Source organism: Anser cygnoides, chromosome 2, assembly GCF_040182565.1.
Source record: "Anser cygnoides isolate HZ-2024a breed goose chromosome 2, Taihu_goose_T2T_genome, whole genome shotgun sequence".
NCBI lineage: Eukaryota > Metazoa > Chordata > Aves > Anseriformes > Anatidae > Anser > Anser cygnoides.
In genome coordinates, this window is record NC_089874.1 from 79,228,303 (window position 1) to 79,516,660 (window position 288,358).

Consider the following 288,358-nt stretch of genomic DNA (forward strand, 5'->3'; position numbering starts at 1 on the left):
TATATATATATATAATGAACCAATTAGAAAACTGGAATGGATTATTAGAATATCAAGATGACATTTTGAAAGAAACTCAGATGACAGAGTCAATGAGAAGGAGGGCAGAGAAATTGGTAAAAACATTAAAGGAGGAATAACTTGGTCTGGTATCACCAGGAGACTCTTTGCACTTGCATACTTATAAAAGAGTATGATCTCAAAGCTGCCATTACAACCATATACAAAGGAAAGGCTAAGTGTACACCTGATCCACGACCCTTTCAAGTGCTTATTTGAGTAGCTTGATTTTCTTTTAACCACTCTGATTTGTTTGTGGATTTGCAGAACTGAAAAAGAGACCTTTGTACATCTTGTCTTTCCTCAGCACATCCCTGTAGGACCTTGTTTAGAAATGATACTGTGGACAACTTCATGGGAGGTACGTCCAGCAAGTAATGCCAATATGGCAAACCTGCTTTAAGAAGAGCTGTCCTTTCCCTCTGCACTCTCTCAACTACAATCTTTGCATTGATGTTCAGTACAATTTTAAACATTTGTTATACATGTGCGTGCAAAGCTTCTAATAAATATTTCTAGATCGAATATGCATGCCACGTAAGTTAGTACAAAAAACAGTCAAAATGAAGCTTTAATACTCTGTCTGCATTTCTGCAGTACAAGCAGTATAGGGAAAAAATGTACTTATCTGCTTTCTAACAACCCACAAAGTTCCACCAACATGTGGTGTTAGGTGTTTTTAAAGGAATGCGCTGGCATAAAGGATTCTCATCGGACAGTCCAAGTAATGTCTTTTGCCACTTAGCCCCCTGAAGAGGCCTGTATAGCAGAGATGAGCATCAGGATTGTTGAAGGTATATGGTCACAGGGGAAGCAGACTAGGCTGGTAAAAAAGTATAAATGTAGCTTTAAATTTCACTAGCTCCTATTTCCTTATGCATGTGCAGTTTCATTTAGGCTAGTACAGAATCTTCCTTGTATGTGCTTGAAATTTCACTGGCATCCAGTTTTACATTTGAGATAACTACTGAACGTCTGTGGCCTTGCATTGTAAGGCCCAATGTCAGACATGGCATTTCCTATAAGTAGCTTTTTTAGAAAGGGTTGTAAATGTTCAGTTACAGATTCTCTGCACATATGAAAAACACTGAGCTCTTTATTCTTTATTTCATGTTCACTTTCCCTGTTCCCTTCTCCACTCCAGGCTCAGGGCACTGACTTCTTTAACAAAGTAAAGGCCAAAATTCTAGCAAACTGAAATACTTAGACACTTTCTTATTTTTTAATTAAACAGAACAAAATTCAACATCTAGGTAGAGTAAGGACTTTATATGCAGAAAAAGCTTTCAGAATGCCAATTCTGTGTGAGTTTTTAGTTCTGATTATTTATAATAAATTGATATTTACTGAAATCCATCATGATTTTATTTTAAGACCCTTGCAGTTCATAAGATATGTATGACTGAAAAGTCAATGTAAACACATCAGCTTTGGCAGGTTGTTATCAGTGTTTCACAGAACCTAAAATCAGCCTAAAAGATAACCTTCCAAAACTCAGAGGAAAAGACACACTTTCAAATTTGCCTGTCAGTCTGTCTCAAAGGAGAGAAAGCCAGAAAAAAGGTCTTTAAATATGATGGTGTCCTAAGATCCATTTCTAAAATTGTGTTTCCCATTGGATAGAACTTTTATCAGAACAAGACAAAGCTTTATGCTGTCTTGTGTGACAGTGAAGCACATACTTCATACAACTTGCTCTAAGGGTTATCTCATTTAAGCTATCCTGTGATCAGTAACCTGTGGGGGTTTTCAAAACCATGGGGCTTTTCAAAAGTGGCTAGTACCCAAACCAGAAGAGGGGAAAATAAAGATTTCAGAACTATTTTTTGACTTTTTTTTGCATTGCCTCCATCTCTTTTATCCATCTTTCATGCGTGGATTGCAAATTCAAACCACCCAAAATTTTTTCTGGAAGAGACCAGTCTGTGGTTCAACAAATTCTTATTTTTTAACACATTTTGTACACACACCTCTTCACTATGTACCCAAGGTGAAACCAGAAAAGATGCTTTGGGATTAAATCCTTCAGGACATTGGATACCAAGAGAAGTCAGACAGTAAAGAATTTTTCAAAAGGTGTACAAGGAAGGTTTCAGTGTATGTTTCTATTCTGTCTTCTAGGGAACTTCCTTGATATAACATTGATATAACATATAACGTAAGATGTCTGCTTACAATTTTAAACCAGCAGATGATGGTGAGACCTTAAAAAAAATAAAATAACAAAAGTAAGAGAGAGAGAATAAGTTTATCCTTTCTTCCTGGGCCACTCAGTGGAATAGATTTGGCTTATTTACTCCAAAGATGGGAGTTCAAAAAATGGGACAAAAGGTTTTTTTGTACTTCTATAGTGGTGGGGATAAGGGGAACTGGGTTATGCAACGTGTCTCATTGTGATACTAGTGGTACAGAAAGCAGAAACCTCTGGTCCCTCTGAACCCACTGATCTACATGCATTACATGGCAAGTTCAAAAAACTATTGATATTTTTAGTAATTACAAGTTGTCTTGGCTGTACTGAAATTAAAATTACATCCCATGAGCACTACTCAACAGAACTTGAAGCATTTCTTTTGGAAAAAGGATAATGCTTACTTTACTGATTTCACACTTCTTTTAGCCATAGTGGCAGTTATGGATAATTTCCCTTCTGTGTGCCTCTGACTTCATGGCAGCTAGGAAAATGTGGGTATTACAAGACCATGGTCCATGCATGCACAGAGATTCTCCTGCAGGGCTTTTTGAGTTGAAGCTGGTGCAAAGACTGTTTTCTATATTCCTCTAAGGAGGAATACAGAAAGGAATGACGGTGGGAAATCAGTGTTTGAGAACTTTACCTGCTTTACCTGCTGATGGTCAATACTGAATAATAGCTGTATAATGGGAAGAAGTCTGAGGAGTCCCAAGTAATATTGGATAATCCACAATGCTCTGGAAACACGAAAGAGTCTGAAATAAACATGAAATATCCATGTGTTAATGAGATCAGTTTAAGGCTTTCATCCAATGTGGAGCTGCTTGTAGGCCATTAAAGCAGCCTGCTCTGTAGGGTACAGGGCCACATTACCAGGTCTTCTGGACGTCTGAGATTCACCACACTTCCCAGAGCCTAGATGGAAGGTATGGAAAGTTTTGTAATGTACCAGATTTTGCAAAGGACAAATACCTCCACAGCCTCACCTTTACTGAGTGCTGAATTTGTATCTTTTACCATTAAAAAAAGAACAGCATAACTGAGAATGGGCCTAACTCAAAGTAACTAAAAACCCTTTTCTGCCAAAATAAAGCAATTTCATTTCCATCATCTTTTGCAGTACACAGTTCTGTGAATTTTTTTTCTTTTCATGTTTTGTTTATTTGTTTGTTGCCATATCATCTTTTTATCTTCGGTTTTCATTTCATTACTATTAATACAGTATAAAATTACTTGATTTAACCTCCCATTAGCCACAAAAATTTGAAACCTGTTATGGCACAAAGTAAAATAAAGTATCAGAGTCTCCATTTTCTTCTCACCGCTAGTGCTTCTGGCAATCCCATGTGAGCTGTTAGCATGATGAATAAACATGTGTTGAATTGGTTCATTAGGGTAGAACTATAGATCTCTCCTGATGTTTCCTTTATTCTTTGAAAAAGTGGCTTCATTGTTTCTATATATTTGGCTGTTACAGCTGTGATGTTGCAAAGCAAAACAAAGTACCATACAACAAAATGCTTCTGCTTATAGAAAATGCAAAAATAGAAAGCAAAAAAGATAAATGTGATGCAAATTGAATGCTTTATCTTGCTGATTGCCAGGTGTATTTACTTGGACGGAAATTCTTCCATAAGATGTGAAGTTACAATGACTTGTTAGAAATATGTTCTCATCAAAATCACAACTTAATATTCAAAGATTAAAGAGAATGCTACAGTTTAATATTTGTTTTACCCTGGAATCAGACGCAGCAGTATTACTTCTCTATAATATCTATCGCTCTACATCTGAAGCTGTCTAAAACATTTTAGTCAATTAAGCTTTACTGCACATCTACAATGTCAAAGTTTGCTTCAGCCATTGGGCAGATGGAGGAATGTCATTGACAAATGTTAAAACGCCCTTGCCTGAACATTCACTGACAATAGCCTCTTTATTTCAGTGGTCTTTTCACGAGACATGTTCTGTGCCACTCTTTGCATTTAAAGTAACATTTTTATTTCTTTTTACAGTGTTAGTAGATCACTATGATGTTAATTATTTTGATTTATATAGTGACTAGATATCCCACCAGATACATTAAAATCCCACTATTTGCCTAATCCATGCTGAGAGTCACTATGTATCTCAGACAGCTTATTTATTCAAATTAGATAAAATAAGTTTGTGAAATAGGAGAGGGTATTTGTAAAACAAACAAACAAAATCCACTGATAGATTCATAGACAGCGAATGTGCATGTTCAAAATGACCCAAAAGCCACTGTGCAGCCTGAGTCCACAGCAGATCTTGTTATTTCTAGCTCACCATTCTAGCCAGAAGAACACATATGGATTCTAGTCCTTGAACTGAAGTTTGAACAAGATGTTTGCCAAGGTGTGAAGTCAGTCACATGCTCAACACAAAAGGTGTGTGATTTTTGAAACTCATAAACAGGATTTGAGAACAATATTGTATAAATAAGGACAAAATGTGACTCCATTTTCTTTCTGTCAGTTAAAACTTAGTCTGGCTTTCCAGTTCGCTGTGAGTGGAATTACACAACATGCTATCAACAATGCTTAGCACTTTACATAGGATTATTGCTCTGAACAGGGATATTTGGTTTGATACTAAAAAATGCCATAAACGTTTCTATGGCAAGGTACATAACAGAATCACAGAATCACCTAGGTTGGAAGAGACCTCCAAGATCACCTAGTCCAACCTCCGACCTAACACTAACAAGTCCTCCACTAAACCATATCACTAAGCTCTACATCTAAACATCTTTTAAAGACCTCCAGGGATGGTGACTCAACCACTTCCCTGGGCAGCCCACTCCAGTGCCTAACAATCTCTTTCGGTAAAGAAGTTTTTCCTAATATCCAACCTAAACCTCCCCTGGCGCAACCTTAGCCCATTCCCTTTCATCCTATCACTGGGCACGTGGGAGAATAGACCAGTCCCTTTAAGGTACCTGTAGAGAGCGATAAGGGCACCCCTGAGCCTCCTCTTCTCCAGGCTGAACAATCTCAGTTCCCTCAGCTGCTCCTCATAAGACTTGCTCTCCAGACCCCTCCTCACCAGCTGACAACAGAGGATATATACAGTTACAGTGCAGATGAATATATTCCAATTTCTAGATTCCAGTGCTCTTTATATTATTTTGTAGAAAGATATTTCTAAAATGACTTAGCTGTTTATTGCAAATGCTACAATTCTGCCGGAATTCTGCAGGAGATTCTATAGCAACAGGCCAAGGTTGACAGTGAAAAAATGCTTACAGTAACATAAGAAGGTACTGCCCTTTGTGGAGATTTTGTCCTCATGAGAAGCAAAGTTTAAAAGTCTAGTTGTGTTCCATGATGATTTGGTTGAAAATAAATAAATAAATAAATAAATAAATAAAATGTTAAGGGAAAGGCTAGCAAACATGACCTGTTGCACAAATCCCGATTAGATAGAATTATACCACCCGTCTACCTCATTTTTCACACATAAATCCTATTTCAAGTGCATGAGAGGTTTTACATTTCTTTGCCTTAAATATTGTATGCTAAATACTGCATCAGTTATTGTGAATCATTCCAGATATTCCTACCTTTTACTTGATGAAACAATACTTATTTATACTTTGATAGTACCTAGCTGACAAAGTTTTTTTTTTTGTTTGTTTTCTTTTTCATGAAATGTGTTGTCTGAACATAAAACCATCGTCACTCACAGTTTTCCTTTAAGAATATTTTCCACCAATACGTAGAGAAGAGTGAATCAGAGAACTGCTTACAGAGCAACAAAAACCTAGAAGCATGTGTTAATTAGTAACTTTAGTTTTCCACCTCTGAAATACATATTGAAAAAAATGAAAAAAATGAAAAGCTTTCCAGATTGAAAAGCTTTCCAAGAAGCTGTTAAGCACAACTGTACAAAACACACCTAGTTTGCAGTTTAACAAGTGAATTGCTACAGGCTGCAAATGGAAAGTCCTGAGAATCAGAATGTAAAAGGTAGGATACAACTACTTAATCAGTGCACAGCTTGTGCTCCAATTAAGCACAGTATTACTGTTCAAAACTTTAAGATCATAAACAATAGCATCCCAAAAGCATCAGATAAGCATTCTGGGACTAAATTTTCTAGCCCCTATAGCTGCTTGATAAAACTCTTTCCTTCCATGATTTAGACTTGTTTCTCCTTTTCTGACTTTTTATTTTACTTGGAACACAAGGTAATTCTTGAAATATAGGCAAGGCAATAAATTCATACATTGGGGAACAGAGTATAATCTAATACTTCTTTCTAACCTGCTTTACAAAGTTGCTGTTGGAATAGAATTTATCCCTACACCAAAAAATCAGATATTATATATATGCCAGTTAAGTCCCACTTATCCAGACAAGAGTTGTAAAGTACATAGGTCTTACTTAAGGCTCATTTTTACTTTGAGTCTGCAGTCCTGGAAAAATTACTTTCATGTTGCAGACTCCATATCAATTCATTATCTTCAGGCTAAACTACCAACATCAAAGAAAGGTCTCTGTCCCTGTGTGAATGGAAGGGAATGGACTGTGAAGAGAGAAGGTGGCTGCAATCCTATTACATGAAATAGAAACTCTTAGCCCTGAACATACATACATTCTCCCAGCTGGTAAATAAAGGTAGTATATTCCTGTGTTGGGACCCACAACATTGTGGAGAATACAGCTCTAGCAGCAGCTAGAACCCCTACATTTTATGTCATACACCCTGTGGCAGCTTGTTCAGATTCCTGTGCTTGGTGTGTGGGACTGAGCTGGACAGAAAAGTATGGTGGGTAGGGAGTGAATGACTGAGCTCATGCACTATAAGGAGTGCTGGACATCAAGGCTACTGGAAGACTAAAGAGAGACCAACAGAAACACAAAACAGCTTCCAGCTCTCCTGCTAACTCCACCAATATGTAACAATTAGTATACAGTGTATACTAATTGTATACACATGTAGACACGTGTATACATAATAGAGGATGAACTACTGTATGCTTATATTTCAGTCTCTCCTTGCCTTCTTGGCTTTAGGTAGTCTTTATAATAGGCTTATATATTCTTTACAGTATGAATACTGTTATTTGCAGACTCTTCCTAATGTACTTTTTGCATTGGCTGGCATAAGGTCTCTCTGGAGCCTGTTCTTTTCCAGGCTGAACAACCCCAACTCCCTCAGCCTATCCACATAGGAGAGGTGCTCCAGCCCTCTGATCATCCTTGTAGCACTCTTCTGGACTTGTTCTAATACTTCCATGCTCTTCTTGTGCTTGGGGTCCCAGAGCTGAATGCAGTACTTCAGGTGAGAGCAGAGCAGAAGGGGAGGAGCATCTCCCTTGACCTGGGAGGACACACATTTTTGATGAAGCCCAGCATATGGTTAGCTTTCTGGGCTGCAACCACACAAGAAGCACTTGGGCACTTGATAAAGAAGAAGCAACAACATTCATCTCTACACACTTCTGTCTATAGTACTTTTGTTAAACACTAGCACAAGGTAACAACTTTGTGAACATGGGAGAATAAAAGCAATTATTCAAAAATGACCATTAAATAAGAACAACAACAAAAAAAAGACCAAAAAAATATGGTAAGGAAATGTCAGTTCTACAAGTTTTAATTACCTACATTACACCAATACGAGTTATTCAGAGTAGTTCTTCTATGTAAAAAAAATGGAATAAAAGAGGAAGAAGAAATTCTAATCAAGGTCTGGACACCGTGAAGCCAGCCTCCAGTTACATTAGGCTAGAAATACTCTTTACATTTTTAATGCTGTCCTCCAAAGTCTGTCCATTCACCTGTCACAGTACAATTGGTATAAAATAAAGGAAAAATTAACATCAGGTAAAATAAGTGGGACTATCACTGAGATCTGAAATGTTAATGAGTACAGCTGAAGACTGGTAAGACCCCTTTCTTTCAAAGCAGGAAGGAGATTTTTGTATTGTTCTGATGCTGGTTGTGTCAGAGGAAAAATAAAGACAGAGAATATGAAGAGGTTTATCTTCAAGAGCTACTTGAGCATATTTGATTTCAAGGATACCTTACTGGTAGCTTGAGTAGCCCTAACATTGTTAGTTTTTTCTTTTCTTCCTGAACAAAACCTGCCTGTCTTTTAAAAGGCAGAAAATTGACTTCTTCTGCCTCAACCACTATCTGCCTTGAACTTCCTTCTTGAATGGAGGAAAAGAGAAAGGCTATAATACCTCCTGCCCTGAAATGTCATCTTGTCTGTGAATGAAATGGAAAGCTCTCTTGCTCAGTTTCATCCACAGTTACAGATACATGGTTTTGGCAAAAGACTTGCCAAAGGGCAAGTGAACTTCAAGCTATATCCATCTTCCGGATCCACTGTAACTTTTGTGCCTTTAACTCCTCTTAAGAGCTGAAATGGGCTAACATCACCTGATAAGCTCAATGTTAATAATGATACACAGGCAACAGAACAGGTAATATATCCCATTATGTTAATGATACTCAAGTGTATTCCTTGCTGCTCTGCAGTACTTCTTCAGATACTTTAACCTGGTCTCAGAATTGTCTACTGATGAGTCAAGTGGTCATTGAAAATTTTATTCCTCTTTCATTTTAATATTTGTGTTATTTGAAATAAAATTGAGCCATTAGGCAGCAGAATGTGTGAAATGATTATGTTCATAGAATTACACTATCTGAACTTTGTTTTTAGAAAAGTAGAAAATGTATCTTGAAAAACACTTCAAAAATACACTTTATCATGAAGTCTAGCACAAGAATACTAACCTTAATTAATGTTTATTGTAAATAATGCTTAATTTCATTCATAAATATTAATTAATTTGATTAATTTGTAGTGCTAGAAGTCAATCAGTTATTTTAAATACAATGTGCTTCATGCTGTTCCCTCAATAAATCTAGGATTTGATTTGCATTTCAAGCAAAAATATTATTGAGTCTCTGGACTGTTTTCCCTTCAGGAAAAAATAAAATAAAATGTGTTATTTGGTAAATGATACACTGCCAACATAACTTTCTGTGGCATCTGTCCATTAGCTCAAAAGAAAGAATTAGCATTGTCCTCCTGATTGTCAAAGGCAATTAGGATCACAAACTTAGTTGTCTCAACTATTACTGAGCTTCCACAGTTATGGTATAAAAAAAGTGCACACACACACACACAGAGGAAATAAAGAAAAAAGAAAGAAAAAGAAAAGAAAGAAACCCCATTAATGAAATCAGAAGCCATGCAATCTTTTATCTCAAAACCCTTATTTTGCTCAGCCAACTCAGACAAGAACAGTATGTATGTATATTCTTTTTGTTAGCTTGCACACAATATCTGGATATTTTGGTCAAATTATAAAGAGCATGGCAAGCAGAGCACAGGTGTTGTAGCTTCCTGCAGACTTCCCATAGGATGAATAGTCCATCCTGATGCACATAGTTCTGCAAAACGAGCGATGGAATGAAAGTGGTGCCCTCTGTTATCGCCAACAGTGAGGATCCGTACTCTTGGCCAACAGAAGTAGCTGATTACTGCCTTCGTACAAAAAGAGGATGCAAGGACCAAGCTGTGAGCCAGCTGAGCACCACCCAACCTGCAGGCTGCAGCCTGTTTCAGATATGCTGCAAAAAGTGAAGCCCCTCGCTTCAGGCAGTATATGCTCTCCAGCTCTGTGCACTCTCATCCAGTTATGCAGAAAATAGCACCTGTTCTAAGGAGAAGACAATTCTATTTCTGAAATGTTCTAGTGTTCAGAGCTTAGCTACATTTGAATTTGGTAGGCAGTAAAATTTTCATGGGGATTTCTTTTCAAAAAATAAATACAGACTCAGGAAACTTCGTGAATTTAGAAGTAAATGATTTGCTGGACTGTCAGATAAAAATGAGTGAGACAATTACAAGTAGAATAGAAGGAATAAAAGAATATGATGTACTGAAGAAATTAGTTATTTATCTGACAGAGATTTATGTGGATGGCCAAAAGGCATTGTAGAATGAGCTGCAATGTCATGGACTTTGACCCACCAAAAGCAATTAATGTGATTCAAGGCAAAGGCTGAGTCAGCTGGGTTTATGACAAAATGTAACCTCTGACCCAGAGAGATCAACATAATGACCAGAATTTCTGAGGTTGTATAATAATTCAAGTGCTAAATACTCTATAAGGGACTGTGAAGCTTCAATTCATACTGAAGTCAGAGGAAATTGAGGTCATTTAGACCTGGACACTCAAAGGTACTTAAGGGATTAACTTTTTTTTTTATTATTAATAATTTTTTTTCCAATCATCAGAATCTTGTCAGATTAGGTCCTCTACCATCAGTATGATTTTGTTATCAAGTAGGAAGCAACAACTTGGGCTACTCCTGTATAGGTAGTAGGAGAAGTGCACTTGATTGTCGTTACATGTATTCATCAAAACTGAAATGTGAAAAAATTGACTTTTGGTCAATGTACCATTAAAATTTCTTATGTTGTGTGACTAGTCAGAATTTGCGTTAGACACAAACCAGCACTATGGAAGCAACTAAGCTATATCGAATCCCTGTTTTGATATCTGCCCTACAAAGCCTGTTAAAGAGGAAAGTTAAAAAAATACGAACCATGGAAACCACTGTGTACTCAGCACACAAGTAGATGCATCACTTAAAATCCATGGCACTCAAATAATCTATTTTTCCTGTTTAGGAAACACAATGGATTTCAGAAGCCCTTTAGCTAAACTTCAGTTTGAAAACTTGTTCAAGTGTCTCATTCATTGACAAGAGCATACTGAATATATTCTGCTTCCAGATTTGCCACTGATAATTTCAAGTCATTTAGTTTCCTTGTCCTTTTGTTTCATTCTCTTTAAAAGGAGTAAAAATAGTTGTCACAAGGAAGCTTGCAGAGATGATAACATATTTGCAGTTTATTTTGAGACCTTTGAAAATATAATTTGTTTCTCACACTAATTCATATTCTTCCTCCCTGTGTACTTTCTGCTTAAGATATTCACTCAGCTACACATTTTTGCTGGAAAAATCTTTTTGAAAGTCAATGGAGCAAGAATACTTATCAGGCAGAAATATAAAGATAATGCCCCAAACCCTGTGATCTGTTTTCTGCAGTGATATTTGAAAATGCAGTAAATTATTTGTCTGTGGACTATTTGCTGGTGTAAACCTTAGCAAGACAGGACTTCCCTGACAAAGTTGCAACCTCCTCGCGCTTAACTGGGTACAAATGGGGCAAAGAGAAAGTGAATGAACAGGACTAGTCAAATTACTTGTCCTGTTAAACCAGGTCTGCTGTACAACATCCCAGTTTTTAAGTGTGAAAATAGCTTCTTGTTTTGAGGACAGCTGGATGTAACCAAGAAAATTCAAATTCACTAGTTACCTGAGCTTATATAAAACAGAGAACTGAAACATGTTTACATACGTACATGCACAACATCTTTGGGTGATGAAACACAAATAAAGAAGCGTTTTATCACTACTCTTGCACTAATCTTGTGGACCAAGTAGGCCAATCATATTTTCTGTAGTCCTCGAGGTCAAAGGTGCTCTCAACAGCTATCTTGAGCTTTGGCATGCAGTTCACTTTGTGGAAGTCTGAAATTGGACTTGCATGCAACAATTATAAATGCTTTTTAAAATCTTTGTAATTATCATTATTATCATCACAAGAAAGAGATCAGCTTTTCCCTGCAACATGTTCATCTATACTCCTTAGTTCAGGTAAGAATTTCTCAGGGAATCCAGAATTCCCCTGTGGCTACTTATTCAAGTAATACAGAAATCTTTCATTCATTCTTTGCCTAGCCAACTGTTTCACTTCTTCCTTGATTAGCTCCATATTCTGGAAAAAAAAAAAAGTGGAAAGTACACAGTTATGTTCCTCAATATATACTTTCTTTCCTGCTAAAAGAGAGAACAACGTGTATACTCAGACAATGATCAGAGAGGTACCCTTTCTTTTGTATCTCCTGTTTCAGTCAGGTGACTTCTAAATGATTTTACTACCTCACTGGAGCTTGTCTTCATCTAGTTAATTTGAAAGAAATAGCTTGTCTTAGCAGACATCATTTTTTTGGTCAAATATGTTCTGTTTAAATGCATGGCCTTCAAAGGTGCTGTTCCTAAACCAACCACTGTAATTTATTATGCTCCCCTTCTCAGTCTACCTCTCAGTAAGGAGGCAAAAGTCAGGACATAGTTCTCAGGTGAATATAAGAATGCAATACCACAAAGAGGATTTAGTAGTAAGACAACAAGATTTTGTTCAGATTCTTTGACAAACACCCACAATATCAGCATAAAGAGTATTTTATTAGTAGGATGCCAATGTTTGGATATGTTTTTCAACCAGTCTGCAGTAGACTGTTATAGACTACTGAATGAATGCTCTGACCTCTGCAGTAAAAATTGTTACTAGCACTGAAAGTCGTATTTGTGTGTGAGTATATATATATCATGGCTTATATTAAATAAATCAGTGCTAAGCTATTTTATTTTTTTTTTTTTTTAGCTATACAGATAAGCATGATGTATTTTGTTCTTTTAATGCTACATTATCCCACCATAGTTAAGTAACAAGTAAAAACATTTACATGACTGCTTTAAAGTAGTTTTTTCTCAGAAAAATCAGGTGAGGTCTCATGTAAATTACACAATCAGTATTCATCAGAGTATACAGAATAGTTTGTGCAAAATAAGGTACTTATTCAGCTGGCAGGAAAACATGCAAGCTTATAACGAAGCAGAAATTAAGGAAGATGGTGGAATGCTGATAGTGACAAGTACAAGATTAGGAAATGAGACTATTGGGGGAACAAAGGACACTTCTTTTTGCACAATTACATTGACACTGTTTTAAATTCTTGAGTAGGAGCAGCATAAGCCCAAATGCAGATTTAATGTTTCTTGATTGTTCTTTGTTTTTTCCCCCATGTTTTTAAATTTTCCTACCTGTTTGTGTAGCAATGATTCAGCATAGAATCAAGCACTTAAGAACCTGAAAATGTATTGCCAAATGAATTACACATTTGTTATTCAACTCTATAACCAGCTTTATTGCCAGAAACACTCCCTGATTTTCTTCAGCGAGACCCCAGAACTGTTTCAACATGCATTGTTGCATGCAACTAATTGCACTTTACACTTAATGCCATGCATTTTGCGTAGTCATTCTTGGAAGCACACTTTTCTTTGAGAATACTTTATCTGATTAGCAAGTACTGAAATGCCAGTTTCATAGATGGTGGCTGCTTGGAACAGTTTCTTGATCCTACTTTGTGGTCCCATTTGAAGTTCTTCAACAGTGGAAAAGAAAAGAAAAATTGCCTAAAACTTCTCTCTACCCTTTCCTTCCACTGTGTAGCTTTTGTTTTATCCAATACAGGATAATGTAGGAGCTACCAATCTATGGACACTGTAGGCTGGTTTGAAATATATCAATGTTGATACCAATAAACAAATAAATAAATAAGATCACAGAAACAGAATTTTCCTGACAGGCATGCCTACTGGAAAAGTTGAATGTAGGGTGTTGAGAGAATTTGGCCCTGTATGACTCAAGTCACAGGAAAAGTAACACTCAAAATGTGAAATGTTATGCAGTATTTGCAGTGTTTTGATTACTTGTTTTACTTACATTATTTGCTTTTTTTTTTTAGCCAAAGATAGCTAGCATCTGATTTTATTTTATTTTTCATATTGCAGTTAGTTTAACTGAGAAACAGAAGAGCGGCTCCAAAAATCAGAATTTAACAACTTTTGAAAATGATGTAGGATCTTTTTAGATTTTCATTCTAAGTCAAGGATTTAGCCAAGAATATATACCAAGCTAGTGACAAGAATAAATCCTGTCAATATGCCTTTTTTTTTTTTTAAAATATATTCAGCTTTCTCATAACATATCAATGATCCAAGGAGCTAGAGAGCACTGTTCTTACCATTACTGCAGTTTATTCATATATTAACCGGAAAGCTAAGTGAAGAAATCATAATATTGTAGAAAGAAGAAAAAAAAAAAAAGAGAGAGATTTTGTATAAAATCTGTTGTGTTTTTATCATTGAAATTGAGTAATTCTTCCTTTTCACTTGGAACTTTATTATTCTGCTAAATGTGCTTCAATGTTAGAATAAAGTGGGAACAATGCAAACTACTTGTTTTGTTAAAATGTTGACAAAATGAGGTAATGATCCAATATTGTAATTGCACTGCCACAACAGAGAACAGTATTATTTATGACACAAAAGCAAAGGTAATTCTTTACATTCTGTCTCTGCAAGGGTTTTTCACAGATCTAATTCTCTCATTGAGAAAGGCAAAGGTCTGACTTGTGTCAGGCAATTCAGCTGTGATGTTTCCCCTTTTTCATGGTATTTTTTTCTGTAGTTTGCGTTCAGACAAGGTAACTGCCATCCTTTTCAGAATAGGATAGTAGGAAGCAATCAATATTTCAAAAAAAAAATAATCTTAGGGAACATACTGCTTTTGTGATTCATGGTGTCTTTTGATGCGCCTGAAGAGTGTTTGTTCTCTTCAGTAATCTAGCCAGAGACTTGACCCTATCATTCCTTTAAAATGAATGACTTCTTTAATTTTTCTTTTCTGAGTGCAGTTGTATGAGAGCAAACGTTTTGGGGATATGTGTTGACTGAAAAGGTTCCTGAAACTCTGAGCAAAGAAGCTGCTTCATATTGTTTCCTTTGTGACATGTTCAAGGAAAAAGAACTTTAAATTCTTTGCAAATACATTGGATTGAATTGAAAATAACAAACAAAAACAGTTCCAAAAACACCTGACTCCACATTCAACTTCTTCCTTAATGGAAGTAAACTGCAACCTAATCACTGGTATTTTAAAGAATTCTTCTTCCTGTACTATTGTTCATTGACCCAATTGTGAAATGCTGAAGTGTGGTAAATTAGAACAAGTAGAAAATTGCTGTAATGTAGCTGTTCTGCTTCTAGCACCAGTCTATCTTATTTAGAATTAGCCAAGAAACTACTGCATGGCTTTGTACTGTGTACCTTAGGACAAAACCATTGTAAGCTATATTTAAATGCAAAAGATCAGTATTTAGTACCAGCTATACTTGGATAATAGCAGAACATGTTCTAAACATGATTTTTATGTTAAGGCTTCAGGTCAACAATGTCAAATCTGAAAGTTAAAATGTATGTCCAAAAAATGATGTTTGATTTCTCAAAATTGACTTTCACTCTTTTGCTGATGGGGTCCCAAAGGAGTACAAAACAATGGATTTCATAACTGATTTCTGAAAATTGCCTTTCCCTCAATGGGAAAAGGAAAATATTTTGTGTCATTGAAACAAAGTTGTCTATACCTACCTGTCTGCTAATATGCATAGCACACCTGTTGTGCATAACACATGGCCTGGTGGATGCTGTGTCACCTTAACCTCTGTTATTAGCAACAGAATTGACATGATCTTCAATTTCACACAGCATTTGCAGTATCCAAGGAGTTTCTAGTTCACTGAAAAATTACTTCTGTCCAATTCAAAGTGAAACCAAATTAAAAACCATGATAAAATAAAACACATGTAAACAATGACATTTCTATCAAAAAAAAAATCTTTTTACTTTGTTCACATGTGTTCACATGATCTGTAGAACACGAAAGTCTGAATCTGGTTATGTGGAAGTGAGCATCCAGAAAGTACAAACATCATTATCAAATCATGTGTGAAAGACTATTTAAATGATTTGGCATGATAATGTAAAACAAACAAAGGTTAAATTCAGATTTTCATGACAGCACTCAATCCTGATGTTGACTGGTGGTCTTTTTTTGTTTGTTTGTTTGTTTGGTTTGTTTGTTTATTTGTTTTCATTCCTCTGCTTCACGTATTTCCCATTTTCCTATGTCTTCCATAAAGGAGCAGGTGATCCACCTTCATTTTCTCTAGAGTCCTTACTCATCTCTGAGTACTTCACATTCAATTCACAAAATAAGGCAGGAATTCAAAATTTGGTATCAGCCTACAGATTGTGTGTGATAAACAAGATGAACAGCTAAAAGACTGCATGAGTGATATGAGTTCTCAAATTTCTCAAACTTTCTAAACAACTCTGAAAGTGCAGATGCCCAGACCCATGCAGGTGACCACCTCTTAAGTGATCCTAAACTTCCTCACATCTTTTATAGCTGCAGAAATCCCAGTAGACCAACAAATTATTTCTGTGAAGACCACACCATTAGTTTCCTTCCCCCCTGGTCACAGGTCTTTGTTTCTACATCTCCTATTGGTTAAATCTATTATTTCATGGTCATTTGAGTTACTCCTTTGCTACCGGGGTACAAAGAAGCACAAAACAATATCTAGCTCTTCTCAATCTATAAAAATCTCAAGTCCTTTGACATTTCAAAGCAGTTTCTTCCTTGTCATTTTCTAGAAATGGTTGCAAAGAGGTTGTTATTTTTCACAGAAGAAAAAGATTGATTGATCTATTTTTTTTCTAGTGTTTTTCTTATTATTATAATTTCAAGACAAAAAAAAAAAAGAAAGAAAAAGAAAATCATTTTATCTTAAAATAAATGTAGTCTACTAAAGAGAAGCTTTTTTTTCATTTTTGCATCTGAACCTGCAAGCATTGGTTTTGTGTATAAAAACATGATAAGACTGATTATAATAGAGGGAATGGTTGAGATTTGTGGCTGTTGAAGCAGATTTGTGAGCTATAAGGGCTATCAAGAATGTGTACAGCTGCACATGATTTAGCAATTAGCAGTGTCCAAAGCATCTATCTCTGGCAGACGTTTCAGATGATGATAATTTTAAATTTTATCAAAAAATATCTTGCATGCAAGAGAACACTCTGGTCCTCTGAAATTTAAAAATATTAGCTTTTTTTTTTTAAGTTTTAAAGGATTTAAAACAAGAAATTGAATAAACAAAAAATCTTTTCTGACAATATGAAGCGGTTCATGATAATCCATGTTTGAAAAGGTTTTTTTTTTTTTTTTTTCAGAAGAAAGAAATGTTTTACTTTGAAGCTTTATATATTTGGTTGATTAGTTTAATAAAATAAAGCATAACTTTGTGATTCTAAGTCTTACTGTCTCTACGGTGTAAAAATGTTTGTGAATATTTCAGAGAACCTCTTGGCCCAAATAATTTTAAAACTTCAAGTTAATGTGTGCAATTCTGATTTACTGCAATCTCCATACAAGAAGATAAATGACAAAATATTTCTACTGCAACATGCATTTGCTAATGGTACTAACGGAAAGCTTTCCATACCAATCAAGTGTTAAGATGCCAATGCAGGATGGTTTTGTTTTCTCAGACGGACAATTTGCAGACTATCTTAGATCAGATTATGGTATTAAAATTGTTGATGCATCTTTTTCTTATTGCCATTCAGGGACTGAAGTGAGAAATCTGTAATAAGATTTTGTGCACTCTGAGTTTTGTTTGTTTGGTTTGGTTGTTTGTTTTTGTTTTGATTGTGAATGGCTGATGATTTTCCTGAAAGTTTCATAAAGAAGGGAAAGATATTCTTACTTAATTAGCTAAAATAACTTTTTAGTTTTTCAGAAAATTGTTAGTATTTCTTGGCTCCAAGTACATTAATTGACTCTAAATATGTAAGCATAAAAATCAGATCATTTCAGGCCAGAATAAATGGCAGGGAATAACATAAATTTTTTGTATCCAATCTGATTTTCAAACTTCTGACGTAACTTTCCAGTGGATATTAAGTTCTGAATAAGAGAGGAGAAGAGTAGAGAAGTAATTCTAAAAGGATTTAAGAGTATCTCCATTATAGTAGTGGGAAAGTGTTACCTTCCATCAGCTTTGCTTCCAAAGCTCTAGATTGCATCTTTCTGAGGACAACCTTTAAAGATTTAAAGAAAGGTTGGACGTGGTGCTTAGGGTCATGGTTTAGTGTGTGATATTTGTGGTAGGGAGATGGTTGGACCAGATGATCTTGAAGGTCTTTTCCAAACTTAATGATTCTATGATTCAAAGAATTGAGATAAAGCATATGACTAATTAACCTACAAATGCTATATTAAATATGATCTGCATTTTTTGTTGTTGTTTGTTTGTTTTTGTTTGTTTGTTTGTTTTAAGAAGCTGGGAATGCATTAGTTTTCCTCCTATCGAAAATGGGCTTTCCAACCTGATCCACAGGGCACTCAGCCCCATTTGGGTTAAATGTTCACTATCCAATCTTTTATCAGGTATTTTAAATTTAACATATTGAGTCAGATTTCTTTTCTAATATAGAAGGTTGCCAAAAACAGAAAACTCTTCAGTACCATTCCTTACAGAATTATTATTATCTATCTGTCTGTCTGCAAAGACAATCAAGATCACACACATAATATTTTGTCAGTTATTTATTTATTCTCTTTGATTTGTAGTGAATTAAGTTCAAAAGATGAACTGTATGTTACTTCATACAGTATGTTCATTAAAATATTACAATTAAAGTAGAGCACCTGCCATTTACAATTTGATAAATCAGAAGTAAATCCATTTAAAATATATGAATTACACTGCAGTAAACCCAGTGTCCTACACAATTCAGAGCAGGAAATTGTATAAACCATATGGATAATAAACAGCTCATACTTTTAGTAGACTGTGTATGACTTACCTATACAAAATGTTTTATTTTACTTTAATGCCTTAGCTTTTGTCCTGAGTTTGCACTTCTATTGTGCTAGCTTTCAATACAGGGACTGAAAGCAAGAAACAAAAATTTAACAGACTGTTTGCACAACTAGCAGCAGCCTTCAGCAGCAGAGAGGATAGTATTAACGGTAATCCTTCAGTTCCAATAGGAGCCCTCTGCAGATTCACAGAAACCCTAAGCTAACCTTACTAAAGAATATCCCTTTCATCTTTATTTTCTCCCATCAGTTGCAGAACTTCTTTAAGGGCCATGCTGTCCTTTGTTGTGACCCTTATGATCTGACCAACTTCTCCAGGAGAAAAGGAGAAAAGGTGGTAAATAGAAGCCTCTAAAAAGTCAATGGAGGTCCACAGAACTTGCTTTAAAAATACAGAATATAGAGAAAGTGATATTACATGAAACAATCCTGAAGAGAGTATGATTTTTTTCTATTATGTAAATAAGAATAATTCTTTGAGTACTATATTAAGACTTTTAAATATAGATAGGAATGAACAAATAGGAAGGAAGGAAGGAAGGAAGGAAGGAAGGAAGGAAGGAAGGAAGGAAGGAAGGAAGGAAGGAAGGAAGGAAGGAAGGAAGGAAGGAAGGAAGGGAGGGAGGGAGGGAGGGAGGGAGGGAGGGAGGAAGGAAGGGAGGGAGGGAGGGAGGAAGGGAGGGAGGAAGGGAGGGAAAGGGAGGGAGGAAAGAAGGAGGGAAGGGAGGGAGGAAGGGAGGGAGGGAGGGAGGAAGGAAGGAAGGAAGGAAGGAAGGAAGGAAGGAAGGAAGGAAGGAAGGAAGGAAGGAAGGAAGGAAGGGAGGGAGGGAGGGAGGGAGGGAGGGAGGGAGGGAGGAAGGAAGGAAGGAAGGAAGGAAGGAAGGAAGGAAGGAAGGGAGGGAGGGAGGGAGGGAGGAAGGAAGGAAGGAAGGCGGGAAGGGAAGGGAAGGGAAGGGAAGGGAAGGGAAGGGAAGGGAAGGGAAGGGAAGGGAAGGGAAGGGAAGGGAAGGGAAGGGAAGGGAAGGGAAGGGAAGGGAAGGGAAGGGAAGGGAAGGGAAGGGAAGGGAAGGGAAGGGAAGGGAAGGGAAGGGAAGGGAAGGGAAGGGAAGGGAAGGGAAGGGAAGGGAAGGGAAGGGAAGGGAAGGGAAGGGAAGGGAAGGGAAGGGAAGGGAAGGGAAGGGAAGGGAAGGGAAGGGAAGGGAAGGGAAGGGAAGGGAAGGGAAGGGAAGGGAAGGGAAGGGAAGGGAAGGGAAGGGAAGGGAAGGGAAGGGAAGGGAAGGGAAGGGAAGGGAAGGGAAGGGAAGGGAAGGGAAGGGAAGGAGGAAGGAAGGAAGGAAGGAAGGAAGGAAGGAAGGAAGGAAGGAAGGAAGGAAGGAAGGAAGGAAGGAAGGAAGGAAGGAAGGAAGGAAGGAAGGAAGGAAGGAAGGAAGGAAGGGAGGGAGGGAGGGAGGAAGGAGGGAAGGGAGGGAGGGAGGCAAATTCCAACCAGTCTTCCCACCAAAACTCCTGAGTTTTGTCTATTTTGATACCGAAGTAATACATTTCAAAAATTTGGACAAATTGTTAAAAATTCATCTCAATTTTATGTCATATTTCCACAAACATGTTATCTAGCCTGAATGACTGCAACTTGGTAAATCATAGCAGTATATCTAGCACTGTACAAGACATAATATGTGTATGTTCTCTGTCCCACAGGCTCCCAGGGATATTTTGCTGAGATACTGACATAAGAAAACCTGAGAACCTTTCTCAGTTTTCCTGTGAAAATTGAACACACCTCTTGTTATAATCGATTATAGCAGTAGCGTCAGGCAGGTTGCAGCACAGCTAACACAGACTAGTTACTGCAGCTACTGCAGTGTGAACTTTGTGGCACTTTCATACAATTGTGTGAACATCTGCTTTTATTACTCTTGTACTTTCCTGCTTTTCAAAATGTGAACAGTTTTTTGCTTATTATGTTCTGTACTGAGCAAAGCCATCAGTTTTAAGCATCTTTTTTCACATTTGCTGCAGAATGAAATCATTTCCTTTTCTCATCAAACAATCTGTATAATTAGAGTACTTTATAGCTAACTGTATCAAACAATTAGTGTATTAATTGCAGAGGGTTGGACTATACTAGTGAGCATGTAAGCAAAATTTTATAAATGTGATTACATTGTTGAAAGTGTAATGAACAGGAATGGTATTTCTATAGACAATGAATCCTTTTCTCCACAACTCAACAACAAAGCTTTCTGATTTTCATTATAGATAGTCAGTTGTTTATCCTCAGGGGGATATTTCCCTTTTCTGTATCTCAGATTTTCTCTTTATATTTGAAAAGCCTGATTCTAATCTGGCTTATTTAGATTTTATTCTAAAGAAAATCAATTGATTTTTAAAAAGTCTGTATCCATATTTAGGAAGCTATAACTGATAGCTTATTGTGGCCCAGAGTCTTTTGAACAACCTCTGAGGGTTCACCGGAAGTTAGTCTCTTGTCTTTCTACTGTGGTTTAACAAATAAACGTGATGCATAGCAGCAATTTGTCTGAGTTTGCTGACAAATACTTAGCATATTATTGTAATCATTGGGGATTTTAGAACACATTTGATGTGTGTCGTGCTTTTGTACATGAACAATATGTATAGCCTATTAGTTAAACTGAGAGAGCTGTATTGTGTTTGTAATGTCACAAGCTTCAAGACAGTTATTCTAGTCTTCACTTCCAAACTCATTAACAGCTCTACCATTCTCCAGAAACACAAACTGTGTAGACTCATCCACCTGTGATAGATGGCTCAGGCCCACAGGCAAAGAACACTCTTGAGATCATAGCATTTGCTGATCAAGTTGATAATTTGAGGTTCTTTAAAATGGAAATACCCAGCTACTCTACAGTAATACTGTGACTACCTCATGAAGAAGAGCCACAATATCTGTGTTTATAATGTCTGCTTTTACTGTATACACTTTCTAATCTTAAAAAATGAAATATTTTTTTTCTTTAATTTTAGGTATGGAATGCATTAAACATGCTGATATTTATTCATGTCTTCCTGAGTGAAGGACTGGGGAACTGGAGCTCTTTGGGCTTGTAGAATGGAGGTCTGCAAAGGCAGTGTCAGAATGGAGAGCATAAAGGATACTCCTTTATGTACTACTTTCTTCCACCTCTGTTTTGATCTCACAAAGAGTGATGATTCAGCTCAAGACAGATAGGTGGTTGTTGTAGTTTAACCCGGCAAGCAGCTAAGCATCACACAGACAGTTGTTCACACACACACACACACACACACACACACACAGTGGAATAGGAGATAATATCAGAAGAGAAGAAAAAAAGGGTTTAAAAAAATGGATATTCTTATATCATTATTATTATTTCCCCTTCATTTCTCTGTCCTATTAAATTGTCTTTATCTCAAGGTTTACATTTTTTCCAATTCTCGCCCCATCCCACTGATGGGGAGTGAGTGAATGGCTGCATGGTGCTTAGCTGCCTGCTGGGTTAAACCACAACAGTTTCACTGTGTTTTTTCTTTTGAATTTTACAGGAAATATAATTTTGAGATGTTTCATATTAAAAAAAAATATCTGTGGAGATGTGTTTTTCTTCAAAGTATATAGAATTTAGAGGCAGTACTTTTGTTTTGTTTTTCAACAGGATTTACTATGCACAAACCAGTCATAAAAGTGTAAAAATGAGTTAGTCAAAGTACTGCAATTTATCATGATAAAATTCTGTGTTTTATAGAAGTAAAATTTCCTTCCTGATGAGTTAATAAATGGGTGTTCCCTACTGGATTTCATCATTATCTATGATTCTGTTTAAAGAAAGTTAAATTACTGTTCTGAAAAGTGGAAAGTCTTACAACAGCTAAAGAATGCTAATGCTACATTGATTCTAAATTTTGGTCTCTCATCTGCTTCTTTAAAACAGATATATTTCTAAGCTGTTAGTTTTGCATGATTCCACAGAAACTTGGTAAAATTTACAATTCCATACCTCTAGGCACTGCAGAAGACAGTTAAAAGCAAATACCTGCCTAAAATGTTTCCAGATAAAGCAAACAAAATGCATAGCATTTTTATGGAGGGAGAACTGGTGGAATCAGAAAATAAACATTTACTCCACTAATAACTAGAAGTCTACAGCCAAATCTGGAAACGAAATGTACAATGTTTTAGCCTAATGACTTCATACAAACACCTTCATTTTTTTCTGTCTTGCCACAAACTGGATTTTAAAGATCAGTTAGCACAATTTTATTGTCCTGTCCAAATTGCATGCGGTCTTAAGACTTCTTTATGGTCCCTGTTAATAATGTATATGCCAGGAGATGTTTTAGCATGTAGAAGGTAATTGGGGTAAGGGACTCCCATTCTAGATGCTAAAAAGTACCTGACTGTATGGGAGACTAGGAGAGTTCATGGAAGAAAAATCTGTTGGGGATTTCATATACATATAGGGGTGCTACATTTTGCTAAGTATATATGTACACTATATATTTCTGTTTCAATATAAATAGCCGAGAACAACCATCATTAAAAATATCCACAAACCTATAGTTCCTTCCTCTGGCTGGTAAAAGTCAGTGTAGACTAGTACACACTAACTTCCTTGTACAAATAATACTTGAAGTAGCAGACTTTTCTCATGTTGGCAGGTTCTGAGTTTCAGTTACATTTCAGAAAATGAATTTCTTGATGTCCCAAATAATTCAAAGTTTAGTGAGGTGAAATATCACTACAGTTCTAAACCTCAGAAAGTCAGGTCTCAATAAATCTGATTTAGGTGTTCTAATTGAAGTTATTCTGTCTATCTCAGGGAACATAAAAATATACTGTCCTGATGAAGTAACAATTTTTCCCAGCTGTTGTAAAATTGAATTCAGATCTTGCACACATAGGAATAAAATACAGACTGCACAGGTTTGATATAATGCAAAGCAATAATCCACTAACTCCAGAATGCTTAGATTCAGAAAACTTTCCTTTTGCAAAAGTTGTGGAATTTTAAAGGATTTTGGATAAAACCAAAACAATTGATAAACTTGCCTTTAGGATTTTGTAGATCTAAATACAGAGAAAAATTTCTGTAGCACTCATGATATTCTACAGATTAATAGAAAAGTGGTATCGTTAAATTGTATATGGAATTGCTCTCATGAATGTGTAATTTAAGTATATAAAAAAGGTATTTTGCATGAGGGTCTATCTACAGATATTAATAAATATCTGATTTTGAATTTTTTTTATGTTTCAAAACAGAAGGATTTTCAATTTTGTTTGCTGTTCAGTCTTACTGCAGCCCAGTCAATACTATTTCTACCACTCCTAGAGAAGCCACAGGGCACTGCAGGGTGCAGGGTCTGGGGTGGGTGATTGGCCTAGTCTGGGTGGTGTTGGCCAACCCTGTTGCCTGGGGATGAGTGACTCCTGCCTCCAAGGGCTGAGATGGCGCTGTGTGGTACCATCGTTGGTGTGGGCCATGTTTAGGAAGGGTATGAAAATAAACCTCAGTGGGCTCAGGACTGAAGAGGAAACATTCCCCACCACTGACAGAGAATGCCCGCAGGTGAAGAGCTTGGCATAGTGTTGGTTCACTGTGGAAGGCTGGAGCCACCATCCATAGGACCTTGAAGGGTAATAGAAGGGTGAAGATAACCCCAGAGAACAGGTAGGTGGGGATAGGACTTTCTGGATAACAATTAAGGCTATTGTTATACAGAGGCTTTTCATTATCAGTCTGGACTGGATGAATATCACTGGAGTGATAGTATAGCACTATAGCAATTGGATTAATAAAAACTTTGTCAGGTTTGTCTTAGATTGTTATAATTAGATTAGCTATAAATTCTTGGCTCCTTCCTATACCAATATATTGAGTATAAAACTAGGTATATCTGCTGATACAATTATCACTATTTATTTACAGTTCTTTTAATAAACAAGGCATTTTTAGTGCTTCTGATCAGTGCTTCACATAAAGAATTTTCAACTCCAGTCAGATACATTTATCTGAGCAACAGAGCACGTTCTCTAGAATATATTATTTTATTTTTATATGTATTGAAAAAAAAAAAAGTATAAACAGATGTTCCCTGCTGTGAGACATACCTTCCTAAAGTACTCATTTGCCATATGGGTGTGTTTTATTTTCATGATGGGAAGAATGTACATTGCCAGATGCATCCACTTCTATGGGCCCCATCTGAGATACCCTCTGGCCTTAGTAAATATAAACAGCTGGTTAGATTTTTTTTTTCCTGTTTATTAAGAAGCTAGAAAAAAGACAAGATGCTTAAGAATTTGCAAAGGTAAACATATAAACTTACATGACTGTCATAAATGACCATAGCATTATTTGATGAACAAAGAAATCAAATAATTTCATGGATGTTTTATTACTTATTGTGCTTTCTACTCCCCAAGTAACATTATAGCAGAAAAAAAAATGGGGGGGGGGGGGGGAGGCGGGCAAGGAAAAGAAAATGTCTTATAATCTCTTCCCATAGGAACTGGTTTTAAGTAACTACAGAGATAGAAGAAACTGTAAATAAGGGGTTCCTCAAAGGTGCATACAAAGATATTTCTATGTGTTTTGTTTTTGTTGGTGGTGTTTTCTGTTGCTTTGTTGTTGTTGGTTTTGTTTGTTTGTTTGTTTTTCTGTTTGTTTGACATTCCTCTGGTAAAATAATTAGCAGAGAAGGGAAAGGGAGTAACTTTTCCCAGCAGAAAATGATTCTGAAGTAGGAATGGTTGGGATTTTCCAACTTCAAGATGCAAGCAGTGAATTCAGTAAATGTAATGACAGTTCTGTTGTTTGAAAGAGATAAGGCACAGGGTTAGGATGGAGAGTTAGATACAGAACAGTCAAAAGAGATCATAGTTCTCTCAAGGCTGCAAGAAATACTGTGAATAGAAAGTAATGAGAGAAAAAAAAAATAGATATTTATTTCTGTAGCACTTTTGTTAATGAATATCCCTACCTTATATTTCCACATCTACCACTAGTCTTTGTATACTTTTAAGTTACTGAATGGGGGTAAATTATTCAGAACGTGTTTCTTATGTTATGTCTGAAGAAAACACATGGGGCCCATATTAAGAAATAGTATGTTGTACAAGTGTATACACATTCTGGGTGTTCATTTGTAAAGTTTCTCAGAACAAAATGGTAAACTAGTTCAGATTAAATTAAAGTTTAATTAAACTTACATTAAACCCATAGTTAAAGCCCTTAATTAAGTCTTCAAGAAAGTAGCTTAGTCCATTTTCAAGACATGTATTTGCTTCCAAGATTCCTATTTCCAGCTATTCCTGGAATTCTTCTTGTAGCTTGCATTCAGAAATTCCTAACTACCTTCAATATAACATTTAATTGTATTTTGTTAATGCCACTACACCATTTTGAGTTTCATGTATATTAATAGAATTCTAGAATAATTCAGATCAGAAGGGACTTCTGGAAGTCATGTGGTCCAATCCCCCACATACAGTGGGGCCACCATTAATCAAGCTACTTGGATTATCACCTAATCAAGTTTATATCTCCACTCTTCCTGGGCAGCTGATTCAGTGCTTGACCACCCTCACTATCCACATTATTTCTAGACAGAATCTTTCATGTTGCAGATGATGTCTATTGCCTGTTGCCCTATTACAGTGCACCTCCAGAAAGTGGATGTGCTACTCTGGCTCTGTCTTCAGCTTTGGTAGTTGTAGACAACAAGAGTTGCTCCCATGGTTCTGTCTTCTTGAGTCTGGACAAGCCTTGTTCTCTCACTCTTTCATCCCAGGTGCTCCAGCCCTGACCATCTTAGTCATTTTGCATCAAGATGTCAATGTGTTTCTTGTAGATGGAAGCCTAAAATGGGGCATAATATTCCACCTGGTTTCATAAGGGTCAGATAAAGGGGAAGAGGGTCATTTTCTTTGACCTGCTGCCCATGGTCCTGCTAGGACATTCCACTATGTAGTTATTTTTCTTTGTCATAGGAGTGTACTGCTGGGGTAAGGCTATCAGCCTCCAATTCACTGAACCTTGCAGTCTTTGAAGATAGGCTTGATGTCTATTAGAAGTTTGCAGGTAGAAAACAGAGGCAGGGTAGGATTACTGACTAAATTAAGAAAAAATTGCAGGCATTGACAGGGTTGGGATTGTTATAACCTGGTAATTTTGACTTCTCACTCTTGGCACATATAATTTGAATAATTGTGGTGGGTTGATTCCATCTGCCAGGTAAGCCCCCATCCAGTTGCTCAAGTCACTCTCCTTCATCAGAATGGGAGAGAGAATGAAAAGGAAAACAAACAAACAAACAAAAAAAAAACCCTTTCATGGACTGAGTTAAGGAGAGTTTAGTAAGTGAATGGTAAAAGAAAAAAAAAAGAAAAAAAAAGTAAGGAGTGCAAAAGCAACCACTCACCACCAGCTGACTGATGTCAAGCCTCTTGTCAAGCAACAGCTACTTTGAAAAAAATCTCCCCAATTTTTACTGTTGAGCATGACATCAATGAGTGTAGAATATTGCTTTGGTCAGTTTGGGTCAGCTGTCCTGACTGTGTCCCTTCCCAAACTCTTGCTAACCCCAAGACTACTGGGGTTAGAGTAAGAAACAGAGAAGGTCTTGAAGCTGTATAAACACTGTTCAGCAATAGCGAAAAGTGTGGTGTTTTATGAACATTGTTTTGGTCACCAACATAAAACACAGCAGCCTATAGGCTGCTGTGAAGAAAGCTATCTCCATCCCAGCCAGACCCAGTATGATAACCTTGATCAGTTGACGGTTTCCCATCCCCTTCTCTGGTTAAACTATTGTACTGGAAACTTACTGTCACTCAATACAACACCAAATTCAATTCTATAAACTTAAAATCTGAACTTCTAGGTGTTTCTCTCTGTTGATCCTCCAAATGCTCTTTAGAGAATCCTCCAAATACTCTATCATATACCATGCTATAGAGTAAAGAAAACAAAAGGTGTCTGATAAACTATTTTCTCTCAGCTGTTTTCATTGTATTCCATCTCTCTCTCTCAATATATCTCTTTTCCCACCTCTCCCCAACATAATCTGGCTGGCAGAAAAATAGTATTAAAAATGCACCCACATTTGTACTGCAAATGTACTGGTACATTTACATACCAGTTGATTAAAGAACTCTGGGATAATGTGTGACTCATGATAGAACTACATCTCCTGACTCAGAAAAAGAAAAAGAAAAAGAAAAAGAAAAGGAAAAAAGAAAAAGAAAAAGAAAAAGAAAAAGAAAAAGAAAAGGAAAAGGAAAAGGAAAAGGAAAAGGAAAAGGAAAAGGAAAAGGAAAAGGAAAAGGAAAAGGAAAAGGAAAAAGGAAAAAAGAAAAAAAAAGAAAGAAAGAAAAGAAAGAAAAAAAAAAGAAAGAGGAAAAAAAAAGAAAGAAAGAAAGAAAGAGAAAGAGAAAGAGAAAAGAGAAAGAGAAAGAGAAAGAGAAAGAGAAAGAGAAAGAGAAAGAGAAAGAGAAAGAGAAAGAGAAAGAGAAAGAGAAAGAGAAAGAGAAAGAGAAAGAGAAAGAGAAAGAGAAAGAGAAAGAGAAAGAGAAAGAGAAAGAGAAAGAGAAAGTATTGCAGATTTGTACCTTCCATGGAAAAGCACTAGAAGCCTAATCTTACTTCTGTGTCTGAACTTGTCAAGTGCCCTGTGCAGCCAATGGAAGACAAAACAGGATAGCAGTCAGAGACTAAAAAGTATGCAAAGAAATTAAAACAATATCTTTTTTAATAAGTCACTGGAGCAATACAGAGGTTCTAGAAGGTTTCTGGTGGTCACTGAATGTCTTCAATCATATGTCTTTCAGTGACTTTGCCTGACTGGCAGATTGCTGAGCAAAGTTTTGTATTCCATTTCGATCTTCACTGCGGTTCCAAGAATGGTTGTGCACTTTTGTGTTCTGTGTTATTTATTCACTACCTTTTATTTGGCATATTTTATTCTGCTGCTATTAATTTTAATGTGAACAAAATACCAGCAGAGTTGTCATTTTAATTAGGACAGCTGTTAACTAAAACAGTAAATAAAACTTTATACCAATATAGAATTGTAGATTTACTTCTGTGATGGAGAATTGCACATTTAATGGCTGACTGCAATCTGCAGTTCTTTCAGATTTTATACTTTGCAGTGTGCATTTTGGAAGTTTCACATATTCCAAAATAGCCCAGAAATTGAAATTCAGGGCATGTCATTTTGACACAGTGTATTTCTGTGTCAGAGATTCTTCCAGGAGCTACTTGAATTCTTGTAGCAGGCTGCTAAAGCTGCATCACAGGAGACTTCAGCCTTGACACAAGTGACAATATGGTTGTGCCCCTTTTTGAGTCAAATAGGGGTGTGGATTTTCAAGTTGAATTTTTTTGGGAGAGTTACATAATTTCCCATGCCTGCACAGCAGCATAGCTTTATAGTTCTTACCTCTTCCCTATAGCTCTTAAGTCTCAGAGACAAAAGCCATGCCAGGGCTGGTCAGCCCCAAGCATTGGTTTAGATCTTGAATTATAGTCACTTAGGCAGATACGTTGCTACAGTTGTAAACAAGGTTGGAAATATCTACGTGGTGCTATACCACTACAGATATGCTCTCTCTTCCTATTGCCTGACAGTCTTTAACTTCCCCAACTGCCATTGGTATTTTCTGCCTCAGTGTCACTAAATGACAAACTGAAAAAACAGAATTTTAGAAAATGTCAAACAGGTTGTCTTTGAGAAAGCTTAATAGGATCTGATTGTCGGAGGAAATTTGCCTTTGGTTTGGTGTATTTAAAACGATTAATAACTTAGAAGGTCAAACTCTTTTCTCAGAAGTAGTCCTGTCACTGAAAATTTGCTTGTCATTTGAAGTGTACCCTCATATGCAAGGTTCATATTTGTTCATTTGTTCCATATTTGTATATAAATTTGTGTATAAATAAATATACTCTAGGGAAACAAAACCTAGCCCAGTAAGAGATTATATGAAGCACACTGTTTCTCAGAGGTGTTACTGAAAAAATATGCTATTTTTCATCACACATCAAAAGAGTCCTTACAAAATTCTGGTTTCTTTTATTCACCAAATATGAACGCGCTTGTGAAGAGAAACAGAACTGACTGTATCAGTTCCCAGCTCAGGGAAGGGAAAAAAAAAGAAAAAAGAAAAAAAGGTATAAAGAGCATTTTATGATCTTTACGTAAGATCATAAAATGGGCAAAAGAAACGAGTAGTATGTGAATAATCCCTTGAAAGTACAGACTACATCATGGAAAGTATTAAACATATTTTCCATTTTGAACTGAACAGCAAGCAGTGCAGTTCACCAACAAAATTTATGTCCAGTGGAGGGAGAGGCTGCATACTTAACCTACTGAAACAACAACAAAAATTAGGAAGAGAGGAGTAAATCTGACAAATTCAGGTAGGAATACCTTTAATGAATCTGAGTTGTAGAACATTAGAAAAGTTTAGAAAAATGTTAGTTATTTTTAGTAACTTTTGACTCAGTTTCTCATCTAAGGATGAAATAAAAAATGTTTTTCAAAATGTTTTAGTGTTTAAAGTATCCCACCAAGGATTTAATGACCTAAATATTGTATCTTGCAAGTCTGTTAATCTTCTGCATTATGATACTTTTGAGTTCACATAAATCATTACTAAAGAGCAATAACTACTTTAAAGCAACATTAAGATAAATACTGGTGTTTAAGGAGATACATTAGTATTGTAATGGAACTTGCTACCACACTTCCTCTATTGCAGTGATCTCTGCAGAGGACCAAATTTTATGTCAATCAACATCAGATCACAATGAACATTGAATGCAACACTACTTGCTGATTAAGTTTTGACATATTCTTATGCCACAATTTGGTACTTAGAACAAATGAATGCTTTATATGTTGTTACCTTTTTCTTTTGTTCCTTCCTCATGATAATACATTGCATCTACAGTAGGGATCCTTCTGATTTCATAAGAAAGCTCCTTTCATCCCTCTAGGACAAAATATTAGAATAAATTATGGCTTAATTTGCTTTACTTTTTCCTTTAATCAGAGAAAATGATTTATTTTTTTATAACTTTTTGTAGTAGAAAGAATGATTTATTTTAGCTTCTACATAACTGCTTGGAAAATAAAATCACTGTAACTTCATTTAGAAATATATACTCATTTTTTTCCCATGGTTCTAGATAGAAGAGAGCTATTATTTAAGATGATAATACTTATCAGCTTAATGAAAGTAACAATAAAGTTAGAAGTGTAACCAAATTTTGAAATAAAAAGAAGAGCAAGTTTTTATGTAAATGAAACTTTGGGAAATGAGGGAAAGAAACTGATCATTCAAAATAGTCAAAAAAAATGTTTTCAGTAGCAGGATCATTTTCATTTATTTGACTTTTGTAGAAACCCATCTTTTATTTATGAATTGCTTGTTAGAGAACTATTGTACCCGTGCTTTACTTTTATTATTTATTTATTTTACTGAATTCAAGAAAAATAATTCCTATGGATATAATGTTAGTGTAGCTCTTCCTGTGTGTAAATTTAAAGAGAAATACAACAAAGTATTTACATGTATCCTTTAGAAAGTTGGGCTTTAAATATGTGTTCAAGATCAGAGCTTATGTGGGAAACTTCAGCCTGCACTATTACTGCTATGTCATACGTAGATCCACCTGGAGTCCCAGCTGGGAAAGCTGTCACAGAGTAAACTTCAGAATGCCTCTGGTAGAAAAATTGTTTTCTGTTACATTCCATAGTGTTGTTTTTTTTTTTTTTAATCTAAAATCTAACAAAATAGAAAAAATATGAATCTGGGACAGGCTTTTTTGGTATGCCTGAAAAAAATACAAAGCTGAACAATGCTATTAATTTCTATACAATTTCAAGGCTTTCATTATTGTTATTAGTTTAAGTCCTTTACATTTCCTTAAAAAAAAAAAAAAAGACATTGTGTCCAGTAAGTATAGTATTGTCATAGCTGTTCCTTTTACCTGTATGCCTTCATTTTGAAGATGTGTAAATTAATCAAGTAAATAATATAACACAGAAATGATTAAAAAAAAACAAGTCATGCCATCTTCTAATGTTTCCTGTCCTAAAGCTTAAATATTACAAAATTGATTTTATGTAAATATTAAGTTAAGTGTTGCGGACATACTTTTTTAAAAGGTAATAGCTGAGTTATTTTTGAACAAAACCATATCATCCTTCCAAAGCATCGCATTCCCTTTTCAAATGCTGTGGAGTGACAGCCAATTTTAACCTCTCTCTAAACTTTTCTATGACAAATCCATTAGAATCACTGCTGAGATGCTTTTAAAGGTTTATTTCCAGCCTCTCTATCTTCAGATGGAGATTATCAGAACAACTTGATTTGAACATGGACTCTTCCCAGCTGATGATGCCCATTAGATCTGCTGGACAAGCGTGTACTTTCAGCTTGGTGATTATAGTCATGGTCTATCTCTACAACTAGTAGCTGCAAGCATCTGCTCCATTTAAGATGCGTACCATCTGCAATGTACCTGGTAATGGACTGCCCACCCAGTAACTCCAAATAAATAAATAAATAAATAAAGCAGATACCTATTACCTGTATTTTCAAAAAAAATTGTTGATGCCAGCATACATCTATCATAATATATATGCACTAATTTTATATAGCTTATGCTGTTCTACTTACCTGATATAGTCTTCCGTCAAAGTGAAATATTAATATTAAATGTATTTTATAGCTAAAATAGTTAACCCCCCTATTGGGAGGAGTATTTTAATATTATGGAAACATTTTGATTACAGAAAATATGTAAGATACAAATAACTGAGGAGCCAAAACTCAACGATGATAGAATTAATTACATTAGATATCTACTCTTCTTTCCTCTGCCACTTCCTTGTAAGAAAGGCTTTCAGGAAAGTTTGTTATAATGTAGCATAGCACATTAAAAATGTACTGTAAATCTGAGAACTATTATTAGTATATTTTATATTTGATTTTTTTTTTTTAATTATTTCAAATGTTATCAAGAAAATTATTTTCCTATAAGACAATTGCACTGGTACTCCCATTCAAAAATTCTTCCATCTAGAAAAAAAAAAAAAAGACAATGCAGGGGGAGTTGGGGGTGGGAGGAGCATTCTGTCTAAAAATTGAAGTTGTTCTAAACATTACTTTCAACCAGTCACATCCTATTTTCCAATGTTCCTTCCAGAACATAATTATTGTTTAGTTGCTCTACTTGACTGTTAGTCACCTGCGAGCCATTTCAAGGTTAATTGTAAGGAGGGAAACAAAACAAAATAAAACAAACAAACAAACAAACAAAAACCCCACACAGTAACAACACTCAGTTACAAAGCTCATTTTTTCCTGTTCTAGAAGTCTAAGCCTAAGAACATTTTAAATATGCTGTGTTGTGTACATGCATTTATATACATACACATTACATTGAGACAACATCAGAATGTAATGTAAAGTACATGTAATATTTACATGACCTTATTTACACCAGTCCACAATAGATTCATTTAGGAAAAGCATATCAATATAACATATGTTAACACAATACTAACTTTGCGACTTCACTTATGTCACCTCTTACACCTGATATAAAATCCTTACTCTAGTAAGGTACATTGTAGTCTCTCCATCCTCAAAAGTAAGTTATGTTAGCCTTAATGCTGACCAGTTGTCTATTTGAACTATCAGTTTTAATCATATATTCACAGCTAGCTGAAGACATATACTTACAAACACACCTTAATGCTAATAGTCTAGTGATTAATCACAGAAGCTGTTGGCTGTAACACTAGGGATGAAAATGAGAAGTAACACTGTTCTCTTTGCCTCTTCTGGTGTGCTTCAAAGAATTATTACTTTAATATCTAATATATCACATGGATTTTTCTTTCACATAGGTAAAAAAATGAAAATAATTAACTTGTGAAAACCTGAAAAACAAATGCATTTTCTTATGATTTGATATCTCTGATCCACAGCTTATAAGATTTCAGCTAGTCTTTTTATTCTTATTTGGTTTTCTATTGCAATAACCAAAGATATTTCATTTTGTCAACTCTATTTAAAACAGATTATAAAGATAAAAAATAAATAAATATATACAGAAAGAGTTTGATATAAAAATATCCACCAGCAACTACTGATTTCTGTGGGAAATATTATGCACGAGGAAAACCTGCACACACATACACAAATTAGTTTCAGTTCCTATTTTTGTTCCATGTTGAAAAAAAAAGTCTCAGTTTTAACTACTTACATCTTTCTGGGGGTAAAAAGTTAAAACATTGCTTTAGAAATTGTGTGCGATGAAGCAGTTTGCTTCTAATAAATTTTTGCATCCTTCTATCTTTCTTGACAGAGCAACATTAAGGAACATATAAGCACACTTGACCTACATAAGGCCATGGAATCTGCTGGGATGCAACATAAGTGCAAAGGGAGCTGGCTGATATCATTGCAAGGCCACTTTCAGTAATGTTTGAAAAATCATGGTGGTTTGGGAAGGTTTCTGGTTACTGTAAGAAAACAAATATCATTCAACTTCAAAAAGAAAGTATCTGGTCCCAGGCAGTGTGGGCACTTGCCGGGCCAAAGCCCTTGCCTGTAGTTCTACACATGTGCCTCTGCCTCCTCACAGGACATGATGAGGTTCTCACCTCTTCTGCCTCCTGGATGTAGCTGGGTGTGTGGCACTTTCCCCAGTCCACTGTGTCCCCTCAGACCAGGAGACTTCTTGGACAGAGATGGAGCTGCAGGTCTGTGCATTATCTACTTCCAGGACACAGCTGGCAGACATGCACAGGGGGAGCAGCTCCAGATCACCTACCATCATACCTCCAGCATTGGCAGGGTCCTGCTTCCAGAACTGTATCCAGGGCTATTGCTCAACTGAAGACTCATCCTCCTTGGGAGCTGCTCTCTCCTTTTTTCCTTCAGAAAATCTGCAGGTTCCATCCCATCTGCCTCTACCTGTGGGGACACCTTGGCTGAACCCCCACCTCAACTTCTCCATCCTACAAACAGGGGAAGAAGTTGTGATCCTAAGCTCAGTGCTGCCTCTCTCCCCAAGGCACACCAGGGGACCGTGGCCTGCACTGCACGTATACAGAACAGCACAAGCCACAGGCATAAGCCTCACTTCCAAAAAGACCATGCTTAGCATCCTACCCAAATAGGAGAGGGACGTCCCTGGGAAGGTCATAAAACCCAGCAAAGGCAAGACCCTCCAAGAAAGTCAGACACAGTCTCTTAGCCCCTGCAAGACCAGCATATGTCCAAAGCTCCAATATTGCTGCAGAATCCAGACAGCTCTAACTCAGCCTCCAATCAGCAGCAGAAGAGAGTCAGCTCCCAACACAACTGATATTAAACTAATGTTAATATATTTTTTGCCTAACTTATTGATTTCAGCTGTGTTTGTAGACACTTCCTGTTCACCAAGAAAAAAAAAAAAAAAAAAAAAAGCAGCTCAGGGAATTATAAAATACTTGCTTTCTATGAACGGCTTCTGGAATTGCAGTCCTCTGAAAGGGAGCAACATCCAAGCCACACCTTTTTTTTTTTTTTTTTTTTCTAAGAGCAAAAAATTACATTTGAGCTAATTCAAAAAAAAAAAAAGTTAAAGCTTCTGAAGGGTATGCTATGGTAAATATGTATCAAGCAACCTTGAATTCTTTTAGTAATGCCTTTAAGGATGCAACTGTGTTTGAATAACTAAAGTCAAAAATCATACTGACATTTTATTTATAACAGGAAGGTTTTTTACGTGAAAACAAATTTCAGTAAATACTGAAGTCTTTAAATACACTTTAAATACGCCACTTCCAACTTCTTATAAAAGTTCTTCTAAACTCTGCTGCACTAGCTGTTCTTCATTTGGATTCTATTTGTGCAGATTCAGTGATAAAATGGAGATACATTAAAAATACCAAGAATGTGTATTAACTGCAATAGTACGTGCAGGGGTGTAAGTCCATCCCTGTACATTCACACAATTTTTGCACAAGAAGCTATTTCTGTAAGTCAGCTGCATTCTAGTGTTTTTAGTCTTCAACACTACTATCCAGTTTTAGATGTTTTTAACAGACTTCCATGATTGGCACCATTCAGTTGTGACAGTCCCATAAGTAGCACTCATAACTAAGCTGTTATGTGCTAATTAATTTTAGGATGGGAGAGAAAATTACTTGATATGAGAGTGGTTTCTAAACACTTTGATAAAGAAGACTGCTGCAGCCATTAGCTGCAACTGGCTAAGCAGATGAAGAAAGTCCTATATAAACTCACAAAACTATATAACTATACAAGTATGTTTATTAAATAGCATTTGTATAGTTGTACCACTGATAAGGGATTATGAGTTAAGGGGAAGTGAAATAGTAAATAATTTTTATGCACAAGATTTTTTATTCTGTTATTTGTAGAGCTATAGCGTTTGATACACATCTATATTAAGATGATTAGGGATGAATTATTTAAAAGTCTTTTTGAATCTGAAGTCAGGTGAAATTTTAGGTATGATTAGAAAAAAAAAATCAGCATTTATTTCTTAATTCTACTTCCTAGACTGAGCAGCCCAAGTGATCCTGGTACAGCAGCAGAATTGTACAATGCAACGAGTAATCATAGCATAAGAAACGAGTAGCCAAAAGCCGTAACAAACTAGATGCAAACAGTCTACAGGGCACAGTTCAATTGTCAAATGGTTTAGCATGTATTTAAAGTTAAGAGAAGGTTCTGATGAATTGGTATTGATTTACAAAAAGCCAGATGAATTGATTTATTTTGTAGTGAACCATGTGACGACTCCACCAGCAGAAGCAAGCTCATAGGTAAGCCTGACACCATAGAAAACAGGGATGATCTGTTATTAGCTATTAACTAACTAATGTTAAATAACTATATAGTTACTAATCCAAGGCAAAATCCTTATAATGATATTAGCCACTGTGTTTCACAAAAAGTTAAAGCCTGTAAGGAGAAAGCCAGATGTATGTTGACCTTCTCTCTTCTTTAATATCTACACAGGCAGAAATAGGATTGTAATTTATGTTAGTTAAATTTGCACAAATGTACATTTTCATCTATTGTATGCATGTATATTTGTAGAAATGTGGATGAAAGTGAATTTCGGCTTGTTTCATCTTTAGCCCTGTTTCCTAGGTATTTGGTGTCAATCTGACTGTATTGCCTTGACTAGGTATATATCCTTCTAGCAGCCTTTCAACACCACATTAGTCATTTAATATATACACTGAAGAATGAAATTATGAATATCTGTTCTGTGATACAGATCATTATGTATTCCTAATCATTATACATTTTTTATCAGAATGTTTACTAATTAATTTTAAAACTTTATTATACTATAGATGCAGGAAAACATGAGTAACTGTCAAATTAAGATAATTCTAAAAAATCTGCATTGTGTAGGTTTCCACTTCAAGCCCCTAAACATTTCTGCCATATAAATTAAGTCACTTTTGAGCTATGGTTTTTGTAAAAAAAGTCTCTAATTATTGCACTTGTTTAATGAGTCCTAAATCTGTGGTAATAGTAATTTAATCAGGAGTACTTAGTGCTGAATAGATACTAGATATGAATACATATTTATGAGATTTATGAGGACATGCAAGGATATGCAAAATGAAATTTTTAGGTCACACATGTATGACATAATTTCTTATCTGCAAAGTAAAGATGTGCATTTTTAAAAGTTTCTTTTTTGTTTGTTTTGTTTTACTTCACGTTATTAAAAACTGATTTAAGAAGAGTGTGTTAAACACATGGAAAATGCAATCAACTTTCCACTATCTCATTTCAGCCAAAGATAGTGTAGAAGTATCTTCTCCATTCATGTGGAAGTTAATACTAAATCTCTCATTTGGGTAGCCATCTTCAAGAATTGGAAAAGATAGTTAATTGCTGGTTTGCAAAAATCCCAAGAACTCTGTGGCTGTAAGGAGAGGGAAGGGTGAACAGGATGTTTTTTTAGCTCATTAATGACAAGCTAAAACTGGCCTTTACTTTTGTCTTCAGTATCGTTTGATTCACAGTAATATAAATATGAACAAAATTTAGTCCTTGATTCTTTAAGATTATCTGCTTTGCAATGTCTGTATTGTTGATTACCTATTTTTCCTTTTATGGACAAGAACATAATCTGTTATTTCCAACCAGTAATTATAGTGTCTGGTAAAATTTGAGCTGACTTTAATTATCTTGTGTTTACACTTTAAAATCGTTCCATGTGGCTAAGCCTACTGCCAGCCTCTCCCACCTGCTTCTTCTGTTTACATATTACAAAACTTACGAGTGAGCTCTTTTCCAAGCAACAAATAAAACAGTTAAACAGTCCTTCACAGCCTCAGTGAAACAGCTAAATACAATAAATATTATTGCATTCTTCATCCATGAACTAAGAATCATATGGCATATCATAAAATATAATTGAATCTCACATGGACCCTCTAACAATGAAATTACTTGCTTAAAGTCACACAGAAAGTGTGGTGGAATTTGTAACAGGAACCACATCTGACTGCAAGTCCAAAGCATTTCAAATGTCACCCAACCTGTATCCTTGTGACAAGTTCCAGTTATTGAAACCCACACAAACCACATTAAGAAAGCCTCAATACAAACAAGGCAATCATTGCTCTTTGGTTTTGACTCTGCTTGTTCAGTTAGAGAAGTTCTTTTGCCTTGTTCCTGCTCACTTGATTTATTTCACGTTATTACTTTCCAATCTCTTTTAAAATGTACTGCACTAACGCTTTTCCTCCTCCCATGACCCTTTCTTTATACTGACTCTGCACTCTCCTGTGTTTTCTTATTCTCTACTCAACCTCCTACATGGTTGGTTGTCCCACTTTCTGTGTGGTGGAATCGTTAGCTGTGTACTTCCTAGGTCTGTCTTCTTCTAGCTTTCCTTTGCTCCAGCAGCTGCGCACTTAACCTCATCTTTGACAAACATGAATCTCTTTATAATGTCTCCAATACTTGGTCCTGCTAGACCACCAGTTAAGTTCTTTCTGTGTTTCCCACTGAGTGATCTTTTGAATTACTCTTTTTTTTTTAGTAACACTTTAAAAACTGTTGCTGAGCAAAAATAAAATCTGGTTACTGTAACATATTTTAATCAAAGTTTAAAAAGTCATCATTTAATTTGTAGTCTTTCCTTTTACTGATGCATGCCAGAGTGGCACTTGTCAAAATGGAAACAGTATTCTCTGAAACACCATCCCCTACACATTTAAGAGATGGGTTTCCATCACGCTTGGTTTCTCACTGTTCTTTGATACAGCAATACTTGTGACTTGTTTTCTTTCAATCTCCTCCTCACTCTGGCTTTATTTCCATTGATGTGCCTGATTCCTTTGATAATTAACTGTTCATTGTCTTGACTTTTATCTTTTTTTTCTCTTTAAAAACTTATTTTGAGAAACTGGTAATTCCTACTGTCATCTTTCCTTGCACTTACAGAACTCCTTCACATCAACACCCAGAGAGAAAAACAAAAACAAACAAACAAACAAAAAAACTGTGAGAAAAAACATACTTTGTTCATACCTCTTTCAATGTTGCTTCTTCAATGTTGTATTATTTTAATTAAATTGATTTCCATATCCTCGTACTTTGCTATTTTTCCACCTATTCTTTACTTGCTTCATGTAACTCCTTCCCTCATCTTTATCTCTCTATATATCATTTCTACTTATTTTTCAGCATACAGTATGATTCTTCTTTTTCCCCTTCTCTTTAATCTCTTCCTTTCTCCTTTCTCTCTCTACCTCAGTGGAAGCCTGCTTTAATTTCTCAGTTTTCCTATGAAAATCCCTTTAGCCAGAACAATCTGACTTAATAAATATTTTATAGAATCATACTATTATACAATGGTCTGAGTTGGAAGGGATATTAAAGATCATCTAATTCCAACTCCCTGCCATGGGCAGGGACACTAGACCAGGTTGCTCAAAGCCCCATCCAACCTTACCTTAAATACTTCCAGGGATGGGGCATCCACAGCTTCTCTGGGCAACCTGTTCCAGTGCCTTGTTACCCTCAGAGTAAATAATTTCTTCTGAATATCTAACCTAAATCTACCCTCTTTTACTTTACAGTTATTACCCCTTGTCCTATCACTACACTCCCTGATAAAGACTTTGATTAGCAAAGTTGTGGGGAATATGCTGCTCCAGCATGATATAAGTCTATGGGGACCGATGGGATTCATCCCAGAGTTCTCAAAAGTGCTGGCTGATGTCATCATGAGACCTCTCTCAACTATTTTTCAACAGTCTTGTGAATCTCGAGTGGTCCCAGTCAACTGAAAGCTGGCAAACATTATCCCAGTTTTCAAGAAGGACAAGAAAGAGGATCCTGGTAATTACAGGTCTGTCAGTCTCAACTTCAGTCCCTGGCAAAATTATGGAGATTATTCTGCAAGTTATTCAAAAACATCCAAAAGAGTGCAGTCTTTGTTCGCAGCCAATACAAGCTCATGAGGGGACAGTTTTGTTTAATGACTTACTTTCCTTTTATGACAAGATTACCCACCTAGCTGATGAATGGAAGCCAGCTGATGTGATCATTTTGCATTTCAGCTAAGCTTTTGATACTGTTTCTCACAATATCCTTCTGGACAAAAAGTCGAGCACACATCTAGACAAATATATAATACAGTGGGTGAACAACTGGCTGATGGGTCAAAATCAAAGGGTTATAACAAATGGGGTTACATTGGGCTGGCAGCAAGTCACTATTGGTGTTCCCCAGGACTCCATTTTAGGGCCAGTGTTCTTCAATGTTTTCATAAATTACTTGGATGAAGGGCTTGAGTATACTAAGTAAGTTTGCAGACAACACTAAATTGGGAGGAGCTGTTTACTCCCTCAAGCGTAAAGAGGCCTTGAAGAGGTCTTAACAAATTAGAGATCTGGGCAATCATCAAACAAGTTTAACAAGAGCAAGTGTTGGATTCTGTACCTGGCATGTGGCAAACCTGGATATATTCACAGACTGGGGAACAAGAGACTAGAGAACAGCCCTGCAGAAAGAGCTCTGGGGCTTTTGGTTGATGGCAAGTTCAACGTGAGCCAGCAGTATGCCATGACAAACAAAAGGGCCAACCACATCTTGGGGTGCATCAGGCACAGCATTGCTAACTTTCTGAGAGAAGGGATTGACCCGCTCTGCTCTGCACTGGTATGGCCTCACCTTGAGCACTGTGTGCAGTTCTGGGCACCACAAAATAAGAACTATATAAAACTATTAGAGGGCATCCAAAGGAGGGATACAAAGATAGCAGAGTCTAGAGGGGAAGACGTTAGAGGAGTGGCTGAGGTCACTTGGTTTGATCAGCCTAGAGAAGAGGGACCGAGGGGAGACCTCATAATGGCCTACAGAATCCTTACAATGGGAGCATAGAAGCAGACACTGATTTCTTCTCTCTGGTGACCAGAGATAGGACCTGAGGGAATTGCATTACGTTGTGTCAGGGGAGGTTCAGGTTAGATATCAGGAGAAGGTTATTCACCAAGATGGTGGTCAGGCACTGGAAGAGGTTCCCCAGGGAAGTGGTCATGTCACCAAGCCCACCAGAGTTCAAGAAATATTTGGACAACATTCTCAGACATATGGTTTGATTTTTGGGTGGTCCTGTGTGGAGCCTGGAGTTGGACTCGATGATCCTTGTGGGTCCCTTCCAACTTGGGATGTTCTACAATTCTATCATCCTGAGATAGTGATGGATGCATCATGAAGAACATGAATGTGAGGAATATGCATAGTTCACATTTTGATCTTTTGAATAACTCCAGTCACTGATATTCTATATATGGCCATTTGCTTGTTGAAATGGTTTTGGATATTAACTATAGGCTTGAGTATACATCTCCCATAAAATCCTACATTTCATTTTTCTTATGTTTAATGATTAGCCATGCCATTAGTAAACGAGATCATAATTTTGGGAAAGTGGTGCTACTTTGGACTGTCTTAACTTACATTTGAATTCTTACATTCTTTTTTAAGACCCCTCTTATCATCACTCAGAAGAGAACCAAATGTTTTATGACCTTTGATCAGGCCGTATGAGCAGGTTAACTAATGTCTTTGACCACTCCTCCGCAACCAGAGACATTCAAACACTGGCATGCAGCATAAAACTAAAATGCACACTAGAGTATCTCAGGCAAGACAAACATCAGAAGGTTTAGAAAGAAATAAAAATTGATACTGCTCTGGTCTAAAGCCCAAAGCTGTTGCCTGATATATTTTGTGAAAGTAAAAATATGTTCAGTCTAAGCACTTCAGAATCTTAATGACTAATTTGATATATCATATAGAAATAAAGGCAAAAGACATGGGTAAAAGTGTTCCATTTAATATGTGTTTTGTTGCTATTAAATGGAATTGGTAAAAATTAGATGCATCTCCTGGGCAAGATTACTTTAACCTGATAGTCTTTGTGTATTATATTAAGAAAATGGCATTAGAAATGTCCATTTTTTGTTTTCATTGTTGTTTCCAAACAGAAATAAGTCCATTTTATAGATCCTTTCTCTGAATCACAAGGCAAGAGAGGGATAGCAATAACTAAACTAAGAAAAAAGATATGGGTCAAATGCTGGTCTCCTAAGAATGATATCTCTATACTTCTACAGTTCCCATTTCCGACTTGCCATGAAGGAACTAAGCTACCTGAGAAGCAAGCTAAGATTGCCTGAGCAATGCTCTGTGCTTCTACAGCTAGGCTGCTTCTAGTCTGGAGCAGGTTTATTTACAGTTAACATACATATTGAACTTCCTACTTCTTTGCAGTGTTCATTTTGGAAATACTATGCTTGTCTAAACATTCATCACTGTATAAACTCAGCTCCCGCTAACAATTTAAAGACAGAAGCAAAAATCACAAACGATGTGCTTAGCTTCTGCTTCTCTCTTGTGGTTGTAGATTTATTTATTTATTTATTTATTTATTTTTGATAGGCGGGACATTGAGAGGTTATGCAGTGGGGCTTTCATTAGGACATCATCAAGTTTTTCTGTTCCCTCCTGCAAACCAAAACCATGTAAGATCAAGCCCTCCATTAGTTTTTGGTTACCTGTAAATTTCCTAGCTCTGCTGAAAGCCTCAAGAGCTGGAGTTGTTTTTCTTAAAAATAAAAGGCCAAATTGCTCGTGCTGCTGTAATTGCAACAAGTCAGGGCCTTAACATTTTAAATTAAGCTATATTCCTACTGAGTTGTAACTTTTAGATACTTGAAGTGTTCTTTTTAAAATAATAAGCACAAATCCACCTGTATTTTATTTTCAGATGGTAATTTTGCTCTACTGTTGCAGTCTCTCTACAATCAGATACCCTAATTCCACTAAGACAGACATCACTCCTAATGCAAATAACGTAATGTGAACATGAACAGTAAAGCTAAACCTGAGCATCGTAGATAAAAAATGGGGTCACTTCTAATTTGAAGCTTAAGGCAAGTTGGCAAGAGGTCTTTCAAAATACATTACCAGTTGTCCAATTCCATAACATGGAGGGAGCAGCCTAGTAAAACAAATGCATGGTTAAGGCATGATGAGTAATACTGAAAACTGAAAGACTGTGGGGAATTAATTGAGATACTCGGAGTTACTTCGGATTTACAGTGCACTCACTTTCTTCTCATTCTGCACCTTCAGGTCTCAACAGAGCTTAAAGCAATTATTTCCTCAGTCCCTGTACCTCTTTTTTTTTTTTTTTTCTTCTGATTTAGTCAAAGCCCGTGTTCAGCTATCTTAACTCGCCAAAGTTTCCATAAACTGGTAATGGATGCTCAGATGTTGTAGTCATTTCTTGCAAATAGGCCAGCTTCCAATATGAACTGTGACAGCTAAGGTGACCAGCTTCAGAATCTTTTTTGTGTAAAGGCTCTTACCCTGGGAAATGCAGGGTAAAATAGGAAATTGCCAATGACTTTTTTATACAAAGGCCAGTCACAGCAGTGACAGCTGGACAAAAGCTGGTAATGGCTCATTACAGGGTTTGGAGAAAATGGTATTGCTTGAGAAATCTCTTGCTGTACAACAACAAGGGCAGACAGAAAACATTTAATAGGATTATTTTGTTTTCTTTGGTAGCAGGCTTGAAAACCTTGGAAACATTTTGTCTGAAAGTGTTATATATATTCAAGAATGTGTTTTGGGGGATGTGATCATGAAGTATTGTCAGACAGCTTGGCACTAATCTGGTTGATGATTTTGAAAGTCATGCCAAGCTTAAACTCAAGAGTTCTCCCTTCCTCTCCTTTTTTAACCAGTCACATACAAAATGGAATATGGCCCCTTCAATACTGAAAGTAGTAGAAATATGTTTCCAGTAGTATTGCTCCCTTGTGTGCCTTCAGTTACAGAAATGTCATGTCTGGACTGTGATATACTGATGGGTTTTCCTTTCACTTTCTGTTCCCTGCGGAGCTCAACTACTAATGTGCATGATGCAGCATTCCTGACTGTCAACAGGAACACTGCTTCTGTAATGTTCAGGGAAAACCTCTCCAACCACTTTGCCCACACTTTTCTCTCTCGTTCCCTTCGTATTGCATTCATTCCTTGTTCTCACTGCCTCAGACTACTTGCTCACCCTTCACTCATGCTTTTTTCTTTGGCTATATTCTCATCCGCTTCCCACTCTGCCTCCTGAGAACTCTCCTGTCATCTGACTGGCCAGTAACCAAACAAGATAATGTTGTTTTCTACATCGTTCCTAAGAACTGATGTAGGCAGTGCTTCAGCTGAGCAAAAGTCATCAGCAGGGCCTAGGAATTACAGCTGTTCAATATCTGTTCCTAGGAATTGGACCAATTGTAATGTTTTCCCTTTCATGTTTTTTTTTTTTTTTTTGTTTTTTTTTTATAAATTCAGCCATATCTTTTAACATTTGCGTGGCTCCTGGTATTTATTGGCTAGTTGTGGCAATTCTGACATTGTTTCAGTGGACTTAAAAGGCTGGATAAAAGGAGTTTGCAATAGCATTCTGTGGCATTCACAGGAAAAACAGACCCAACATAAGGAAAATTAATTACATTTATTGCCAATTAAAATAGACTTGGATAGTGAGAAACAAAGACAAAACAATATTTCCCACCCCTACCCCTTTTTCCCAGGCTTAGGGGAGGGGGGATCCCTTCATCCCCTGCCCCTCCACTTCCTGCCCCTGAGTGGGTACGGGGCTGGGGTCAGTCCCTGAGAGTCCCTCTCTGCCACCCCTTCCTCCTCACACCATGCCTTGCTCCAGCACGGCCTCCTGCCCAGGGGCCACAGAGGGATATCTGCTCCGGTGCCTGGAGCCTCTCCTGCCCTCCTCCTCTTCACCCCCGGGTGCCGGCAGGGCTGTTTCTCCTCCTTTCTTCCTTTCTTTCTGCTGGCTGCCGGGCAGTGCTGTGCCCTCCTTTCTTCCCCAGGCTGTCCCTGAGGCGAGGCGCCACCATCTTGGCTGCTGGGTCCAGCCGTGCCCTGCGGTGGGGCCATTGGGGCTGGCACGGGGCAGCCTCAGCATCGCCACATGCAGCAACAATGCAGCCAGCCACCCATCCACACCCATGGGTGTCTGCACCCCATACAGTTTCAAAAAATTAAGGGTAGAACTAAAAGGGGAAAAAATATTTTTTATGAAATGTTCTGAAAAAGAAGCTGAGATGTCGTCTTCTATGGGGATTAATCTAACTACGTTGTACTGAACAGACTGTCAGACAGAAACTGTGACCATCACCGAGTTTCTATTGCAAGTCAGCACCTCAAAGAGCCTCAGTATTGGTGTGCACAGTGTCTGCCATGCAATATGCCTTGATGTGTTTGAATCAGTCCTTTGGATTTTAGTTCTTCAGATTAAATGAACGGAGTTGTTCTGGCTCTTTTTCTAATTATATGATTAAAATATCAAAATATTTCTACTATGGTTTACAGGAATTTAAAGAAAATATGACACCTATGTCTTGCATACTGCTTTCTTTTGGTTTGTATATTAGGAACATATAAGACCATAAATGAGGAAAAAGGGGGAAGGGGGGTAGGGGGAGGGCAAAGCAGGTGTCCTCAGCATCCTTGTATCTGCCTGCTGAAGGTGGGAATGCTTGTTCTGCAAGCTGATAGGGCATGACTGTGTATTCAGCCAACTTCATTGCACCATCTGCAGTTTGGGATTGAAGGCTTTTCAGCCCCTGCTTATTTTTGGCCCTTTTTTTTTTTTTTTAAACATACAGTTGACATCCTTTTTATACCTGCACAAGTTTCTTTAACACCAGGGACAAAACACAAGACTGCCACAGGGATTATAAATACACCTGTGAGACACACTGAGCAGGAGGAATGAAGTCAAAGGACAGTGTGGATGATGGCAGCACACAGACATAGGGGGCAGCCCTTTTCCCAGGAACATGCCCCTTTGTTGACCTCTTCCTCTCTCTTCTGCAATACTCTCCTCATGTAGATTTCCTTTTTGATTTTTTTTTGTTTATATTTCTTAATTTGGGCATTGAAATCTGACAGATTCTTAAACAGTTTTAAACAGCCATTTTACAGCTTCATCTGCTAATTGTATACTTTACCCAGTGGGGGTAACTCTCTTTTATCTTTACATTTATTCTCCCTGTGCCTTTTAGAGACAGTACACTTCAGCACAGAAACATACCTTGGTTTCCTCCAGTACTGAAGGGGATTGTTGTATGCATGTTCAAAAAAAAAAAGGAAGGGGGGGAGGATCAAGAAGGGGACACAACATGGAATATTTTTAGTAAGAGTGAACAAAATTACTTGTAAGACAGCATTTGAGTTCATCACATCCTAAGTCATTCTGCTCTTGAGTGTTGGTTTTACCTTCTGGGACTGTTAGCTACAAAGACAATGTAGTCTTCCAAGCTGCAGAGATGACAAAGCTTCCTGCTTATAATGTAAATTCCACATTTATTAAATAATTTATCGCTTCTGGTTAGTTTTATGTTCCTTACCATGAAAATGTGCTTATGTTAAGCATTTATCTGAGAAAAAAAAAGCAAAAAAAACAAACAAACAAACAAAAAACACTTAGGAACTAGTGTAATTACGTCGATATAAGATCCTGCGCTGAATGACTGATAGATGATTCAGATATTCCAGAATTCTCATAGGGAAGATCTATGGAAGTGGCCATCCATGATGTTTCTTTTCTTGATTCTTAGCATGATTTGCTGAAAAGTGCTTTATATATTTGTTTAAGTTCTGCAGCAGCATTTCTGTGTGCATAGGGCAAAGAATAGAATTACTTTATTAGCGATAAGTCCTACTTCACAGGGTAAACTTAACACAAGCATTTTCACTCTTTCCATCATCTGGCAACTAACTTGAGCCAACAACTAATTCCCTTGACTTTTTATTATGAACATGGTTATTTTTGATCTTTCAAGTAATCACAAGCTGGTAAGATGTTCCTTTCAAAAGCTCATCTCCAGTGAATGTGGTTGCATTGCAGATTGTGCACAAATCATTTGCTGTATCAACAACACTCTTCCTACTTTAAGGGACACTTCAGCTCTAGTAACTGAAAATCAGCTCCTTGCAAGCATAGATCAGTCCTAGGTTATCCAGTGGGCAACACCTGCAATGTGTCATCTAGACCAGGTGGTGTTCAGCTGCAGGAATCACAAGATACTCCAAGAGGTCAAAGGAAGGGTAGGCGTACAGGGTATCAGTCTGTCTCATTCTCCTGCCCTCTGTTTGACCATCCTTCCCTCCAAGTAAATGACACAAAAGTGCTGATTACACCAGCAGGAGCAGATGGAGGCAAAAGTAGTGGCTTAAGCCACTCCCTGTGTTCTGGGATGAGAAGTGACTAGAGCTTTCTTTTACCCATTCCCTGCTTTGTGTGCTGGTGAGAGTTTGACTGAAATTTATTCTCTTCACACAGCCTGAAGCATAAATTCCAGGGATGGATCTTGGATTGAACTTTAGAGAGTATTTTGCCTTGTTTCTTAGCTATGTCTATTTATTTATTTATTTATTTATTTCCAAAGTGTGTGTGTGTGTGAAAGTGGGGAAAGTTTTCTGTCATCCTCCTGCTCAGGATTTTACTAAGTTATCAAGATCCATAACTAAGTAGTTAAATTTTACTGAACCTTTCTGATCTTGTTTGTGAGCTCAGACTGCTGTCTTAAATACATATATCATATATATGTAATCTGGGGAAGAAAAGTGAATTTAAGGGAAATTTATATAATGGTTTTGAAAAAAGTCTTGTGTTAAATATTTAAGTAACAATGGGAAAGTGATTCAAATGAGAGAATTGTACGCATTGCTATTTTAAATTTAGTTAAATAAGTTACAAAGTTGGCTTTAGTATTTACCACTGAACTTCTGGGATTTTGAAGGAAATCTGATTGTTAAAAATAACATTATGTTACTGCTTAAACAGGCTTAGAGCATATATATGGACAACACAAAATAATAAACTACATTTTTTTTATTAAAACTGGTTTGCTATATGTTTGTTCTACAACATATTTATTGTAAAATCTCCACTCAATAAAGTCAGTGAAATGCAGTCCAAACGAGACTCCAGTTTGACTCAAAATTGATCCTGAAGTCTAAACTCTGTTTTCAGGATGTGTACCATCTAAATGCTCCTGTGAGTGACATGCTCATCATATTTAATGAGATTAGTAAGCCCTCTGTCAAACAGAGAATGGCTGAAACTTAAATGGAATCACAAAGGTAACTGTGATTTACAGTTCTATAACTTGTTTAATCTGTTTAATATTTCATAAGAAATTGTGATTTTAGATATTCTTTATTCTTACTGGCTGGATTTATTTTGAATCAAGGGGATGCACGATACTGAAATTTCATAACAATATGAAAACTGGGTCTTTTCAACTCTTGCTGAGCACTTGAGCATTTGAACTACTGTAAAGAAAAAAGGATTGTGCTAGTAACCATTCAGTTTATTGTTCTGGGCCAAACATGATTGTGATGGTAATAAAAGTTAACTTGATATTAGTGTATGAAAACCTTTCTTATGAATTGTGAATCATGTCTGGAAGAATTATTTCTCATAATATTCCCTCAGTTACTGGAGAAATTCCAAAAGGGAAGATATATAATACTAGGGGGAAAAAATGTTAATTGTTTCTTACCGAAAAAATGACAGACTGGCATCCTGTTAACCATTGTCTCTCCATAATTCACTCTTAATTCAAATCAACAGTCTGAGACCTGGTGGATTAGGCATCACAGTGTTAATCGCATGTAATTTGGGAGAGGAAAATGCAACATAAAATGTTCTGGAAAGGTTGCTAACAATGTAGTGTTCAAACTATTGAGAAGTGTTTAAAATTGTAATAAAGTTGGTTTCTGTTTGTTATCAATGATATTGTAGAGAGTAGGCTTTACAACAGTATTATTACCTTGTGGGGTGATCTCCTTGAAAATTTGTGCCTCTTGATGTTGTAGGTCAGTCCTTTCAGAATCAAGCTCACATGTTCAATTCTGTGACAGACTTGTGAATGATAAATATTCTAGAATGCTGTTTTTTTATTTTTAAATTTTATTTATTTTTTTTCCTTCTGCTGCCATTTTAAAGAAGAAAATCACAGTGCTCTTCTGGTTACTTGGTATAGCTTTCACTATTGTCAAGCAAGTTTCAAATAAGTAAACAAATACAAATTTTCTTAATTGCAGAGTTACAATGTTTGTGACATTCAGGTGAAGCTTCTGTGTTGAGGAAACAGTTTAGAAATCAATATGCTTTGAAGTCAACCTTCTAGTATCATTATTTGATTTGGAAGGACAGAATAAAGTCAGAAAGTAATAAGGCATGAAGGATGCTATTATAAAAAAGAGGGTGGAATGGAAAGACTAAATCTAATATACATGCTGTGAAATCCTGCCTGCTGGAAGAAGAGCTTCAGATCAGGAGTGGTTAGTTCCAACAGTGTCATTACCAAGCTTTCATTCTGATCTGCAAGTTGGTAGGCAGCAGTCAACTTCAAAATACATCCTGCAGCTTCTATGCATAGCCTGTTCCAGCACTTCATTAGTGTTCCAGTATGGAAGGTAGAACTTTTCTCCTAATGTCTAAACTAAATGTCCCAAGGCAGAATAGACATTGCTCTTTGCTATGTCAACTTAGACTTATGTAAGACCACTGTAACACTTCCTCTCTGAGTCATTTTGCTCAGAAGACATTTAACATGAGCAAAGTGTTTCTGCAACCAGGACATACATAGCTTAAATTGCAGAGTGATTATTTAATGGCTAAAATCATAGAACAGGTAGTTAGAGATAATGAGCTATTACACTAGTCATTAATATTAAAGATGAGTCTTTGCTGTCCAAACAATCATCAATCCAATATTAAGGGTCAACTTCCACTACTGCTTGGAATGGGCTCATCCTCAGTGCTGCAGAGATGCCATTTTATAAAAACTCTGTGTTTTTTTTTTTCTTTTTTTCCTTAGGATTTTAATACCTCCTTATGTCAGTGTTCCATCCTGTTAAATCCTTGTACTGCTAACTATTGCTGTCTCAAATCAGTCTTTCTGCAGTCTTACCTTTCTTATCTTGATATCTCTGATCTTTTTCACAGCTTTCTCAGAATTTAGCAGTTCCTCAAAAGGCTGAGCCAAAGTTACCTAAGCTTAACCTGTATCAAAACTGGGCTCACATACAGCTCACATACAGCTGGACCTCTAGAATAAGAATTGCACTACTGGTTCCTGAAAGACTGTTTAAAAAGAAAAAAAAAAAAGCTCTCCCAGGAGAAATGTGTTACATGTGTAAGTGACTTTTAGTATGGGGTCTCAGGCACCCCTACATTGGTGCTACTCAGAATATGACACCATAACACCAGAGTTCCTGCAGGCTTGCACCCATAAACTAAGGTTTCTCTCTGCTGCCACCAATCCGTTTCTCAGCCTCTTAATTCCACTGGCTTCACTTAAGAGGTTAGGGAACAAACAGTATAATTTAATGCAGCCAGAAGCATCAGTAACATATGAAGCCAACATCAGAACAGTCTCAGATAAGAAAGCAGATGATCTCACTTGCTTTAGGTCATACTCTGATCTTCCCTCCAGGCCCTCCTCCCCCACTCATGTGTTCTGTCAATTAGAGGGGTTAATGGGGGCTATGCTATGGCAGGGGATATTTACTGACTGTAAAAATGCATTTGGCTTTTAAAACCATAAAGGAAAGTATTCTGCCTGTCCCAGGGAGTCACTTTTTCCTTGATAGCACAGCACAGTTCTGCATGAATTCTGCCTATTTGTCTCTCTTCACACAGAACTAGGGAGCAGAGTAAATGAGCCATAGAAACTCATCCAACTTGGGGAATTTTAAAAATTCTTTTTGAGATGAAGATTTCAGTACCCACGGTTTCGTGTGTATTAAAATGCTTTTTTACTAACAAATGAGTGTTGAAGCATAACCTGCATGTCCCTTTTAGGTCATCAGAGCCAGAATGATCTCAACCCATTTAGCTTTCAGGTTATGCATCAGTCAAGTGAATACTTACACTGAAGTCATTTCAGCTGAGAAGGTTAAAGGTTGACATTTGCAGTTATGACTTCTATGTCCCAGCTTTATACTCCTACCAGTATCATAAAGTTAGTTTTCACCATAAGCAATTGAATACATTTCTAAAGGCTTGGAAATACATGTCCTTAATGTGTCTTTTCTCTTCCATTCCACATCCTCCCCCACCCCCCCCCCCTTATTTTTTTTTTTGAATGTTCTTTGTTTTGGTTCTTTCAAACTGATTTTGAAGGTTTTCTGTAAACAAATAATTAATGATATTGCCTTATTTTTCTCCATTTTAGGGTGATGTATCTATTTTCAACTAAAAGATGCATATTCTTTTCAGCTGGTTTTCATATAACTACAGAAATCCTATTCTAGTGAGACCTTGGACTTCCAGGTATCAAAATCTTTTTTTGTTTGTTTGGTTGGTTTTTGTTTTTTTTTGTTTTCTATGCTATAGTTAACAAAACCACCTAATAAAACAAAAGGTCTTTCTTCTAATCCCCTTTATCAATTATGTGTTCACATAAAGATCCTTCAGACTGCATGGGACCAGTGTAGTGGTAAATGACAAAAGGAATTTTATTGCTGACGTTCAGTGGTGCATGTTAAACAGACTGTTAGAAAAGCTATAATATTCTCTGGTACATTCCTGTAAATTTGCTGCCAACACTTTTAGTGAGCATTTTTTTCCTCTTTTTGTTTACTTTATTATTATTATTATTATTATTTTTAATTCAGTCAAGATAAATTATTCATTCTTTATGGAAGGAATAAAAATCATTTAAAGAATTAGCAAACTGGGATACTTTTATTCTTCCCCTTCCAACTCAAAATAAATAAATAAATAAAAAGTATCTAATTTACTTTTCAAATTAGGGGAAGTATTTTTTTTTGGTGCTGATATATGGGTAATTCCATAATCTCAGAGTTGTGCAATATTTAATGTATAATATATATATTTCAGGAAATTTATAACTGCCTTCAAATAAAACATGAACAAAGATACATTTATTCATTAGAATAAATAATGAGAACTGGTTACAAAAAAGTAGCAGAAATATAGTAGATTATGATTTTTGGCAAGAAATAGAAAACACTTCTACATAATGAAACCTACATAACAGGTTTTATATATTTCACTTGTCACTTGAGATAAAGCCAAGGCTGGAAGAGCTTCCTAGCTCTCTCCCATTTGTACTTTAAATTCAGGATAAAGAAAGATCCAAAGCACTGTCCATAACCCTGTATCTACTCACTGAAGTGTGCATGTGTGTATTTGCTTCTGTGTGTGCATATACAATGGTGTATAGACACTTTGACTTGACTGGCTTTTCCAGAAAGAGAAATCATTTTCTGAATAATGGGTAGAGTATTTACTGGGAATGTTGTGTATTCATCTGTTATTGCTATAGATTTCTGGATTTTCTTACAATTATTTTCAGTTAAAATAGGAAAGCCAGGAAGCCAGTTTGCTGGATTTCTCTCTGCTGCTTAAGATTGTAAGGGGAGATAAGATCTACTTATCTCTAAATCATAGTTTGAATATAGGTCATACTGGTGTTGACCTATACCATTCTGCTGGTGTTTTTCATCAGGCAGCCTTCCAAGAGAGTATTTTCAATCTGAAACTGTTTATTTCAAAATCAGGAACTACGCTTGTGAGTTTAAATATTAAAAAAAAAAAAAAAAAAGTTTAAAAGAGAAATAAAGTTTTAAATGGAAGACTACCAGTATCATTTAATTTTGCATGTTCATCCTTCAAAGTAAGGCTTTGAGGTAGATTAACATTATGGACATGACTTTACACTAATTAGTACCTGTGTTGGAAGTTATTTTTTTCTTCCTTTCCTTTTTTTTTTTTTTTTTTTTAATGGAGATAGAGGGAGGGAGAGACAGCTTTTTTATTTATTTTTTTTCCCTACCTCTATCTTCTTCCTCTTCTCTCTCTTCCCTGATCCTCTTCCTCGTCTCCCCCATTACAGCAGCAAAATCTTCTAAATATATGGTGAGCTCTGTTCAAACATAGTGAGCAGTTTCTCTATACCAGAAAATTAATATTATGAGTGATGGTATTACCTCTTCTTGCTCAGTGTAGCTGTTTGTGAAGAAATTGGCTTGGATGTTGGACAGTGCATTCACACTCATATGCCAGCTAACAACCATAATAAGCACATCAGTATAAGAAGGTTTGCACTTTGAGTATGCATACAAATATTCATCTTCTGTTACCTTTACAGAAACCAAGCAATTTCCAGACTTCCAAGAAAGTTCAAAAAACATGGGTTTTATGTTTCTTAGCTACTTTCAGTCAAACCTTGTGTATCCTTTGTTGCTTTCTGTCAAATATTGTTATGCCTTAGAACTGCAATACAACTTGATTGTGACCTGCCTCCATAATGGACTACGCAAAATAAATTAGGAATTTGAGTTGGATGCTACTAATTATACTAATTCAGCCAACCTTATGACATTCCAAAACAAAACAATATGATTTTACTCAGAACTCTAAGACATTAAGTTTTAGGTGCGCAGAAAATACATACAAATAAGTAACTGATAAACAAACAAAAAACAGCAACAACAACAACAACAACAAATAACACCACAAATGGCTGACTATGTTTTCTGCGGTGCAATGTGAACACTGATATATGTGGTATACCTTTGCTGTTGATTAACACTCTTTTGTGAAGATCAGTGGCCCCAAATGACTTTCCGTAGTGAGGCAAAATTAATTCTCAGCAGAGAGTGTAAGGTCAGATATAGTAAACATGGTGATGATAAGGTAAGGAAAGAATAGAATCATCTTTATCATCACTGTAGTCAGCCCATCTATATGTATTTTAAACAGATTTGAAGGTATAAAAACCAGATGGGTGACTAATGATTTTAACTTGGTGACATTTTCTTATTCTGAAACAATTACAGTCCCTGTTTTAGTGCACTTGGTTTATTTTTCTGCTACATCTGCTTCTCATATTCATTAAGCCAGATTAACATTGGCCTTTAGTTTGTTCAGGGTTCAGGGTTTGTTCAGGGTTTCATTAGTTTGTGATGGGTGAGAGTTTTAAGAAACTGTCTGTTTCAAGGTAGAGTTGGAAGAATTGTTTTGATCTGAGATGTGCAAACCGTTTTATGGAACTCCATTTTGAAATACACTTTGCTGAGGCAGCCAAGAATTGCTCATTTGACAATGATTTATACGATGCTCAACTGTTACAATTACTTAGTATCCTGCTCAGGATTGCTGCCTTATCCTGGAAAAACACTTTATGGGAAAAGTGTAAAAAGTGTACAATAAATGTTAGAAACTTGTCCTTTGTTATTCAAAAATGTCTGTGTTTCATCTCGAATTTTAAATGTGCACCATGAGGCAATTGTACTGTATGTCATTTGTCATTGAGGAAGGTTTTTTCCCTGTCCTATTTAGAGGTGTTACTTTGGAAATTCTTTTTATTTTTATTTTTTCCCATAACCCCACTGAAAAAAAAAAAGAAAAAAAGCAGGAGTAGGGAGCCTAATACTAGCCATTATTCTTACACAAGTTAATGTGACTTTGATCCCCAGAACCAGCACCATTTGAGTATTACACAGCTTGCATTTAGTGGGTTTAATACTACTTCCTGATGTACTTATAGAAGGCCACAAATTTTATTTTATTTTATTTTATTTCATTTTATTTTATTTTATTTTATTTTATTTTATTTTATTTTATTTTATTTTATTTTATTTTATTTATTTTGTTTTGTTTTTCATTTTATTTTATTTTGAACCATTTAAATCTAGATCAGGTCTGTAAATCAGGGATTAAAATACGAATCGGTGTAAAATTGTACCACTCTAAGCTTGTGAGGAAGAAACAATATATCAGGGAAATTCAAGTTCAAGGAAACTAAATCTTCAATAGCAGAAGGTTTGCCTCAGTAGTCACCTCTGAAGAAATCCTCAGTGGTATGATGTTTATGTATGAACTCCACAGGGACAATCCCTTAAAAAAGGTAATTTGTACTTCCACTCAGCACTGTGGCTCTCAGACCACTAGCAGTGCAATGTGACTGTGTTCAGAGGGCATTCTTGATTGTCAAGTGTGTTTTACAGAAAATGGTCACTAAGGTGATATGGGAATGCAAATTTATTTCTAAAATGCTCTGAAATATAAGTCTTTCCTTAGAAATATATACATATACTTATTTCTTTTTCCCAGAGATGTTGCTTAATGTACAGCACACAAGAAATCAAGCACTGCTGTAGGAAGTACAATAGCATTTTTGCAAAACTACAGAAGCAGAATTAAGTTCTATGATTTACTAAATGCCCAGATCTTACAGTGAAATAATTCAGGCCCAGAAAGCATCACTTGCACTATATTCCAGGCAAATCTTACACTAAAATGTGACATTTGTGAAGAATTAGCAGTGATACAACATTTTATTGTTCATAAAATCTTACAGACTAAATTACCATGTCAGAGACTAGTAATTTTAATATATCAACTTTTGTGATAAATAACAGGCAAAGTACCCTTCAAAAGACTAGCAACAAAACTATTTGAGCATTACCTATATAAACAATGGGACTAACCCAAAACCCACTCAGGTCAATTGGTGCCTTTAGATTGACTTTAGTGGATTTTTGATCAGGCCTGTACAGTCACAGATTTAAATAATTTTTGCTGCACTGTTAATTCACAGATTTGTTTTGTTAATGCACAGAAAATGATTTTAACCCATGAAAAACTTTACTGTACCTTGGGCCACTGATTTTCATATTGCATTTTTACATTTTTGTGTATAAAACTGCTAACTTTCTTTTTGGCTTTTCATAAATGAAATAAACTAATTTCAAAGAATTGCCTACTGGAAATAAGAGTGATATGCATCATTATGGACTCTTGGATTTGAGCTACATTCATGTTCTTAAGAATATTAAAATTATACAGGTTATTTTGTTCATAGTAGGTCAGAATACATGAACAAAAAGATATTCTCAGTGTTCATGTCCTGCAGTGGAGATTTAAGCTTTTATTTGTTCTTGAGCCCTGATGGCTATAATGAAGAAACTAGGGAAATATCTAGGGGAATATCAGGTACTAGAATCCAGGGGAAAAGTTAGGATGCATGCTATCATTTGTGCTCACTTTGGCAGCACATATACTAAAATTGGAATGATAAAGAGAAGATTAGCATGGCCCCTGCGCAAGGATGACATGCAAATTCGTGAAGTGTTCCATATTTTGGGCCCCTCACTACAAGAAGGACATCGAGGTGCTTGAGCGAGTCCAGAGAAGGGCAACAAAGCTGGTGAGGGGTCTGGAGAACAAGTCTTATGAGGAGCGGCTGAGGGGGCTGGGGTTGTTCAGCCTGGAGAAGAGGAGGCTCAGGGGAGACCTTATTGCACTCTACAGGTACCTTAAAGGAGGCTGTAGCGAGGTAGGGATTGGTCTATTCTCCCATGTGCCCAGTGATAAGATGAGGGGGAATGGGCTAAAGTTGCACCAGGGGAGGTTTAGGTTGGATATTAGGAAGAACTTCTTTACCGAAAGGGTTGTTAGGCATTGGAATGGGCTGCCCAGGGAAGTGGTTGAGTCACCATCCCTGGAGTTCTTTAAAATTTAGATGTTTAGATGTAGAGCTTAGTGATATGGTTTAGTGTAGGACTTGTTAGTGTTAGGTCAGAGGTTGGACTGGGTGGTCTTGGAGGTTTCTTCCAACCTAGACGATTCTGTGATTCTGTGATTCTGTGATTCTGTGATTCTGTGATAGTAATAGATGGTTTTGGTGCACCTACTTATCTGTGAGATCAATACAGACCACAAGCCTGTATGTACATCATATTTGCAGTTTCCTTGCCAGAAAATGCAATAAATAAAACCTCAGAGCCAGGTCTCTTCTCCTTGCCTTTCTGCCTGTGAGTGACCTTGCATCATTCCCTCTCTCTCTGCTCTGTACCCTGCATGTGTTGATGGTGCTTCAGATTTGCCCTGATTTTAGCCGAACAATTTTTACTTTTTTTTTTTTTTCCAGTTCTTGAGCTCTTTGTGTGTTGGCTTTATTTTGAACACATATTTAGTACAGTAGAAGACCTCTGCTAGCAAGGTTCTTCCACACTCTTGTTGCATAATGAAAAATACAAGTGTAAGAAATGAGGTGTTGGTTACGAAGGATGCAGTTTCCATATGGGGCCAAAAAACTTTCTTGGATGGTGTACAATTCCAGAGTTCCAGAGTTAGCTCTCCCTTATTTTGACCACAGAATAACACACTTTTTTACATCATGAGTAAGATACTCTGATATGTGGCTGTATAGTGTCAGTCTGACAAAATAATAAGAATTAAAAAAAAAAAAAAAAAGGTTGTCATTTAGCTTGAAACTGATCAGAAAAATATAGATGACATTTGTACCTATATCTAACATCCAGGTAATGTAGAAAATATGTGTGGAAGTTAGAAGATGTATGAGTTGGTTCCTCAAGGAAACTTTAATCAGGCATATTTAACCCAGCTGAGGACAACGTAATAGAAATCTCAGCCAAAAACCTGCTTGCCTAAAGAAAACTGTTACTGCTAGTGTGGCATGGATTGCTTAGATAAAGGTCACATAGTTTCTTGACTTGAAAGCATTTCTCTAAATGCTTTGCAGTCTTTGTTGGTTTTGTTCAAGATGAAAAGGACTTCATGATTTCTGTTTAAGACAGTCTGCAGAACAGCTCAATATAGGTTGTTAACACTTTTAAGAAACAATACTGCTGTCAGTAAAATTTAGATGAACATGGATAGATCATTGATGGGTAATATAATTCAAAGACTCAACCTCTGTCAATAAGAAAGAAAAGTAAACACAAATCTATTTATTTTTAAAGAGTGAATAATAATCTTTTTAGACAAAAATAGTCTTTTTTAGGCAAAACACAAAAAACAATATGATAGTAAGAATACATAAGAACTGTAGTTTTCAAGATTAGAATTGAGCAGATATATGAGAGGTATGGTGGGAAAAAAATAGAAACTTTTGCATAGATTATAATGTATTTTGGAGATTTGTGAAATGCTGTTGAAATTCTAGGTCATGGTCATAAGACAAACTGAGGTCCTATTTGACCTCAGTTTAAGACTTTGACCTAAGTTTAAGAATTTAAGAATGCTGAACATCACACACATCAAGTATTTTAGCTAATAGGTTGGAGAAGAAAGGGAAAAGTTCCTCGTCCTTATCTACTTTTACAATGAATCGCACTTGGGTTATCAAATATATAGGGTTTTAGAAGGAGATTGTATTTATTATTTATTTTATAATAAAATGTTTTATACTTTATTTCATTCCTGATGTAAAAATGTTAGTACTGGTCTGCTTTAGAGTTTTTCCTAATAGAAATCACAAAACATTTCAAAATCAGATGATGAACCTGAATAAACAAACTCCTGAAATTATAAACACAATCAATTTCCGGAAAAGAAGTTTTCAGTAGTCCCAACATTCATCACAGGTATGGAAAAAAAATTACAGAATAACACTTTTCGAGAAAAAACATTTCTTCTCCATACTTTGATCTTTGCAACGAACTGATAATTCTGTGACATTCTTTCCTATCTACTCAAAAGCTCAGAAACTTATCTCCTCTCCTCAGGGAATCTGAGCCCATAGTTCCTGCTTTCCAGGGGAAGTGTCCTAAACCCATATGACAAGGTGTTCACGATGAAGTATTCATTCCAATTCTGGCTCTTTTGCGTGAATTGATAATGCACCACCATCTGGCTTTGAAATATTTTCAAACTGTTGGCTTAATTCTAAGGTTATGATCTCTCCTCTCAACTGAATGAAAGTACTTTAGGTAATATAACAGGTCCATGTGAAGAGACTGAGGGAGAATCTGTTTTGAATACCCGAAATCTGATAAGATATGCTTGTGCAAATATTATCTACTGACCTGGCAAGAAAATAGATTTGAAATATTGTTAATAAATCATTTCATCGTTTCAACTAGAAAACAAACAACAACAAACTAGAAAAATGAAATTAAATTAGATTTTAATTAATATTATTTTCACTATTTGTGATGCAGAAGTTAGACCTCTCTATATATAATATAATTATATATATATATAATTATATGTATATATAATATATATATATAATGTACATAATTTTGAAAAAGAGTAGCTCTTCTCTAGCTCTGTTTGTATATCTGTCTCCATTCCAGTCTCTCTCTTCTGCTGCCAGAAGCTTTCTCTTGTTAATGTATATAGTTGTTAAATGCATGTTTGCTTTCATTCTTTCTTAAGAGTGAATTATAATGTTTGCCAGAGGAATCAGATGTTTAAGAATAGGCATTGACTCCTTCTTCACTCTTCCTGAGAACTAGCTAAAAAAATTCTCAGTGAGCTCAGAATCTGGTGCACAATACCACCTCCTTTTATCCGTGCCACATATTCTTTCCTAACATTTTTTTTTTTTTTTTTAACTCTCTGAGTGGAAGCATTAATGTATGTAATGCAGAGAATCATATGGAGATGATACTAATAAAATAGGATTGGATAGATACCTTTTTCACTGTAACACCTCTGCACTACAAAAAAAGCCCTCTTGAATTTCATTATAACAAAATTTTAAACCATTGTAGGAAACAGATAATCTATTCTATTACATGTTGTGAAATAAATACTGAAAATTCTACAGGTGAAGTAACATTCTAATAGGAAGTGGAAACTCTCAGACATTTCAGGGGATGACCACCAATACATAAACCTTAGGAGGTAGTCAGAAATAAGACATTTTCCTTCACCATCTAGGAAAAAAAAAAATCTTTTCAGCACTATGGTTTTGATTATGTCTAAAAAACATTAAATAAAATAAAGACTTGTCATCTATCAGTATGCATAGAATTCAATATGCCAAACACAAAACAAACTGAGTTTGACGTTAGAAAAAATTGAGTGTGACAGCTGCAACAGTTACTTCTTGTACAAGGATGTGTGTGTGGGCAAAGACTTTACATCAGGTCCTGGTTGGGAGCTGGCATTTTCAAAGGTCATGAAGCTCCTTAGCACCATTCAATTACTGCACAAAGGGTACCACTGACAGTTTTAAAACTGTGGTTAAATTAGATGAGCACTAGCTGAGACAATCAAGCTTTTGACAAGAATGGTTGGATAAAATCCAGATATAACCAAAAATTTCAAATATAATATCTATGTTACCCCCTCATCTATGTTACCCCCATCATTATTTTTGAAAAACAAGGAAAATGCCAGAGAACCACTCTGTAGCCTATGAAGTCATCATGATTTGTGTGTCCACTCACTTATCTGAGATTGACAATTTTTATCATCACTTTGCACAAATATAGGTACTGAATGAAGTAAAAGGCTTTATTATTATTATTATCTGCTTTTGATTTTCTTCATTTTAGCTGTTTTCTTCTGAATAAGTGAAGTAATCGGAATTGATAACATACTGATCAACCACTATTGACCTATCCATACTTCTCAAAACACAAAAGAACCAACATTGTTCTACTGTTTGCAAATACACCTACTTTTCTGTGGCTTGTCCTAAAACTTACTTACAGGTAAGTGAGCTATGAATTTACACAGTCAATTGTTAGGTTCCTTGCTCAAAAAGCCATCCTAGTTTATTACAAATTTCAGTAAGAAATGTGATAGAATTCCAAACACAGGGGTCAGGCAGAATGTTATCACAAATAAAATAAAAAAATGTATGGAAATAATATTTTAAAAAATCATAATGGTTGGTGCTACTGTATTTTATAAGTGTAGCAAAAAGAGATGTTACTATTTGAAATGTAGATCTTTGATAATAATATTTCATTGGTATTGACATTACATTTTGCTAAAAGAATTTTTTCATAATGAGCCTTTTCAGATCCATTTCTGTCTACTAAGTGATCAGCTGAAGGAAGTCTTTTATTATCTAAATCATCTGAATTTATAAAGTTGATACAAATAGATTCTTGTGCTGCCTTTCAGTAAACTTTGTGGGCCTTTATTTTGTGGATAATAAGAAATACCACCACTTTTACAGACACAACAGCAAATGAAATTCAAATACATATTCATACACTACACGAATGATGGTTCATGTGCACTTAAGACTTTGTAATTTTTAACTGTTGAAAAGGAAGCAAACCTATCTTATGAATTTTATTTCAAGAATTTTATTTTGGTTGTCCTGGACACAGCACTGGGACTTCTATTCTCTGATTCTCTGCACAGGGTGGATGAGCTATATGATATGTGAAAAGAAAGTGCAAAAGTACAATTGGTGTTGCTGTATGTTCTACAAATGTTCAACAGTGTTATGAAAATATACACATGTGATCAGTAGCTGTTTTCCAGGAAGATAAAAAAAATAAAAGTAAAAAATAAAAAATTGCTAGATGCTAGATATTTGGAAAAATGCCTTGTTACAGGGAAAAAAAAAAAAAAAAAAAAAGACAGAAAGATGGCTGTGTCCCATAAGATCCTCTTAAGGAATGTGGAATTTGGTGATATGCAAGAAATATCATTATATGGGAAAACCAACAATGGGCCAGGGATTCTTGAAGGACCTTCCAAGTGGTAGGAGGTTGGGGCTTGTTGCTTAAAAGTCACATTATTGAGAGTACATAAAGAAATAAGAATTTTGTACAGTTTCAGACAGTTTCCTAGTTTCCAAAGGACGATTTTCTAAAAATAAATAAATAAATAAATAAAATTAATTTAGAGGAAAAAAAAATCTATATGTAGGGAAAAAAAAAAATCCAGTATTACCAGATTTTTTTTTTTTTTTTTGTGCATATTACCATAAACCATGCCACTAGCTCAGTGATCACTATGCATAGCTTTTACTACATCTACTCTCAGCACATCCCCCGAGAGTCAGTTAGCCACGAAGGTATTGATAATACTTAAGAAAGTAACTATAACCTTGAAATCTCTAAAGAGACTTGGCTGGTCTAAGCAATATAAAACTTGAAAAGGTACATAGTATTAAACGTTCCCATCTGTTACAAATAAGTGTGAACTCAGTTGAAATAAACTGACAGATGCTTTGGGTTTTGGTGATTTTTTTTTCTCCATCATTTTATTTATTTTAAAAGCATATTCACTGTAAAAAAAAAAAAAAATGCTTGAAATTTACTCCTTCAGCCTTGGTCCCAGGATACAAAGAATTATTGCAATGTGTCCTAGCTACAAGCCCTTGCCACATATCGTGCTTGGGAAACAAAAGGTATTAGAGTGCCTCACAGTGGGAATGTCTCCTCCACTGAGGTAATATCTTTTTAGGAATGCTTTTTTTTTTTTTCTTTTTTTTCTTAAAATCTCCAGAGAAAATTTTTAAGTACTACTTAACTTATTGCCACTGTTAACAGCACTGTTTCTCCCTGACTTCAATTAGGTAATCTGAAGAAAAGAACCACAAAACAGTCAAATAAATGAATAAATAAATCCTTACCATCATCTTTTTATTTTTATTTTTATTTTATTTTATTGTCTCCCCAACAGTTTGGTAATATAAGCAGTCAGTAAAGGGGAAAAAAAATCCAGAAATGACTGACATCAGACATAACTCAGTGTTCAATCAGTGGCATACCATGCATATTGTGTTAACATAGATTGTAATTACTTTCTCACCAAATGCTATGCCAGATCTTTTCACTGAATAAATGTATGCGTATGATATGCCATCATTCTATCACTGCCAATTTAACAGTCTTCTCTTTTAGAGAGATGAAAAGTGAAGGTATTTAACTCATTTCTTTGAATTTGCGCATTCAGTATTGAACAGCTATGTTTGATAGAGAACACGATTTTTTTTATTAAAAAATTGTACAGAATTAACATCTAAAGTGGAAGTGAGTAGGAAGCACAGAACAAGAATAAAAAAGTAGCTCTGAGCCCTGAGCACCACAAATAGTACTGGGACATTCAATTTCTTTCACTAGGAACACAGAAGGAAGAAGAGCAACACAGATGTGATAAGTTTTTTTTTTCAGTTCTCTACCCATCTTTTCCTTCCAAAAATGGAAAATAAAACAAAAATGAAAACAAAACAAAACAAAAAATATTATTAATAATAATAATAAAAATTTGTCTCAACTCAGTACTCAATTTTTGGTGTAGACTGTCGCATACCCATTTTGTCTGGAATCCCTTCTCAGCTGAGTATGCTATTTCATTGTACGTTCTTCTTGTGAAATAATGGTCAGAAACGTGTAAATAAATTAATATTCTAATGCTTGGTTTTTTGGGCTTAGAGTTGACACAGCATCAGCGTGTACTACTGCACATGAAAATACGTTGTGTTCACAGTCATGTAGATTGGGCTGTATGAGAAATGTGACCACAGCATGAGAGAGCAGTAAAGGAGTGAAAATGAGCAGAAGAAATAGACAGAATGCTGAGTATAACATGTCAAATCTGTTGTTTGATGTGCTGTTAACCGTCAAAGAACACAACCTAACCATTGTGGAGACAAAGAGCAGTAGCAATCTATAAAACTATCTCTCTTTGAAAATTACTGAACCAAACTCAGTTCTGGTCCCTCTGACTAGGACTACAGGATGGATATAGTTTTCTGTGAGAGTGAGCTCATAAGTGAAGAATTTTGGGCAGGAAGGGGATGTTTCTACTGTAAAGAAAGTATATATATATATTTACTAGCCTTATACAGAAAATAGGTTTTATTTAAGGTGAGGATTGCACATTTTATTTCACCCAAGAAGGCAAGAAGGAAAGGCAAGGGAAATGAAGACTTTATTAGGACTTCATCAGCTTTATATCAGTTACTGGATTTTACCTACTAGTCTAGTAGCTTGGAAACTCACTCAGGTTGTGGAAGACATCTTTTATGTCCACCCTCTTGGCTTAAATTAGAATGCTTTTGAGTAGTATGGAGTTGGGATACTTTCCATACATTTTGTTGATTTTTTTTTCAGGAATACTTCATTACCTCTTTAAAGCAGGACATAAAGTTCAGATGTCCAGTTAGGTAAATGGCTTATTGATTAGGTTATAGAGTTTGACCTTTGGCAAAAATATTCATGTATTCCATGAAAAGTGGAACTGCATCTAAGAAAAGGGAATGGTAGTGTCCCATACACAAAAACGTAATCTATAATTATGATACTACTTTGTGAAGGGGCAATTTGGTTTCAGATCTTAGACATCTCCAATAATTTGAACTAGAATCATAAAATCATAGAATCATTTAGGTTGGAAAAGACCTCTAAGATCATCTAGGCCAACCTTTAACATAGGACTGCCAAGTCCACCATTAAACCATGTCACTAAGCACTATATAGCTGCATAATATTCACTATTGCTTATTTCGGAAAGTAGTATATTTCTTAGAAAGAATTTGCATTTCTCTTTCCCACAGCATAATCTGTTCCTAAGACTAATTCTGCAGGTTCATTATCTTCTTCCTTTTCATAGATAATTAAAAAATAAAAAATAAAAAATTCAAGTAGGAAACTTTGGGAAATCCTAGAAAGAAAAATATATATTCTCCAGTTAGGTATTGCAAAAGTTGGCCTTAGCTTATTCAGGTCTTTGAGGCTCCCTAGTTCCAGACAATGAAATGCTTGAAGAACTTCCACATTTTCTTCACTTCCCTGGCATTAATTGGCCTGAATGGTAAGGATACTGGCAAAAAGCACCCCTTCATATGTTCTTTCTGTAAGCCCACAGCATTTTTGAGGATTTGACTCATAAATATTTATGCAATATAAGGATTGCTAAATATGTAAATTTTTAACAAGTGCGTGTTGCACTGAAAATAGGCCACAAGAAAGGGAGAAAGAAAATCTCATCAACAATGAGCCAGCATAAGAACAACAGATAAACAGATATTAGCCATAGAAGAAAACATACTCCAGCTATGAACAACAGCACAACCATAAATGGGAAAAAATCTATGCAATTATGAATGAATATCTTAAAAAGCTAGAAAGCACAAAGTTTCTTTAAATGCAAAACAATAAAACAAAATATTACTTAGTACTCATTGAATAAAGCTGAAAAAAAAATCCCAGAGAAATATAAAACTTACAACACACAACTAATAGTTTTTTTTTTCTTTAGATCATGAAATAAACTTGTGATTCAGCTAAAAAGTTGGCCCACAGTGCTAAACCGTCTATGTCCTGAATGGTTCAGTGTAAATGTATAAAGATTACACTGAGATCAAAGACACCTTTATCTTTTTAACTGTCTATCTTGTCTTGATGTCCAGCTATTAACTCAGATTTTCAGTCTTTATTGAGCTTTATAGTGTTTTTTTTTTTTTAACTTATTTTTATTTTTTTGGTCTAAGTAAGCTTTTAAGATTTCTAAACTTATGGTAATTGATAAAATAACCATTTATATGCAAATGATGACTATGTGTAAAAACTTGGGAAGAATTGTGAAGCCTGAGTAATTTTTCTTTTTGTACTTCATATCAGTAAAAGCCAATGGAAAAAATTTAAACTGCAGAACCAAGCAGTGTAACATTCAGGATTAAGGTTCAGCTATATCTAGAGCAAAAATGTGACTTCGAACATCTTTCTTTCTTTTGATGCAGTCTGGTATGTTTGGGACAACAATTTGCCCAGCCTACCTCACTTTTTAAGTCAAAGTGAGGAAGATTAGTCTTTTCGTCTGCTGAAGGAGAAGGGTGAACTACAAGACTGTATTCTTGTTCCTTGATATTATTTCATTTTATTACTGCTTTGTTTGATTGTATTATTCAATAAAATAGGCATTCAATATTCCTGTCATACATCTTCTGACCCACTCTACTGACTACAAAATTTGCTCTCAAAAGGGTCCATTAGCTGCCTAGCTGTCTACTTGGGGGGTGGGGGGGGGGGGGGGGAGGGGAGGTGGGAGGGGGAAGGGGGAGAGAGAGAGAGGGTATTGTCTTGTAAGAAAAATGACACCAAAACAGGAATGAAAAGGAAGATCAAAACCTCAAAACCAGGCAAAAGCTTGCAGATATTTTTAACATTGACTATGACTAGACTATATATATATACTCTATATAATGGAGGGTTCTCTTCTGAGATTTTGATTGCATAAGCCTCCCTGATCATTTTTCTTCATCCACACACTTTTTATGCTTTAGTCTACCTCTTTTTCCTCCACTCAAGTTTGTTGTCTGTATTTTAGATTAACTTTGGTTTTAAGTCCTTTTAGAACCCTTACAGCAGACTAGGTAAAAATCATTAGTTGAGTAATAAATAAGCTAGTATAGTAATCTCTGTAAATCTTTAGTATTTGAAGCATCTCCTCTCTTTGTTTTTCTTAAAAGGCAATCTTGGGTGTTCAAAAACAAGGCTGCATATATATTTGAATTCCTATGATTCCCTCTAAGATTTGTCAGGGCAGATGATAAATGTTTGAGCTACTTTCAGTAGACCTAGTGAAAGAAAACAGCCTAGATTCATGTTACCTTCAGTAAGAGAGTAAGGATTCTTGTTGTATTTAGATTCTTTTTTCTTCATTAATTTAATGTTGGTGAAAAGCTCTTGATTAACAATTCCAAAAACTGAAGTTGTAGTTGCTCCAACGGAGTTATTTGAATAATGAAAATGATGTCATTAATACTATTGTAAGATTAGCCATGTAAACCTAGCATTTAAAGTGTTCAGTTGCTTTAGGTGTAGTATAATAAGAAACAAACAGTAAACTCTTATGATTGGGATATATCCCTCCCACTTGCAGATGAAGAACTGTTGAACAGACAGAATGAAACTGCGTCCTTGATTTCAAAACCAGGGATTGAACCTGTATCTTTATTTCAATTTCAGTGGGTATTGATTGGAGCTACAAAATCTTCCAGATATCCTAAGGAATTATTAAGGCAGCTGAGCCCATGTTGTTCTTATACTTCCAGGGCTAGTTTAACTTGTGGAGAGGTCGCTTACTACATTGATGCAAAGCACAGGTCCTGCAACCTCCAGATCATCTTCGTAGAATCAGTGGTAAAAACCAATCATGATTGTAAATGTTCAACAGCGAAAAAAAAAAAGAAGTCCAAAGACTCAAAGACTGTGCAATCAAATTTTATGATTTTACAAGAGAACATTCAGAGCTTCTAGAGGGACAGATCAAATCACATCAATGCTCTCTAGTCAGATTCATGACTTCATGGCAATGAAACTATTGATTTTGTGGTTAAGGTACAGGTGGTGTTTTCAAAGACAAAGTAAGGAAGCTAGACATGTGCTCTCCCTGACTTACCTCCTTTAGAATGGAGTATGTAAGTCTTAGAGACCTTTTGAGAAGACATAGCCCTCAACTTATTTTTTTCAGCATCACACTTTTTGTCTTTTTATAGTAATATTTTGTTATATAATCTCAAAATACAAATTAAAACCTTTTTTTTTTTTTTTTAAAAACTCTCTCACCACCCCTTGGCACTACTTTGTCTTCTTTTCTATTCTAAATTATTATCTATTATTATCTATTATCTATTCTAAATTATCTATTTAAATCATCTATCTAAATTATCTATTCTAAATATTCTAAATATTCTAAATTCCTTCTTATTCTAAATTATTGCACAAGACATTGTCATAATTGTTTGTAGTATAATAATGAATAGTTTGTCACATTTCGACAAATGAAAAATCCAGCAACCCCAAGCTCATGAAAATGGTTATTGTGGCATAATTCATCAAATTGTTTCTAAAGCATTATTCAGCCAGGCCTTATGATAAGCTTCAGTCCTGATTATTTCAAAGGTATCAGAGACTGAGTTTGCCATGGCAACATGGGAACTGTTATACAGGTGTCATATAATGAAGCATCTGTTTTGGAGTTTAGGCCTTTTTTTAGAATTGGGGCAAAGAAAATGTTTCTCAATGATGTGTAAAAAAGAGGGTAAATCTTGCCACTAATTTGGCACAAATGGAAAATTTAGTTTGTTCAAAAAATGAATCAGATTAATACACTAAGAATAACAGAACAGGTTGTCACAAGGAGCAATACAGTCCAATTTTGTATTGAGCAAAATTAATCAGAAGTTTAAGCAAAAATAAACATGGCCATGAATTGTTTCTACTCGGTGTGCTTACACCTTAAACATCAATCAATGAAACTGTTTTCATGTGCTAAGTGTTTTAGAGCAAAAACACAACAGGTGCTTTCCATTGAAGTTTGAAGTTCACTTTTAAACTTCCTCCCAAAGGAGTAACAGATGGTGGCTTTGCTTTCTGTAGGTTTATGGGATGTAAGAAACAAAGCACAAGAAATTTGTCTCATTTTCAGGCCTCCTGAATGAGGAGGGCTTACCTTGGATGTAGTAAACTTTTCATGTACTGTTTGTGCAAATTTTTTTTTTTTGGGGGGGGTGGGGGGTAAGTGTTGCCTAAGAGGAAGAAGAAGCTGTGGCTTTTATTGCTGATGTAAAGGGTGAAACAATAACCTGTAGATAAAAGTCTCTTCTCCAGGGGTCAGGATAGCTCCTCAGTAAAATGCTTTCTTTCCTCAGCTGTCTTTCAGACTTCTTTGCTCTGTTAGTTTGTGCCTTTCTAGAACAAAGTGTATTAAATTCAAAATGGGGATATCTTTATGGACCATGTTATGCTGAATGTTACCTAAAATGAGTTATGCTAGACAGAAAGATATATCAGGTTCACAGTTGTTTCAACGGTAATTATTACTGATACCATTTTCAAAATTAAAAAACATTCAATGTTTAAGACTTAATACTTTAACACGTGGAAGCATTCACATAAAATAGATTAGAAAATATTGAAGTTTTCATTCAAACCTTTTCTCTCAGAAGAAATTTGGATTTTCTACTTTTTTTTTTTTGGTAGGAAACATTTATTTTGTTCAAGAGCACTATATTCATTCTTTCTCTCATTGACTTACAGAAGAGATAAACAGAGTAATATATTTTTTTCTGAGTCTGTGTCTTAACATACAGGGATTACTTGTGCACGTTTTAGAAGTTACAAGTCTCCAAATCAAATGTAAAAATCTAAATTTTATCTAGCAGTCAGTGAAGAGACAGTTTAATGTTCATAGTGTAATGGATAGAACACTAAAATTATCCTAGGTTACATAGGAAGATGAATCACTTGCAGCTTTTTAGTGCTGTTCTTATTCTTGAAAACTAAGGGTTGCAACAGCCATGTCAAGGGGCTCCTGATGACATGTAGATGGAAGATCTGTTGCTGATTGTATGCAGTACTGCAATTTAAATTAAAATAAAAGTCTAGGATTATGAGCTCTGATAAACAAAAGGCAGCCTTCCTTAACTGATACTTTTTTTTTTTTTTCTTTTCTCCTCAGTGTCTATTAGCAGGGTTTTAGGCCTATGATACAGAGCAGTTCCTGTGGTTTTTGTTGGTGATTTATGTCTGCATACATAACTGACTGCTTTTGGTCTGGTCTCAATGTCTCTTAAAAACTGCAAGCTTCCCAGTCTTCACTGTATGTTCTGTTTATGTACTGAAGACTTAAAGAAAAGGAGGTAGGTGTATGAGAGAAACTGAATGTGTGGTAAAGCACGTTTGTTCTTTGGCTTAAGTAATATGTTTGCGCACTCTTTTCTGTAAAAGTTGTGGAGCCTTGGCAATAAAATACCTCTTCAGAAAGCTTTTGTTGTAAAACTAACGATTGTATGTGTGAGGTTTCATTTCTTGCCTGGCGTTCTGGGGGCTTTGCTTTAAGATTCCACCTACTTCTTTGTCTTGCTATGTGGTAAGGCAGATAACTAGTTTGACAGATATCCGGGAGGGCACTTACCAATGGCTATAAAGACTTGAGTTCTCTCCTATTCTGTTGTGGTGGTATGTCAAAGTCATACAAATTTTCTCTTTGCTCTAGTTCCCAAACTATAAAATGGGAATAATATCACTGTTTGGCTTCACAATGGTGCTGTGAAGCACCTGTTAAAATCTGTGAGCTATTTAGATTTTATAGCGATGTGTGTTCAGAAATCTATGGAAAACTGAGACAAACAGATTTCTCTCCTTTCAATGGTATGTCCTTATCCTTTCTTGATTTTTTTTTTTTTTTTGGTTAAAATAATTAATTGGGAAGTATGGTTATTCTCTTTTTCTGAAAAAGTTAGCAATAATCACAGACAGAATTTTGTGTGTGTATAGGCAGATAGAAAAAGAGGATCATCAAAGATTAACCTCAGGCTGTATGAACCTAAAATAAAGCAATCCCATATGAACTGTGGGACTTATACAGAACTTTACTTGCCAGTAAAAGCCATTAACCCCATGACAGTACCATAAGCCCCTTTATATTAGGAAAAGCAATTTTAAACTCTTGAGTGATTCCTGACGGAACTTTCTGTACAAATCACAGTCCAAACATACTTCATTAGTCTCTCCTATTCAGCATAGTTTGTGTTATCTCAAAGATGTTCTTGGCAGCAAAGATGTATAACATACATACTTTAATAATATAGCAAGAGAAGTGTAGTATAGTATGCTTTACAGGATATTTCTCTTATGGTGGTGCCCAGTCCATCTTATGTGATAAAGAATTAATCAAGTAACACAGAACAAATAGCTGCCTTGCCTTAGCTAAAGTATATGTTCATACATTGCTATGCAGTTACAGGAAATTATGTTTTCATGACCACTAAATAAAAAATAAAGCATCTTGCTTTACATTTGGAAGAATAAGGAAAAAGAAATGCAGAAGAGCTCAAGGACACCAATGCAGGGAAAGATGAAAAGTAGAGAAGAGAATTGGCATATATGATTTTGTTTTTATTATATTTACCAAACCTAACCCAGCAACATGATGAGATTGAAAGGGTGTTTCTAGAAATTATAGTGAAATTATTTAGTACAAGTTAAAGCTATTATATTTGGTTGGGGAAAAAAAAAAAAAAAGTTTGCTATAAAGAGAGCTCTCAAAAGCAGGAATGTGGGAATGTGGAGATGAAACAAGGCATTGATCCTGCCTCACTTTTTCCTAAGGTGTACCAGTTCTGTGAAAACCTTTGTAAAGGTGTGATCCAGGTCATACCCCAAGTCCATATCATCACTTTAACGAACATTGAAGATCACACAGGAATGTTGGTCAAGGAATCTTTTTTTTATTCTGTGAGCCAGGAAGAAATTTTGCTGACAATTCAGCTGTCTAGAAAACTGCTCTTTTTTCCTGTTGGTATTGAGATTGACATGTAGGTTCTTGCCTTCATTTAGGTGAACCTGAGTTTAAATTCATCATGCTCATGATGTACCATGCTTATGCTTCACCACAATGGTGTGAAGTAGCTGAAGACTTTGAATGAATAAAATTATTTCTGCAGCATTTTGGGGAAGACTTCTTTTCCAAGGTGACAGAAATTCACAGTTACAATTGAGTTAAAAATACATATTATACATAAATTTATAATACTTTACTATTAAGGTTGTATATTTCAAACAGTGGGGAGAGATCTCATTTCACTGCATCTTTTGATTCAGTGCAATTACCTGAGACATGAGCAATTGAGAACTTTCCAGTGTATATGAAAAAACGTCTTAGGGTGAAAGAAATTTTTAAAAGATATTATCTCTGAATTTTGAGACAGAATGAGCACCTGGTTTCCCCAGAGGGGACATTTCTTCATTGTCATCTCACCCAGTTTCATCTGCCTTATGGTTACCTTCTTCTGCTTGCACTGAGTTGATTCATCTCACTTTATAGAGAATATGTAGTGATGTCAGTTCAGGACTGTCACAGGCAGCTTCCAGCGTTCCCTGCACTTTCTCTGTAGTTGGAATGTCCCACAGCTTGCCTGTCTTCCCCAGAGCAAAGACGATGAGAAGCAAGACAAGCATAGGTCTGTTAGGTGTGGTTTTGTGAGGATTTTTTTGCTGGTGATGCTGGTTTTTTTTTTGTGGTGTGGGTAAAACTGCATCAGTATATTTATGTAATATAAAAAATGATGTATTGCATATATCTATATGTTATATTTAATCATGAAGTTTGAATGCCATCATAAAGAAAGTGCAAATTTCTTTTGGGTCAGATATTATGAAGCTTCATTTTATTTTTGCATCTGATTTCTGAACTATTTTCTCTGAAGGAGTGTACTACTCTGTGTTGATTCTTGTTAATGTTATTGGCACATAAATCTATCTATTAGCTTATTAGTATACTGAGCTCTTTGCAGTAAAATGGTATTCTAGACAATATAGAAGTAAATATTAAAGTAGACGTGTCATCATATTTATACTATGCAATTCCATAATCTAGAGCATATTTTGAATAATTCAGTAAATGTAAATTAATATGGAATGACTCTTTTCCTTTAGATGTTAGGAAACTGAGTTGATGCATATGATCTATACAGTAGAACTGTGTTCAGGATCCCATTACATGAGAAAATATTTCAATCTGTCTTATCAAGATACCAGTAGTCAGCAAAAAATGGTAGCTATATTTCAAAATGTCAAATTAATTTGTGGAAGGGGCAATTTGACTGTGTTACAGGCTATCAGTTTGGAAATTGAATCTCTAGCTTGCCAATTTTACTTGATAAAATTTACTTTTTCAGGCTTTTTCTTTAGACTTTCTGCTGCATAACTTACAGGGTACTTATATGTGCCTCCTTTGGATTTATTGGTTAATTCGCAAAGGGAGTCTTTTAAATATATTATGTGTTGGCTTTTTCTGTTGTTCAAATTTCAGAAATGTGCTAGGTTAAAGTTTGGACTAGATAATCTTAGAGGTCTTTTCCAGCCTAAATGATTCTATGATTCTAAAAAATATTACATTTTACTGAGTACAGTGAACTGTTTAATGAGTCAAATACTCTACGTTGTGATTCCAAACTAGTTGGTGGTTGGGCCCATAGAGAAGTTGTTTGTTAATGGAAGATGCCATGAGCTTTTAGAAGAATATTCATAAGGAGTTTTCATGTGTATTTGGCTGCTCTTGGAGGTGGATGAAAAACTTCTTGGTCTTGCTTTTGAGTTTTCCATACATACAAAAATATTAAGAAATTCCCTTGAAGAAACTTCCTGTTTATTGTTTTCACATAGTAGAGTGGAGGTGAGAAAGCTAAGGAGAGCATGTTTATCATGGAAATTTTTAGTTCATCTCCTCTTGTTTTGATATCTGTGTCTGAGACAGTCATTGCCTCCTGTTTTGCTGTTATCAAAGGTGGTAATGCTTAGACTCTTTTGTCTGACAACTGCACTAAAAAATAGATACAATGGTTTTGCTTATCAAACAGTTCTGTTTAGTTTCTTTTACTAGCTTGATAATGCTTCTATTATTTTGTCTTTTGTAAAGATCGTTTAAATACTATATCTTCATCACCATTATCGCAAGGCCAGTTTTATTCTTGGTTCTATACCAAACCTTAATGCGTCTCATTTACAAAGACTTCTGAAATTTTGCATGCATCAACATACTTCACAAGCTGAACATAATTTATGACCTAGTGATTTTGTTTTTTGGTTGTTGTTTTGTTTATTTTGATATCATGAGAGAATAACATTAATGCAGCATGTTCTAAACTTGCGCTGGTATACAGATGTTGCATACATACTTATGTGTGTAAAAGATGATGTTCCTTATGATAGTCCTAAATAGAGGCTGTAATAATGGCAAAAAATATTTACATAATCTGATTTTTTTTTTTCAAGAAAATAGTATACTTTTTTTTTTCTGTCTGTTTGTTTTCTATATTACTCATTTTGTTAGGGGTGTTAAGCCATTACTGTATCTTTCTGGCAACATAGCCACAGAAGGTCTTTATCATGGGGGGAGAAGCCAATTGTATATCCATTATGAAAAATCTAAAGTGATAGTCTATAAGAAATTGTGTTATGGTTTCTTTTTCTTCCATTTTATTTCTTCCAGTTTACAAGTAAAAAGATATTTTTAAAGAAACTTCAATTTTTGCCTTACATGCAAAACAACCTCATTGTATATGTTTAATCTTAATTCAGTCATGAAAGCTTGAATACCACCTCAATGACTAAATTCTTTAGAGTCAGAAGTTGGAAGCACTAATTACAGGTCTTTGTGCTTACAACTGACTTCAGAATTGTTCAATTCATTATTCTGCTTTCACAATAAATCCCCGTTAGCAAAGATTATAAAAAGACTTGTCATTCGAAATGGCATGGGGCGTTTTCTCTTGATTAAGATGAGGAGTCAAGAAAGCTGACCCAGCAATGAATCTCTGACAACCTCTGTGTTTAGAGGTCCTGGCAGTCTTCTGCTGATTAAGCCCATCTGTAAAAACTGTTCTAATATAAGAGCCTGATTCTGTAAGATTTTAAATATCTTAATTCCCCTTGATTTTCACAGCATTCCAGTTTTACAATAACTCCTCATAAACAGAAGTTGATGGATCAAATTGCTGAACTCCTTACTCTATATCCAGTCTCAAAGAATGCACCTTTCATTCTGTTACAATATTGGTACATTTTGCTGACTGAATATATGGCATCTTTTCCTCCATCTTCTGCAGCATCAGATTTCCATAACTAGAGAGGGCCCGCAGTATTGGTCATTTCCCACATCATGAATAAGATGTTCATCTGTGAAATAGCAACAATACCTATTATTTAATTGACTTTCCCCCCACACATATGCACACAACTACATTCTAAAATGGCTGATGAAAGATAATACATGGTATCTTTCAGACTCTCCTAGCACTTGACTTCTTCACTGAAAATGCCCTCCACACCTTTGGTGTTACCTTGGGGGAAACTATTCTGCCAAATGGAAAAGTCCCTACAAAAATAAGAACATCAAAGTCAAATAACTAAATTAGTTATTTTTAATGACTATTGCTGTCGCACTAAATTTAAAGCGTAGTTACATATCTAGTGAGCTGAAAGTAAGCAGGGTATGATAAAAATATCAACATAGAAAACCATTAAAAAAATGTTAAATGTTTTTTGACATGCCTTTTTTTTTTTTTCCTAGTTGCTTATTTGGAAGTTTTATACTAGTTTCTAATCATGTCTTGAAGCTTTTCCTCTGCAAACATAAGGACTAGAAACTTTTTTTTTTTTTTTTGGTTTTAAATTAAACTCTCTTGTAAACATTTTGGTCCAGCGAGCTGAGTTTTTTGAGGAAGAACCCAAATATTTTGAGACTTGCAGTATAATTTTCAGAATTGTTGATATTGTAGTCAGGTCCAAATGTAGTCCTCAGCTTCTGTCAAGTATGCAGCTAATATACAGCATACACGAAATCAGAAATGACAACTTCTCAATGCACTTTGGTGTTGAAGAATGAGAGGGGTTCTCTGCAAGTAAATGTAGCATTATTTCTAAAGCTCCTTATGGCCCCATAGAAGAGTTTCTTCTTTTGCCCCTCTTTCCTTTCCTCACCTGAGACCTGCAATAGACTTAAAGAAGCAGTATATGTATTTTACTTGCAATTTGAATGACAGTACAAGAATTTAACAAAAAGAAGGGTGTTATGAGACATAGCAGAAGGTAGCAGAAGTAATTGTGTTGTGAGAAACAAAGTCATTGTCTTATGATAGTAAGAAACACCACTTTTCTCTCTTTTTTTTTTTTAAATTAACTTGAGCACATTTCAAATGCCATGAATCTTTTGTCTGAGTTAAAATTTTGGCTCTGTGCCAAACAATTGCTTTTTAACTCTAACATTATCAGTTTTCTAGTTAAATATGATCATAAACAGAAATATCACCATCTGTGGCAGTCATTCACAATGAAGATATTGTCAGAAATGAAGTGGAAAAACTCACTCATTCTCTTGAAGTAATCCAATACTATGTGGGCTAAGTCATGCACTAGGGTGGATTAAACAAATTCTGCCGTATTCAAAGTTTTAATCTGTGTTTGCCAATTCCCTAATGTATTTTGGGATTTTGGGGTGGAAATAAAATGTTTTCTCATTTTCAACCTCTTTTTCTTCCCCTTCCCCATAACAAAAAGAACAGTGCAAATGAACACTGAAAGTGGATGTGTTCAGTGTGTAGCGGTATTTCTGTTTTTCTTGTATGTTTGTCCTCTCTGTTTTACAAGGAGAAAAAAGGGATTTCAAGTTGTGGATGATTTTTGAGAACCAAATTTCTGTTTTCCAGTTAGTTGCATTTGTTTATCTTCCCATGGAACTTAAGAAATAAATAGTTCTCTCAAGGCATTTTCCATTTAGCAAGGAGTATTGAAACTTTCTATTTATTTATTTATTTTAAAGTTCCATTCCCCCAATTCATTCAGACATATATGCAGCCATTTTTAACTGAAACCACAGTTTACACACCCCTGACAATTGCTTTATGTTGGTGGCCACAGTTTTATATAATTTGTGATCACACTGTTACTCTGCTACACTCCAGTCTTCCCTCTCAACTTGCTGCTGGGGTTGGGCTGCCTGTGGCTCTCAGTGGGTATGGCATCTTGGCACTCAACACATATGTTATTCCTATTTCTGTCCACTGGATTCACATTCAGACCTTGCATAATGAGTTGAAGGATGACAGTTCATCATCAGGGAGCAACTGCAAAAGTATTCAGTTCAAAATAGAGTTAAACACAACAATTTCTTTTCAGTCTTGTTAAAGCTGCTCTCTTTTTACTCCACTTCAAGCTACATCATATGAAGGTTTAGTAACTGTGCGATATTGATTTGAAGTGCAATAATGTACTTGAAGATTCACTTCCAAGACTGAGATGAAAGCTGTGTATTTTTCCGTGTCAATGGCAGTAGTAATATGGTTGTCCATACACTAAGAGTAAAAGGTTAAATACTGTATTTGTTTGTTTTCTCCCAAATCTCTATCAAAACTTTTATGTCATCTGTTCAGACTCATGGTGTCCTTTCTGCTTACCTGAAATGTTGTGCAATTCCTGCACTGCATGTGTGTGCATTCAGTGACATACCTTGGGAGAACAGCTAGCCTATAAAATAAGATGACATATAGCATTATTTTTCCAGTAAATATATTAACCATAGGTAAATTACACTGTGCATTGTTCAGTTTACACTGTGAAACGTTGCTGGGAATGGTCATTGCAATGCAGCGTATGTTTCTCTCTGCTCTACCCTTATCCTGTTTCAAGTACCACCATCCCAGAAAGAGTGGCTAACTGTATTTTAGTTGTTAGTTTTAAAAACTATACTGTTATTGTATGTAAGCAAATGTTTGCTTACAAAGTAGAAGTGGCTATACCTATAATGCCTCTGGGATTCACAGCCTCACCATGCTCCCAAGATGCAGCTCCAACTGTCAGTATTGCTCTTGCAAAAAGATTGAAATCCTACTTGCCGTTGCAGCAAATGAGGTTGGGGACTTTACAGGAAGGGCTTCAGACTGTTTGTCTGTTTCATATTGATCACATGAAGGTGTCAGAAGAGATGGATAGTACATGATAATGCCTGCTGGAAACCTACCTAGATGGCAAGTAACAGTATGCACTTCAAAATGCAGGGCATGCTCAGGGTTTTCCCTTTGTGCGTGTAAATTGATTCACATGGGGTCTTACCCTTATGTTTCTGAGAGTAAATAGCATGAGAGTTTCTATTTGGTGCATATGTGCTGGCTTTTCTGCAAATTCTCCCATCAATAGAGGAAACGGTAATGCTTTATTTTAAGTAATTGATTCTATTTAAGTTTCGTTATGATTGTGTTCTGACACTACTGTATTTTAATAACTCCAAATTAAATGTTTTGTAATTTCTATTCCATGAGAAAAATTTCAGCAGCAATGCTTATCTGCAATTCTGTAACAGTGAAAGCAAAACACAAGCACTTTAAACTAGTCTTTCCCAGAGATGAAAAATTCATTTTTTTTAGAGCAGCTGAAATAAGCAGTGGCATTAATGTCATTTGTGACAGATACCTTCCTGATTGAAGTGCAGTGTTGATTTGTACTTTGAAGGGTAACTTGAAGAAAGTTTGTGCACTTGTTTGCTGAGTTTTGTTAGTGTAACCCCTTTTTCACAAGGGAAGACAAATCCTCTCTCCCACCATTTGGGCTCAATAAGACTTTTTTTTTTTTTCTTTCTGCTTCATTATGGCAACTGATATAGGCCAACTCTCTCTTTTTTCCAGGGCAAGATCCATTTGGACATCTATACCTGAAAGGACATCAAAGAGAAGGTCAAGCTTTCCTAATAATAATAATAAAATAATAATAACAAATAAAAATAAATAAATAAATATAAATATTTTGTAGATAGCATGGGATAGAAATTATCCCTGATGGTCTATTGACTGGAAAAGAAAATACAATAATGGGACAAAGGTGCATGATATGAGTGTAATATCTGAGGTCTCTTTATGTTGTCTTTCATTTTCTTTTGTTTTTGCATGTTTGGACTGTAACCTTCTGGGGACAGGAGTTTTCAAGTGGTGTTTCCTTGCTATGGAGAGAGAGAGAGACGGGGGCTTATTGCCACAGTTATTACTAGAAGACCAGCTGAGGACACCGAGAGCAAAGGTAAAACAGCTCCTTTTCATTGGAAAGGGGTAATAACATGTTGGAAGGAGTCCAGCTCTTCCTGGCTTGGAAGAGTCTACCTATCTGTTCTGTGTTGTTGATCATTTTCCCCTCACATTTGTGTTCTAAGTGCTGTCTTGATGTGAAATGTCTTATTTTTCTTGTTACTTTTTTAATGAAGCCTTTTGGTCAAGGTAGCCTGCAACATAGTGCAGCACAAAATTATGATCGGAGTGTTTAGTTCCCTTTGCAGTCTGTGAGACAGCCTTATGTAGATTAAAATAATGTTGCCTCAGTTTACCAGTCTGTCAACTGAAAATGAAACATACTGGGGAGAAATGCCATACAATCCTTATAATGATACATAACTTGAAGATGAACATCCAATATTGTAGGCACACAATGGAAAGTAGAAGAAGAGACAGGGCAAATCGTAAAGTTAATTGCCATATAACCTTAAGTACTCCTTGTCTCCCACAGAGTTATTATATTTCTTTTTCTCACAGGTTTTGTTCATTTTTTAATTCCTGTTCCAGGTATCCTTAAAAAGCCTGTGTCAAGATTTCTACATAATGCAATGTCCCTGATTATAAACTCTTAAGCATTTTACTTGTTTATACTTTACACATGCAAGTTCATTTCAACTGCACTGTACAATGTAAAGTCCTGTGCACAGTGATTTGTGTGTGTGTGTGTGCCCCGAGGGGTTTTAAGCATAGCTTCCTAAGGCAATAAGGTTATCTGCTCACAGTTAATCTGTCAGTAAGTTTTGAACTCCTAATTGTAACCAAATTTTGAATGCGATTAGGTGGAGGAAGTAGAAAGCAGGTATTATTTTTGGCAATTATCTTTTGCTAAAATGCTGAGTATTTGTCATGACAACTGACAACACTGTTCTTCCCACAAGCCATGGCATGTCTATCTCTGGAAGACCACGTTGTTCCTTGCCTATGGCTATAAAAAAAATATGAAAATTTAAAGCTAAAGTGCTGGGAAATAAGAATGAGGAAGAAGAAACAAGCTTCATCTTTTGAATGATTTTTTTTTCAAATTTTTCCACTCTACATCTTTCTTTGCTATAGATTCTAGATACTTTCCTTTTCTATAGATCTTTATTTTTATAGTTTGTATTTCTGTAAGTCCTCCTTCTCAGCTCCAGTCTTTGCCAGCTTTGCATCAGTTTTGACTACTCCATTTCCATCCAGTAATTTTCTTCTGTCAGTTTGTGAAGATCAAATTGTATTGATTGCATATTTTGATCAATGGACTTATGTAAATTTATCATGTCCCTAACTATTCCTCAAATATAATGTTGCTTGCCTTTTTAGGCAAAAAGCCTCCTGATAGTATACAGGCTTTATTGTGTGTGTGTGTATATATACATATATATATATATATATATATGTGTGTGTGTGTGTATATATGTGTTTTTTCCCACTGGGAAAATCGAATTCAATATGTTTTGAACAAGCCTGAAATGTTCTAAGCCAACAACAGAGCCAGCTGAATCCTTATGAAAAATTTCTGCCAGGCTTGCAGAGTATTTGCATGGACTTAGAAAACAGATCACAAAATTATTCAGTATGATTCTCAAAGTATGCAAATGTTGCCTTTAAGAAGCAGACATATGAAGAAAATCATTTGTTCTTCTTGTTCATCTTAAGAGAATATTTCCCGTGTTTCACTCTTTTCTATAAGTAATTGACAGGAATTCTTTTTATTTTCTCCCACGGTAGGTTCAGAATTAATTTTTTTTTTCTTTCTCTCTAGATCCTTTTCTCTCTTCTGTCTTATTTATTTATTTCACTCCTCTACACAGTACTATTCTCTGCTTGTTTATTATTTGTACCTCTCTTGGGGCAGTCTCAAATATATTCAATTCTCATGGCAAATGGCTACAAGTAAATAAAAATTAGTTCAGGAATTGGCCTAGAGAATAATAAAACTAAACAAACAAACAAAAAGAATAAAACCTTCTAAATTAATAAACATTTACTTAAATTTATCACCTGTGTTTTCCAATACTGGACCTAAAAAGGAAATATGGATCAGTAATAGGGGAAACAGGCAAAATATGGAGTTCTAATATCCTCTTATATTATTAACTAATTTTAATTTCCCATTCTTCATAGATCTTTGGGTCCAGTCTTGTTTATACAGCTTCATGAGGGACAAAATTCCTAACCTACATGGAACAAGGTAATTAATTCTTCCAGGACTCAAATAAATTTACTTTTCCTTCAAATAATGTATTATTATTTTTGTTTTTATGAAAATAAAAAATAACAACAAAAAAAAGAATCATCTTAAAATTATTATATGTCCTGGTCATTTTAATACTGTGTAATGGAGAAAGCATTTAATTAAAAAGCAATAATTATGGCTGTAAATAGCTACTTACTAGTTTTTGTGGGGTAATACGCTTAAAAAAATATAATCTATAACTTTACCATTTGATCAAGACTGACTCAAATGCTTCATTAAGAATTGTTGTAAGAAATGAACACAAAGGAAGCCACCTCTTCTGTGGGCCAGTTAAGAAATGGTACTGGTCTTAGAACGAAATCCTGAGGCTCTGTTTAAGCCTCATTGATTTTAGTGTGAGTTGCTAGAGCTATCAAGAATAAAATAGATACCTTTGAATGTTCAGCAACAAAGCAGCAGCTCCTGTCTCTGTGTTACTCTAGTGACAAATGCTGCTTGGCTTCTCAGCACAAAAGAGAAGCTATTTTAATAGAGAGAGCTCATGCCTGCAATTCTGATGCTGCCAAGCTTGACAAGGAAAATCCTATCACTTCTACTTTCCTTATTGCTGGTGTTGGTATGGCCTGCATGTAATGGAGCAATAGTTACATTAAAAATATCTGTGTGCAGAGTTGAGAGTCAGGACTCATCTTATAAAGGCAGACAGCAATTCATAAGAGCAAAGTAATGGTATAAATGTATGGAATAAAACATTTCAGACATATCCCATGAAAATAAGAAATGACTGTTACCTAGCTTTCGCATATGGTATTAGAAGCATTCCCTGATAACAGTGTAGCACAAGGTCACCCCTGGTCACTTCCTTTACCTATTACTTGTGTTCACCCATTAAAGTTTATGCTCCATTTACAGCTATAAATGAATATCCTGCACTGCTTTTGAATATTAAATTCCAAATATATCTCAGCATTTTTTTAAATTTGTTTAAAGTGCATGATGATTTTCTCTCGGAGTGTAAGTACTTAAGACTCTCTTTTAAAGTCCCTTTACCTCTGTGGCATTTCTGTTAATTGCATAGAGAAGATACTGTTCAGAAACAGTTGCTCTTATGTTGAATCTTTGTATGCTTTCTGTGTGCTTCTACTGAATAACTAAATGACCCTAATAAGGTGTTCTTAAGAGAAACAGCAAATCATCCCTCCATTCTCTTATCACAGCCATTAGTTTCTTCATTGCACAGTGATTTCTTTCTAACTTTTAAATTCAGTTTTGTTAATTATCATAATAACATCTCCTTACTGAATAGTGAAATATAAAAACGTAACACAGGATTCATGAAAGCCCCCATTGTTTCCATTCATCTCAAATACAGTTACCCAAGTCTGCTGAGCTACATTTCATTTGGATGTAGCTCCCTCGATCTAAATCAAGACGTAGGAATGATGTTACAGAATTCACCTGTACTGTGATTATTGCAACTTTCACATATGTCTGTCCCTTTAGCTGTAGAGCAAGGGAGTAACATCACTGGTCTGTTCTGTGTAGGTTGTGAATTCCGGGCTGTGAAAAATTGCTCATATCAGATGCATGACTGATATATTTTTGAAGCATCATGACAAAATTTTAATTGGTGAATCTGCCTGAATTTTGAAAAAACATATAACTGCCAATTCATTTGTTCCCTAACCTCAGTTCCCCAGCCTTGGGAACATCAAAAAACCACCATAGATTTATTTATTTATTTATTTTTTACATTTTAAGACTGACTTTTTTAGTAGGACATGAATCCCTGTGAATATATGGTTGTGTGTAACTACAAGCATTTAAATATATAATTCAAACTGAAATAGGTAGCTAAGCTAAGAGTGGGCTATTGCAATTACTCTTTGTAAAATTTTCTCTAAGCTTTTAGTACTTCCTAGATTTTTTTCAATTCCAGCTACTCATTAGCACTTCATAAAAGTTATACATTTTTATTATTATTATTGTTATTATTATTATTTTTAAAAAAGGAAGAAAAAATCCCATAAAACCATGGAACTGCTGTCTTAAAAATAGAAAGAACACACTCTTTCCTTGATTCTTCCTAAAGTCAGAGTCAAGCAGAAGGAGAGCTCCTAGCAAGAAATATTCAAGGTGTTCCATACTAACTAAATTTGTATGACTGCTCATGCAGGGAACCAAGAAATTCCAGGAGGGTAACACAAAGAACAAGGGCACTCAGCATGGTTTTCACAGCTTTCTTGAAGATAGACACGAGAGGATGGGCTGTGTGAATATTAAATTTTAAAAGCCCTTTATACTTTAGGAAGCTTTTAAAACTATAAAAAATTCAAAAGGGTTTATAAAAGCTATATATACACTGTCTTCAAAAGAGCTTGAAATATATTTGGAAAGATCAAAGAAGAATATCTTACATTATCATATGGTGGGGGAAGGAGAAGGGAGGGAGGAGAGCAAACAAGTGTCTGGTGTTCTGTGTTACAGGTGAAGAACAGAACTAAGGATAAAGGTATGCTTTTCACAGTCTTATCTGGCACACGCTATTTGCCATCTTCACTTTAATATCTATCTGAGTGCTACTTAGAAAATTGTAGAAGGAGGTGGGGTGTGAAATGTCTGAATAACCCATGATATTCTGTGGAAAAGAAATGTGCCAGCTTTAGTGCTTGAATGGCTCTAATTATCATATTGTGGGCGAGAGTGCTGAAAGCTTAACATTTCAGTGAAGTATGGTGGGATTATACAATGCAAGATGTTGATATGTACCTATAACTTGCATGTGATGTAGTGTGACATTAAAAGAAACAACAGAACACTCTTTGCCTTTAGGCTAAAACCATATGTGAAATTTAGGCCTGTTCTAAAGGGCCTTTTATAAATATTGCATAAAACATATTGCAAGAGGCTTGAACAGTGGTACTTGACGGTTCAAAGAGTTCCTTTGGTTTTACTATGGCAAGTAAGCTTCCAAATTTAAGATTGAAGTACCCTCCATTTCTAAGCAATTACAACATCTTCCAGAACATTGTAGGTGATATTCATTAAGGTTGTATCTTTTGATCATTCCTTCTCCACTCCCCATCCCACCCCTCTTTAAGAGTTGATGTCAGGTTAAATTTAGTTCATGTTTTAAGTTTAAAAAGCTTCTCCACACCCCACCCCCAATATAAATATGTATATCATTAATATGACAAAAAACAATAACCTTACTTCTTTTTATGTTCTTGTGTTTGCAACTGTTTGCAATTTTTTCATTCATTGTCTAAGCAGATGGATGTAACTACCCCCCCCCAAAAAAAAAAAATCAGTCAATTGCTCAGTTGCTTATTTTAAGTATTTTCTGCTTGCTGCTTCACTTCCATTTTGTAGATCTCCATGTTTTTTTTTTTTTCCATAACCATTGGTGCTTTTTTCTCAGTCAAAACGATTTTAACTCCAGCTTATCTTCTTCTCCAGATACATATTCAATTCTTGACCCACCAAAATTAATTCCATCTCAAACACAAATGGTGCCATGTGCAAGTCTTTCTTCTGTTAAAGTCACTCTCACCCCCTAAACCATTATCATTCCTGCTTCTTAGCACTTTCCATCTTGCTATACTAGCTCTCCTGCACCTACATACTGCATTTTGGTCAGAACAGGGCTTTTTCTGCAAAGCACACAGGGGATGTTGGTGTGGTGCCTCTTCTCCCTCTGCCTTTGGCACATGAAGTGGCACAGTGGCTGTTACCATGCACTGCAGTTTGAGGGTGACAGGCCTTCCAGTTTGGCTATGATAGCTGTTTTTGAGCCTGGTTCCTTTCCTGGTCCATAATATGGAGCCAGGAACAGTATAAAAATGTTTATTTTGTTCTTTTGTGGAGCCAACTCTGTTAGCTAGAGGACTGCTTACCTAGTATTTTTTTTTTTTTAATCAATATGAAACTTTAAATAAATGCAAGGGATACATAAAACAGTTGTCTCCACTGTCTCAGTTTGAAACTCCTGAAGGATAAAATTCATTTGTCTTCAAGAGTCATATTTCAATTTTTTAATATTACCAGAGCATACAGATGAGTAACTATGCTTATTAAGGTGGTCAGACACCTTATATATGTGACTGCTATATACTGTGTTGTTCGTGAGGCTCTTTATGATCTACTGAAATCTTCCAACAGCGGTGCATTGTCTTACAATGTTAGACCTTTCATTACTGTGTAGTTCCTCTCCCTCCTTCCCTCCTTATCTTATATAAAAATACAGTATTTATCCCTGTGGATGATACCAACATATTTTACAAACTCTAGCAATTACTGAATACTTTGAATTTGTTTAAACTCACAATAATCCTTTTAAGTATTCTCTTAAAATAGGTATGTGCATGTGGAGATCTATATTTCTGTCTGCCCTGTGAAGCACACAGAAAAGTTGCACATCATATTTATAAGCTCTGTCTTGAATTCTTTCTACAACTAAGACTCCCACTGAAGCTATCAAGCATGTTACTTTCACAAGGAATGCAGACTCCTACTCAAAGTGAATATTTCTTGTTACAGACCAAGCCAGGGGATGCAGAGGGAATACTTATTGTTGCCTTTAAAAGTTAGTCAAGTTTTAAGTCTGTAAGCAATAGCGTTGCAGTAGAAAAGGTGTGCAATGACCAGTAAGCCTCTGCATAAGCAAGCCTGTTCACTTCTCACTGTATTTCTCAAAAAAAAGGAATAAGATGACTTCTAGCACAAAAAGGAGATGGTTTCTGTAAACAAATGAGTAGAACAAAGGAAGAAAATACTCCTTGTGTCAAGGTGTGTCTTCAGCTAGACCACTCTTATGAAGCAGCCATGCCAGATAGGCTCACTTGTGTTTGGGTTTAGATAAGTGCTTTTCCTTGCTGAATGTCCTAATTACCAACAGAGACTCCTGTCAGACCCAAGTTTACCATTTGCTTGTTTACTGTGTCCACATAGGGTTCTGGCTTAAATATTTATTCAGTTTGCTAACCGTGCAGAGTCAAAATGCAATACTGAAACAAAAGCTATTGAAATGTTTTGAATTCTGAAACCAATTTTGGCTTCACTAGATCAGAATGGTTAGTTGCTGTAGCAACAGCATCACGGGGGGTGGGGAGAATTAAACATCATTACAATCAGTTTTGGAGAAGTATTGAATAGCTGCTCAGAGCTTTTCCTCTTGGCATATGGCAAATTGAAAGGTTCATAACATTGTTGCAGCAAGAAGACAACCTGAACGGCTGTTTTTCTTCCCCTGCTCCCTCCAGGGGACAGCAGATTAGCAGCCTTCCTACCAGTGAGAGCCAGAATAACAAACTCTTGTTAGGTGAAAGGTAGTCTAGTGGCTAGGAAGGATAAGGAGACTTTGGCTTTCACTCATGAAACATTTATCAAGCCAAATTCCTGCAAGTAATATCCTTTAACTGCATACGGAAAGTGAAAGATAATGGAGAATGTTTGAACTCTATTAGCACAATAAATTGCATGACAATTTGCAGAGTTCTATAATGCCAGCTAGTGTTAATATGACACCAATGGATGCTAATCAATTTGGAAAAAAAAAAATAAATCAGAAAATGTGAAGGGAAGTTTTGCTATCACATACCTTTTGCTTTGTTTTTAAAGAAAAAGTAACAAAAGCTTAAGTGTTCACTACGTTAAATGTATTATGTTGGGGGCAAGGGAGGGGATCGCTAAAATATTGTGGAATGTGTAGTTCTGTAATAACACTAAATGAGGTAGAAAGTAGGGCAAATCCAACAGTCTTATTCATATAAGCTTTTCAGATGTGTGCTAAAAATTCCTGCCCAACAAGCATGCTAAGAAATCTCAGTTATTTCTTTGATGCATGTCATGCCATAAAAATACAAGAAAACCGCTGTAGTTTTACAGACAGAATCCTGTGATGATGATTTCAATCATTCCAAATGAACAATCTATTTTAAGTGTATGGTTTGGCTGTTAGTTTCCACTTGTGTTTGCACACTTTACTCTTTTGTCCTTTTGACTTTGTATCCATCACTGATTAGGGTAAAGGAACTGCCAAGTGAATGGTCTATTTATTTATTTATTTATTTACTGAAAAATTAATCTCTTGCCTTATCTGAATACACCAGATTTTTTAATTTTTATATTTTTCCAACATACGTAAATGAAAAAAATCAGTAGTGATAATCACAGAATCACAGAATCGTCTAGGTTGGAAGAGACCTCCAAGATCATCTAGTCCAACCTCTGCCCTAACACTAATAAGTCCTACACTAAACCATATCACTAAGCTCTACATCTAAATGTCTTTTAAAGACCTCCAGGGATGGTGACTCAACCACCTCCCTGGGCAGTCCATTCCAGTGCCTAACAACCCTTTCTGTAAAGAAGTTCTTCCTAACATCCAACCTAAACCTCCCCTGGCGCAACTTTAGCCCATTCCCCCTCATCCTGTCACCAGGCACGTGGGAGAATAGACCAACCCCCACCTCTCTACAGCCTCCTTTAAGGTACCTATAGAGAGCGATGAGGTCTCCCCTGAGCCTCCTCTTCCCCAGGCTAAATAAGCCCAGCTCCCTCAGCCGCTCCTCGTAAGACTTGTTCTCCAGACCCCTCACCAGCTTCGTTGCCCTTCTCTGGACTCTCTCGAGCACCTCCATGTCCTTCCTGTAGCGAGGGGCACAAAACTGAACACAGTACTCAAGGTGCGGCCTCACCAGAGCCGAGTACAGGGGCGACAATCACCTCCCTAGACCTGCTGGCCACACTGCTTCTTATGCAAGCCAGGATGCTGTTGGCCTTCTTGGCCACCTGAGCACACTGCTGGCTCATATTCAGCCGACTATCAACCAGTACTCCCAGGTCCTTCTCTGCCAGGCAGCTTTCCAACCACTCATCTCCCAGCCTGTAGCGCTGCTTGGGGTTGTTATGCCCCAGATGCAGGACCCGGCACTTGGCCTTATTGAACTTCATGCAGTAGACCTCAGCCCATCGCTCCAGCCTATCCAGATCCTCCTGCAGAGCCTTCCTTCCCTCGAGCAGATCGACACACGCACCTAACTTGGTGTCATCTGCAAACTTACTGAGGGTGCACTCGAACCCCTCATCCAGATCATCGATAAAGATATTAAAGAGGACTGGCCCCAGCACTGAGCCCTGGGGGACTCCACTAGTAACGGGCCTCCAACTGGATTTGACTCCATTCACCACAACTCTTTGGGCCTGGCCATCCAGCCAGTTTTTAACCCAGCAAAGCGTATGCCAGTCCAAGCCACGAGCAGCCAGTTTCTTGAGGAGAATGTTGTGGGAAACGGTGTCAAAAGCCTTACTGAAGTCAAGGTAGACCACATCCACAGCCTTCCCCTCGTCCACCAAGCGCGTCACTTGGTCATAGAAGGAGATCAGGTTCGTCAAGCAGGACCTACCTTTCATAAACCCATGCTGACTGGGCCTGATCGCCTGGTTGCCCTGCAAGTGCCGCGTGATGACCCTCAAGATAATCTGCTCCATGAGCTTCCCTGGAACTGAGGTCAAACTAACAGGCCTATAGTTCCCTGGGTCTACCCTCCAGCCCTTCTTGTAGATGGGCGTCACGTTTGCTAGCCGCCAGTCGACTGGGACCTCCCCTGATAGCCAGGACTGCCGATAAATAATGGAAAGCGGCTTGGCCAGCTCCTCCGCCAGTTCTCTCAGTACCCTCGGGTGGATCCCATCGGCCCCATCAACTTGCGTACATCCAAGTGTTGTAGCAGGTCGCCAACCATTTCCTCATGGACAGCGAGGGCCACATCCTGCTCCCCATCCCCTTCCACCAGCTCAGGGTAGTGGGTATCCAGAGAACAACCAGTCTTGCCGCTAAAGACTGAGGCAAAGAAAGCATTGAGCACCTCAGCCTTTTCCTCATCTTTTGTAACTAAGTTTCCCCCCGCATCCAGTAAAGGATGGAGATTCTCCTTAGTCCTCCTTTTTGTGTTGATGTATTTGTAAAATCATTTTTTGTTATCTTTAACGGCAGTAGCCAGATTGAGCTCCAGATGAGCTTTGGCCTTTCTAATTTTGTCCTGCACAGCCTCGCAACATCCTTATAGTCCTCTTGAGTAGCCCCCCCTCTTTTCCAAAGATTATAAACCCTCCTTTTTCTCCTAAGCTCGAGCCACAGCTCTCTGCTCAGCCAGGCCGGTCTAGTTCCGCGTCGGCTCGTCTTTGGGCACGTGGGGACAGACTGCTCCTGAGCCATTAAGATTTCCTTCTTGAGGAGCGCCCAGCCTTCCTGGACTCCTTTGCCCTGCAGAACCTCCTCCCAAGGGACTCTGCCAACCAGTGTCCTGAACTGCTCAAAGTCAGCCCTCTGGAAGTCCAAGACAGCGGTTTTACTGGTCTCCTTCCTGACTTCACCAAGAATAGAGAACTGAACCATTTCGTGGTCACTCTGCCCAAGACAGCTCCTGACCACCACATCTCCCACCAGTCCGTCACTGTTTGTAAACAGAAGGTCTAGCGGGACACTTCCCCTGGTAGGCTCTCTAACCAGCTGCATCAGGAAGCTATCTTCCACACTCTCCAGAAACCTCCTAGACTGCTTTCTCTGGGCTGTGTTGTGCTTCCAGGATATGTCTGGGAAGTTGAAGTCCCCCACGAGAACAAGCGCTGACAATTTCGCAGCTTCTGCCAGCTGCCTGTAGAACTCCTCATCAGTCTCCTTATCCTGGTTCAGTGGTCTGTAACAGACCCCCACCAGGATGCTTGCTTTGTTGGCCTTCCCTCTGATCCTAACCCACAGGGACTCAACCTTATCATTCCCAGCCTCAAGTTCCTCAACATCTAAACACTCTCTAATATAGAGAGCCTTACCACCACCCCTTCTGTGCTGCCTGTCCCTTCTGAAGAGCCTATAGCCAGACATTGCAGCACTCCAGTCATGAGAGTGGTCCCACCACATTTCAGTGATGGCAACCAAGTCATAGCCTTCCCGCTGCACGATGGCTTCCAGCTCCTCCCGTTTGTTGCCTATGCTGCGTGCATTAGTGTAGATGCACTTCAGTCAGGCCATTGCCTTCTTCCCCGGCTTTGCCATTGTTCCCCCCGGCACAGCTCCAATAGGCCTTCTTTCAGCCCCATCCCCCTTCTTTCCTAGTTTAAAGCCCTCTCAACGAGCCCTGCCAGCTCCTGGGCTAAGATCCGTTTTCCCCTTAGAGATAGGGACCCGTCTGCAGCCATCAGGCCAGGTGCCAGGTAAAGCGCTCCATGGTCAAAAAAAACAAAATTTCTGTGTTGGCACCAGCCTGTGAGCCACGTGTTAATCAGGTGGGCTTTCCGGGTCCTCTCAGTACCCCTCCCTGCTACTGCAGGGATAGACGAAAACACCACCTGCACTCCCGCTCCAGCCACTAACCGTCCCAGTCCCCTAAAGTCCCGTTTGATAGCCTTCAGGCTTCTCTCTTCAAGATCATCACTGCCAGCCTGGACTATCAAAAGAGGGTAATAGTCAGAGGGGCGAACCAGGTTGGGAAGCTTTCTGGCAACATCCCTGACCCTGGCCCCAGGGAGGCAGAAGACTTCCCTATGGGTAGGGTCAGGTCGACAAACAGGGCCCTCTGTTCCCCTGAGAAGGGAGTCGCCTACTACGATCACCCTTCTGTCTTTCTTGGTGGAGGCAGTCTTGAGGCGTGGAGTTGGCTTCCTCGCCCTAGGCATCCTCCTGGGTAGACTTTCTACCTCGTCCTCACTCACCGGTCTCTCAAGCTCCAGGGCCTCAAATCTGTTGCATAAGGGCACCTGGGAAGGTGGGGCTGGTAGGGGGGGGCGTTGCCTGAAAGGTCGAGCAGGGACCTGTCTCCATCCCTCCTCAACTTCTAGGTCCCCTCCCTCTGCCCGACAGAGACAGAGCAGGGGGTCCATCCCCATTAGGGGTGTCTCACCCCGGTACCTCTCCTTCAGGCCCTGCAGGGAGTCACTCCACCAGTCTATCTCCCGCTCACACTCCCTAATAGCCCTCAACCTCTCCACCTCCTCTTTGAGTTCTGCCACCAGGCGGACCAGGTCATCCACCTGCTCGCACCTCACACACATGGCACCTCTGCCTCCCTCAGATGGCAGCAACAGGCTCAGGCAGTCCCTGCACCCAGAGACCTGAACTGCCGCATTGTTGAGCAGGCAGTCAGTCTGGGTGGCCACAGACTTTCTAGAGAAAGTGCTCTGCCTGGTGAAGACCATCGCAGCCCGCCTAGTAGTCGACAGCCGTTAAAGATGTTCTTATGGGCGGGGGGAAACTCTGCCCTCTCCGCCCTCCCTGCTCACCCTGCCTGCGCGAACTGCCGCGCCCACCCTTCTGACGCGTCACGCCCTGTTTGCCCGCCCTGTTCGCCGCGCTCCTGGTCGCTCGCGCTCCCTAGGGGCTGCTTTTGAACGGCTCGGGAGGGGGCGCTGCTGGCTCCGCCTACGCCTCGTCAGCCTCCCTCGCGGGGGCTGCCGGGTCCTGGCGGCTCCCTCGAGCAGCCTCGATGTCGGAAAAAAAGCCCTGCCTGTCCCGATCCCCCGCTCCGCTGCAGAACGCGTCTGCCCCGGAGCCGATCACCTCAGCAAGTGGCTGCGAAATGGCAGTGTCGCCCGATTTAAATGGCCCGCCGCTGAGCCGATCGCCTCGGCAAGACTGCTGAGTAACTGTTACTTAGTGTGTAGTCATGGAAATAAAAATGAAAACTACCATATGCTTTGAATAATGAGACTCTCTACTTAATAGCACTTACAAAGAATAAAGAACTTTTTATAGCAGAGACAGTAGTCCTGCTTCTCAGGTGTTCAAAAGCTCTGCATTACAGTTCGAGGGTATGTACTTTGGGACAGTATCTCATGAAGGACTTGGACACCTTCCTGTTAAATGTCACAATTTTTAGGGGTCTGATATTTAGGTTATTATCCCAGAACTTTACTGAGACCTTGTCAGCTCCTTTATTTTGCTTTGGTAGCATCCTGTTTTCTGTTTTGAGTGATTCTTGGAAAACGGATTTCCCATAGAAGCAGTCATTTTGAGCATTCTGGTGAATAACAGTTAAATCCCATGTTTACTTCCTGCATGCCCCAGATCTGTTCATGCACAGAGAGCTTGGTGTGCCTGTGTCAATTGACCATGCACTGCATGTGCAGAAGCTCTGACGACTGCAGCACAAAGACATTGCACAGCTACAGTAAATATTTAGTAAGGAAGTTTCAGCTTCCTCTGCCTCTCTTGGGAAGGAAGGCACCTGTTAAACTCTCTTTTAAAGAACTGAACAGAGTACCCAGTTATTTCCTGAAAGAAAACTAATGGTGTTTTTTATATATATTTTTATATGTATTTTTAAGCTAATAGAAAATTTTCCCAGGCTGCAAGGTCAGTTGAGGTCTCTGCTTCTGATAATTGCTGGTAGTGAACCAAATCAGTATCTTTTACCTCTTGCTCTAACCACAAAACTATTGCAGAGGTAGGAAGGGAAGATGAGAGAAGATGGAAACAGTAGATTGAATGGGAATGCTTCATTTTTCTCATTAAAAGTCAGTAAAGGTTGAAAAAAAAAACCACACTAAAACAAAAACAAACGACCAAAAATAAAAACAAAACAAAAACAAAACAAAAACACAATAGTAAGTTTGCTGAGATGGGAAGAAAGCTCTGAAGTGAATATAGTTTTGGTAACCTACTTTTTACAGCACTTGTTTGAGTCAAAGGAAATGCAGATTCCGTTCTGTGCTCTCAGAACCATTCCACCCCCGTCCCACACAAATATTGTTTCAGGTAAGTCATGAAAAAAAATCCTTATATTAGGGAATGGACTTCGTCATCATAGGCTTTAACACCTTTGCAGTCAGGAAGCCTTGCAAAATAGGTGGCAATACCTAAGTTCTTTTTTTTCTCTCTCTTTGCAGGACTCATGATTTTGTACCCCTGAATGACTAAAACACAATCTACCTACCATATTGCACAAATTCACAGCGGCATCCTGTAGTAATGCATTTTTTTTCTGTATTCTCCAGTACTTATGCAAAGGCACTTGACAAGGTCATTTCTACACCTGAAGTAAACTACAATTAGTATGCTATAGATAAAAAGGGTGTAATATGTGCAACATATATCATTTGTCTATTGTACCCTATAGGATTGGTTCCTACTCTGGAAGAATTCTCGAATAAAGGTATCAAATGGATGTGCCATCTCTCTCTCAATAGAGCTATAGGGAGAAAATTGATAACTCTGTGTTCAGTGTTTTGTCTGCAGTGTGCAGTAAATAATTTATGTGACAAACATTAAGTAATGACAGTACAGCAAAATGTGAAGTAACTCTCCCTTTATGAAGTCTGCCACACTGTGCATGGAATGGGAGGCTAGGGAGGGTCTTCTGGGGAGGGAATATGTAAACAGCCATTAAAGACTGTATTATAATGCATATAGACTAGGGGAAAAAATATAGGTTCTGCAGACATATTTATGTGGAGCATCTCGTAGCTCTCTAGGAGCCTGACTTTCTTCCAGAATAATTAGCAATTTTTGTTATCTTCTGACTTTTCAGTGTGATTTGTATTTTTGCTGCATATAAAGAAAGGGGATGTAACACATATTTCTGTTAATGTTATAATTTTACAGTTTTTAAACAAGGAGAAATAAATACAGTGTTTTTGTGCATTCTGTGGTACCACTATAGAATAGAATCATAGAATTACAGAATATCCCGAGTTGGAAGGGACCCATAAGGATCATCAAGTCCAACTACTGGCACCGCACAGGTCTGCCCAAAAGTTTAGACCATGTGACTAAGTGCACAGTCCAATCTCTTCTTAAATTCAGACAGGCTTGGTGCAGTGACTACTTCACTGGGGAGCCTGTTCTAGGGTGCAACTACGCTTTCGGTGAAGAACCTCTTCCTGATGTCCAGCCTAAACTTCCCCTGCCTCAGCTTAACACCGTTCCCATGGGTCCTGTCACTGGTGATTACGGAGAATAGGTCACCTGCTTCTCCACTCCCCCTCGCGAGGAGGTTGTAGACTGCGATGGGGTCTCCCCTCAGCCTCCTCTTCTCCAAGATGAACAGGCCAAGTGAGCTCAGCCGCTCCTCATATGTCTTACCCTCTAGGCCTTTCACCATCTTTGTCACCCTCCTCTGGACACTCTCCAACAGTTTTACATCCTTTTTGTACTGTGGTGCCCAGAACTGCACACAGTACTCGAGGTGAGGCCGCACCAGCGAAGAGTAGAGCGAGACAATCGCTTCCCTCGACCGACTAGCAATGCCATGCTTGATGCACTCCAGGATACGGTTGGCCCTCCTGGCTGCCAGGGCACACTGCTGGCTCATATTCAGCTTGCTGTCAACCACAACCCCCAGATCCCTCTCTGTGGGGCTGCTCTCCAGCGTCTTGTTGCCCAGTCTGTATGTATAGCCAGGGCTGCCCCGTCCCAGGTGCAGGACCTGGCATTGCTTTTGTTAAACTTCATGTGGTTGGTGATCGACCAGCTCTCCAATCTGTCCAGATCTCTCTGCAAGGTCTTTCCACCCTCAGTAGAGTCTACAACTCCTCCAAGTTTGGTGTCATCGGCAAATTTGCTCAAAACACCTTCTAGTCCTACATCCAAATCATTTATAAAAACATTGAAGAGGACTGGCCCTAAAATGGAGCCTTGAGGGACCCCACTAGTGACCATCCACCATTCAGATGTGGCCCCATTTACCACAACCCTTTGATCCCTGCCCGTCAGCCAATTGCTCACCCATAGTATGTTTTTGTTTAGCTGTATGCTGGACATTTTGTCCAGTAGGATCCTATGGGAAACCGTGTCAAAAGCCTTGCTGAAGTCCAAAAAGATCACATCAGCTGGTTTCCCTTGGTCAACCAGATGAGTGATCTTATCATAAAAAGAAATCAAATTTGTTAGGCAGGACCTACCCCTCATGAACCCATGTTGGCTGGGACCAATGACCGCATTGTCCCCCAGGTGCGCTTCAATAACTTCAAGGATCATCCTCTCCATAATTTTACCAGGCACTGACGTGAGACGGACAGGCCTGTAATTGCTAGGGTCTTCTTTCTTACCCTTCTTGAAAATTGGCACAACATTTGCCAGTTTCCAGTCCAATGGGACCTCTCCAGATTCCCAAGATCATTGAAAAATAATTGAGACAGGTCCCTCAATGATGTCCGCCAGCTCTCTAAGCACCCTGGGATGAATCCCATCCGGACCCATGGACTTGTATGGAGCCAGGTGGAGCAGCAAATCCCGCACACGTTCAGGGTTGGTTGGGAGTTTGTCCTTCCCACCATCATGGTCCTCCAGCTCAGGGCACCCTGGGTCCTGAAGCCCATCATCAGTGTTGAAGACAGAGGTGAAGAAGGCATTAAACGTCTCTGCTTTGCCTATGTCTTTGTCTGTGAGGGGACCCTCCCCATCTAGTAGTGGACTTATGTTTTCTTTGGTTCTCCTTTTTCTGTTCACATATCTAAAAAAAACTTTTTTTATTGTCTCCCACAGACATGGCCAGCTTCAACTCTAGTTGGGCTTTGGCCACACGAATTTTCTCCCTACAAACACAAACAGCATCCTTGTACTCCTTCCTCGTCGCCTGACCCTTCTTCCAGCAGCCGTACACTTTCTTTTTTTGCCTAAGCTGCAGAAGAAGTTCCCTGGTCAGCCAGGCCAGCCTTCTGCCCCGCTTGCCTGACTTCCGATATTTTGGAATCGCCTGATCTTGTGCTTCTAGGAGGCAGTGCTTAAAGATGGACCAGCACTGATGGACGTCAACGCCTTCAAAAGCAGTTTCACAGGGGACCTTGCTGACTAGTTCCCTGAGCAGCCTGAAGTCTGCTTTCCCCATATCCAGGGCTGAAGTTTTGGTGACAGTTTTCCTTCTGTCACCATAAATTCTAAACTCAACCACTTCATGGTCACTATGACTGAGACTGCCACCAATTGCCATGTCTCCCACAAGACCCTCTCTGTTCTCCAGCAACAGATCTAGGAGGGCACCTTTCCTAGCTGGCTCTCTTAGCACCTGCACCAATAAGTTATCATCTAGGTGCTTTATGAACCTCCTGGACTTGCTCATGTCAGCCGTGTGGTGATCCCAGTTGATGTCTGGCAAGTTGAAATCCCCCTTTAGGACAAGGGGAGTTGATCTCGAGGCATCTCTTAGTTCTGCAAAGAATAATTCATCGGTGTCATCATCCTGGCCAAGTGGTCTGTAATAGACTCCCACAACGACATCCCCTTCATTTGTTCGTCCCTTAATCCTTACCCAGAGGCTCTCAACTTTGCCATCACCATCTTGAAGTTCCACACAGTCCAGCCCATGTTTCACATACATTGCCACCCCACCACCTCGCCTACCCTGCCTGTCCTTCTTGAAGAGCCTGTAACCGTCTATTGCAACACACCAGCCACAGGACTCATCCCACCAGGTTTCGCTTATGCCGATGATGTCATAGGTGTGGGACTGGGCCAAGACTTCTAGCTCATCCATTTTATTCCTCATACTGTGTGCGTTTTTGTAGAAGCACTTCAAATGCACCTCCCTACACACAGCACCTTGTGGAGCTGACCAAAGGGCCTAACTAGCACAGTCCCTCTGATTCTAGCACACCATCCCTTAGCTCATCACCGGCGTGCCTGGTTTTATCCCTTTCCCCCTTTGACTCTAGTTTAAAGCCCTATCAGCCCTGCCAACTCCTGAGCAAAAATCCTCACCCCTCTCTGAGAGAGGCGCATCCCATCTGGTGCCAGCAGGCCTGGTGTCGCGTAGATCTTCCTGTGATTGAAAAACCTGAAATTCTGCCGGTTGCACCAGTCCCAAAGCCATGTGTTAATGTGATGAGTCTGTTTGTCAGCATCGATCCCCCCTATTGGAAGGACAGAGGCAAACACAACCTGTGCCCCTGATCCTTTAAGTAGTTGTCCCAAAGCCCTAAAGTCCCTTTTGATCGCTCTCGGACTTATCCTTGCTATTTCATCATTACCAGCCTGAAAGACCAGTAACGAGTAGTAGTCGGTGGGCCATACCAGGCGCTTTACTTTCTTAGCTAAGTCTCTCACCCGAGCCCCATGGAGGCAGCAGACTTCCCTGTGGGTTGGGTCTGGATGGCATATTGGTCCTTCTGTCCCTTTCAGAAGGGAGTCCCCCATGACGATAACCCTTCTTTCTTTCTTGACAGAAGATGTAGTGATGTGGGGGGTAGATTGCCTTGCCTTAGGCACCCCTTCCAACTGGAATGGGCTTTTGTCTACATTGTTGTTTTGACTGTTGTGTTCTAGAGCCTCATATCTGTTACATAAGGGTAGCTGGGAAGTTGAGGTGGGCAGGGAGAGGGCTCGCCTACCACGCCCAACAGGAACCTGCCTCCATACCCCCCCTTGGCCTAGGTCTCCTCCTACTTCCTGGCGGGATGAGGGAACTTCTGTCTTCTGCGTAGCAGGAGACATTTGTGCTGTGGCAGGCTCGTGAGTCTGTCTCAGAGAGGGTAGAGTACACCTCCACCAGTCAATTTCCCTCTCTGACTCCCTGATGCTCCTGAGCCTGCTCACCTCCTCCCGAAGCTCTGCTACCTGGCTGAGCAGCTCTTCAATACAGTGTTTTTGTGCATTCTGTGGTACCACTATAGAATAGAATAGTTCAATTGGAAGGAGCCTACAAAGATCATCTAGTCTGACTGCCTGACCTCTTTAGAGCTAATAAAAAGAAAAAGCATATTATTGGGGGCATTGTCAAAACACCTCTTGAACACTGACAGGTACGGGGCATCAACTACCTTCCTAGGAAGCCCGTTCCAGTTTTTGACCACCCTCATAGTAAAGACGTTTTTCCTCTTGTCCAGTCTGAACTTCCCTTGATGCAGTTTTTTGCCAATCCCACCTGTCCTGTCTTTGGTGACCAGGAGCAGAGACCGACGCCTCCCTCTGTGCTTCCCGTCCTCAGGAGGTTGCAGAGATCTATGAGGCCATCTCTCTTCCTCCTCTTCTCCAGATGAGACAACCCAAATGTCCTCAGCCTATTCTTATAGGACATGATTTCCAGCCCTTTTACTAGCTTTGTTGCCCTCCTCTGGACACTTTGAAGTATCTTAATATCTTTTTTATATTGTGGAGCACAGAACTGCACACAAAATGCTAAACTGCCAACTAAAGGTAATCAATACTGCAAAAATTGTGCCTGAATATTAATCAGAATTTTGATTTTGGTTGTTCCCACTTCAGGCATATTCACGAACACTTTCTCCACATCTTTACCTGCACAAACAGGGTTTTAACCTACTACTTTTCAGAATGCATCTGTACCTGAATAAGAGAAAGGCTTTATGTAAATGTCTGAAATGTAATTTGTTCTTTTCTGTTTATTATTATTCTGTTTCAGTAAGCTGCAATTAGTCAAAGACCAGGAACAGTGCTGTCATTTAATTTTGTTATTGTTGCATGAATGTAAGACTTTGTGCCCTTTATGTCTTTTTTCTTCTTATGGCATGCTGTAGTACTGATGATTATTGTCCTGACTTGGGTTTATCATAAGGATCTGCAAATCATCTTGTGTCCTATGGTGTAGGGTAGCATGTGGAGGAAATGTTCTGCGGGCCCTTAGAATCAGGCATAAATTGGTCGTGATTGCAGGCTGGGCACAGTTAATGATTCCCAATCTCTATCCTCCACCCCACCCCCTAGTGCTGTGTTCTCTCTTTTTCGTCAACATAGGAAAAACAAACAGCAAAGTTGACAACAAAGTACATGATATAACTGTTGAAAAAACAAAGCAAATGTCTGATGATGACCTGCAGACAGAAAGGTGCTTACTTAAGCTGCTGGTTATGAGATTCACTATTATTCAGAGTCCTCATGCTTCAACGGGATAAATTTTATCCTTTATGAATGCTTACAAATACAGTAATAATGTTCAGAAATTAGGGTTTGTTGAAGAATGCTCAGTGGGACTGGATGTTGAAAAGCATTTGGTTAGCCATACGATTGTATAAGGTTTAGTGAGTAGCTTTTAACCATTATATTTAAGTTGAATAATTAAATTCAAAGTTGAAGCTTCCATATAAATAAAACTTAAAATTAAGAGCACATGATACTGAAATTGTGGTAAAACTGAATTTAGAAGAAAGGTATGGACGGTGATGAAATTTGACTTCAAAATCAAATCTCTTAACAAATACAACAAATGATTTAGATACTCATTTTCTTTTTCTATTCCACAGTTTGCTGTCTGGGAAATAGGGAAAATCTTTTTGTCCCATACCTAAAAAATATCAGAGGCAATCAAACAACATAGAAATTGTTTTAAAACAAACAAACAAACAAACAACCGAAAAAAAAAAAACACCAGCTCCCTCCCCTCAAAACAAAAATTCAAACCCTAGGACAGAGGGAATAAATCATAGAATGAATAAACTGTAGTAGAAAATACCAAAAGAAAAATCCACAAAATATATGGATTATTGACTATATGCTGTTATTATTTATGAAATAAAATTATAGATATTACTGCCTACACAGTATTTATCAGTTAATGGAGTTCTCTGTCACTGTATGGTTAGAGGATATCATATATATTATAGAGCAATCTAAAATAGTTTTATTTTTCACATAGTAGATTTGCCTTCATTTTATTAAAGAGGATAATGGTGGAGTAAAACCAATTAAACAGCAGTGATCTCTGTTGTCTTTGTATTGTCTCTGAAGTCAAACTAGTTCTGTTAAAATATATTTTTTTTCAAGGTGGTACAGACGCTTCTATGTACATCTAGTTTTAGAATAGTTTCACAATGTCTTTTGTTCTTAGTTTTCAGAATGTATTTTGCTAAAAAGCCAAATAAATGTCTGCATTTGCTGGCTTTATAATGTGTATGTAATAAAAAGAAGGAAGAGCTTGCTCAAAAACATACTATTGATGAGGGCTGTTTAACAAAGTCATTAATTTTGTTAAATGTCAACAACAAATTTTTGCCAGATTAATGGTTTTACACAAAACCCGAGAGAATTTAATATTCACAGGGACAATCAAAACTGCGTATTGATTATGACAAAATTGTTTTCCGGGTAATTATATGTTTCTAAAATCCTTTAAATCTTTAGATTTAAAATTGTATGAAATCTGAACCTACCAACTGTTCAATTTAATGGTGGAATGTCTCTTAACATAAATATGAAAATTCAATCAAATCTGTGCTGGTATATATGTATTTTTTCATTTATTGTTAAAGCAAAACTGCTTAATTCATTAAAAACAACTACAAATAAAGTGCAATGTTAATGTTTTTATTCAGTTTTACATCTGTCAGCAATACTGGTCATAGTTTAATCAGAAACATCAGTAAAATTGTTGCCACTTAGCAGAGTAGCCCAGAAAATTAAATCCTGTTTTGCTGTATATATTTTTCAGTCATTTTTAATGTGTTACTTAACAGAGGAAACAACAACAGAGTAAGTCTTTTATATGTGGTTTCAGAAGTGTAGCAGATTTTCTTTCATATTTTTATTGTTTTTTTTCCTCTTCTTCTTCTAGCCATTAATAATATTAATGATAATGAAACAAAATTTCATATTGTGATCGATCTCCCCAAATACAGACTGTGCCCTTCAACTGCAAAGCATAATTTAAGTTTTCACAATATCTGAGAATATTCCAATGGTGATTTACCAGTAATCCAGCACTACATATATTCTACACCCTTATTCAGTGCACAAAGGAACTTGAGCGTGAAACCAAAGGCATTTTTTCACATAGCAATTCTAAACTTTCATAGCCTTTTAAAGGGTAAATATTAAACTGTAAATAAAAAATGTGTAACTTTACTAATTATATACTCAGGTGGGAATTGACTTCCCTTGTGTCATGCTTTGCATATTGGTAATACGCATTTAATGTATTTTATGTATATGGCTTTTGTGACCTTTAGTTTTTCATACTGTCATAAAACGAGTACCTTCGGAGAGCAATGTGGGTTGTTTTACCAGAATCTCCCACAGGTATACACTGTGAACTACAAAATCTAGTTTACAAGTCTTTGAAAAAGAAAAAAGAAATGAAACATCCTGCCTGCTTGTGGCTTATTTCTTTCCCTGCCTTTCCTCCACAGCTTCACCTTCCAGACAGATATAAGGAGCTTGCATCCTTTTACTCCCCCACCTTACTTCTCCTTCTTATCTGTTGTTCTCTTTCTTCTTATTTATTTATTTTTAACTTAAGAATATCTTTCCTCCCCTGCAGATACCTTTACCAGAATACATATACACTTGATTCTGGACAAGACAGAGAAGGTCAAGAAGAAAACAATGTAATGTGGAAGTAAGCTCTCTCTTAGAGCTCCATCTCAGTGTAGGTTCTGCTGTGGCTTCCATAGAAACCGCTTTCCCTGAAGTAGTGTCCTCTTATTCTTGGCTAATGAAGAGTCCTCAACCTCATTTCAATACTTGACGTTGTTAATAATCCCATCTTCCGAACTATCTCCATAGCAATTCTAGTTATCATGCAGTTACTTTTCTACAAATCTAACTCATTTTTGTCTTTCAAATTTTGGTAAATTTGTGTTGATATAACTTCTGCCTATAAAATAAAAAGATTAGACTCACGATCTTCCATTTTCTATGCTTAACTGTACCGTCTTCCTCTGTTTCCTTGTCTACACTAAATAGGTTTCTGATATCATTTTACAATAATAAATTGTCAACTGTTTCTGTTACATGTTTTAATGAGAGGAATAGCAGGTTAAGGATTTAATTGCTGGCATTAGAATGATTATTAAGGCATCACTTCATGAAAAAGATTGGCATAATTTTGAATGAATACACAGATAATGTAAAATAACTGTATAAAAGGCAGTTATTCAGTTTTTTTTTGTTGTTGTTGTTGTTGTTGTTTTTTAGCAAATGGAAAAGAAAACAATGGTTTTAGCATAGCTGTATTTAAATGATGGTTGCAAACCAAGATGTGCTTTCTGTTTTCTGACTAGATACATCGATTTGCTGTGAAAGGATATAATTATTAGTAATACTGCTCTTTAGAATGAGCTGTATCTGGCAGTAACATTTATGATAGCACTGAGTTAGTATTATCAGTGGCTGAGTGAACAACTCTTGGCAGTGGTACAAAATCACTAGGGAGGCTGGGGTAATTATTGCTGAACCAATAAAGACTGACAAAATTATTAGTGCATCCTTACATCTACAAGCTTTTCCCAATGCACAGGGAGTCACTATCCTTTTCACCAGAGAATAAAATTTGATTTCCTTTAATAGTAAAGCTAGTCTAAAGCTATACTGACTAAAGACTTGGAGGGTTTTGTCCTCATGATGCGTGTGCAGAAGGACGTTGCTCTTTTCTAGAGATTAGTGCAGAAAGACTTCACAGAAAAACAGAACCTAGATTCAGCCTTTTCTCGAGAAATATAGACTGTACTTTCTCTTCTCCTTCCCCCTTCCCCCCCCCCCCCCCCCCCCGAAGAATAAACAAGGTATGTAGCACAATTAACTGTAGCTGAAAAATAACAAAATCTTAACTATAATTTAGTGAAGATACAGAGCATGCCTATGGTTGACATATGTATATTTGCATTTCAATATCCTTTGACATTGCTTCTAAACTATTAGCTATTCTGTGGGCATAACTGATTAATTAGATGGAATCTTAATGACAAAGCTTAACGTATTTTAATACAGATAAATGAAATAGAAAGTCTGATTAATAAGGAGAATTGAGAAGTATCGTCTTTCAGTCAAAGCATGGACACAATTTATCTTCGAAATAAGGGTAAAAATAGACATTCATTTCAGATCTCCAAAGCTGACATAAACAAAACAAGTATTCTGACATATCATTACTGAACTAAAAAAAAAAAAAAACTTTTCAATGAAAGATGCTGAAACCTGCAATTCAGATGAATACAGGATAAACTGCAACATATTTTAACATAAATTTACCACAAAATAAGTTATCATAGATGAGGTACTGTGAAAAGTTAAGCTCTCTGCATCAAAGCTATCCATGAACGTTCAGTTGTGATAATCTTATTGTGAAAGTATGCAGTCTTATGATGGAAAATCTGAGTGTCTTGTAGACTATGAGTTTGAATAGCCCATTCACACCAGTTTTCCACTGGTTATTAACTCTAAAATCTTGTCTTGAACTGACCCGAGAATCACAGAATTAGGCAACAGTATTGAACTAGCAATCTGAAAAGAGGTAACCAAACTGTAAATTGGCCAAGTATATTCTGTTTGTTTATGTTGCATGGTACTATCTAGTGGCCTCATTGGCTTGTATCCTCATGTTCACACAAGCTGCTTCAGGCGGACAGGGGAGCCCTACCAGCAAGTACGTCCCTTTCCACTGAGATAGGGAGCTGGCATCAAGGAAAGTCATACCCTGCCAAATGTCTCTGAGTGGGCACAGTGGATTCTGCAGGGTATTTCTGAGGTTGCTTTGTTATCTAAATATTTGTTCAACTGTGAAGTGGTACTGGGGTACAATAACAGAGATTCCAGTATGGATTCTGGTAAGAAAAGTGTGGGGAAAAAATAAGACAATAAAAAGAAAAAATGGAGAAGGGCTGAGAAGTTGATAGACTTGACTTGAAACTCAGTTAAAACAGCAGCTCATTGGAATAACCTAAATACATTTAATACAGTTTGAAGGTGGGATTTCAGGTCTTGATTATGTTTTTCTGTATGTCAGTTTCATTGATGTATTTGACAATGGCAAGTTTGCAAGCATGCAGTGCAGAGTTCAACACTTGTTTTTCTTAACCATGTTAACCATGTCTACAGATGTCTACTACTACATGTCTACATGTCTACTTCTTAACCCGTTAACCATGTCTACAGAAATTGTACTGTTATTCAGTGATGTTCTGTGACAAATTACTCTACAGTTTTCATCACAACTATTTAAAAATCTTATACTGCTAAGGATTAAGTTTAGAAATACATAATACAGTTGAACTAATTTTGTTGCTTCTTTGAAGAGCATTTTCAGGGCCAGGTTAAAAAAGCATAGCACTAAGAAAACTTCCATTATCTTCTTTGTTATGCTTAAGGATGTATTAAAGATAAAAAGAAGCAGACGACAACAACAACAAAAAACACAAATATTTATCTATAGCTTTATTTGTTCTGTTCTTCATTAAAACAAACTTTTGAAGAAATGTGTGTTTTTAACAAAATTTACTAATCTTCTTTATACAGCATGTTTTTAACTTGTTATGATATGGCTTAGTAATCAAATAGAAGATTTATTGTCTGCAAGAATTTTTACTTCCAAAATTAATGGGGATAATTTAAAAAGCATTTCTAATAGGTCAGGCTTAATTTTTATAATTGAGCTTAATTTTATATTCTGCCATGTCAGTTTTAGTGACCTTTTTTCTAGGTGGAATAAATTTGATGAAAATTAAGATGTTCAGTGTTGTTCTACTGGCAAATTTCTTGAAGCTACCAAGTACTCAAAATGAAACATGAAGTAGGCTTCAAAGTCCAGGATTTTTTTTTTCCCCTGAAATATTTTGGTTTCAGTACAAGACAAGAGCAACAAAATTGTGCGTGAGATCAGCTTCATGGCCTCTTGGGGCTTATATACTGAAATGACAACCTGCATTTTTCCCCCAGTTTTCAAGGTGCAAAGGTCCGTAGTGAAGAACTAACCCATATTCCTAAGCACACCTTTTAGGTTCAGCTTTATGTTTAGCAGACTGTGATTCAGGGCACACAAAGAGCCCTGACTCTCTTTCTTTGTGTGCAGAAACCTACCCTTGCTTGCTGTGAAAGTTGGCAGTTCTGCCTGAGGGTGCTATTTTGGTAGCCTTCTGAGTGGCAGAGGAAGTGGGACAGGAAAGATAGAAGCCAATCAGAGAACCAGTCTGAGAAGCCTACTGCCAGCTGCTATTTCCTACAGAGAACAGCAAAGTACTCTTCCTGTTTTTCTTTTTTTTTTTTTTTTTTTAATAAACATTTTTCTGTTCTGCATGTATCCCACTATGATAATGGCAGTATATCAAATATACTTCAGAGCTGTATTATACAATAAATGGGAAAGAATAAAGAAAAGTTCCACATGGGAAGGCTAATATTTATATATGAATATAGCATACAAAATGTTTATATGCTACTGAGATTTAAATTTCCATATCTGACATATTGGTGATTTGTTTTTCTTTGATTACATCCTGAGAAGCAACACAAGAAATGTATGCTGTTAACAGCTGATGCATTGAATGTCATGTTTAATAATTTTCAAATACAACAAAAATATTTAATATTTTCTTCTGGTTTCTTCTGTATAATGCTGAAATTAAGACTGGTGAAGCACTTTTTTATATATATATATATATTATATTATTATATATTCCTAAGAAATGGGAACATATAAATGACACAGTGTGGGCTGATTCAAGCATTTTTCTGTATTAGCATAAACATTTCTTTTTGATAACACACGCATAAAAAGCACAGCAGGATTGTATATTTGGCATTACCATGCCCCAAAGGGCTTATGCTTATATAGCAGTGTTAGGAAATGAGAACTTTTTCCAAAAAAAATAGGATTTTGCCATATAAAGACAACTTGATAGAGTTATTTTGCAAATATACAAAGGTTTGTCAGTGGAGAAGCTCTGCAGGTCTACGTTCAGCATCTCAATACTGTGTCAAAAGAAAGGGGATATATGTACAACTATTTAATATTGCAGATGCTGCTGTTGTAAAAGAGGACTATTGTTTTAGTGATTACCCCTTCATTCTCCTTCCATCCCTTATGCTTTAACATAATGCTTCTCTACTATATTAGTGTTTGTTCTTCTCTTAGTTAATTTAAATTGTATCCAGTAAACAAGCTTCTACATTTGTCCTAGGGAGATAATTCTCCTGTCTAAAAGATATCAGTGCTTGGATATCAATCTCATCATAGTCAGTCTATATGTCCCTATTTCTAATTTTAAATGGAAAACCCTGTGGTTTTGAAGACAAATGTGTTGTCGACTATACCTAGCATGGTGCATCTCTATCATGGGAAACAGTTTTTTTTTTTTTTTTTTTTTTTCAAAGGACACTTCATCCTGCCTTTTGTTTGTTTGTTTGTTTGTTTGGTGGTGGTGGTGTTTAGTTGTGGTTTTGTTATTGTTGTTGTCTTGTATTTTTTTTTTTTTTTGAAATCATCCTGTAGTTCACACCTGGGGTACTGGCTGGATTACTTGTTATATTACTTATGTGATATTGCAAGAAGTTTTAACTTTAAATTTTTTTTGATACCTGAAACTATTCTCCTTCCTTCTGTTTCCCTTTTCCCTCTGTAAGTTCTAATTGCAGAACTGTGGGTGATGCATGAGCAGAAAAGGGACACAGCTTGACTTCCTGCTCCCATGCTGTTTTTAAGACACTGCTAAGAATCAAAACAACATTTTTACTAGGAAACAGAGCAAATATGATATTGAAGTCACTGGCAGTTAATACATTTGGAACACCTGTTTTTGCTAAGCTATTTACTGTTCTAGGACTGTATTGTCTGTTAGCAACAAAAATATGTATGTAAATTCACATCTTAGAAATAGTACCTCAAATTATATTGAGGATGCTACACAGAGTTCTTATAATATGAACAAGCTGGTTTAAAAAATAAAAGTCAAGTTTGGGAATTATGTGTCTTCTGAATACAAGTGATATAAATATTACACTGTTTGTGACTGAGAAAGGTTTGAAAGCCATCACTGTTGATACAATGATTAAAAAACAAGCAAACAAAAAAACAACAAACAAAACCCAACAACAACGATCTACCAATGTATCCTTTTACAGTTCTCTGCTTCTCCTCACTACTGAAACTGATAGCATAATGTAGGCCCATAGGCTTCTGTATAGCCAGTTCCTGTTCTTGGTCACATCTCTGACAGATTGCTATATGGCCCTTTATCAGTCTGGCTACATTCTGTGATGCTCGTGTTATTTGGAATGTGATCAGAATGCTTTATTCCAATTTTTGCTTCCAAATTTCTCTTTCATTCCCCTGTACATGTAACCTCGTTCACATTATTGTTCTGATATCTGTATATCTTTCATGTTATATTTTGATGTCTCCCAAATTCAAATGAGATCTGTTGTCTACATTATGAGATCTGTTGCCTACTTGTATGTGAACATTCCCCTCTTGTCCCTCTCTTTCTATGATACTCCATTTGTTGTATGAAAGTAAAAATAAAAATTAAAAAAAATCTATTTTCTATTAATTTTTCATTCTTAAGCAATTAGTTACCACAAGGATGCTCTATAGCCTCTGATGAGCATATGTAGTTTTTCAGGAAACTGAAACAACATTACATTAATCATCTGCAAATCAAATGATAGCCTTCAGAACTTCAGCAAGTTGCCAGTACCATTTAACCTCTAGATTTTTTTTTTCAAATTAACTATTCAAAACTATGTATGTAAAGATATTCAAATAACTTCAAAAAACAAATGAATTTAAAAAAACTGTTCAACCTGATCTCATAGTTTCTTTAGAAAATCAGGTAGCAGACTTAAAGGAAGCATAGATCATGATTAAACAGGAGCTATTCAAGGTTCAAATGGAATCCAAAGAAATTAAAAGCTTTATGGTAGATAGATCTGTTAATGGCTATTTGAATGATGGTCCAGAACAGTTCAGGATGGGTATTGAACCAAATTCTCCTCTCCTTTCATTTATAGAGGCTGCTTATTATTAGCTTACTGAAGTTAGAGTTATGCAGAAGACAGAACATCCTTCACCCCCCAGGGAAAAAAAAAAAAAAAAAGAGAGAGAGAGAAAAGCTATAAACATTCTTTAGAGTATTGAAATGAGAATGAGTTGGTTTTTCATATTTTTTTTATTGAAATGGAATTTTATTGAATATTGAAATTTATTTTTATTGAAATTGAAACATTTAAGATAATTCCATTATTGTCCAATAAGGCATCTTTTATGAAAAATACTAGTTCCCCAATATCAAAACCAACCCAGAAGAGCTAAACTGCTGAAGGAATTTTTCCATGTCAGGAGGAAGACAAAAAGAACATTTCTCAGCCTGCTCTATTCAGAGACTGGCAGTTTGACTGCTTACTTGAACAAACTATTAGTAGGAAACCATCACCAGCAACAATATTCTGGAGAGCAAAGACCTATCCAAGGTTGCTTGTGCAGTTTATTCAATGAACAAATTAATACTACAAAATTAGAAGGCTTAATTCTGGGTCCATGGAACACTAATGTGTGTGGATGCACAAGGCAATATGCAACAGTGAATCACTGCTTTTATACTCAGAGACTGTAGGCAAAAGTCTTGGGGTTAATGGCAAAGGATGGGAAAGAGATAGCAGTGGAAAAGAAACTCAGGTGAAGATGAATTTGTTCTTGAACTTTGTAAGAGATGAAAGTTTTGTTCAGTATATTCTTGAACTTGATAAGGGATGACTGTTTTGTTCAGACCTGTTGATAGGCACTGTATAGGCTGAAATGCTTATGCAGTATGTAAGGCCTAAATTTATACTTTTAAGCAGTGCATGTTTTCTATCAAAGGAAATTTGTACAGTTTCTACATGACATCATGCACTTTCAGCACATTTTGTAAGGAAAGGATATGGTGCTATGGGACTGATGGCTAAATGCTCTGTCCGAGTCCTGAATAATTTGCTCTGGAAGGAGTACAAAATAAAATCTGGAGCAGCTTAGTATAATGTGATAATCACTTTACCGTGTGCCTCTCAAAACTGGAAACCACTCTGTCAATGAACTTTAATTTCTACATGTGCATTCACCCAGGTCTGCAGTGTCCTGGTTCATTAGGATATTTAGAACAATATCATCACTAAATGGAACTGCAGGGAACCATAAAATCATTTGGACATAATTCCATGATGGTGTTGCAGCTTGAGAGATTTGCCTCTAATGGTATTCTATATTGGACTGTTGTTGGGAAGCAAAACTTTGATTTAGATGCAACCCTTATTGAATCAGAAAAGTAATTGAGTTTGGAAGAATGAAGGTTTGGAGTTGAATGTTATATATTTGCTTTTAATTTTTGTCATCCAGGCCTGCAACATCTTTTGCATCTTTTGTATCTCCTTCATCCAGGGTTTCCATCTTTGGCAGGATAGCCATGACATGGCAGGCATTGAGTAGTGGTCAATGGTTCTATGTCCTGCTGGAGACTGGTGATGAGTGGTGTCCCTCAGGGTTCTGTCTTGGTACTGGTGCTTTTCAATATTGTTGTGGTTTAACCCGGCTGGCAGCTAAACACCACACAGCCGTTCGCTCACCCTCCCCCCTCCCTCTCTGGGATGGGGGAGAGAAAAGTGAAGCCGGTGAGTTGAGATAAAGACAGTTTATTAAGACAGGAATATAATAATAACAATAATAATAATAATAGTGATAATGATAATAGTATTAATAATAATAATGTGTAAGAAAACAAGTGATGCACAACGCAATTGCTCACCACCCGCTGACCGATGCCCAGCCTATCCCCGAGCAGCCGGCCCCCCACCCCGGCCAGCCACCCCTATATATTGTTTAGCATGACGTCAGATGGTATGGAATACCCCTTTGGCCAGTTTGGGTCAGCTGTCCTGGGTCTGTCCCCTCCCAGCTCCTGCTGCACCCCCAGCCTGCTCGCTGGCAGGACAGAGCGAGAAGCCGAAAAGTCCTTGGCCTGGTGTAAACACTGCTCTGCAACAATTAAAACATCAGCATGTTATCAGCGCTCTTCTCATCCTAATCCAAAACATAGCACCCTACCAGCTACTATGAGGGAAAATTAACTCTGTCCTAACTGGAACCAGGACATCAATGGCATAGACGATGGGATTGAGTGCACCCTCAGCAAGTTTGCAGATGACACCAAGCTGAGTGGTGTGGTTCATACCAATGAAGGAAGAGATGCCATCCAAAGGACCTGGACAGGCTGGAGAAGTTGGCCAGTGTGAACTGCATGAGGTTCAACAAGTCCAAGTTCCAGGTATTGCACCTGGCTCAGGGCAATCCCAGACAGGAGTACAGACTGGGGAAATAATTCATTGAGAGCAGCCCTGTGGAGGACTTGGGGGTTCTGGCAAGATGAAAGGCTAAACATAAGCCAGCAGTACAAGCTTGCAACCAGAAGGCTAACATTATCCTGGGCTGCATCAAAAGAGTTGTGACCAGCAGGTCGAGGGACGTGATCGTCCCCCTCTACTCTGCCCTCTTGAGGTCCCACCTGGAGTACTATGTCCAGGTTTGGGGCCCCCAGCACAAGAAAGGTGTGGATCTGTTAGAGTTAGTCTAAAGGAGGGCCACAAAAATGAGTAGAGGGCTGGAGCACCTCTCCTATGAAGAAAGGCTAAGAGAGCTGGGGGTGTTCAGCCTAGAGAAGAAAAGACTCTGGGGAGACCTCACTGCAGCCTTTCAGTACTTAAATGGGTCTTATAAAAAAAAAGGAGAAGAACACTTTACTTGGGTAGATAATGATAGGACAAGGGGGGATGGTCTTAAACTAAAAGAGGATAGATTTAGATTAGACATTAGGAGGAAATTCTTCACTGTAAGGGTAGTGAGGTACTGGAACAGACTGCCCAGATATGTTGTGGATGCCCCATCCCTGGAGGTGTTTAAGGCCAGACTGGATGGGGCCTTGGCCAACCTGATCTAGTTGGTGGCATCCCTGCCTATGGCAGAGCGGTTAGAGTTACTTAATCTTTAAGGTCCCTTCCAACCCGAGCCATTCTATGTTTCTATTACTTTCCTGTAATCCAACACCTGGATGCTTCAATGGCTTGAAAAAAGTTGTATGTTATACTTTAAAGAACTGCATATTGTACAAGACCCACAGGATAAATTGCTATTTAATTATATAGTAAAATATATTTAGAATATGTATGTATTACACATGAAGTGTGTACTGTGCAACTTTGTTGCAAACTGATTTCTCTCTTAATTTCAAACCAGCTGCTTCAAAACTCCACTCTTCTGCCTCCATGTGTGTGCTAATGGTCCTGTACTACAAAATTCAGGCAGTGTGTTGCCCTACTGGGTGAAAAGTGAGGTAAGAAGATTGTTCTTGATGATCCTGGTGGGTCCCATCAAGCGTGGGACGTCATTCTACCATTCTCTCATAAACTGACTTATGGACATAAGTTAAAAGTGAGTTGAAATGAGAAAAGTGCTAACTGCCAGATCTCCCTAAATGTAGTTATAGGGCATGTCAGCACGTATACATTATGAAAAATTGCCTTACAAAGATACTCAACATTTGCAGTTTATAAGTGAGACCTTCTATTAAACAATTTAAAAATAATTTTCCATTTGGACTTAAAAAGCTTATATTATATGGTGGCATTGGAGATTTTCTAGTCTTTCATGGTCCTAATGAAGGCATCCATAAACCCAAAACACATGTAAATTGTGTCAGATTACATCAATTCTTCATACATCTGTTAGTATTAATGATGCAATGCACAACTTATTTTTATTTAATTTTTAAAGGAAGTTTCAGAAAACCAAGATAAAGAAGGCCACTAATATGAGGGGTTTTTTTCCTCTAACAAATTATAGTGTTTGATTTGTCATGGTACTGTGCAATGATTTTTGTGTTGGGAAGTACACCATCAAGTCATGGACTGGAAGAAAAATGCAGTGGCTGAAATCTGGCCCTCACTGGTAGTGCTGTGCAAAAAATTGTAAAACACAGCAGGGCTGGCTATGCACCAGCGACAACAAATACTGTGGCACTATCAGACAGCATGCCTGAAATCTTTCAGCCATGGCACAGAGGAAAGGACACTGCCATTACTTTGGAAAAGATCAAACTTCCCCATTGGTCAGAAAGCTGAAGATGGCAGCATATGTGTTAGCAAGCGGGGAAGATCTTAACTCCATTTGGCTCTTGCTCCAGATTCTTTGTATAGTGCTGTGCTGCCTGGTGTCCATTCTGTATCCTAATCTGAGCATTAGCTGAAGCAGACAGAGCCCTTCACTTGCACAGGGAATTGTGTTGAAGAGCCTCTTCACGCCTTGTTTTCTCTCTGCATCACTGCTGAGTGATGGACAGGCTTTTTCTTAAAGATTTGTCATTAAATTACCAATCTGACACTTCTGAGGGAAAAGCAATCTTTTTTTTTTTTTTTTTTTTTTTTTCAGCAATCAAAATATAATATCTCGTCAAGAGATCACATGGAAAGGCATGGAAGGAGTCCTTTATAATAAAAAAATAACTCTGAAGGAGTGGCGGCCAGCTGTTGTTGGGTACTACAACCTGGTATTCTTCCACTATCTGCCCCTTCTATCCTACTGTCATCTGTTTTAAATGAAAGATTAATTTTTGGGTTAAAACTACTTCTCTGCCAAATCTGGACATGTTGCTGTAGTTTTTAGGGAATGTCTCCTTTTCACTTTGTACCTGGAATTAATGGCCTCTTTAATTCTCCTTTCTTGAAGAAGCAATCTCTGAAAAGCACCTCAACTGCTCTTACAGCTAGCTTGGACATCACTCAGAAACACATGCTTGTCCAAAGCACAACCTTAATTTGGAAAGAATGCACAACTCTAGGTATCCCATGGAACATCATCTTCTTTTAAGATGTCTGAAGTTCTTGGAGCAGTAAAAGCTCTATTAAAAACAAAATTTCTCATCAGAAGCAGTGAGAGTACATAAACTAAAGCCTCCTAAATAGCAACCTATCCTTCTCAAGGCAGTGTAGCATGTGAAGAGAAAGCAGGCTTCTGCTCCTGTCTCCACTACTGTCCTGCTGGGTGTCCTTGGGGAAACTGGTGCACAAATAAGTGCTTCTCCTACCTGTAAAATGGTGGTAATGATACTGACCTTCTTTGTAAAAAGCTTTAAAAACTAGGGATGAAAAGCATTATATAAGAAGTAAGTATTATTATCGTTGCTCCTAGCAACTAGCAGCCTGCTTCCTGACAGCCATAAGAGCAATTCTCAAGTGCCAAAAATCCCAGCCCTAATTTCCTTCTCCCCATTTTTACTCATGAAACTCTACCTTTCACCTCTTCTTCCAGTAGTAAGTGCCAGATATGTACTTATGTGGTATAGTGTCTGGGATGGTCCTTCTACCTCTTGGTGCTGGAAGGGAGGGAGGGCTGCAAGGACCCTGGACTGTATTTTTAAAATATATATATTTTTTTTGATTCCGTACTGCTCCAAAGATATCCTTGCAATACTCTAAAAGATAATAAACTGTTGCTAACTGTGGTCTAAATGTCTGTCAGTAACTCCAAAAGTAAATTGAAGGACAGAACTACAAGCAGTGAATAAAGTTATACTCATTTTACTTCCACAAAAAAAATAAAAAATAAAAAAAATTCTGTTTGTGCAGGCTTCCTTTGTACAGCTTGTCATTCCCCTGTGAGAAGTGAAGGGAGAAATGCTTGGCACACTGACTCTAAAAGCAAATGCTTTTTAAAATTATAGAGTTCATTCCAAACTTGATGAAGGTATATTAATATGTGTTATGACAGAAGCTGTGTCAAATTCCATAGTAAAATGAGCAAAATCAGGAATATGCTCATATTTTAAATCATGGAACTGCAATGAAAATGTATTTCTTGCTAAACAGTGCACACTAGCAAGAGGAATAAAACCACTGAAGTTGTGACAAGACACTATCACTTCTTGGGCTTTTAGTGGTGATCTGAAATTTTTTAAAAGGTATTCTAATGAATTTTTCTGGAATGGGTGAAGGTGTTGCAGAGTGCTTTGCTTTGAATGGGGATGGCAGGGGGTGGGGAGTAAAAGCAAAGAATGTTCCTGGATGTCCTCTCTTTCAGAGTTCCCTGTGACAGCCAGTGGGCTGATTACACATTCACTTTCTCTGCAGAAATAACATCAACATGATTTCTTTGGAAAGCAAGAGGAATGATATTCACAGCCCTCTTTCTGCATTTCTCTTTATGTGAGGTCTTAACAAAAATGCAAAATCACAAATTTGGAAGTGTTTTTTTAAGTAAAATTCAGGCCAGATCCCTCCAAGTTTGAATTATGATTCATGAGCTGGAGCTGAACTGAAGTGTAAAATACACCTTCTAAGAGCAGGCTACTGTAAAATCAGATTATTTTATGTATTTTGGTGTGAAAATAGTTTAACATGTCTTGTATTCTCTCATGAGTTTATTCTCTGTGATGAGCACCACAGTTTGAGTAGAAGTGGCACTTACTGTCTATTGGCTAACCCTACAAATTATAGATTCACTTTTATACATACATATATATTATACACCTACACATATAGATATACGCAGACAGTCGTGTATACAACGAAACATCCATGTTACATTCTCTGAATTTATTTCTTCCCCATACATCTTCCAACAGCAGAGGCAAAAATGTTTGACTTCCCCATTCTGCTTTTCTTCTTTCTTTCTTTCTTTCTTTCTTTCTTTCTTTCTTTCTTTCTTTCTTTCTTTCTTTCTTTCTTTCTTTCTTTCTTTCTTTCTTTTTCTTTCTTTCTTTCTTTCTTTTCTCTTTCTCTTTCTTTCCTTCCTTCCTTCCTTCCTTCCTTCCTTCCTTCCTTCCTTCCTTCCTTCCTTCCTTCCTTCCTTCCTTCCTTCCTTCCTTCCTTCTTTCCTTCTTTCTTTTTCTTTCTTTCTTTCTTTCTTTCTTTCTTTCTTTCTTTCTTTCTTTCTTTCTTTCTTTCTTTCTTTCTTTCTTTCTTCTTTCTTTCTTCTCTCTCTCTCTCTCTCTCTCTCTTTCTTTCTTTCTTTCTTTCTTTCTTTCTTTCTTTCTTTCTTTCTTTCCTCTCTTTCACTCTTTCTTTCTCTCTTTCTCTCTTTCCTTTCTTTCTTCTCTCTCTCTCTTTCCTTTCCTTTCCTTTCCTTTCCTCTTCCTTTCCTTTTCCTTTCCTTTCCTTTCCTTTCCTTTCCTTTCCTTTCCTTCCTTTCCTCTTTCCTTTCCTTTCCTTTCTTTCCTTTCCTTCCTTTCCTTTCCCTTTTCCTTTCCTTTCCTTTCCTTTCCTTTCCTTTCTTTCCTTTCCTTTCACTTTCCTTTCCTTTCCTTTCCTTTCCTTTCCTTTCCTTTCCTTTCCTTTCCTTTCCTTCCTTTCCTTTCCTTTCCTTTCCTTTCCTTTCCTTTCCTTTCCTTTCCTTTCCTTTCTTTTCCTTTCCTTTCCTTTCCTTTTCCTTTCCTTTCCTTTCCTTTCCTTTCCTTTCCTTTCCTTTCCTTTCCTTTCCTTTCCTTCCTTCCTTTCCTTTCCTTTCCTTTCCTTTCCTTTTCCTTTCCTTTCCTTTCCTTTCCTTTCCCTTTTTTTTTTCCTGAAACTACTCGAGTTGATCAACAAATTGCATTCTAAAGCATTAATAATGCAATAATTCTCCAATATGCAATGACCCAAATGCTTGTCTGTTCTTTCTGTCTGCTTAGCACAAGTGAGGAGTGAACTGTTAAATGTGACTTTAAAATACAAGTTTCATTGTGAATTAGACCATTAGCTGTTGAAATGACTTCAGCAGAAAAGAATATGATAATGCCTTAAGCACCAATGCATAAGAAAACTACTAAAGACTGTACTAAAGACAGGTTTTAAATATGTTTTCTATGTGACTATTCTATTCTGAAAACAGCCATATCATGTAACAATTAGAAATTTTAGGCATAGTTATGTATGGTGGTAGTTACTGTTAGGTTGCTTAACCTGACCTAATGAGGAGTTTGTTTCGATATTTTGCTGAAAGGTGTGGAAAATCTCTGTGGAAAATCATCTCCACCATTCTTTATTTATTTATTTTTTTTAATTTATATTTTACTGGTAAGGGAGTTTATCAGGATATTTTCAGAACTTGAAGAGAATGTTACAAAATTCAAAGTGAAAAGAAAATACGTAAATATTACAAAACAAGACTTTCATTGTATGTTCATCTTTTTTCATCTTTAAAGATGAAAAAAATAGATTTTTTTTTTTCTTGGAACATTCTTTCAGTTGGACTCATACTATTGAATATGGCTGTCACTCTGGTTCTACTTTATAACATGTACTCAAAAAGGCAAATAAATAAATAAATAAAATAAAAAAATAAAATAGAATAAAATAAAATAAAATAATAAAATAAAATAAAATAAAATAAAATAAAATAAAATAAAATAAAATAAAATAAAATAAAATAAAATAAAATAAAATAAAATAAAATAAAATAAAATAAAATAAAATAAAATAAAATAAACTCAGTGGATGTAAACAGTGGTACACAGCACAATGGAAATATTACAGTACTTTCCACTGTGAATTCGAATGCCTCTTTTGTGACATGTTGAGTATTTACTATGTTGTTTCAGATGTAAGAGGAAGAGAAGATCCATTAAAAAAAAAATTATAAAAGAAAAAAATAGTTTCTGCAGCACATTTGAATAAGCCAAGACCACAAAATAACTACCAGTTAGGCACATCAGGTGATAAACTAGCCAGTTAGTCTTAGTCATTTTAAGGATGCTTGAAATTTTTAGCAATTTTGAGAAATGGCTTGTTTTGCTACATCAACTATGTGAAATTCTGTGCGCTGTAGATGTATGTAGGTCATCCTTTAAACATATAATGCTTTAAGTGGTACAGGGTTCTTGTGCTCAATCCTGAAATAATGGGAAAGCATTGGAAAGTACAAGTATTATTCCATTGCTGAAAACAAAGGCTAAAAAAATCTCTCTCTTTGCTTTAGTGGCAGTAACTCATAGGATGGAAAATCAGGAGTGAGAGAAGGAGGTGCTAGTGCTTTTATTATTATTATTATTATTATTATTATTATTATTATTATTATAGAATCATAGAAACACAAGGAAACACAAGGTTGGAAAGGACCTAAAGGACCTACAAGATCATCTAGTCCAACCATCCATGATCTTAGGTAATTTGTGCTTTTCTCAAAGTACCACAGTAGAACAACAAAACAATGACATTGAGGACATGCCTCTACCAGAGACATTTTTAATTCTCAATCATAGAATTATAGAATCTTCTGAGTTGGAAGGGACCCACAGGAATCATTGAGTCCAACTCTTGGCTTCACATATCATTGCCCAAACACCAAACCATATGTCTGAGAGTGTTGTCCAAATGCTTCTTCAACTCTGGTAGGTTTGGTTCCTTGACTACTTCCCATTTCCCTAGGTAACCTGTTCCAGTGCTCAGCCACCTTCTCAGTGAAGAACCTTTTCCTAACATCCAGCCTGAACCTCCCCTGTCACAGCTCCATACCATTCCTTCAGGTCCTTTTGCTGTCATCAGAGAGCAGAGCGCAGCACCTGCCCCTCCGCCACCCTCATGAGGAAGCTGTAAGTCACCATAAGGTCTACTCTCAGCCTCCTCTTTAGGCTGAACAAACCAAGCAACTTCAGCCACTCCTCATATATCTTGCCCTCTAGACCCTTCACCATCTTAATAGCTCTCCTTTGGGCACTCTCTAATAATTTTATGTCCTTTTTATACTGTGGTGCCCAGAACTGCACACAGTACTCGAGGTGAGGCTGCACCGGCGCAGAGCTGGTGCATCTGGGGAGAGATGCATTTTTATTTTCCTCTTTCCTGACATTCTACCTCACTATGTAATATTCACATTTCTGATGACAACTTACAAAATTACTAATAGATTTCCATTTAGTCCAATCTACTGTATTTGTCACTGGAGTTGAAGTTTGAGTTTACAACTTCTTTAAATCAAGGAAGTATTTCCTAAATTCTTGTTTTGATTTGATTTTTTTTTCCCAGTCATTTCTCTTCAGGGAAATAGTTGCTTTATTATACACCACCATCCTTCAATCCTATCATAAGGCAGTGCCTTAATTTTATTAAAATAACACTGATAAACTAATGCATTTCTGTGTACTTCCTCTTTGCCAGCAACATTAAACATATATTCTGAAAGTCTTTTGTTTTCATCTCCAAAAGACACAGAAAAGAAGTATACATTATTATACCATCAAGCTTTAAACTGTCTTGTTACTACATCACATCCATGTACATGGCTGCCACACAGCTGAAGGTTATTTTGACTTTTTTTTGTCATTAATATTATGTGCATTCAACTTAGCACTGCAGACTTGACATGCCGCTCACAATGAGCTGTCCAAGTGCTAGCTTGGATTCCGCTGTTCCCGTGACCTTAACCACCCCCAAAAGGGGTTCAGTGTCAAAAAACTTGAGATGCATCATTAGAACGAGTAGAGGAATGTGTTAGAGGGATACAATAAATAACAATAAAGAGATGTTTTTGAGAAGCTGTCTGAAAGCCAACATGATAGAGAGGAAAAAATAGAGAGGGAGGAAGGTGTTCCTACATCTGGCTGAAATAACCTTGTGTGTAACCTATTAACATTTTGGTAAGAAAATAGTGCCTCAGTAGTACACACTACATTCTCTTTTGGATAAAAGTGGTAAAAATGAGTACTGTAGTATCAACTACATAGATAAAATATAAATATTAAAGAATTTTTTAAGTCCTCTGTCCCAGACTCCAGCTCATCTTGGGTGGGATTATTTCTTTTGTCAAAGTTTGAGCATTTGTGGAATGCCAAATATTATTTCATGCTTTCAAATGTAAAAGGTACATGTTTACGAAAAAAATGTAGTTTTTCAAGTATTACAAATTATCCTAATGAACAAGTGCTATGTGTTTGCAATATTTTCCAGGGACTTCTGACAGAATTAATTTGAGAAGATATCTTAAGTCCTTTTCTGAATAAAAAAATCTGAAAAATAACTAAGTAATTTGGGGAAAACCTTAAAAATGATTATTTTGTACATCTATATGCATATAGGTTCCCCTAAAAATGGATGGCAGTGCTATGTACATTATGCATCCTGTCTTGTTAATTTCTTTTATTATTTTTCATATTTTTTTAAAACATAAACTTCAAAACTCTCAGTTTGATCACAGGTGATCCAGGTAAGTTCCTCCTATCCTGTGTTGGAAAGAAAAATGTTCATAACATGAAAGCTGAGACAGGGAATAGATTTGAAACGTAAATGCCTACTAGATCATTGTAATTAACATTTTAAAATATGTGCAAGTGTAGATACTTCATTGAAGGAAGAGAACATTATCAAATTTAATAAAATATTAGATAGATTTTGTTTTTATTAAATGGCTTGCTTTGATTTAGAAAGAAGCTATTAAAGACAGAAGTCTGATTTGCCTAATTGCCTCAAAACCCCCAAATAATTTTGGAATACAATAGACTTCCTCTGAATATTGATGTTTGGTTAATTATTCAAAATTTTTAAAAAGTTTCTTTTAAAATGGTTTTCATGTCTACCAGAATAAACCTTCATGGTTCCTTAAATCCTCAAGTCTATATCAGCTAAATCCAGTCACGGATCACCCATTCAAACAAGGTAGTTGTGGAGCAGTTTAACAACAAAACTATATTCTTATGCCATATAGTAATACACATTGCAAGTCAGATGGCATTTATTTATAATCACATTTTCAAAATAATTTCTCTTTTTTTTTTCTACACTGCATTCCCATTACAGAGCACTCTCTCCATATTGTTCTTGCATGGTACATTTCAAGCACTAATCCATTATAAGAAGATTCATCCAAAAATCAAGTATTGCACAAAAATTTCCTAGTGTTCAGAAAGATTGGACAACTTGTGTTTAACAAAGTACATGAGTAAATAGTATTTTTATAAATACTAATTTATTTAATAAAAATACAAAAATATAAATATACATATATAAAAATATCATGATGAGTCAACACACAGACATTCTTTAACTCAATAAATATGGCAGTAATATTAATCTTTTCTGAATTATAATTTTGAGATTATATTACAGTGTGGGTGCACAATGTCCCAGATAGTCAGAAAGGTAAAGCAAAGCACTTAAAATAATAATAATAAAAAAAAATCTATCTCATTATTAAAGGCACAAAAAGCCTTTTATTGTGTTTTCATTGTAAATGAAAACCTTTCCTCAGAGGTTTCTAGGCAGACAGGGTGAATTATAGATTTAAAAAAAAAAATCTAAATCACTCATATTCATTTATGTTGACTTATTACTTAAGCAAACCCTTACTAAGACAACACCTATTTTTTGGAAAAAAAAAAAAAATCCCAAGTAAGAGAGAGTAGGCCACTTTATCTAGTAACATAGACATGAATTCCACTAACACTTATCAGGTCACAGATTACTTTCTCAGTCTCAGTCACTGTCCTCTCCACCATACATGTCTGCTAGTTTTTTAAACCGAGGTCCCCAGTCACTGAGGTAATCATAGTCTTGGTTGCCATCTGTGGTAAGTGATTCCAGGCTGCTGAGTGAATTTGCTATGGAATCATTTCCTTCATAAGCATACGTTGCTAGTGAATCATAAGGAGGGGCAGCTGGATCTGAATCATTTTCCTTTAGCCTTCGATGAATAAAATCTTGCACATCAATGTTTTCCCAAAGAGGCGTAGTCCGTCTTATCTGAAATATAGTTTCTGGGATGACATCTCTTCTCATCTTACTTTCCTCCCTCGCTTCTGGATTTCTGAGTGTGCCAATGTCAAAAGCTTGGGTGTCTTCTTCCCCACCCCCTTCATCATTGTAGGTCACAATGTTGTCCCGAACATCATCCTTTGAGATGATCAAAGGTTCTTTCTTCCTCTGTCTCTTGAGGGCTGCAAACAAGACAACTAACACTAAAAAGAAACAAAGGGTGAATGAACAAATGCAGAGTTAGAAATGAAATAAATGAGCTATATTTTGCATTGTCTGTTGTTCTTGGAATGCTTCAAGACTGGTATTTTTAGTAAATACGTACAAAAGCTATCTCTAAGTTGAAGTTAATAAGGAAAAATATTAATGTTTTATAGCAGCCAAAAATATTTGCTTTTTTAAACTTATGGAAGCAATGATTAAAATATTCTATGTTTGATAAAGATATAAATGTTACTATTAGGCTGAAATTGAGAAGCAGAGAATGTCTTAAAATATGTCATCCTACAAGTAATTGACTTCAACTTTACTTTTGTGAAGTATTGTCTTCCTGGCAGTCACTAAGGGTAATTTTATCAAAAGTAGCTGAGTCTTCTAAGCAAAAGTAATTCACCCTCTTGAAAGCTGGTGATTTAGGTATTCCTAAGTGTCTAATTCACTATTGAAAATGGGATCTACAGGTTCTTCTGAAAATAAGAACCCGAAAACCTTCAGCTATCAATATTATTGACAAAACTGTTTTTGGCTTCAGTGACTGCAGGAATTGAAATCCAGTCTCTGTTACTGTTTCTTCTTAAAAGCATGACCCCCCCTAATTTAAGAAATGATAGTTGAACAACTCTTCCTTTTGGAGAGATAAGGATTGACACTAAGCTGAACCTTTACAGAGGGAGATGAAAAACTAAAGTTAAGCTTTACAAATACATTCTGCTGCTTAAATGCTATTAATTTCAGTAGGAATTCAATGCTTAAATGCATTTAAAAATTTGACCCTTGTCCCAGTATCTGGAGTAAATAGGAGAGGCCAACAAGATCATCTGTCAATGAGGCATAACATCGGATGCCAAGCCACACTTAAAGGCATTAGAGCAGTGTTGAGCACTTGTGTTGAGCCTTAGGAGCAAAGTTTTTTACTCTAAATTATTTGAGTGCTGGTGAATAAAAAGAATGGACATAGTGAGGGTAGAGAGGGGAAAAAAGATCTTCCACATGTCATGGTACAATGCTGTGAAGGTAAAGGCTGTTCTGTTTGTGATTCTGTATGTGTACAAGAGCCATTCTTTTCAAGTTTTTTAGGGTTAGACAAGTAATAGTCCACTTGTAAATTTACTAACTTCATATAAAAGAAAAGGGCAGCTGTGAGGGCAGATCACTAAAATGTTATTATGAAGAAATGTCTCACAGCTGGGTACTTAATGTCTCTCTCCTGTTCTGGACATGGTGACAGTAATATACTCTCCTAGAATATGTCTTGCTGAGCAGCAATTAAATAAAACACCAAGAGCCACACAAATTTTAAACTCAAAATTTTGTTAAGCCACATTTCATTTATGTTACTCTGGCTTCAGCTATATGTTTAAGTAGAGCAGGGTCTTTGACCCTGGGGCCATGAGACACAGAGTATTCACACTTGTTTTGCACAGCACTGCTCCGTGAGGCTGTTCTGAGTCTCATGTGGTATTCTTATGGTCCTAAGGAAAAATTATGATTTTTTTTTGTTTGCTTGTTTTTAGTTGCTTTAGTTACTTTACTAAAGCACTGCAGCCCATCAGAATGATATTTTCATAGTGAGAGAGCAAGTGTATGTGTTTCATGGTACATATTTCATACTCTGTGTTTTGGCATGGGAAGAGGCTTTGAAGATTCAGAGCCCACTGAGAAGAACTGTGCAAAGTGGACAGCCAGATCTGACAGAGCTTGAATCATACTGCCTCCTGGGAGTGGTGGCCTGCAAGTTGTCCTGTTCATTCACACTATGCCTGGGCAATGTCCTGGGGAACCAAAGCTGGCTTAGGCTGAAACCAGAACAGCAGTGGTGCTCAAACCTGAGCAGTACGGACAATCAGCTTGTCAGAGCTCAGGTACTCTCCCTTCCATATAGCCACAGCCCCTGTGGCCCTCTGAACATTTGCTGGAGGTAGCCAGAATCCAGTTGATCTTGCTAGTAATCTAGCTGATAGAAAATATGTGTTCCTTAGAGTTATATAAACTGACAGCTGTACAGGTGTCACTTTCCCTTTAGCGAGCTTTGTTGGCCAAGATGGGTGGGAAGAGAAGGAGGTCTGTCACAGAGTTTGACTGGAAAGTGGAGAAGATAGCCCCTTTAAGGAGGCACTTCTCTGGTAAGCAAAACATACAAGTTGCAGTTTTTATGCTTTTAAGACCAGGTTATGAGCTAGCATTTATTCTAGTTCTTTCACATATCCCCTCATTTTTCTAATGTTTCAGCTCTACAACCACCCATCTAACTTCTGTGCTTGAACTTTATTTAATCATCTGTACTCCTTACCACTTGCAAGCAATTGAATGGTCCTCTTCTATGCTTTTGAGCTAAATATTTCCTGAGTATAAAAACTACAAATCATTCATGATTAAATAGTTGGTATAATTGATTTTTTTTTTTTTTTAAATCATGGAGAAAAATATCACTCAGTTTCAGGAATATGATTTTAAAAGTCCGGGGTTTAAATGAAGATGTATTTATAATGTAAAATATGAGTATCTAAAATTAAACCTAAATTTTCAAGTTTATTCCACCATTTCACCTAAACAACACTGATAGCCCCCCCCCTTTTTTTTGCACATTCCTATGAATAGAAATGACAACCGCCCACAGTAATCTCTTTCCCACTCTCCCAGTTCCTCACCCGTCTTAGAAAACAGTTCTTACAAAAGAAAAAAAGTATTGTATTAGGTATGAAATATTGCTCTACAGGGTCATGTGAACAAGGGGTGAAGAATGCCAGAGGTCTAGAATCAACAACCCCTTTGCCTCATCAGTCAAACAACTCATGACAGTTACATACCCAGCAGGATGATGATGCAGAGGAAAATGGCAACCAGTGCGCCTGTGCTGAGGCCAGCAGAGAGGAGCAGGGCCTCTGCATTACAGGACTGCATGTTTCCTCGACTGTCACAGGCACATACACGTATGGTCAGCGTGCCAGTGCTGCTCTGGATTGGGTAGTCATTGTCAAATATTATGACCGGCAGGAGATAGGTACTTGTCTTACTACGGCTATATCCATTTCTTCTAGTCATAATTCCTGCTGTGTTATCTAGAACGGAAATGCAGAATAAATGTTACAGGATGAATCTTTATGTGGTCTTGGGGTGGGGGACTGGCACTGGTCAACAGTTACCTTTGTTGTCTACAATGGAGAAGTTTGGATGAACAGCAAATTCTGGCACCAACTCGAAAAAAAATTTGTGTCCTCGAGGAGGCTCATCTTTGTCAACTGCACTCACAGTCTGTATCAGCTATAAAGAAAACAGCATTTCACGGTATGCTTTGTTGTTGTTGTTTGTTTTTTTAGAGATCTTGCTTGTTTTACATAAACTCTCTGCTTTACATGTCCAGTGAAAATCTGACAAATCTCTATAAGAAGACAAAAAGTGATGTCCTAAGCCAAACGTTCCCCACATAAACACAGGAGATTATCCAGTAAACAAATTGTTGTTTTGTTGTTTAAACACATAACAGAAAATGAAAAAAGGGCCAGTCTTCACTTTAAGACAGCCATCTGCTTTGATTTGTACGCAGTACCTTGCAGTGGTACAGAAACAATTGCCCTTCTGAATTAGCCATAAACCTCCTGTGGCCTCATATAGCAATGACACAGAGTAGTGTGTAAATCAGTTGTTAAGTGGGTCTAATTCCCAGTCCACCTCATCTGCTCCTGGCGATAAACTGGAGTACTGCACTGGCAGGATGCTCAGCTCTCCTGAGGTAATAAAGTGAGATGTTTTACTCCCTCCTAAATTGAAACCTCTGTCTGTAGAGCTTTACAGCTGTAAACAAGAGCACTCAAGCCCTGCTGGGAGGGAGTGGAAATAGCCCAAGCACAGGGTCAGAGTAAAAAGGACTGAAAAATAGGGCCTCAGCAGTGATTTCAGATTGCATAGGTTCTCCTGTTGCATAAAATTATGTATATGTATGTACATATGCATGTATATGTGTATATACACTAGCAATTTGACTTTTTTTTTTTTTTTCTACCTAGCTGCTGCTGGAGGCTAAGGAACACAGCTGCAGAACTGGAGAAGGAAAAGCTACCTGGGAAAGTGACTGGTTGTGAAATGACTTGCAGCATTTAGAACCATGTGGGGCTGTGTGAGCAGTAGTAATCCAGTGAGCCATAAGAGTGACTGCTGTTCCCGTGGTACTCCCCAGCGGGTACAGCATTGGTGAGTCACCCATACTCCACCTTGGCTTTCGAGGTTATGTTTCATTTCAGAAGATGTCATCAGAAGATGACAAATCTTGGTGGTGTGAGAATGAGAATAAGCTTCATCTGAGTATGTTGCAACTCAGCATGGCTGAGTTTCTACCTAAATTTAGGACCTAAATTTAGGACCTAAATTTAGAGACAGAAAGAGCTTAGCAGTCAGACTTGTTTCTTTTAAAACTGTGAGGGAGCCAATGCCTGCCTTGAGGTTTTCAAGTGTTTCCAGTGCATAGGGTGTCTAATATCCTAGACATCAAAGCCACTTGTTATCAAAGACTTACTTCATGGCTTGTTTTTCTGATATTTCTAGGAAGAATACAGCATGAGCTCTTCAAGAAATACAGTAATTGACAAGTAACACTGATACAATTTTTAAGTCTTGTGGCAATCAAGTAAGGAATGGCTTTTTCTCATGTACAGCTCTGAACATCAGCTTGAGTGGGACTTAAGGATACAATGAAATTTTGGGGAATATTTAACATCTCTCAGGATGGAACACTATTAGACAAATAACTATAGGGCTACTAAAAATACTAATGTGACATTCAGAAACCAGAAATCTGCTGCTGTTAATGCTGTGCCATACAATGATTATTAAGCCTATTTTTCTAGATAACCTTGGGGTATTTTTTTTACATGTAATAATGTTAAGCTTTTATTTAAAATCAACAATAGTTGAGAAGGCCTGTTTGGCTCATCCTCTTCCTAGGTTGTTCTAAAACAACCACAACAGGTGGTTTGTGTTTTGTTTTGTTTTGTTTTATTTTGGAGGTGATTTTTTTTTGTTTGGTTTGGTTTGTTCATTTGAATTTTTGTTTGTTTGTTTGTTTGTTTTGTGGGGAGGGTATTATTTTATTTTTATTTTTGTGGTATATTCCTGAATATCCTATCATCAGAAAAGAACTGGAAAGGGAATTTGCAAACATCAGCCTTGTATAAGAAGAGACTATGCTGAAGGCAGAATTATGCAGTTTCTCTAAGCATGATTAAAATAATTATTACATATTCAGGTCTCTTCACTTTTAAAACATTTGATGACCATTACACTTCACATTAGTTTTTTGGGTTTGTTTTTAATTTTCACTGTTTCTCATGATTAGCCAAATCCCTGTTTATGGCAATTCTCTGATTCTGTTAACTTTTCAATGTCCCATTTCTCTTCTCTTTGCCACAATCTGCTTCTGAGAGTGACCATATAGTGTAAGACCAAGATGGTGCTTAATTTTAGTTTTGCATTGCTTTAGTGTAAATGTAACAGTACAGCAAAACATCCTTCTGATAGAAGTAAAATACCAAATTGAAATGAGAATTTTTCTCTCACACATTTTTGCAAGTTTGAAAGACAGAAGAAAAGTAAAAGTGCAAGAGAGTAGAGTGAGAATTAGAATATGTGGCTATATTTGTGCAATTACTTGCTGAAAAACTCAAGGAGAAAATATTCTGATATTACAGCAAACAGAAATTGCAGTTGAGTATTTTGGGGCTTTTTGAGATGTAATCAGTGGGATGTTTGTAGGATCTGGATTTGATTTCCTTCAAGTGAAAATGACATGGAAGAGGACAATTGTGCCAGGCATAGAGGAACCTAATTACATTGAAAACTTATTGTTGAGCATAAGGCTGAAGGAGGAAGAAAAACAAACAAACAAACAAACAAACAAAAAAAAACTTATTACCTGATCAAACTACTGGCTGCATAAATTGAGAACCAGCTGTTCTTCCACCAGGAAAGACAGGAGAATAAAAGAACAATGTGAAAGGATGATTTCAGATGAATTTTTGATTTTTTTCCAAATGATGAATAGGTGAAAGGATATTAGAAATGTTATCTAATTAAGTTTTTGCTTTTTTTTCAGCTATACAACTGTAAATAAAAGAGACTGATGTTAATGATAATCACTGCAGAAATGAAAGAGATGTGACTACTAATATTTTGCATTAAAACAGTTTTTGGGGAAAAAAAAAAGTACTGTTTTATGTGCATTTTGTAATTTCATATTGGAAATGTATTCTTCCATTTTGAAGCATTTATGGACATTAAGCTATGACCACTCTTCTCCAAGAGCTCAGAGAAAGATCTCTGACATCGTAAGATTTATGAGGGAAGTGTTATTTCAAGAAAATCACTTTAATTCAAATATGAGTCAGGCACATCAGGCTTAGAGGAGAAAAATAGTATTCCCATTTTCTTTTTTCTTCCATAGTTTCCCACGAGAATGATTACAATTTGGAAACTATAGCATTGCTGCCATTATTTAGAGGGCTGTGTGTGCATGTGCACTTTTATGCACTTAAACAAACAGTCTTATACTCTCCAGTGAATCCCTGTGGGTAAATTTAAGTTGTTAGTGGTCACTTGTCTTTGAGCGTACTGAAATTTTAAACTTAGTTATTGACCTAAAGTGTTCTCTTTTATACTCAGAACAAAGTGGTTTTGGTAGCTTGGCAACATATAATGAGTTCTGAGGTATTCCCACTGGAAGAAATTTTTGGAAATTTCTTTCATGATGAGGCCAGATATTTTTAGAGGATATGGGTCTATCTCCCATTAAAATTGTTTTTTTCAAATGTGGCAATTGTTTGGTTACACTACTGCATTTATTTATTTTTTATTTTTTTCCTCCAGAATACTGTGTTTCTAAGGCCATGACTTACACAACAGTCAGAACTGTTATTGCGGTTTATGTTCAGGCTATTTTATCTCTATTCATATTAATCTCTGGAAAAAAAAAATGTTCAGAAATGAATAGATTGCCTTATAACACCTACATATAGCTGCTACATCCACAGAAATAGCCTGCTGTCTAGTTTTCTTCGCGCTTTTTAAAGACAGAATGTGGGTAAAACCTAGGTGGGGGCATTCTGATATAGTAAGGGTCCCTGTGCACTTCAGAGCTGTTCCTGATGCTGCATTTTTGGACACAGAGCTGCACAAGTAGGAGTTTTGGGTCATGGACTCAGCCTTGGGACTGTCTCTAAATGGAATACAGGAACCATTAAAGCAAACGTTAAGCTAGCAGTGCATTTTTAATGGTATAGAGCACCAGCTAGTCACCTTTTAGGTGAGGTTCTCAGCATTTGCTGGCTTGGCGTGTCATCCATATGAAACGCAGTCACATCTTGGCTCCAGGGTGCACCTTTTAACAATGCATCAACAGTCTTCAGATATTATTAAAAGGTTCACTGAACAATGTTAAACAAGGTGAGGTGGACAGGAATATACTTTCAGGTTAAAAACTTCTACCGGTATAAGAATATTTGAAATAATTTTAATGTCTACAATACAATCTGCTACTTCTTTTCAAAACAGCAACATATTGGTGACAGCTGTTGTATTTTAAATTTTTTTTTTTCTAAAATTCATTTTTTTTAAATTTAGTTTAAATAAAACAATGAAAAATAATGTCCCTTTCAGAGGATTTTAAATATGCTCTCCTTTTTAGAAAATGCTTTTCTGAAGTTTAAAACAATCCAATTTTCATATAGCATGGAATTTGTACCTCCAGTGTCAGAGAAGCAAGACCACCGGAGGTTGACAGTGAGAGAGAGACTTCACAGTAATGGCTGCAGATTTTTTTTCTATTTTTTGTATGGGATTACAGACCTGCAGAGGAACTGGCCTTGAATGTTTGGGCATTTGCACATTATATTACATTCTTAGTTAAAACTACATATTGAACAACACAGATAAATTTTTCAAGTGCCATTTCAAATGCCGTTTTTCTACTTTCTGCTGCTTCTAAAATAAGACTTGAAAATATTTCTAAAATATTTCCAGACACTTGAAGCAGGAATGTTTGAGACATTTTGCTGTTTGTTTTTGTTTGTGGCTTTTTTTTTTTTTTTGTGAAGTGGCTTAGGAGAGAACAGAACAAATCCTGGATCTTGGAGCACTGCCTTTGTCATTTCTTGAAATGTATTAAAATTCTTTTGTGCAACAAATATTTCTCAATGTTTGATCTGACCACATTATCTGCAATAAACTGTGAAAAAAAGCATATGGTAAGAGACACTGATTTTGATAGTAATCAGAAAGTAATAGTTCACAGACACTGTGGGGAAATGAGGGTTGAACAACTCTGTGTTTCTCTTGTCCTTTCTTTCTCTTGCCCCTTTTCCTGCCTGTGCAATCTAGTAAGGCCAACCAAACTAATTTTGATTTTAATATTACTAGCACAACACAGTGATAAGTGGGTGGGATAAAGATCTTGTAGAAGATTTGGAAACAGCTACTTTTCTCTAGGAGTGAATAATAGTACTGTTCAAGTATCCCCAAAGGAAGTGTTTCAAAATCAGTGCAGTTGTAAATGGATGTTCTTATTTTCATTGTTGTGCCTGAGCAATCTCATGTGTTCAGGCAGGGTTCTAGGCTGTGCATCCATGTGGTGTTGGCTACAGAGAGAAGCCTCAGGAACATGTGGGTAAGCTTGAATAGACTTTTGATTCTGATCTTTTATGTCTTCAGAATTTTTTTAAAATACTTGCCACTTGACAAACCTTCGTGTTTGGTAATGCAAAAGATTTTGGTTTTCAGGCCTTGGCTCTGGGCCACAAATGTGTCGACAGTTTTAAAGCGGGACTGAATTCTTATCAGAAATCAGAAAATTCTCCCTTGAACTCCAATTCTTATTTTAAAGCAAGACAGACTTCTGGGTCTCACTAGATCAAGCCAATAAGTGCTTACCTGGAGAAGTCAGGTAGAATGTACGAACTAGTGACCGCTAATTAGCAGCAGCATCCACGCTAAAAATGTGATCTCTGTCTGCCCTATCTGAAAAAGGGAGGATGGCATAGAGGGGAATGAAATGAAAAATCTGCCACCTTTCTGAAAGAGAAAAACAAACTCTGTGTTCTGATGCTTGAGAGCCCCTGTATGGTAGGAAAGAATATAACATCAATGCAAAATAGCAACCCAGGTTGTTTTATTAAATATTATTATTGGTGGATGTTGAATGGTTGTTACTAAAATGTTCAGCAGAATCAGTCTCCTTTTCAAGTAAATCTTCCTGGTTTCCATGGAGAGGATTCATCCTCTAATCCAGCTAAAAAGACACAATTAATTCCTGTGACAAGGGCATGAGAGAACTTGTACCAGAGGCTTCCTCACAGCAGTCCCTGGGGCTCTAGCACACCATCAGAGGATTAGGGATTTCTAAATTTTTCAAGGGAAAACTGCATCATACTCTTCTTCAACCTGTGCATCAGCCGTTGGGACTCAGTGGTAAATCTGTTCCAGACTAATGAATGCAATTGTTTATGCATCTGTAGTGACAAAGTTTCTCCTTATTTGTTGTTTGGAGACAAAACAGTGTCAGGGAAGGAGGAAAGACTCTGTAGGGTTTTCTTTCCTCTGACCCTCCTCAGGCTATCTGAAAACACAACAAATGGAGCCTCTAATATCTGCTGATGTAGAGAATGAGTAATGCCAATAAACAGTAGCGAGCAATATTTGATCATTCTGACTGCTTTGTGATGCAAATGTGATTTAAAGACCGCTGTAATTAATAGTTGGGCTAGATTAAAAAAAAAAAATCTTTTAAAAATTAACTAAATACATTTATCTTCTCAATCTGTCTCTTTTCTTACTGGTACCAGATGAAATACTGCTGTGATGTGTCAAGAAGCAATAATGCTTCTAATAAGACAGCCGTTTTAGATGATCTTTTAAATAAAGTGGAGTAGTACTAAATGAATACAAGCTTCAATATTTTTATTGTATTATAGAGGGGGCTGTTAAACATGAGCAATTTAGGCTACCTCGAACTTAGCATCCATAGCTAAAATGTTCAAGTTTGCATCTCTGTATTCATTGTTATTTTAGACACCAAAATAAAAGTAGTTTCATTTACATTTTTTTTTTTCTGAAACACTGTCAACTACATCTAAATGTCCAAATATGGACTCAGATGCCTGTCTTGAGGAATCTCATTGTTGAGAAATAGAAGAAAGATCTAGGTAGAATCATAGAATATCCCAAGTTGAAAGGGACCCATAAGGATCGTGGAGTCCAACTCCTGGCTTGCTCGTTCTAGATTTCTCATTCCTCTGTGGCTACACTTCATGTCTTTCTAGTATATGCAGATTTTTCCAGTTAAGGAAAATAACTTCTGGAATTGTATTAATACACTAGATGGAAGGGGAAACTAAACAATAACATGCTTACCTAATGGTTCTTTGTCATTTACATCTTTAGAAAGGCACGGAATTCACCAGAAAGGTAAATGAAGCTTTATACATAATAGGGTATTTCATCAAGTATGCCGGCTGGGGTAAGAAAACTGACAAGAGATATGCCTGGATTGAACTTGGTTCAAATATATGACTAAATCTGTGTTTGCTGAATGAAAATATTAATTAATTATTAATTTCATTGAAATATTATTTTTTATGCTCTGGAAGATTTATTTGTATTATGCAATTAAAGAACAAGACTCACTTTTCTATTAACCATTATACAGAGATTTTAAGATTTCTTTGTCTCAATTTCATCTAGTGCAAAGAGATTTTGTTGCACAGAGAATTCAGGTCATGTGCCTGCTGTTCAAAACCAATGGCTTGAATTATCTGAGGCTTGAACTGTATTCTTATATGACAATTTATGTCATTGGTTAAGACACCGTGTTCTGATCATAAGCCTCAGTTGTTTTTGAAAGATGCACCTTGTTCGTTTTTCTGATAATTCCCTCCACTGTTTTAATTTAATTCATCACTGCCTTTGATATGGATATTTTTCTATATACATCATTTGCATCAAAAATAGTAGGACTTTCTTGAAAAAGAATTAAATAATGGTCAGTTACTTCAAAGCCTATTGATTAATGATTCTATTACACTCAAACTATCCCGTCTTTATAGCCCACTTACCTAACTTACAGTATTAGGTGCAATGAATGAAAAACTAGTAGACTGAATGCAAATTCCAGTAATTCACACTGTCCCCCCTCTCTCTCTCTCATTTTTTTTTTAATTTTCTTTTTCTTCCCCATCTGTTAAACCTGTAGTAAAACATAATTTGCATTGCAACAGGTAAACTGCATATCCTTGCCCCTCCTAGAGTTCTGCAAGACCTGAGATTCCAGACCAATGCTAGGTACCATTTATGCTACTTTCATGCAGCCACTGTGGCTATGTTAAATGCAACACTGAATAGAGACCAAAGTAAAACATCAGCATGTTTTCTGATATATATCTATATCCCTGGGCCCTATAAAGCCTTTGAGTGGTCACTGTGCTCTAAAAACACAAAGATAGACTTAGGCTGAGATTAAAGTTCTGTCCTGGCCTCTCTGATATATCAAGAACAGACTCAGGTGTGTGCTAGGGAGAGTAATGCTATCAAATGTTTTCCTCCTCTCAAAAATGAAGAAGAGTTAAACTTAGGCCCATGCTAGAAAGACAATTTTGAGGTATACAATCAGCTTTTAAATCCAGTTCCTTGGTAAGTACTTTCAGAATTAAAAATCAGCCAAAAATATGTCCTCCTTCACATTTAAAACTGAAAAGATGACAGGCATTAACATAAATATATGTTGGTTTTAGTGGCAGCAATAATAAGAGATTCCTATGTTTCATTGAGTTCTGCTAGTCAGTCTCCTTTCTCTGTTCCCAGTTATTTCATTTTTTTTTTCTTAAATCTTATCATCCTTTTAGATTATTACAGGATTGCTGAGATAGTTTAGAAAATGATATACATGATTTTTGCCAAAATTCAGTTCAATTCCAAATTGAATTTAACTTACAATGGAAAGAGATGAATTATCCTTTATTTTTGTGATGATCTTTTTCTTCCACATGTCCTTTACTGGAACATAATAAAATATTTTTCCTGCATTTTTTTACCTGAAGGTGTGGCTACATCAACTAAGGCTTTGAAAAAAATTCCAGAAGAAAATGGAATTATCAGACAGTATGAAGTTTTTTTGTCACATTATGCATAAGTGGGTCTGAAAAGTATTCTCTAATATTAGAGATGAAAACACACCCTAAATAAATTTATTTTATGTTATATTATATTTATTATTGTATTGTTTTAGGGTAAAATTCTGCACCTTTTATCTTCTAAAACCTTTTCTGAATCAATTAGTATTTTCTCTGGAATCAGGGAATAAAGATGTTGAGTTGTTTTGCAATTATTGAAATAAAGAAACTCTGAAGTCTTCATGATGGTATTCCAGGATAGTTTGATTAAAATTCTCGGTTAACATAAATATGTGTTTACCTGTCCTGCTTTTGCATTTTCACAAACGAATGTTTCATAGTATTTGGCAAATTCTGGTGCATGATCATTTATGTCTAAAATCCGGATGAAGACAGGTATCTGGCTACTTTGTTTAGGATTATCTGAAACAAGAAAATGATTTATAGTACAATGCAAAGTTTTCCACAACACACATTTTATGAAAAGACCTGAAATTATCATATATTTTTCAAATAGTCATTAGAAACACTCATTTATCTTAATAATATTAAAACAATTACCTTTAACTTTCTAATGGTGTATATTTTGTATGTTTAAAAGCCCTATCTATATTTGAAACACTTTGTTTTAGTATAGTACGTTAATTTGAGATAATACAAACTCTACTTAAATTGATTTGCATTAAAAACAGGCCACAAAGTTATTACTGATGTTTGACTTATATTCCATACATAGTAGAGTAAATGATTCATTTAAAGAGCTTTTTCCTGAGGCAGAGCTGTCAAGAACATTTACTTGTTTCAACCAGTAAAGCAGTTAAAAAAAAAAAAAAAGTGGTGGTGTCATCCCTTCTTAAAATGTAGAGACAAAATTTGGATCTATGTAGATGTTAATATCAGTTCGTATTTGCAAACTTTATCTCTGAGGTCAGTCTATAGCTGTAGATGACTCATGCATTGCATGTATTGAAAATGGAGACCATATTTGACCAAACAATGAAAGAGCACTGTACGAGCAAAAGGTAACAGTCTTTCTGATAATAGGAGTATGATTTATCTTTCTATATTACCCTACCCCCAGACTGTTAAACACATAGGCTCCTAAGGAGACTCCTGTAGGGAGACTGAAGAAGGAGAGTAGGAAATAAATTGTCTCCTAAACTCGGTGTTTCTTCCCTGATGCACATTTTTAGTTGACTGGAAGAAGGCGGCAGATGAGACATCCAGATCTGACAGGGCCCAAGAGAACAGTAAAGAATCCCAGTGAAAAACATCGGGCCAGGGTTTGCTTCAGACCCAGAGCAGAAAGAATTTTCCTCTAGTCATCTTCAAATCAAACCATCTCCTCTGATAAGGAAGTTGAGATAAAACATACTTTCTTCCCCTGGTTACAGTGGTCATTCTGAAGATGTGTTTTTTGTCCACCATGGACATTTTTTTTTTTTCCAGGGATTTTTCTTGCTCTAATGACTGAGGTAAGGTCTTTGGCACATTGCTCCTGCACCAAATTATTTGTTGGGAATTCTCAGGGAACAAGGTAACTTTTCTAATATCTACTGTTCATGGTTGAGTCTGAGAATTCCAAATTATCTTTTCACAAATGAGCAAAGATAATTCTAAAGGAGTAAGCTGTACTTTTAAAAATGCATTTAAGGATACTCTGTCTATTGAAAATATTTGATGAAGGGCAAATCTAAATCAAAGATACTGTAAAATTCCAGTCTTATCTCAGTTCTTATGTTCTGCTTAGATAAATGATCTCCAACTTACTGATTTCAGTTGCTATGACAGTGATGTTGTGCCAGGGAGTTTCTTCACGGTCAAGTGGTTTTGAGATGAATAAGGATCCATTTCCTGAATAGATGTTGAATATTCTATCGAGGTCAGTGTGTCGATCCACAGAATATCTGTCAAGATACAATACAACTAAGCACGTCTATCTACTGCTACAGTCTCCAGTTTGGCTTACAGCCACCTATAAACATTTTCTAAGTCGAACTGTGGTTAATCAACAATATTTTCTTAACAAGTAAACCTAAGCTTTCCTGTAGTTGAGGAGTGCAGTATGTTACAGAGAAACTGTTTTTTAAAGCCTAGTGGGCAGGAAGAAGGGCAAACTAATTACATTGGCAGATTGTTAGGTTGGTATTCAAAATTATATTTGAGCTTAGAATGTGTTGTTGAAATAACAATTGAAAATGAACATTCATAGATATGAATTTTGCAAATTCTGCAAATTAATTCTTGGAGAACTCGGCTATCAAAGGACACACATTTCAGATATAATTATCACTTTATAATGAGATACTTTTAATATGGCACAGGGACGATCAGGATGACCAGAAAAATCTTTGGATTTTCTTGTTAAACTAGAATTTCTTTAAAATCATATTTTGTAACACTTTCTTTTGCTCAATTCTTTCCTATCAATGAAAAAGTTGTCTATAGGTGTTTTTAAATTAGACTAATAATGGTCAACCACAATCAGGTTAAAATAAGATTTTATACTTAAATAATTTATAAATATTTCCTTTTCTTTTTTCTCCTCCCACACCTCTTATCCCAAACTCTATTGCTGCAGGTAATACCAAGCTTGTTCAGAAATGCAGAAATCATGTTTACTTAACAGTTGCATGTTGAACAAACAAATTTCAGTCTTATGTTTGTAACTGCAGATAATAATATCAGATGGTTAACAGTTAAAACAATTTCATAGCACTGAACGCTTACCTCTAATTGTTACAACTTTCTCAACATTATTTCTTATTTAATATAACATGTACACTAAGTAGTAAGCTATGAAACATGGCAGAGAGTGTTATGTCTACAGGGCTAGTAGGGTACAGGAAGGGTAGAAATACACCACTCTGAGCATCTTACATAAGTTTGCCATTGGAAACATCATATAAAAGCATAGTACTGTGAATCCAGTTTGGTGAAAGTATGTGAGAGACAAATAAAGCCCTATAAATGAAGCAGAGTCAGTGGAGGTGTGCAAAAGCAATGTGCCTATGAAGCTCAGGAAATGATACAGAGAGTGACTGAGCATAGTCATTGCAAAGAAGCTGACTTTATCTCAACACAAAGGGGACTTGAGAGTTGCATCTGTTTTAGATGTCAGCTATGTCAGCTGAGTGGATCAACTGACTCTATCAAGAACTGAGTGGATCAGCTGGAGTTAGAAATGTCTCACACTGAGTTCGTTAAGAGTGCAAATGTCTCCGCAGGTTAGCCAGACCACTGGGGGTGGTGATGGTGGGAGGAATATACATCTCAGCCCAAAAATAGGAAGGAACTAGGAAAATAATTTTGAAAAAAGCATTGGTTTCAAGGTGGCTTCAGTCCACATATTCCTTTCCAGCAACAGGGGAAGCTCAGCATTGTGACAGTGAGCACATTACCAAGACCAACAGTCTTGTGTTTTCAGTATGTTTTATGGAAGTCTGATAAATCAGAAATCCTGTGTAGCATCAAATGTCTTCAAATAAGTAAAATTGATATTAAATATTACACTCTCCGTTATTGGTGTGGAATAACTAACAGAACCTGTTAAGAAAATTTTGGACTCTGACAAAGTGCTGGAACATGGTGACTGACCTTTCTTTTAACATGGTGCCTATAAGCTGTAGAAGCATACCCTGCACTGTTAACTGTTTGACATCACAAGCTCCCATAGATATTTATCTGATATTTTTCAGTGGCCCCTATAAGACTAATTACACAAATGCCTCCCTACTATATTGCAGTCTCATCACAGTTTGTGTAAGATTTAACCCACATTTAAAACATTTTATAATGTTTAATGGCTTACTTTATTGTATTCTTTGTTACATCTGGATCTTGGGCTACAACCTGCCCAATAATGCTTCCTTCCTTTGCATCTTCATCTACTTCTATTAAATATGAGGGTCTGTTGAATACTGGAGGTTCATCTATGTCTTCCACAGAAATTTTGACTAGAGCTGTATCTTTGAATGGCCCCAGCTGAAGAAAACGAGGATCCAGGTGGGTGTTGGTTGCTTCCACTCGTAAGGTGTATAACATCTTGTTTTCAAAATCCAGCTGCTGGGGAGCAAATAATAATAATAATAAAGAAAATTGTGTCACTTTACAAGAAATGTGTCAGCTTTATTATGCTAAATTAAAAGTGTAAGAATTTTTCAGAGATAAATCTCTAAAATGTAATGCATCTTGGAGAAGATGGAGTGCATCTTGGAGAAGATGGAGTACTTCATGTTTGCTACCATGTATAAGCAAAACTACGAGTTTTATAGGACAGCAAGACAACTATGATTCCTCTGCCTACCAATTCTTCAGCTTCCTAGAAAACCAGGAGGAATCTATATATAGAAAAAACAGAAAGAGAGAAAGAAACAGAGAGGATGGATTGCTTCCACGAGTAGGAGTTGCTAATGCCCTTATTTTTCTCATACTTATGGCAGGAACAAAAACAGTTATCCCAGCACTTAAAGGCTCTCTGTACTATTTCCACTTTCCTCTCTCCTCCCACCCGCCATTACCATCCATCTTTGCGTATTCTGCATCGGAAGCAACCCAGATGCTTTTCCATATTCCAGAGTGAAAAGAAAAACTGTGATGTCTGATTTCCAATCTATGTGACCTTTATATTATGCAGAACCATATATGAATGCGTATATGTATAGATATATATACATTGATATATGCACAAATACACGTACACACAGAAATACACATATGCATATAGATCTATATTATATATACATATATCAATTTATTGTTACTGATAAATTCAGTAAGAACAGAACTGAAAATAGCGTTCATAGTTTAACTGTCTGAACCATAAAAGCAACTAATAAATGTCAGAGTGTATTTTTCCTCATTTCTTTGCTCTTTAGATCTCATTGACATAATATGTAACAACTTGAAGTTTCACCAAGGTTGGACTTAAACCAAGACAGATTTAAGGTACTTGATGTACCTGACTGTCAGACAGATTACAGAGTGACAGTTTGAAGGTGTAAATTCATCAAAATTCAGGTGAGCCTCCAACCCTTGTGAGCATTACTGCAACACTCAGCTGACAAACCCCACAGTGAACTGAACCCCTCCAGGTTCTCACAGCCCTAATTCAAAAGTACTGTGTGTGAGAGTATATATATTGAACAGACAGCCACCACTGAAATATTACTTTATGTGAAGTGACATGCCAGTAAATTTCCCTTGAGACTTGAAAATAACAGATATCTGCTGAAGAAAGAGAACAAAACTAATGCAACAACTCTTTGGCAGACTTGACCCCTTGTGGGATCTACCCTTCCATCCCCTGGAAAAAGAAAAATAACCATAACACCTGGAGAGCTAAGTATATATAACAGAAAGAGAGAAAAAACAAACCTTTTTGACAGTTATAATCCCTTCCTGAGTGTCCTTGTCAGTGATGATATCAAACATGTCTGATCCATCCCCATTGGAGATGCTATACTCAATCTCTGCATTTTCACCCAGATCGGGGTCATTGGCTTTAATTCTGCCAAGAGGAGTCCCAGGTGGTGCAGACTCAGGAGAGCTGAACTGGTAGGTGCCTGGAAGAATGAAATCAAACATTTATTATTTTGAGAAACTTTGTTCTACTGAATAAACATTTAAATTTCACCAGGATTTTTTTTAAAGCGACTTGAAGTTTGAAGTACTTGAAGAAAAATGCTATTAGCCATCATACTCAACTTTAAAACAGGGTTTGGAGTTGATTGACAAACTGTCAGATTCAAGTGATTCTTCAAAGCTATTTAGTACTGTATTTTAATGCTTTCAACATTTTTTTCCCAACTATAAAGAACAGAGAAGCTCAGTAATACGGCAGCAATTTGAACATTGGTTACCTAAAGTTATATATATATTTTTTTTCTCTCAGTCCTCTAGAAATGTTCCCAGATATTATATTTACAAACAGTATAAGATTTTTTTTTTCCCCCCTCAGGGTATAAGAGTTGTAAAAAACATCATGGATTGTGGCAGGAGACTAAAATAGAATAGTTTTTTTTGTTTGTTTGTTTGTTTTTAAATATATTCATTTTAGGTGTACTATCTAAAAGTAATTCATTCAGCCATTATTGGTAATACATACTAAAGAGTCATGGAAAAGAGCATTTGGATACACGTTCATGTTAATTGTTATAGTTAATTGAAATACAGATACTTTCAGATTTTCTTTAATTTACTCTGCAGATAGTTTTTGTGTACTTTCTATGGTTGACTTCATTTAATGTTTTTATAATCAGGTTTTGCTAGAAAGAATTCTGATTACTTAGATATTTTAATTTCGTCTGTGTGTATGATAAGTGAATTTATATGTATTTTCTGACAATATTTGTAATAAAATCTAATTATAAAGAAAAAATATTAATCAGATGATTTGCTTGACCAGTTAGAAATAGGCAATGAAGACCTTTCACCACTGGTAAGAAACAGATGTTTCTAGATCACTATTTTCAGTAATTTGTTAGCAAGTATATTAAAAACAACAACAACAAAAAAAATCTGATATTTTCAGCATTTTACATGCAACATTCCAGAACATAATGTTGGGGGGGGGGGGGGGGGGGGGGTTGGAGGAGGAGAAGGGGAGGGAGGAATTGAGCTATTTTCTCATGTAAATAAATAAAAAGTAGTAGCTTTCGAAAAATAACGTAAAAGTCTTCATCTAAAAAAATTAGCTGTGGTCAAAATACACAAATCATATTTGAAGGTTGCAGTAAGAACCTGTATAAGTTGTATTGACCTATAAAACAGTACAGGCAAGTATAATTCTTGCAGTTAGCCTATTTCCTGTATTAACATGTGCTTTAAAATTGTTCTGAAGGTTTATTTTAACCACAAAGACTACAGCAGTCATCTGAGTGTTGAATGAGTCTCTATCTTCAAATGTACAGACTAAGTACAAAAGAGTGTCACTGGAACTATCCTATATTTATATAGATGTGTAACAAAATGGAAACTAAAGCTTGATGCTAAATTATATTTGTTGTTGCAAATTTGAGGCTGTAAGTGAATGATCAACAGTAGACTCTTTGGCTGCGATCCATACAAACTAAAATGCATGTTATTCCCTTAAAACAAGAAGAAAAATGGATGAAAGTTAACATTCCTGGCAGCTAACCATCAGTTTGAAGGCTAACTCAAATTCGAGGTTTGGCTGGTGAGCCAGGAATACTGTAAGAACAGATTTAATCATGTTACTTATGTCTTCTTCCAGAATAAATAACTCCCTTGAGTGTTTTTGCTTCTGAAAGCATTCCTTATTTTTGTGGTGCTGTGTGAGTGTTACACATTTTTGGCATGTGATATGGCTAGTTTAGTATAGAGTACAACTGAATTCCAAATATGTAAGATTTTCATTATGGTGCCATTTAAATTCAGCTTAGGTCCATGATTTTGAAATGTACAGGACCTGTGCACCTTTCAGGAAACTGAACAAAACAGATCAGTTCCTTCTTACTGCAGTCCAAACAACATGTATTTCACAGTGCACTCTGCCGTTTTTCATTATTCTATCTACTCTAAGAAATCAGTCTTTAGTTCTTCAGTGCTTTGTCATTATCTCCTGTTGCCTCCACTTGCCATTCACCCTCTGCTTTTGGCCACATTTTTACTTATTGGTGCCTCATGTAAGAAAAAAAAAAAAAAAAAAAAAAGGAAAATAATTGGTTTTGGAAGGAGCAAATTTCCAGAACTAGAAAATCATTTGAAGGTATGACCCTGTTCATAACTATCTGAGATGATATCAAAACCCCTAGACGTTTCTATATATTGATTTCCCTGGAAATGTTGAAACCACCCTTCTGAGAAGAAAGAAAATGAACGGGAAAGGTAATCAGCAAAATGAAAATTACACCACTGAATAGATACTACAGCAAGACATCCATTGCCAACTTATGCGTTTCAGTGATATTCTATGTAGAAAATACACTGAATATTCTAGGAAGCATCAAATTGTGTGAATTTCTCTATAATTATGTACCAGAACCAAGGCTTTGAAATTATCAGGACTCCCATAGACTTCAAGCTTCAGCTAATCTTGGAAGAAGAGTATCATAAGGAATAAAAGCTAAAGAGATTGAGAACTTATTTTGTAGCTCTGTACATCATTTTATTTTTTAATTTAATTTTATTTTATTTTATTCAGCAACAAAGCTTACAATATGCTACACTGCATTCTAGTTTAGGTTCAAGAATTCCTATTTGCCAAAATATTGTGGGCTGTATCATGCTATACAGGAGTATCCACTCCTGAAGTAAGAAGAAAGTTAAGTTAAAAATCATGGTGTGCATTTCCCATGTAAAGGTGATTTTCTGCAAGTAAACTGAATATTAATTCAAATTCTTTATGAAGCCCATACTTTCGTTCCCCTCTCTTCTTAAAAAGATGAATATGTTATGTTGAATAGAGGTAAAAAAAAGTTATATGCAGCTTCAAGAATCCTCTCTAACCCATCTGTCAGAGTTTTCTAATATTTAGAAAAAATCTGTTCTAGGTTGACCTGTTTATACTATTTTGAGTGTACTTATTGCCATGGCACTGAAGTGTTTTTCAAGTTCCTGCAACTCAAGGAGAGTGTTTTTTAAATCAGTCTTGTTTGTTCAGTCTTTGGTGAATCTGTAAAGAGAGCCAGTCAGATCTCTATTCAGTGCCAACAAGCAATTCAAATTTTACAACGTGGATATTTTTCAACAGTCTCTGAACTGAGGCTGTAAATTTCTTATATCTGTAGCCTGTCAAGCAGTTATCAGACACTGATTATAACAACATGGAACTGGATTTAAACCAGTGGCCCAGGATGAAAGGATATGTAGTATATTGTGAAGCTTTCTGTATCATGCTGCTTTCTTTTGTTTGCCAAATTTATTCTAGAGATATTTTTAAAAATCTTAATTGTGTCAAATACAGGCTAGATTACCAAAAGCAGTCATCAACAAGAATCCAATGTAGATTACAAATACCTGAACCAAATGTATAGATTTCCAGCAGAGCATGACACCTGAACAACTCTGCCTGTGCAAGGTGGTACATTAGAAAATTTGGTGACATATTTGCCTAAATATGTGGGACTACAAGTGTCTCCAAAAACTGAACCCTAGATTTTGTGATTAATTTTCTCTAATGGCTTTCAAAACCCTGCAGTTAGCCTAAGCTATTGTTAGAGTTAATGTTCCTGTGAACAGATTATAAAGGGGAAGAAAATTTTTCTTTGCAAGAAATACTTCAACATTAAGAAAATGTAGGCAAAGATTCCTATTTGCCTTACCAATGCTGCAGCATAAATAGACACAACAGTGGGCCAGTATTTGTACAAAAGTAAATTAAATAAATAGGGAGAGAGAGAGAGAGAGAAGAAGAAGAAAAGAAAAAAGAAAAAAGAAAAGAAAAAGAGAGAGAGGAAAAAGAAAGATCCCAGATGGCAACAGTGAAACAGCTGATTGTAAAGAGTTTCTTTAGAGAGCAACAGAACTCTTAGATGCTCCATACTCTGGGGGAATCGAGGTGGGTTGTCATTGACGTCAGTCAGTGTGATGTTCACGGTGGTGGTCCCTGATAGTCCTCCCATCTGGCCTCCCATGTCTTTGGCCTGGATGACCACTTGATACTGTTCCCTGTTTTCTCTGCTCATGTCTGGTAGAGCAGTCTTGATTATGCCTTGGAGAAATGAGAAAAAGGAGACAGAGGGGAAGGAGAAAAAAACATGACATGAGTTATCTCTGAGTTTTTAGATGGATTTAAGTAAGATCCTGTGCAGATGGTAATCCATAGGAAGCAAAACAAGGTATACTGCAGTAAACTTTTCGATCTCTGACTGATTTAATGTGATTTTAAGAAAAAGAGAAAGAAATATTACAGAGATATTATTCACTGTTTTTAATGTGCTAAATCAAGGTAATTAGGTCCAATGACAAAAATATTAATAAGTTTGTTGAATTAATGATTTTTTTCAACTACGTTCCCAGCTATTATTTTAATGCAATATGAAAGCTCCATCCCCAGTGAGGTTTTGATACTACAGCACAAAGTTGAACTCTGTCATGTCCTGGATTCATTATTTCAGACTGTAATAGATCCACAGATTTTAATGCCCAGTGGGGGCGATGGTAGTCATTGAGGGCTATAGCTAATAAAGAATTGGACAAGACTGTAAAACTACTGCTGGAAAGTCTTTTCTGTGTGCCTGATCTCAAGAATTTCATAAAATATATTTTAATTGTCTCAGACTCATTCAGCACACAAAAAGCATAGGGACTCCCAAGAGCATGTGTTTTAGGGATACAGAGCACAAAAGATCTTTCCATTAAAGTAGACACGTGCAAGTTTTCTTTCAGAAAATAAATGAGGATTTTCTGTATTTAAAAAGGAAGTCATTTTGCAAGGTTGAAGTGATAAGAACTTTATCTGATGAAGCAAGAGAATTTAAATACAAAGGACACTTTTACAAGCTTGGCTTGATATGAAGATTGTCCTATGTTTATGATTACATTAAAATAAATAAATAAATACATAAATAAATAAATAATCTACAAAACTCCTACTCTTAGAGAAAGAGAGAAGCAAACACACACACACAAAACAAAACAAAATGACAAAAAAAAACTTCTCTAGTCTAGTAGTTATAGTATATATCTCTGATCTAGGATTACTAGGTTGTGATTACCATAACTTGGCCTGGTAATGTAACATAAAAAAAGCAAATTGGATAAAAATGAAAGATAATCCCAGAATCAAAGATGAGCTCCCAAGTATCCCCTGCCTTGCCACCCACTGCCCTTGGTTAGTGACCTATACTTGTCCTGTTTGTGCCTGGTAAAGTTTAAAAAGGGTGGAGAAAAAGAAATAAACTTTAATCCTAGGCAAAAGAGTTATGTTCTCTTTTAAAACTCTAGCCATATGACTCTTATTATCCTGCAGGTATAATGCCCTTGCTGTATTACAAAAAGAAATCTCAATGTATCTCAAAAGAAATATCAATGTATCTCAAAAGTAAATTAACTATCATCTGAGCATGCTCATTGGATTAGGAACTTCAGGGACTCTGGACATAATTGCACTTAAATTCTGGATTCTTAAACTGAATAGCTTTATTTTATTTTTTATTTATTTATTTTTATAATATGCAGAAACACTCTAATGCAATGCCTTTTAAGTGTTATGTGCGCTAGGATTAAGTATCTGTTGTTTCTGTTTTTGTTGTTTTGTTTTGGTGGATTTTTGTTTGTTTGTTTGTTTGTTTGTTGATTTGGGGTTTTATTGGGCCATAATTTTGAATTCACAATGTTCACACAAGTTTTTCTTCTTTATGTCTGACTCTGATTTTCTGTATAACAGTAAAAAGGGATTACATCCATGCTCTAAAGCTTTAATACATTATTATTATTATTATTATTATTATTATTATTATATTTTTTTTGCTTCAATTCTAATAACTGTTGGAGTCAGAGTATAGGGATCTGTCACAAACATTTACAGATAATTCATTTACATTTGGGGATTATTATTATTATTATTATTATTATTATTATTATTATCATTATTTTCCTTCTTGTCTGGAATTGTCAAAATATATATACATATTTTTTAACAGATGTAGCTCCCAGAAATTAGAGTAAAATAAACTTTTACTACATGACTCATTAGACCCTTTCCAATATTCTGCACACTTTCTAAACCCTTATAGTGCACATCTGTCTTCCAGAAGTCTTTTTCATACCAAGCAAAACAGTTCTGCAATAATATTCTTTTAACAGAAAAGGTATATTTTTACTGATTACAATTTCCATTTGTAAAAAACTTTATCTGCTTCATGCCAAGTTATGCGATGCCATAAGCCTGTTGCAATATTTGAATACAAGTGAAAAGTGTCTTTGTCCTTGTATCCCCTCTTTGTCATTGCAGAAAACAGAACAGACACGTTGTTCACCTGTTTCTGGATCCACTGAAAAATATGGCTGTCCCTGGAGGATACTGTACACCACTTTGGCACTGTTTCCATAGTTGGCATCATCAGCATCTGTGGCTGTCACTTGAATAACAGATGTACCTAAACGGGTACCAAACAAGGAATCAGAGAATTCTAAGACACAAGACACATTTCTTAGAAATCATTCACAATGGTTTCTGTACTGGATTCAATAAAGAAACAAACAGTATCCACTGGACAAATCCAGTGTTATCTTCCCCAGGCAAACAGTAAAATAAAGTCACATCTTCCTTATGACTAAAACTAAAATTGTTATCACTTAAGCTCCATGCTTCATTTAAACATCAGTAAATGCACAGGAAAGGGCACATGTCTTTGAAACCCATCACAGTATTCATTTTCTTTCTGTAACCAAACAGTTTTAAGGATTGTTTTTTGGTAATAACTTGACTTCAGCTGAAACAGTGTGAAAAGTACTACTATGATTTTTAAATTTGGCTTAATAAATTAGCCTCCTTTTCTGACTAGAAGACAACCTCCAAATATCTGATATCAGGCTGAAACAAATATTTTTTCTCATGCTATTTTTAAAGATTTTTTTTAAATAAATTTTGCAATAACACATGCTGTTTTATTTTTTCTCCCTTGATCAAAATTATCCTATTACTTGGCAAATCATTTTCATTAAACCATAACTACATTTTTTCAGCAAACTTTTATTCTGCATGAAAAAGTCTTACCCAGATCCTGTGATTGCAGTCAGGAGAACAAAAGCTATATGAGATCAAGAGTACTGTGAGCAAATACACTGTGTGTAGTTTATGGCTTAGAAAAAAAAAAAAAAAAACTTTTGTAAATCCCTATATAGCAATAGGTTAAAAATAATAATTAAATAATTCTTGTGTTTTAACCTGGAAGGCAGCTAAGTGCTACACAGTTGCTTACTCACTCTTTCCATGTGGGATGGCGAGAGAATCAAAAAGGTAAAATTGTGAGGACTCCTGGGTTGAGATAAAGACCGTTTACTAGGTAAAGCAAAAGCCGCACAGAAACAAAGCAAAACAATTAATTCATTCGCTACTTCCCATCAACAGGCAGGTGTTCAGCCATGTCCTGTCCAGGGAAGCAGGGCTCATCATGAATAATGTTTACTTGGGAACACAAATGCCATCATCCCGAAATTCCGCTGCTCCCCGTCTCTGCTTCCCCCTTTCTTCTTTAACCCAGCTTTTATGGCTCAGCATGACATCACATGGTGTGGGACATCCCTTTGGCCAGCCTGGGCCAGCTGTCTTTTCTGTGTCCCCTCCTAGCTCCTGGTGCACCCTCAGCCTCCTTGCTGGCAGGGCAGCATGAGAAGCTAAAAAGTCCTTGGCTCTGTGCAAACACTGATCTGCAACAACTAAAGCATCAGTGTGTTATCACCGTTATTTTCATCAAAAATCCAAAATGCAACATTGTGTGAGCCTATACAAAGAAAATTAACTCTGTCCCAGCCAAAATCATAACAATAATATATAAGATATACATAAAAACTGTTCTAAATATTGTAAGCAATTTTCAAGGTGTCAGGATACATTTTGCTAACACAATCTAGATCTGAAGAATGTTTGTGTAATTTCAGGCAGTCCAACAGCTAGAAGTGTTGATGGCTGACTGCTCTTTACCATATTTTCCGATGTGTATTTTTGGTGTATCTCACTTTCCTTATGAGAAAAATGTATAGTGAACAAAGTCCTATCACAGTGATATCACTTCCTTTTTTTTTTTCTTTTTTTTTTTTTTTTTAAATTCACCATTAGTCTCTCTATATTGAAGTTCACCCAGTTAACTTGCAATCAAGTAGTCTTGATTAAAAACTTGGAAGATGTTCAGTCACTTATGAGTAATGGAACTGAAGTGCACCATCTCTACCGTGGCCATACCATGTATAAGAGGGATTGGGGAAAGCAGAAATACAGAGCAACCATGTCTTGTTAGATCCATATGTTTTATTAGAGTACATAAGAGTTTATATATAATTTTACCTATATATCAGTAACAGTTCCCTCTATTTTACTTTTTCTGAACAACATGAAAAGAGGGGAGGGATACTTCTTTCTATACAACAAATCAGCAGAATAAAATTGTAAAAAAGGCTTTGTCACAATTCATCAAACTCTGAAGTTCATTTTTGCAATCAGCAATCTAGATTATTTTTGGCTGGTTAAACAGAAGTCATCTGTGCACCAAGGTGAGCTGTAAAGATCATCCTGAAGCAGCGAATATTTAGGAACAAACTTATCATTAAGGGTCCAGCAGAACTGTTGATCTGGATGCAAAATGAAGACTATTTGAGGAACGTAAAATTCCTTAAGTTCTATCTGCTTCCCTCCCCTCTTCTACCCCCCTCCACCCCCCCCCCCCCCCAAAAAAAAAGCAAAAAAAAAAAAAATCTCACGCCTACTCATGTTTAACAGGGGAAGGAGAGCCACTATAATTGCTGGCTTCCTAAAAATGTACAACTTATCAGTAGGATCTTATATTGTGTGTCACTGTAGTAACTAGAAGTTAAACTTATTGTTCTCGCCTGATTTAGGCACTGTTTCAGGACGGACACAGAAATTTAGTATGGTCATAAAAACTGAGTGAACATTAACTTTCTTTTCCCAGCTTCCTGTTTTGCTGAAAGACAGAATGCTGAATCCTGTTTTGAAAGTGATGTTTTCTTTCAATGAAGGCATTCCAGAGCTCTGGGAAGTCTTTGGGAAATTTCTGTCTTTGCCTCATTGTAATATATATCTGTGTTTCCAGACGCTCAAATGCCATATAATATGGTTGCTGAAGAAAACTGATAAGCTGCAACCCTATAGAAAACTTGGAGGTCATTACAAATAGTTCAAGTGGATCTGATATAGAATGAGACCTCATTACAGTTTGAAAAATATTGATGTTTTCCTTTCTTTGTCCAATTCTGTAGAGTGGTAAAAAAATAGTGTTATAACAGCTGCCGCTTCCTAGTAAACTAATAGTGCAACTGGGAGAAATGAATAACAGAAGCATATCCACAGAAAATTTAGTGTCAGCATGCAGTTTGCTCTCTTCTCTGCCAACAGTATGCTGTGTCATAAAGGAAGATCTTCATGGACTGTAGGCAATTCTTGAACAGCTAAATTTCTCTCAGATTTTGGGGTCAGAAATTCAACCAGAAAAGGCAATGAACTGAAGCAACTCAGCACTATCTATGAATTAATTGGCAATGTTGTGAAAATATTTGGATATTTTTTAACTGAAATCAGTTATGGCCTATTCTCACCCCCACCTAAATGATACCCACAGAATGTGGATTATTTTTTTATGTCTAGATTACCTCACAAGAAGTCTTTTTGCACACATTTGTCAGAGGAAGTCAGCATGATTTAAAATACAAACCAGGCTGCTATGTTAGAAATTAGAAGTTTCCTGAGATACTTCCACAGCTGAGCATGCTTCCAACCTCGACCATTCTGTGATTCTGTGAAATTGATCCTAGGTGGTGGGGGAAGGTGTTTTAACCTTTTTTTTTTTTTTTTTTTCTCACCTTCCTACTGTATTTTAATTGTTAATAAATTAAATTACTCTTCCCCAAGTAGAGTCTGTTTTGCCTATGATGGTAATTGGTAAATGATTTCTTCATTTTGACCCACAAATTTTCCATTTTACTTTTTCTCCTATCCTGTTGAAGAGGAGTAAAAGAGTAGCTGGGCAGGCTTTTGGCAGACAGCCAATGTCAGACCCACCACACTAGCAAACTAGTGTGAAAGATGCTAGAGAAAATGTGAGAATGACCAGAAGGGCAGTCTAAGGAATAATACAAACACTTGTCTACAAAACAAAGTGAAATTCAAACCAATCCTACCTAGCATGCCTATCCTTTCTCAGGGTGGGAGATAACTCTGAGAGTTCTCAAAAGGCATGTCTTATTTTCTTTATTTTTTCTTTTTGTTTGGTTTTGTTTAGATGGATTCTCAATATTATTTCTTTTCCCCACACAGCTTCTATATAATTTTGCTGTCCTTGTATCTCAAAGATTCTCCGTATATCTGTATGCAATGAACAAGGAATAACAGTGTGTTGAAAGTGTTGAATTTTCCAAGCTTTATGAGCAATCTAGCATCAGTATAGGTTTGTTGTTGTTGTTGTTTTTTCTTTTGTTCTTTGCTTAGATGGATGTTTGAGTCTAGAAGCTTAAGCACTCTGTGAAGAACGGAATCCTAATGTAAGGGTGGAAAAAGGCAGAAAGATAATTTTGAGGGTAACAGGAGAAAATACAAATCTAGGTTAAATCTGTGTGAGTAGTGTCTTTTTGTGATTGTGTTCTTGCGTGCATGTGCCTGGTTTTATGTATGTGCATGTAAGAATGCGGAGTCCAAAAAGGAAATCTGAATTAGACAGAGCATCACTCCATATCTAGGACTGTGTGATTCAGTGTCAGAATAGAGTTCCACTAACACAGATTTCCAGAACTCATGAGGAGTGGGATAAAATGTTGAAAAAGCAGTTGAAATTAGAATGATTTTCTGAATTGCGCTTAAAATGCTTTGTGTCTATGTGTTCTTCAGCCCTTGAAAGAGTCTTTGGTATAAGCAGGTCTCCTAACATGACACCAGAGTGCTTTGCATAGCAGATGTAAATATACTGCAGAGGATTGCTGTAGAGCAAAAGAAGTCTTCTAGTAAAATGAGATAGGTACACATTTTGCTATTTTTTTCATGTGAAGTCTTAATTTTCAGCATGTATCTCATGCATGTCCCATCTTTCAGTTTTGAGGAAAAAAATGCAATGTTTGGTTTAGACATTGGTCTTCTAATATGAAGTTTTCAAAAAGCCATTTAAAATGAAAAAAAAAAAAAAGGAAAATGTTGAAACAGAATGTTTTTGACATTATCAGACAGTTTCCTTTCTATTTTTTCTCAAGTCAACTTCTATCAAAATGAAAATTATTAAAAAGTTCTGATTTTTTACAGTGAATATGTATTTTTTTTTTCCCTAGCTCTGTTTAAAAGAAAGCTCTACTCAAAGCAGAAAGGCTGCTTCATTTTCAGAAATAGAAGACCAGCTGGAGTAAGTGGAGAGGAAGGAAGGACTTTGTCTCCCTAAAGGAGAAGCTCTTGTGCTTGCTTCCTGTTTTCAAGCAAAATGACAATCTGCTGTTCATCAAGTTTATTCATGGAGAGAAGAGTTTAGAAGAGGACTATTTTCACAAGCTGAAAAGATTTGGGAGAACTCTGGGAAAATTCTGGAGGCAAAATTAGAAATTTTGTTCTGTTAAAATCTTCAAGAAAATAAGCAGATGGACAACTTACTTAGACAGCATGGATCCAGGGATTCTTTTCATCTGGACATACTGCTGAAGACGAGTGAAATTTTAAGTGAGCTATAGAAATACTGAAACATATTAAACCACTTTTATTTTGAGAGCAGGTTATTCGCTCTGAATAGATTGAGTTCGTGCTTTGGCAAGGAACTGGAGAAATTACGAAATGCAAGTAGTCACCTAGGCCTACAAATTCTATGAACCCATAAAATTCACCAACAGGATCTCCTTAGCTCTCCAGTTAGAGTACATCACATCAGACTACTTTCTATATAAATGGAAGGGCTAAACATTGAGACCTAACCCTTATGTTTGGCTGGAAGACAGTTCCTATCTAGAAAGCTGAAGAAATAAGGAACAGCAAGATGAACTTCGCTTTTTTGTACATGACCCCAGTTTAGGAGATATTTTGCTAGACTGCTTTTTCTTTGATGAAGAGAAGGCCAAAAGGTTGGTAGCATAAAAGGTTTGTAAGACCAAGAGAAAGAGTATAAACAGAAGAGGAGCAAGTGTCAACAAATAAATAGATAAATGATCTCAATTTAGAAGAGTAATAACTGGGCATGACTGAGAAAAACAAACAACAACAAAAACCAATTTAGAACAAAGAAGGTACCTGTGGAACAGCTCTCAAAGGAACGGTAACATTACATGGGAAAAAATAACTTAAAATGTAGTTCAGTTGTATATATTGAGCAGAAATAAAGAACAGGAATGAATAATAGAGAAGGTGGAAGGGTGGCATGAAAGAGGAGATGCAGTATTACATAGATTTCATTTTACCCAGTTGATGATTTTTAATAGTCCAACAGTATATGTAAGGTGAAATTTCATTACACTTGAAAATATGTGGTCTCCTATTTTTCTGTACAGTCTCTCATAATGGTTGATCTAGAAGTCAGCTGATGTGCTAGCTCCTGCAGGTGGGTACTGTATGTTTGTTTTAGCTGCATCTTGATCTCCCATCCAGAAATCATAAATTTTGCACCACTGTGGTGAACATAAATGGGCACTGTAATCCCTGCTAGTGAGACTAGAAGTAATTTATGAGAGATGCAGAAAAGAGCAGGCTATGCTGAGAGGTATAGCTTTATTTCTCAGAACTCTTTTCCTCTTCCTTTTACTCCATTACAGTAAAAACTCATGGGCCTTACCATGCATTCCAGAAATATGAGATTCTATTTGTATGAAGCTTTACTCTGGAAACAGTCCCTTGTATTATATAAACAGGGAAATAATTCTCATCATTTCTTGTGTGTGTTCTGTTCTGATGTTTCAGGGTTTTGTTCTTTCGTTTTTTATGATAAAATGAATGCACATTTTAGATTGTGTTATCAGGACTTGCATTAAAGAAGTACATGTTAATGATTGCCTCACCGCATAGGAAGAAGTAATGTGGCTAAACTGCTCTGGCTAATCTATTTGAAATGCTTTGTGGGGTAGATGCTTTTGACAGTGAATACAATACATACACCATTGCAAAATAATATCTGATATTGAACTGGAAAAGAATGTCTAAAGCTGAACAAAGCCTCTAGCTGTTGCCCTCCTGCTGTTCAATACCTTGATAGAGTAACTTTAGTTTCCCTTTGGTAGTAATTGTGACTGTGAAGTGCATCAGATGCCCTGCACGAGAATTTGAAAAGCATTATGGACACAATAAGAAATGGAAAACAGTAAAAAGAATGAGAAGTAATTTGTAGTATTAGTGAGTGAACAAGACTGTGTCTGTTTACTCTTTGAGGAATCTTCTTTTTTCCCCATTACCATAAAAGAAACAAGAATACTGGTGCCATCAAATGGCAGACTCTTTCAAGTGTTAATGTTGACTACCTTTTACATTGCTTTTCTTAGACTAATGAGGTATAGTATAAAGTGATCTGTCATCCATAATAAATGAACTGCAGCTTAGAAGTCTTTTCCATTTTGTTCAACATGCTGTACATACTTACAATTAGAAAAAACATTTCTTTTAGGCAGAACAAGTATTTGCAGTCTATGTTTAAATAACAAAAATTACAACAACAAAAAACCAAAGCAACAGCAACAACAACAAAATATAAACTCAGTGTTATTGTTAAAATTTCTATTCAAAATAATGACGAAACTCACCAGTTGCATACTTCTGGGTTCGGAGCTGCTATGCATATGGCAAGGTTTACAACTAGAATTAATTGCTAATGAAAGAAATATATTTAAAGTGCAACAAGTGATGCTGCCAGTCATAGTAATTCAAGCACAGGAACTCTACCACTTAAACATTTCTTGAAAGTCTGGTTCCTCTTTACGGTTAAGAACTGGAGATCTTGGCCCTTTTCTCCCACCTTAATTTTATTTATTTTTTCAGCTGTTCTTATGAGAAATTCAGGAAAAGTTTGCTTCCCCTTGATCCTGCTAGGAGAAGTAGTACCTCCTAAAGGCTAAAACATGTTATTTATTGATTAAAAATCCTGATTCATACACAGAAGCTCCAAGCAAGTTTTCAGGTATATTTATAATTTTTAATTTATAAAATAATGAAGTAATCGGAAAGATTCTGATTCTGAAGTAATCAGAAGAAAGTCAAAAAGTAAATTTAAAAGAAAAAAACCTCAATAATTGGCATTTTTTGGACTAAACTTTGAGTTTCCATTATATATTCCTGTACAGTTCTGTATTTTACCCTGTAGTATAGACAGGTTTGTGATGCTTTGGGAAGGAACAATTAAGCTTCCTGTACCTATGTTTCATTTGCTCCTTTATATTGAGCTTGGCTTTTGTATCTCTTTATTAGACTTTACAGAGTGTCTTCACTATGGATTTCTAAGTAGGGGACTAGAACCCTCCTCTCATGTGCAAACTCAAAATTCTTCTGTAATAGAAGTAAATAGCAATCTTAACAGAGTTTCTAGCTTTTGCCAGCTGCACAGACAAGTGTGATCAGAAACTGAGTGTTAATCTCTCTTATGACCATGAGAATGTAGTACATTATTATTCAGACAGCAGGCTGGCCTCAGATTTATTTGATTTTGGGTGTTTCTATCACCTGCGGGAACTTCTGGTTGGGTGGTGGTAAAGTCTGCCTCTTTAGTCATTAAGAAAGCTGTGGAAAATAACAATTTCCTGTGAAAATGTAGTAAATGAATAAGTTATTAAGAAACACAAATTTACATCAGTTTAATATGTGCTTCATGAAAGCATTTTGCTTCTATAGTTTTTAGATACTGTGAATGTTGTCTGTAGAAATAATAAAAAAGAATAATTTGAAAAAGAAATAGAGGCTAAAGCAGAGATTTTAACTCTCAAGACTGTTATTATTTCTATATATTTTGTTTATCTTCAAAAGAGCTCAGATGTCTGCCAAGCAACTGACATGCACAACTGTTCTGCTAAAGACTGCTGAGTTGTCAATTGATCACAAGTACATTGGTCAGTGGTTGCAGGGATATGATCACAGTGAGTGATTTAAAACCTCATTGATTTGAAAAAAATCTTGTTGGAAAAGATTAAAGGTACTGATTCTGAACTACTCATTTTGGAAAGACTCATAGCCTGAGCTGGGCCTGAGCCTGAACTCTCCAAACTTTAAGATTCCAGAGTGTCTAGGTCTCAGTGAAAATTAGTTGGATATATGCTCTTAAATAGATGATTTATCTTCCTCAGCTACACGTGTTCCAGACACATGGTATCTTTTAAAATTGTATTCATGAACTCAGTTTTCATGTATTCATGAACTCAGTAATTCATGAATTAGTTTTCTGGACCATGAAATATAAGACTTTTTTACCAGACCTCTCTCTTACTACCTTACTGCACTAAAGAGGTGGTTAATATATTTAGATGTCTTTTTACACAATTGTCATTTATTTTGACTTTATGATGAAATAAGCCTATTTAATTAATTTATTTATTTATTTATTTATTTTACACCTCCAATATACTGTGTACATAGCCTTATTTATCATTTATCAATCATTTATCGTTTATCATTTGCCTTGGGGTAGAATAAAGCAACTGTTACTGCTACTGAGTTATCTTGCTGACAGGAATCTGATAGGAAACATTCTGCTACATGCAGGATATTCACACACATCTGTACATACTTTTGTGGACAGCACATTAGATTTGTTGTGTTTAAAAAATAATAATAATAATTAAAAAAACAGTTGTGAGCAATATCTGTTTTAAATATGCAAACATAACCTTTGTAACAAGTAAAATTGATACTTTCAGACAGCTTACTAACGCTCAATCTCAATTTCACAGTGTCAAATATATATGAGATTGTGGAAAAAAAAAAAAAGCAATTCTGGAAAGTATTTTGAGGCATCTGTTAAGATAGCAGATAATTAAGTTTGAGCAGCAGGATTACTGCCATTGTGAAACTTGTAGATGTGTTTTTCTAGATATTCAGAAAAATAAAGTAATTGAATGAGAAATGCTACGAGCTATCTTGTTCCATGTACTTAATAAATGACGAGCATCAGTGGGAACAATACAGAGTAATTTTCAGATAAGACTGTCCAGAATAAGCTTTTTCTTACCTTCAGTGTCTTAATTCTGTGAAGATTGACAGAAAATTTCCAAACTAACTATGTGATTGACAAGAAGGGAAAATGATGACTTATAGAATTCACGCTGAATCGTTAACTGAAGGAAGAAAAACACTCACATAGTATCTGCCATTTTTATGATTTATCTTGTGTCACTAGAACCTTCTTTTCATCAACTTTCATGCCTATTTTCACAATTTAATTGAAAAAAAATCATATTTTATTTCTGCAATTAATATAAGCACATACATTATATATGTATGTATATATATATACATGGGCATGTTTTAAGTGAGAAATTACTGATTTAACAATATTTTAACTACCATGGGCAGACATTCTGAGTCCTTACATCTCTGTAGGAAACCATTTTCTAGCCTCTTTTAAGGAGAACAGTGGACTTCTTGAGGAGTCGTATTTCATTCTTGAGATTAGTACACTTAGGCTGATGTAATGCTGTAGCAAAATGATTTGTAGTAAAACTAGTCCTAATAATTCTGATTCATATGAGATAAAATCTTCAATTCCCAGTTGCTCTTCTAAAATTGAGGGTCAGTGGTGGAGAGGGATATATTATGAAATGAGGTACACAAGATAAATAAAGGGAATCTGGACCTTTGCTTTGTGACGGACTGATCTGTTTGATAAGACTGTTACATCTTTGGAAGACTGAACATCATGTTAAAACATCTTTATGTATATTGAGGTTTCGGCGATGCTTTGTTACTCGGATTAATATTATAATACAAACTATTGTTGTAATTTATTTTACAACCAAATACAATCCCTTGCATCTTATTTATACATTCTGGAAACACTTAATTGTTATAGAGAAATCTGGTGGGGAAAAAAAAAAGCCCCCTGTCATTGTGTTTTACTTTCAAAATAAACATTTTACACTCAACTGCATAACATTAACAACTAAAAATGTATATTCAAGCATCCAGAAAGCTGCCTTTGCTTTTAAAAAGGACTGAAAGCTTCTATGTTCAGGAGATTAGATTAAGTGAGCATCCTAGATGTTTGCCCTTATGCTTTAACAAGACAGAAAATAATTAGTTACTTCTAAATACATTTTGTAAATTTGTTTTATTGCTACATATAACTAATTCTCAGGCAGATTTAACTTAGATCTAGTCATCTTCAATTAATGACTTAGATTTGTGTCCAGCCTACTATAGATCTAACATCTGAGAAATCCTACTCTCAAAAATCTAAATGAAGATTTTTATTTTTTTTTCAGACAGATTTCATAAGTAGCTTAATTATATGGTATTAGGAAATAAGAAAGAACCCTGTGCATTAGCATGATATAAATGGAGACTTTAATGTTTTCACTTTAAACAGGAAGAAACCTACAGTTAGACAACAGATTACCTCCTCCATACTATAATAATAACAACTTGCTTATTTTAATGTTTGCCATGTTTTCATTTCAATAAATGATATAGCACACCTGTGTCTCTATTTGACATATTCCTTCTGATAGAAGCACAGGTGTTCCTGACATTAGTAATGTCAATTAGTCCCAGCAATTCCTGTCCTTAGCACCAGCAGTTCAGTTGCTGCAGGTTCCAATATGGTCATATAAATGTGAGAAAGGGCTCACTGCACCTGTTATACTGAAGCCTGTCTTGAAAGAAGCAAAATTATCTATACTTTCAACAGCCTGTATGGGAGTAGATTAGGTGCATGAAAGCTGACTTTATGCATAGGAACTCAGTATTTACTGTCACTCTGTAAACAGGTTGTGCATGCTTGTGAATAGTAATCCATGTTTTTATCAAAGGATGTAAAAAGGGTGCATGGTTGTATCAAAAGGTATGTATACTGTCTGAAGAAACATTGCTGTTCCTTAATATTTTCAGAATATCATTGAGATTTCTACTTTTTAGATGTGAAGCCATGAAAGATGAAAGGGCCTTGGTTTAACATCCTATCTGAAGGACAGCATCTCTAGCAATGCAGAACATATCCCATTGTACTGTGCTGCAGTGTGAGCAAAAGTGCTGATGTAAAGAATTCAGACCCATTATACTTTTCTTCAGAGATTAATGTGTTATAGCTGAAAAACTACTGAAATAAAAGGAAGTAAAATGGGCATATCAAATAACTTTTAGTTTAAGTATGATATGAGTTCTTTTAGTGCTAATTTCAAGCTCTAATCTAGAGAGGTCCAGACCCTTTTTTAAAATTATTTTTTAGGTACACAGATAATGGGAAATAATACAATGGTTTCAATAAAGTAGCCAGCTGAACAGTATTGCACTGAATCCTTTTGGAGAGAATTAAAGGGGAGCCACATTTAACCTATCCCTGGCATGAAAATTCCTTGGCAAGAAGGCTGTCACTCCAAGAGTGCTGCAATGTAGTGTAATGGGTCTGGCTGGGATGGAGTTAACTTTCCCTGCAGCAGCCCATACAGTGCTGTGCTCTGCACTTGTAGCTAGAACAGCACTGGTATCACACCAGCATCGTGTCTACTGCTATAATGGCACTGCATCAGGACTCCATCTAACCCCCCCAGAGCCAGCAGGCTGAGGGTGGGCAAGAGGTGAGGAAGGAACATCACCAGGGCAGCTGACCTAAACCAACCAAAGGGGTATTCCATACCATATGATGTCACACTCAGCCATAAAAGGTGGAAAAAGGAAGAAGAATGGAGGGCTGGGCTTTCATGAAAATGTCTGTCCTCCTGAACAACAGCTACGTGTGTTGAGGCCCTGATTCAAGGATGTGGCCAAGCATTACTTGTTGGTGGGAAGTATAGGAAGTAGAGAGTAATTTCTTTCCTCTGTACTTCCACACATCCTTTGCTTGTTTTTCTTTTTTTTTTTCTTTTTTCTTTTTTTTTTCCCTTTTCCCCTTTGCATTTTCCCTTTAGATAAATTATTTAATTAATAATAATTTTCCCTTAATAATTATTTTTCCTTTAATTAAATTATCCTTATCTCAACCCATGAATTGTTTCTTTCCTTTTCTTCTTCCCCTCTTCTTCTGAGGAGAGGGAGTAAGAGAGCGGTTGTGGTGGAGTTCAGCTGCCTAGCAAGGTAAAATCACAGCAAGTAGATGAACATATAATCTTTCTCTGATTGATGGGAAACTGAGACATACAGAAAATAAAGTTTGTGATCACTTCAAAACTACATCTTCTAAGTTTAGGCCAGACAGTTTACAAAGCCTGAAGCCCTATACAGTGCTTTAAAATCCATCTATCCAGCTAATTGCTGTATCTGAACTGCTGTCATATTATCTCTTCCTATGAGAAACAGAGTAGGCCAGAATGTCATGAAGGGCTAGCAGCTGCATGTTTATGGGAGCTCAGAGGAGGTCACAAAATTGGCAATGAGTTGGCAGTGGCTCAGTTCCCACAGGACAAAACTATGAAAAGTATTTACACCTTACTGTGTTTACAGCAACCACTAGGTACCTTTCTTTGCTGACAACAGTTCTACAAAAGCCCCACTTCTTCTAGCACCAAGAGTGAGTGATTACTCACACGGAGTTAACAGATGGCTCTGGTTTTCCAATTGAATTTGCTCAGAGTTGTGGTATCATAAGGAAGAAAATTAAAAAAAAAAAAAAAAAAAAAAGCCTGTACAGAAGATCTAAGGATTTTTTAACTGAAGAAAAATGAATAGATCAAGTTAATTTTATCTACAGCTACCTATGAAAGAGTCTCTCCTGCCTTTTCCAGCTGTACTTTTCTTGCATGCTCCTGTCTCTTTCTGAGCACCAGTTCTGGTACTCATCTGACCTCATGCGATCTGATCCAGGGAAAAAAACGAGCAAAACTTGTATTGAAATTGAATAATCCTTCTTTTTTTTTCCTGATGATTTAGCTCTTTACGTTTTTTTGTTGTTGTTGTTGTTTGTTTTGTTTTGTTTTTTGACAGTGGGTAAGGCATAAGACAACACAACTAGGAGCAGAGATACAGTAAAAGAGCTGCTCCTTTAGATTGTAGCTCAAGATCTGTTTATCTGTAATATGAAAATGTACATCTTAAGACTAAAATATTTGAATTCTTCAGGGGCAATAATTTGAATTTTATTTACACTGATTTTTGTTCCTCATTTTTCTGAATGTGCAGTACTTCTCAGTTCTGCTTCTCAGTTCTTTCAAGTGCAATATTAATATATTCTGTATAGACTTTAAAGGAACTATGACATTTCTGACAACTTATGAGGAATATCCTGAATTGTATAGACATAATTTATTTCAATGTTCTCTTTACCTTTGTATATTTTTGCATATGTACATAATATATTGTCCTTTTCATCCTGATAGTTTATTGTAAGAAACTCTTATTTCATATTTTCACACTTATTTTGTTGAAAGGGATCATTTTTTTTCTTATAAAGACATGTATAAAAAATAATAAAGAAGATAAATTTTAAAGGGTTAAAAATAGTGCCTTTAAATAAAAGAACCCTAGATAGATTCTGACGATTACAGAGGTTTTGAAATTCTTTAGTTTTAGTGTTAAATGCGAACAGACATATAGAAGGTACACTAGCTACAAGATTTCTACCATTGTGCTTAGTTTGTCTAAAGGAATTCTAATGCTGTATTTTAACTACAGAATGTAAAATGTGGACTTGTGGATAAAACATTTATTTGAAATATAACTTGCTTCTGAAACTAACACAATAATTCATTTTCTAAACAGAGTATATGTTAAAAATTGCCATTCTGAAATCTTGCAGATTAGCAAAATATTATTAGTATGCTTGTGACAAAGTCAAGACAGTCATTCATAAACTTGTTTATGCGCATCTGAAACTAGGGAAAATATGCAGACGAGAAAATATAGTTATATCCTGCTGAAAAATGAAAGATGAGAACTGCCTCCATTTAGTCATCTATATACATCTGTAGATTAATACGTACTGATATAAGCAAATTCTAAAATAGAAAATTTGATGGCTAGTGTATTTCATTCAATTGTTTTTTTTTGTTGTTATTGGTTTTTTTTTGATATACCATAAAGTCTGCTTGATCTTGTAAGAGCTTCCAATATGAAATGAAAAACGTTTCTTTAGAAATGCATGTTTATGATTATGTGATACTGAAAAAATAATTTAACTAAAGTATATATCAGATTGTAGTCCTTTTGAAACCCATTAGTAGTTCTGGTATGTAATATTCTCAAGAGATACTACAGAAATAGAGAACAACAATACTGGAACTTCTAACACATCATTGTATAACTGATGTTGTACCATACATAGCACTATAATAAAAATGGCAGTAGGAATGCATATTACCCTCCGTGTTTTACTTCAATTTTATCTCTCCTTGTTTCTCTTTGCATGTATATATTATACATACATCTTTTATTTAGTATTGCTGTTAAATACATGGTATGTGTAACTTATATGTATGTGGTAATCCTGTGAGCTTGAGTCTAAAAAGGCCATATCTATATTTCATATATAATGTTCCTCTGTCAAACTTAGCTATCCAGCAATATACCAAAAGTTGTTTCATGGGAAAATTATCAATTTTAATTTTAATAATTTAAAACCATAGAATCATAGAATGGTTTAGTTTGGAATGGACCTTTAGAGAGAGATCATCTCATTCCATGGGCAGGGAGACCTCCCAGTAGACCAAGTTGCCCAAAGCTGCATCCAATCTGTCCTTGAATACTTCCAGGGATGGGGCATCCATAGATTCTCCATGCAACCTGTTCCAATGCCTCACCACTCTCATTGTGAAAAATTTCTTCCTAATATCTAATCTAAATCTACCTTCTTTTAGCTCAAAACCATTATTCCTTGCCCTATCAATACACTCCCTGATAAAGAGTCATTGTCTACCTATACATTATACAAACCTTATCATGTAGAAATTCTGAATGATGAGGTGCCTTTTTTTTGGATTCATAATACTCAGAAAACAGCAGTGGAGTTAAGTATGAAGAAGTGAATATTAATCAAAATTAGGTATTATCCCTTGTCTTAATAGGATCAATTCAGAGATTAAAAATGTGTTATGAAATACTTATCAGGCAAGTTAAGGATGTTTAATGAGAAAAAAATAGTAAGCCTTACCTATTAAAATTAGCAAGGCATGTACAGGAGGGTGTAATAATATTGACCCAGGAGCCAAAAGAGATTGAACTCCATAGGACATCACATTGCTATCTTACCTCTTTAAAATTTCTTAAGAACTTCTTTATATCCTGAGAAAAGTGTTTTTCACAGTGAGGTGTGGAGTTTTTGTTTTATTTATTTGTTTGTTTCTCTCTCTTTTGTTAGTGTTTGGATGGTTGGTTTTTTAAGTAATCTCACTTCACTTTGACAAATACTTGGATCAAAGCTTGTACTGTTGTAACATATATTTAACCCTATATATATTGCCCCTGAAGAAAGCCTCAAAGTTAAAATCAGTATATTTTAAGCATGATTAGAGTACTTTTCCTTTTGCATAATAAGGGAATTAAAAGAGTATTCTCACAGCACAAAACATGTATTTAGCTATTTAGTATTTAGTATGTATGTAGTAGTGTATTTAGTATTTATGTATTTTGGTATTGCATTAATTTAAAATGCTGAACATCTTGTGATCCCTTACTTTCATTATTTTGTTTTTATTACCTTTTATTGTTCTAAAATATTTATTCTCATTTTTGGGACTATTTTTTCATTAAACCAGTTTGCCTCATTTGACACAAACCTCAGCACTCTGTAATTCTTCCAGTCAACTCTAGCACTCTTTACAAATATAGTTACAGCAGTTATTGTTTATCAGTTCTTCAGCACAGTAGCCAATTTTAATGAGAAATTCCATGTTATTGAGTTTTAGAGTCTACTAAACTTTCTCATTTAATTTTTTAAGTTAATATCTCTGTGAACATTTAGTGTGATCATTTCCATAAAAGCCATTGCAGTCAGCTCACTTCACTATTTTTGATTGCTTCTAGAATTAAGTTTGCTACACAGCATTTTAGGTATACCCATAATGCTGCTGGGGATATGATTGGATCGCATTTAGGTATAGCCAGGCTAATTTACATACAGCTTGATGGCTGCAGTGTAGATGCTGCAGCACAGTGTTAACACAAACTAATGCACAAATATGAATTCATGTTCCCTTCTGGGCTTGGATAGGCCATGATGAAAATCCGTGTTACACTTTCACTATTCTTACTGTCAAATGAGAAAAATATGAGTGAGTTTTGCTTATTGGTACTGAAAATCACACATTTTGTCAGAGGTGTTGACTTATCTTTTTCCCTTGTGTGCTCTAGATCTAGTTATTCGAAGAAACAGTCACACAGCAAGAAATATATAGTATGACATAGCATTTGAATAACAGATACACAAGAAGCTGGAAACACTGTTAGCGATGATTTCATTTCAATTTCTCGATCATAATGAATTTTTCCTTAGCTTTCATAAATATCCTCAGTCATATTTGTTAACTTCAGTAATAAAGATAATAAATATAATATATATATCTTTAGATTTAAGACACTAAATTGGAATTGGAAGAAAGAAGTCAACAACAGGAAGAAACTAATTTTTCCAGAAATTTTTGACTTGATCATTGTGAATGTATTTGTTAAATGCATTTAAAATCATTATAGTGTACTTGTATGGTTCTTTCCAGTCAAAAAAGTTATTTGGTTAAGCATGCAAGGATCTGTGTATACATAGTCATGACAAATCACTTTCATTATCCTAAGTGTTTGTAGCATGTAATGTAGTACTACACTGACTTTTTTCATTCTATATAGACATAGTAAAGATGATTGCCCTGTGCTAGGGGTTCTTCCTTTTATTTTGCAATTCTTATTCCCTTCCATTTGTTATAGAGGGACTTATAGGATCAAGATGCAGTTTATTCTTTTTCTAAACTCTTCTGTTCTTCTGGACTGTATTTTTGTCACCCAGTCTCTCTCTCTCTCTCTTTTTTTTTTTCCTTCCATTTTCACCATATTTTTTGTCCTTTTCCTTTCAGTCATACTTACCTTCTCAACAGCAATAACCCTAACAAATATTGATCTCTCAATAATTTCTCTGGATAGGTTTTTCTTCCCTCACCACTTATTTTTCACAACCCTCCAACATCAAGAACCATTTTAAGTTCTACAGTCCAGAATATACTTCCTTACCAAACTCAGCTATCTGACATCCATCTAATCTACTAAAAGCCGTATATGCCAAAAAGCACTGAAAAGACTAAGTGCTGAATTCTAAAGAACCTTCCTGCATAACTGACAATTGACAATTTTGTAAATTTGTGATGTTCTGCAACACTACAGAAAAAAATAATTTGGGTTGCATATCTAGACAAAAAAAAAAAAGTAGTTGTTAATTAATATATATCAAATGAATTATAATTGCTTAAATATCATTTCCATAATGTGTTGGAGAATTTCTTAAGGAATATCCTACAGTCTGTGGAAACTTTGACCCAGGAGCCATTTATGTAGCCACTGCTATGCTATTTCAATTTTGAGTCTAATTTTTGCCTCTTTCTCTTTTTCCTTCTTTTCCTTGTGTTCTGTTCCATATACCACTTAGTTCTAATTTGCTGACCTACACTAATCTACCATTCTTTTATGTAGGTATTTCAAGAACTACGCTATCTGTATTCTGTATTTTATGTGTTCTGTTTTGTACTTCATGGGATGGTTTACTTGAGCACCATTTGTATACAATTTGTAAATTGTATTACATTTAGGGGATGAATCTCACCTTTTTATTCCCAAGTCATTTTTCTACAGTCGTGGCATCTGCTTCCTCATCTGGAGGAATGGGGCAAAGGGATTCCAAGGGGGAATACCTTATTGTATTTTTTATCTACTTATATGTACATCCAGACTGTTTAATTAGCATACTTCTGACTGACTGGAGAAATACAGAATTTCTGCTCCTTAAATGGACTGATCGGAACTTGGCTTCTTCTTCGCTGCTACTTTGAGAAATTAAAAAAATACTTTCACTCACACATATTCAAATGCTAAAAAATTATATTCCAGTGTAATTTTTATAGTCACTAATGCAAATGTATACAAAGCATAGCAAAAAGTAACTCACGTCTGTTTTTTTGCCTCCACATTGGAAGCTAAGAGCCTTTTTTTTTTTTTTTTTTTTTCTGTATAAATCCTTTATCTTTGATGTTGTCTTCCCAGCAAAACTCCTCTTTACTGGGGTCTTTTATGGATGTTTTCTCAGCTTAAAATACATAATATATTTTATACATTTGTGTATACATGTGCAAAATACATTTGCACTCATTTTCATTATCATTTGTAGACATTTCATAGACTTTAAATTTCACAGACAATGCCAAGGCACTAGGTCTTATTCTATTCTCTTTTATTCATGCTTCTCCATTGATTCTAAGGAGACTGGACTAAGCAATAAGGTTAAATATGAACATCATGCTTTTTACCTTATCTATTCCAACACAGTTCCTTTCTTACAAAAAAAATATAAATACATAAATAAATTTCAAAAAATCAGACTAAATATGACCAGTACAATGACAATATTTTTCCTTCATAGATCATCAGGAAAGTAAATTCTGAATTCTGAAAAGATTTCTCTATTTCCATGTACCTTTAAAAGAACCATTCTTTGACTTTTCACATCATACATAGTATTGTAGGAATTCCATTTTCATGATTAAAAAATAGAGTCGGGTTCTATTATGCTTCTACTACTCTCAGTGGTAATTATTAGCTTATTTAAAGTATTTTGCATGTATATTGGCCATAAATGTTGATTGTTATTTTCTTGTCTCTCTCAGCAATGTCATCATCCAGGGCTGATTTTGGAAACCATTGCACTAATTCATGATAAGTAAATAACTTGAGAATTTCTCTCTCATTTTTTCCCCATAGCCCAATGTATTTTATGTTTACTCATCAGAGAGACTGGCTGTACTATAAACAAGTAAAGAACTTAGGTAGGTGATCGTGATTACTTCTAGTGAATGAATGCTGGTGAATATTATCTATCCCATTACATTATCTGAACAAAACTCAAAGAATTATTTTACTATGGAGCTATATTTCTCACCCAAATTCTAATGGCATTCCACATTTTTACTTTTCAATCCAGCAGTTGTGAATAGTTTTAAGCTTGTTATTTATTATGAAAAAAAAAATAATCTTAAAACAGTTCTTCAGGAAAGAGGTTCATAAGTTTGGTATCTTAAAAATAATAACGATAATGTTGATAACAAAGTAAAAAAACCAACAACCACGTAAAAACTAATTCCTTGGTACTTGTAGGAAGATATTTTGCATCATGTTGATATATGAATTGATTTGGATACTTACATGCTTAAAGTAGTTTATATCTAAAGGTACAAAAAGGTTTGGTAAATTATACTTTGTAAATACAAAGAAGATATATTTTATGGAAGTGACATTCTCAGCTGTGGCAAAACTAACTTTTAAGACAACTGTATGTTACATTTCATGCTGGTACCTGTGGGCTTAAAAGAGTGAAGAGTAGCCTATAGTATGGAAAAAGGATTGAATGGTGGATGAAGATGAAACAAATAAATAAAAGTAGAAAACAATCATTTATGATACGTTACTGGCAACCAACAGAAATTATTCATTGAATATTCTCAGAAGCTTGTACCAAGTGCCTCAAACAAGAAGTTACTTAAAAGTTCCAAATCAACCCAAACTTTTTTGGATTTTACATAAGGATAAGTTTTTACCTACCAACTCCAGACATCTCCGGAATGCTGGCAGTGTACATGTCCTTGGTGAATTTTGGTTCATTGTCATTAATATCGTGGATTTTAATGATAAATTCAGACTCTGGCTCCACTTGTCTTCCAGTCTTTCTGTCTATAGCCTTGGCACGTAGCACATACAGGGACTTTTCTTCTCTGTCCAATTTCTTTGCAGCATGAATATCTCCTGTATTTTCATCTATAATGAACAGACTGCCAGCCCCATCTCCTGTTAATATGTATTTTAAATTTCCATCTCCTTTATCTTGGTCAGTGTGTAGCTTCAGGGAGGTAGAAAAGAAGAATTCTATAAATATATGTATTATTATTACAGACCAAATCATTCAGCATATATGAATAAGTCTGTACAATCTTGACTGTAATTGGGGTCAGCAGTGGTTATCTTCTGTTTCACTGTTGAAAAAATTACAAAATTGAGACTCAGTCATACACAAAAAATAGCTCTAAACAAATTTGTAAAGACATGAGGGGATGTAGAAGATATAGAGTAGAAGTTATGGAGTAATATTCAAAATTACTGTAAAACAAAAAATATTTCTTTCAATAACCTGTCCAGAAACTGATAGAAGTCTCATTTTTGAAGATGACATGGGGTGTAAAAAACTCCCAAGTTTCTATTTGGAGAACATAGCCTGTTTTCCCTTTTATTGACTGTTGATAATGCACCCAGTTGTCCTGTAACAAGGGACAAGGATTTGGGTCTTAAGGATAACAGCTTTTGAACTTATGTCACTTATAAAATCACTTATAAATCACTTATAAATATTCTGATTTAAACATCTTGTGTTTTAACCCTTCCCCCCACCTTTTTTTTTTTTTTTTTGAAACATCTCACCTCAGTTAATTACTTCCTTCCTTCTAGTCCTCTCCACATGGGAGGAATAATTCTCAAGAACACTAAGAGGTAAATTTTCAAAGCATTGAGTGGGGTTTAACAGCCTTTTTCCTAATACACTTCTCCATAAGAGTTCAAAACTGTATCTCTGTGAACTTACAGGCACTGATTCATTGCCATATAATGCCATTATGAAAAAGTGCTTAAAAACAGCCAAAGCAAGGCATTGAAGCTGACCCAGGCAGTAGAAGTTCTTATGGAATGCTCTTTTCTTGAATTCTACTTCTATAATTTCAGTTACAGGGGCACAATTCCATTTTATCTGTGGTATGTTTTCCTCAGATATATGTTTACTGTCACATTTGGCCACAGCTCAGTGACCTGAGTGTTTTTCAAACATGGATAGAAAGAATCTCAACTCAGTACTTCTTTGTTTTCTCTGAATAGAACAGTATGGTGTATCAACGACCTGGAAAAATATTGTTGAGTATCAGTGAAGGTTTTAATCTAGTTTGTCACGAAAGCCAGAATAGTTACTTTATGCCACTCTTTTCCTTGTTTCTCTATTTCTGTCAGTGCTTATCCCCATGTTTCATAACTAAGCCATTGCATCTTTCTATTACTCCACCTATATGAAAGGTGATTGTGGTGGATTTTGTTAAATTCTTTCACTTTTATTTTTTTCCTCTGATTTTACACTGTAGCCTAAAACTATTCACCATATGTGATCTGATTATTCTTATGTTAGAAATAAGACTATCAGATGACTATCAGATGACAGTTTTAGCACTTGTATTCAGTGTACATCTGTATTAAACCTCTGAAGATTCTTAAGGATTAAATACAGAGTGTTGAAAGAATTTAATAAGACGTGCATACAGCACTCAAAAAACAAAAACAAACAAACAAACACAAAAAAACAACACCTCACTGGCAACTTGCCAGCTCTACAGGTAATACAGAGAAAGCAAATTTAACAAATGTACCTTGACACAGAATGTGGAGCATTATGTAATTAATTTGCAGAGTTCAATAAAAGTATTTGATTATGATACATACTTGCATTTTCAGGAAAAAAAAAAAAAAAGATTTATTTTGCGTATCAGGTATACACAGTATAAATATATATAGTGTATTTCTTTGGGTCAGATGATTTTGTCTTGTGCCACACAGCACACTTTTCTGTTCACTAGGAAAGAGTGTACTTTCATTCTTGTTGAGATATTCTTCATCATGTGGCATAAATATAGCTTTCACCTTGAGGTACAATCTTCTTGAGGTAGAATCTTCTCAAAATATGCCAACTAAGTAACAGATCTTAGGACTGAAAAGCAACACCTGAATGTAGTTTTCTCATGAAGACAGGTCACCTTCCTTCTGAGTCTTAAAAACATTCAAGTGCATGCTACAAAGTCCTGTGTTGTTATGTGGCTCCTTAACACACTCAGCCATCCAGGGGAGCAGCCAGAAGAGCTGGGGTTGGGGTCTCAGAGAGAAATCCTATAGATCAGGAGAAGGAAAATCTCCTAGCAGTAGCATTGGATGGAGAAGGCAGCATGAGGGAGTGAGAGGAAGGATGGGGGTTGCATTAATGATGCTGAGGCCTCAGTAAAGCTAATACCCTTACTTAATGCTACTTAAACATTGTTAGTTCCTAGTGCTAACATCAGTCAGACATGTAAGTTCTTAAAAGTTGAGTACACATTCCATGTTTATTTTTTATTTCCCCTACACATGTATATATTCCAACATACAGTTATTAATTTACATTTCTATGACTAGTCTATTGTTATGTGGCTTAAACTAGACTGTGATCCACAAGTATTATCTCCATGGTAGCCTGTGTGGCAGACAGAGAGGGAAGAGACTTAACTGTCAGGAGCCCTGGTCTTTAATTGCAAGTAGTGCTGTGCAGGGGAGGAATGTAATTTTTTCAGAGAACTAGAAGTTTCCCACATTTAAAGATAAGCAACCATTACTGAAACAAAATATCACATGGTTTTGAGCTAAGAAATTAAAGGAAAAAGGGGACAGGGAGTGGAATTAAATTTTTGTATTGTTTGTTTTGATTTAGAACAGAAAAAAAAATTATCCATTTAAACAGGAATGTTTTGTATGTGTGGAATTATATGATAAATAATAAGTACATAATATACATTTTATTTTTACTAGAAATTATATCTGGAATATTACTTTAATATAATTTTATTTGAAATTGTAGTAATAACATAGTTCGTATTTGAAGACCTGTTAAATGCTTCCCCCAGGCAGCTCTGGTACATAAAGAATCTTTCAGGGAGTATAAAGTGTCCTTAAAGTCAGCATTTTCCTTAGCAAGATTCCAAATTTTGCTATTTGCATTTTTTTTTTTTATTCCTACAGACTCTTTCTAGACTTGGACAGCTGGTCATCTGCTGAAAACAGATCATGTATACTAAAAGACACATGCAGATGGGTAACAGAGATCCAGGCTGTGAATGTAAATAGTATTAGCTTGCCAATCTCATTTTGATTGCTCATATGAACAGCTCTGCTGGTGATCTAAGGTAAATGACCTCTTGCAATGGGGCAATGATGAGCAAGTAGTGAGTTCACTGATCTTTTCTATACTAACAAGTGGTTCTGGAAAAATATTACATCTGTCCACTGCCATTCCCTTATCCTGCCTCTCAATTATGCATAGGTCCTCAGAGAATAGGTTACTTTCTTTTATCTGTCTTTTCAGACTACCCACAAAGATGGCAGGTAGCTCAAACTGTGACAGCTATTTTAACCTTCCTCTTTATCTCATGTTTCTACCAAATGATAAATAGGATTTTCAGACATGAAAAATTTGGGAATAGAATGTGATTTCCTCACAACAGAGAATTCTATATCCTACTGCCCACTTCCTGTTAGTAAGATCACTTTAAGTGCAGTTGCAAACTATGACTTATTCCACATGTAAAGATTTCTAATTCCTATGAATGTTATGGTTTGTATTTAGCATTTGAGAACCTTTATTTGTCTGTGATTTAAGTTTGCAACATTACAGTTTGTGGAAAAAAATATGGATTATTTCTATATTGAAAAAAAAAAAAAAAAGACGACATTATCCAGCATCTTATAGGAATAAAATACTAGTTGTGTAAAACATAATAATCACACTATTCTCTCACTATAATAAATTTTTTTGAGTACAAAATACTACTTTTCAATTTATGAAAAAAAAAGTAGCTTCACATAAGATTGTAGAAGTTCATGCAAAATAAGAGTAGCAAGGGATACAGTTATAAAAAGATGCTGCAACTTAATTTTGACCAGTTTATATTGTGTTTCTTTGCGACTGTGAATTTTTTAAATTTTACATATTTGTAATATAAAATAAGTTCTCATCTTTTAAAAGTTTATTTGTCCTACAGAAAGCCTACAGAAAATCGCCTACAGAAAATCAAAATCAAAAATGTTTTAATGTTTACAAAGTATTGTGCCTTTTATTCACTAAAATGAAGGAACAAGAACAGGATACTTTTCTAAATCCTTTTGCCAGATTTAGTAAATAGCATTAAATGCAAAATACTTCTTCTTCCTATTGTTATTATTATTATTAAACCATTTATGTGTGTAAGGGAGGATCATTTGTCCAAACTAGGTAAACGGTCTGCATGCTTTTAATTTGAAGTAATTTTTTACTGCCATGGTTTCCCTATGTTTTCCAGAGCCAGCAGGTCTGGGGAGGTCCATCAGTTACTAGGAGCAGAAAGTCATACCTGTTGAAATATTTATTGTTGTTGTTGTTGTTTTTGTTGTTGTTTTATTCTACAAGTTCCTATTTCTCAATTTGGGGTGGGGTAGGTTAACAAGCAAGTTCTATGTAGGTAGGAAATAAAGCTGCCAAATGTGTCCTTTCTCATATCATAAACTGTTCATTCTATAATCTCTGCAAGGAGCTAGCAGGTCAGAGGAGAACCATGAAATACTTTGATAAAGGAAAAATAAAAAAATAATAATAACAATAACAATAAAATCCAGCAGCAACAACAACAAAACAGATATTAGATTACTCGGTATATAGTGACCACACTGATAACAATAAGATATCCATTCCATTCAATATACAGCATGGAGTCACCTGAAATATTTTGGAATGAAGATGTAACTTAGAAGATGCACTGATGAGTATCTTTATTTCTTGTTATCCTTTTGCACATATTTCTTTTTCTGTAGTGTGGCTGGCTAAATACATTTTCAACACAACTTCTCCTGAGAATCATCAGAGAAAAAACATAGGTAATTGTTATGACAACTACCTATTTCTGTAACAATGTATGTATTATAAATATGAGTATATTTATAAATGTTCTCTTAATCTTTTTTTTTTTTTTTTTCCCATAGGAAAAGTTGGCATCTCAACTGTCTATCCAGTTCTGCAAAACTGATATTTTGTGTGATGTGATGATTAAGATCATGATTTTCCCAAAATAAATCTTGACATAAATTTATATGGGACCATGTTACTGGGATTTGCAATAAGTAAATGAGTAGAAGAACAAAAAATTATCTTTAAAGGTGTGTAGCATAATTTTATTTCCCTGAAATCAAGTACTTTTCTCCTTTGGCTTACATTTCACCTTCATGCAGCACTCGGCATATGGTAGTTTTATGCATATCGGCAGATGGTAGTTTTAACACATACCTTCCTGCTTTCAGGAAGTATTTTGTTTGATTATGCCAAACTGAAACTTCTTTCAAACCAATGTCATTACACACGGTACAAAAGATACTGGTATGCTTTGGAGGGAAAAGCAATTTCTTAACTGATCAAGTTCAAGAATTGGTATGGAATGGTAAAAGGGAAAGTACAGAGGAAAAAAAAGATTGTTGTCTTAGGAAAGAGACCAACATTTAAAAGCTCTTGACTATTTCTTGTTAATTCAATTTTATTTCACTAAATTTTGTGTAAACTGTGTAGCTGATGCTTCTTATTTCCTTGTAATAGAAAGTAACTCTTTTCAAGTTAGGCAGACATAATCGATGTAAGACAATGGAAGAGGGGAGAATCAATGGGTTCAGTTAACAAACCATACAGTGTTATGAATGAATTTACCCCAGGGAAAAAAAAATAATGTTTCTAACTGCTGTTGTAGATGAAAAGGAGAAAAAAAGAGCAAGACGAGCTACTTATGACTAACAAGATTGTTATGAATAGAGTGCAGACATTTATTTAGAGAGGAATGAGGGGAAAGTAAGGACAAAGACACCTCCAGGAGAGGGTAGATCCATGCTTACATTGTGGCAGGACTGTACTAATGTTTACAATGTAGATGGTCTGCAGTTTGCCTCTGTATCCTAGAATCTTAGAATCCTAGAATGTTTTGGACTGGAAGGGGTCTTAAAGTTGGACCATGCAGTTCCAATCCCCCTGCCATGGGTGGGGACAACTTCCACCAGACGAGGCTGCTCAAAGCCCCATCCAACCTGACCTTGAACACTTCCAGGGATGGGGCATCCACAGCTTCTCTGGGCAACCTGAGGCCTCACTACCTTCACAGTAAAGAACTTATTCTATCTAATCTAAATAGATATATTTAGTTTAGTTTAGCCTTCCAACCTCTTTTATTTTAAAGCCATTACTCCTTGTCCTATCATTACACTCCCTGACAAAGTGTCCCTCTTCTTTCTTATAGGCTCCCTTTAGGGGGGAACTGGAAGGCTGCAATGAGGTCTCCCTGGAACCTTCTCTTCTCCAGACTGAACAACCCCAACTTCCTCATCCTGTCTTCATAGGAGAAGTGCTCCAGCCCTTTGATCATCCTTGTGGCCATGCTCTGAACTCACTCTATCAGGTCCATATCCTATTCTTGTGCTGTGTGACCCAGAGCTGAATGCAGTACTCCAGGTAGCATCTCAGGAGAGCAAAGCAGAGAGGGAGAATCACATCCCTCGACCTGCTGGCCATGCTTCTTTTGATGCAGCCCAGGATACAGTTGGCTTTCTAGGCTGAAAGCACACACTGCCAGCTCATGCTGAGCTTTTCATCAACCAGCATCCCCAGATCCTTCCCCTCAGAGCTGCTCTCAATAAATGGTATAGGAAACCAAAAATGGTATACTGCAGTTCTTTTCTCGACTGTCTTCATCTATGCAGTTTTCTCCAGTAGAGGAACCTGATATTCCACAATATCACTATTTGTTTAGTAGAAAGTATGTTAATATATGTTACTTCCATTCTTAAGCGAAGATACCTATTGGGTGATTACTGTCATCAAATTGACACTTTTTTTTATCACTACTTTGGTAAATTTTGTATTAGTGGGAGAAGAAGGCCCCAGTGATTTCCACATTGTTGTGGAAAAACTAGTACCTGAACACAAGCAAGCCTCTTCAAGGATATGTCCAAGATGCTGGACTGTATGGGGATGCAGTCACAAACAGAATGCAGGGTGAAAATACAGAATTTATAAGTCAGAAATCTCAAATGTGTGATAAGCTGAATGCATAGATAGGAAGGTGATTGATATCTGACCTGGAAGACAACTGAATTCCTGGACATGCCTGGGCCCAAATGCCTGAATCTTCAAACTCTCTAACTTTCTGATTGCAGGCTAGAAAGAGCTCCAATTTATCTCAACTGTTTTTACTTGCTCTCCACAGACCAGAACAGGGAAGAATTGGAGGAATATGTAAACCCAAGCCTTTTCTTTGTGTGAGGAAGCAGTGTTGACTCCCACAGATTAGATATAGTTATGGCACATTACCTTTCTTCCTGTGTTCAGTGCCAGTATCATTGCTTTGTATTTTTTTTTCAGTATTTTGTGTATTTTGTGTTCCTTCTAATTTGCTATTCACTGTTTTATAAGTAGAAGTAAGAGGTTCTTTGTACAAAAATCCTACAAATTTCATTAGAAAATTGTAATATCCTTACAGTATTTTTAGATTCATCCTGTAGAACTGTGAAGTCATTTTTATAAATTCTGTTAAAGTGCTATGATAATCAAAAAGACTTAACTCCATTTCACATACAATAGTTGTATGAAGTCACATTTCAAAGGAGCTTACTCTACTGCAGTCTTTGTTACATCTTTGTACCTTCACTAATAAAGTTAAATTGTATTTATATCTGCACAAAGTGTTGAAATTGTTTATGGTAAGTTTGTGTATGTCCAGATATGTATTTTTGATGATTGATGCAGTAGCATACTGCATTCTCTTTGTTAATCTTGGCTGGAACTGAGTTTTGTTAAAATGTGTATTATTCAAATGTGTTTCTTAAAGGAGGACATTAGGTGTTCTTGCTGTTTTGTTTTCTTCCAACTGCTGGAGGCATAACAATAAAAATGTACAGTGTAAATGTTGCTGGTTAGTTTGGTTTGAGGCTATCACAAGTCAGCAGGGGAAACTTGGAACCTATAAAAGACAAAGATTTTTTTCCCTGTGAAACTGAAAGCTGATCCAAGATTTATACTGATATTGTCTTTTCATACCAAATAGATTTCTGTTTAAGGTTTTGCTGAACCATAGCACAGCTGTCCGAACACATCTCTGTTTTTTTATATTTCATGTACAATTTATGCCTCAGATGGAAACATTTCTTCCCCCCAAAACACTGTATATTCAGTCTCTCAGTTCCTAGTGCAGTTCTTTGCACATGCCAGTCACAACTTTGTCTTTGCTACTGTCTTCTCCTTGAGTTTACATTTCATAACATTGTTTTCTCTATGCAAAAGACTCATTCCATGTATAATTTTAGTCTGAAATACTTTTCTATAAAATTAACATAATGTATCAGTATAACAGTTTGTCAGCTAGGAAATACTGTGTTTTGTCTGTAATATATCCAGACTGACTCTAGAAAATATATAGGGAAGCCACATTAGTCTACACATTCCATAAACAAACAAGTGGCAAAGTGTTGTATTTAATATGATTCTTTCAAATATTCTTATATCTTCTTAAATGTGAAAGCAATAACCATAAGCAATAGGAAGGGACAGGGAAGCATAAACTGTTAAGATATGTCCAAAGTGGGAAGTCACACAATGGCCCTTTCATAAAGGAAAGAAAACAAAGTTTCTGTACTTGTAAGGTTCTTCAGGCATCTTGTAAGACAATCTCTAGCCAAAGCTTCTGGGCTGAGGGAAGTAACACAGGAAAATACAGCCTCACACGTATTTTAATTTAACACAACCACGAGCCTATATTCATCAGATTTATATTCATATATGGTGATTGTATGACGCTATTTATTCTGAAGCTATGGCATAGAAAATATTGAGTTTTCCAAGGCAGCCCAATATGTATTGAAGCACATACTGGTTTGACCCCAGTAGTCTTGACTGTAATTATCACTCTAACATTACTCCAAGTCAAGAAGTTGATGTATATGGAGGTGGTAAAGAACACAGCAGTTAAGGAGGAGGATAGATGAGTATTAAAAATAAAATAGAACAAAATAAAACAAAATGAAATTCATACCAAAAGTGCAAGAAGTGTACTTGAAATAAAAACTTATACCACCTCCGCCAATGCCAAAATCTTCCCTAAAATATGTTGAGTGCTAGTAACAGGTAGGATATTACCCACTACCCTAATTATATTATTTCAGATCACCTTGTGAGATATACAGCATCTGGGATATAGCACCAACAGCAATATTCTCTTTCAATCTTCCAATATTCTCCTTCATTAGCATTTTAACTAATTAAAAAATCTAAAGACATCTTAATAACTGCAGTTGTTCTTCAGTTTGGGTTGCAGTAGCAATATCTGCATCGGCTTAATTTTCTGTTCATGTGTGTTTAATCAAAAGTTTTACATATTTGTTAAATGGCAATGTATTTACCTGACGCGAATTTGTGACATCCGCACAAACTTCTTAATTAAACAACCTAACTCTGTGTGTGGTGATAACCTAAGTGACTGTATATTAAACAAGGCAAATGACATTTACTTTTCTTATCTTCTGTTTTCCAGCATCTGGTTCTTGTGTTCGGCTGTCTATTGTTACAAATTCTCTAGAGAATCATTTTGTGAAAAATACTGCCAACACCAGCTGCAGGTGCCGATTTTAGCTTAGTGAGTAGGGGTAAATCTGGTTTTCATTTAGTAAGGGTTGAGTAGAATTCTTAGTAGCCTTTTGGTGCTGCGATACAAACGAAATATGGGGAAATTCATTCCCTCCACCCCCACCTCCTCCCTACACCTGGGGATTAGTGTACTGGAAATCAGAACCACTTTCTCTTCTTCCCCTGCATGTCCTACATCTCCTGTACCCTACATGTTAAGCTGTTAAGTTGCAGAGAAATCTGAAAAAGTGGGCACATTCTTATTTCTGTATAATGAAATGGATTTCAGAGCATGTAGAATTTGCATTTTTTTATTTTTGTTCAATTCTCCAAATCAACAGATGACCTGTAAGTTTTCAGCCTAATTATTATTTTTTTTTTTTAACAGTTTGCCACATATTGTCATTTGGCTGTTCCAAAAGATGAGATACAGGATTACAGTAAATTACTATAGTCATCAATTATGTCCACAGATCAGAAATTATCACACCACAACTCAACATCAAGCGCTGTCACTTTAATCAATCCCTGGAGCTGTTGGTAAATCCATCATTATTTTAAAGACTTCACAATAAGACAGGATATTTTTCTCATAGATTTTTTTTTGAACCAGAAACTTCTGGGTGAAATGTTTCAGTACCTGTGGTGTCTTGCAGTCCAAGAGGCAAAAAAAATGCATGCTACCTCCAAAAGATGGGCACAGAGGCACAGAGAAATAAAAGCTCTAGCACTGAAAGCAGTATGAGTTTGTCATATGGATGAATTGACCTTTGCCCTTCTTTACCAAAAAGCTTCAAATTGCAATAAAAAAATGCATTTTTCCTAAGTTCCTGCTCTGCAATCCTTTGTTAATGCTCAATTGTTGGCAAAGTTAACCAAACAACAGGCTGAAATTAATTTAAGGTACTACATTTTTTCTCTATCCTGCAGGCTGTGTTGGAAATGCAAATTGTCACACTCACCAAAGGTTACTCAGTGAAAGTATATTGTACAATTATCATTCATCTTTTGCATTTCTCAGTCTGAATGTAGTTCCCCTAGCCCGTCCCTGCTCCAAGACGCACATGTGTTTGCCTAGCTATAGGTAAAATCTGAGGTACAAATTCTCAAAGGTGGGTATGTCAGGGAGTAATATCTGAAATCAGCAGGGGACATAAAAAGCACCAAGCCTTGACTCTGTTGTGCGATGTAGCTTCCAAAGTGAAGCTACTGTTTCAGGAAGAGTATCCTGAAGAAAACAGCAGTTAGGAAAGAAAAATTAGTAGTTAGGAGAGAATATAGGGTCAGTTGTTTTGCTATTCCTTAGTTGTAACTGACTTAGTATTTACTGCAATTTGCATTACCTGCTTTTACGGTTCATTTTTATCTTGTTCCAAAATACCATCTTTGGAAGGTCATTCCTATAACAATGGCAAGGACAGGGTGGTGGCTGAAATAGTTACCAAAACAACTTCATTATTTTCCTAGCATGAGTGAGCCTGGTAAGCACCATGCCTTTTAAAGAAGGCCTGAGACAGGCTTTCAGGTTCAGCCTAAACCACAGGCTAATTGTACCTGTCTGATAAAGCATGAAGACTGTGGCCTAGCGGAAAGCCGGAGTAAGGCTGCCTGGGGCTTCTAATGAAAACTCTACAAAAGACAAGCAGGGAATAGAGCAGCCAAAGCATAAGGCTGAAACCAAGCATAAAGCCCTGCAGACCAACAGTGCCACTTCACAAAGGGTATGTTTAATTTAATAGCTGAATCTGCAATGTGGAACAGATGAGATAAGATAAATATGGAGACATTAGACAATGCAGCAGCTGTTGGGCTTTTGGGGTGTTTTTTATTTTTTAATTTATTTTGGTTTTGGTTTGGTTTGGTTTGGTTTTCTTTATTTTTTTAGAGTCTCAGAGCAAATATTAATGAAAAGGAAACGCATCAGGGTATGCACAAAACATGAGATTAATGTCAGTTTAACAGCATGGCTAATCAAAGTGTTTACATCTGGTTAAAGCAGATAAAAATCTTAAAGTAACGATGCAAATTTCATATTAACTTAATGGAAGAAAAAAAAAAGGATTTTGAGGGGAAGTTGAGACTTCAATACTGACTGTATCCTTTGCTGAAATGTAGTTTTGGTAGTTACTCAGTACTTTGGAGAAGCACAGAGCACACAAAGTAAAACTGCTAGTTTTGCTAATTATCCTATCACTTTATCTGAAGTAAAATGTTGATCATTGTCTTGTTGACCATGTCTCATGTTGGAGACAGGCTTTAAGACAGAACTTGAGATTCTGCTAGTATTCAGAAGGCGGGATCAGGGGTGCTTTTTTTTTTTTTTTTTTTTTTTTGACTCTGGGTATGTGCAGTTATTTCTTCCTTGATTTTCTCTTAAATAAGTAAGCCCTGCCAATGTGCTGAATTTTTTCCTGTGCAGTGACTTTTCAGTTCTTTCTCTAACAGTTCTCATTGACTTGTTCTGTGACCTCAAATAACTGTTTCAACTCTGATGCAGTTTATTCCTCAGATAAATGTATATGATATAATTTTCTAGTTCACCATAGGTGTGTTTAATAAACATAAAATACTTTGAGATATTTTGTTGAAAGGTACTTACACAAATGTAAAACATTAACAATAATCGTTAATAATAATCATATTTTTTCTCTTTTATCCTTGTCTAAAACATCTGAATCAATACATTCTTTTTCTTGAAAACATATACATATATATAAATATTCTCAAAAAATAAAAAATAAAAAAATAAAACCAAAACATAAAATTACCTTAGAGTGTGGGGTTTTGTTTTGTTTTTCACATCAAAGTTAAACCAGATTTAGCCACCTCTACAAGGAAAGTTAGGCACAGTAGCTCTAATAGAATGAAAACAGAGCAGGTCATTTTTGTTCCTTTCCATTACCAGTATTTATGAAGGGCTTAAGAATTTCTTCTGGAATAGATTCAGACTTTGCCTTTCACTTCATGCCTTTTTGCATGTGATTCTAAATCTTCCATATGAAATGGGAATCAGACTGTGACCTCTTCTACTTCACAATTACTAGCCTGTACAGGGACAAATATATTTTCATGGTCTGTGAAACTTAGAGTGACAGTGAAAAAAATTTAGTGATTTATTCTGCTTTCTTACATCCCCACTTCCATTTACTTCAGTGACTGTATATAAACACTAGTTTGTGTGACAAACACCTTTTTATATGAATGTTATTGTCCACAACCTTTGTTTATATCTAATTAACATCTGTTTAAAATATCTAACCATGTATGTTTTTCTTTAATTTTAGATTTTTGTATTACAGAGAACATACCCTCCAAGTTTTTTTTGTTTTTTTTTTTTTTCAATTTTTGATTTAAAGGTTCTTTAGTTTCAGCATTTCAAAGTCAGATGCTGCAGTCGTAGAATGACAAGGTAATCAAATACTTTCTATATTTTACTTTTTATTTGTTAATTCAGACCTATCAGTCAAGTACCTGATCCAATTATTTTTGAAGTTTTAATGCTCTTTTACCTCTCGGTATGTGACAGTGTTTATCCATCACAAATGCTTATTAAAAAGAAAAATATGCTTACTTCCACAATCCCTTTAAGAACTATCAGAAAAGCACCATTTTTAAAGCTCGTGTCAATACAAGCAACATTTTAAACAGTTTGGTACAGTGCTAATGATACCTAAGCTGCACAGAAGTTGTAAACCAGAACTTTCTTATAAGAATTAAATTCATTCTCAGTATAAAGAAAGTATATATATTTCTGCTCTTAGTAATAAATATGTAGCAATAACTAAAAGTTCCCGTAGCAAAAATGGCTACCGAAAATGCCAACAATCAGAAATCTTAAGTTAGATAAATGCATTTTATGCCTGGTTGTATAGAAATGTAACAATATCCCACTTAACACTTCCATGTTTGTCATTTTTACGAATTAGGAAAAGTAAAATCAATCATTTATATCACAAATTCGAGCACTGAATCACTGTTCACCAGGTAGGTATCTATATTTGGTTTTATTGTGTTCTGCCTTTTCATAATGTGCCTTCATATTTTATTCAACCCAATAATCCCAAGCCCTGTTTTTAATCAAATGATTTTTTGATTCATCACCTTTTCCATGCAATTCTAGAGCTTTTTTGTTATATTACATTTGACTACTTGGACATATACATGTTCTAAGAAAAAGCTTCATTAGGTAAATGTAATTGACAATTACATTTTAAAAACAGAAAATATAAATGGTACATAGGGTAAGCATTCAATCAAATTTTATTACATCACAAATTACTTTTATGGCAAGGTTTGGCTAAAATTTTATTTTTGTAACTGAACCAACCCTTCCAAAGAACTCTTTGAGAGTTCTAATAAGTTAAGTTCTAATACTTAAACAGAGGGGAATTGATGTAATTTCTCCTAAGGTTCCTTCTGTGGAAGTGGAGAATGTAGAGTAACAATTTATTTTCAATTAAAGCTAAAACTCATTTAATTATGTCAGCCCGATATTCATTTTCATTTCATTTCAAAAATGGCATCATGGTTCCATATGAAAATGACATCATGGTTCCACCTGAACATGGCATGCTTGTTCCTGAGATGTGAAGCAAGATAAGGAGGAATTTGTAACTTCTGCAAAGTTCACAGAGGTCAGAATGCTTTCTCAATCTTTTTATTACATCCTGCTCTGTTTAAAAATAAAAAAAATAAAATAAAATAAAAGGCAAACAAACAAAACAACATACGTACAACAACCAAACAGAAAAGAGAATTTAAGCTGAGTTAACTGACCACAGATTGATTGAGAGAACAGACATTACCTTAGCGTGCTTATGTTGTTTTGGTGATACATAAAGGATTTGACCACAGTTATGCATTTCTGCAACTGACAAGAAATCACAGATTCCTCTTCTGATTGATACCCAGCATAGTGTTAAATTGACTGATTATTTTAGCTACGTTAACGTATTTTTCAGTTTCTAGAAGGCTGAAATGTGTGATGATTCCTGCAATGGACAGGAGTTGATGTATCAGATGCACACAAGAAGAAAAGCCTTGCTGTTCTGACAGTTGCTTGTTGACAGCTCCTCTGTTTGTCTTCGAGGTGACTATCCATAGACCTTTTTCCGACAGACAAGATGTTGCACAATACCACCATCTGATGCAGTCAAATTGCCCTTTCTGAGTAGTCACATACTGATTTGCTCTGGTGGGTTTTACACTCTTTTTATAACTAGACTGGCAGATAGCAGTAAACCACAACTTAGACAAAATACTTCCCCTTTTCAGAATCAGTCCTGTAATGTAATCCATACAATAAATAAAGAGAATCATGAAAAGTATCTTGTGGAATACATTTTCCTCGCCCTCCCACCTTTTTTTTTTTTTTTCCCCACAGTAAATGATTGCCTGATAACAGGTAATGATAGGTCTGCAGATTACTGCTAGTCTAAACTTCTCTTCCCACTCACTTAAAGCTGCAAAGCTAGGAAATGCCAGCCTGTGAAGGTGTAATAAGATGCTAAGGCTATTCTACAAATAACAGTTACCTATTTTGGCAGGTCCATGAGCCAGCTGGAGCTTTGAAACAGGCCTGTGTAGCAGGTCTTTTAACATAAGAATCTTGCCAAGACCAAGAGTCTTTTAAGTTTAGAAAAGCCAGTTTTAGGAAAATGATAAAATCACAACTGAAAGTTACTACTGGAGATGGAAGAGAACTCAATTCTCCATGTCCACAAATATTTTAATCTTTTTTTTTTTTTTTTAAATCTTTTAACTTCCAGCCTTGGTTTTTGTTAGCTTCACAACACCCTCAACCCAGAAAAGTCTATAGACGGGGGAGAATCTACACTTTGGGCACCAGTTCTCCTGTTTCTGTTGTCCTGGCCCACCTCACAAGTGCTCTGAGTGCACCAGGAGGATGGATGTTGTGGTTGAGCAAAGAGCACTGTACAATGAGACTCCACAGAGTAGTCTTTGTTGCTATACTGAGAACCAGGTGAGTGCAATTTTTAAGGGAGAAATTTTACACATCAGAAGGAGCATAGAGGGAGGAAGAAAGGGAAAAGAGGAATTATTATTGTTTTGCCTTTATTGTACCATCTTGTTTTGGCTTTGGCTTTAAAAGTAACTGGGTAGTTTGTTGGATAATTGTGTTTATGCTAGGGGTGAAGCGTTAATTAGCCTTGTTAAATTTGAGGGAAAAGGAGAAGATGGGAGAGGAGAGAAGAGGAGTGGAGGAAAACAGGGATTTCCTCATTTTTTTATGTCTTTGAGCTTTTTTTTTTTTTTTTTTTTTAACGAGACTTTTAGCTGGTTTAGCATTTAAACTTGGAAAACACACCGAGTCCTTGAAAACAGAAAAGATAGGGACCTAAAGAGGTAATCCATAGCATCTTCCTTCCTCCAGGCAGGATCAGAGTGGAGTTTCTGGCATTCTGGCATGAGTTTATTAATCTGTTCTGAAAACCTCCAGTATAGAGATACTTCCATCCCTTTGGCTGATATTTCCCCAATGTTTCACTATATTTACTGTATTTACCATCAAAAAAACTTTCCTGATGTTGAATATAATACCTTCATAACATGAACCCATTTTCTTTCCTTGAACACAACAAGAACAAGAAAATTTTTTTTTCAGCAGTCCTTTATGCGTTTGAAAAAATGGAGGTGAGATTTCATGAAAGTTGCTCTATCTGTGCAAACAATGCAAGCTCACTATTATTATTCATGTATTTGAAGACTTTGATCATTCCATTTGGTTTCAGAAATGAATCTTCATTTTGTGGAATATAATGTCCAAATTTGATTGAAAAATTCTAGTTTAGGCCTATCATTGTAATGTAACGTTGCTGATATTTCTACTTCAATTGTCTATGCTTGGACTGTGCATTATGGGATTAGATCTCTTCAAGTGTTTTTGAAACTTCAATTAAAAATGTATTTAGGTTGTCAGAAATGATCAGCTATCATTTATCCAGAATAAAACAGTCTTATTGTTTTTCAAAAATGTGTAATCTGTCTTTTACCACTTTCTTCCCTGCCATTCCAGCCTTCCTTTTAAAAGCAGCCATGAGATTTATTGAAAATTTAAGTACTTTTTGACAAAAATAATTTTTTCTCATACCAGTTTTATGTTGGAAGCCTCTGGAAATTTTGATATTTTTAAATGAGGAAAACTATGACTTTTCATTTGTATTTGTAGTTAAGTTGTGTATGTATCTGGAGACAGGGATTTCTTGCATGTTTGTGGTTTTTTTTTTGTTTGTTTCTTTTGACTTTTTCTTTCTTGGTTTTTCTATTTCTGTTTTACCCTTATTTTGGGGATTCAGCTGACTAGAGATATGACTGCTTGTATCTAGATTGAATGTTTGTTGAAAAAAGAGGAGATAAGATAATACCAATGTCATTTTTTTTACTTTTTTTTTATTGCTCAGACTTTTTTTTTTTTCCTGCACCTACCACTTTTTTCCTTCCTGTTTTGTTACATTGTTATTTCTTCAGTATTCATTCGAAGATCAGGAGAAAACTGGGATCTGAGAGAGGTAAGTGAATTCAAGAGGAAAAGATTCCACTAAATCTGCTTCTTTTATTTAATATTAAAATATATATATATTTTTTACTTTAAAAGCAGAGATTTTAATTATTTATTAAATGTCTCTAATTAAATGTTCTTCAAATATCTATTTTAAATGATGACTTTGTGACTGACCACATCTATTGCAAAGAAGCTGAATTTTGTTAACAAAAAGGGAACTGTAGGGTGACATTTGTTTTAGATGAACAGATATCAACAGCTGAATGGATCAGCTGGTGGTATAAATGTTTCTGAGTTCATTAAAAGAGTGTGAATGTTTCCCTGAGTTAGCCAGACCAGCATGAGGGTGTGAATATGTAGCTCAGGCCAACACAGAGTATAATAACTAAATAACCAGCAAGAGTTTTGAAGAGAGCAATGGGCTTGTCCTGGCTTCATCGTACCTATTCCTTTCTGGAGACTGGGCATGCCAGTATTATGATGGTAAACATTACTAGAGACTGCTAATGGGAATCACATTTGTACTGTGACCCAACTGTATATTGCAATCACTACATTGTGCTTGTATGCTGATTTCAGTACACTTCTGTATCACTTCTGTAAAAAAAATACCGTGTATCATCAAATACTTTCCAATAAATCTGATTTTGATCTTTAACATTGCACCTTCTGCCTGGAATATCTGAAAGAACCTGGCCAGACAGTATTGAACACTTACAGGGTTATAGCACATGCTAGATCAAGCATTTTAAGAATGTTCATGATGAAGTCTTCTCTCATTTGAATTATACTTCTGAAAGTTTATATGTCACCAATATGTGATTATTTATGATTCTGTTGTTTTCTTTGAAACTTATCATACTGCTAAATCAAAGGATGGGAAAGAAACATGTTGGTTTTAGCATCTTTTAGGTGCTGTACCGAATACAACATTTTCTCAAAGACTTAGGATCCATCTATAATGAGCTGGAGGACACACTTGAAACACTGAGAGGATAGTTCACCTATATGTTTTCTCATCTAACAATAGGTGATTTATCAAAGTGATTCTGTTGAAGGATAATAACAAATACTGTGAAGGAATTTTTATGGATTTATTGTATGAGTTGATTAAAGGCACAAATGAAATTGCAAGTTCTCTCATGCACTAAAAGCAGCATTAAGGTAAAATTCAATATTTAGAGAAAACAATATTTATATACTAAATCAAAAATATTTTTGAGGAAGATGAGAATATTATACTTCATGATGAGGAAATTATGATTACTGTGACCCCTTCAGGCACAAGCTTCTCCCTCCCAAACTTCCCAGGGCAGAGGCTGAGCGTGGCCTTGGCAACATGGTTGAGAGGACATGGATGAACTGGGGTAAAACTGATAGAGACTTCACTAATCCCATTTTCTGTCTACCCAATTCCATGAAATAAGAAAAACAAACAAGAAAAAAAAACAAAACAAACAAAACTAAATAAAACCACAACTAACTAACCAACCAACCACCACCACCACCAACAAAAAATCAACAAAAAAACACAACAGTATAATGGGTCGACTGAGCAAAATTTTAAATTCTGGTAAATGTGGTAACTCAGCAAGATGTCCTATATTGTTACACGAAGTTCTTTCAGTCTTGTCTCTCACTTTTCCTGTAAGGCAGACAATCCCACTTGTCAATGTCTGAAAACTTGTACTTGAAGTTTACACGAAATAATTGGTTACATTTGAATATATGTTGCAATCTGCCCACCAAAAAAACACCTTCTTTATATTTTTCTTTATACTTTTTTATAAGACATGGGCAGATGTTGTGAATCAAGCTCACTGGTTAACTGAAGGTAGAATTGAGATTTTTCATCAGTTTGTATCCAGTTTAAATGGTGCCCATGACATGCAAACACTAGTTCATTTATTTTTACAAAATTATTAAATAGGAGATTATTCATGGAACAGTTAATTTTGAGCACTGCGAGTTCTTTTGGATTTGTATTTCCTCCCCTAGTATGAAAAATTCTGTTTCTTCTGGGTGATATACAATAATTTTATTTGTTATTGTTTGTTTGTTTTCAGGTACTTGGATATGATAGATATTTGAGGCGTTTTATATTGTACAGTTCATTGTTTATCTACCAGACATTGCATGAAACTTCACATATTATTTGCCTATCAAATGTCTTTGATTAGCAAAATGCATTTTTTGATACAGGAAAATACTAGTTTTTATATAAAAGGATATTGGAGTGACTTAATAAAAGGAAGAAAAATCTCACCTCTTGAAATCATTTGCATATACTATGGTTCTAAAGAACTGTATTTTTCAAAACGGTTGATGAATTTGGTTAGGGCTATTTCTTCCTAGGGACTGCAGTAAAGAGGTGGGATATCTGGCATTTTGCACAACTGATGCACATTCAGTGGGTATCAGGTAAGCTAATTAGAAATAGAGGCTAATAAATTCAGTGCCAGCTTTGGAAAATAAAACTAATTATCCCTGAAGGGCTATCTGCTTTGAGCCTCCTGTGCATTTTATTAGCTTTTTCTTTAATTAATGAACATGATCCTCATCAACACTAATATTTCTAAATTGAGAGTCCTTTTCTAAGTTATCTTCTTGATATGTTTGTTTAGAAAGTGAGCAAATTTTGATACTTTTCTCTCACAGAAAACCAGTGTTTGAGATTCCATTCCTTGGGTTCTGAGTCTGGCTTCAGCTTGTGCTTTTTCGCTTCTTTAAAGTTAGTAGCAGCTGAAAAATTGGATCTATGACCTCCGTAGTGAAATCAAAGAATATCATATTAGTCTTTTATTTTTTTTCCCCACAACCCCTTTATTCTTCATAAAATAATGTCACCTATTCCTTTTCTGTTTAAAAATAAACTTTTCTCAGACATTTAAATCTGAATGTTATATTGTAACCCACTTTTTTTTTTTTTTCCCTTTTTGTGAATTCTCAGTAGGCAGAATGGGTTTTATAGTTCATCTTACTACATTCTGTGAAAATTCCTCATATTGATGATTCCACTAAGATATTTAACCTTCACATTCAGCAACAGACACCTTGAAATAACATGATAATTTTTGTGTTTTAATAAAAAAAAACTTCTTGGACAAATTTTTAATCAATACTCTGATACTGCTTAACCCTACCTCTCTCTGTTAATTTTAAACAGGGAGAAATTGATAGCTTTTGTATTGTCGCAGATATGAGTAACAGGACCTACAAAATTTAAGGGATTCTTAAGTATTTATTTTTTATGCTGGGAAGCAGTCTTCAGGACGGATGTAACCTCTGACTTGGGAGAAGGAAACAAAGATGCATGATAGATATACTGCAGGTTCTCTGGATTTAACTTACCTTCCATGACACTCACAAGGTAATTGTTCTGCATATATATGTGGTAAAACCACCACAGCATTGTCTCTGAAATGTGTTTAATGATTTAGGTTTGTTCTTTGAGAAATTTCTTTACTGCAATTGTTCTGGCCATCCAGCCTTGTGACAGCTGTTGAATGCTAACTTCCTTTGTTCGCCAAGCAATATTTTCTATTTCTGCTAAGTGCATTGGATGCACTTATTGGTGTCCATTTTATGCCATTACCACTGCCTTTGTCCAAAAGCTGTCTAGCAATAATTAGGAACATAAGCACTCTTCTGTCTTTTCAGAGTTCAATAACACCATGTTACCCACTTTAACAGCCTGGGAGCCATGCTCCAGCTTTGCATGGAGCTGGGTTTGTCATCTATCTTCTTAGTACACCCAACTACACCCAACTTCCATTCAAGTTAATTACAAACTCTAACTGTTTAGACTACCCCACAGGAAAGTGAAAAAATAAAATAAAATAAAATAAAATAAAATAAAATAAAATAAAATAAAATAAAATAAAAAAAATAAAATAAAAAAATAAAATAAAATAAAATAAAATAAAAAATAAAATAAAATAAAATAAAATAAATAAAAATAAAAAGTGATGAGGTGATGGAGGCTTAGATATAAGGAAAGATTGTCCTGGGCCTACTTCTCTGGTGAGGCCATTGGCTGCAGACAATCTAATTTTAAAAAGCAGTACTTAAGACAATAACCCCTCAGATTTACAGGAGGGACTCCCTCCCTCCAGCAACCTCTGAAAGCAAGTCAGGGATGACCCCAAGGCAGAAGTCCGCACATAGAGACCAGAACACAATTAGGATATGGACAGTGCAGTGGCTGGAGAGAGTGTGCATTTCCCTTGGGTCTCTGGTACTGGTCTAAACTGGGCTGAGGGGCTGAGCATTGGGAGTGAGAGGTACAGACATCACAGAATAGCTCTCCATCACATGTACCCATGCTGCTTTGTAAATAAATTGTATAATAACATGTTGTACTGAGGGATGCACTATCTCACCCCACTGCCAATAACAGAACACACAAGAGAATAAAACAAAGTAACCTCACTAACAAAACACGAATTACTTAATTGAGTAAAATTGTTTGAAAATCAAACTCTGGAAGGAAAACTAATTTATTATTTCAATAGCTACGATCCTTTCAAAGTTTATTTCCTGATAAATTTTCTTAATTCACTTAATTTTTATTTCTAGTATAGCATTTATTATTCTACCCCAGTACTCTACCTGTCTGTGCATATCTGTGTTAAAGAGGGACTGGATAAGAACTCTTTCTACTAGATAGTCCCCAAGGTTGGGAATAAAAATGATTTTTCTTAGCACTTTTTTTTTTTTGCTAATTTCCGTCACTTTGAGCAGAATACTAAACTTGAGATTTAAGTCTTTCTCAAAGGTAATATTCTTCAAAAAACTTTTGCTTTTTATTTAAAAAAAAATAGTTTCTTGTTTTAGCAGCTGTCTTTTGGAGCTGTTCTGTAACCACATGTACTATGGATAATATGAACTAACTGAATTGGAATTACTGTTCTTTTATGCCACTGAGGACAGAGCCACATTCATTTTGTCATGTCATGAACCGTACTAAAGTTAATGTGACCATATGGAGTGCTTTACTTCAGTCCAATGCCATATTTTTGGAACACAGAGTAATATTTGTGCTGATTTCTATCTGTTTAGACAATCACTAATACTGCCCCCTCACTCAGCACTCACTCTGTACAAGATTTGGCAGAGAAATGTGGTAAAAAATTAATGTTTTCATTCTCTGAATCGTAAGAAATATATCATCTCAGATCCAACTGTCATATGGGTATTTGTTTTCCTTCTTGGACTCAGCTCTATACTAATAAGGTCCAATGGCTCTTAGTTGTTTAAGAATAAATGCAGAGTAAACTTTCACCTGCTACAAAATACCATTTAGACCTTCTCAGTGATTAATTTTCCTTGTGTGAAACAGAGATGCTGATAAGCATCTTGATGTAAGGTTAATTTATTTGAGATTTAGGATGGCATAGATGAATCCAACCATCTGTAATAATGTGATTGAAACTGCAATCGACTCTTATGTTTGTTACTTACTTACCTTTTATGACAAGCTTTCTATTTTAACAAAAAATATTTCTATGACTCTAGGTAGAACTCCTGTGGAGGTCTGTATTATGTACCTTGTTGTATGTTTTCTTTGCAAATTTACTTAGTATTGAAAGGTACTTCCAACCAAATTTTGTTTAGAAATTTCTGTATGCAATTAGTTTACTCTTTATTGAAGATCCCTTCACTAACCACAAACCGTCCTATTTTATACACAAATAAATAATCTAGCAATAGGATTATTTGATCTCATCTTATTTCTGCCACTACAAGTAGAAATTAATTTAACTGAAAACAGAATTTTATGAGTGTAGTGTTGTTATAAATGAGGTCAGAATCACGTTCATAGTTATCATAGTTATAGTTGGCTTATCTGGCATTTCTTATTAACAAAGCATGTTTTCCAGTTGAACATGCCTTCCATGACCAGAGAGATTAACAAAAGTTCAAAAACATTTTGCAGTCTTTTAATTAAAAATGCCTCAATCCATTTGGTAGTTAGGCACTAGAAAATGTGACAGCTAATGTGACAGATAATACTTATTACTGACAATGCTGTGGATGAATGACAGAAATTGGAATGAACATTTATTAACAACATTTTAAAATAAACATTTCCTTATTTTGCAAGTCATTCTGGATGGTGGTGTATGTATTCTTATTTTGCAAGTCATTTGCAAGTGTATGTATTCTAGGTTTCTACCAGGATTGTACAGTTATACCACAATGCAAAGCAGATCTGTGCATGTTGAAGCACAACAGAGGGTGAGAAATGAGGAAACCCTTGAACTGTGTGTTATCAATAAAAGTAGAACTGTGGAGATTGTGAAATTCAGAAGTGGTTTTGTTGGCAATAGCTGATGTAGGCAGGTCACGAAGAATGGAAAGTCTTTCAACGTGTTAAGCAAAGATCCCAGTTAGTTTATTGGAGAAATGATGAAAAACATGGTGGTTTTTTTGTTTGTTTGTTTGTTTTTGGTTTTTGTTTTCTTCTTCTATTCATGCTTAGAATTGTGCACAGGCAGCAATTTTATTGTTGATAAATAGAATTTTGTATTTCGTTTGAGGAAACATACATCCTAGTATACTGGCAAATGCCACAAGGTAGATGAATGAAGGCATAACTTCTCTATTCCCTTATCTAATATTTATGCTTAACAGTTGAAAACAAAATGATTCAGTGTTAAAACTAGCATGGGCATATGTAATAAGAAATTGTAACATTTTAGTCCGAACAGTTTCTTTTTTTATTCACTAAACTACTTCATTGCTCCCACAACTTTGAAAAATTAAGGAAGCTTCAGGTGTTCCATGACGTGGTTTTTCTGACTTAAATGAGAAATTGGGACCATTACAACACAGAAGGCAAAACTACCGTGGACAGGGAGGGAAAATACCAAGGTTGTCAGATGCATCACCTCTGAAGAATCCTTTAAATACAAGCCTTACCTTGCCCACATATTGAGTATCTGGACCTGTGTATTCCTCCAGCAAGAAGAATTGATTCCACATCCAACCACGCTTGGTGCGGTGCAGTGTTTCTCCATCATTCCCTGACAATCCGGTTATCCTTTCACTTTGTGAGTGCTTGTTAGTCCTTTTTTGTGATGGCATCATATGAACAGCATGAAGCATACAGCTCCAAAGCAAAACTGTCAAGAAGGAGTAAGTCCTCATCATTTACAGAGATGCTGTTAGACTCCACTTCTCTAATAATTCAGCAGAACAAAATTTTCAAAAATTCTATTCCTCGTGTAAATAGGACCTACAGGATGGAAAAAAAATATATATATATGAGTAAATTGCAGTAATCTTGTTTCCGTAAGGCTGTAGCCTTAAGGAAACAAATAAATCGACAGCCTAATGATCATGATAATGATCCATACAAATTTCATAAAACCATATGAATGAAGACCAGTTCTAGGTTCGAACATTTCTTGAGACAATTATATGCAAGAATCAATTACACATTTTAAAGCCAAGTCCTTTAAGGTCTCCTTTATCTTTTATTATTATTATTATTATTTCACCCTCTCACACTGTATATGGACATTAATTTAAAACATAAGTTGAAAAAAATACTTTTTGATCAGAAACCTTTAGCTATCAGCTACATCCTGAGATAATGAAACAGTCAGAAATCTTCCAACCTAATCTCTGCCAGCTCAGTCTGATGCCATCCTCTCTTGCTATCTGTTCAGAAGTTTCTGCAAATATGTATTTTATGTTATTTCATGATTAATAAGAAATATGAATGCATATCATTTTCTGCACAAAGGAGTTCATGATAGAAAATGAAATTTAAAGCTTTATTGATGTCTTCAACAGATACATTTTACAAGAAAAAAAAAAAAAAAGGAAGTACTATTTAGATAAGTTTCTTTTCATAGGAATACTGCTGGGGTTTACCAAATTCTGCTCTGGGGACACAATAGTGCATTTGAAGTGTATTTCATTTTTTCCTCTCTGGAATGAATGAGGAATTTAATGACATGCATTATTATTATTATTAATTCTGAAACTGACACTGATTTTTTTTTTCCTATAGAAGTTTGTAATTAATAAAATTTAAACAAAAACAAAGTGTGTTTTCTTATTTGTTTGTTTGGTTTGTTTTTTGGAAAGCCCATACTCTTGATTTGGCAGTTCAAGTGAGATGCCTGATGTCTCAGTCTCTTCCATAACCTAGGTTACGTGTCAAGCCTGCTTTTGTTTTAGGATATTAGCTGAGCTGCTGTGTATTACAAAAAAACTAGGAAAACAGTTCAGCAGCAAAAGTATAGCTTACTTTTGAGTAAACAGAAGCTTACTTTTGAGTGAACAGAAAAAGGAGAACCAAAGAAAACATAGGTCCGCTACTAGATGGGGAGGGTCTCCTCACAGACAATGACACAGGCAAAGCAGAGACGTTTAATGCCTTCTTTGCCTCTGTCTTCAACACTGACGATGGGCTTCGGGACCCAGGGTACCCTGAGCTGGAGGACCATGACAGTGGGAAGGACAAACTCCCAACCAACCCTGAACATGTGTGGGATTTGCTGCTCCACCTGGATCCATACAAGTCCATGGGTCCGGATGGAATTCATCCCAGAGTGCTTAAAGAGCTGGCTGATGTCATCGCGTGACCTCTCTCAATTATTTTTCAATGATTCTGGGAATCTGGAGAGGTCCCATTGGACTGGAAACTGGCAAATGTTGTGCCAATTTTCAAGAAGGGTAAGAAAGAAGACCCTAGCAATTACAGGCCTGTCCGTCTCACGTCAGTGCCTGGTAAAATTATGGAGAGGATGATCCTTGAAGTTATTGAAGCGCACCTGGGGGACAATGCAGTCATTGGTCCCAGCCAACATGGGTTCATGAGGGGAAGGTCCTTCCTAACAAATTTGATTTCTTTTTATGGTAAGATCACCCATCTAGTTGACCAAGGGAAACCAGCTGATGTGATCTTTTTGGACTTCAGCAAGGCTTTTGACACAGTTTCCCATAGGATCCTACTGGACAAAATGTCCAGCATACAGCTAAACAAAAACATACTATGGGTGAGCAATTGGCTGACGGGCAGGGATCAAAGGGTTGTGGTAAATGGGGCCACATCTGAATGGTGGATGGTCACTAGTGGGGTCCCTCAAGGCTCCATTTTAGGGCCAGTCCTCTTCAATGTTTTTATAAATGATTTGGATGTAGGACTAGAAGGTGTTTTGAGCAAATTTGCCGACAACACCAAACTTGGAGGAGTTGTAGACTCTACTGAGGGTGGAAAGGCCTTGCAGAGAGATTGGAGAGCTGGTCGATCACCAACCACATGAAGTTTAACAAAAGCAAGTGCCGGGGCCTGCACCTGGTACGGGTCAGGAGGGCCAACCGTATCCTGGAGTGCATCAAGCACAGCATTGCTAGTCGGTCGAGGGAAGCGATTGTCTCGCTCTACTCTTCGCTGGTGCGGCCTCACCTCGAGTACTGTGTGCAGTTCTGGGCACCAAAGTACAAAAAGGACATTAAACTGTTGGAGAGTGTCCAGAGGAGGGCGACGAAGATGGTGAAGGGCCTAGAGGGGAAGATAATATGAGGAGCAGCTGAGTTCACTTGGCCTGTTCAGCCTGGAGAAGAGGAGGCTGAGGGGGGAATCTCATCGCAGTCTACAACTTCCTCGCGAGGGGGAGTGGAGAGGCAGGTGACCTATTCTCCGTAATCACCAGTGACAGGACCCACAGGAATGGTGTTAAGCTGAGGCAGGGGAAGTTTAAGCTGGACATCAGGAAGAGGTTTTTCTCCGAAAAGGTGATTGCACCCTGGAACAGGCTCCCCAGTGTCAGGTCACTGCACCAAGCCTGTCTGAATATAAGAAGAGATTGGACTGTGCACTTAGTCACATGGTCTAAACTTTTGGGCAGACCTGTGCGGTGCCAGGAGTTGGACTTGATGATCCTTATGGGTCCCTTCCAACTCGGCATATTCTATGATTCTGTGATTCTGCTTTGGGAAGCTGGTCCATGAAAAGTGATAGTAACAAGGGAGCATAACACCAAGAAATTTTAGCATATTGAATATATGAAATTAAAAACAAAACAAAACAAAACAAAAACAAACAGAAAAAAACCATACATCCCTATCCTGCTTTCTCCCAAAACCCAACCTTACCAGAAGCTACTTTTACTTTGTGTGTGTGTGTGTGTTTCTATATAAAAAGGTGGAAATTTATGGAAATAAGATGCTATTGGTGAAAATCATTTTTCAGCTGAGAAAGTAAAGTGTTTAATGGAAAACATTTAGTGAATTGTACTCTAAATACCTTAATGATTACATAGATTGAATTGGGCCTTTGTGTGGAGTTCTCCTTAAAATTATGATAATCTGTATGGTCTCAGGATCTTAACTAGCAGTCCTAAAGAAGGATCAAAGTCTTAGCATTTTAGCAACTTCAAACGGAGTTTCATCTAAGCAAGAAGTGGGGGCTTGGAATATTTATCACTTTCTAACATCGTGTTCAAAAACAATAAATCTACAATTTAGTAGGTGACAAATTTATGTAGAAGATCATAGATATAATGCAGAAAAAATGTCTATTACTTCACTTTAATTGAAGAATCAAAGCACAAAGTAAATTAATTCTATTTGCATAAAGTAATGCATTATGTAGATCTTGACATACACTATGGGATGTGTTTTCTTTGAATTCTGTAGGTATAATAAAAATCTTGTTCTTTCCTTTGTAAAGCTCAATATGTTCCTGTTGTGTACATGGGACCAAAGGAGAACCCTTCCGTGGCTAATTCAATGTCAGTAATGTTTGTTGTTGTTCAGTGCTAAACATGTCATATACATGATGACATTACCTGTGTTACCTGTGTTTCAAGCTTACTAGATAAAAATCAAGAGATTTATATATATACACATAAAAGCTAAAAACCAAAACCACCACGACAACGAGTCCAATCTTTTATCCTGATTTTAACATAAATTTGATTATTATAATATCCTGAATAATTGAGTATAGGCTGAAGTAGCATTTATCACTTAATAAAACTATTTATCACTTAATAAAACTGTTTATCAAAAATATTTATCAATCAATCACATAAAACATGGTAATCTCATCAGAGGCAGATTCCTGGGCCTCTTCTGACTTTGTAAATACCTGGTTGAGATACAGAATGGAAGTAAAGTAAATAGAAATAGGAGCTACATTTGAAAATACTGCACTCAAAAGGCAGATCTTCTATTTCGCAAAATGGCTCTAGTCTCCTGTCTTCTCCTGAGAAATCTTGCTTGATGTGTACTCAAGCTGTGCTTGCTCTATCAGGGTTGCATTATATTACTTACTTGTTGGGCTGTAGTCCAAGAATTCATCTTGTATACATTCTGAAGTATAAAATGTGCAAATATTCATATTGATACAATTTTTAATTTGATTGCTTTTGCTTTAGATATGAGTGATGTGTTGCAACTTAGCTAAACTTTATGGTTTTATGTATTTAAATCACTACTGATTAATTTCTCTAATTTCTTGGAATTTATCAGCTCTTCTGCATAGAAAAAAATCTCTGACAACTACACGTGTATAATTTTACTACATAGTGAATCTACGTAACTACTGAAAAACCTAAAATATATATTTTATAAAACCAGTAAGGCTTGGAAGACTACTAAGTTATTAAAAAAAAAAACAACAAACGGTTTTCTCTACCAAAGCCATTATTTTAAAAAATTAGAAAAATCTAACACTCAGATGATTTAGTTTGTTTTATTTTTATTCTTTTTTGATACAGTACTAGTGGAAGAGAACATCAATATAATTTCATGGGGTCATTTAGAGGTGTGTGATTGCATATTTGGTTTTGTGATAGTTTCAGATGGAAATAGAAATGAAAATTTCAAATGTTTCATTTTCACTATTTCAAAATTAAACATTTTTAATCTCCCCAAATTCTCCCCATTCCTTTCTTTCTAAAACCTATTTGCTGTACTTATTCAAATGCATGAGATGCTTATACTACTCTTTTCTTTGTACTCAAAGAAATACTTCAAAGTAGTCGTTGGCTTACATATCTCACCTGGTAGTCAGCTGTTCAAGTGGGTCAAGAGTTGTATTCAGAAGACTCAGCAGGTGTAGTTTAATGCTGAAACTAAGGATTCTGGCGTTGTCTGGAAAAGTAAGAGCACCTGTCCAAAGGACCACAATGTGCTGTGTACAGATGCTTTGAGCCCACTATAAGCAATTATGTCTTTGCAAATAACAATCTTTTAACAGAGTTTTCTCCTAGGATGTATCTAGGTTCCTGTATTTTGTCCCAGCCTGTTGAGACTGTTCAAAATGTATGTCTTTCTGTGTAGTGCTGCCCTCTACTGATTGCCTTGCTAAGTAGCAGAAGGACTTCATGTCAAGGACAAAAGCCTGCTTTTGGAATGACTGAATAAATAAATAAATAAATAAAAGATTTGATATTTCTCATTATTTCCTGCTTTTGATTTTTACAGTAGTAGGATGTTCTAGCTGTAAAGAGAGATTTATTAGGCTGGACGAGTCTGGACCTGCTAAACATTATGGTAAAATTTTTATTTGAATTCTTCTAAGAGGAGCAAAGATGTTAGGTCTGAAAATAGAGAGCAGAATTTTAATGTTTTTTGTTCTTGGTAACTGATTTAAATTATATATGCTATATCTCTTAATTCACCTCTGCTTCCACTATTTACACTGTTCAACAGTTAATTTATTGTTCTTGTTAAACAATGGAAAAATGTTTTTCTTCATAGGTGCATTGTAAACTTCTTTAAGATGGCCTAATCTTATATTAAACGTTTTAATGCTCCAGATTGTGGAGAACTTTCATTCTTTCCCCACTTTAAAAATCAGAGAATCTGAGTGGATTTGATTTTTATATTTTGAGAGATCCATGGTGGCTGCCTAAAATCATTACAGTCTATCCTTGCAGTAAGGACTCTGATATCAGAATCCCACAAGTGTTCCAGGTAAATGAATTATGTCTGTATGAAAGACATGATTTTCCTGAGCACATTAGCAACTGAAAAAAAAAATATACCTTTTCGAAGTCCTAAAGTAAAATATTCTATTTAGATTCTTCAGGTGTAGTGTGAAATAAGCCCTGCTGGGATCAATAGCAAGGATTTGTTAGCAATGACGCCAATTTAAATGTTTCTATAGCAATTGCCATGGCAATGTTTTCAATTTGAGCAGCACAGTCACTCACAAGCATGACATGAAGAAATGCTAACCTTCAGCAACTTGATGATGTATCCCACATTAGTTTGTATCATTTGTTAATAGTGAAGTAAAATTCTGTTTTTAAAGACAGAGGCTGCAGTGCTCATTTATGTCTAAAAATAGCAGAGTTAACTGCGGCAGCAGTATTGCATATTGCTCTCTCTAGTCTTTAAATAGAAAGGATGCAACTGATGTTCACGGTGAGCCATACAATTTGTAAAACTAAAATATGTATTTAAACAGGATATAGGAAGTGTAAATCTTATGTAATCTACATGCATGGGAGTGGTTTCATTGACTTTGGCTGTGTTTCTTCTGCAAACAAAATATCTGAATATAGCTTTAATCTACTGAGCCTGAATACTAAGAGCAGTGAAGCTGTAGTAATGCAGAGTATACAAGAAACTGCAAATGGACACCAATAATACTTTCACTGGAACAGGCTACCCAGGGAGGTTATGGAGTCTCCTTCTCTGGAGATATTCAAGGCATGTCTGGACGCCTACCTGGGCAGCCTGCTCTAAGGAACCTGCTTTGGCAGAGGGGTTGGACCCAATGATCTTTCGAGGTCCCTTCCAATCCCTTCAGTTCTGTGATTCTGTGAATATAAAGACTTAGCTAGAGGCTAGATCTGTATCACTTTAGGTTCACTTCTATTGCTCCTCTGACTAATTAAAAAAAGCACAGATACGTGTATACATGCTCTCCCTCCAACTGCAGCGCTCAAATGTTCTCTGAGTACACTGAACCTACAGAAATGAATAGACTGTAGATGTATCATTGACAGATGACTTTTAAAAAGCAAGCTCTTTCTGTTTTAATCTTCCTAATTTTTCCTTTCCTCTTCCCTCTTCATAAGATGGGTTTTCTTCATAGGTAAAGATGGGGTTGAGGGCAACATTGGAAGGATGAAAAGAAAACAGCCAATGTACATCTTGACTACGAACTCCTGGCACTCAACCCATGAGAATCAAGTGTTTTCATTTATTTCTCAGAGAACTGAAGTATCTTACGAGGGATCCCAAGCACATAAGGGACAGATCCTCAACTGGTGAACACCCATTCCTTGAATACTCAGACCACATGCAGATGCAGAAATGAGAGTCTTACTAAAAAAAGAAAAAATCCCCACACAGCAACTGCCACTGCAAACATTTTGGAGCTGAGTTTTGGAATCACATTTTGCCCAATTTTTTTTTTTTTTTTTTTGGTTGTTGATCCATTTAGCTGTTTACATGATGGAGACAAACTCAGCTGAAAATTTCACAAGGAAACAGCTGAAGACACTTTTTTTGTGCCTGGGACACCAGTGTGGGTTCCCTTAGCTACACGAATCAAGGACTCACACAAATATAAATAAAGTTGTGGGGAATGTGAACTAATAGTAATTTATATTGGAATGGCTGTTGAATTAATGTCTTTAGGCAAATGAATCTATGGATTGTAGGTGCATTATAATAAACATTTATCTTCCTGTGACAAGAGAGAGAGAGAGCATTTATTTTAAAGTTTTGCCAACCTCTTGGGCACATACATTGAAGACTCTGGTCCAAATTCAACCCAGGCTTGAGCCACCCTCTCTACAACACTCACAGTGAGTAATGCCAGTCCTACAGGTGGGTGGATCTGGCAGGAGAACATGTTGATTCATGTCTGGACAATTCCCGCTGGCAAAGATTCATGCAGAGACACAGCTGCGAGTTAAAGCAACTCTCGCTGGGTGGTGAAAATACCATCTGCCCTTCTCTGGAGTAAGTCCCTTCTGAGGTACATATGAAACAGTTTCTGGCCTATTTCTCCCCACCCATCCTCCTGTCAGTTATTGAATGAAGCCTGCAGCATTTCTGACCCATCCTGTATAAGGGTCTCTTACTTCTGAGCAATGGTATTCAATCAGTCTGAAAAAAGACTTAAAAAATATCTTCTCCTGAGGCAGCAGCTCACTGGATTACAAAAGCAAAATGTGTATTTTCACATTAAAAAAAAAAAAAAAAAGAGAGAGAGAGAGAGAGAAAGAGAGAGATAGAGAAGAAGAGCCTTTTTCTCCAATAATGATCCTTTTTACAGGATCTGCTTTTCATTAACATGAGGGGAACTAAGAAATACAACACTTGTAAACCCTTTATGCTAGGCCTTTTGAAGATCTTTCTTTGATCTTTAGTATCGATTTTTCTCCACAGGGAACACATTTTACTCTTATCATATAATGAAGCTGCATTATATGTTTTTATACCACACCTTATTTACAAGTGCAACATATTCATGATTTTTAAAGAGTAGCCTTCAGAGACAGAAGGAAAAATAAATACTGTCATCAAAGCAAAATTCTTATCTCTGCTTCCCTTTTGGAATTGTCTATTTATTCAACACAAGTCCTGTCATTCATAAACCTTTTGTCTTCACTTTGATATTGACATCCTGCACTATTTAAGGCATTTTTTTTCCATAAGCAACATAACCTTCTATCTGCCAGACACAAAACAAAGCAGTATCTGGAGGTTTGGGCCCCTATTATCCAGACACATCAATTCTAATCAGTCTCCCTGCATGAAGCAGATGAGATTCACCTATGGCAGCACTGTTAATGATGGGACGTACTTACCAGTTCTCCAGATAACTGGGACTGCATGCTTTTGCCAAATGCCTCTTTCTTGATGCTTATTACTCAGCAGTCTACTCCAGTCACACAGTTAGGTCCTAATGAAGCAGTCTGAGATTCCACGTCAGATACCTCCTACCTCTGCATATCTCCACAGCATAGCACATAGCTGCATTGTCTGAATCTACAGCCTGTATAAAGGCCCAAGAGGCTGTAATGAGTTAGAATTTCTTGGAATAAAGACTAAATACCTTCAAGATAGCATTTCCCAGATTGTTTTTTTTTAAACACTAATCTCTCCCATTCTCCTTTTTGACTCATGTATATTTGAGTCATTAGAAACCTTGTTCCTATACAGAAGGATAGTGAAGATCAGATATAATTACTTCTTGCAAGGGAATATATGTTCACTTCTCTGAACTAGAAAAAGTTAAGTTGCTGACCAATTAGAGGTAGTTAGCAGATTTGGACTGGTAATCACAGCCTGTTGTTTCTTTCTGAGCACACTGAGCAGCTGCTGAATGCTGTCATTTATCAGAGCTCAACCCCCTTTATACCCTTCTGCTGTCTCCAAGGAGAGTATGAAATCAAGAAAAATCTCATCCTCATAGCAATCACAGGAATCTGTGCACAGAAATAATGCATAGGTTTAACACCACTTTCTCCATTTGTTATCTCAATTCATCTGAAAGGAGTCTGACACAGCTGAGGCTTCAGCCTGGATTTCCATAATAAACATACTCCAGTACCTTTGAGTGTAATTCCACAACTTGCAGGAGTAATAGAGATCTCAGAAATGTTACATATGCTGACTTTTTCTTTTTTCTAGGTCTGAATCTCATTCTTAAAAAATAAACAACACCTTTTCTTTAAAAAAAAAAAAAGGCAACAGAACCCTTTTCATTTGCTTCCCATTCAACTTTGTTAATGAAAGACAAATGCAAAACATGAGCAAATTCTCAGCAACAGTTAAAAAAAAAAAAAAAAAAGAAAAAAAAAGTATTGCTTATTTCCTTAGCACCCTGGTAGTCCAAGATTTCTTCTTCAACAACCACGATGAACATCCATGGTAGTATAAAAGCATGGAGAAGCATATGAAGCACATAAAGATTTTTCTCTGGCTGTTTTCCTATTCTCTAAATATTAGGTATTTAGTAATCCTCAATAAATTCTTTTTTGTCATAGATTTCTCCACCTCTGCTTTGAAACCACTTAGATTCTAGGAGACACAACATCCCACAGAAAACAGACTCACAGTTTAACAATCTGTTGTGAGAAGAACTAACAGACTAACTCCTTATCATACCTGACAGCTTCATTAGAGAACTAGTCCTGTCATTAGAAGCCACAGTAAATAATCATTTTCTCCTCGCTCTCTTTGCCATTGATGAATGCATTGACCTGTATCAAATTATTCTTCAGTTGTCTCTTTTCAAAGATGAAAAGTTCTGGGACTGCCAGCTTAGTCATTCCTTGTTTGGAAGCCAAGCCATACTTTTGATTGCACCTGTAGCCCTCCTCTGAATCTCTTTCAGTTTTATGATGCATCTTTTGAGGTCAGAGGGTACCTTTTGTTACAGTATTCAAGATGCAGGAGGTTCATGCATGTATAGACAATCACTCAGTCACATTCTTTACTTAGTTTCATCATGACACATAACATTGTTTGCTTCTTTTGGTTGCTGCAGAGCTAATATCATGGTACTATCTATTGTTACATTCAGGTGTTATTCTCAGATAGCAGTAGCCAGACAGTTATTTTAAGAGCAAGTTCTGGGTTTTACCATTTATTTTTTATTTTACCATTTATTTGGCTTTACATAACTTTGTAATTTCATCATAAATTCATCATCCATCATTTTGATGTCCAGTCATTGTATTGCATAGGCTAACAATTTTACCAGCAAACTACTACAGTTATTAAACCACTGCAAGGTAGAGACTGGTTGGCATGGCAAGGCTGGAATGTCTACTTTGTCCTTATCATCTATGAGAAATAAGACTTGCTCCTCAAACACAGCTAAGAATTTTCTGGGAGACTACCAGCTGGTACAGGCTAAAGTGATGTTAGGGACTGTGCTAACAATGAGAAGGTATGGATAATTACATGATAAAAGACAATTTCCTTGCCATGTGAATTATGTTAGTATAGTCCTATAAGATCCTATAAGATCCTATAAGATCCTTTCGCAAGCCTTTGCAAAGGTCCTTCAGATTTATTATGCTGAATGTCTCTTGCAAATTTTTTCACCTTGACATTCAGAACTGTTTTATTTACATGTTCAACAGTGCTGGCCCCGCTACAGATCCCTGTGTAACACTGCAACAGACCTGATTTCAGTGTTAAAATCTATAATTTATTTCTTCCTGCTGATTCCTGTCATTTAATCAATTACTGATATATGACCTTCACTTCCAGTTCATGGCTGCTTAAGAGCCTTTGGTGACTGACCATGTCAAAAACCTTCTAGAAGCACTAGATAATTTCAAAGAGGTCACAGTTATTCATATGTTTGTAAACTCTTTCAGAGAACTCCAATGAATCTGTGAAGCTGGACTTCCCTTTCCAAAAAATCTATACTGGCTTTCCAGCACTATGTCATGTATCCACCAATCATATCCTTTATAAGAGTTGTTAATAATCAACTGATACTGGCATCAGTCTTTGTCCCAATTAGAACTGAAATATATATATGTATATATTTTTTTTTAAGTTGGCATTATATTTGACACTTTCAAACCCTCAAGTATCAAGGAAGTTGAGGTACAAGGTTACAAATAGTAATGAATATTTCTGTAGTCTCAACACAGATCTTTTAAAATTCTTGATGGTAGCCATGAAGTTACTGCCATTTAATACCATTTGAAATCCCACTGTACTGAAATTAGATCTTCTGATGAGTCCCTAGTTAAATAAAAAAACAAGAAAGAGGGAAGGAGGGAAGGAGGGAAGGAGGGAAGGAGGGAAGGAGGGAGGGAGGGAGGGAGGGAGGGAAGGAGGGAAGGAAGGAAGGAAGGAAGGAAGGAAGGAAGGAAGGAAGGAAGGAAGGGGAAAGAAAGAAAGAAAGAAAGAAAGAAAGAAAGAAAGAAAGAAAGAAAGAAAGAAAGAAAGAAAGAAAGAAAGAAAGAGAAGGAAAGAAAGAAAAAGAAAGAGAGAAAGAAAAGGAAAAAGAAAAAAGAAAAGGAAAAAGAAAGAGAAAAAGAAAAGGAAAAAGAAAAGGAAAAAAAAAGAAAAAGAAAAAGAAAAAGAAAAAGAAAAAGAAAAAGAAAAAGAAAAAGAAAAAGAAAAAGAAAAAGAAAAAGAAAAAAAAAAGAAAAAGAAAAAGAAAAAGAAAAAGAAAAAGAAAGAAAAAGAAAAAGAAAAAGAAAAAGAAAAAGAAAAAGAAAAAGAAAAAGAAAAAGAAAAAGAAAAAAAGAAAAAGAAAAAGAAAAAAAGAAAAAGAAAAAGAAAAAGAAAAAGAAAAAGAAAAAGAAAAAGAAAAAGAAAAAGAAAAAGAAAAAGAAAAAGAAAAAGAAAAAGAAAAAGAAAAAGAAAAAGAAAAAGAAAAAGAAAAAAAAAGAAAAAAGAAAAAAAAAGAAAGAAAAAGAAAAAGAAAAAAAAAAAGAAAAAGAAAAAGAAAAAGAAAAAGAAAAAGAAAAAGAAAAAAAAAAAGAAAAAGAAAAAGAAAAAGAAAAAGAAAAAGAAAAAGAAAAAGAAAAAGAAAAAGAAAAAGAAAAAGAAAAAGAAAAAGAAAAAGAAAAAGAAAAAGAAAAAGAAAAAGAAAAAGAAAAAGAAAAAGAAAAAGAAAGCAATCTGATATTTCCTTCTTAAGACATTATAACACTTTCAGTTTTCTCCTGAGAGAGTGGGTAACTGTAAAAAATGAACCACAGAACTGTTGATAGTCACAAGTATGGGACTCTTGATAAAGTTTTTCAGGGAACTTTCCAAACACACATTTTTCAGCTTTTAATTAGAGCAGTTTTTAAACAATATTATCTGATGAAACAATAGAAAGGGCATCCCACAGATACATGGCAGTGGATGCTGGGTGTCTATTTTATTAATGTAGTGGAGACCCTTTCTGCTATTTGTTTCCTAAGGGGTTGTACGCTTTCCAAAGAGATAGCAGTCTAGATGTGGTCAGTCAAGCTCATTCTGATGCCTGAGAGTTCTACAGAGAAGACCTGACAGCCCACCAAGAACTTTGATCAGTAAATCAGATTTTGGCTTTCATTCACAAGTTCATATGGAAATTTATGTTACTTCAAGTTTTAAAGCCCTTTGGGGAAAGAAATCCTCTAAAAAAAATAATTTATTGGTCCTTTTTTCCTATCATTTTTTTTTTTCTGTTAAGTTTGTTGCTAGTTTTATTAATTTTCCCTTTAGAAAATGTTTCTAAAGTAGTCTTTACTTTTCATTCCAAAATAAAACATTTTTTTTTCAGAATTTTAAGACTTTCTATAGTATTTTTTGAATTCGACCTCTTCAAATTTGTACCATTAGTGCAAAGTTTGTATATGGTTTATTGTTACTATTGTGATACGCGATTTCAAAAGACTACAGATCCATCTGGAATTGAGTCTAAAGATGGGGAAATATGTCATATGCATACGCATTTAATCATTTAATTGTGCTCTGATCAGACGGCAGTTGTTATTGCTGATACCAACTGTTTGACTGTTTGGTTCCTTTGTTTCTGGCAGCCAGAGACAGAAACTAGTTTATACCAGCTATCTTTCAAATTATGTGATATGTTTCCTGGTAAATCTTGAACCATACTTGAGCATTAAACATATCTTATTATTAATTCCCAGAACTTGCAGATTTTCATGTGATTTATTTGAATTAATTGAAAACATATATAGTACCTTTTAGATAACATTCTAGAATTACTCCCTCTTTTTGCCCTTTCACGCTGAAACTCAATATTATATGAAAGATATGACTGCATGAAACCATGTATATGATTCTAGTTTCAGAGTGAAAAACAAAACAAAACAAAACAAAAACCACAACGGTTGAAATATGTCTGAAAACAGTTGATATACCAAAGCACTTGGAAAGCATAAGGTAATGTTATCTGCTCTAGTACAGATGCTTTGCCTCAAATGGCAGGGTATAATTAATCTTTAAATCTTCTTTTTCTCATAAACTTCAATACCCATGACTTTCTCTCTTCCTTCTCACATTTCTAAAAGAAAAGGGAAGAAATATATGAGGGACCCAATATGCTGTGGTTGAGTCCCATACTGGTAAGACAGTTCTGGTTTCACAGAAAACAAATTATCACAATTACATATTAGGAAAAAAGAAAGTACACAGGTGACCTTCAGAGATGCATATGTCAGGCAATTTTTTTTCCATATTTTTCTTTATCTGCGAGTAGATACAGTAGAAACAAAGTTATGCTGCCTACAAATGCATTTCTACCCATTGTTTTTACATTTGTGACTCTGCAATCATTATTATAGCGGCAAATTTTGATGTCACTTTGTAGTAGCATGGCTATTGGTTTCATTGCTACTCTCAATAAAGAAAGCTAAGTTGCCTTTTTTTTTTTTTTTTTTCATGGAGTGTTCTTTATGACCAGTCTTTATGATCTAAATCTGGTTACTACAGTGTTGATTTTATAATAAACAGTAAACGCTACTAATATATACAATGAACAATAATGATCCTGCATAGTCAAATGTAATTGCTGTATTGGTTAGCACAGCTCTTTCGTCAGGTTGATTCTGGATACTGTGAAGGGAAAATAAGCTGCAATGGTATAATTAAGAGGGACAACATAATGTAACAATTTGAAATTACTAACTCATTATTTAATTGTCTAGCCCAACATCTTAATGAATGTTGAGGAATGACTAATTTTAGTAATAGAAAAAGCAAAACAAAATCTGTAGAATAATTCATTGACATACCCCTGACTTCATGTCCGTATTTTTATATAAGGGTAATAAGAAAGCAATAGGAAGGAGTATGAGTGAAATAAAGTCTGTCTTCTAGCTGACACAGAAGAAGTCATTGAATAATGCCACTGAATTTTTCATGAACTCTTTTTGCCAAAAATCCTGTTTCTAGATGACTCAGTGCAGCATGCATGAAGACATGGAGAAAATTGAATCAGTTGCACAACGTGGAATTATGCCCAGATATTAAAGTAGAAGAGTAGCACCAGTACTTTGACAAGTAAAATCCAAATTCAGAATGAAATATAACTATGCCTATAAAGCCAACATTGCTAGATTACTAGTCTTACAGCAGGAAAAATTCTTAAATCATGAGAGTTTAAGCTCTGTAAGGATTTATTATATTGCATTGATTGATACCTTTTAACAGCTTTACTTTTTCCCCACCTTTCCCCTCTTAAATCACCCCTTATTTTACAAGAACTGTTATTATTTATTTATTTATTTATTCTTCTGGAACTGTTACATGTCTTTTAATTTTTCAAGTGTATGTTTCAAAATTTCCTGAAGCCAAAGCATATAATCCAGTGGATTTTCAACTAAGTCACAGTATTGATGAAATTTTAAAAAAAGCAAATCAATGACAGTTTATTTTATTTTTGACTCAAGGTTCTTAATGAAGTAATAATAACATAGGAACAATTTTTTTTCCCTTCTGATCACTTGTGTAGAGTGTTAGCTATCTGAAGTGTTTTCCCAGCAATCTTTTTTTTACTGTTCTCCCTCATTTTGTATTAATAACACCACTAAAATAAGGAATAAACCATGAGAGAATTTTATGTTTCAATTTTATAGGTACTTGATGGACTAACGTTTAACATATTTCAAAAATATTTTAGTTACAGTTTTCCCCAGCTGGGAAATACATATCTATTTTTATAGAATGTATAGATTCCATATATGTAATATAATTGCATTTTACAATAAACTTATAAAAATTTGTTTTATTGTGTGCATTTGCCACTGTTAAGAAGGATTGGGGTGGGCTAAAGGGGGAGAGAAAGGCTTGGTTTTATTTTTTTTTTATTTTTTTTTTTTATTTTTGGACATGCTGAGTTTTCTTATAAATAAAGATATGTGCTATCCAAAAGAGGGAGCCATAGCATTGTACTATATCTTTTCACTTTATGAGATAATGAAACTGCTTACGTTCTTTTATTTCTTTTTCTTAATTGCTCTTGAAGACGATGCTAGCTCTGAGGTTTTCATTATTGTTATTGTTTTAAAATGAATAAGCAATATTCAGGAGTAGATAATGCATCCTAATAATTTTCTTTGAGCTGATTGAAAAGGTTATAATATGTTAAACATGTTTAAACAAGAGAAAAACTTCTTGTCATAAAGTTGGAGTCATGCCTCTTGTTCTTGATTCCACCAGGTGCTTATGTTTAAATTTAGAGACAAGTTTAATCTCTCTGTACTCATTTCCCACCTTATGAAACAGAATAAATAAATAAATAAATAGGTAAATAAAAGGTAGATAAAACTATCAAAGAACAGAGATTGACGTAAGTATTTGCAAAACACACTTCATTTCTTTGTCTATAAAGTAAGTGGGATGAACATAAAATATTACTCTTAAGAACTGATGAGGCACCTACTTCTGTGAAATCTTTGTTTGGAGGAACACTGCTTATAAAGGAATGACATTGCTTTGGAAAGCATGGACTAGGTTGCCTGCATACCTGAAGAGCCAGTGGATGGGGACGTATCTGAAGGAGTGGAATATAAAAGCAAATATAGAGCATTAAATAAAACCTGCTTTACTTTCGAAATCTTTTTAGTGTTCTCCTTGCCTCTTCCCCATAGTTGTGTGTACTGCATGTGAACCTACAATACACCCCTATAAACCAATGCAAGGAGGGCCTTCCTGCTATTTTTGGCAACAATGAGCACTGATAGTTTAATTCCCTTCTAATATTTTTGTACAAAAATGCAGGTTTGATTTGCCTGTTTTTTTACGAAAGTTCCTCATGCTGGTTTGGATATGACCATATTTCATTATTAGGCAACAATTTAGATGACAGAAAATAACGTTGGTACTATGGACCTATTTAGTAAATGAGAAATGAAGGGGCAAGTTAAAACCCTAAAGATACAAGTTCAAATACAAATGCTTCATTTAATGCCACATATGTTCAAATGTTTTCACAGTGAAGGTGGTAAGGCACCAGAACATGTTGCCCAGAGAGGTTGTGGATGCCCCATCCCTGGAGTTGTTCAAGGCCAGGTTGGTTGGGGCTCTGAGCAATGTTATCTGGTGGTAGATTTCCCTGTCAATGGCAGGGGGGTTGGAACTGGATGATTTTTAAGGTCCCTTCCAACCAAAACCATTCTATGATTCTGGGATTCTATATATGAAGATATATACTCAACTCACGTTGCAACTTTTATGAAATGTTTATTTTTTTCTTTAAATTCTCCTGTTATCTTCTTTCTTACTTCTAAGTAATATTAAATATAATAGCCTCCATATAGGATGCAATCTAACCTATGATCATTTTCTATTTTCAGTTAAATGAATGTTGAGTAAATAAGGTAGAGGCAAGTGTAGATAGGAAGAGAGGAAAGAGGACAAGAGAGGATACAAACACTTGAGAATAAAAAGCTGCAGGAAAGCAGGATAAGTGTTCTTCAGAGGAGAAGTGCTTAAAGTTAAATGTGAATGTCCCATTCATAGCATGTATTTGTTAGATAAAGTTTGGCTCCCGTCTAGAATCACTGTTTTCTGTTATTCAGTTCAAGAACTATATAGGATTTCTTTTTTTCAGAGCTGATGAATGCCATCAGGTTCAAGTATTAAATTAGATTTATAAATGCTCATCAACTTTGAAAACTGTATATTTTCCCCTGGTTCTATTGTTTCTTTTTTTTTTTTTTTTTGAGATCCACTTACATTTTTTTGTCCCTAAGTGTTTCTTCACTGTAGACATATATAATTGTAGCACTTTCTTTATGTCTTTCTGTTTAAGTAACCTCTGCTACTTTTTGTGGAACTTCAGATACACAAGTCTGGGAATAAGTATTATTCACAGAAATCAGAATTTGCCACGGTGGTATTTGAAGCCACTAATTGTTTCTACTGCAATATAGATAAGTTTCAGGAAAAATCCTATGTTACTGGTATTATGATAAATTTTAAGAGTGGTTCCAGTGCAAAGTAGAGAAGGCCTGCAGATTTTTTTGAGAAAAGCAATCAACTAAATAAAGCATAACAGAATAAACATTCCACCCTTTTTCCATCTCAGCCCTTAAAATAGTTAAGCTGCACAATGCATCTAAGCAGTTGCTTCTTCCCTCTAAAATTCTTTAGAGAGTTTTTGGAGTTTTTGCTTATTTCCTTTACCACATAAGGTCAGTTCATCCTGCGATGCGCCTTGTAGGAACAGCTTCTGATTTGCCTTCCCCAAAATGTGTTTTAACAAAACATTTGAACTTACAACTTGAACCCTCCCAAGAATTTGCTCCAACAAAGCGTTTGGACTCAAAACTTGAAAACAAGATAGGATTACTTGTAACTGTTTATGTTCACCAAATTATTATTTGCCAAGTGTTATTTACCATCCATAATTTGCTCTCATTACAAGTATTATTCAAAATTCCTTGTAAAAGATAACTTCTTTTGTTGGAATATTTAAAAAATTACTTTCTTCAGTTTTGGCATCATTTTTTCATGAGCGTCTATTATATAGCCTCACAATATGTAAACCGCTTTCCACTTCACTTCTGTTCTGACATTCTGTGCTCTAGTAGTCATGAAACAAATAAAAACAGTTTGATTTATTCCTTAAATTACTGGAGGCTAAAAACACTTTTTCTTAACTTCCAAATTGAGCCCCCCCTCCCATTTATATTATAATGAAAGTTTTTAATTTTCACAGAAGATAATTTCATTACATTAAAAATTGTTATCAACTGCCATTAAGTCATTGTAAAAGAAATGATGAACTAGAGGTTAAACCTATTTCTTGAACTTTAACTTTCCCTTTTAGTTTTGATGAATAAATAGTAAAACACAATTATTAAAACCAGCTTGTAAGTGTTGAAATGATACTATGTTGAAATATAATATGTGTAAATCTTAGCTTTGATGTGACTCCCTTGAATGTAATTAAAAATACAAATGTTTACTCCAACCCTATTTTTATTTTCTGTTTTCCCTATTTGGTATTTGAAAATACATTCTTTTTTTTTTTTTTTCCATTTATGTTCACCAAAGTTCTCTTATATGCCATCAGGCTTATTCTGAATATTCTATTGCCAAGTCAAAAACATCGGTAATATTTTCAATGCATTGTTTTATTATACTCATGTAAGTCCTCCGCTATTCACTAAATGGCTATTCATACTTAATTGCTGTTTGTTTTAAAGACAGGTTGTATCTACGCCTATACTAAAAAAAAAAAAAAACAAGTCAATAAGAATTTATTTAGTTACTCAGTAGTCAGAATTCCCATTTTCTGGTGATTTCTCTATGAACCATACTACTATAATTTTGTTTTTTCTTTCTGAAAGCCAATGTATTCCAGATTTTTTGATGTGTTTATTTCAGTAGCAGCATTATTTTTTCATGTATTCAGAATTTTATTTACATTCCCTCCATCCATTTATTCCCTCCATCACTTACACAGAACATTCTTTCAATAAGCAATTAAACCTTGCAGGGGTAGAGTTTTGTTTTGTTTTTTTCTCTTTCTTGAATGCTCTATATTTGCTCTAGTATACATAATGTTTGTTTGTTTGTTTATCTTTTTTGCTTTTCTAGTCTTCATAGGAAATTTTAGAACTTTGAATTTTTAGGACTCATTCTATATCAATATAAAGATTCTGCTAAGCTCTGTCACATTTCTGTATTTTTCCAGAATTTTTGTTAGGCTCTAGCCACTTAGAGTCTCTGTTCTTTTAATGAAATTTTCTTTAATGATACACACATTATAATGCCTAGAGAAGCAATAGCTTCTCTAGCAGGTGTATACATCTGTTTTTGATTTATTTTGTTTTGTTTTAAAGTAAACAATTGTTAGCCCTGTGTGTAGTTTTAAAATCTGTATTGCATGTTTACTTATTGTTCTTTTTTTGGTGCTCAGATAAAACTGTTTAGTTTATCTAATAAAGACATTTATACCCAATATTTCACAATCTAGTATTTGTACCATTTTAAGCCATACTGAAATTATATTTCAATCTCATTTTGAAGGTTGAACAAGCTGTAATTTCACTTTCTTTCCCATTCTGTGCAGAAAGAACCATTTTTAAACTGTCTGGATTTTCCTCTGACTTTGTACTCTGATGTATCAGAAATCAGTACTTGGTGGCATTTTGCAAAACAATTTCCTCTGACATTTACTTTGAAAGGAGTGTGGAGTTATTCCACTTATTTGCTTGAGTCCTGACGACTTAAATGCCAGAGATAATACATTTTTAAAAAATAATTGTCCAAGTCAGATTTTTATTTTTACGTATCTTATATACATTGTACATGTACTTTGTCATATATTATGTATCTACACCCATTATGTCCACATGCACATTATACACATTAATGTAATTCAGTGCACATACCAACTGTAGAGAAAGAGTGTGAAGGGACTGGAAATAAAAACTGTTATCACTTAACATTATTCCTGATTACAGAATGGTTGACCATTTTTCCCGTAGCTCATTTGCTGTATATAATCCAGCTTGCAAACTGTGGTGTGGATCAGGTACTTCAGGTGTTCATACACGGGTGTGCAACTTTGTGGCAAATTCTGCTCTTTCTGGCCTTCTGCAACTATCAGGTCCTCTGCTCTGCTCAGTAATGGCCATGACACTGTTTTGTCCCTTTATAAAGACTGGATCTAAATATTACTCATATTCATGGTAACACTAATCTAAATTGAGTTGAGCCTTCTGTGAAGATTATGTGCACTTCTGTTGTTTACCTGTAGCTTACACTTAACAGCTTTCACAAAACACTTTGAAATGCTTTGTTGTAATTGCTGACTGTTAATTGGCAATTTCCAAAGGGCACCACATGAATACCAATTTACTTGGTCACTAATATAACATTGACCTTCCAGTTCACAGTAAGATGGAACCATATCATTATAAAGATATTACATATGAGGCAGTAAAATTACTTATTTACATATCTAATTTTCTCTATTCCTAGTATTTCTTCAAGATTTAATTTCAATATTGATTCTGCATCCAATGAGAAAACCTGTTATTTGAGTTAGAAAAGTGCCTTTTTTCATGGACAGTAAGCTATAACTGTTATACTCTTTTGTACCAGTAATTTAACAGGTCTTCAAATTTAATAGTAAAAGTGTTTATTCTCAGCTCAGCTGAAGTCAAAATTTAAATTTATGCAATGCAAAATTATATCCATGCAAGTTTCTGAATTTGTTCATATCTTCAAATTAAAACTAGAACATTTAAAACTCATTTCTAACACTGTGCTATCCATACCTTTCTGTTTATTCTTCTGTTCTTCAGTGATATCAAAATCATAACCAAGTCTGAATTCTTCATTCTTAATCTCTTTCACAACCATTTCTGTGCATTCAGTATATGAAGTATACAAACAAAAAATGACTTAGGCCATGTGCCATTTTTATAAACTTCAAATCTGTTGAAAATGAAGTAGGTTCTAAGTTGTTTTCTTTTTAATTATTATTTTTTACAGGCCCTATATACATTTTCCATCAGGAAAGTGGGATTCCAGCTGACAAATATAAACCTACTTCTACTAGTCATTTTTTTATATATATATATATATATATATTTGTTTTTATGGGTTTCTGCAGAGAGAGTCTGTAGACACATGGGATAAAAACCACTGACTTAAAACATTGCATATCCAGTCAGTTGTTTAGTGTTGGGTTCTGTGAGAACTGGGTTCAGTGTCTTTAATTTACAAATGATAAATTGACTTTCACTTAAAGAATAGGCAATATTTTCCATGTTGGAAGAATTTTAAAATATTATTAACAATTCTATTAAATGATCATTATAATTTTTGCCAGCCAGTCACTGTTAGTGGCCCTAAATGTGATAGAAAAGTATGCAGATGGGCTGATAAATGACTGTCTTAATAGGATGACAATCTATGGATTCTGGGTGGTGCTGTGGGTACATGAACTTAGGCCAGGTTGGATACTAGGTTTCAGTTCCTTTCCTGGCCTTTCTTGGAGGTCTCTTAATGATGGAGTACAGACGTAAGTGATTCTTAAGACCTTAATTTTTCATTGTTTAAATATCAATAAAGTGTTAAGGCAAATGTTAAGACATCAATTTTTTGGACAAGGGCTCAACGTGATTTGGAATGAGGGGAAGGGTCTTTACCTACTTTTGCTAAAACACTTTGGTCTCCAGAGCAAAGGGAACAGACTTTTTCACTGACACATCACCCCATGGTGTAGAGTACCACCTTTTTTTCCACTGTTCCCTCAGAATGGAGCACCATTCAGAAGCCCCTGCCCCCTCCACTGTCCATTCCTTTCTTCAAATTTCCAAGTCTCTTTGACCCCATGAAAATCAATAGCTAGCCAGCCCAAATCACAGCAAGGACACAGCAAAGCCAGGTGCTACAGAAGGCAGTGAGAGAAGACCCTAGAGAGGGGCACAGAGTAAGAGAAGAGATAAATGTTGGAAATGTTAAAATACTGCAGTAATTTTGCAGGTAGTTTTGGTAATTAGCATAATGCAGATTAAGATTCTACTGGGATCCTGAGGTACTCCTGATCACTAGTAGAAGAAATCATAATGCACCTCTCACTAGTAAGTCAACTTCAACTTTTTAATTACACTTGTCTCCATAAATGGATACATATATATATGTGAGTAGAGCACATGTATGTTCTTGCATCTAAATACTGATTTTTACACTGATTATGTTTGAATTTTGAATTTCTTTCACATGTAATTTCATAAAACTGCAAAAAATAAACCAAATGAACACTGACAAATACTTCTTATTAAAATCTGAGTGAGATAAACTCCCAAGTATTAACACCTATTCCTAACATTAATTAATATGGCTGGCAAAGTATTAACATTTATCAATTCTCAGACACAACAGTTTCACATACCATATGGTAATATTCCATTTCTTGTGGGAAAAAAAAAAAGCAATCTATGCTACCTCTAAAGATGAACTCCACTATAGTTACAGGACAAATAACTCTTCCTCATTTAAGGATAAGTACTGGGATAGGTACTGTTTGTCACCCACGCCTGAGAAAACAATTGCTTGTAAATGGAGATGGTAGTTACATACTATGGTAATCTTTTTTATTTAAAGCTTAACACCGACAGTTTTGTATTTTATCAATAGGATAAGAAATACTGGAATATTTCACTTAGTGTGCCTCAGAATTAACCAGTGTAGACAACATGGAGGGGTAATAGAGCATGTCTATATCTTCCCTGTTCCCTTCAGATACTCAACAGTGGCCACTGTTGCAGAAATTTCTGCTTAAAAGGATCATCACTTGACCTGTGAATTAGCAGGATAAAGTTAAACTTCAAGAGCAAAAAAGTAAAGTAGTAATAAGAAGTCAACTTTGCATTTGCATTATAGACGGGCATTTAAATGAAAGCAGAAATACTGTTTTGTTTACCTTGGGTCTGATCATTTAGATAAACATGAAGTAAGGCTGAAAACTGCATTGTAGCAACAAGATTCCCAGTTTCCCAGATGACTATCCCTTGAGGTAAGAAACAGCGAGACAAGCTGAAAATCCCATTTTGAAATAGTCACTTAAATTTTCTGTAGATAGGAATTTCAGAGATAAAATAGATACCTCACTGAAGGTAACCAGTTATGCTACATCAATGTAAGTGGTTTATTTAACACTTCCTTTTCCAGGGAATTATGGCCTCAATATAAAGTTATTGACTGAAGTAGAAATTCTTCATCCTTTCAAGATTTTCCTTCTGGACTGATAGTGCAGGTAGAGCAGCTGTTTCACTGTGATTTCCTCTGATATTTACCAGTCTAGATCTGTTGTTAAAGTACATAAACATGAAATGACCTGCTAAGCTCTCACTCTGTTGGGTTTACATTGCAAGGTTTTGGTAGTCCAGGCACTGCAGCGGTGGCTTCTGTGAGCAGAGTCCAGCAGCTGCCCCACGTGAGAACAGAGACAGCTCCAGCCGGCTCCAAAAGCAACCCGCTGATGGCCAGAGCTGAGCCAGGGAGCAACGCTGGGTAGGCATCTGGGAGAGAATATTTAAGGAAGAGAAAAAACTTCTGGGCAAAAGCAGCTGGGAGAGAGGAGTGAGAAATAGCCCTGCAGACCCGAAGGTGAGTGTGAAAGGAGGTCAGAAGCAGAAGTTCCTCTGTGGCCTGTGGAGAGGCCCATGGTGGAGCAGGCTGAGCCCCTGCAGCCCATGGTGGAGCAGATCTCTACACTGCAGCCAGTAGAGGAGCCCCTTGTGGAGTAAGGAAAGAAGAGTGACCATGAAGGAGCAGCAGATAACGAAGTGCAAAATGCAGCTCCTATCCCTCATTCCCCTGTGCTGCTCAGGGGAGGGCATAGAAGAGAGTGGATGAGGGGGAGAAGGTGTTCTTAATTTGCGTTTAGTTTCTCAGTGCTCCAGTCTGTTATTAATAGGCAATAAATTATAGTAATTGCCCTAATTTGAGTCTGTTTTGCCCGTGACAGTAATTGGTGAACAATCTCCCTATCCTTATCTCAACCCTTGAGCCCTTTTAATCATATTTTCTCCTCCTCTTCCTGTGGGGAGAGGGACTGAGAGTGTGATTGTGGTGGAGTTTTGTTGCCCACCAGGCTACTACCACCACGCTCGCCAACCCAGAGCATATAAGTATTTTATTTCACCTGCTATTGGGTAGAATCTATTCCACCTTACAATGGAAGTACATGTGGGTTTCATGACACTGATGCTGTGCATGTAAACAATATATCTAACTCTATATGGATGCTAATATCATCACAGACAGATAGAGACATACCTATGTAGATCTTGATATCAATAGAGATATATAGATACACATGCATACGCATGTATATGTGCGTGTGTTTTCACAAGCAAATTTCGTTATTTCTTTATTGCCTCCTAAATTCACAGTCTGACTAGCATGAAATTTAATTTATGCTAATCAGCTTGAGGTGAAGGAAGCAGAAAATTAATATGAATCATTTATTTTTCTTTCTACTCCAATGTTCCCCTAGTTATGTTCCTTAAAAGCATGTATTAGCAGATTTCAGCTCTCCTTGTGTACAAATTAATTATTTGGATCCTGTTGGCACAGAAAGCATAGACAAGCTACAGTATTCAACAACAGTTCATTTTGGTCTCGTCTCTGGTGTAGCAGCCCACGGTGTGGCATTTAAAAAGATCTCGAATGAAGTAATCCAGAACCTTATGCTGATTTATACAAATCTTTATACAACTCCAGATTCATGAATTCTCTCATGTAACTTTGAAGTGGGAGCCTTTCTTCTTTCCTTCTCCAAAGAATTGATGAATCTTTATGTCAAGATAGCAAGTTTCCTTTTAGTGACTTTGGGCATGTTCCTTAACACTCACATGTGGTTGCTACAATTACTGTCATGGTTTTTAATGTCTGAGACTCCCATCTGTAGATCCTAGGAAAGTGCCCAGTGACATAAACAAGGCATAGCTGCTGTTTCAAACTACCTGTGCTTTCATAAAAATATCGCTTAGCTTGTTGTCCTGAGTTTATATCATTTTCTGACTCTCAAAAGCAGTGACACTCTTTTTGAACAGAAGTTAAGATCCTCTTTATATTATGAGACCTGGAACATTAACCCTTTGCTGGTTAGTGCTTAAGTCTCAATTTAGCCCTGCTCAAGGCTCCAAATGTGAGCATCTGCTACTCCTAGTGTGCTGTACATACAGATATGTGCAGAAGCTACACAAGAGATTTCTGGTTTTATCTGCAATTTCTAGAAAATATTTAGACGTATGTTTTCTTTGAAATCATCATTCATATATTACTTGCCATTAATGAATACATCTCTTGAATAGTCAAATGGTCTTGTGTCTGTGTATACCAGTGCAGTTCAATATTTAAATGATTAGTAAATATAATCCTTACAAGTAGTTTTTAAAAATCTATCTATCAGACATGTAGTTTTTTAGTTTTGGGAAAGCATTATGAACTAAAATCTGAACATGCTGCAGACAGAAAAAACATGGAGGACTTTATATTTTTGAGACATTTATTATCTGTGGAGCAATATTATAGGGGACTGTTAAACAAATTTGGTCTAAAATGTAAATGAGAATTGGATGAATGTAAATTCAAATGGCAAATAAATAATTGGAGAGAATACCTTTGGCAGGAGTGCTAAATCTTTTCTTCTAGCAGTGCTAATAGGTATGCATCTAGATGAGCAACAACATTAAGCACACTCCTTATCCATTACCTGTTAGATTCAACCTTTTCAGGTCTATGTCAAACAGCATGAATAAGCATCTTTTATTTTACTTTTTTTTTTTTTCCAAAAAAATTAATTCCATAGTGCAGTCTAGCCACTTCCTAACTTATTCCCTTTTTGATTTCCAGATGGCTTTTTTTTTTTTTTTTTCCACTTTTCTGAATGCAAACTTTAAGGAAAAGTTCTCAGACAGTAATTTTTTGATGACTTGTAACTTAAAGCAGCTGTAGGGGGTTTCTGGAGAGCTTCTTCTCTTTAATTGCCTAAAAAAAAAAAAAAGAAAAAAAAAAGTATCCTGAAGTACATTAAATACATGACTAATACTTCTGTTTTAAAAGTTCTGTTGTTTGCTGCAGGTTTGCCTTCATGAGTAGGGAAGATTTATCACTAGGATTATGAATGGAAGAGCAGGCAGCATCAGAATGTTGGATTATATTTAAATGTTCTCAGCCTTGATACAATTGCTACTAATTCTGCTGCTATTAGTATTACTATTGCTACTACTACTACTACTACTAGAACAATATTGTCAGTATCATATGTAAAGAAGTTCCATCTCTTTGAAGGAAAATGAAAAGAGAAATTTATTTTCTTTAGAACACAAAGGGTTTTTACTTAGTGTTTATCTCTTGGAAAGATACAAATGCAATCCAAAAATATGTCTTGGTTAGGAAATAAAGCATATATCACACAAATTTAAAACCACTAGGTTTTAAAGATCTAACTCATCTTCTCATAATCCATGGGATGCAGATAACAGCAAAGAAAGAAGAATCTATATTAATTTTAAGATATATTTCCATTTTTCAACAAGTCTATATTCTCATTAGAGGTAAAATTTCCTTTTACGTTTGGGAAGCAAAAGTAAGGATTACTGCAAATCTTGCAGGAAATAAGAAAATATTTCCTGTAATGTAATATTCTTATTTTTACTCTGAGGAAAATATAAATTTTTATCAGATAGAATCATTATGAAAACACAGATTCAGCACCCTGAGTAAGGGAAATACACAAAAGTAATTTTGAATAAGGACTCCAGAACCTGGCACAAGCACAAACAGTTCTCCTGACAAATAATTTAAGCAACTACAAGAATTATTTTTAAAATGCCTGTTTGCCTCTGTTTTTGTTTTCTGTTCCTACAAAGACAATCATTTCCATGAGATTTCCCACAATCTGCACCCATGCTTTAAAATTCAGGATAAAAGAAAGAATGTGTTTCCAATAGTTTCCTATTGCAAACCTTGGTATCTGGTTACATTATTATAAAGAATTATGATAAAGAATAATGTAAATAACATGAAAGTATTCTGATAAAGGATAATGCAAGTAGGCAACAAATTTCAACCAGAAACTTGCACTGCAAACTTAAGTAAACCCATTTTAATCTACTGGTTTCTTTAATCTGTTATCATTCTCTTATAATTTGCCTGAATTATGTTTGGGTTTATGTATATAAATGTGTCTTCAGGTACATGTATATATATGAAAAAATCTGTTCTTGAGCTGGGGTTATTCTGATTTGTTAAATTTGGATATGAGCAGTTTACTGATATCCTCAAATCACATAAAACCTAAAACTTTTGGATTTAAACATGTTAATTTTAAATTTTACTGTGCCTATTTTTTTTTTTTTTCAAAATAGAAGTGGTGAGATTAACTTTCCCCTTCTCCCGAGCTCACACTGTTTTTACTTTACATCTTTGTCATCCCTTCAGGAGCAAATACTGAACGACGTAATACAGATGAAACAAAGAACAACTATGTCAGTAAGATCTAGATCTGAAGATGTTAGATCATTTTACTTTTGAAATTTCCTTTACTGAACAATCTTATCCAATGTGATGTTTTATTGAATTATTTTTTGAGAGGTGTCAAAACTTAAATGCCAAATTCTGCACTTATGCTTATCACTGTAACGGATTTCTGAAAAACTATTTTCTGAAATTAATGGATAAATCTATATGTTGCTAGATATAATGTGTGCATGAATTATTAATTGCCTCCAATGGAACAATTCAAGATCGAGATCATCTCCTTATGAAAATCGGTGTGTAGTTCGTTTGATAATGATGAAAAGGCCTGCTGTTTCCATCCCCAAACAAACAAACAAAAAAAAAAGCATTATCCACAATTTTCTCTATTTCACTGAATCTTTTGTTAGGTATCATTAGGCATCATTTATAAAGAACATGTTTTGATTTTGGAAAAGCAATTTAGGAGCTCATTCTCAAAATATTATATACAGTGGGAAAACGATTACAGTATTTCTTGGAAAATTGGGGTCTCTGTACAATGACAAACATGGCCCAACACTCTAATATTATTTCATGCAAAATTTTCATAAAGCTGGTGGTTATTTCCCTTGACTAGGGTTTGTGAGGTCAGAGAAGCCTGAATAACATTTAATGCCTAGAAAATTTATACTTACATAAACCTCCCTGACATTTGCATTTTCATGTCAGGAGATTCTAATATCAGAGCTACATTTGTGTGAGACAGGGAAAACTGAATCTAATATGATGCTGTCTTCATGTTGGTTTTGCTCTTACTACTAAAAGGTAGGAAATTTAAATATAGAAATTTGCTTTTAACAGGAAAAGAAATACACTGGCCATTACTTGAGGCATTCCATTTTGCAGTTGCAGAAATATATTTCCAAAGAAAAATTAAAGGCTGTTTGTAATATTATTTAAGTACTCCAGGTACATTTATTTTCATGTATATTGGTGCACTCATGTATGACTGGGAAAGCAGAGGCCCACTTCCAGCCCTGGCTCTGCCATGGAGCTGCTGAGAGTGAGTCACCTGAACCCTCTGTGCAGCAGTCTCTGTTTACGAGATGAAGACAATACCACCCCATCTCCCTTTCTGAGATTGCAGAATGAAGGTTAGAAATATCACTCTTCGCATTTTTTCTTTTTTTTTTATAATTACACTATATACTATGCATTCAAAAAATATTTCTTTCTGAAACATTGTCATTTTAGAGCTTTCTTATAAGCTGCAGTATATATGCAGTATTAGTCTTTTTGTCCCTGAACTTAGAAAAAAAACATTTTCCTTCAAGTAAAGCATGCCCAGTTTTGCTAGAATTTTCTGCTGTAAACTCATACTGCAATCTGGTCAAGAGTGGTCCATCATGTTCAGTCATGGCAGGCAAGTAGGCCTCAGTGCCACTGAATGTTTTTTCACAATCGGTTGCTGAAAAACAGCAGAGTTACTTGCCTCTTGCCACTCAGTGATTTACCATTTGTTTAAAACACAAAAGGAAAAAGTTATTAAAATGGTGCTTGAGTGCTTTTATGAGAATTCTTTTTTTCATAGCTGAGAATCATTTCCTCTTTCTTTATTTTACTTTTCCTCCCAAGCCCTTTTAGCAAAATTTGGGATTTAGTCCCACAAATGACTTTTCATAAACTCTCTCACTTGCATACAGAATGCAGTTAGCTTTCACTCAGACATCCCTATTCATGTTCAAATATTTGCGCTTCTTTGGATAACATTTGCATGTAACACCTGCTGCAAGCCTTAGAAATTCAGAAGGCTTTCTGATATGAGTGGGAGAGGCATTTTTGTCTAGGCTTTTGCTCCAGTTGCCTTCTACAGTTAAATATCACTGACTGCATGAAGGGAAACTATAAAATTATATGTGTGGTATTTTCTTATATCCAGGTCTGTGTAGTCCAGTTTTGTTGCAAACATAAGATTTGTGCAGGAATCAGGAGATGTTTTAAACAGTGTTCATTACTGAGTTTTGATTTCCAGTAAGGTCTTGCTGCATTTCCAGAAGAGTTCACAAAATTAGGAGAAGATGGGGGGGAAAGGATAATAGTTCAATATTTTGGTTCATCTGTAAAAATAGATAAAAGATTATGTGTGTGATTTACTCTATAATACATCCAAACTCGTAAGTAATAATTGTTCCTTCATGCATCCTATTATCATCAATCTTTGGATAGCTTCAGGAGACATCCATCTACCTTGCTTTATCTCCTGAACAAACTTGTCCTTGAAAGAATTTGTGAGTCCTGTTAATTTTGACCTCTACCTCTCAACGCTTTTGCCAATAGATTCTCTGCAAACCATCTTGTAAGGTTTCAGAAACCATTTCCTGGTGCCAGGACATAAACGACTGTCAGAATTCAGTTGTGTAGTTCCTTCTACAACATTGTGGGTAATAACATTTAAACTGGTGTATTTAAACTACTGTATTTTGTTTGTTGGATAAGCTGGGTAATGAAATCATCCTCATTGGCTGATTCAATGATCAGAGTGCTTCCCTGCCAACCCAAACACCTTTCTGGGTGCAACATCCTTGCAGAGCAGCAGCCAGCTGAGATCCCCCAAATGAGCTAAGTGAGCTGCTGTCTGGAGGGGAGGACAGCTTTTTGGAATGGTCACTTCTGGAAACAAGTGTGAAAATGGTGAAAACCTGAAGCACTCTGAACATGGATCTGCACAAAACATATGGCAGGGCTGTTTCAATCCACAGTTTCTCTCCAAACTTCTTTTTGTGTTTAGGTGATACACACTAGATACTTACACAAGATTTTTCTGTAATAATTATTGTAGCAAAGAATCTGAAATGAAATATTCTACTTTGCTCACACAAACATATGAAAAACTTTGATTGTTGAAATCAAGATTGTTGAAATCAAGATTAAAAAGACTTGACAACTTTTTTGGGTAAAACTTTAGTGTCTACTAACAAACTAAAGTATTTCTGGATTTAAAATTAATCTTATTTATCTAATTTAAAATAATAATAATAAAAAGATTTATTTGTTCCATAGGCATTTGATTATATAATATGATCTTGTAAAAGTTTTATATCTTTGTTAACAGAAAATTTCATTATCTGTCAGCATATTTAATGTTATCTGGAATTCATATTATTACATACTGAAGGTAAAATTACAGGACAATATATTTTATCTGTAAAACTGACATAGCAGTAAGACTGTATTACAACCTAACGTAATTCTAAAGAGTTAACAATAATCATAGAAAAAAATATAACACGAGACACCTAATTATTTAATTAGTCCATTCTCACCTTTTGGAACACACTTTAACATTTAAATGTGCAAAATGACTTGGAAACTGATTTTTGAAGAGCTGTCATTAGCAAATGTTATCATTACCATCAATATTATTTATTAAACAACACATTTGATCCCATTAGCAAAATTATTGCAAGTATTACACTTGTCTTTTTATCCATATTTGTCCCTATCATGAGAAACTAGTGCAATACTCAACAATGGAGCACAAACCTGTTGTGATTTAAGCAAAATATTAGTTTTGTCACTGACTGTAATCAGAACAAGACTGATACACTGATTGTAAATTTGTCTCCTGCAAATGGAAAGTATCCTAACCAACCTACCATTCTATTATTCTGACCTGCTACTTAAATCTGTTTGTGAGAAGGCAAGTGGCTACTGTATGCACTTTGCTGTACAACTGCAAGGGATATCGATTTCTTTATAGTTCATATGCATCATTCTTTGTTTGAAGCACCTCCGCTCAGTGAAATCGAATGGATGTGACTGCCTGTTTCTTGCATGTGGAAAGAAAAAGCAAAACGGCATTCACTGGGCAATTGCTTTTTGCTGGTTACTTCAAAATCAAGTGGTCAGTTTGGCCTTTATGCTTTCTGCCTTGCTTTCTGTGCTACTCTCTGTAGGCTGGTAAGGCACTTCTGGAAAACACCCTTATACTTTTAGCTTGTTGACTTTGACTTACTGTGCTGAATATCCAAAGGAGCACCTGCCTCAGCTCTCAATCTTTCTGAACCTTGAGCTTTCCCCTTGACCTGACACATAGAAAAATACTAATTTCTCTACCACTATAGGAAAAAAAAAAAAAAAAGGCAAAAAAAAAAGCACTAGTACTTCATTCTTATTAATAGTAAAAACCTCTTCATCCTTCTTAACTGGGTTTGCTTTGAGTAGATGTTTTCAATAAAAACAGAGGTGAAAGACAGAAAAGGATTATAGTTTCCATCTGGACAGGTGAACCCCCCCCCCCCCCCAAAAAAAAAAAAAAGTTAGACTATATTGTTACAGTTGTATTGCAGTAAAAAACTAGATGAAAGTAATACTCTGCCTGACAGTATTGACAGATATCATGCATATTGATAGATTTCTAATATGTACAAGCACTTGTAATATATACAGCAACAGAAGTTTAGATTTCGGTAATCCAGTATGATTATTTTAATTCCTTTCTCAAAAGAGCTCTTCTGACCCTCCCCCCCCACCTCCTCCCTGAAAAAGTATCTGTAAAGGGTTATTAATCTGTTGGCCATTTTGAAGAAAATTCTGCTTTTTTTTGCTGCCAGCAATTTCTCTGCTAGGGAAAGTTAATCTACTCACCGTGTCTGCCAGCATGAGCCTGTCTCTGTCCGTCCAGTGCTGCTTCTCTACCTGCTTCCTCCCTTCTGCCTCGTACTGTATCTCCAGCGTTATGTATGCTTGCATCTAACTAGGGCTGCCTCTCTCCCAGCATCACTTTTAACTCAGGCAGGCAGGGAGCTGAAGCCAAAGGGACTCTCTATCTGATTGGTTTCCATTCAGTGCCCCTGATTAATAAGAAACGTCCCTCACTGAGAGAGATGTTGCTGCTGATAGAGCCACAGTGCTCAAGACAAGGAGGTTTGGGGCTGGGGGGGAGGACGGGGGGGGGGGGACCAGCTTTGCCAGCCGTACAGTGATTTGCAAGTGAATGCAGTGGGAGGGTTCAGAGAGGAGGGCTTTGTTAAGGACCCTCTTATTAACTGAGATTTAAATACAGAGACTCAAGCTACTAGCTCAGTTTGATCTGTTTTCTGTTTTAATAAGGAGAAAGTCATGCCCATAACCTGTGAATAAACTGGAGAAAAGATTTACCCTAATTATCTACACCAGCAGTTTAGTGCCATTTTTGTGCACATATTCATTGAAGAATGCAAAATTATCTCATACCATTATAGTGAAAAATGAAGTTGAAAGAAAGCACAGTGGAGGAGATTTCCCCTTGTACTAAATAGGTTTACTGCACCAGTGTCACTTACAGCTGTTGATAATGATAGGCTTGTCACTGTATCTGAAAGTGAGCATAATACAAAGTTGCAAAGGATGTTTCAGGAATTATGGTTAATAATGTTCAGGTCATTCACAGAAATATATGGTTTTTCCAGTCACACAAATGAAATTTCCTATTTCCTGGTACAGTCTGTTTGGATATGAGTAACCGCTGCTCCCCACAATGTTACCACTGTGCAATATTGCAGAATATTGTAATTTTCTTGAACCACTTCAAGCATTGTCAACCAAAATATTGCCTATCAAAATGAGAAAAAAAAAAAAAAAAAAGTATTGTAAGTCCTGTGCATTTCTGTGGGCTTCTGGGTACTAATAATTAGTTCAGCCACGGATATAAGTTAAACATTTACAATTGGACTTCTAGGAACTGATACTTTGCCACCACTTTCTGTACCAACAAATCCTGAAGATAACCTTTAGTAGATGTCTGTTGTGGGCGCCAATAGAATAGCAAGAAACGCTGCAAAATTTCATTTTCTGGGATTGTAGCACAATTAATTTAGTACCAACATTTCATTCTAAGAAAGATGGACCATGATGTGAGTTTCTAATTATGAAATATCATTAGGTTTAAGGGTTCAGTAATTGGGGTGATAGGAGGAATCTGTTTATTTTGTTGGAGAAACCTTACTATAACAAAAGGAATGTTTACATCAAATAGCCAATTGAAAAAAAAAAAAAAAGTAAATTATTCCTTTTTCTTTATGCCCTTATTATTGCTTTAATACTACCATTGATGAGCTCAGCACAGTCATATTCACAGCACACTGTTTCTAATGAGAACCATTTCACTATTAGATCCCATTTGAAATGATTAGGGGATTGATACAATTCATATAGACATCAGTCAGAGTCTTTCCATTGATTTCAGTGGCAATTAAATTGGTCCCTGAATGAACTAAGTCTTCTCTGAGAATGCTGCACATCCATTAAAACAATATTTGCATATGTGTAACTGAGTGCAGAATTCAGCCTAATACTCTGAAAATCAAAAATAAAAATCCAGAGACAGAATAAAATCAGGGAGTTTACCTCAGCTAAAATATATATTAAAACAGTTTAAATCAGCATGTTCATTTCACGGTCAGTCCACTTTAGCAGAGATACTGAATAAAAATATTTAGTAAAATTTTTGTTTCAGTAAATACATGAGAAAGTTAAAAAAAAAAGAAAGGCAGACAACTGTATATCTCTGATGCCCTGTGGTCCCAGCACAACCTTAAATCTTGGGGATCCCAGAAGATATTTACTTAACAGGAAAATAGCTGGATGGTAATTATGCATGAGTAATGGCTCTACTTTTTTTTTTCAATCTATTGGTGGTTTTTCACTATTTTGGATGTTTGGGAACACTGTTTTTACTCTAATCAGTATTAGGAGATCATACAGGTACAGAGGAATCCCACAAACTGGAGAGAGATACAAGGCATCTTTGCACAACCCCTCCTTGAGCTTTAGAAGGCATTATTCCCTGGCAGCTGTAGGTCTGGCTTCTTCTTTAAAGGCAGCCATAGATCAGTTCAATACTAGGCAGTGAGAACACATAAATGAGAAAGGCTCTGTTGCTGTTGATGGCATCTAGAAGTTTGTAGTAAAACAAGCATTATTTATATTAGACAGCATAATGCCTGCTCTCTCAGATATGTATTTCATGGTGTTGTAAATACAGCACAGTGACTACTACAGGGGAAAAAGCTGAAATAAAGTGCTATACATTCACAAACTAGTGGTACTTCTAATGCAAGCAGTATTGCATAATGAGGGTAAAAAGTTTTGCAATATACACTGTAAATGGAATATGCATAAAAGTAGGCCAAAAAGGAAAAAGCGTAGGTGTGACAGTAACTAGGCAGAGATGGGTGGAAATCTGAGGCTGTGCACTAACTCACAGAAGGCTACTCCATATAGAGAAGGAAAAATTAAATGGTCCTTCTGAAAATGAGTGGACGGAAGGAAAGAGATACGGAAAAGCAGAAAGTGCACCAAAAGGGTAAGGCAGGATTGCTTTTATTGCAAGACAGGCTGTACTTCAGTTTTACATTTTATGAAGTCTTTCTGGAATTGGGTCTCTTCTCTTTTGACCCTTCTTCATCTTCCTTTCTTTTCCTTCCTAAAGATATTTCTGCTGGCATCCATGGGAGGCAGTGATTACAGACCCAATCTTCGTTGAAATTCTGAACATTTCCATATTTCACAGAGGCTAAAATCACTCAGCATTGCATGGCGTTGGGCTTGTTGCCATGTTAAATCATTCTGAGTTCAATCACAGTTTGCCATCATTTTTTTCTTTTCCTGACAAGTTTACTCTTAACTTGGTTAGGCAAAACTAAATGCAAATAAAACTTCGGAAGAGGAAAGGAGTCATCTGTCTCTATCCACGTTTCTCCACCTATATCCAGTCACTGGACAATATCTAGAAATCTGCTGGTGGCACTTTGAAATCTTACATAATATATTCCCAGGTTTGATAAGCTGAGACAGGCCTGAATTGTCACAAATCTGCATTCCTGATGAAGTGTTAGGGTCTGTAAGGAAAAACTGGCGCAGGGTTTGGTAGTAACACTTTCCCTTCAGTCTGGTACTTACATGACATTTTCTATTGTCAGAATTGTTGAATAGGTATTTAATCTTTCTCAGATAAGAGACTTTATGTGATGCCAAAAAAGAACAGAGATGAACAGAATGGTGAGAAAAAAACAAACAAACAAAAAAAAAAACAACACAACAACAACAAAAAAAAACACATTATGTAAGGAAAGCTCTGTGAGATTCAAAAGAACAAAGCCAACAGCTGTGCAATGTGAGTTCTGGTTATGTTCATGATCATGTTCACCTGAATCTTTAAGAGTCTGAAACATAAAGAAAATGATGAAATAATTATCAGCTAGTTCTAATCACAACTGTATTTTCACTTAGTCAATCATTGAAAAAAAATAAAAAATAAAAACAAAACACCATTACCACCTTCTCTAGTTTTTCTCCAAGATTTCTTCTCTCTTTCTGTGAAAGACTTTAAATTATTCATTTGTTAAAGAATATGAGAAAGTGTATGACTTTGAAAGATTGACAGAACATTACTAAATCAGACCTGACAAGCACTAGGTTTTGTCTGGTCCCCTTTGATATACATAATATAGGGCATAAGAGAGAGAATAAGAAATCTTCAGCTCCTTTCCCCCTTTCGAACCTCTTCTTTTAGTACAGTTACTCAGGAAGCTGCCACTCTTCCTAGTCTGAGGGAGAATTACAATACTTTATCTGGATCTAAGTTCCCAAAAAAGACATGAGAGGAGGGAAGATTCGTGTGTGGGAGGGAGAAGAACGTAGCAAGGCCAAAACATGCTAAGAACAATTAGATATTGCTAAACTTTGAGTTGTTTTTAAATAAGGCAAAGCTAAAATAAATGCATAAGGCAGCCCTATGCCAGACTTAATTGTATATGTGCTTTGAGAAAGACAACAGTAAAAGCTTTAGTTAAGAATATATTCAACAGTCAGTTCTACAGCTTAATCTGTGTGCTCTTTTCAAGGTATTTTAAAGTCAATTAAATCCCTAAATTTGAATTTTTGGCAGCTTGATAAAACCAAATGATTTTTCTTTTTAGGTAGATGACAAAAGATGGTTGGAGCTATTTGCATGCACATACAGACATACATGCATATGTATATTTACATACACCATATTTTATTCTTTATTTATATGAGAAAGGTTTCTTACAAAAAAAAAAAAGATTAAAAAGTAGCATAAAATTAATTTGATTTTGTGGGTTAAATAGATTTAAAAATAAGTAAATAAGTAAGTAAATAAATAAAAGTCCTCAACATCTTCAAATTTCTGAATTTGTTTTTAATTACTTTTTTGTCATGCATAAATCTATGGAATCGATCAATTCTATCTTGCTTTCTTCTTCAATCTCCAGATACAATAGTTTGAAATTTTAAAACAAGATAAATACAGGTTAGATTTTGCCAAGAGGGAATTGAAGCTTTAAAATATTAGGACAGATTTTGCAGCAGCAAGGCCTTTATGTTTTCTCAACATTTAATCAGTTCAAAACTGGTGAAACTTTTAAAGGTGCATTATAAATGTAACTACATATAATAAAATTGAAATGTTATAATTTTAATCAATTAAAAAAAACTGTAGAAGCATGCTTTATTGCATACACATACAGTTAAGTGACTAAGTATACACAACAAATATTAAATGGAAGATATTAATACATGGATAGATGATAAAGTATTTTAAAATATACTGTGGGTGCCAGGCTGACATTCAAGTCATAACTCTTTTGTAGACGGACTTATTGAACACTTTATTTCTCAATCTAATATAAATATTTTTTTTACATGTATAATTAAAGCTTGTCAAGACCTTTAACAGAGATTTTTGCTTGGATATACTGGCTTACTGAAAATATTAACAGATACCACTTACTTCTTGTTTATTTCCTTCATGAATTTTTTGTAGAGAAAATTGTGAGCACACGATTCCTGCATGAAAAGAAACTTTTAAAAATGATTTAAATTCAGAGTTTTTCTTGACCTAGTCTAATTTGATTTGGGACTTTGTTTTAATTATTATTATTTTTGTATCATAGTACAAAATATTTTGAAATTCATCTATTTAGGGACAAGATTTTTTCCCCACAAACATGAAAAATCACAATGAATGAGGAATTTCTTGACCTCCCTACAGTAATTATCAATTTAATTGCAATATTCCTTGTTCTAATACACTCCCAAAAGATGTAGTTGAGAAAATATTTGCTTCAGGTTCACAGGTGAAACAATCAAGTCAAATGTTCTTTTGGTACAGGAAATAAAGTTAGCAATTTGATATGGGTATCCTGAATCCACTCTCTATTAAACACAGCATAATATGTACCTCCAAATATTAAGAAAATGGTGCTTTTTAAATGTTAATAAAAATATTCCAAATTGCTGGCGAGCCCAATAGACTATGCATTCCAGCACAGCCTGGACCATGTATACTACTTACAGTACAGATTTACGATGGTATTTAAGTACCTTTTAGAGCAAATAAGGAAGTACACAAGCAAAATATTGAACTCATTTTAGAAACCGTGCCACTCACATGGACATAACCCACCCTCAGTTTCATGTTATAGAAACATCACTGTGATAGGCCACAGCAAAGCCTTCACCTTGGGTTAGACACAATGACGTGGATCTGCTCCCACTTACATGCATGCATGTACATATATATGCTATATGCTAATGAACTGTTTCAATGTAACAAGGTGCAGCCCTTTGGGCTCAGAAAAAGGCACTATGAAGTGTGAAAGAATGACCCCCTAAACAGTGCAAGTGCAATGCTGGTCTATATTTTTTTCTTTTTTCTTTTTTTTTTTTTTGTAATTGGTATTTATTTGTACATGTTTATCTCAAGTTAGTGAAATTAATCTACACTTCTGTCTCACAGAAACTGTAATATTGAGAAAACAAAAATTAAAAATTAAAAAAAAAGAGTAGCATTTTATATCAGTAAAATCACTGAATTTTCAATAAATATTTTTTTTCTTCAAAAACAAATAAATTATTGCAGTATTTCTGACTTGTTGAGGTGCAGCCAGACAGTACATGGAAGTCTTTAGCTTCACATGAGATGTCCAACCTTAATTCCATAGCTAGAGTCTATATGACGTTTGTATATGTAGTCACATATTTATCAAGATGTGCTGCTAACCCTTCAGATGCCATTGCTGCTTCATAAGCTAGATCCTTAATTATTTTTTTTTATAGTATATAACCTATGACAATTGAGAAAGGTTACTGAAAGAAATGTGGGAGGAAAGTTGTTTTCCTCTAGCATAGAAAAAGAATCTGATTTAGAATAAAGAAAATAGCAGATTTTTTTTTTTTTTTTTAAGAAACAAAGTTCTTCCAGGTGATGTTTGGACTCTTGACATAACAAAGGTAAAGAATGATCCAAAAACTGAATTAATCATTTTTCATCCTTTCTACACTGGGATAAATATACATGCATAAACATGTGTTAGCAGGCATTTTTGCTGTTAAAACATTCTCACGTCTCTCCCATGTTGCCCTCTACTTATGTGTGTAAGAAAACCATGAATAAATATTTCAGTCTTTGGCATATGCCAAAAGAGTCCTCCACCTGTTTGGCAAATATCAGTTCTATTTACATCAAGCGATTTAGATGAACTTCTTCATCTTCTCGGTGGTAATATTCAAGTTCCCTGCCACTATAGTTCTTGGAGCATCACCAGAATCTGTAATTGGATTGTAATTGGATCTTGAGATGGAATTCATTTCACTTATGTTACTGGTCCAGAAGTTAGGCAGCCACTTAAATCTATTTCATCTATAATCTTTGAAAGGAGAAAAAGGTCTCCAGATGAAGATTCATCCCATTTTAACATAGATGTCTAAGATATTTGAAATAAATAAATAAATAAATAAAAATGGAGTTGCTAAGCAACTCCATCTGGATTTTTCTTTCTTTCTTTCAGATGACTATGGAGAGAATCCTGCTGAGATGCTCAACTGTTTGACTAACTTTCAACCTCTGTCAATAGGTGAGATGAATTGTCTCCTCAACTTTCAGCTCCTGGAGTTCTGAAATGTCTATGATTCATGATGCCAATTATTCAAGAATCATCTTTTCTCCTTAACTTTTTGTTAAAGTATGTTTCTATGTAAAGTATGTCTCATACTGAGAGAAGAAAAATGAAAGTGCAACCAAAAAAGAGGGCAAGAAAGAAGATTTTAACAAGTTATTTGTTCAAAAATAAAATGTCCTCTTAACTGTTTTTTCAGAGCTTGGTTTTGCCATGCTGTTCACTTACAAAAGGGCAGCTATAAAGATCATAAAAATGTCACAATACAAGGAGAATAAATAGTGATAATGATCAGTTTGACCTGGTCAAACCAATTTAATTTAACATATCCATAGATAGATTATAATAGTCAAGTGTGCGTAGAAAGTATATACATGTTCACTTTCTTTATACAAAGATGCTTAAGATATTTCTTATAAAAAATATTTTAGAATAGAAAAACAAGCAAACAAAAATATTGAATCAGATTCAGGGCAATAGTTTTGGAAACAGCAAAGCCTCAGAGACCAAGACTCTGTAAGACATTTTAAAGTATGTGGACAAACTGCTTGGCTCATGTCATTTGAAAAAAAAATCAGGCCATTTTGATTATCTGAAGATTTTTGTTTTGTTTTGCTGTTTCCTTTTAGAGCATATTTCATCCACTTAATTACATTTTTTTTCAGTTATTATTATTATTATTTCTGCCTTTAGTTTTGATTTGGAAAAAAACAAAGCACCACCCTAAACTACTCAAAAATACTGTTACAGTCAACTCTAACAGCATGGCTCTCTAATTGAGGAGAGGAAGAGAGTGAACTAATACTATGCTCATAATTCTCTGTGCCTTTTCTTTTATCATGAGAAACACTATGTCCTGTTTTATAGGGCTGCGAGACACAGTTTTCTGGCCTTTATTTTCATAAAGCCGTGATTGATTTAAAGTGAATTGATCTTAAGTAAATATATATCTATATACTGGATCTGCTCCCACATCTGCTCCCATATATATATAGGTTCAAGTTCCAAGTAATTTTTTTTCCCCAAAACATGCGTTTTTTTGGTAAATGCTACTCTAAGCGCAGCAAGATAATATAATAGGAGAGTCCCTTATGGGGGTCTCTGTGTAATATCTTCCATTCTTTAAATATATCAGAGGCAGCATTGTCTAGATTTTATTGAATTCCTAGATATTACCAGGAGGTTAATGGAAAACCCAGAACCATATTCTGTAAGTGTGCACACTGGAACACTTGAACTTATAGAGGTTAAAAAAAAAATAAATCTGTACTTTTTATTAATTTATTGTTTTTACATGACCTGAAATCAGTGACTGTTTTCTGCTGTTTTCTAGGGACCTTAAGCTAGGTATGGAGATGGGGGAAAAATAGCGGGATGGAGGGTTGCTCACAATAACAATAAAAATAAAAGGAGCCAGACGAGAGAAAAATATATTAGATAAATGCATCCAAATGTGAGGGCTGATCATCTGGTTATTTTGCTGTCTAGCACAGCATCCAAAAGTTATTCAGAATCTGAATTTGTTTGAAATCCAAAATATATTTGCATGTTAGTGAAAAACAATATACAGTGTTCCAAAAAAGCATTATCCTATGAGGTACAGAACAGCTCAAGCTTCTAAATATTATCCTGGAGTGAATAGGTCTCCTCTTAGGATAAGGGCCAGATGGAGCAGTGTAGTACTTTGCTACCGAGTTCCTCCAAACAGCAAAATAATCAGGTTACTTTATCAGACAGACAACACAGTGGTTTAGATGTTGCCAGCTTTATACACAGACTCATGTTTGAATGAGTCTCCAACATTATGTTGTAACAGTTTGTCTTTATTATTATCAAGTATTTCTATTTCTGTAATGAATAGAGGGCTTTTTTTGGAACTCAAGATCATACTATACAAGGTGTTTTAAAAGCGTGCTGAACAATGGTGTTTTCATATTAATGAATGTACAGTTTAAACATCCAAAGACCTCTTAATGCGCATGGAAAAGCTGCAAAGTAACAGCACATACAAAATTATTCTGAAATGACTCCTCCTAGTCATGTAGCAGCCTGGGGAAGGGAGGGAAGGCAGGCTCTCCATGTTCTCCATGTTCCTATTCAAGTGCTGTCTCCACCCTAGACAATAATGCTAATCTCAGACTACTTCACAGAAACTTGTTCAGAGCTTAGTTGTAATCATATTGCCTTGGTTAGGGGAAATGGACTACACTTTCTGCTCTCTTAAACATCTGCCAACACTTCAGCAGTGTGCTGCCTATCAGATGAGCAGCAACACTTTCTACAATGAACAGCTTTTGGATTTTTCTGACTTTTCGTCCCGTGTCCACCCTCCCTCCTCCCCGCCTCCCCCATACAATCCAATGGACCACCTGCACCTAGACGAAGGGGTTGTCCTCAAACTATCATAGATTATTGGATCACCATCTGTTGTAATGTAGCATACCTTTTACAATGTTGAGCTATCTTCCATCTTGTCAGGAGATACGCACTATTTTTCAGCTCTAGCCATTGCATTCAGTGGCCAAATCACTATGACATACGTTATCCAGGAAACTAAAGTAGTGATAACACAGCTCCATCTGCTTGCACATTTTGGCCAGTTGAAAATCACAAGAGCACCCATAGAAATATATTCAGATCCTGTCAGTTTCCCATTTCTTTCCCTTCACAGCCCTTTTCCCTTAGACACAATTATTTATTATTAAAATGCAAGACTGTTCAGAAGTATTCCAATGCCCCAAGATCAAAACCCATGAAGCCAGATACTGGAATTAGAATAAACCACTTCCAAAGACATCACTCAGGAAAGATGAGCCAGACAAACTGAGGGGTGTTATTGCTAATCTTAGGCACTTGACTTGTAAAAGTCCTTTGGAACAAATAAAGAAGAAAACTTAACATTATAGCTGTGTCAGCTGTAAGAGTAGGGTAAATTAAAAAAAAAACACCTTTCTCAAGAGCCTGGGGTAAAGTATGAGAATAAGCAATGCAAATCCAAAATGATGTGTTGTAATAATGAAGCTGTCAGCAACAATTTTTCCTCAATTTTTCCACATTTTGCTGGCAATTAAGTTACATATCCTACAAGTAGCAAGACATTATTTTCCAATATCCTTAGTTATTTCTGATAACTGAGTTTGTAATTTTGATTGTAGAAATATATTGTGGTCAATTCAAATATTAAGACTAAGGGTTACTATTGTTAAAAGTGATTTTTGTTACAAAGCTTTCATGACAATGTTGTCCAGTTGCTACCAGGAAATTGCCTTTATTATATGCATAAAACTTATTGTATTGCCTTAGGCATAAACTTAGCCATTTACTGTGCATTGTTAATACAGTGAATTCTCTTCTAGTCTCCCAAGCCAAGTCAAACAGAGAGTTTAGGCTACTGTGGAAAAGAAGACTTCAGGTTAGAGGCCCTTGTAGCTGATCAGTTAGATAACGAAGAATAAGTATCTTTACTATAGTGGTGTCATTTTACTGTTTTAGCTTAGGATTTGCTGACTTTTTGATTGCAAAAAGTAATTTTGTGAGTTCAGTTTATTTTTCTGTTGCTTAGAAAAATTACTCTGAGTAATGATTAGTTTCATTGCAAGAACTCAGCAGAATACAATAAATGCCTGTATTTCAGTCTCGGTGCAACCAGGTTCAGCCACAGTGTCCTGTTAACTACTGTCTTGGTATGAAATACGCAGATTCAGTCACTGACCTGCTCTTGCCATATTGCCTGCTGTAATCCTTCTCTTCAGGGACTGATATAGACCCTGCTGGGAAGACCAAAAAAGAGCAGCCACTTTGTTGTTGGCCCCTTCAAACCAGAGTCCTGGGTACTATCCTGCCTCTACACTTGCTTTCCATTTACCATTCTGCTCTGTCTCTTCTTCATGTGAGAAATAATGACAGGACTTCCATGTTTCTCCCCAGTGTCCGAGGCCCAAGGACCAATTTGCCACCCTTTATCTGGAAACTGGATGTTTTACAGCACACAGCAACAAACAGTTGGACGGCTTTAAAAAGGGGTCTCTGAATTAAAAGAATTTCCTCTGCAATATGACTCTGAAGAGCTTGTATTTTAAAATAAATTCTCTCCTGCTAAGCTAAAGAACAAGTACAGGCAAAGGGTCCTTTATGTCAGGGAGGATGCACTGATCCTTTATCCCTCAGACCTGTGGTCACAATCAATGCACTGATGGGGACAAGCTTACTGGTGGCTGCTGGATTTCCTCGAGTGTAGACTGCATTCTCTTAAGACTGCCCTCCAGGATTTTTTCAAGACTCCCTTCTCTTTTATGGGTTATAAATTGTTTTTCTTGCTGCCTATCAGTATATATACCTTCTGCCAAGCCTCTTATGAGATTAAACTGAATTTGCTTCCCTTTCAAGTGAGGGATATAGCAAGAGTGAGAAAAGAATTTGATGATGTGTCACTGATTGGCTTCAAACTATGGATTTTCATTGTCTCTATGTACAGTGCCATTCCTAATCCTAATGAAAACAAAAATCCATCTATGTGTAACTTTTCCCAAGGACGAACACTACTGTTTGTATTAAGTGGAATGAAAATCCCAGAGAAATTAGAACGCTGCTGAAATTCAGCCTGTGTCAAGTCATCTAAAACTGTTGCGGTGTCGTAGTCCAAATCAAGGTCTCCAGGGTCTCCACTTATGTGTCAGAAGAGCATGTGGTCTGTGCACACTACTGTTCCAGAGACATTAAAGACCTCCGTGATAGATTAATTCAGCCCAGACACTAAGGCAGCCTGTCTGTGATAATTCTGACACATTTCCCTTTATCCCAAAGGAGAGCCATATTCATTTACTTAAATGTAATTTCTCCTCTGACTGACAGTTGTAGCATTTAGAGATTAAAAATATCCCAAACCTACAGCACTTTAGTTGTTGACATCTTAGCACAAGCAGCAGGCAATCATAAAGCCTTGGATTAATAGGGCTTCAGGGCAAATTTGCTTTATTCTGACAGTCTCTCTTTCATTTTGATGTGTTCTTCTGTTGCCAGAAGGCTTACTTTCATTAATTCATTTTTAATAAACAATTAAATTTTTAATGTACAAAATGTAAATAATAAACATGGAGTCATCATACAAATAACTATCAACAGATGTCCACTTAAAAAACAATAAAAAATCGTGGTTTTATTTGTGTAAAATGCCCATAAGCAATTGTTTGTTTAGGATTTATTATTAAGGTGATTAGTGCTTGCTAGTCATGTGCAGAATATATAGTATTCCTTCTTCTGTCTTAGAATCTACTTATTTTTTAGAATTAGAAACACAAGGATGCAAACATGAGTTGTGCTCCAAATAAATGCAGAATCAAACCAGATTATTAATAATTGGGCAATAATTCACTAATCTTCTGATTTTCTTTTTTATTCAGTTATATGTGAAAGCCTTGTATGTTTATTTGTGTAGGATTTTTCTGAATTTCAAAAATTACCTTCAAGAACATTAACAGATGCAGGCTTCTCATCTTTTTGCTGAAATCCGTTTACCATGGCTGTCCTCTGTGTGATTTCGAGACCTAGTAAATAAGAGCTGACTAATACTTTTTATCTTTCTTTTCTACAGGAAATATTGTAATTAAAAAAAAAAATAGTTTAAAAGACAATTACTGAGGTAAAACACCTGTTTTTCTTTCTTTCTGTCTTTCTCTCTCTCTTTTTTTTTTTTAATGCTGTACAAAACATTGAATGTTTGAAAATAAGCTGGATACGAACTGAAGAACTAATTAGCTCTCACTATTTTATTTTGGGGTTTTTGACTTTTTGACTTCAGTTTAGATAGGAAAATTTTTGATATGTCAAAAATTCTCAGAAGGACATGGAATTTGTTTCCTGACAGTTGTACTGATAAGATCAATTTTATATAGCTTCAGGCTATAAATAAGGATATCTTTCCCACACTTTGAAACTCATGCGTGACTGAATAATGTACAATATTTTATGAAGTAAGATGGAAATACAGTAAGTAGATTCTAACTATGATATTTTAAATAAAATGCATATTTAAAATTGAGCATGTGATAGTGTTATTACTTAAGCATACTGTATAAGGCAATATAATACATTTTTTGTGCTACTGAAAAATTAGCTCATTCTCCATTTTATACATAACAGTGTTATGTATATATGTATATATCATTACTTTCCATACAATTACTTGTTCAAGACAATAATAAAACTGTTCTTCTCACATAGGAATACGTTATGAATTATTGCTTTTTAACACACAAAGCAGCCTACACAAGCTTGAAAAGAGGAAATAATGCATACTAGTGAAGATAGACTGAACAATGCTCAGTGTGGTGAGAGAGCACTTCATGCTTCAGATCTCTTAGTGACAAAATTTGGAGGCTTGAGAATATGTGTGTACTTTATCAACCTTCCAGTAGTTCGGCAAATCAGGGGGCATGCTTCAATCAGCATCTGGGGAGGAGTCTGAAGATATGTTGTGCTTCATGATTTGGCTTTCAGGATCTACAACTACCTGAAAGGAAGTTGTGGGGAGCTGGGGGCCGGCCTCTTCTCACAGGTAACTAGCGATAGGACAAGAGGGAACAGCCTCAGGTTGCACCAGGGGAGATTCAGGTTGGAAATTAGGAGAAACTTCTTTTCAGAAAGAGTAGTCAGACATTGGAACGGGTTGCTCAGGGAGGTGATGGTATCACTGTCCCTGGGGGTGTTTAAGGAAAGGTTGGATGTGGTGCTTAGGGACATAGTTTAGTGGGTGATATTGGTGGTTGGGGGACGGTTAGAACAGATGATCTTGGAGGTCTTTTCCAACCTTAATGATTCTATGATTCTGTGATTCTATGATTGGAGCACCCCTCAAGGATGACAAACCTGTGATTAAAAAAAAAAAAAAAAAAAAAAAAGGAAACAACTCAGCAAGATCCCACTGCAAGTATATAAAACAGAATGAGCAGAGAGGTGCAAGAAACAGAGATCTTTCATACTGGAAAAAGGGAATAGTCTCTGGACTTCAAGAACCATTAATTTATTTATGAATTAAGGAAAACTCAATGTTTATTCACTAAACTTAAGAGGCAACTTGACAGCCAATTCTTTCTTGAATACTCAATGGTTAATGCTTTATCACATAAGCAAGTTTGCACATTGTAGATTTACAGAGGATAGGGTGATACAAGAAGTACATTCCCCCCCCCAAAAAAAAAAAGTTCATAATTTTCTCAAACTCTTTGATGTGTGCTCTGACTGCAAAGTGCAGATCAGTTCCAGATTCCTGGAAATGCCAGTCTTTCAGCCTGCTCCTTTCCATCATTGTAATCACATTCCTGTACTAAATCTTTATCCAAACCACCCCTTCTTTTTACCAAACACTGGAACAACTCAGCTATAATACTCCTAATGTTAGGAATTTATAGCCTAATAAACCATGATGATAGCGGTTAAAGTGTCAATGAGTGAACTGGAGTGCATGATATTTGTGGTAATGGGAAACTGCATATCTCTTTGTGGAAAGAGCAAGATATCTATGTTTCTTTTGTTTAACACTGCATTTTCTCACTTCTGCTTTCTGAAACAAGCTATGCATATAACACCTTTAACAGCTCCAGAACAAAATATATGCATATGATCCCTTGTAAATGATTAGATTTCACATCTTACAATTCTCTTTTGAAATAAAATGATTCATATTTCCCCTTAGTTTAAGAATACATTGGAACAATTGCATACAGGCCAACTGTGTCTCAGGATATGTCAATGTTTGCCTTTAGCAGATTTTGTGGGTTTAGTCACTAGCTCATGCTTTCTTGATGTCCTGAAGACAGTTGGGGTAGGCATGCCTGCTGTAGCTTTGTTAGACATTTCAGTCTTATTCCACAAATAGATCAGTATGTGTACACTGGTTCCAAGGCTCTCCAGATGCATTCAACCTGCTGAGGTATGGTGAATTGCATGTGTAAATATGGACAGTATAATGTCTCATGGATCAGTTACGTTACTTGTTCAAGAGCTGGATGTACAGAACATGCATTAGCAGGATTTCCTAATCACAAACAGAAATACAGGAATCTTGATCATGCAGGTGGGAGAACTCATGCTACTCCTTTCTGCAAAGAAAAAGGGTAGATAAGTGAGTCCTTTTTGAGCATCTGAAAAAAAGCATCCTCAAAAAGAAGTCTGAAAATGGCTTATTTTGATGGAAGATTTAAGTGACAAGCCAAAAGAGAACATGTATTTATTTATTTATTTATTTATTTATTTAAAACTTGAAATCAATTTAACAAAGTAACTTTGTTATTTTTCTGAAAACTCTTTTCGTTTCCTAAGTTTTTAATTTCTTTAAATTAAAACTAAAATAAGATTTCAGAAGGACAAAACTCTCCATGGAAACTACTTCTGATTCAAAACAAAGTTTTTATGCCAATTAAAACTGATAGAAAATTTCAGTTGTCCATTACAAGAAGATACCAGGATCTCAGAATGTTTTCATGATTCTATGAACCATTTAACTTCACAAATTTGAAAGTTTTGGTTAGACTAGACAAACAAATCATTAGTTAATCTCTTAATAAAATGCAAATATCTTGTTTACAGGGATGTCAAAGGGGGGGTTATGTTGACCCAAACATGCTATCAATGATGCCTGTGTGCTGATGCTGCCCTGCCTGCTAGTGTGACATCGCCATGGGCCATTATTTACCAGTGTCTTTGACAGATGAGTCAAGAGACAGGGATATAAGGTTTTCTTGGCAAGGGAGCTCTGATTAAACCAATCATCTGTGATATAAGAGGCATGTACATTTCCATCTCACTAGAAAAATGTTTTTTCTACTCTTCTCCTCTCACAGCATCTGTGACACCCCCTTCAGCAACCATTTCATTAGCCCAGCTTTCCTATAATCAGTCTGGAAATCAACTGATGCGCTCTCTATGGAAAACTATTCCATCTATTTCACTATACAATTGTTTGTAATTTGGAAGGCATTGCTGAAGTCACCGAACTGAATGTCTCTGTAGAAGAGACCATGTCTGGCTAAATTACATCTAATATCCCAGATTTTAGACAGCGTGACGTGTTCCCTGCTACCTATGGTTACAGGGTTGTAATCTTATAAAGGATATATAGTGTAATCTCCATTATTTGAATAAGTACAACTTTGTGAGTTTTTCTTGTGCAGTATATTAAATTCTTCAGCCTTGATCTGACATTTGGAAATCTAAACCAGCTGTAAATGCATTTTAATTTGGTTAGCATTCTTTAATTGTTTTCCATTATTCTGAGTTAAAAAAGGTGTTCAGATAACACAGGCAAAACAGAAGCCAAAAACAGTATGGTTTTGTTGTTGTTGTTGTTGTTCAGTTTAGCTTAAAGTTTTATAATACAAAACATCAAACTATCATAAATATTGCATGGTAACATTTTGTTCTAGAAAGGCTTTAGTCTGTGTTTGTCCATGATTAATATATTTTCACAGAAGGCTGTCAGAGAAAAGTAAGAAAAGTTAAAGATGGATAGAATAGAATAGAATAGAATAGAATAGAAAATAGAATAGAATAGAATAGAATAGAATAGAATAGAATAGAATAGAATAGAATAGAATAGAATAGAATAGAATAGAATAGAATAGAATAGAATAGAATAGAATAGAATAGAATAGAATAGAATAGAATAGAATAGAATAGAATAGAATAGAATAGTTCAATTAGAATCATAGAATCATAGAATATCCCGAGCTGGAAGGGATCTACAAGTATCATCGAGTCCAACTCCGGGCACCACACAGGTCTACACAAAAATTCAGACCATGTGACTAAGAACATAGTCCAAACACTTCTTAAACTCCGACAGGCTTGGTGCCTTGACTACATCCCTGGGGAGCCTGTTACAGTGCGCGACCACCCTCTCAGTGAAGAACCTCTTCCTGATGTCCAGCCTGAACCTCCCCTGTCACATCTTGACTCCATTCCCTCAGGTCTTATCACTGGTCACTGAAAAGTGCTAAATCAGCACCTGCCCCTCCACTCCCCCTCATGAGGAAGCTGTAGACCACGATGAGGTTTCCCCTCAGCCTTCTCTTTTCCAGGCAAGACAGGCCAAGTGACCTCAGCTGCTCCTTGTACGTCTTCCCCTCTAGGCCCTTCACCATCTTGTAGCCCTTAGTAGCCCTTAATAGCCTAGTTGGAAGGAGCCTTCAAAGATCATCTAGTCCAACTGCATTAAAATAGTATTTCCAAAGCAGAAAGTATTATAATGATATAATTATCATAAAATCAAGCACTACACATTCATAATATCTAGTGTTAAGATTTACTTTAAAGAAATAAAAACTGGTATTAAAATATGCAAGCCAAGACTCTAAAACTGTCAAAATTCTTTTTCATAATGATTCTAGATGGGGAAAATGCAGTAAATATCATACATGAAAAGCCACCAACAATTTTATTCATTACGCCTAGTTACATATAATAATAATAAAAAAGTTTATGTTGGTTAGTGGCCTTGACTGTACATTTATACATAATAACATTTCAGGGTTTTTAAGGTCATGCTTAAGTCTGAAAATCTTCTGAGAGGCATTCAAACACTTTGACTGAAATCCTGCATCCATTGGAGCTAGTGACAATATATTGACTACTGTAGATCTAAGCTGTGACCTCTTTCTGCTGTATTAACCCACAATTACTTTTTTTTTTGTTTTGTCTTCATTTAAATCCAGATGACTTTTCAACTCCTTTTAACACAGTTGAAACACATCTATTGTATGCCACCACAGGATATGTTCTCTGGGCTTGGAAATAGTTTATACATAGCCACCTGATGAGAACTTCTGTTTAGTTTTGTTTGTTTGTTTAAGTGTTTGTTTGTTTTGTTGTTGGTTTTGTTCCAATTTTTTTTTTTTTTTTCCCCTCTGGAGTTGATCTTGTGTAGCCAGTGTATTTCACTTGAAGAAGCTGGATTTTATAGTAAAGCTCCACCAAAAAAGGATTCTGAAATAAATATTAAGATGAGGAACTATAAGCTGGCTAAATTGCATGTGGCTATTTTTTTTTTTAAATCTCAAACTTTAGACTACTAAGAGTAGTTGTTCCTTTCATTCTGTTAGATGACTCAGCTGTATAAAGTTACTTGTGTACTCCTGACAAACTGATATCCTTGTAGGTTTTTACTCTACCTCATTCTTCTATAAGAATTTGGTGGGAGAAGTCATTATCTTTACATATTTAAGTAACTAGACCAAACTCAAACCATTCAAGGACATTTTCTATTATTGTAATTGAGGTGCATTGTCTATAAATATGCGAGTTTTGCATATTTCTCACCTATATCATAACTGGCTGTAAAGAACTGTTGCATATTAACCTATTATGGTACTTGTGTTTTCTGCTGACTTTAACTATTACTACTCCGGTAACATTAGGATTTATGACTGAGCATGTTATTTGGCTGGAACATCTCTCATATGAAGAAAGACTGAGAAACTTGGGACTGTTCGGCCTGGAGAAGAGACTCAGGCACGATCTTATCAATACAGATGAATGCTTAAAAGAAGGGTGCAAAGGAGATGGAGCCAGGCTCTTCTCATTGGTGCCAGTGACAGGACAAGAGGCAATGGACACAAACTGAAAGACAGGGGGTTCTGTCTGAACATCAAGAAACACTTTTCTACTGTGAGGGTGACTAAGCACTGGAATAGGTTGTCCAGAGAGGTCGCCGAGTCTCCCTTAGAGATCTTCAAAAGCTGCCTGGACATAGTTCGGGGCAAATGGCTCCAGGTGGCCCTGCTTGATCAGGAGGCTTGGACAAGATGACCTCCAGAAGTCCCTTCCAGCTTCATCCAAGCTGTGATTCTGCTGTGTGATTGAGCTGAGCCAATCCCTGCAGTTTCTTTTTGATTTTTCACATAAAATTTGACTCTAAAGACATAAAATTACTTTGAGACAAGGTTTTCATGTCAGATAGACGAATTTGGTGCAATTCTTAATAGCATCTGCATTTTTTTGTTTCTTAAAAATTGCAAAAGTTAACATGTTTTTTTGCCTTACCTTCCTCATTGAAAGTTAAATGCTGGATTTTGTTGTGTTTTCTTTGGGGCTTGGGATATCTATTTAAACACCTGCCTTAGTGTTTTGAATGAAATTCACAATATGCTTCTGCCAGACACTGGGACATTAGAAATGCAGCATTGAACATAACGCATCGTGTTATACTGTAAAAAGGAATTTAAAATGTCAGTTTACTCAGTCAGGTGAAAGTAATCCTATTCTAGGAAGTAATTAAAAAGGTTTACAGCTATTAGTTGTCTCAGGTCAGGATGATTAGAGAAAGAATCCTATTTATTTAAATAAGTATGGGGCATTATTATTATCTGTATTGCCAGGGTTTAAGACTTTACTGTCACTTGACAAAAGAGTTTAAAAAAAACTGCTCTCCTACAGTAAATTATTTTTTATATATTAGGAAAAAAATCTTTACGTGTACAGAAATTGCTTGGTCATATATAAGGCTAGCTCACATTCTCGCTCTCCCTCTCTTTTTTTTTTTTTTTTTCCCCCTTATCTTAACCTACTTTTCCCTTGTCTTTCTTATTTCTTTTTCTGCTTTTGTTCTCTTCAAATTCAAATCTGGCTAAGAGGCATAGCTGAAGACTGGCCCGTTGTAAAGCACCATCTCATGACTGAATATGTTTTATGGTAATATTTTCTGCTTGTTTCAGCTATTATTTGAGCAAAGGTATAGTGCTTAACCTAGAGTTATGGCTGTTTGGGTGGCAGTAACTGACGCTATTTTTTTGGTTTAGAAAGTTTGATGCAGCCAAAAACAGCCTGCTGGAGGAAAGTGATGGATTTTTTAGGTTGTCGGTGTTTCACAATTCGAGGTACTTATTTTTCCTTAATTATACTCAGTTTATCCTACATATCCTGAGTGTCACCAGATTTAATATCTTTGGTTTTGTTTGTGGTTTTTTTGTTTGTTTGTTTTTCCATTCCTGTTCTAGAAGAAGTTACTTTAGCAAAATGACTGCTTGGTCTTCCAACTAACTTTCCGTATAATGTTTGAATGTCTTTCAATGAGAATCCAACATTAGGCCCTTATGAATACGCAAGAAACTTTAGTTTAAATAGACTGTTTTGACAATTTTAAGTGTTAATTATCCATGTTAATTGTTTTTGACCACAGGCATCTTCAGTATGGACATCTAAGTATTTTTTTTTCTTTTAAATAAACTTCCCTGAAGTCTGAACGATTTCGTTGCCCTTGTACAGATGTCATGCAAAGCAAACATATATATATGCAAATTATATAAGAATGTAGATACATTGTTATGATAAAATGCAATAGCAAGTGTTATATTTGTTAGTTTCTTTGTTGGCTTGTTATTCCTTTATATGTATATTTCTGCACCATATTTCAGTCAGATTAATTCTAGCTTCCAAAAGATTGAGATTTTGCCTATATGCATGGAAAATATGGATTTTGTTTTTTCTTTAGCCTGTTACTTAATTTTTTTCTGTTTTTTGACTTTGTGGTGGTTGCTGTTTAATCCATGAAGCTGCATATTTTCATGATAGATGATACAACTTAAATGTTTCATATCTGAAGATAAATGATGAGGTATGACTTTGGAGAAAATTTTTCTTTGTATGGAACATCTTCTTCTTATGGAATAATATAGGGTGGGGCCAGGAACAGGTTTCCACCTCCATACATACAAAGGCAGCCCCTGAGGAGCACAATGAACAGGGCAGGCAAACAGAGCATGGTGCAGCAGTTTGCATGGGAGGGCGCAGGGAGGACACTGTCACTATTTCCAACACTGGTTGTAACCTGCTCACAAGGAGTTCCACCATGGTATCCAGCAGAAAGCAAAGTCCTCTGCAACCCCTGTGAACTCTCCAGCCACAGGAAGCAAAGTGTCTACCCAGACAGAGCTCCAAAGGGAACAGGCAGCCATTCAGGTCTCAGGCTGCAGGGTGTGCCTGACTGACAGAAGCAGTGAGTACTTCTCACTCACTCACTCCTCACACACTGTGGGAGGTGCGCCCAGGCTGAAGAACTGCTCAGCCTGGTGGTAGAGTTTTGGGAGGAGGTGGGCATGCTGAGGAGCATCAGGGAGTCACAGAAGGAGATTGACAGGCAGAATCATACCCTACCATCCCTGAAACAGGTGCATTGGTCAGCCACAACACAAGAAATGAAGGATATGCTACCTCCTCACCACCAAGCTGTAGGAGGGGACCTAAAAGACAGGGGAATGGAAGCAGGTTTCTGTTTGGGGCAGCAGGTGAACCCCTTCCCCACCTACTTCACCTTCCCGGGTGCCCATATACAACAGGTATGAGGCTCTGAAACACAATGAACAGGCAAACGACAATTTTGATGAAGGCCCATCCAAGTTGGAGGGGATGCCTGGGACAGGTCAGCCTACCACCCATACCACAACAACCTCCATCACCAAAAAAAAAAAAAAAAAAAAAATAAAGGTGACTCCCTCCTGAGGGGAATAGAGGGACCAATATGCCATCCAGACCTAACCCATAGGAAAGTCTGTTGCTTCTTTGTGGCACAGGTAAGAGACATCACTAGAAAAGTCACTCACTTGGTACACCCTCTGGTTATTACACATTACACTTTTTCATGTTGATAGTGATGAAGTAACAAAGAGAAGTCCAAGGGCAATCAAAAAGGATTTTAGGGATTTAAGGTGATTGGTCAAAGGATCAGGTGCACAGGTAGTGTTTTCCTCTATCCTTCCTGTAGCAGGGAACAATACTGAAAGGAACAGGCAGACCCAGCTGATCAACACATGGATCCCACACTGGTGCCTCTGGCAGAATTTTTTTTTTTTTTTTTTTTTTTTTTTTTGTTGGGAAGGTCTACATGACAGCAGGCCTACAGACACCTGATCAGATGCACCTTTCTCAGAGGGGGGAAAGGATTTTTGTGCAGGAGTTAGCAGGACTGATTGATAGGGCTTTAAACCAGATTTGAAGGGGGAAAGGGATAAAAACAGGTCTGCCAGTGATAAGCTATGGGATGGCATGCTAAAAGCTGGGGGACTGTGTGCTAGTGAGATCCTGAAGTCTGCTGCACAAACTGCTGAGTACAATGAAGCACATTAAAAATGTTTCTACACCAATGCACACAGCATGAGGAACAAGCAAGAGGAGCTAGAAGCCTTGGCTCAGTCCCAGAGCTATGCCATTATTGGCATAAATGAAACCTGGTAGGAAGAGTCCTTTTACTGGTGTGTTACAATGGATGGTTATAGGCCCTTCACAAGGGATAGGCAAGGCGGAAAAGTTGTGGGGGGGTTGTTGCTGGATGTAATGGGGGGGATGGGCTGTATGCAGGTTGCAGTTGGGGATCACAAGGTTGAGAGCCTCTGGGTAAGGATTAAGTGACAAGAAAATAAAGCAGATGTGGGAGTCTACTATAGGTCACTCAGATGGGATGATGACACTGATGAATTACTCTTTAAGGAGCTAAGAGATACTTCTAGAAGCCCTTGTCCTTATGGGGACTTCAACTTGCTGGACATTAATTGGGAATCTCACGACTGATACAAACAGGTCCAGCAGATTCCTAAAACAAACACCTTGATGATAAATTCTTGGTAGAGGTACTAAGGGGCCCGACTAGGAAAGGCGCACTCCTAGATCTGTTGCTTGTGAACAGAGATGGTCTTGTGGGTGGAGTGGCAATTGGTGGCTATCTTGGCCATAGTAACCAAGAAGTAGTTGAGTTTAAAATCTTTGGTGATAGGAAGAAAACTGCCACCAAAACTTCAACCTTGGATATGGGAAGAGCAGACTTCAGGCTGCTCAGGGAACTAGTTAGTAAAGCCCCTGGGAAACTGCTTTTGAAGGCATTGGGGTCCATCAATGCTGGTCACTTTTCAAGTACCACCTTCTAAAAGCACAGGAACAGACAATTCCAAAATGTCAGAAGTGAAGCATGTGGGTCAGACAGTCAGCTTGCTGAGCAGAGATCTTCTAGATCTTTGAAAAAGTGTAAGGCTGCTGGAAGCAAGGTTGGATGACATGGGAGGGCTACAGGGAAGCTTTGCCTTTGTAGGGAGAAAATTAATACAGCCAAAGCTCAATTAGTGTTGAAGCTGGCCAGAACTGTGGGGGACAATAAAAAGAGGTTTGTTTGTTTTTCTTCTTCTTCTTCTTCTTCTTGGTTGGTTGGTTGGTTTTGTTTTGATATGTCAACAGCAAAAGGACTAAAGAAAATATTGGTCCATTATTTGATGAGGATGGTCACCTCAGAAACAGGGACAAAGACAAAACATAGATGTTTAGTGCCTTCTTTGCCTCTCTTCAACACTGATGACAGGCCCTCGGACCCTAGGTGTCCTTAGCTGGAGAACTGTGACTGCAGGAACAATAAACTCCCAGCCAACCCTGAAGCTGTGCAGGATCTGCTACTCTACTTGGATGTATATAAGTCTATTGGGTCCAAAGGAATTCATCCAGTGTACTCAGAGATCTGGCTGATTTCAACACAAGACCTCTCTCAATTATTTTTCAGTGGTCTTAGGGATCTGGAGAGGTCCCAGTTGTCTGGAAGCTGGCAAATGTTCCAGTTTTGAAGACAAGAAAGAAGACCCTTGTAATGAGAGGTCTGTCCGTCTCACTTCAGTGCCTGGTAAAATTATGGAGATAATTATTCTGGGAGTTATTGATAAAGACCTGAAGAACAATGCAGTCATTGGTCACAACCAACATGAGCTCACCAGGCTAACAAAATTAAGTTAACAAACTTAATTTCCTTTTATGACAAAGTCACTCATTTAGTTGACCAAGGGAAGCCAGTTGATGTAATATTTTTGTATTTCATTAAAGCTTTTGATACTGTTTCTCACAATATTCTTCTGGACAAAACGTCCAGCATACAGCTAGACATATACGTAATGCAATGGATGAATGGGTCAGCATCATTAATGAGATGGGTGAACGGATTGGCTGACAGCTCAGGATCAAAGGGTTATAATTGAGCCTGCTGGAGTTCAAGAAGCATTTGGACAATGTTCTCAAACATATTTTCTGATTTTTGGGTGGTCCTGTGCAGACTGAGGAGTTGGGTTCAATGATCCCTGTGGGTTCCTTCTAACTCAGGATATTCTAGGAGCTGTGGTTATGATTTTAAATAGACAGAATGATTCAGTGAATTGCCAAAATCTTTGCAAATGATGTCAATGAACATTCAAGTAGTTCAAAATTTAAACAGGGAAGAAAGTAGTCTGAGGGTATATATATATATACAAAATTTATCTGGTTATTGAGTTTACAGAGGAATTAATTAACCCACATTTAGATCAAATGTACCCAGTTTTCCAATGGTAAGAAAGGCAGACAAGATTGCCATGTAACTATTTTTATTATTGCTGAAGCAAAGGTCAAGCTGTCTTACAAGATTTGCTTGATCCGAGAATGTATTAGAAGGATTTGTCACCTTTTGTGTAATCAATAGCCTTGGAAAATGCTAAAAAAAAAAAAAAATGTTCTGATTGTTCCATGAAGTTTTTAAAATCTCATTTTGAAAGCTCGATAATTTGACCTAGCATTACATTTAAGTCATGCTACTGTGGTCAGGAATTTGAAACTTCAGAGAAAATTTAAACCCAAATGAAAAGCAAGATTAAAACTTAGATGTGGGGAATTGTTCTGACCTGATTTCAACCCTACATGACAGCTAGATTCCATATCAATAGATACCATAAGGCTTACTTTTTCCACCAGTGAAAAGCTTATGAGAGCCGTTACTTTCAAGAGATTTCAAACTTCTAAAGTTAAGAACACCTATAAATGCACGTCCTCATAAGAAACCCTTTCCAAGCTAGAAAATAAATATTTCTTATTTCCAATTCAAATGATCATAAAACTATAAAGCATCCCTGGCTTCAAGCCTAATCTTATCTTTAAAGGTTAATTCCATTCTTCAGAAGTTGAAGGAAGTTCATAATCAAGACTTGGACATATTGATTCAGTTTTCTATATAGTTCAGGTACTTGATAGTGAAGTGAACAAAGCGTGAGTAATGTTTTCAAAAGTCCTACAAGGAACTGAAGCATAACTCTAATTTGCATAATTTACTGTGGTACTTGGGACATCAAGGGCACTATTTTTCTGATTACATAAGTGACAGAAACTAAGACATAGATACCTTACAAAACAGAAAAAATATTCCCTCTGACTGTGGGGAAAAAAAAAAAAAAAAGATACTATGTCTAAGAAAATCAAGAAACATTCAAAATTATCCAGAACAACCTAAGCTAAATATTTGTGTGTGGAATGATACCATGTTCTGCTTTGCATATGCCTCTTATTTTACAGAAGCAAAACCTGTTCAGTTGCAGAACCTGGTGGGTTGACCATGGACAGCAACTGAATATCCACCAACCACTTGTTCACTCCCTGTCCTGATGGGATGGGAGAGGGAAGGACAAAAGCAAGAAAAACTCATGGGTCAAGAAAGGGAAGGGAAGGGAAGGGAAGGGAAGGGAAGGGAAGGGAAGGGAAGGGAAGGGAAGGGAAGGGAAGGGAAGGGAAGGGAAGGGAAGGGAAGGGAAGGGAAGGGAAGGGAAGGGAAGGGAAGGGAAGGGAAGGGAAGGGAAGGGAAGGGAAGGGAAGGGAAGGGAAGGGAAGGGAAGGGAAGGGAAGGGAAGGGAAGGGAAGGGAAGGGAAGGGAAGGGAAGGGAAGGGAAGGGAAGGGAAGGGAAGGGAAGGGAAGGGAAGGGAAGGGAAGGGAAGGGAAGGAAGGGAAGGGAAGGGAAGGGAAGGGAAGGGAAGGGAAGGGAAGGGAAGGGAAGGGAAGGGAAGGGAAGGGAAGGGAAGGGAAGGGAAGGGAAGGGAAGGGAAGGGAAGGGGAGGGGAGGGGAGGGGAGGGGAGGGGAGGGGAGGGGAGGGGAGGGGAGGGGGGGGAGGGGGGGGAGGGGGGGGGAGGGGGGAGGGGGGAGGGGAGGAGGGGGGAGGGGAGGAGGGGGGGGGGAGGGGGGGAGGGGGGAGAGGAGGGGGGGGGGAAGGGGAAGGGGAAGGGGAAGGGGACGGGAATCATACACTACCTCTTATTTCTGAGCATGATTTTTTATGGTATGTAATATCCCCTTGGTAATCTTGGGTCAGCTGCCTTTGCTGAGTTCCCTCTCAAAATCTCCATTCCCAGACTACTAGCTGAGAGGACAGAGTGGGAAACAGAGCACTTTTCAGCAACAGCTGAAACAGCACTGTGTTATCAACACTGATTTGATCACAAATCTAAAAGACAACACACAGGTTGCTATAAAGAAAATTGACTCCATCCCTACCAGATCCAGTACAGATAGTTCACATTAAAAAAAAAGAAAAAAAAAAGAAAAAAAAATTATATATAGAGAGAGGTGAGGTTCTTTTGTTTGTTTTCTGTCTGCTTCTAAAGTGGTGATGTTCCTGATATCATGAATTCAAGGCAAGAGGAAAGAAACTATAGGCATAACATATAGAAAACCCTAAAATATTTCAGAAATAAGTGTCACAGTGTTACTCTCAAAACAAACGCAGGACCCTGTCAGATTTTTGAAGGAAAGAAATCTGAGATGTGTGAATCCTTAAGGAAATTAAGTAGAGAGGCTTAATACAGCTGACATAGCTCAGATTCAAGAATGGAATTTTAGAACACAATTTTTCAATTTCCCGTGTGTTTTACAAGCATTTGTAATGTCTGTTAGAGTTAATGTTTCTGCTCACCTCAGCAGTAGGAAAAAGCTTCAGTCAGGGCTTGCAACTCAAACAGTAAAGTCAATTAACTTCAAGACATAAATTTTATATGTTAGTTCCAATGTTCATAAAATTACTTGTTTCAGGTTTGGGAAGGATATTATCACAGTGGTTCAAGCTCATAGGCAGTCATGATGTTATATCCTGAGAAAACTGCAAGTAGCATATGAGTCTTGCCAATACTGCGGTGAAAAAGAAATCTCAACAAACAAGCTTTGAGGTCACAGTGGCATATGTTGTTATCAATATATTATCATGTAGAATATGTAAGTTAATTCACATCTTATAAATAAATCTCAAAGCATAATACACAAAGGAAAATTTGGTCTTGTCATGTCTTCCCACAGTTAAGAGCAACATAGCCTCCCACTAAGATAGTCATGCAGGCATTTTTCCAGAACTGAGAGTGAGCTTACAGGTGAGATTTATCTCAGTTAAATACTGCCAATGTAGTCATTTAGATTCTCCTGTAAAACTAGTACTGACAACAAAGCATTTCTAAACCATGAGTGACCAGTCCTCCCTTAAACATTTGACAAATACAGTTTGGTCTCCTGGTAGCAAGCTGTGAAGAGTTTCTTGGATTGCCTTCTTCTTTCAGAGGCACAATATTCTCTTTAGAGAGGTGGAGGAGATGTATCTTAAGTAGAACCACAACAACCTCTTTCAATGGATGTCTGTTCTCAGCACCTATGACTTTGTATTGTTTGTCTGCTAGGCTGTAGCTACTCAGTAACATCAGGAAAACTGTATTCCCTGAGGCTGAATGCACAACCACTAAAATAAATGAAGGAAACAGATTTTAGCACGGTGAAGAGAAAAAGTGGGATACTTTATAGTAAAAAGCCTAAGCAGATAAAAGTAAATGATGTGACTGGAGGTACGTGAGACAGGGAAGGAAAAGAAACTGTCCGTGATGGTTTTAAAGACAGGGACAATGACTGAAATGTGGAATAAGGAAGAAAAATACGTAAGAACTGTGAGTGTGCTAAATGGGGAAAGGTACAAGTTGCCTGTGTGAAAAGATCAGCATGAGCCAGTGGAAACAATAAAAAGAAGAAAAGACTTTTGTGAGATAAATAGGATGTGGCACTGTAGCAGCAGAAGAAACATTATATTGCTCAGCAGAGCAGACTAAAACCAGAGTCTAGACAGTTAATATCTGATACTACTACGCAAATCAGCCTTTTCCACATGCACACTGAATTACATGTTTTAAGTATGTAATATGTATTGTGAATGAGGTTAAAGATGAAAGGAGGAAAAAACTAAGTCAATGATCAGGTAAATGGATATCACCATAAACCTCTCTTTGTTTTTATCTGTGTGGTAGAGATTATACATTACGCTACACCAGTGACTTAAATTAATATATTTTGACGAACTGCAGGTCACCATTTTTCTCTAGGTGCCCTGCGTAAGATATTCCAGTCTAGTATGCAAAAAATGAGAACTCTAAGAGAAACAGCTAAAGTCACTAAGAACATATAAAATGCTATATTGTGCTACCTGAAAAGTTAGGTCTAAGCTTCTCAGATTGGGTGCTTGGAATAAATGATTGCACTTGCCCTTAATCTCAGTTTTCTGTTTGTAAAATGAGTCATATGACTGGAGTCAGGGAAAAAAAAAAAAAAAAAAGTATTTTGTGTTCTGGTGTTCAGAAAACACATATTTGTCGTCACGTTGTCATGAATATCAAAGAGAGACGCACATGGAGATTTCTTCCAGCATAGTTTGATTAGTAACCAGATCTAAGTCAACATACTGATATATAAGAAGCACTGTCAAAAGCTACATATTCTGTGACCACCACAAGCCTTCTGAATGAAATAGGGAAGTTACGTACAGGGGGGTATAATGTCTGTGATCCAGTGTTAAAAATTACATCATAAAGTATGGACAATAAGGGGGTGAATAAGTATTTGTTGTTGTTGTATTTTTTTTTTTTTAAAGTCACTAATCTTTCGAGTGCCTGAAACAGATAAATTCTAGAAAAGTTAGTAACTTCTAAAATGTTCTTACTGACTGTTACATATTAAATAAGGATTTTGGAATCTCTCTGATGAGATCTTTGCTCCTCAGGCAAGATGATGCTGAAATATAGTACAAGTTTTCTTTGAAGTTTTGTTTTCAAAGAGAGTAAGGTGTGTTGTTTAAATAAGGTTGAAATTCTCATTAGATAACTCCAAAATTCCTTAAGCATGAAATAGCATTGAAACCTTTGCTGGATCCCTGGTAAATGTCACAAAACGCTCACCACATGTGAGCTGAAAGACCACCTGTTTCTCAAATACTCGTGTATCCAAGTTGGGACTTGGTGCTCTGGGTGAGTTGAGAACTAGGTGGCTAAACAGTTGGCTGGATGGTCAGGCTCAGATATTAGTTGCTAATGATTCTTACACTACATGAAAAAGCGTGGCAAGCATCTGGCTGGGATCTGGTTAAACATCTCTACTAACGGCTTGGAGAAGGTAAGGAAGGGTGTTCTAAAACATTTGGAGAAGTTACCAAACTGAGTGAAGAACCACTGGACAATCTCAAGGGCAGGGCAAAGGGACCTATACAGGCTGCAGGAAAAGCCCAACAGGAACCTCATGTATTTCAGCAAGGACAACACAGAGTGCCAGCCCTGGGCAGGAAGCACCAGAGCAAGAACAAAGGCTGGGGCCAGCCTGGCTGGGGGCAGCTTTGTGGGAAGGGAGTTGGGGGCCTGGGCGGGCACGAGCTGGGCACGAGCCCTAGCTGCAGGGAGAGCCTGCAGTGACCTGGGAGCTGCATTCACAGTGTACAGCTATGACATCGAGGGGAGAGGTCATCCCCCTCTGCTTGATACCCATGAGATCTGAGTCTAGTCTAAGCTCTCAAGAAAAGTATCATAAGAAAGTGATATAAAATTTCTACATTCAATGTTTGTTCAATAAGCTGGATTTTATTAATATTGTTATTATTAAATTTGTAATGGCTGAAACCTTCGGTCTTCAGTGAATAGAGATGATTGTAAATTATCTGCCAGGAAAAAAAAAAAAAAAGAGTTTATACAATGTAGAAATATTAATCCTGTAATCTTCTGTTTGAAAGGTTTTGCATCTGATCTTTTTTTTTTTTTTTTTTTTTTTTTTCCTAACCCTTAAAGAGGCCTCTAAAAGATTTCTGGCAAATTAGCAAACGAAGATCTACCCCCTTTACCTAAACTTTAATGAAATAAACATTTTTCTTTAATACTGAAAAAAAATAAAAAATAAAAAAATGCATGCTATCAATGAAGAGAGCTGTAAGAGCTCTTTTTCATTCACCACAAATTAACAAAATACAAATAAAAAATAAAAATGATATTTGTAGGAGCTCCCAACTAGGAGACCAAGGTTTTGACCAGCTTGTAGTGGGTTTACATGGCAAGGTTTTGGTAGCAGGGGGGCCATAGGTATGGCTTCTGTGAGAAGAATCTAGAAGCTGCCCCATGTTAAATAAGGGCCCCACTGCTGGCCACAGCTGAGCCAATAAGTGATGTTGTTTGCACCTCTGTGAGAGCAGATTTAAGAAAGGGAAAAAACTGCTGTGGCACAGCAGCTGGGAGAGAGAGAGGAGTGAGAAACAGTTTTGCAGGTGCTAAGGTTGGTGAAGAAGGAGGGGGAGGGGTGCTCCAGGTGCTGGAGCAGAAGTCCTCTGTGGCAAGGACCATGGTGAAGCAGGCTGTCCTGCTGCAGCCCATGGTGTACCGTGGTGGAACAGGGTTCCACGCTGCAGCCCATGGAGGAGACCATGGTGGGGCAGGTGGACCTGCACTGACTGAGGCTGCAGCCTGTGGAGGACCCCCTGCTGGAGTGGATTCCAGGCCAGACCTGTAGCCCATGGAAAGGAGCCCACGCAGGAGCAGGTGACCTGGCAGGAGCTGCTGCCTGTGGGGGACCCAGGTTGGAGCAGCTTACTCCTGATGGATGGACTCCGTGGCATGGACCCATGTTGGAGCAGTTTTTGAAGAGCTGCTGCCTGTGGGAAGCCCACACAGGATCAGTTTGGGAAGGACAGCATCCCGTGGGAGGGTCCCCACGTTGGAGCAGGGGCAGAGAGTGACCGTGATGGAGTAGCGGAGACGAAGCATTACGGACTGACCGCAGCCCCCATTCCCTGTGCCGCTCAGAGGGAGGAGGTGGAAGAGGGAGGATGGGGGAAGGCATTTTTTGGTTCCTTTCCTTTGCTTCTCACTTCTCTAGCTTGTTAGTAATAGGCAATAAATCTTACTGTCTCCCTTCTCTGAGTCTGTTTTGCCCATCACGATAATTGTTGAGCAATCTCCCTGTCCTTATCTCAACCCGTGAGCCCTTTGTGTTGTATTTTCGCCCCCTTCCTCTTTGAGGAGGGGGAGTGAGAGAGCAGCCGTGGTGGAACTCAGCCACCCACACGAGTAAAACCACCACACAGCTTTAGCTGCACAAGTAGAGTTAAGTGTCCGTGCATCACCTCACTAACAAAAAAACCAAACAAACAACAACAAAAACAGAGAACTGTGTCCAGATGTAAGCAGTCAGTTACACACAGGCAAAGCAGTTTCTCTGATGAAGCACACATTATTCATTTCCATGTGCCAAATTTTAGAGATTTGAAATGTGGATATCTCCATAACATCTTTCCATGTTCTGAAGCTCAGTTTCTATTAATATTTTATGAAAATACACAATAAAACCGTTATTTTCTCCTGGTCAACTTCTAAGCAGCACCCACTGCTGTGCAACACTTTTTGTCACTGCAAAATAGGGAGCCTTCTGAACATCTGGGAGAAAAGGCAGTCTCCAAAATTGGCATTCCTCCAGGGTCTGTCAGGGAAGTACTAGGATAATTGGGGCAGAGGATGTATATATGCATATATATATATATGTATGTATGTATATATATTTATCTCCTGTTAATTTCTGTATTCTTTTTCCATACTAAGGTCAGTCTAGATATCAGGACTCAGGAATAGTTGCCTGTTGCTCTCAGGTAGCAATGTGCATCCTTTCTCTCCCACATTCTGGCCCCTAACATTTTATTCCTTCAAAGAAAAAATAGAAACAAAATTTTTTTCTTTGTTTTCTGTATTTATGGAAGAAAGAATTGGAACATTTCCCACTATTTGTCCCATTAAAATTTCACTTGTGTTTTGATAAATTATCAACTGGGCAGCTTTCATTTCTTCTTACCTGATTCAGATACGTCTTCATGCCTTGCATAAAGATGTTAACTGAACTTGTTGATAATTTTTCAGTTAAAGAGTGTTTCATTAAAAAAAAAAAAAAGTCATTTGTTGAACACTCGTCTCTCTGCAGAACAGAAATATTTAAAATTAAAAGAACAGACCAGAATATACTTATGATTACTTCAAGACTCTGGGGAGTTGCCTGGGGTATTTCATAACTCATAGAACTCTTTTTTTTATTATGTCTGCAGACTCCCAGTTAATTTATGTAGCTCATTCTGTCACCTTGCAGAGATGCTACAGCTGCCTTTTTTACCTAAGTAGTACTGTTGTGAATCTTAAGTTTACAAGATTTCTGTGTTAACTGAGTTCTGAATTTAGATAATATTCTGTAAGTCAGTAAACTCAATATGCTTGATTTTATGACAGATTTACTGAAAATGGTACTGAGGTAGATTTAAATACGTATATAATTAAAATTTTTTTTTTTGCAGTTGTCTAGTTTCTTTTTAGAATTACACACTTCTAAAGCTATCGCTTAACTTCAGCACTGCAGAAGACAGGTCTATCCATTGCTCTTCTAAAGAAAGTTTCTGAAATCATTGTGTTCATCTTGTTTAAAAAAATATTAGAAAATGAATTATTGCTTATATAGATAAGTTCATATACAATACTTTTTTTCTTATCACTCATTTAATATCTTAATTTAAGCAAGCGGCATATCATAATTGTTTCATTTCTTATTAATCGTAATAATATAATCATGTATATTATTTTGTCTCTCTCTCTTTTTTTTTTTTTTTTTTCTTGTTCCAACAGATGTTGTAGTTCCAAGGGAATTCCTTTATAATGTACTATCAATGCTATCAATGTCATCCTATTATAAAGTGTTTTCAGTTTATTTCACATATCATTTCTGGCAGGTGTTTCTTAATCCTAATGGCTGTGATGAGCCTTTTTTTAGCTCACAGAAAAAAATAAATTGAAATAACCCCAAAAAACCACTATCCACCAATCAATGTGGAAACTCCAGTATAGAGTAGACTATAACTATTTTTAATATGTTTTAGTGAAGAGAAGACTGAGCCACTATTTACTTGTGGTCACTTAAAGTCTCAGGACACTTTTTTAGGAAAATGGAGGTGTTCAGGCAAACTCCAATTTTGTTCATAGTTTCCAAGCTGGATTTTATTTCCCCTGGTATTTCAGTGCAGAAAAAAATAAGTTATTACTTTTCTTTTTCTACTTGGTGAACATGCATAATTTTGGTTTCAGATAGAAAAATAAAAAGGGAGTTGTGGGAGTTGTTTTGAATTATAGTCTTTTTTTTTTCTTTCTTTTTTTTTTTTTTTTCCTTTAGGCCATTTGACCCTGCATAAATTATCTCCAGAACCTGAAGTTGCTATTAACCATTTTACAAAGTTTCTTGCTGCTTACTGTTTGGATTCCTTTCAACTCACCAAAAGCTCTCATACAATCTCTGCAATAAGATGAGATATATTTGGTCTCTCTTATTGTACTCAAACTATACCTATTCTTCTTTGAACCATTAAAAAACCATCCTATCAAATGGTGAATATCCTATGTTCCCACTGAAATGAAGAGAGTGCCTTCCTGACTGCACAATCTGACGTATAAACTTGGTGATGTATATCCGCTCCTGTCCTACTGTGACTGAAGTACAGAAGTCCTTCAGACAGCTCTTCCACAGAGTGCATCTACGTTGGCCACATGTATCCCGAATGTCTGGTCCCATCACAATCATTTCCTTTGTCAGTTGTTTTGCTTCAGTTTCAGTACAGTAAATCAGCAACATTTTGAAAATTCAGGTTTGGAATACTAAAATGGAAATGAATGCCAAAATTAAGAATTTACTTGGGCATAATACGTTCATTTTCATATATAATTCGTCAAAAACTCATGGGTCCATCCTTCATTTCCAGTGACCAGAATATGCAGAAGGCAGCAGTGAGTTGCTTTGCAAAGAATCTTGGGGGCTGAACTGGATCTGGTGTCTTGGTCATTATTTTATACCTGCCTATAAAGGTATCAAAGACATTTATTCCTATAATTAGATTGGTTTAGGGAAAAAAAAAAAAAAAACAAAAAAAAAACCACCATAGGTAAGTAATATGTACAATGGCAAACCTAAAAAATCCCATCACATATGCCCAAGCACTCATGTTTGTGTACATATGAGACTATTCTTTTAAAAATATTTCAACATATTTTTAATGTTGTTATTGACTTGATATGTAGAAACTAATTTGTTTCCAGTACTGAGGTCTTATGACAGAGAAAAACTCTTGGTTTGCTTTTGTTAAAAATATCTAAAACCTCACTGAATAATAGCTGTTACAAAACTCCTTTGATTTTACATTTTTCCTTTCACAGTGTGTGACTGTACTCTATTTCACAGGGCAATGCTCTTTTGAAAGCTGTCACTCTAAGAAGCCGTCTGATAGTTGTCAGTGATATCCAAAGAAGACTGAATAACATATACATATCTGACTTTTAATGTGTCCTTAACACATTGGCTTTCCTGGATGTAGGAGCCAGTAAAAAGAGAATCAGCATAAGGTGAAGCATATCTCCTGCTGGGTGGCCAAACTGCATGAAATCTCATGCTTCACTAATGATGCTTCTCATACCAGCTGGCCAATGGATCATGAAAATGAATCAGAAGTACAACAGGGATTTTATTTTATTTTTTCCGGTTGTAACATTCATAAACAATTATGAAATGCTGGCTCCTACATTTTCAGTAGATAATGGTTTTATTGCTTTGCTTTAGACATAAAGAAACAAAGTTTAATGGTTAAAGCTGAGTGAGTAGGGAAGGCACCAGCGATCTATTTCATCAAGTTTTCTTACTTTGGATAAGATACTTACCTTGCCTGTGCTTCCTAATGTGGACATGGCATTCTATATGATAATGCAGCAATAAAATGCATTCTTTCAGTCATACCCCACTGTGAATCTTTCACCTCTTCCCAAACTTAAGACAATGAATTATGGTATCTCTCTTTCTGGCTTTCTACTTTCAAGGAGAGGAGAGGAAGGCCTTAAAGGACATGGGATTTTAAAAGAAGAATGCTTACCACCTGCTGAAAATCAGAGTTTTCAGGTATCTAAAAGTCACCACCTTAAAGGGAAGTTTCTCTCTGATTACCTTTGAAACCTTTGATCTTGTGGTGGGTTGAATACGGTTGGCTGACAGGTGCCTACCAAGCTGCTCTCTCATTCTCAGCAATACAGGGGGAGAAAATCCAATGAAGAAACTCATGGGTTGAGATAAGGACAGGGACATCACTCACCAATTACCATCATGGGCAAAAGAGATTCAACCTGGGGACGATTAATTTATTTTCTTGCCTATTAATAACACAGTAGGATAGTGCGAACTAAAGGCAAGCTGAAAATACCAAAACCTTACCATGTAAACCCAACACAGATCTGCAACTCAAAATCCACTGCCGGAATGCTAGATGCAATGAACAGATCTACTGTAGCTCTTTACTGAGAACTCTGTTCCTCCAGTGTATTTTCTAAGGTACGACTGCAGTCCAGAGAGTCCAGAGGAAGGTATTCTTTATAGATAGTGAATTATCCAACAATGTTCTAATTGCTGGACAGTTCAACAGGGGGCAGAGGTTGCTTTTACTTTCTGGAAAAATAGAGGAATCAGCTTAATTATGTTTTAGATATTAACCAATTGTCCTCCCCTCCCCTTCCCTCCCCTCCCACGTTTTAACTTGGAAATGATCTTGGAAACTTCAAAGATCTTCCCCTTGCTCTTTTGTTACTACCTCAGAACAATATTAAAAAAAAAAAAAAAAAAAAAGAGAGAGAGAGATTAAAGAAGAAATCATTGTAATGAAACAACTCCAGTAATTTATTTGGCCAGAAGTAACATTTTCAAATACATATGAATGAATTAAATGATTTAGAGATTAGACCAAATTTCACTTTCATTGTCAGACTTAAAGAAAATTTTGCAAATGTGTTTTAGGCACCTAAGAGGCTATGAAAGCCTCAGAGTCCTGAAGGATTAAAGCTTCTAAGTCCCTCTTAATATTCAACCACTTATTTGAGTGATTATATAGATTTTACCTTTTTTTCTTCTAGAATAGTTTAGAAGTATTTAAAATATTGTTGTACACTGTTCATGATTTCTGAGAATTCTGTTATTTTTACTTTTTAGTGCATTTTCTTTCAAGTGAAAAGACAAATATGATAGGATGAATAAGTTTGTTTTAATGAGTGTTTCTTCCCATAAAAGAGGTGTTGATGGAAAAATCTTACTGGTATTATACAATTTAAACACATGTGATGTTATTTTTAGAATGACGGGAGCATGACCAAGTCAATTCTGCTTTGACACTTCACTGTCAGCATCTTGGAGTTCTGTATGACCAATGCTTAATTGGGAAAGTAAGCCCGTATTTTACGTATGTGAATGATCTGGTAATGGTGTTTTTGAATAGTTGCACTTCTCTTCAAAGGGAGCTTTGAATGTTTTGCACATTTTCAAATCAACTTGAGTGAGAAATAAGCCAAAGGATATTAACTAAATATTTGCAATTAAACTTTATTGCGTTGGCAGTATTAAATTAGCGTCTTCTTATTTTAAAAATATAATTATTTTCCTCAGAAATTATTTTTAGACTGATTTTGGGTAGAGGGAAGTACTAAATCAGTTATGCTGTGATAATAGTCTAGGAGAGGTTTATTTCCAAATATGGCACTCCCAGAGTGCAGTGTTCTAAAAGGATCTCTGCCAGTGTTGCTTCTAGTTGAATGAGCTATTGAGTATTTTGATTGTATCAGTATTTTGTGCTATGACTCTTAGATCACTTCTGCCTTTCAAATGTGAAAGGTGCTCCACGACTCAGTATTGCCATCGTCTTTAAACAGTGACATTAACAAACAATATACTTAAAATATTGACATTCTTGTGCATCTCAGAAAATTAAGTCATACGATAACAGCTTCTCTTGGTACTTCCTTGCAGCAGGTAGTCTTTAAAGAGTTGTTTTAAAGTTAAACATTAGATTCAAGCTTGTAAAACTTCCTTTTTCCCTTTCTTGTTAAAATTTTTTAACATGTAATTATAGTCACTCTGCAAAATCAACATCATAACAACTTAGTGTCCAAGGCTGTAATTATTATTGCCATAGTCTGAGCTGGTATAAATAAGCCACTCCCTTAGAGCCAGGCCAGTTAAAATCTGACTTAAATTTCACACAAGCCTTGATTTGGAAAAGCCTAAAAGAACGCATTTAAGCACAGGACATGTAGAAGATCTTGAAATAGCTACATTCATAAATACCAAGGTGACAGCCCATCTATGGATAGAGCACTTAATGATGCTTTGTGGTCTGTGTTTAGTTATGAATTATAGTTGCATCCCTCTTAACACAGCTTTACATTTCTAGACTGGAATTATGAGTCTGCAGTTGAAGGTATACTCTGGACTTTGAAAAGAGTTGGACTCTGTTTCTTGTGGGTCTCTTTCAACTCATGATATTCTATGATTCTATGATATACCCAACAGCCGGAGAAGTGCTATAGTTAATAATGTTGTAGTTCCTCCAAAGATGTAACAGGTAACGCAAAAATAATCTTATGACAATAATATAATGTTGAAAATAATTGTTAACAATACTAAAAATAGTAGTAACAGTTATAATAATTTTATCAATGTGATAAACAGACTGAGTACCCATGGTTTGCCTAGAGCTGGCTCAAACAAGTTTGTTTGAAAGCACACCTTCTGTAAACAAAACAAAACAAAATAAAATAAAACTTGTATTTAGGAAGTTTTAGTCAAAGTTGGCTCATACGCATGATTTGCTTTAAAGTGTTATAGTGCAGAAGAAAATGAATATAACGTACAACATAGCACATGATGTAATGCAATGGTTAACTTCATTATCTTTTTTACAAGCATCCCCCACTTGTTTTACATTCTGATCTGCACTTAAATAAACCAGAATAATTAACATCACATATTTGTTCTTACTTCATTATTGGCATTTATACCTGCACTGTTAAGAAGTGTTAATTTTTTGTTTATATTATATTTTGACTGTTTTCTTTATTCTTTTTTGCTATTCCCATTTTAAGTAAGACAGGCACTAATAAAAGGGTTGTATTATTTATCACTGTCATTGGCATAATAGCAGCTTTAATGAGAAAAAACAAACAAGCAAACAAAAAACAAAAACACACTTGGACACTGGTAATTACTCCAGTCCCATTTACCACACAATGAAATATAATTCAGTGCATCTTTATACTGTGTCCTTCATGTATTCACATCACAGTGAGAAATACACAGAGCTGTCACTAAGCATAAGTCAAGCTGAACGAATGGGTTTTTAATTTTGACTGGAAAATACAGTCAACTCACTGTTCATGATCTCATGCGGAAGGACATTGCAAAGGCGTGCAGTAGCTGAAAGTCTTTGAACTAGTGGAATCAAGCTGGTTAGGAGGAAGAGATTTGAAGATGAAGCCATATTATCACTACATAATGAGAATAGGCTATATGAGTCTGCAGTAGAGTGAATAGAAATTGATATGAGCAAAAATAGGACAAAATACATCTTAAAGGCCAGGTTAATGAAATAACTTAAATGCCCAAGAAGAAATTTGGGGATATTTAGGAAAATCTGAATAGCAGATGGTTACATTAATTAATATGTGGAAGCTGAATGAGGACAAGTAGATCAAAATGCCTAAGTTTTGAATAATGGAGCTTGTATCTTTGTGTCAAATGATGATATAAAATTACTGATGTGGGAAGAATAAAGAAAAAAAAATCTGTATAATTTAGTAACTCACCAGGTTTTATTTATTTATATGTACTATCGGCATTGTTTTAGTATTACAGAATTTCTCTACAGTAATCAAATCTACATGTTATATAGGACTTCTGCAATGTGTAAGGTAATATAGAAGTCCATAGTCTTTACTGCTGTTCTGTTTCTGTACTTTATCTTCTTGCAGGATTGCTGAATTCTAGTACAGACAACAGATTGCAGTGTCATTTTCAACCACCTGCTTTATACAGTGCTTCTGTACAAGGGATGAAATTCCAGCCCCATTGAGATTAATGATAGATTGGACTCTGTCTTCTGAGGGGTACAGATTTTATCCATAATATTCTCAACAGAATACATACACAAGCTTAAATTTAATTCTCTCATTAGCAATGGATGAACCACCACAGGCTCAGTGATTTGCTTCAGATAAGCATCAGAAAAATTTGGCCAGTTTTCCAGCTATCCATATTAATTGGCAAATGTGTAGGAAATCTCTGGAGAACTGACTCTCTCAGGAAATTTCTAGCAATTACTGCATCTGTTTAAGTGAGAAGAGCTATCAGAATTTTGGCAATTTCATTACAGTATTTGTTAGAATCTGGAAGAATGGATGCCATAAAAATATTTATCTTACAAGGAAAATATTGAGAATACATTTTAAAGGAAATATTAATCTTTGTATCATTTAGATAATCAGGTAATCACAATGACTTTTCATGCCTTTGAACTGATTTCTAACCTCAAAAATCCTGGGAGAGGGATTTGCTTGAAACTCAAAATTACATGAAACTATTTTTTTCAAAAATTCAATTTCATTTTTTTCTTCATGGGTGATTCAAAAATTAAATGTTGAAGTCCATAAAACTCTAATCAAATTCATAAAGATTTTTTTTTCCCAAATACTGAATAACATTTATAACATTTCCAGGAGATGCAGAATATCTATAGACTAAAACGCATGATATTAACTTCTGTAGGAAGTTTGGAGGATGCTTATCTAGAACTATACATAACAAAGAAATGCTCAAAACTGCCAATGTTAGGACTACATACAAACTACGGGTATATCTAAAATTTCAAAAACATTGGGTTTAAACTGAAAATATCTTCAGATATGTAAAGATGGTTAAACAATAGGATAGATTGCCTAGAATATTTTGAGATCTGTCAGTGATGGCCTGAGCAGGCTGGAGAAACTTCTTTTGAGAATGGCATAATACACACTAGTCCTTTTTGATGACAGTGAGATGAACTAGATTACTTACAGCTCATTTTTCAGTTGCTCTGTTATCAAAATTAATTCTCTTAGTATATGAAATTTCTGTCTATAGGAAACCAGGTGGTTGTCACTGCATTTCAAGTGAAAAACACTCAGTATTTCATAAAGGTGATAGCTCTATCTCAAAGGTACTCTTCATATATTGTTAAAGAGAATTTTTATTAGCTTTTAATAGTGGACATATTCTGACAGAGCAGACATGAGTACCTGATTATAATCATCTCCTTAATTTTTTTTATTTACACACTGTTCAGTTCATTTACAGCACATCAGTTTCCACTTACTGCAGTGAAGTAACACACCTACTGACTTAAACATCAAGCCAAAAATTTAATAACTGTCAAAATGTCTGAAAAAAAATAGCTTCTGCATGTTAAACCCATCATATAAAATCTTGTAGGCTAGTCATACAAAGATAACAAATAGTTAGCAAAAAGATAATACTGAGCATTGTGTGACCTCTGACTCCCTGGCATGAATGTGATATTAAAATATATAAAACAGCCAAGAAAAAAAGAAATCTTATTCTACCAGTCACAAAACAAATCACACAACAGAGGAAACAAGGAATGGTATCTTTTTTTTTTTTTTTTCCTAGTTGTGTACTATCTTTTAGGAGAGGTGACGCAGCTATACGGAAATGATTAACTACATATAAACATGATAGAGCTACAGGACACATTAGAGTAGTTACTAGGTAACCAGTATCTTACTGCTAGTGAAAGTTTATTTTATTTTATTTTATTTTATTTTATTTTATTTTATTTTATTTTATTTTATTTTATTTTATTTTATTTTATTTTATTTTATTTTATTTTATTTTATTTTATGTAATAATAATAATAATAATAAAGTCACATGTTCACTGGCTGGTCTCTGCTAAAAATAACAAGATAAGATTTCAAATAAGAAGAAATCCTTTGTACAACCTATGCAGCACAGAGGAATCAAATAAACTTCTTTAAACTTGTATTTCTCATACAAACATACAAGTTCTTGGCTAATTTACATCAGCATAAATTTGTAATAACTTAGCTGGCTTCCCAGGAGATGCTCTAAATTCATAAAACTAAAAGGATAATCTGACCTAAGATGTAAGACACTATGTCATGTCAAAGGCAAAAATAAATAAATAATAATAATAATAATAATAATAATAATTAATAATAAACCCGCCCACATTCATCAAAGAATAATGTTAGACTGTCACTTAGTTTTTTAGTTTGATACACAAAAGGCAGCCAAATCATCACTCCATTGGCTCAGATTATTCAACCAACAGCAACCAATGACACCACCAAAGTCAATGTAAATGAACCTTTAGTATCAGGCCCAAAATTATTCAAAGTGTTTAATAATGCAAAAGGAGATGCATGTAGAACCTGTACTTAGTTTCCATAAAACACAGCCCAGCATTTTGCACCAAAATAGAATTTTTACCTGAGAGAACTTTATACCTATTGGTCAACATAATGGTGAATCAAAAGGGAAATATAATTTTCTGAGAACGGGAACCTAAACATGCACATTCTATACTCATTATCACCTGTAGTGATTCATTTCTATCTGTTTTAGTAAGAATTAGTAAGAATTTTATTTTTTTATTTATTTATTTTTAATTTGTAGAGTAGATACTTCAAAATAAATCATCTTCCTAATAATCAAGAGGTAAAGAAATTTTGCAACCTCTGAGAAATGCCTTTCCTTATCTTAACTCCAACAGTGACCTGCTGTACTACACTCAACTGTATCAGAACAGGATATACTGTCTTGCAGAAGGAAAAGACACAAAAGTATTTGTAGAACTGTTGGTCAGAGTAAGCAGCAAAGTGACACACATCATCAATAAGCTTCAAAAGTTCATAGCGGTTGCAGTCACAGAATAAGTAAGTAAGTAAATAAATAAATAAATAAATAAGAATTAAGTAAAAGCTGCCTTGAGCTCTGATCAAAGTACACTAGAATAAGAGAAAAGTCATCTGAATATACTAAACCTCAGCCAGAAACTGCTACCAGCCCCCAGCCAACTATTCAAGTAGCAGTTAGAAGAACAGATTTTCTGAGCAAGGAGCTATAGTAAGCATCACAAAGTTTAGTGTTGTGGACTACACACAGAGGGTAAGCTGGCTCCAACAGGACCCATAAATAAAACAGAGTGAATTGTGACCAAAAAAAAAACAGACGTAGTGAACAGAGGTGCAACCTCAGTCCTGTGACTGAGAACTACAGTATGAAACAAGTAATATGAAACAATTAGGAGGGAAAGACTGTATTATACCTTGGGCAATCATATACAAGCATGAGTGCTTGATTAAGCTTCTTTGTTGGTTTGAGACATTCCTGAAAGAAGATCCATGAATGCATCTGCACGTTACTGATTTGCTAATACCAGACAACTATTTTTACTATTTTAGAACTAACAGGTGTGTTGAACCTTTGATCAGATAATTATAGATCCGTTCAGATAATTATTGCTCCTTACAGTAGAGGAAAAATGCTTGTTCTAACAAAAATCTTGTAGAGGAAGCATCTGCATACTTGAGGAGCTGTCAGAAATCCAGGACTGCCTGCAGCTGGAAATAATCCATAGATTAAATCAATAAATTAAGACGAAAAATAAAAAAAAAAGTATCAAAGCTCATTTGGGTGGTTATACCTTCCCATAGAAACCATGTTGTTCCAGCTTTGGCAAATATGAGGAATAACTTCCCTATCAGTTCTTGACAAAATAAACTTTTAAGAATGCTTGTAGCAATTTGAGCTACCTGTTAATCCAAATATATTGTCACAAATTCCATTTACATTGTCCTACAGCACCAATTAAAAAAAAAAAAAAAGTTTTTCAATATTAAGATCATTACAACAAGGCAACAAAAAAATTAGTAATGATGATAATAGCACTTTCAAGTCTGAGGCAGTTTTCCTGTGTTTAAATCAATGCATAATATATCCTCTTGCTTGAAAAAATGAAATGTTTTGTTTAGAGTTAAATGAAAAATGTTATTGAACCTGAAGCCTCCGTATTATTTTTTCCCCTGAAGACACTAAACATTCTTTTTTGTTGGTGTTTTGATTCAGCCAGCAAAAAAAAGGAACACAATTATTCCAACATTTTTTTTTTAAATAGTAAGAATCTTTCTGAGCATTATTTTTTTAAGTACAAAAAGTGGCAAGGATCTGATCTCTATGCTCATGCATTTAGTTGTTCTCTGTTGTTCATAAAGTATTCCACCTTGTTTATAAATGTCTTTCGGACAGTACCTTTGTGATTAGGAAGTCTGACGATTGAAAATGCTGGCAAGAAGTTTGGGTACTGAGAGATACAGGTGAGGGGATAAATGTATCAAAGAGCAACGTCTTATAGTTCAGAAGTGATTAATCAGTCATTGGTCTAAGTAGTTAGATGATATCTTTTCTTCCATTTGACAAAAATAGGTTTGGTTCACATACTTCATTAGGCATGGGTTGCTGTACAAATGCTTGCTCGCCTTCCCATGAGATCAAATTGTGTAGCTTTACAGTCAGTGTAGAATTTTGCATTAGTCTTCTAGTTGTTTTATACTTTATTCTGTGATGATAAGATGATAAAATTTCAAGGAAATATTTGTCTCAGTGCCGTTTTTCAATCTTTATGGCATAGATCAATAGCATTGCAAGAACTGGCACAGTAACGCTGATGTAAATGTTGCTCTCTTTTGTATGTTTTTGATATTTTAAATGTGTTTATCTTGATCTTTCAGCAACTGTTCAGTCATTCCATTTAGTGAAATTGGAATTAGGACAAAGAGTTTAGAGATGACTTTAAAATGTGTCCTAACCTGTGTCTTTGTACATGCCAAAAGTAATTCTGGGTGAGATCTCCAGCCTTTTTGTGGTAGTGTTGAAGAGCCATACAGAAATTCTGGCAGCTAACACTTCTATAGGAATTCTTACAAGTGAAATGCCCCCTTCTATTTGAGACGTATGCATTGATATAAAAAGATAAAGCTTTCTAAGTGGTGAACACCCACCAGTCAAGTAAAAGGAATCCTATAGTTTAACAAGAAAAGTGCCTCCTAACTACAATTCATCTAAGACCCACTCCTGACTGCTCCCACTTTGAACAGAAGAATGGGAGGTCAGGAGCCTATAGGTTCAGGGCTCTGAGCCTTGGCCATGGTCAAAAGGCTAGTTTAATCATGACCAAGCTGGCGCAGCCAATTTTTCCTCTACTACCTGCTCTGGGGAAAATTGGCCTTAGGAGGTGTGCCCTAGCAGAACATTACTTCCAGTGATTATCAGCCACTCAGAAATCTCTGCAAGACTCACTACAATTAGTTATAAATGAAAAGCTACCTGTCTCTCATGGATTTGTGGGCAAAAGCTGATCTTGGATACTTTTCTTCCTCTTCCCAATGCAAATAATTCTAAATCAAACAAAATCAAAGCAGACTTGAATAGTGTCTCTCATTTCATTAGAGGATTTTTAAAAATGCGCATGTTTATGAAATTCTGAAAAACTTAATATTAAATGTTTTGTTTTGATGTTTATCATTCCTTGTTTCTCATAAAATAATTTCATTTGCATCATAGCTGCCTGATTTATATAATATATATATATTTGTGAATTGTGTATTAAAAATACTTCAAGTTTAATGAAAACCTTTAGATCCAAATCCTCCACTTGCATGAATTAAAAAAAAAAAAAATGACAGAAATTAGAATTACATTTATGGACATGAGTTGCAAATCCAGAAAGATATTTTAAAGAGAATTCTTCCCTTGTGTTTATTATGTTGAGAAGCTGAGTGTATTTTTCCTTTGACATCATGTGAGCAATATTTGAAAGAACAAAAATTATTTATTTCTGCCTTACCATGTATATAGTGTATAATCTGTACACCCTTACTGTGTGCACATCAGGAAGCAGTTCTTTACTGTGCCAAGTGACAGAGCACTGGAAAAAGTTGCCCAGAGAGGTTGTGGAATCTCCCTCATTGGAGGTCTTCAAAAGCTTTCTGGCCATGGTCCTGGGCAGCATGCTGTAGGTGTCCCTGCTTGAGCAGGTGGGATTGTGCCAGAAGTCCTTTCCAGCCTCAACCATCCCTTGCATTTAGATTGGAAACAGTTTTGGTGTAGGACCTGGAACTCTTTCTTCTACAGTGTAGTATCTCGTGAATAAAAGTAAATATTTCTGAAAAATGCTTATATTCTAAGTAATGATAATAATAATAAAAAAGCAGGCTCAAAGTATTTTGATGGAGAAAATTGGATGCACATACATTTCAGTATACAAATGGAAGCTTAAAAGAATTTGTCTTCTTGTTGAAGTTTTTGCTGCCTTTCTGGAGGTTGCCACTTTGGCAGCATGACTTACCTTTGAATTGCAGTAGTGTAATATGCAGTCTGTTGTTTGTTTCTCTGAAATATATAGACCATGGCAAAAGGAGTTTCTTCATTAATTCTGAATGGCTTTGTTTCATAAATTACCAGATTATGCTCATTTTAGTGTGGGGTTCTGGTGTGTACATTTCAGATGGGGAGGTAGGTTTAACAAGGAAATATCTTGTAAAATATTGGAGACTTTCAGATTATTGGCCAAAGTTCTAAAGCAGATATGTTAGGAAGATAGCCACTGTGTTTTAATTTCTGTCTTAACATCTTTATTATAGCTGATCAAAATGTTGATGAAACAGTTATGAGTAGCTATAGCAGCTACCTACTGCATTGTCATTGAAACTTTCTGTGTTTAAATAATAACAAAAGAAAAACAATCAAGAGGAAGGCATAAAATGACTAAAATTTTTGAGGGACAATGTTGGTTCCTCTGAGCACACATGCCTATTAAGTAGGGTATTTTCACAGAATCATAGAATCAATAAGGTTGGAAAGACCTCCCAGATCATCTGGTCCTACCATCCCACTTACACAAATATCACCCACTAAACCATGTCCCTAAGCACCACATCCAACCTTTCCTTAAGTACCCCCATGGACGGTGACTCCACCACCTCCCTGAGCAACCCTTTCCAATGCCTGACTACTCTTTTGGAGAAGAAATGTCTCCTAATTTCTAACAGTAATCTCCCATGGCACAACTTGAGGCCATTCCCTCTTGTCCTATCACTAGTTATCTGTGAGAAGAGGCCGACACCCAGCTCCCCATGGCTTCCTTTCAGGTAGCTATAGAGAGCAATAATATCTCCCCTGAGCCTCTTCTTTTCCAGACTAAACAACCCCAGTTTCCTCAGCTGCTCCTTATAGGACTTGTGACTCCAGACCCTTCACCAGCTTTGTAGCCCTTCTCTGGGCATGCTCCAGGGCCTCGATGTCTTTCTTGCAGTGAGGAGCCCAAAACCAAACACAGTACTCGAGATGCAGCCTCACCAGAGCTGAGTACAGGGGGATGATCACCTTCCTGGTCCTGCTGGCTACACTCTTCCTGGTACAAGCCAGGATGCCGTTGGCACTCTTGGCTGCTGGCACACTGTTGGCTCATATTCAAGCCAGCATCGACCAACATCCCCAGATCCTTATCCTCTGCACAGCTTTTCAGCCTCTCTGCCCCAGGCCTGTAGCGCTGCATAGGGTTGTTGTGGCCAAAGTGCAGGACCTGGCACTCTGCCATGTTGAACCTCATCCCATTAGCCTCTGCCCATCGACCCATCCTGTTCAGGTCCCTCTGCAGGGCCTTTCTACCCTCCGGCAGATCGACACTTCCCTCCAACTTGGTGTCATCTTCAAACTTACTGAGGGTGCACTCAATTCCCTCATCCAAATTATCAATAAAGAGGATGGGCCCCAACACTGACCCCTGGGGAACACCACTCGTGACCGATTGCCAGTTAGATTTAATTCCATTCACCACCACTCTCTGGGCCTGGCCATCCCGACAGTTTTTAACCCAGCAAAGAGTGTACCTGTCCAAGCCATGGGCTGTCAGCTTCTCCAGGAGAATACTGTGGGAGACCGTGTCAAAGGCCTTGCTAAAGTCTAGGTAGACTACGTCAACAGCCTTTCCCTCATCCACCAGGTGGGTTACCTGGTCATAGAAGGAGATGAGGTTGGTCAGGAAGGACTTGTCTTTCATGAACCCATATTGACTGGACCTGATCCCCACATGCTGTGTGATTGCACTCAGGATGACCTGTTCCATCACCTTTCCTGGTACCAAGGTCAGGCTGAGAGGCCTGTAGCTCCCCAGGTCCTCATTATGACCCTTCTTATAGATGGGCATCACATTAGCAAGTCTCCAGTCATTTGAGACCTCTCCAGGTGACCACGACCACTGATAGACGGTGGAAAGTGGCCCACTGATCACATCCACCAGCTCCCTCAGTGCCCTCGTGTGGATCCCACCTGGCCCCATGGACTTGTGACAGTCCAGGTGGAGTAGCAGGTCTCTAACTGTTTCCACCTGAATTGTGGGAGGTTTCTTATGCTCTCCATCCCAGACTTCTAGGTCAGAAAGCTGAGTACCCCGAGGACAAATGGGCTGACTAGTAAAGACAGATATAAAGACGGCATTAAGAAACTCAGCTTTTTCCTTATCCTCAGTAGTCATGTTCACCCCTGTGCCCAGGAAAGGATGGAGATTCTCCTTGGCCCTCCTCTTACCATTAATATATTTGTAAAAACATTTTTTCTCTTTTAACGTAGTGGCCATGTTGGGCTCATGCTGGGCTTTAGCCTTTCTGATTTTCTCTCTGCATATGCTGATAGTTGACAGTCCTTTCTTTCACTTGACATAAACTCTCTTTTTTCCCAGAAACTCAGCAAAAGTTCCCTGTTCAGCCATTCTGGTCTTCCTCCCCGTCAGCTCATCTTACGGCATGTGGGGACAGCCTGCTCTTGTGCCTTTAAGACTTCCTTCCTGAGGAGTGTCCAGCCTTCCTGGATGCCTCTGCCCTTCAGGACTGCCTCACAAAGGACCTTCCCTACCAGTGTCCTGAGCAGTTCAAAGTCTGCCCTTCATAAGTCCAAGGCAGCAGTTTTACTGACCCCCCTCCTGACTTCACCAAGAATACAGAACTCTAGCATTTCATGGTCACTCTGCCCAAGACAGCTCCCGACCACCACATCTCCCACCAGTCCTTCTTTGTTCATGAACAGCAGGTCTAGTGGGGCACCCCCCCAGTAGGCTCACTAACCAGCTGAGTCAGGAAGCTGTCTCCCACGCGCTCCAGGAACATTCTAAACAGCTTCCTCAGGGCTGTATTGTATTTCCAGCATGTCTGGAAAGTTGAAATCTCCCAAGAGAACAAGCACTGGTGATTGCACGACTTCCACCAGCTGATAATAGAATGCCTCACCTGTCTCCTCATCCTGGTTTGGTGGTCTATAAGAGACCCCCAACAGGATGTCTGTCTTACTGACCATCCCCCTGACCCTTATCCATAGGGACTCTACCTTATTCCCAGCCCAGAACTCAACAACACCAAAACACTCTCTAATACACAGAGCCACGCCACTGCCCCTCCTTTGTTGCCTGTTCCTTCTGAAGAGCTTATAGCCATCCAAGTATTTTATAAGTATTGATAACAACTCTGCATTTTAAAGAACTGGCTGAGGTTAGTATTTGGAGATGTATTTTGCTAAGACAACATAAGGTCATATTGTAAACAGAGATTAGTCAACTATTAAAACTGAAATGGATTTTTGCAGAGGTTCATGCCTGATCAAAAACCTGGTTAATGTTTTAAACTTAAGTTAAATATCTGCATACTTGCTTCGACCTTCAGTTGGGAAAATCAAGTAAGGTCATGAAGTTAGAAAGGTTCTCACTAGGCTGAAAAACATCTTACTGATGATCTGGTTTTGATACAAGCTCATTAAGGAATGCCAGATTCTATTCTATCATAATGGAAATACTATATATAAAACAAAGAAAAAAATAGTTTCTTTTTTGTTTTGCTAATTTCTTAATTTGCAAATCAAAGTTTTAAGAGCTTTTCACCTTTTCACCTGACACTGAATGACGTAACTTCAAAGTTTTACTGTGAAGGAATTTCTGTATTATAAGTTTGCTAACATTTTCAGAACAGACTTTCATATAGAGTTATCATTGCAAAGATGAAAAGAAACCTGTTTCATGAGCTTGAAATGGATTTCAGTTACTTTCAGCACAGCTACCAGGTCTTCATTTTTGAAAGGCCAAACACTCTGTTAGTATGTTTATGCTGCTAAATAAAAGACAGCCCTGACCCTAATGCGAAGGGCACTGACAAGTTAACACCACCTATCTCTGTCTAGAATGGACTTGCTATCTCCACAGTAGACATCTTTAGCTGTGGATCACCAGTGCACCCCATATGGTACCTTTACAGTGTTAAGCCATAATTATAAATTTTCCTCCCTCCCTCCCTCCCTCCCTCCCTCCCTCCCTCCCTCCCTCCCTCCCTCCCTCCCTCCCTCCCTCCCTCCCTCCCTCCCTCCCTCCCTCCATTCCTTCCTTCCTCCCTCCCTCCCTCCCTCCCTCCCTCCATTCCTTCCTTCCTCCCTCCCTCCCTCCCTCCCTCCTTCCTTCCTTCCTTCCTTCCTTCCTTCCTTCCTTCCTTCCTTCCTTCCTTCCTTCCTTCCTTCCTCCCTCCCTCCCTCCCTTCCTTCCTTCCTCCCTCCCTCCCTCCCTCCCTCCCTCCTTTCCTTCCTTCCCTCCTTCCCTCCCTCCCTCCCTCCCTCCCTCCCTCCCTCCCTTCCTTCCTTCCCTCCTTCCCTCCTTCCCTCCTTCCCTCCTTCCTTCCTCTTTAATTTGCTGTTAAAATACTTTGGAGAAACTGGGGGTACTGAAGGATTATGCTAAGAATGTATTCCATTTTAATGTGAAGTCCGTCTCTTCAGTTACCATAAACAACTTCCACTAAAGTCAGAGGAGTTCAGTTCTCTGTATTAACTGAAGACCTAGAGTACCTCTCAATACCATCATTCAGATAAAAAGACTTACCTTAGCTATCTTTAAAGCTGTGAGAAATGGCTTTTTAAGAAAGACATAAGCACTGTCTTAAGCAGTAAGATGATACTTGTTCTAATTAAGTAGTAAAACTTTTCAATATCAAGAGATGCTGCAGCTTTTCTAATGGACAAATTGTCACACTTCATTTTAATCCATTAAAAAGAAAAAAGAAAACAGCAAAACAAAAACAAAAACCTGTCATGTAATGTATAGTCTGAGGAATGCAGAAGATGACACTATAACTACTAAACAGACTAATTAGTTAAGTTTTGAAAAGGAGCAGTTATAGTAGTAAACATCTGGAACCAATCCATTTCATATGCTATTAATATCAGTCTTGAAAGTTCACATAAAGGAATAATACCTAGATTTGTTGGTTATTCTTTTGCTTTTGGAAAACAATTAAAAACACTTTAAAAAGAGGGAATTTACAGATTGACTAGCTCTTGAAATGCTCAGAAAGCAGTCTTGAGAAAAAATTCTCATATAGTTGATAGTGAGAGTGTATTTGGAAAACATTTATTAGAAGCAAATTTTTTATTCTAGCTTTTATATATTCTTTGACTGTTAACTGACTGTAAAGAGATGCAATTCGCATTCCACTGTGAAAAATTCAAGTGAATTTCCACTGACATGCAAAAATTACTTGAAATCTTATCAGTTTTAGAGAATAGGTAAGTGTAATCTGGGCACAGCTACATGTTTCTGCAAACTTTTTTTTTCTTTTTTTCTCTGAAAAGTTTAGTAACTACCTGTTCAAACCCCATGTGTCTTGAATTTGTCCTTGGATATCAGGGATGTGGAAACCATGGTCTAGCTTCAGACATCTAATCTGGGACTCCCTGGAGCCTACCTCCTTAAGTCACTCTTTACCCATCGCTCTCCATGGGTTTTATAAATGCTCTGAACTCAATGCAAGTTTCACGTTTCTGATAGCTCATCATAAACATTGTATTTGAAAACAAGAAAATATAAACATTGTATCTGAAAACAAGAAAATTCTATTAACAGCTGTATTAGCTGCACTAACCAGAGAGCAGTAATGAGGTGAATAATGCTAAGCAATGTTGATGCTGGTCAGTCAAGAAAAACTAAAAGATGTTACACACCAGCTGAGTATTGCTGCAACTCACCAATCAGACCAGCTGACGGAGGCAATAATTTTGTTCTGCTCACTAGATAGTTGTTAAGGAAAAGGTCAAGAGAATCCCTACAGTGAGGACAAATAGCCCTTTTGATTTACCATAATGCTTCAAAGCACAAGTAAGAGTGACAGACTATGTCACCAGCCTCCTAAGGTGCAACTTCATTATCAAGATCTGCAGGGTATGTTAAGTTAACTCTTTGTTGACTATGAATACACACAGCCAAAGCAAAGAGAGCTTTCACAAGATCTTACACAATGGTGTAAGGTACTCTAGGTTCTTGTGGGCCTTTTGAGGCTCCAGTGTTTTTTCTTGATGTTATGCTATTCATTGATGATGTTAGGGCAAGACCTTATATTCTGCTGTTTTCTTTCCTCTGATTCCATACCACAGCAGGCTTTATAAACTCCTAGATATTATTCAGAAGTAATTTCTTTCATTCACTTCAGGTTTTTGTTATGTCTGCCACATCACATTTCTCCTGTTTATCGTGGTCTTAAAAATGTCTGGATTTATTGCTAAGTTAGGTCAAATGCATGTAGCATATTGTTAGTCTTCTCATTTCCTCACTTGAAAACTGAACAAACCTTTGGGGCCTCCAATACTAACAAAGAGTGCTTCACAGTGATTTCCTGAAGCAATATGGTAACTGGCCATTCGCAGAAAAAAAAAAATCAAAACAAAACAAAAAAAAACACCTTTAAGAAATCTCTAATTGCAGGGTGAAGAAAAAATGATTTAATCTGGATTTACAGGACAGCATAGTTCAGAAATTCTCCTGTAAGATGGTGTATATCAAAACATGTCAAGGATATGTGTGCCAAATATGCCATCAGGATACTGATCCATATATTTATGTCCATGCCTAATACTGAAGTACATTTTTTAACATTTAGTGAATATGTAGTACTGTGTATTAGAATGTAGATATTCTTTAAGGAAAGGTATAGTTTATAAATGTCCATTTTCTTTTCTGCTGCACAATTAGACTTTTTATTACTTATTTATTACTGTGTCTTGCTCCCTGTATACACCTTGAATTAAGAACAATCCTAGCACTAGGTCAAGTCTATAGCTAAAAAGCTGAATAATCTGTGGCCGGGGGGGGGGGGGGGGGGGGGTGGGGGTGGCGGAATTAAAATAGCCAGAAATTGAAGATGTGAATATGTGAATATCCCAATTGGTAAGCAAATAAATTCTGTGTTAAAAAGAAAGGGAGAAAAAAGTTCACACAGTTGGAGACTGAATGCTTAATTCAAAATATTAGTTTTAGACTTACGTGCTGTCTTTTATACAGGTGGTTTCATGCTGACATGAAAGTATAATAATGAAGGTTAAACCTCAAGCATGAAATCTGACCATGACAAAGACATCCCAGAAAATACAGTGGAATGCTTGCAAAAAGTTCCATTTTCAAAAGTGCCCAAGTCATTAAAGAGCCCAATCTTATTTACTTTCAAAGAAGTTTAGATTGTTTAGAAAATGACACAGTCTCAAGGTATATTGACACTGAATGCTGTATGATCTAGAATACTTTGAAATTAATGTGAATTCAGATTGCTTTCTTTAATATCTAAAGTATGATTTCCAGTAGGCTAAGTTTAGATGTGGAGTTGAGTGCTTAATTTGAGAAAAACATTTGTATAATCTGACTACAGATATAAACCAACCTGTAAATGACTGAAAATTGACCTGTTGTATAAAGCTCTTTGATTGGAAGGTGCATTAATGTCTAACTTCCATATTTACATAAAAACAACTTTTCTACCTGTTAAGTTACAATGAAGGACTTTATAGTTCAGTGATTTCTAGACATCTGTTTATTATTTTTGAATGTCAAAAACTTTTATGCAGTATCTTCCCACAAAAAGATTGTATATTAAATGTCGATTTTTCTTTCTGTCTTTCCATCCCTCCAGTTGTCTGTATGCCTCATTTACACAGTTTTCACTATGCTTGCTAACTCTGAATACATTTGAGGGCAGAAAGTCCATAGGATAATCAGCCCAGATCCCTGAAACCATTTAAAAAGGCAGACTCATGCAAGTTACAATTTGACCAGAGCCCAATGCTGTCACTTTTACATACCAAGTTCAAGATAATTTAATCACATCATTTCTGGAAAGATAAATTTATTATTTCTTTCATCATAAATATAGTGTGGGCTTTTGCTTATCGTTAGAATAAAAAAGTGTTCAATTATGTTAAATATGACTGATCTATTTAATTATGGAATTAAAAATGCTCCAAAATGCTCTGTTCTTATATTGCATCAGTAATTGGAAGATATAATAATTTTATAGCCTTTGTAGAAGAGCATTTCCCTAGCTGTATTTCAGTTTTAGTAACTAAGACTGCCTGAAATGAGGTTTAATTTTGATATGGTTTAATTTTTTATTTAACAAATATATATATACAGTGTTGGTGGGTACATTGATAAACTCTGTAGATTAAATGGACAGGTGAAGCAACAGATGAAATTATCAGAGATGATTACTGGAATGTGTTTGAGTTAAGAAAAGTACAGACACTATAACACAAATAACATTTGACAGGCTTTTAGATTTGCTGTCCTAGTTTTTGGCTACAGCAGCAAAACAATGATTAAAAAAAAAAAAAGTTCTGAAAAAGTTCAGGCTTCTCTACTAAGTATTTCACAAGTGCAGACAAAAGTAAGGATCCGATCTTAATATGAATAATGATAAAGGTAAAAAGTTATGTTCTTGTATTTATATCATGAGTGTTAGTTAATTCAGAAATTTCAACTGATTTCTCTACAAGACCAGTCACTTGGGTACTGCTAGAGTAAACATGCTGTGGAATACCTTCATTAGTTTGATCTGGAAGACTTCATTGAAAGATTTTGATTATTGAATTTCTAATCATGCAAGGACTACTGGAAATCTAAATTAAATAAGAGACATAATGATGTACCTATTGTTATTAGAAATGTATAGATATGTTTAGAAGTGATGATTGATAAGATATAAATTATAATCATTTATAATATCTTGCACCTGTGTGACTGATTTGTTAATGAATCTGAGTAAAAAGTGAATGGTAAGGTATTCAAAAAATACTTGAATGAACTTTTTAACTAGATTGGGCCTACCTTAAATTAAAATTTTTCTCCCTCTTTGATGAATACATTTCATCAACCTAGACTCTTTTGCACATAGGTAGAAAAAAAATCTAAGAGAATCTATATGAGTATCTGAGTTTCTGACATACACTTCTTTAAGCCCTACTGGTATGTTTGTTCTAAAAAATGGTGAAAATATAAGCACCATGGAAGGGTTTGTAAAAGGCACAGTAAGGCCAATAGACAACAGAGGCTTTCTGAGTATCAGCAAACAAGATATATGTGAAAAACTTATGCTTGTTTTCACCTTCATGTTATGAGAAAAAAATACTTGACTTGGTTGACATAAAAGAAAGGAGGGAACTACCAAACAGAAAAAGTTGTCAGTGAGTCTAGTGTCAGTACTCACACATTGGTAGCTATCATTAAGCTAACTTGTCAAGAAAGAGGTACATGATAAACTGACACAATTAACATTTCTTTTTAATTAGTATCATTGTTGCTATTAAGAAAAATGAAGGTCTGGAGAGAGTTCAAGAAGAGATGAGCTATCCCACTGTAATTACCACAACTCCCAGCAGGGTCCTTCTCATCTGATTAACACCACAGCAGGACAGCTGTCCTAGCATACATCTATTTGCCAGAGTCATGGGGATAAAGCAAAGGTGCTGACTGAGAAACACAAGGGTTTCCTTGAACTTTTTTTTGCAGCTATACTTCATAATTTATATGCATACTAATTGGAGAAATACATTTGGGTCAAAGGACTAAAGGAGAGGAAGAAAGACTGCTAATGATAATTTTATATAACATAAAAACATTTTTTTTTCTGAAGAAAAATATTATTTCACCTAAGAAGCAGAAGAAATGTACTAAGTGGTAGAAATACAAAGTTTAATTATTATTTTTTTAGCACTACAGTGGCTTACTATTCCTGTATTTAAACAAAGGGTAAGATTTGTTCATTTGTAAATTGGTATTGGATGAATGTCTGACAATAAAACTTTATTAGTCACTTGCACAGAGGGCTTAAGACATGAGTATCTTGTTATTGTGTTAAATAAGGCCAGACTTTTCCCTCAGTGATTACTGGGTGAGATTTTCAAAGCTATTGAATCACTTTCTAGGTTTCTTCTCTATAGGGTTGTTTACTTCATCCTACTGTACTCTACTTACTTTACCTACTGTACTACCTACTTTTGAGAAAGAGATTCCACTGGAACCAAAATAATTCCTTTCCTGTTGTCTTTAAGTCCACTTTGACAAAGGAGAATGAATCCATTATCTATCCTAGATATTCTGTGCAGCATGTACCCTGCCAGTCAGTCAGGATGCTCCAAAATGACCTATAGTTTCCACTGCAATGTCCTAGTAAAACTGCAATATACCTGCTATCTTGAGCACCAATAAATTCATTGCACAATGTGATGTTGTTACAATCTTATTTACACAATTGAAAAAATAACCCTGATAACTTTGTTCTTTCAGAAATGTTTAACAGGCTGTTGATTCCTCTAAAAAGAATTAATTACCTAAAAGTTCATAAACAAGCAGCTGTATTTGTTATTTTGTCAATAAAATTTAATATATGTTAAACTAATTTTGAAATTGCAATTATCTTTTTATAATTGGCATGTACTGTAAAGTTTCAGTCCAACATAATTTGATTGAACATTATTTCATTAGGCCTCTAATTAAAATGCACTTGTGCAACCTCAAGGAGGCTCCTGCAAATATCTGTCTACTATGACAGAGTTTGAAAGAGCTGAGGTGTCAAAAGTGCTTGGTATATTTTCATCATTGCAAAGTTTCAGGAGTTATACTAAGCTAATCATGTTCCCACTTGGGCTGAGTTGATGGATATTTTAAAAAAGGAAAAACAGATCCCTCGTTTGTCAAAATTGGTTGGCTAGGATCTTTCCCTAAGCAAAATTATTGAAAAAAATAATAAAAAAAAGTCAGGCTGAACAACCTATTGAACTTTGTTAGATTCCTAAAAAAAGTAATCTGAGCATTGGTCTGTAGAGAGTAACTGCCAAATGGAAGTGGCAGTTTCAGGCACAGTGTGTTCCTACTTAGAAAAGAGAGTAATCATATATTCCATTCTCCTTTCATTTTCAAAATTAATTTTTGCAAAATGCCCATCACCAGGATACCTTAACAATGGTAAATCAAGCTGATTTTTTTGTTGTTCCAGCCCTCTCAGTCTCTGCTCTGCATAGTCCTGCACTATGTCTTTCTTGATAAGGAAATAAGCACCCACTGTGAAATTCATAGAGGGAACCATGCAGAATCATTGATGGTCCTTCTCTCTCTAAGTGTATTCCTAGTCTGGCACTGAAGTGTCTTTCTAGTTCCAGAAATCTGTTCATTGGACTTGGACATTTTTCTCCCTGTAAATGGAAATAGTGTTGTGATGGTGGAAAATGGTACATCCTGGTAAACCCTTCAAATTAAATTGGTTTGTTATAAAGAAATAGATACATAAGGAGAGAACCCTGGTGTTTTTTGTGGCAATGGGAAGTCTTTATGGTGCCTGGGAAAGACAAATATATTCCTATAGACACTAAAAAAAAAAAAAAAAAAAAAAGAACTTTAAAATTCGCTATCAAGAGTTAATAAGCACCTGCACAGTCTATAAAGAGAATTACTGCATGTTTACATGGATGATCTTGATATCATCTCAGGTACTCTCCCTCAAAAATCTAAGTTATGAACTCGAACTTTTTTTTTTTTTTTGACATGTTTAAGAGTTTTGATTTCAAATGACAGGGAAGTATTTAATGCTAAAATATTTACAAAATTCTGCAAGCTGAATATACATAGCCTGAAAAAAGAAAACACTCTACCAGGATAAGAAGAGGACTACTGTGTGGTTGGCTTTTTTTTTTTTTTTGTGTGTGTGTGTGTGCTTTTAAAAATATTATTATTATTATTTTACCAAAATACACCACATACATTGTAAATGCTGTTGCCACAGGTGTGCCGCAGATGAAAAACAAACTGATTGTAGAGTATGGCACTTCTGTTTCTCTAATTCCTTCAGCCACTGCTGCTCATCTTGCATATTTATTGGAAAATTATGCAGGTTTCTACTCACAGATTAACTGCAGAAGCATTTAGGGACAAAATGTATCTCCAATTACCCTTCTGCAATCTCCTGAAGTCAGTGAGCCCAGTTTAGCTTTGTTGATGAAATAGTGAACTGAATCTGGTCCGGTCTTGTTATATTTGGCATAAGTGATGCAAAATTACTAAAAATTTACAGCTAAAGCTTAAAGCTTTTTTCATGTTCAGCTTCTGTTTCAACAGTCTTTGTCTGAAATCTCTAACTGACAGGTAAGTTAAAGCAATGAAGCAAAATTCTCATCATGTCAAAACCTACATTGATTAAAACTAGTCAGAGGTTATATCTCATCATTTGACTGTCTTGCTAAACTAATTTTACTTTTTTAAGAGAAACAGGAAAAAAAGTTCTGTAAGTCAGTTATATCAGTTATCTTACTGAAATATTCCTAATATGTTTGGTGTTTTTTTTTGTTTTGTTGTTGTTTTTGTTTGTTTGTTTGTTTAGGTCAGTGAATAAATGTGGCTATTTGGACCCCTAAAATTGTTTATTATATGAAAGGTCATAACATTTTAAATAATTGGCTAGCTGTCTAACTTTCAGAATAAATTCAATAAGTCTTAGAATTCCTTTTATTTCTGTATATTCTACTTGGGACTGCACTAATCAAGCTAAGCCAACAAGATTTTTTTGTTTGTTTGTTTGTTTGTTTTTTAAAGGATTATGAAGGGTCTGAGACCATCTTCTCTGTTCCTTAAGGGCTTTGTGGGAGGATGGGATAATTTGCCTATCTTTCTGCATTTTCAAATCAGTGGTGATGGAATGAACTGTAGATTGATGATCATGTCTTTGAGCAGAACACTTTATATTTAATTCTTTCATCAGTTTGTACTAGCTAATTATGTGTGAGGAGTTTTATTCTTTGCTTTCAAAGACTTGTCAATGTGTGGGATGACAGTACTGAGGGATAGACCAGCTCTTTTTAATTGCTCCCAGCACTGAACACTCCTTTGGACATAGCTGGGATCTGCGATAATTTGATTCTCATTGCCCCTGACTATGCACTCACAGGGAACTGAAGGATCCCAGTCAACCCTCCAAGCTGATTCACACAAAACTTTCAAGATATTGCTTCTGTCTGAAAAACAGAGGTACTGATAAATTGCTGGCAATTTCAAAGCTTTCGTCATCTACATTGTTGCATATGGCAATCAGAGACAACAAAGAACTGAAGTACTTTCTGATCTGTTCTCTGTGGTGAGTTTTTTATTCTGAGCCTACAATTCCTGATCACTTTACATAAATAATATTTGGCCTAATTTGCTGTGTTTGCAAATTTTCTTTTCAATGAGTCCTGTTTGGGAGTAGGCAATAATGGCAGAGAGTAACTGAATTACAGTACCAATAAAGTCCTATAATGGCATTTTATTTTCTGATTATAAATTGTAATTCAGGTCCCCCAAGTTCAGATGAAAACTACAAACCATTAGATTAATTCTAAATATTATGTTAGGATTGAATGAAGGATAATAGTAATTGTTGTGTGTAATTTAAATCTCTTTTTTACTTTTGTTGCATGTACTTCACACTATATATAATATTCTGTGAAGAAAAAACAAAATGGTAACAGCCCACTAGGAACTTCCAAGCATCACATTAGCAACAGAGTCCTTCCTGTGTGTTATACATAAAGTAAGTGTTTCCTGGAACAAACTGAACTCAGGAGAAGGTTAAAGCTGCAGTACTGTTAAACAAAATGGAGAAGACTCCAGTTAATATAGAGTTGCATTAAACTTCAAAACTGTCAGAAGAAGTGCAAGTGTCCAAAGACATGCTTGTTATTTAAACATCCATTGTCTGGCTAAAGAAGATTTAATTATTCTATGTAAAAAGGAAACAGATGAAGCAAATGGGAGAAAGAATAATTGAAAGAGCCTAATGTCTGGTAGGTAAGGCACTTTTCTGAAAGACAGCAAATGCAGATTTCAGTTCTTTTGAACAAAAAAGGGATTGTACTTACCAGCACGCTATAGGATAAAAAGAGTCCAAGGCCACATCACCACTATCTATGTTTCATCTTGATTAGAATCCTACTGGTATGTTCAAAGGGAGTGCAGAGACCAGTGATGAGCCAATTCTCTATGTGGAGAGCTTTTAGAAATATGTTTATGAAGAACACAGAAAGTCTGAATTATCTGGTCAGCAGGAGAGACTGAGGAAGGGCTTTAAATGGATTACAGATGCAGAAAAGAGCCTTTTAATGGCCTTAAGGATTCACATTGTGTATGGGAGAAGAGGAAGAAAGGAATTGATAGTAAGGATATCTTGTATAGTCCCCATTTCAGAATCTTTCTTCAGGTCAGCATTTCTTGACACAGCTTTTCAGCAGTTGACAGGAACTTTTGAATCTGGTTATGCTAACCTGGAGCACCAGGATGACAGGCACCTGCAAACTGCTACTCTGTGATGCTGCAGGCTGTTAACTGTGTATCAGCCATGCTGAGATGTTCTTAAGTGAACCTATACAATTGTTTTCTTACTGGTTCTTACCAAATCTAAATGAAATTTTGATTGTTCCATACACAAAAATTTGCTGAAAATGTTACGTTTAAAGTTCATTACACAGGCTATCACGTATAAGTACAGTATCTTCAGCAACACAGTTTCAAGAAAGGAAGGAAACTAAAGGTGGTGGTGGAGAAATCAATTAGCAAATTGCAAATGAGCTCTTTCAAAAAGAGGTTTTCCCACTTGAATCTGAGGCTAAAAAGACTTCCTGAGTCACTCCTGTACTTTTGGTACAGGATAGGATCTCATAGCAATTCACAGAGCTGAGATGTAAAACAAATTGAAATGCTGTTTGCCCAAGAGCTAACGGTTATTTAAACTTGCTTTCATTCATTCCTGTGGGATTTTGCCTTTTTGTTTCCAATACCTGAGTCTGTATTTGTGTTATTTAATTACAAGGCAAATACTGGTGTTGTACTACATGTAACTTGGTGGGTAAATATGCAATCTAAAAATACATCTCTGTGCTTTACTGACAGTAACGTGTCAAGGTGCTGTGTGTGCCTGTGGCTTCCTGGGGCCAGGAGCTTGGGATGTCCGTGGCCAGGCAGGGCCCACAGGCAGGGCCCATTCCAACACCCCACCAGGAGCAGGGCATGGGGGGCACCAGGGCAGCCCCAGCCCCAGGCACCAAGCCCTTCCCTGGAGATGGGGACAGGCACAGATCTGCAGGTAGGAGTGGGCAGCCCCAGGCAGGTCACAACATGGTGGCTTCTGCTGCTCCGGCCAGGCCCTGCAGCAGAGCCTGGGCTGGAAGCAGCCCCCAGGGTCAGAGGATGGGCCTGGCAGTGGCCTCCCCTCAACATGGCTGGGGCCTTTCCTGACACCCGCAGGGTCAGCGCTGGCCTGAGCCCAGCAACTGAGGCCCTGACATCTGGCAGGCCCTGCAAAGACATGCATGTGGCCAAGAGGGCTGGCTCTGTGTGATTCTCTGAGTTGCCTGGGTGAACTTGATGATTGGACAAATGAAGGAAACCATTATTTTGAAAGTGAGACTTTATTTTAAAGAGAGTCAGCACACCATGTTAAAAAATGTTTTTAATGGAAGTTACACCTGCAAGATAGAGACATAATCCCCTGGGTTTTTCTGCTGTGATTAAATTATGGATTGATTTGGTCCACAGTCCTCTTATCAGTGTATTCTGCTCACATTAAATTCACAGTAAAACTTCCACTTAAAGTGCTTGTGTTCTGTTTTATGTAGCCTCTTTGGATTTCCTTTGGATCTGTGGAGGCTCCATCACTGATGGGTTTTATGTTTTTAGATAAATACCTGTTTGCATTTTTTTTGTTATCACAGCTCTTGTGTTGACAGAAGGATGGAGCAAGTGGCTGACCAAGAGCCGTTCTTTTCCAGTTTCACATGATGCACCAGTTCTGAAGAGGAAGGAAAGGGATGTTCACATTCGTGAACATACCTAACACCCTCACACTTTGTGTTCATATATTGATCAAAAAAGTCAGAAAGCTGAGGGTTTGGTAAATTCCTCAGCTTGTATTTCTGTTTCTCTATTCCTTTTTATGTTCTATATGTGAAAAAGAGCATTAGCCACATATTGCATGGGGAAAACTATCCACTGAAATCAGTGAAGTATACAGTTTGCACCAGCTGGGGAATCTGCCTCAGCATGTTTCAACGTTTGACAGAAAAACAGTTTGAACCACATGTGTTTTCACATGCTGCTTTGCTTACCTCCTTAGATATTTACATTTTGGGCAATTGAATTAATTGCCTGGAAAAGACCACTCTCAAAACATACACAGCAGGTGCTTCTTCAGCTTAGTTTACATTAATTGCTTTTTTTGCTGCTTCAAGAGTCAGCAACACACAATATTTTACAATTAAACTATCTTGTCACAATGGTTACGAAGTGAATCTTGTTTATCCAAGATGCCAATGACTGCTGATGTGCTCTTTTTTGGAGCCAAGGAAGTGGACTGGGACAGATCTAAGTCCGTCTGATTCAGAAACTGTGCTGAAAAACACATTGACTGGACAGGCAAAGCTAAAGGTTTGTAGATTGTTGTTTCTTCTAATTAAGAGAGTCAAAAAGACTAGGCTTAGTGAGAAAGATGAGATGTCTGTCGATTCAACTGCAGTAGGTCCTATTAGATGTAGCTGTATAGTCAGCATAGACATGGTTAAACTAGCTATAATGTATTTTACCAACAGTATGGGGTCTGCAGATACCTCTCTGAGATGATAGCTGCAAAATGATTGGTAATCTGTAATTTACGTCATGCTTTAAAAAAAAAAGTGTCTTTTTTTTGTTGATGTTGTTTTTATTTGTAGTTGTTGTTTTGTTTTAGCTCACTGGCTAAACAATACAATTCAGCATGAGTCAGGATGCAGGTGTCCACAGCTGTGACTGGGGTTTCACACACACACGCATTTGGAAATGAAAAATGAAAACTAAAGCAGCAGAAATAAAGTAATTGTCTGAAGTGATATTTTTTTGTTTGTTTATAAAAAAAATAAATGAGTGCTCCATTACTGTAGATCCCTAAAAGGTTATCCAACACAGAGATCCATTTCAAGAAAGTGTTCGACCATGAGCTTTCCATGTCTGTTTCTCCTTCCTAACCTAAGTGAGATGTGGCCATGCATTTGAAATTCAGATATATCTGACCGCTTTGCTAAAGAAAACAATGCACTTTAATGGAGGTCTTGGTCTTAAATTAGCATATGTTCTTTACTATTTCTTAAAATATTGCCTGACTGAGTGGCTGTTTAAAGATACTCAGAGGTCTGTATAATGAGTATTATGGTTGTTTGCAACTGTGCACTTCAATTATGATCATTCAATTTTTATTTTTTTTCCTCCAGTAGGGAAGTCAGACTAGATTTAATGATAAGGAAGAATAAAAAGAGAACAGTTCTGACAGTGAACAATGCATAAGCTTTTTAAAAGCCTGACATCTGAGATATGTATACTCTTTAAAAGCCAGTGTGTGGGTATGCCTGGCTCAGGTTCATCAGGTCAAAATAGCAGGTATTTTGTAATAGTATATGGATAAGAGAAAAGCAAAAACAAACAAAGAAAAACTGTTCTGAATAGTTACAGTATAGTAGCACTGAGGAATTAATGACATAGCAAAAAATCTCCTCTTTCAAATAAAAGTTCTTTGTAGTGTAAACTTGAGGTGTGGTTATCATTTATAAGGCTCAGCATTTAAAATTTCGTAAGGAGAAATATCATCCCTTCTGCCAAATCTTCACTGTTAACCTATCTTAAAACAAGCAAACAAGCAAAGCAAACAAACAAAACAAAACAAGCAAACAAAAACAACAATAACCATTCACTTTCTGTTGTCTTTGGTGTTTCTAATTCTCCAGTACACATATATAGAAATCCTAATGTAATTTAAGTTGAAGAAATTTCCTGGTCATGAAGAAACTTAATTTTAAAGTAAAGTTTACAAGCTGATTATGATCTCCTCTTACACAGTTTTTAAAGCGTTGTAAGTTTTTTTGTTTGGTTTGGTTTTTTTACACCATTGAAGCTGTAGATAACTGATCAAACTATCTGCACAGTGTTAAATATTAACAAAAAATAATGTTATTTAAAAGCTATCAACAATGTGCCTAGCCCTGTTCCCTATTAATTTGCTGTTGAAAAGAATCTGTTCATGTATCAGAAATTATAGTAGACCAACTTCATGTGCTTTTGAAGATGTTGCTTTAGATGTTTTATCAACATTTCATCATCATCATCCTGAAATTTATCTTAAGTTCACTGTCACCAAAGGTTTATGTATTGTACTCAAATAAACCATTGAACTGAAAGTTTTCATGAAAGCATATCATTCAGGGTCTTTATTTGCACTACAGGTGGTATTTGAGCCTTCTGATTATATCAAGTACAAGGAAATGGAGTGATCTTCAGAAGAATATTGTATCAAATTAAAGTTGTATGGTTGAAAATCAAAGTCAGTTCTGAAAAGGTAATTATTTCAATAGATTGTCTGATGATGATTGCTCGTGAATTGCTGATGATGGAAAATGTAAGACACAAACTGAGCCATGAAAGGAGCAATAGATTCATAAGATGTTTCAGACAGTTCTTGCAGAATGTAGGAAAAGTGTTAGAAGAATTAAAGACCAAAAATACTGGAAATTATTTGCTGTTTGTAGAAGACAGTGTCCTAGATGGGTCTTTTCAAAATGAACAAATGAACCAGTCTCTGTTCTTTCTGTTCTCCCTGGCTTTTCTTGTAAGTAGATGTCCAACTTACAGACAACAGACGTTTCTAAAGCTTTAGGGAGGACACAATTAGATTATTAATTTAGTAATGGGAGGCTGAAAAAGGCAGAACAGCTGTCTGTTTTATGGATGATTGTGTTTCAAAACAGCATAAGGAAAGTAAGCAGAGAAGGAATTTCTGTCTCTTTATAGTTCCATTGCCTTGAAAGTAAGCCTCATATGAAGCTTGTTTTTATACTCACAACAACACAAAAGGAAAAAAATTACAAGGAAGGAAGAAATGAAGGAAGGAAGGGAGGAAAGAAGGAAGGGAGGAAAGAAGGAAGGGAGGAAGGAAAGGGTTAATGTTTACATTTAATAAGCTCAGTCCTTTCTTTTTTAATAAGCTACTTAAAGGCTACCTGTATGCTGGGCTGCATTAGCGAGAGCATAATCAGCAGACAAAGGGCTGTGATTATCCTCTCTACTCCCTATATGTGAGTAAAGAGTTCATGAACTCATGTTTGGGCAATGTTTTAGCCTGGAGATGAGAAGGGTAGAGGGAATCTAGTTGCTGTTTTTAACTCCCTAATGACGAGTTGTAGTAATAACTCAGAGTCAAAGCCAATAGACAAGAGGCAATGGTCATAAGTTACAAAACGAGAAAATCCGTCTGCATACACTGAAATGCTTTTCACAGTGTGAATCGTAAAGTACTGAAGATGGTGAAAGAGACAACAGAAAATGTAGAGATTTTCAGAACTTGCCTGGATAAAACCCAGAGCAACCTGATCTATCTTTGAAGTTGTCTCTGCTTTGAACAAAGGATTAAACCAAGTAATATCTATAGATGCTACTCAAGCAAAGTAATGCAGCGATTCTACAGTTTTCTGTGCTCTTGAGTGTGTTGGAACTTAGTCAATGTTTCCATGCTAAGTAATTGTTTATAGTGATATATTTGTACACGAGGAAAACAAACAAACAAATGACAAGCCAAATAAACAAACACACACACACCTTCAAAACACATACTATCCTTCAGTTTCTTCTGTAAAGGAGATCCATACATAACATTGACTTTTTATAGAGCTGTTATTTTGTAAAGACTAGAACTACTGATGAATACCACTGTTTCCCAGGATAGCTCTCATAATGGCAAAATCATCTTCCTGCAACAACAAAGCACTTGCTAACCACTACAGTTAATTAGAATAAAATGTAAGCATAGTAATGTATTTAATTTCCAGAAGTACTATCCTTTTAGGAAGCAGCTATTTCAATTCTGAAATATAAAGCTACCAGGAATCCACAATATTACACCAACTCTTTTGCTTATTTTTATTTTGATAAACAGGTTGAGCAACTTTGATTCAAAATAATTTAATTATTCTGAAGCACTTCTGGAAACAGAAAAAATGGTAGTTGAAATTCTTCACAGGTTGATCTGGCACTACTGTAAGCTACTGTAATTAGTAAATCTGAAAAAGTATTAAAGTTATTTTCCTCAGCTTCAGTATACTACAGTTTATTAGTGAGACCGTTATTTATGCACTCCCTTGGGCCACTTTGCTCCACTTTGCACCTTGGGCATTTGCTTCAGTAAATACGAATTTTCGTCTTAATTAACAATACTGAAATACACTCATCTCTCCCACCCCCCCCAACTCCAAAATGAATCATGCCCTCAGAAATGTACCCCAGAATAATATCATTTTGAAGTTATTAAAAGCAAAGACTTTCCATTGCA

The 288,358-nt window shown here is 36.2% G+C and overlaps 1 protein-coding gene and 1 non-coding gene across 5 annotated transcripts; one reads left to right on the forward strand and one right to left on the reverse strand.

The window, feature by feature from the left end:
- Window positions 1–56,584: 56,584 nt before the first annotated feature.
- Window positions 56,585–56,691, forward strand: LOC136790215 (U6 spliceosomal RNA). Its single transcript, XR_010829760.1, has one exon. It is a non-coding gene; the product is annotated as a U6 spliceosomal RNA (small nuclear RNA).
- A 62,875-nt stretch (window positions 56,692–119,566) lies between these two features.
- CDH9 (cadherin 9) lies at window positions 119,567–222,596 on the reverse strand. Of its 4 annotated transcripts, none has more exons than XM_048048413.2 (12): window positions 222,294–222,596; window positions 189,672–189,987; window positions 165,313–165,607; window positions 144,749–144,868; window positions 142,312–142,479; window positions 138,183–138,370; window positions 136,618–136,871; window positions 134,577–134,713; window positions 133,108–133,229; window positions 123,804–123,921; window positions 123,468–123,719; window positions 119,567–120,623 (listed from the first exon to the last, which is right to left on the reverse strand). In XM_048048413.2, exons 2-12 carry the CDS (start codon window positions 189,900–189,902, stop codon window positions 120,163–120,165), a joined length of 2,346 nt encoding a protein of 781 aa, XP_047904370.2. In that variant the 5' UTR covers window positions 189,903–189,987; window positions 222,294–222,596; the 3' UTR covers window positions 119,567–120,162. The 4 variants fall into 4 exon arrangements, with proteins under 4 accessions (XP_047904370.2, XP_047904372.2, XP_047904369.2 ...); XM_048048412.2 differs by having other exon boundaries at window positions 119,573–120,644; window positions 136,618–136,868; window positions 222,294–222,595; XM_048048411.2 differs by having other exon boundaries at window positions 119,579–120,644; window positions 222,294–222,594.
- Window positions 222,597–288,358: the final 65,762 nt, after the last annotated feature.

What these genes read in the sequence shown, in the direction of transcription:
- CDH9 (XM_048048415.2), bottom strand. Translation starts at nt 189,902, where the DNA reads ATGATGAGGACTTACTCCTTCTTGACAGTTTTGCTTTGGAGCTGTATG. An exon ending in GTAACAAAGAATACAATAAA is followed by an intron (nt 134,714 to 136,617) that starts GTAAGCCATTAA and finishes GTATCTTGACAG; the next exon opens with ATATTCTGTGGATCGACACA. An exon ending in AAAATGCAAAAGCAGGACAG is followed by an intron (nt 123,922 to 133,107) that starts GTAAACACATAT and finishes TTTTCTTTATAG; the next exon opens with CTGATACAGACTGTGAGTGC.